The sequence below is a fragment of the Podarcis erhardii genome (genome assembly GCF_964252035.2).
Source record: "Podarcis erhardii genome assembly, chromosome: 12".
Classification (NCBI taxonomy): Eukaryota; Metazoa; Chordata; class Lepidosauria; order Squamata; family Lacertidae; genus Podarcis; species Podarcis erhardii.
In genome coordinates, this window is record NC_138513.1 from 4,072,163 (window position 1) to 4,278,206 (window position 206,044).

A 206,044-nucleotide genomic window follows, 5' to 3' on the forward strand; every position below is an offset into this window, starting at 1 on the left:
ATACTTTTTTTCCGTTTTTCCTGGAGTGGGGTTGGGAGTATGGGAGATAAGGATCCGACCTGCCAGCCTGATTCAGGTGAGGAATCCCCCCCAAGTGTCCCCCCCCAAGTCCTGTTTTTTTGTGGCAAGAGAACGGCGGCCATTTTGGTTGTTGTGACCTTCCACAATTTCTTGGCATGATTTTTTGAAATTTTGAAATACTTTATTGTACAACTTGTATACAGTGAGATTACACAAGCACCCGCCACTCAGCTCTCTTAGTCTTAATTCCCCTTGTTTACTGACGCACACCCACCAAACCCAAAGTCAGTTGCCCTGTTGTTATCTTTTCCTTCAGCAGCCTTACAGCCCACGGACAGAAGCTGTTCTTTACCCTGTTGGTGCGACTAATCCTGCTTCTATACCTTCTGCCCCAGGGCAGGAGATCAAGAAAGTGCCGGCCAGGGTGTGAATCATCCCTGAGAATTTTCCTCACTCTCCTGAGGCAACGTTCTTCCGCTATTTCATCCAGCGGATTCACGGGACAGCCCATAATATCTTGTGCTGTATTCACCACCCTCTGTAGGCACTTCCTATCAGTTGATGTCAAACCAGCGTCCCACACCGTGATGCAGTAGGAAAGGACACTTTCATTGTGGACCGGTAGAAGGAGATCATCAAATGTTGATTGCCATCGTTCTTCCGCAAAACTCCGAGGAGTCTCTGTTGGGCTTTCTTAACCACCTGGGTTGTATTGATTTTCCAAGTAAGGTCTTCACTGAGATAAACTCCTGGGAATTCAAAGGAAGAGACTCTCTCCACACAGCCCTCCCTGATGTACAGCGGGGCTGGTTCTCCCCTCTTCCTCCGAAAGTCCAACACCATCTCCTTTGTCTTGCTGATATTCAGGTGCAAGTTGTTCCCTAGGCACCATGTAGATATTTTTTGGACCTCCCCTCTATACGCTGACTCATCTCCACCTGTTAATTTCCCTCCCAAAGAGCACTTTTTTGGGGGGGGGGCTGAATCTTGCGTGGCTCCTCCAAACGTGTGTTTTTGGGCTCCAGGCCTGAAAAACCACTTTATGGCAGGGAAATGACAGAGCAAAATCATGCAATATCACCACAACCCAAATGGGCACCATACTCTTGCGATAAAAAATGATGGCACCCCAGATTTGGGCTTCTGAGTGTTGGAGGCTACATAAGAGGTGTACACTGGTATTAGTTTGCCTGTCTTCCCAAGTGATGTGTACAATTTTTCGGAGACACCGTTGATGGAATCTTTCAAGGAGCTGGAGGTGGTTTTATACTTCGTTGGACTGGTCATGTTGTTTGGATGCCTGATGATTGTCTTCCAAAGCAACTACTCTATTCCAAACTTAAAAATGGAAAGCGTAATGCTGGTGGTCAACAAAGGAGGTTTAAAGACTCTCTCAAGGCAAATCTTTAAAAATGTAGTATAAAGACCGACAACTGGGAAACACTGGCCTGCGAGCGCTCCAGTTGGAGAACAGCCTTTCCCAAAGGGGTCATGGGCTTTGAAGACACTCGAACTCAGGACGCAAGGGAGAAACGTGCTAAGAGGAAGGCATGTTGGGCAAATCCATACCGTGATCAACTCCTGCCTGGAAACCAATGTGGAAGGACGTGTGGATCCAGAATTGGCCTCCACAGTCACTCACTGTTAAAACCGTGTTTATGGAAGACAATCTTACTCAGCTACAAGGGATTGTCAAAGACGAAAGAATAAGAATAAGAGATGTATAAAATTTTGCTCAGAGTGGGGAAAGGGGATAGGACTTGCTTTTCTCTCTCTCTCTTTTAATACGAGAACCCCTGAAGGGGAACGTTTGAAGATTCAGGACAGAGAAAAAGAATAGCTTCTTCACAGGATACCAAGGAAACTGTGGAATTTGCAAGAGTTTGGGACGGCCACCAATTTGGACAGCACTGAAAGAGGATTAGACAAATTTCATGGAGGCTACAAAGGTATCAATGGCTGCTAGCCAAAATGGCCATAGGATACCTCTAGGATAAGAGGCAGATAATGAGAAACAGCCGCAGGGGAGAGTTAGATTGTCCATGTTCATTTTAAAATAACAGTGTGAATCCATTTTCTCTTTTCTCATTAAGCAGAAACGCTTATCTTGTGCATTATCCTTTGGGAGGTAGATTAAGGCTGTCTCGTTCCTTTGGAAAGTGAACTGCTAAATTGTTTCTCAGCTCTCCTGTTCCTTAATTTTATTGTTTCTTTTATTTTGAGGTTTCTTTTTTTTGTAGGAGGGGGGAATAGAAATGACAGGAGGCACTGTGATGACCATCAAATTCGATGGCTTCTCTCCTCTTTCCCCCTCAACCCCACAAATCCTAAAACCAAAATGTCTCAAATGGGCTGCGATTTGCCTGTGTGAAAAATTCTACAATTCGAACACAGAGACACCGAATGTACTTTTGCTCCTTATGGGAAATATTTTCATAAAAAAACATTTTGAAAGGAGGATTGGGCAAATTCTTTTTTTTTTTAAAAAAAAAACCGGAAATATATTTTCATTTGCATTTTTACCTATAGGGTGGATGCTCAGGTTGCGAATGTGATCTGTGCGGGAGGCACGTTCACAACTCGCAGAGTTCACAACCCACAGCGCCACTTTTGCGCATGCGCGGGTTGCAATTCGGCGGTTCTGCGCATGCGCGACTGCTGAAACCCGGAAGTAACCCATTCCAGTACTTCCGGGTTTTGGCGGGTCCGTAACCTGAAAAAACGCAGCCTGAAGCTTCTGTAACCCGAGGTATGAATGTAGTTCAAAAAGAACAAGTAAAGAATAAATAAAGACAAATGAAAACAAGACCACAATAAACCAAGGACACAACATAAAACACCTAAGGACTTCCCTTCCTCTCCTTCTCTTGTATCTTTTATTTTCCCTCTCTTTTGCATATTCTGTTACCAAGTTCTGCTCTTCTTACAAACTATCTCCTACTTCCCCATATACTGCTGAATTTATTCAAGTCCTGCTAATCTGTCCACTTGTTTATACTGATTTTTAAAATACCTGAAGGAGTGTATCCACCCCCATCGTTCAGCCCAGACACTGAGGTCCAGCGCCGAGGGCCTTCTGGCGGTTCCCTCACTGCGAGAAGCAAAGCTACAGGGAACCAGGCAGAGGGCCTTCTCGGTAGTGGCACCTGCTGTGTGGAATACCCTCCCATCAAATGTCAAGGCAATAAGCAACTATCTGACTTTTAGAAAACCTCTGAAGGCAGCCCTGTTTAGGGAAGTTTTGAATGTTTGATTATGTTTTTATATCTGTTGGGGGTCTTCTGCTGGTTCCCTCGCTGTTAGGAGTAAAGTTACAGGGAACCAGGCATAGGGCCTTCTCGGTAGTGGCACCTTCCCTTCAGATGTCAGGGAGATAAAGAACTATGCAACGTTTAGAAGACATCTGAAGGCAGCCCTGTATCGGGAAGTTTTTAATGTCTGGCATTTTATTATTTTGTTATATTTTGCTGGAAGTTGCCCAGAGCGGCTGGGGAAACCCAGCCAGGTAGGCGGGGTATAAACAATAAAATTATTATTATTGTTATTAGGCATCTGGTTGGCTCCTGTGAGAATAGGATGCTGGACTAGATGGACCATTGGCCTGATCCAGATGGCTCTTAGATGTTCTTGCACTTTGCCATTTATCTCTACTGCTTAAAGGTAAAGGTAGAGGGACCCCTGACCATTAGGTCCAGTCGTGACCGACTCTGGGGTTGCAGCGCTCATCTCGCTTTATTGGCTGAGGGAGCTTCCGGGTCATGTGGCCAGCAGGACTAAGCCGCTTCTGGCGAACCAGAGCAGCGCACGGAAACGCCGTTTACCTTCCCGCCCGAGCGGTACCTATTTATCTACTTGCACATTTGGTGTGCTTTCGAACTGCTAGGTTGGCAGGAGCAGGGACCGAGCAACGGGAGCTCACCCTGTCATGGGATTCGAACCTCTGACCTTCTGATCAGTAAGTCCTAGGCTCCGTGGTTTAACCCACAGCACCACCCACGTCCCTACTGCTTATGCACCTTCAATTTCTTCATGCAGAACACTCGCTTCTCTGCCTTCCCTCCATCTTCTTTTCTCTAGCTTTAGCCTGCACAGATCTCCCAAACTCTCTTCACAGTTCTTGGTCTCCAGAGATCCCTTTTGTCCTCTTAGCTGCCATCTACAGGACTTGCTCCAGTTTGCTAATTTTTCTAAAGATGCAGCCTGGCTCTCAAATGGCCTTTGTTTCCCAGCGGGTCCAAAGACTGCCCGTTTTTCCTCGGAGACCTGAACAGCAAAGATTGCAATATTTGCAGTGATGAGGTGCGGCAATCAGAGGGATTGTCTGATGAGAGGAAATTACCCAGCCGAGAGACAATACGAGAAAGTTGCATGGAACAAAGCCAAAGTTTGGGCGAAAAGATAGCTCTACTATTTCAAGGGAATCTTCCAGCATGAATACGGTCTCCACAAGTTCTCTGTTTATCATCTTTCCGATCAAACAATACGAGAAAGTTGCATTACAAAACCAGGAAATGCCAAAGGGAATACAGTTGAATAAAGGAGAATGGCAGGTAGTGGACTCTCTGTCATGGAATTTGTTATTTACTGAGTTGAATAGGATCCAAAATGCAGCAGTCTGATTGGTCCTAGAACAATACGATCCAGAATGCAGCAGTATGATTGGTCCACAGGAGCCACCCAATCCAGCTCCAGGTGGAAGTGAATCCGCAACCTGATTGGCCTACAGGAGATTCCAGGAATTAGCCAATCACATGGGGCCCATTGTGTAAATAATGTATATAAAGCAGACATTCTGGAGGAAATTCCATTCCTCCTCACCACTATGAGCTGAATAAAGAGCATGAAATCCACTCTCGACTCTGAGTATATTTCAGAATTCTACTCAATATTGCTCTAGAGCAGATTCCAAAGTATAGTTAGCAGAGTAAAAACTTAAACACGTTGCAGGATTCCTCCCAAAATAGACCAGAGGCAATTGTATTTCAGCAGAGTTTTACTGCTACTGAAGACAGATAAGCAGAATGGTCACAAATCCAATAAATTCAGGACTGGCGCTTTCAATAAGAAATCCAGTTGCAGGAGACTTAAACTTACAATAACTTATAATAAGTCTAAACCTTAACACTAAGCATACTATGTACAAAACACCACACCAGAAGGAAGATAGAAAGAGAAAGTGAAAACAAGGCTCCTTCTGGTCCTACTTTTGAAGTCAAACAATTAAACCCCTGTGTTGCAAACAATCATCAGTAATATCCAAGGCAACACGGTGACCAAGTACAACAACGCTGTATCAATATAAACTCTTTATATAATCTATACGGAACATTGAGCAATACTGTATGAGAAACCAAATAAACAGAAATCTTATAAATCTCTGAAAGTCACTAAATGTGCACTCTTGATAGATTCTCTTGAAAACATAGAACCAAATAAACATAAGTCTTATAAGTCTCTGAAAGTCTTTGTAGACTATCCAAGTCTCTGAAAGAAGCAATGGGTCAGATTATTATCTGGTGAAAACAAGCTGTAAAGCTTTGTTTTATGATGGCCAACACTGCCGAAGTGGTCCGCAAACGGACATAGTGAACAGTGATTCCAGATATACCCCCTGTTTCGTAGAATTCTTCTTCACCACAGCAGAAGGATAAAGAAATGTTTCATAAACCCATCTAAATGGTGAATGGATTATATGGTCCCTTCCGACTCTACCATTCTATGATTCTCTGCTTCTGCTCCAGGTCCTCCACAGGTTCCTTGGAAGGGAATAATAATAATAATAATAATAATAATAATAATAATAATAATAATAATAATTTATAACCCACCCATGTGGCTGGGTTTCCCCAGCCACTCTGGGCGGCTCCCAACAGAATATTAAGAAGACGATAAAACATCAAACATTAAAAACTTCGCTAAACAGGGTTGCCTTCAGATGTCTTCTAAAGTCAGGTAGTTGTTTATTTCCTTGACATCTGGTGGGAGGGAGCCACCACCGAGAGGGCCCTCTACCTGGTTCCCTGTAACTTCGCTTCCACAAGTGGTAACATGCATGAAATACAAATCTAGATGGATTGACATTAGCTTGGCTTTGACAGGTTCCCGGTGGGGGACATGGATTCTCCTCCAGGGGACTGAAGATCTCTTCTGACGCTGAAGCCGAAATCTCTCTAGGAGATTCACTCTTTGTCGCTTCCCGATCAAAAGTCCTGGCTATCGCCAACCTCAAGCTGGAAATCTCCAGGCCTCTCCTGCAATTGTGTAAAACCGATTGCGCTGCCTTTGACTGATGAAGATAATGGTTTGGCATTTTGCAAGCAGAAAGCCAGTTCCCCCTTCAAATGGCTTTCAAATGTCACCGTTTAGGAGAGCGACATTTCCCTGTACGAGTTTTACGCACCAGGAGAGACGCAAATTGCAGGCCGCTATTTCAGATTTGTTAAGGCTGCTTGGGGGTTTTAAGTTTAATCCCCCCCCCCAATTTACTCACAAAGTAGCTTTGCAATTCCTCCCTGTTTCCATGTTATTATGAAGAAGTGAGCAAGGTATTTGTTGTGCTTACAAGTATCACTCAAGTTCTGCTAATATGGTGTGATTGGTACAATATGATATTATATAATCCTTAAATATTCTCCATTCTCCAAATATTTTCTGGTTTTCTGGAACCAATTTGTTTATTACATTACAGAGGATTCTGACTAAACATACGAAAAAAGCTTTCTGACAGTATGAGCTGTTTGAAAGTGGAACAGTCTCCCTCGGAAGATGGTGGACTCTCCTTCCTCAGAGTTTTTTTAAAGCAGAGTTCAGATGGCCATGTGTCATGGATGCTTTCGCTGAGATTCCTGCACTGCTGTGGGTTGACTAGATGACCCTCGGGGTCCCTTCCAATTCTATGATTCTACAATTTCTGTTGTTTAGTCGTTTAGTCGTGTCCGACTCTTCGTGACCCCCTGGACCAGAGCACGCCAGGCACTCCTGTCTTCCACTGCCTCCCACAGTTTGGTCAAACTCATGTTCGTCGCTTCGAGAATACTGTCCCACCATCTCGTCCTCTGTCGTCCCCTTCTCCTTGTGCCCTCCATCTTTCCCAACATCAGGGTCTTTTCCAGGGAGTCTTCTCTTCTCATGAGGTGGCCAAACTATTGGAGCCTCAGCTTCAGGATCTGTCCTTCCAGTGAGCACTCAGGGCTGATTTCCTTCAGAATGGAGAGGTTTGCTCTTCTTGCAGTCTCCTCCAGCACCATAATTCAAAAACATCCATTCTTTGGCAATCAGCCTTCTTTATGGTCCAGCTCTCACTTCCATACATCACTTCTGGGAAAACCATAGCTTGAACTATACGGACCTGTGTCGGCAAGGTGATATCTCTGCTTTCTACAATTTATACACCGCCCTTTTCTCCAAGGAGCTCAAAGGGTTGCTCATGGTTCCCAAACTCCCTCTTTCATCTTCGCAACAACCTTGCGAGTTAGGTTAGGCTGAGAGACACTGACTGGCCTGGTTAGGGATTGTAGGACATGACCTGCCAAGGAAAACAAAGAACTTATTTATGTATGCTACAACAGCGGCAAGAGTCTTGATTGCACAAGGATGGAAGAATTAGGAAACCCCGACAAAAGAGCAGCGGCAAGAGAAATTGATGAACTATGCGGAACTGGCAAAATTCACATGCAAATTGCGAGACAAGGACAACTGTGACTTTAAAGAAGATTGGGAGCCTTTTACAAATCTAAAAAGACAACAAAATGAACTGGACTCCTTGGCAGGTTTTGAATAAGCATACACAAATTTATTTGGGAGGCGGGTGGCACGGTGGGTTAAACCACAGAGCCTAGGACTTGCCGATCAGAAGGTCGGTGGTTCGAATCCCCGCGACGGTGTGAACTCCCATTGCTCAGTCGCAGCTCCTGCCAACCTAGCAGTTCGAAAGCACGTCAAAGTAGATAATTAGGTACTGCTCTGGCGGGAAGGTAAACAGCATTTCTGTGTGCTGCTCTGGTTCACCAGAAGCAGCTTAGTCATGCTGGCTACATGACCCGGAAGCTGTACGCCGGCTCCCTCAGCCAATAAAGCGAGATGAGCGCCGCAACCCCAGAGTCGGCCACAACTGGACCTAATGGTCAGGGGTCCCTTTACCTTTACACAAATTTATTGAGGGTTAACATAGTAGATATATAATATAAGGATGTATACAATTTTACAATATCCAGAGGTTAACATAGGTTGAGAAATCAGAGAGAGGAGCTGAAGGAAGTCTTAGGGGGGAAGGAGGGAGGGTTTGTTGGGGAGGTGGGGGGAAATAATGAAGATGATGTTTTGATCATTTGTTATGTTGAAATTGTTAATATTTTTTTTTAAAAAATAATTAGAGAGACAGTGACTGGCCTAAAGCTGCCCGTTTAACTTCGGCAGGATTCGAACTCTAGCCTCCCAGCTCAGAGTCAGGCTCGGGAACTGAACACCTCTCATTTGTGCATGTGCATCTGCCCATCTCTTAATAAAGACTAAACAAGAGTCAAAACAGGACAAGAAGGCTTTTACCTGTTGCTCTGAAGAGCTCACACCTGTGTAACCAGCGCTGACACAGCTGGAATATCAGCGGGAGAAAATCACTTTGCGGAAATATGTTTACAAGAGGAAAACGGTGTTATCTGACTTTCTTTAGAAGGGGGAAAGAAAACTTTAATGTGCTTTTACACGGGCAGGCAGCTGTTGCTCACCTCTGAAATCATTTTTCCAGCCCATTTATTTCTCTCGCCTCTTCGCAAAGCCGTGACCGTGAGCTTCGGAGTCCAGCTACTGGCAGCTTTCATGGACTGCCTGCCAGCTATTGAGCTCTGTTATTGATTGCAATTAATACTCTTGTTCTCCTGCTTGATGGAGGTATATTTTTAAAAGGGGCTTTGCTTTTGTGTTGCTGGGAGGTTGTTTTGCAGACTTTTCCACACGGAAGCTTTTTATTTTTGCCCATATATAGGGAAAGGGTGTGCTTGCTCTGGTCTTAACAGAGCCTTTTGTGAGATGCCCCAGGAGTTCCTGTGCGAGAGTTTTCGTTAAAACATCCATTGTTTGGGGTTTTTGGGGGGCAGCTTGAGTCTGTCTATTCAGTTTGCCCGAGAAAGGGGGAGATTTGGGGCTGGTTCAAACACATTAGCTTATTACAGCAAACGTGTAAATCATAGAATCGCAGAATTGGAAGGGACCCTGAGGATCATCTAGTTCAGGGGTCAGCAAACTTTTTCAGCAGGGGGCTGGTCCACTGTCCCTCAGACCTTGTGGGGGGCCAGACCATATGATCCATGCAAGATGCACGTTCGCAACCCGCAGCATTCGCAACCTGCGTCTGCGCATCTGTTCACGCGCGGGATGTGATTCGGTGCTTCTACGCATGTGCAAAGCGCGATTTAGTGCTTCTGCGCATGTGCAACTGCCGAAACCTGGAAGTAACCCGTTCCAGTACTTCCAGGTTTTGGCAGTCCGCGACTCAAAAAAACGCAACCTGAAGTGGACGCAACATGTGGTATGACTGTATATAAAAACATAATAAAACATTTAATATTTATAAAAGCTTTCCTATACAGGATTGGCTTCAGATGGCTTCGGGTTGGATAACTCCATACTCTCCAACATTTCTCCAATGAAAGTAGGGACATCCTAAGAAAAGGGGGACATTCCGGGATCAAATCAGAAACCAGGATAGTTAAACAAGAGAAATATATTGTTTCCATTGTTTCCTTCTGCACTCAAAAAGGAGCAAAAGTAACTGAAAATTGAAACTAATTTTGTTGCTGGATCTGCGTTTAAAAGGATTGATACAAATAGAAATTGTTTCCTCTAGAGGGAGTCTTTGAAACTGTTACAGGAGTGGAGCTGGGGAATATCCCAGCTGCAGAGATAAAAGACCGTGAGAATCAGGGATTGACCTTGAACGGGTAAGAATGTCGACAGAAGAAGCCTTAGTGATTGCATTTTGTAAGATAAGTGCTTTATTGGATCAGCTTCATAAGAAGACGGATGTTATGATTATTAAAATTGATAATTTGGGACAAAAAGAGACTGACTTGGGACAAAAAATGAACATCTATACAGAAACTACTCAGGAATTGATTCAGGAATCTACTTTGACATGGCAAGTTGCTGAGAAGGCGAGGGAGAAAGTTGTTGTTGAACCTCAAGTAATATAAGTGGAGAGAGCCCCAGCCTTACAGAGGCAATTTGATGAATATAAGTTGTTGCCTTCTATGACTGAATTTAGAGAAAGTCAGATTTTGAGGATCGGAGCCTCGTTTGGACTGGAGAAGGAAAAATGGACAGATCCCCTTATACAGGGATGTTCCGGCTTTTGGGATTTGGATTTGGTTCAGGAGGAGATCGGAGTTGTGGGGGCCTCCAGCTTTGGAGGGATTTTGAAATACGTCCTGAAATATCTTTTGGACTTTAATTTTGACTACGGAGAATGGGCTGACCTGTCGAGAAGGAATAAAGACATTCATAGATTGGAGCTTCCCCGAGATCTACTCCTCAGTGCCAAAGGAAGGAAATTAAGAACAAGATCAGCAGAAGATAAAGTAAAGCGTATGTATAAATATGAAGAAGATCCGCAGAAGGGACATGGAAAAGAGTTAAGAGCCTTGGACAGAAGATCACCAGGTTGATGGACCATATGGAATTGATAGAAAGGACTGGCAGAATCCGAGACCAGAGAAAAGAGACGGTGGAAGAAGATTGGGAAAAAAAGCTTAAAAGTTATTTGCTGAAATAATTAATAACTTGAATACAAAAAGGGAGGTGTGAGGAGGTCGATGAAACAAGTAAATGAAAGACAAAGAAATGGAAAATTGGATGTGTTTTTAACTGTTTTTGCTTTTATTTTTGTTTTGGATGTATTGTTTTTTTGTATTGTAATGTATTGATTTGTTTTGTTTAATCTTTTTTCTTTTTTCTTCTTTCTGTAATCTTTAAACTTTCAATAAATATTATTTTTTTTTAAAAAAAATCAGAAACCAGGATGGCTTCTCTTAATCAGGGACGTCCCTGGAAAAGAAGGACACTTGGTGGGTCTGGAAATGATTGGTTTGCTTGGATTGGTGCACACAATCGAAAATACCCCCACCATAGCATACCCATTCCTCTGAAACAAACTAAATAAAATCCCCACAACACTAAACAGGTCCACACACTCCGTGCTTAAAGCATGGGAGGGGGAAAGTTGACATATGTTTTAATCTGTTGCTGGTTTTCACATTTGGATGTTTGAAACTGCTGTTTTCACCGATAATTTTACTGTTTCGTTCTCTCTGTAAACTGCTTTGAGGGCTGACGTCGTTTTTACAAGCGGTGTGCTGGGCCCAAGGGTAACCCGTGAAACGCGGTCCAGGACTGGTCCAGAATCCGAAGGTTCTGCTGGGAGTCAGTCCGACAGGGCCAAGGCAGGACACGAGGCAGGAAACCAGGCAAAGACAGGTACAGGATCTCAGGCAGGATCTAGCATACAGCAATGTTGCTCCCGAAACCTGGGGCAGGGTCCGACAGCCTTTCATCTCTGTCAGGTAGTGGCCAGTCCTGATCCCCCAGCGACTCACCTCCCTGTTTCGCCCGGAGGCAAGCACTTCTCCTGCGAGTACTCAGGTCTCTCCTTCTCTCAGACCTCAGTCTCTGCAGCTCGGGAGACGTCGGTGGGTTACTAGACCCAGAAGCCGCCTCAGCCTCCCCTGACCCAACCAGTAGTGGAGCAGCTGTAAGTGATGGCCCAGCTGAAGACAACTAGGTAATCCCCGCATCTGGAGCCAGGGCAGGCTCAGGCCCCTGACTCGGCCCAGCTGGGGCTTGTTGCAGGGGAACCTGTGCAGACTGGGACTCTTCAGGATCAGGCCCCAGACTTGGTTCAGGTGATGCCTGAGGCAAAGGATCCGGTGTGGACTGAGTCTCCTCTGGTTCCGAGTCCGAGCCCCAGTCCCAGATCATGACAAGCGGTGTGTAAAATCTGTGAAATAATAAAGGCGAACGAAACCTTGGAAAATATGAAGGAGTAAAGGATCCGAGTGGCTCAAGTCTCACAAAAGGGGACATGACTGCACACTGACGGCAAAGGAAGATCAAGATGTTCGGCACTGGCCAAAGGGTGGAGAGCGACATCGACAGGAGGCATGAACCCAGATTTGTATCAACAGACACTCCTCCTTGTCCCACAACTGCAATAAAACCCCTGTTCCAGTGGCTCTTGGAAGATGCTCCTTCCCCGCTGCTACCTTTTGCTAATTTCACGGAAATGTTTACTGGATATCCAAGGGTGAGAGACTATCAAGTGTTTGTAGGGATCAGTGCCAGGAATGTTGCTCGCTCGCTATACAAAGGCCCTGTTTGCCTCTCGCTGACTGGCCTACTTTCTGGCAGCAAACCACCATGCTTCCTGCTGGACCCGACTTTACCTTGGAACGCCTGGGAAGATAGGGGAACAGAATGCAGCCTCGCTGCCAAAACAACGCCGGACCCGCAGCTTCCAGGAGCCGCAGGCAAAGCCCAGGGGCAAAGCATCTGTGTAATTGTCCGCCGCGTTGGAAGAAGACGAAGCGAACTCTGTCCGTGTGGCGAAGCCCAACGCCCAAAGCCTCTGGCTGTGCTAAAAGAGCGATCGCTTGGTGCACGGAGTGCCAAGCGTACGTTAATACAAGGACTGCAAATATTACGGCCCGAAAACGTTACGTGGAGTGGGAACTGGGGCAACAGAGGGCCTTCTGGCGGTTCCCTCATTGTGAGAAGTGAGGTTACAGGGAACCAGACAGAGGGCTTTCTCGGTAGTGGCGCCCGCCCTGTGGAACGCCCTCCCTTCAGATGTGAAGGAAATAAGCCGCTATCCTATCTTTAAAAGACATCTGAAGGTAGCCCTGTTTAAGGAAGTTTTTAATATTTTAAGCTGTATTGTTTTTAACACTTGATTGGGAGCTGCCCAGAGTGGCTGGGGAAACTCAGCCAGATGGCCGGGGTATAAATAAATAAATAAATAAATAAATAAATAAATAAATAAATATTACGGGCATACCTCGGGTTGAATATTCTTCAGGTTGAGCACGTTCGAGTTGTGCTCTGCAGCAACCCGGAAGTAACAGAGCACGTTACTTCCGGGTTTCGCCGCTCACGCATGTGCAGACGCTCAAAATGATGTCACACGCATGAGCAGAAGTGGCAGAAAGCGATGCGCATGTGTGCAGAGGTGCCGTCGCTAGTTACGTTTGCTTCTGGATGTGAATGGGGCTCCTGAATGGATCCCATCCGCATCCCGAGGTACCACTGTACAGTGGTGCCTCGCAAGACGAAAATAATCCGTTCCGCGAGTCTCTTCGTCTAGCGGTTTTTTTGTTGTTGTGAAGCAACCCTATTAGCGGCTTATCGGATTAGCGCTATTAGCGGCTTAGCGGCTATTAGCTTAGCGGCTTAGCGGCTAAACAGCTTAGCGGCTAAGCGGCGCTTAGCGGCTTAGAAAAAGGGGGGGGAGCGAAAAAAGTTGCAAGACTCGCAAGACGTTTTCGTCTTGCGAAGCAAGCCCATAGGGAAATTTGTCTTGCGAAGCGCCTCAAAAAACAGAAAACCCTTTCGTCTAGCGGGTTTTTCGTCTTGCGAGGCATTCATCTTGCGGGGCCCCACTGTATTAATATTGCTGTGTTCGCTTCCCACTAGTCAATCTAGTTGCAGAGGAGATTGTGAAGTTAAAAGTGGAGGAGAACTTCATGCAGTCCATGTTTTTAAGCAAACTGACTGAATTCTTCTCTCTCTCTCTCTTTCTCTCTTTGGCGATCCCTCGTAACCGAGTAAGGTTGTCCTCCATAAACACAGTTTTAACAATGAGTCCGTAAGTGACTGTGGAGGCTAATTCTGGATCCACATGTACTTCCGCAATGGGGACATTGGTTTCCGGGCGGGAGTTGATTCAGGGTTTGCCAATCATGTCTTCCTCTTAGCACGTTTCTCCCGTGCGTCCTCAGTTTGAGCTGTGTGTTATGTACTGAAGTTCTCACCCTGGGCCAGCCGGGGGATACCATAGATAGTTTTCACTCAGGTCCACATATGCAAATAAGGGATTGAAAGTGACGTTCAGTTATTGGATAGTTACAGAAAATGGTTACTGTTGCGTTCTAGTGGAGCTCTATATAAGCAGGCTGGCTGAACCCTTCAGTTCAGTTCTGTTCTGGCCTGTGAATAAACAAGAGCTGTTTGAAGAATCGCTGTGTCGTCTGATATGTTCACCCACAACTTAACACTGTGGGCTCTCCTTTTTTTTTTAAGCAGAGGTTTGATGGCCATCTGTCATGGATGCTTTAGTTGAGTTAGAACTAGACGACGCCCGGGCCCCTTTCTAACTCTGATTAAATGATTCTCTCTCTTGTGTGTGTGTGTGTGTGTGCGCGCGCGCGCGCGTGTGTGTGTACACCTATTCTCATGAAAATCCACCAATAAAAGAATTTTAGTTCTTTAAGGGGGAAGGCGAGGAACAGAACAAGAGGCGGGAAAGTACGCAATGGCAAGATTGGAGTTGCCAGATCTGAAAATGAACATGCCCTTTCCCCAGCTGTCATGCCCGCTGCGACGAAAGTCCTTGGCAAGTGTGCAGTGCCCACGGGGAGCCAAGTGCTTTTGGCACCCATGCCCTTCCAACGTAATTTTCAGAGGAGCCAGTGGCAAGGGATGCCAACTTTTCCTCCTGTTGTTGGCAATTATGTCTGGTGGAGAAGGGGAAACAGCTGCAGCCCCTGCCAAGTGAAAATTAGGTTTAAAACAAGGATGGGGAAATCTTTTTGGCGCCAACCACCCCTGCTGGTCAACTTTGACAGGTAGGTAGGTTGGTGGGTGGGTGCAGTGGCGTAGCGTGGGTTGTCAGCACCCGGGGCAAGGCAAGTAATTTGCGCCCCCTAACCCTGGATTTGCGCCCCCTAACCCTATCCCTAACCCTAACCCCCAGATGTTGCGCCCGGTGCGGCTGGCCCCCCCTGCACCCCCCACGCTACGCCACTGGGTGGGTGGTGGGTGGGACAACTCACCAGTCAATCACTCGGTGCCATAATGATGTCACGTGACTTGCACCTTTCAAAGTTTTGCCTCTCCAGCCTCAGCGAGTGGGTGGTGAAATGGCAAATGCAATTCAGTATAAACAAGTGTAAAGTGTAAATCATGTTCAAAATATGTTAAACTGTATAACAAGTTAACGATATTACTGGAGTTATTCGAATGCCGCTACCAATTTTAGGTCAGTATTATTAATTTTCAAATATATTTTAAATATTTCCCATTTTGATATGAATGGTTAAATAAATTATGCGAATACTTGGAATTAGCAAAGTTGACGGATTTGATAAGACAAAAACCAAAAAATATAATCCAGAAACAATGGAAATGCTTAAATGAGTATTTATGTAGACGAGGATTAAATGTAAGGTATTGGTTGTGTTTAGAATAGATTTATGAGAGATTTAGAAAACTTATTGATTAGAATATTTGTGTGAGATTGTATGAGAAAAATATGGAATAACAGATACAATTTTGCTTAAAATGTTTATAGGAAGTGCAGTGTAAGCGATGGAAGTCAATCAATGAAATTTTATTATTGAGATATTTGAAGAATAAACTTGGGAGAAATTCCTCCAACTTTTCTTCCTCTCCTTTTCTCTTTATTTTCTTCTTCTTCTTTTTCCTTTTCTTCTTTTCTTCCTCTTTTGTTCCTTTTTTCATGTAAATGTGCTTATTTGAAATATGTATGTATGTATTTGCAATATTTTGCTTATATTTTGTAACAATTATGTTAAATAAACAATAAAAAGATATGAATGCACTGTGCAATTTCAAAGGACGGCAGAATCTAATTTCTGAAGCTGATTTCTTCTACATCCTTTTGTACCACTGAGCTGAAGAGCAGAAGCCTCCTTTTTGTGCTGTGTGAAAGCTCTGCTGAGATGTCCAGCAAGCTGTATCAAAGAGAAAAGGACACCCCCAAAAGAAATCTCCATCTTTCAAATCATCTCATGTGTGGACCGGCTCCTTTTCTTCCACACCCCAGTGGGACCAAATAAATTCTCAAGCGGATTTCGCAGTACAGTCCATGCCTCTCTGGGTCTAAATGTGTCTTCTCCTCCTGAGATCTCGTCTTCTGCCTCGGAGGCACCGAACTGGGCTGGGCTGCAAGAGAAGGCAACTTTGCTGGATCTTATAGGCAAGGCTGTAAAAGGCAGGTAGTGGCTGAAAACCCGAGATGAAAGAGAACACTTCTGGAAAGGCTATACGAATCAGCAAGGCACCAAAGAAAGCTGGATGCAAGGACCTGAAGGGCAAGGCAAAGCTTTCGAGTCCAGGATAAAAGCAGAAGTTCAGAAAGAACAGCATGGAGAAAGGGATTAATACGAATGTGAGAAAATAATAACACAAGAGTCCTGCTGGATGAAGCCAAGGCCCAGCTTCCTGTTCTCAGGTGACTTTGTCTGGAAACTTGAAAGCAGAGCAAGAGCACATCATTCTCTCAAGAACGGACACTCTGTCAGGGGATAAGGCTAGCAGAGGCTACTAACCATGATGGCTATGTGCTCTGTTCATGGTCAGAGGCAATGATGGCTCAGTGTACCTGAAGGAGAGCCTTCACCCCCATCGTTCTGCCCGGACACTGAGGTCCAGCTCCGAGGGCCTTCTGGCGGTTTCCTCCCTGCGAGAAGTGAGGTTACAGGGAACCAGGCAGAGGGAATTCTCGGTGGTGGCGCCCGCCCTGTGGAACGCCCTCCCATCAGATGTCAAGGAAATAAACAACTACCTGACTTTTAGGAGACATCTGAAGGCAGCTCTGTTTAGGAAGCTTTTAACGTTTGATGTTTTGTCGCTTTTTAATTTTTATTAATATTCTGTTGGGAGCCACCCAGAGTGGCTGGGGAAGCCCAGCCAGATGGGCAGGGTATAAATAATAAATTATTATCATTACAGTGGACGCTCAGGTTGCGAACGTGATCCGTGCGGGATGCATGTTCGCAACCTGCAGCGTTCGCAACCTGCATCTGTGCACACGCAGGTTGCGATTCGGTGCTTCTGCGCATACGTGACCACCAAAACCTGGAAGTAACCTGTTCTGGTATTTCCGGGTTTCGGCGGTCCGCAACCTTAGAAAACGCAATCTGAAGTGGCTATAACCCGACATATGACTGTATTATGAAGGAGAGTTCCTGCAAATTACTTTCTCTCTCTTTCTGAGAATCTATTCTATGGGCAACCAGCTCTGCACCAGGTAGCGCCTGAACTCAGGCCCAAAAATAATTTGCAGTTCCCCCTGGGACACCTATTGAATCGGAGGCCATTTCAGTCTCCAAGAAACAAACCCGCAGGGTGGAAAATGAGTGCTTTTCTGTTCTCCCCACCAAACAACTCTAAAGACTCCGGGCACAAAAATCTATGGATAGACCTATTTGCTTGTCAGGGAGCTTAGAAACAGCAGGTGTGTTTGTATGGGGTGTGCATCTCGCATGTCATCAATTTTGAGACCAATTGCCCACAAAGCTCTAGCGGAGGTTGACTGATTCTTTTATAACACACCTGGAAAGTAAAAGCTTGCAGGAAAATCGCTGCAGCTGTTGTTCTGAAATTTAGCAGGCTTCAGGAGGAGCAATCACGGCTGCCAATCATGTCCGATTCCCCCAGATTTGTTTAAAAGTATTTTCAATAGCCTTTAAAAAATAATAATTGACATTTAAAGGTGCCCTACATAAAGCTGTCAGAATCTGCCTGCAATTTGGGGGCTTAACCAACTCAGGAGAGACCCCCCAAGCTTACAAATTTCATCGACTTTTGTAGAAAGGAGAACCAGTCACAGACTTTTATATATATATTCTATGCAATAGTGGGGAACAGAGCCTTGTTTTTGTTGCAGGAATTTATGTATAGGGTGGTGGGGGGGGGTTGCCCCTCCAGCAGATATCATGCACATGCAGCCCACTACCAAAACCAGCACAATCACTTTTGTGACTTTTGTGATTTGTCTCCACAAAACACTTCATCGCAGTTTCTTCCTATCTATTCAAAGGGCCTTTGCTGCACGATACCAAATGTAAGAATTCACTTATAAATGTATCTGTGTACTGGTTCACTGGGAAAACTTCAGAAATTCATATAGACATGTGAGCTCAGCTACTCAGCAGCCCCTCTGCCTGAGTGATAATCCCTGGCATCCTGATACCTGAGTGCCAGACAGGTAGCCATTCCAGAAATAACAAGCCCAGATGAAGACAAAAGGGTGTGATTAACTTGGCTGGGAAACAGGGAAATGTAAATATCTCTTTTGTTACACTTGATGGGTGTTTGGTGGAGGGCAAGGAGAACCATGGGGCAGGGTCCAGGATGCTCAGATTACTTCCACCAGACCTCCCCTTTCATGATGTAACCGTGATGTACTTGGGGGGGGGGTGTAACATGGGGATTAGCAGCTAATAAAAGTTTGGGTTCTCTTTTGTTTGGGGCTTCCATCTTGTTTCACTTGGTGGCAGGTGGGAGTCCAGTCGCGACAGTCTTCAATAAAGACCAAGCCTACTGGCTGCTGTTTTGCTCTGGTATTCCTGGCTGGTGTCCTTGTTTTTTTGTCCAAGGGAGCCCTCAGATTTCTCCATTAACATTTTTAATGGAACTGATTTGGATCTGAGGCAATCGGAATCTCGTTTCTTGCACAACTTGAAGCCACTGGTTCGAGTCCTACCCTCCAGGGCTGAAGAAAACAAGCTTGTTCTATCATGGCTTCCAGAACCTTGACCACCTTGGTTGTCCTTCTCTGCACACGTTCCAGCTTGTCAACACCCTTTTAAAATTGTGTTGCCCAGAACTGGACACAGTATTCCGGGTGTGGTCTGACCAAGGCAGAATAGAGCCTCACTTGACTCAGCTGGTACATAGAAATAAAGTGGTTCCACCCCTAAATTGGGCTTGTTTTTTGTTTCTGGCAACCCCACACAGATTGTAGATTTATGACCTCCCTCTGGTATTGTTCTTAATCGCTCTGTTGAGCCGCATGTCTAGAGCGTGATACATTTCGCTGTGGCAATATGTGAGACGGGCTTCCTTCTCCATCAACTCTAATGCGAGTGGAAAGTCTTTTCTGAGTCACAAGGGCTCAGCGCCTCCTTTCCGTCGGCTGACTGCTGATGGGGGCCCAAGACTGAGGATTCCTATGCAGTGATGCCACAGAACCTCTCTGCCTCGGGGAGGAAGGCGTTGACATCTGGTTGGGCGAGATCCCATCGAGGAAGCAGAAAGAGAAGGGGAGAATGAGAGAGGAAAGATTGTTTTTAAAAATAAACTAGACCTTCCAATTTGTCTTGAGTTCTACTTTCACTATGTCCCAATGCAGGACCATCTTTTAAAAATTTATTATTATTATTATTATTAACATATAAAATACATACCGGTACATATACATTTACACAGTGCACATACATAAAACACTACCTTATTTTCATAACATAAAACATATCTACATTACTCTATATAATATCTACCTATACTGTACATATCAACATACAGTGGTACCTCGGGTTAAGTACTTAACTCGTTCTGGAGGTCCATACTTAACCTGAAACTGTTCTTAACCTGAAGCACCACTTTAGCTAATGGGGCCTCCTGCTGCTGCCATGCTGCCGGAGCACAATTTCTGTTCTCATCCTGGAGCAAAGTTCTTAACCTGAAGCACTATTTTTGGGTTAGTGGAGTCTGTAACCTGAAGCGTATGTAACCCGAGGTACCACTGTACCTACACACCTACCCCACATGGACACCCACCAAGTGACTTGACTTGCAGCCATTCTTCTTACGCTACTTTATTTTTCCAACCAGCTTAAACACATTTCATTATTTCTTTAATCTCTTCTTCTATCTTGACTTTACTCTCTTTTCACTCTAACCATTTTCTGGATTCACTAACTAAAAGCCTCAGTCCAGGGGAAATGATTCCCAACTAGTGTTAGGCATGACGCGGCAGCTAAAAAAGCCAGTGCAATTCTGGGCTGCATCAATAGGAGTATAGCATCTAGATCAAGGGAAGTAATAGTGCCACTGTATTCTGCTCTGGTCAGACCTCACCTGGAGTACTGTGTCCAGTTCTGGGCACCACAGTTCAAGAAGGACACTGACAAACTGGAACGGGTCCAGAGGAGGGCAACCAAAATGGTCAAAGGCCTGGAAACGATGCCTTATGAGGAACGGCTAAGGGAGCTGGGCATGTTTAGCCTGGAGAAGAGGAGGTTAAGGGGTGATATGATAGCCAAGTTCAAATATATAAAAGGATGTCACATAGAGGAGGGAGAAAGGTTGTTTTCTGCTGCTCCAGAGAAGCGGACACGGAGCAATGGCTCCAAACTACAAGAAAGAAGATTCCACCTAAACATTAGGAAGAACTTCCTGACAGTAAGAGCTGTTTGACAGTGGAATTTGCTGCCAAGGAGTGTGGTGGAGTCTCCTTCTTTGGAGGTCTTTAAGCAGAGGCTTGACAACCATATGTCAGGAGTGCTCTGATGATGTTTCCTGCTTGGCAGGGGGTTGGACTCCATGGCCCTTGTGGTCTCTTCCAGCTCTATGATTCTATGATTCTAAGAATGTGGCGCTGTCACCTTGAGGTGTGAATAACCATCCTAAAAATGGGAATTATGGTATTGTGAAGGGTGCAAGGAGTTCTAGCTCAGTGAGAGGTAAGCTACAGTTCCCAGGATTCATTGGGGAAAGCCAGGTGTTTCAACTGCATGATGTACAATACACAGCCTTTTTTCCTCTGCGGCGTGGGGATCTTGAGAAACCTTGTTTTCCCTTTAAATATTGCGCAATCTCCTTGCCATGTTTCCCCCTCTTAGTTCCCATCACGAGGCTCGTTTCAAACCACAACAATTTAATAACCGCCATTTAATGGGTGTCTCAATATCGATGTTTTCCCCCCAGCCACAAACGAAAACCACCCATGTCGATTTTAACTGCCTGACAAACTTCTTGTAAATCCCACCAAGAGCTGATCAGCAGAGCTCATATAAACATTGTTCTCTGTCGCAGGGGAGAATGGTGTTATTTCGTTTAGGGCTTTTGCTGAAAGGTAGAAAGCTTTCGCAATAGTGCTTGGCTGTCCTGAAAAGTGGGAGTCTGTGTTAGGGAGGTGTTATAAGAAAAATACTGCTCCCTTTCCCTTATGGGGTATGTAAGAGCCCTTACAGAGTCCTTAAGTGGGTTCTCTATCGGTAGAAGAAAATAACAGAAGCCAACCAGAGAATATTGAGAAGCAAAGCAGCTAGTAAGCCTGATCTTGTATTGATCTGTTGCAACAGGGTCCCCTGCTCACCCCACGCAAGGAGGGAGGAGAGGAACCCAGAAGACTGGTGTGCAAGCTCTTATATGCAAGCTCTTTGGAGGGCAACCAAAATGGTCAAAGGCCTGGAAACGATGCCTTATGAAGAACGGCTAAGGGAGCTGGGCATGTTTAGCCTGGAGAAGAGGAGGTTAAGGGGTGGTATGATAGCCATGTTCAAATATATAAAAGGATGTCACCTAGAGGAGGGAGAAAGGTTGTTTTCTGCTGCTCCGGAGAAGCGGACACGGAGCAATGGTTCCAAACTACAAGAAAGAAGATTCCACCTAAACATGAGGAAGAACTTCCTGACAGTAAGAGCTGTTCGACAGTGGAATTTGCTGCCAAGGAGTGTGGTGGAGTCTCCTTCTTTGGAGGTCTTTAAGCAGAGGCTTGACAACCATATGTCAGGAGTGCTCTGATGGTGTTTCCTGCTTGGCAGGGGGTTGGACTCGATGGCCCTTGTGGTCTCTTCCAACTCTAGGATTCTATGATTCTATGATTCTATTCTATATAAGGTAAAGGGACCCCTGACCATTAGGTCCAGTTGTGGCCGACTCTGGGGTTGCAGCGCTCATCTCGCTTTATTGGCCGAGGGAGCCGGCGTACAGCTTCTGGATCACGTGGCCAGCATGACTAAGACGTTTCTGGAGAACCAGAGCAGTGCATGGAAACGCCGTTTACCTTCCCGCCAGAGCGGTACCTATTTATCTACTTGCACTTTGACGTGCTTTCAAACTGCTAGGTTGGCAGGAGCAGGGACCGAGCAACGGGAGCTCACCCTGTCGCAGGGATTCGAACCGCCGACCTTCTGATTGGCAAGTCCTAGGCTCTGTGGTTTAACCCACAGCGTCACCCGTGTCCCTCTAAGCTCTTATATAAACATTTGAAAATTGCCTCCCTGGGAAGGGACTCCCTGGGAAAGACTTCTGGGAAAAGATTTATAGTGAATTGAAAAAAATGTTGAAATATACATTTATTAAGAAACCAGAGACCTTTCTTCTTGGAATAATAGGTTTGGAATTGCCCAAGAAAGATGTTGGATTGTTTTTGTATGCCACAACTGCATACAAAAGATGTACCAACAGTGGAGGAATGGCAGATGAAGATGATGGACTTTTGGGAGCTAGATAATTTAAATAGAAACACTTGCAAATACCAGATGGCTTAGGATTTAAATATGTGAAGTTATAGAATAATATATCTAAAGTTATAATGAAAAGAAAGAAAGATGTAAATTTTATGAGAAATTAGTTTTGGAAAACTGGTACAATGATATACATAGAAACTCAGCCAGGAGGATTCGAGGAAGTCACCTAATAATGTTAACAAAAGTGGATTTATTATAGTTAGGATTTATTGTTTGTTTGTTTGTTTTTTGATGTTTGTTACAAATTTGGAAAATCAATAAAAAAATTGGAAAAAAGAAAAGAAAAGGAAATTGCCTCCCCTGTAGCTCAAGACCACCCCCCAAAACACTGTACATACATCACTGAAGGGGCGGTCTACAGCAGAAAACCTGCCTGCCAGGATACCTGATAATGGTCACTGATTGCTTTTACCTGGGCATCCCAGCCATTCTTTTGTGATAGTAAATACTCGGTTCCTGAATCCAGGTCACAGGCTCACCCTATTCATACACAGATACACCCTTAAGACAGGATTTGTGAGCAAAGAGACAATGGGGGGGGGGGGCTTTCCCATTTCCTTCCTCCTTGCAGAGAAACATTTGAGGTCAATTTGGGAGAGTAAAAATGGTTTCAGGATTGCTCACCTGTACTATTTCAGACACATAGTTTATATACTTATGTATGTGCTTGCCTTGTAAATTTATGAACATATGATTTATATATAGGAGACCTTAGAATTCCTATAACAGAGGGAAAGGTGTTATGTACTGAAGTTCTCACCCTGGGCCAGCAGGGGGATACTGTAGATAGTTTTCACTCGGGTCCACACATGCAAATAAGGGATTGAAAGTGACGTTCAGTGATTGGATAGTTACAGAAAGTGCTTACTGTTGCGTTGTAGTGGGGCTCTATAAGCAGGCTGGCTGAACCCTTCAGTTCAGTTCTGTTCTGGCCTGTGAATAAACAAGAACTGTTTGAAGAATCGCTGTGTCGTCTGAAATGTTCACCCACAACTTAACAAAAGTATTTGCCAATTCGGAGTAAGGTCAGTGCTCACTGAAGATGCGACGCCCCTCGCTCTCCCTTGGCTTTGTGATGCTGTCATATATAGACAATTCTGATTGGCTGCACAGTGTCGCAATTAAATGCACATGGCCCTCAAAGACCGTTCCCAGGCTGGGGGGAAACCCCACAAAAGTATTAATCACATGGCGATAACACTGGCCTGCACCATCCTTCCTTTTTGCAGGCCCACTCATTCTGTTTCGGAAAGCCCAAACGCTGCCAAACAAACTAGAACCATAAATTCCTCTCCACTTTGGTGATGCCAAACCAGTTGGGTTTGATGGGCTAATAAACAGCAGCCTTGAAAGCCTTCATTACTGAACCCACCGGAGAGAAAAAGCTGATTAATTGTTTTCTCAGACACTCTAGACAGGCAGGGCTATTTGGCTTGGCAAAGCCACGTATAATTTTCAAGATTCTTCTCGGTGTCAAATATCTGGGATGTCTATGTTTATCTAATTTATCCGATAGAACAGGTTTTGTAGCGTTCGTGCCGAGTTTGGAATTAACATGCAGTCTTAGGGTGAGAAAGCGCGTTTTGTGCTATTTTAAGATGTCCTTTAAAAACTGATTAAAATATGAATGTTGACGCTTGGAAGTTTAACACTCGCATTCAGCAGGGAATATTTGATCAGGTTTTGGATCTGCTGGAAATATCAGTTTTGTCTTCATGGAAACGGGAGCCAAAATTGGGAAGGTCGCGCCTTTCTCTGTGCATACTTCAAATTGCCAGATATTTAAAAAACACAAAGTACGTGCATGGAAACTGTTATGTACTGAAGTTCTCACCCTGGGCCAGCAGGGGGATACTGTAGTTTTCCCTCAGGTCCACATATGCAAATAAGGGATTGAAAGTGATGTTCAGTGATTGGATAGTTACAGAAAGTTGTTACAGTTGCATTGTAGTGGAGCTCTATATAAGCAGGCTGGCTGAACCCTTCAGTTCAGTTCAGTTCTGGCCTGTGAATAAACAAGAGCTGTTTGAAGAATCGCTGTGTCGTCTGATATGTTCACCCACAACTGCACAGAAATTTCTTTCCAAACAAATGTGTTCCTCCGGAGCATACTGAGATTGTTTTTCCTGTCCTCCTAGTGGTGCAGTGACAAAACTGCTAGCACATTTGCAAAGCTAAGCAGGGGCTGGTATGGTTTTGATTTGGATGGGAGACTCTGTGCTGAGATTCCTGCATTGAAGGGCGTTAGACTAGATGACCCTCAGCTCCACAAGTGAACGGAATCTAAGAAGAGCTGTGGGGAGGCTGGATCTGGCCCATTTGAAATGCAATTTCCTATCCGTGAGACAGGGTCTGTTGTATCTTGCTTAAAAACAATAACAGTTTAGCACAGGGGTTAGCAAGGTTTTTCAGCAGGGGGCTGGTCCATTGTCCCTCAAACCTTGTGGGGGGCTGGACTATATTTTTTTTTTCGGGGGGGGGGGAATTAACGAATTCCTATGCCCCACAAAAGACGCGGGTGGCGCTGTGGATTAAACCACAGAGCCTAGGACTTGCCGATCAGAAGGTTGGCGGTTCGAATCCCCGCAACGGGGTGAGCTCCCGTTGCTCAGTCCCTGCTCCTGCCAACCTAGCAGTTCGGAAGCACGTCAAAGTACAAGTAGATAAATAGGTACCGCTCTGGCCGGAAGGTAAACGGCGTTTCCGTGCACTGCTCTGGTTCGCCAGAAGCGGCTTAGTCATGCTGGCCACATGACCCGGAAGCTGTACGCCGGCTCCCTCGGCCAATAAAGCGAGATGAGCCCCGCAACCTCAGAGTCGGTCACAACTGGACCTAATGGTCAGGGGTCCCTTCACCTTTACCTTTAGTGGTGCAGTGACAAAACTGCTAGCACATTTGCAAAGCTAAGCAGGTCTGATATGGTTTTGAGTTGGAGGGGAACCATGTGCTGAGATTCCTGCATTGAAGGGGTTAGACTAGATGACCCTCAGGACTTTTCTAGCTCCACAATTCTACGGAATCTAAGAAGAGCTGGATCTGACCCATTTGGAATGCAGTTTCCTATCCGTGAGACAGGGTCTGTTGTATCTTGCTTAAAAATAATAACAGTTTAGCACAGGGGGCATCAAGGGGCTGGTCCATTGTCCCTCAAACCTTGTGGGGGGCCGGACTATCTATCTATCTATCTATCTATCTATCTATCTATCTATCTATCTATCTATCTATCTATATCTACCTATCTATATTGGGGGGGGGATTAACGAATTCCTATGCTCCACAAATCACCCAGGGATGCATTTTAAATAAAAGCACACATTCTACTCATGTAAAAACATGCTGATTCCTGGACCATCCGCGGGCCAGATGTAGAAGGCGATTGGGCTAGATCCATCCCCTGGGCCTTAGTTTGCCTACCTGTGGTTTAGCATGTAAGTTTTCCCCATCTGCGTGGAATGTTGCATCACAGAAAGCAGTCCAATATGACATTTCCTGATTGCCCAGAGTGGACACACAGGGGAATGTTGCTCCAGACAGAGAGACAGGTAGATTTGTGACCCTGGGAGACCCCATAAAAGGGCCAGTCACACAGCCAACTTTCTCTTGACCCTCACTCTCGTCAACACTTTTTGCTCCTTATGTTCTTGATGGGCTCAGTCCCCATATGGGATGAACTCAAACTCTCTTCCGTAACTACAAGCTAAAAGCCTGCCATCAGGGAACCTACCGGGATTTGAATGTAAGTAAACTTCTTATCAAAAGGGATGCAGGTGGCACTGTGGGATAAACCACAGAGCCTAGGACTTGCCAATTAGAAGGTTGGTGGTTCGAATCCCCGCGACGGGGTGAGCTCCCGTTGCTCAGTCCCTGCTCCTGCCAACCTAGCAGTTCAAAAGCACGTCAAGTTCAAAAGCAAGTGCAAGTAGACAAATAGGTACCGCTGTGGCGGGAAGGTAAACGGCATTTAAGTGCGCTGCTCTGGTATCGCCAGAAGTGGCTTAGTCATGCTGGCCACATGACCCAGAAGCTGTACACCAGCTCCCTTGGCCAATAAAGCAAGATGAGCGTCGCAACCCCAGAGTCGGACACGACTGGACCTAATGGTCAGGTGTCCCTTTACCTTTACCTAAACTTCTTATCACTTTTAAGAGAAGACTGTTGTGTCTTTATTCTTTGTAAGAGGGAACAAAGGGGATTTACCAGGAACAAACCCAGTCTGGACAAGCCAGATTGGATTGCTTAAATACAGTGGTACCTTGGTTTACGAACTTTATCTGTTCCGGAAGTCCGTTCTTAAACCAAAGTGTTCTTAAACCAAGGCCTGCTTTCCCATAGCAGCGGGGGACTCAATTTACAAAATTTTAATCAATGAAATTTTATTATTGTTTTCATATTGAGATATCTGTAGAATAATCTTGGAAAACGTATTCCAACATTTCTTCTTTTATTCTCTATTTTTTCTTCTTTCTTCTTTTCTTCTCTTTTGTTCCTTTTTTCATATATATGTCCTTATTTGTTTTTTTTTAATGATATTTATTAAGTTTTACAGAAAATTAACAGTCCACAAAAAACACAGAAACAACAAACATCAAAAATACAGACAAAAACAAGGAATCATAAAGAGAGAAAAAAGAAACATAAAAAAGATTTAACATAGTAATAAAAAAAGTAAAAAAAAACTCTTTTTCATTTTAATAACCTTCAAAACCTTATTTTCCTTACTTCCTCCCGCCTTCCCTTCTTGTATTCCACTTTAATTTTTTTTCCAGCAAGCTCATTCATATTCGTTTTCATCCTTTATCCTTCCCTTTATACTCTTACTTATCTTAATCACTAGAACCCCTTCATTTCATTTACAATGCCCTTAGCATTCATAAATTTTACAATGTTTTTGTAGATAAGCTTTAAACTTCTTCCAATCTTCTTCTATATATACATACATATTTGAAATATGTATGTGTGTGTATATATATATATATATATATATATATATATATGTATGCATTTGTAACATTTTGCTTATATTTTGTAACAATTATGTTAAATAAACAATAAAATTATCCAATTTTTTTATTTTTACAAATGGAACATACTCAACAGGAAGCGAAACATGTTTTTATTCCAAGGCAAAGTTCACAAACCAAAACACCTACTTCCAGGTTTTCCAGTGTTCTTAATCCAAGTTGCTCATAAACTAAGCTGTTCTTAAACCAAGGTACCACTATAAAGAGATTCAAATGAATCTACCAACTAGCTGCCTGCAATATAAAGCGGAATGTACTCGGCTACCAGCTCACTAGTGTGGGGAAGGAAGGATAATATTTAATCAATATATCCTCTTGTTAATGGAGAAATCTGAGGGCTCCCTTGGACAAAAAAACAAGGACACCAGTCAGAGGCGGAGGGATGGCTCCAGAGGGATGCTGGAGAGGGTCCCAGTAGGGAGAGAGGCAGCCCATCTGCTGGGGAAGGAAATCAGCGTAGCACCAGTGGAGAAGGGGGGCAGAGGGGGGAATCGGCGATGGGGCTCCAGGACTCCTCGCCGGAGACCAGCGGGGAGAGCACGGGTCCTCCGCTGCAGACACCCTCCCTGCGCAGAAGACTTCCATGCAGGGAGAGTAGGAGGAGACTGGGCGTCAAAGAGCTTCTTTGCTGGAAGAAGTTCAAGAAACGCCCACTGATGGATTCTGCCAGCGACTGAGACAGCCACGGGTGAGTGGCTGTCCAGACAGAATAGGGTTCACCCAGGTAACTCAGCCAGGTGTGGCGACAACTTACGCACGAGCAACCCCTAGAACCATTACAGGAAGTTTTTAATGTTTGATGTTTTATTGTCTTCTTAATATTCTACGCACGAGCAACCCCCTAGAACCATTACACTGACCAAACTGTGGGATCCCGGCAGTGGAAGACAGGAGTGCCTGGCGTGCTCTGGTCCAGAGGGTCACGAAGAGTCGGACACGACTAAACGACTAAACAACAACAACAACAATACCCCTAGAACTACATCCCAACTACATCATTGACACATCACAAAAAGGAGGGATTGAGGGAGGAGTTGTGGAGGTAACCTGAGCACCTTGTGACCTGGCTGGTTCCTCCTTTCCCCATGAGTCATTTCCAAAGGGGAGTTGGCATTTTCCTGCCCCCAGAAGGAAGATCTGATCATTGTCCTTTGTTCCAGTCCATGCTGAATCCATTCCCATATGCAAGTCCTTTGTGATCTTGATAGTCTTCTGTCTAGGACCCTCAGGGTTGGCATAGCAACTGGGCAGGGCTCCTGTGTAAGTGCTGGTATGCTCAAGGGATTATGGCTGGCCTGTATCAAACCTCACCCATTTTGTAGTCCTTCCTTCATGGAGTAAAATAAAAGTAGAACGGTGCAGATCCGATGTATGGTTGATTTTCTATGAATTTATAAGAGAAGCGTAGCGTATGTTGTGTGTGAGTGTGAGTGTGTGTGAAGTTTGTACAAACTGAATGATGGGGGGTTTCCTGCGACACTCTCCTAGTATCCACAACATTCCCACAATCTGCAGCGGGTTTGACTAGATGATCCTTTGGATTCCTTCCCATTCTACAATTTTATGATTCTATGAAAGCCTCTTTATCTTTCCCAATGCATTCCAAAGCACTTAATTCTACTCATGTCCCACGAGACGTGCCTGCCGTCATTGACATACATCTCCCAACATTGCTTCAGTTTTAAACCATCAATATTTTTTTTTGTACAATACCATCTCCATATAATTTGAGGTTTTCTTTTCGTTTTGTTTAAAGCGCACACCCCTTAATAGCAATATTCAGAGAAATAAAGGAACCGACATTACGCAAATAATTGCCCGTGGTTTTCAGCTGCACCCATTTTGCAAATTGCTCTGCCTGTAATTTTCTGCAGAGGGCTCTTCATTTATCACTGTAAATGGAATTTAAAACCAATAGGCTTTTTGAAAAATCACATTATGAACAATTGGACTCAGATAAATTATATGCATTGATGCTCACTTTGGACACAGGGGGCTTTGTTCCAAGTGAGCTATTGACATATTCACCGCCTGCCCCCCCTGGAGGAACCCTTGCCAGGATCAGTACTGGCTTCTGCTATAGGAAGAAGATCTTCCCCATGGACCTTTTAATTAGGAGGAAGGTCTCGTTAAAACCTCCCCAAATACCTGCATTGATGCCTCTCGGGCCAGGCCGACCCAGCTCACAGTTAGGAGTCTGTCTCATTGTGGCTCCACCTCTGGTCCTTTCACTGAAGTTGTCAGCATGGAGAGCGTGGAACGCCTCTCAGAAAAGCTGGAGGTGAGCAGGAGACTTTTCCGTTGGCGATTGGGGAGCTGAACCAATGCCCCCAAGGAAGCTCTGTTTCAACGGGCCCAAGGAATCTTGGCAGGCAGAAGGGGGAAGTGCCGCTTGGACTACTGCAATGCGCTCTACATGGGGCTACCTTTGAAGGTGACCCGGAAACTGCAATTAATCCAGAATGCGGCAGCTAGACTGGTGACTAGGAGCGGCCATAGAGACCATATAACACTGGTCCTAAGAGATCTGCATTGGCTCCCAGTACGTTTCCGAGCACAATTCAAAGTGCGGCAGCTAGACTGGTGACTAGGAGCGGCCATAGAGACCATATAACACTGGTCCTAAGAGATCTGCATTGGCTCCCAGTACGTTTCCGAGCACAATTCAACGGCCTCGGTCCAGTATACCTGAAGGAGCGTCTCCACCCCCATCGTTCAGCCTGGACACTGAGGTCCAGCTCCGAGGGCCTTCTGGCGGTTTCCTCATTGTGAGAAGTGAGGTTACAGGGAACCAGGCAGAGGGCCTTCTCAGTAGTGGCACCCACCCTGTGGAACGCCCTCCCTTCAGATGTGAAGGAAATAAGCAGCTATCCTATTTTTAAAAGACATCTGAAGGCAGCCCTGTTTAGGGAAGTTTTTAATATTTAATGCTGTATTGTTTTTAACACTCGATTGGGAGCCACCCAGAGTGGCTGGGGCGGTGTATAAATAAATTATTATTATTATTATTATTATTATGGCCAACCAACCTCTCCTTGAAATCCTTCAAGGAAGGAGAGTCCATTGCTTCCCAAGGGAGTCCATTCCACTGTCGAACAACTCTTACTGCCAGAAAGTTCTTCCTGACGTTGAGCTGCAATCTCCTTTCTTGTAACCTGAAGCCTTGGGTTCGAGTCCTGCCCCTCCAGAACAGGAGAAAACAAGCTTGTTCCCTCTTCCACGTGACAGACCTTCAGATATTTGAAGCCGAGAGAGTGAACTGCTTCTCTCATCGTGTGGGGACCAATACTTTAGCATAGTGTTAGGAACAGCTCAGCAAGAAATCACACAGTGTTGGTGTAGTTTACTCGTTATTCAAGGAAACAAGGTCAACTCAGGAGGCCAGGTCTAGTGAATACAGCAACTTGTCCCTGTAGATCTTGCCCCTATGAGTCAGTTCTGAGGACTGAAGGTCTCTGCCTTCCCACTGTTCCCTCTGTCTCCTCCCTCTGCCTGGGTCCTTTCCAAGCAATCTGAGATCCTGATGCCTTCTCTGTCGCTGCTCCTCCCTCTTCATATCTCTTCTGGTTCTGAGAAACCAGAGAGGAGGGGAGCTGGTAGCAGAAGAAGAAGAAGAGAAGAGTTTGGATTTCATATCCCACATTATCACTACCCGAAGGAGTCTCAAAGCGGCTTTCCCTTTCTTCCCCACAACAAACACTCTGTGAGGTGAGTGGGGCTAAGAGACTTCAAAGAAGTGTGACTAGCCCAAGGTCACCCTGCAGGTGGAGGAGCGGGGAAGCGAACCCAGTTCACCAGATTACGAGTCCAACACTCTTAACCACTACACCACACTGGCTCTCAAGAGAAGAGAGGGAGGAGACACCAGACTTCTCCAGCAGCCTGCCTGATCTCTGCCTCTTGGCCTTTCTCCTCTCCTACTTCTGCTTCTGAACTTCTTTCTGCCACAGAATCTTCCTGCTCACTAAACCCTGTTACTGTACCTTTTCAGCTTCCAACACCTCCTCTTCCCAGTCTTCTCCCTCCGAACACTCACCATCATCTCACCACCATTCCCCAGGCTCTGAGCCTTCTTCCCTTGGTCTCTGATGTCTCCCACCACTCCTCTGCGTCCAGCCAGTCCACAACACTCAGTTTCTTCAACCAGTCATATTGGCGGGGGCTGATAGTTGTTGTAGAACAAAATAGCTAGGGATCTGTCAGGGATTCTTCAGCTGTGACTACTGGCATTGCGGGGGGTTGGTCTAGATGACCCTGGTGTCCCTTCTATCATTGTTTGATTCTGGAAGGACAGATCCTGAAGCTGAGACTCCAATACTTTGGTCACCTCATAATAATAATAATATAATAATAATAATAATAATTTATTATTTATACTCTGCCCATCTGGCTGGGCTTCTCCAGCCACTCTAGGTGGCTTCCAACAAAATATTAAAAAACAGTAATGCATCAAACATTAAAAGCTTCACTAAACAAGGCTGTCTTCAGATGTCTTCTAAAAGTCTGGTAGTTGTTCTTCTCTTTGACATCTGGTGGGAGGGCGTTCCACAGGGCAGGCGCCACCACCGAGAAGGCCCTCTGCCTGGTTCCCTGTAATTTGGCTTCTCACAGTGAGGGAACTGCCAGAAGGCCCTCAGCGCTGAACCTCAGTGTCTGGGTAGAACGATGGGGGTGGAGATGCTCCTTCAGATATACTGGACCGAGACCGTTTAGGACTTTAAAGGTCAGCACCAACACTTTGAATTGTGCTCAGATACATACCTCATGAGAAGAGAAGACTCCCTGGAAAAGACCCTGATGTTGGGAAAGATGGAGGGCACAAGGAGAAGGGGACGACAGAGGACGAGATGGTTGGACAGTGTTTCTGAAGCTACCAGCATGAGTTTGACCCAACTGCGGGAGGCAGTGGGAGACAGGAGTGCCTGGCGTGCTCTGGTCCAGGGCGTCACGAAGAGTCGGACACGACTAAACAACTAAACATCAAAAACAACAACAATTCAGTCTTGCAGATGCAAAGGCTAAGTGTGTGTTGTTTCTCTTTTAGAAGTAATCTTCTTGGTAGGAAATGTGACATACATTTTTGTAAAAATAATATCATTAAGTAATCAAGGGGCAAAGGAACAACAGACACTGACCTTTAGCCAAAGCTCCTGGGTACTCAGCCTCCTGAATTAGCCATCTCCTCCATTTCCTTCCAGTGGTTATATCTGATAAAGTGAGGGCAATGCCAGGCCTGCTGTCTGAAGCTATATTGATTTTATGCTTTCTGCTGGACGGTATTGACCCTCTTCCTTCTTTAAAAACAGGTGCATGATGATGGCACCAATTAGCTTCAGGAAGCGTGATCAAAGGAAACGAGAGTATTGTTTATATGGCTATGTTTCTGCAGAACTGGTTCCCAGGCAGGTGTCTTCACTTGTACTCTTTTTGGCTCCTGCTTCAAACATTTCTGTTTATACACATCTACCCAGGTATCTGCAAAGGACACAGGTGGCGCTGTGGGTTAAACCACAGAGCCTAGGACTTGCCGATCAGAAGGTCAGCGGTTCGAATCACCGCGACGGGGTGAGCTCCCGTTGCTCGGTCCCTGCTCCTGTCAACCCAGCAGTTTGGAAGCACGCCAAAGTGCAGGTAGATAAATAGGTACCGCTCCGGTGGGAAGGTAAATGTTGTTTCCGTGCGCTGCTCTGGTTTCGCCAGAAGCGGCTTAGTCATGCTGGCCACATGACCCAGAAGCTGTACGCGGGCTCCCTTGGCCAATAAAGCGAGATGAGCGCTGCAACCCCAGAGTCGGCCACGACTGGACCTAATGGTCAGGGGTCCCTTTACCTTTACCCAGCTATCTAAAATGGTGATGCCTGGTTTTACCCTTTTTTGAATGTTTTGATTGCTTTGACTAAAGATGTTATGGTTTTCTTTGTGGGATGTGACCCATGAGAGGCAGTCGAGTACAACATTCCTTGTTTTCCTAGAGTGGACATGCAAAAGAATGTTTGGTCCAGCTAGTCAAAACTTTCTGTTGCTCCTGGCTGGAGCATCCTTCCTATTGCATGTGATAGTAGGTGGGTGTGACCTTACCTGTCCAGGTAACAAAAGGACGAGTCACACAGCTTTTCTTTTTGACTTCCTTCTTCCTTTGACCAGCTTCTAGCTAGGACTGCTCTGCTAGCTCTCAGCTAGCAGAAGCACTGGGATTATTCCCCCATACGGGGTAGATCCACATGTACATATTTGTAACTAAGTCTGCCTTCAAGAATCGAACTGTGAACTGATGTGAGTAAACTTCTTTTATTGACTTTGATTAAGATTGTGGCGTCTTTATTCTTTTAAGAGGGATTCAAGGGAACTTACCAGGAACGTAGAATTCAGTCTGAGAAAGACTGAATTGTATAATAGTGAGAGGCTCACACGAGCCTGCAACCAGCTAGCTGCTGTGCATGTAAAAGGGGGAATGTAACTCTGCTAAGTAAAGGAACTTGCTAGCGCAAGTTAGGAAGGATATTAATAAACAATATATCCTCTCCTGTCACCCTGAACATTCCCACGTTCTTCATTTTGTGAACTGCTTTGAGGGTTGCTGTTATTGCTTTTCCAATCAAGAGGTGCCATATTTTTCTATCTATAAGACGCTCCCATGTATAAGACGACTCCTATTTTTTGAGCCCAAAATGAAGAAATAACTATTTTAAACATTTGGTGTGTAAGTCAACCCCCAATTTTAAACTTAGAAAATTGGGGGGGGGGCATAGTCTTATACACGGAAAAAGATGGTATATAAGTTTTATGGCATGACTTGTTGCAGCATGAAAGCTGCTAGCACATTTGCAGAGGTAAGCGCTGCTAACCTGACTTTTGGTGGCACCCATAACCTGAGGCCCAAGTCCCGGCGCCCCTGCTCTGAGCACAGGCGCAATATGCACACAAGAACCCTCCTCCTGTCAGCAATTGTGCTGCAGCATTCTGCATGATCTCGCCTTCCTTTCGCTGCCGTGCTCAGCACGCCCGTGTCCTGCCATTATTACATTTTGCTCCCTGCCGTGGGTGGTTCTCTCTCGGAAAGACCAGCCAATCATCGCTGTAAATAACTCAAGTATTAAGCAAACAGTGGGACTGCGGCAGAAACGAGCTTGCAGCAAGCTAGCCAGAGATCCATCATCTGTGGCAGGAACTCTGCTAGGGTCCAAAATGAAGCCTCAGGTTTGCTTGCGCTCTGACTTCCAGCAGCCACAGGGGTCAGGTTGTCCTTTACGTCCCACGCCATGCTCCAAAACACCCCCGTTTCTTGCTGGAGCAAACAGCAGGTTTCCCTTTGATCTTGGCGGGGGTTTGGATGAGGATCTGCATTTCAAAACTTGGCTTCCCCAGCCAAAGACATCTCTCTCTCTCTCTCTCTCTCTCTCTCTCTCTCTCTCTCTCTCTCTCTCGGACTCGGGGCCTCTATCATGCTTGGCTGCTTTGCGAAATTCATCAGGTCTGGGTCTCTCCCCCGCCCTCTCCCTCCCTCCTTCGCAAACATTGATTTTTCTCACATCCACACAAACATCAAACGCCTGGGGTGACATGACGGCAGCCACGAAAAGGAAACATCTGCAGTGTCTTCCTCTTCGCCCTGAATCGAGTATTTCTAAGCGTTGGCACGTCCAACGTGGCATGGCTCCCGCTGGCGCTTTGTCAGCGGTGATATATTCTCATTGCGTGGACAGGTGGAGACCCCCCAACCCCAGGCAACCCCCGAGTGGAATAATGACTCAAAGCAAAGTGCTATGGGATTGAAATTGGCCACAACTTTATTAGGTTTCAGGTGTATGTGCTCAGGCATTGAGTGTTTATCCTTCCCAGTCCCCAACTGGGGATATGGGAGAAATTGTTCGATAAGAGATTGAGTGGGGGGGGGGGAAGGAGGCTCGTTTAATTTCATTGTACACAGGTTGTACAATGACCATAAAGGTATTATTATTTTTAAGCTACAGGGAACCAGACAGAGGGCCTTCTCGGTAGTGACACCCACCCTGTGGAACGCCCTCCCATCAGATGTCAAGGAGATAAGTAACTATATAAGCTTTGGAAGACATCTAAAGGCAGCCCTGTATACAGAAGTTTTTAATGTTTTACTATGTTTTTATATATGTTGGAAGCTGACCAAAGTGGCTGGAGAAACCCAGTCAGGGTACAGATAATAAAATTGTTGTTGTTGTTATTGTTGTTATCTTCCATGTGAAGGTCCTTCGGATATTTGAAGATGGCTCTCATATCACCTCTCAGGCTTCTCTTCTACAGCTAAACGTATCCAAAACTCTCAACCATTCCTCTTATCATATCTAGAATCTCCTTCATTGGAAGTTTGTAAGCAGAGGTTAGATGGCCATCTGTTGCGATTCCCGCATTACACGGGGTTGGATTGGTGATCCTCGAGGTCCCTGCCAACTCTACAATTCCATGATTTTATGCTTCTGCTTCTTGGGAGAAAAGCAATGACAAACCTAGACAGCATCTTAAAAAGCAGAGACATCACCTTGCCAACAAAGGTCCGTATAGTTCAAGCTATGGTTTTCCCAGTAGGGATGTATGGAAGTGAGAGCTGGACCATAAAGACGGCTGATCGCAGAAGAATTGACGCTTTTGAATTATGTGCTGGAGGAGACTCTGGAGAGTCCCATGGACTGCAAGAAGATCAAACCTCTCAATTCTTGAGGAAATCAGCCCTGAGTGCTCACTGGAAGGACAGATCCTGAAGCTGAGACTCCAATACTTTGGCCACCTCATGAGAAGAGAAGACTCCCTGGAAAAGACCCTGATGTTGGGAAGATGGAGGGCACAAGGAGAAGGGGACGACAGAGGACGAGATGGTGGGACAGTGTTCTCGAAGCTACCAGCATGAGTTTGACCAAACTGCGGGAGGCAGTGCAAGGCAGGAGTGCCTGGTGCGCTCTGGTCCAGGGGGTCATGAAGAGGCGGACACGACTAAACGACTAAACAACAATAGCAACATTGCGTCTCATTCTTCTTGTCTCTAACTCCCTCACCTGTTCCTCTGAAGGCATGATCTTCTCTGCCTCAATGGAGATCTGTTCCATGCTCACATATATGAGCCCCGTGATGGGAGCCAGGACACCTACAGTTTTCAAGCAAGGGATGTTTCGTGGAGATGCCATGGATCGATCTTGGGAACTTCTGCATGCAAAACAGACGCTCTTTTTCCTGAGCTCCATCCCTTCCCCAAAGGATTGGTCAGGCTGGAGAAGACAGGAGAAACGCAGGGGGCAGAAGCTTCAGCGTAAACAAGCTCGACCTCTCCACCGCGTCCAGCTTGCGGACCATGGCATGGATCCTGTGAATCCAGGCCTCTGATCTTGATTTGATAATGCAAACCATGCAGCCAGCATTTTCCTAAAAGGGGGTGAATGGACATCGACGCCAACTTGGTCCTCCCATCAAAGAACCTCAGAGCACTCCATAAACACTGAGTTGTTTTCAGCAGTTTGGAAGGCATGCTGCTGAGATGGCAGAAGGTGCGGTGGGGGGGGGGGAGAGGAACCCAGAGATTATGACTGACAGAAAATGCGAGGAAAACAGGAACAGAGGTTTAAAGCCTTTGGTGGCCACCTGGAGCAGAGCAAATATTGTATAGCTGCCTGCAAACATCTTAAGGGCATCCTGTTATGATTCCAAAATTGGCTGGGAGAGAGTGTCACTGTCAGCTTGTTTACATGGTGATCCAGGGTTAATACTTTCTGAGTTTCCTTCAAGCCCTGGTTCAATGGCACTCAGGACCAGCAGCTGTGGGCCTTTGGGTCAAATCTGGTCCCTAAGTGGTACCATCTGGCTCCCGTCCTTTGTCAACCTCAGACTCTGGATATAGATTGCAGCATCTGTGGCAAGGGTGCTCAGTGGGTAACACCATGTAAGAACACAAGAAGATGAGAAGAGACCCCTGGATCAGGCCAATGGCCTCTCCAGTTCAGCATCCTCTTCTCACAGGCTGACCAGATGCCCATTGTGGGAAACCACAAAGCAAGATTCAAGCAGAAGAGCAATCACTCCTCCTGTGGTTTCTTTTCTTTTTCTTTTAATAAATTTTTATTAAGATTTTAAAGATTACAGAAAAAAAGAGAAAATAATAACAATCAAAGAAAAAAAGAAAAAACAATACATATATATGCAGGTTTTGGTGTCCTCGGGTGTCTTCCCGTGTAAAAGTTGGGGTGTCTAGGCGACGTTTCGACGAGGTCTCACTCGTCATCTTCAGGCTGGTGCTTTCGGCTTCTTGTTACTGGAACAGAGCAGGATCTCAGTGTTTGAGTTCCTATAAATACTGTAGAGGGGGTGTGGTGTATAGCCTCCAATGTTCTGGGCAGAGAGGAAGTTCCCAGGCTAGTGTGCCTTTTCTTCTTTTGTTCCTTAATTACTTGAGAGATATCTTGAGTGATTTCTTGAGTGATATCCTGAGTACCACTTAGGTGGGTCATTAGGTGACCCACGGGAAGACACCCGAGGACACCAAAACCTGCATTCCTGTACCCGTGAAAATCTACGAAAGCAAATACATATATATATATATATATACATATATATATATATAAATCTTCAAAAACCAGAAAACAGAACAAAAAAACAAAACAAAAAACAAAAAAAAACAAGTCAAACCTGTACATCAGTTACTTACATTCACTTATTTCCTTGACCTCCTCACGCCTTCCATTTTTGTATTCTAATTCAATTTGTTATTTCAGCAAATCCTTCCAACCTTGTTTTTATCTTAATAATTTGTCTTAATATACTATAATTTTACATTCTCTCTTTCACCAACTCATTTTAACTTAATCCTTTATGTCATTTCTACTAAAACCACATAATTTTCTTTTCCCAACATCTTTCTAACAATCCTTAATTTTGCAATATTTTTGAAGATAAACTTTGAATTTTTTCCAATCTTCTTCCACTGACTCTTCTCCTTGGTCCCAGATTCTGCCAATCATCTCAGCCAATTCCATGTACTCCATCACCTTCATCTGCCATTCTTCCCGGGTGGGTAGATCTTGTGTCTTCCAATACTTTGCGATGAGTATTCTTGCTGCTGTTGTGGCGTACATAAAAAGAGTTCTATCCTCCTTTCGCACCAATTGGCCGACCATGCCCAAGAGAAAGGCCTCTGGTTTCTTCTGGAAGGTATATTTAAATACCTTTTTCATTTCATTATTATTACTGAAACCCTCCTGTGGTTTCAGTAATAATAATCATAATAATTTATTTATATCCCGCCCATCTGGCTGGGTTTCCCCAGCCACTCTGAGCGGCCCCCAAAAGAATATTAAAAATAGAATCAAACATTAAAAACTTCCCTAAACAGGGCTGCCTTCAGATGTCTTCTAAAAGTCAGGTAGTTTTTTGTTTCCTTGACATCTGATGGGAGGGCATTCCACAGGGCCGGCACCACCACCGAGAAGGCCCTCTGTCGGGTTCCCTGTAACCTCACTTCTCGCAGGGAGGGAACTGCCAGAAGCTGGACCTCAGTGTCTGGGCTGAACAATGGGGGTGGAGATGCTCCCTCGGGTATACTGGGGTGAGGCTATTTCAGGCTTTAAAAGTCAACACCAGCACTTCGAATTGTGCTCGGAAATGTACTGGGAGCCAATGTAGGTCTTTCAGGACCTGTGTTATATGGTCTCGGCGGCCACTATTACTAACCATTGTAGTTAGTAGACATTGAAAGCCTTCTGCTCAATGAATAGGGCTTGCTGATCAGAAGGTCGGCAGTTCAAATCCCCATGACGGAGTGAGTTCCTGTTATTCAGTCCCAGCTCCTGCCAACGTAGCACTTCGAAACCACGTCAAAGTGCAAGTAGATAAATAGGTACCACTCTGGCAGGAAGGTAAACGGTGTTTCTGTGTGCTGCTCTGGTATCGCCAGAAGTGGCTTAGTCATGCTGGCCACATGACCTGGAAAAACTGTCTGCAGACAAACGCCGGCTCCTTTGGCCTGTAAAGCGAGATGAGCGCCGCAACCCCAGAGTTGTTCACGACTGGACTTAACTGTCAGGGGTCCTTTACATTTACCTTTTTATTTTAAAGTCCTCTAAGTTGGTGGCCATCACAGCCCCCATGGGAGTGAATTCCAAAATTTAATAATAATAATAATAATAATAATAATAATAATAATAATAATACTAATACTAATAATAATAATAATAATAATAATAATAATAATAATAATATATTTATACCCTGCCCATCTGGCTGGGTTTCCCTAGCCACTCTGGGCAGCTTCCAACAGAATATTAAAATACAATAATCTATTAAACATTAAAAGCTTCCCTAAACACGGCTGCCTTCAGATGTCTTCTAAAAGTCTGCTACATGAAGAAGGACTTTATTTTACCTGTCCGGTAGCTTCCAGCAACCTTCCCTGAGATGAACCAGTCCAGAGCCTGAGATCATCACCCAAGGCTCTTCTCTATGTGACACCACCAAGGAAGGTTTGCAGGGTGGCAACAAGATCAAGCCCTCTCTGTGTTGGCCCCCTTCCTCTTTATGGAATCCTCTCTCTTCTCCATGGAGGAAGTGAAGCTGCTTCTATTTCCTCTCTTCTCACTGCGTAATCCACCAGGACGGAACGGACATGTCTCAACTGCAATTGACAGGGTATACTGTAACTCCCTGGCTAATGTAAAGGAAGTCCAGACCGTTGTGCATTTTGCACTCAATAGCAATGTACCAGTGTTCTCTTTGCTGCCGCATAGAACAATGCATGAACAGACCTTTAGATTTAGTAAGTAAAAGTAAAGCTTTTAAACGTACCGTATTTTTCACCCCATAAGACGCACCAGACCATAAGACGCACCTGGTTTATGGAGGAGGAAAAAAAGAAAAAATATATTCTGAATCTCAGAAGTCAGAACAACAAGAGGGATCGCTGCACAGTGAAAGCAGAGATCCCTCTTGCTGTTCTGGCTTCTGGGATAGCTGCGCAGCCTGCATTCTCTCCACAAGACGCACACACATTTCCCCTTACTTTTTAGGAGGGAAAAAGTGTGTCTTATAGAGCGAAAAATACGGTGCTTAAGAATGTGTGGTCTGTTCATTGCAGAGACAGGGTAAAGACAGGGGGCAAGCGTTCTTTGTCAACCTGGGTAGCTCAGTGTGTTAGAGTGTGGTGTTCATAACACCAAGGTTGTAGGTTCGATCCCTGTATGTTCCTGCATTATATTCCTGCATTGCAGAGGGTTGGACTAGATGATCCTTCGGGTCCTTCCAATTCTATGATTATATAACAGGATATGCAAAGAGATTTAACAACCTGCATTCTACGCTATGCTGCTGGTTAATTCTGAAAGTGTTTTTAACTCTGCTGAGGGCTCTCTCCCACTGGAGACTGTGCAAAGCCTCATATTTTAAATCTAGGCACCCAGCTGATTCTTTCTGTTAGTTACTCACATGTGGGTCAGATCTATTCTCCACCTCCATATAGCTTTTGAGAGGAGCAAAACACCTGCTCAACAGCACTTGGAGAAACACAGAGTGAGCCTTATAACCTCTTGGATCTTTGCTCCAGTGTTTAAATGGCGAGGTGCGCTCTGGCAAAGGGTCCGCAGATTCTGAATCATTACATTGTCATGGAAACAGAAAACGGGGTGAGCGGGACGCTTTTAGTGAAATGTCATTCACAAATAAATAACAGCCTCCAGCAGTGAGGTTTCCTTTAAAAGGGTACCTGTTTCCTGTTGAAAGAATATGAAGTACTGTACTTACAGACAATTGTCGTGTCAAAACACTAAGCATTTTCCTCTGGGTATCTCAGTATGGGTGGAGTTGTCTGAACATCACACTAGAAAAAAATAAAATTAGTATTTATCCTCCTCCCGCTCGAGGACCCAGAGCCACTTAGAAGGAAACATATACAATGCAATGAAAGAAATAAAAGAGGGTTATTATCAAAAGTATAGTTTTTAAAATGAAAATGTTAAAAGCAAGAGCAGCATAATTGTTATGAGACTGTTCAAAGTAGAGTGGTTCTGACTTTCATCTGAAAGGAAGCAAAGAGGGGGTCACAGTGAATCTCCACGGGGACATCCTTCAACATCCAGATCCCCTGAGGATCCAAATTCTGTGCCACAAAAGTTCAGTTATTACTGTAGTTTATTGTGTTTTTATTTTGTTTTAATACGCTGCTCACCGCTTGGGGGACCTTTGGACCAAAAAGTGTTACAGCGTTATGAGTTTTTCTTGTGGCAGGGGCAGTTTCGATTGCAGGAGATTTGCCGCCAAACCTAACAATGCTAGTTAGTATATGAAGGGATTAAGGACCGCAAAGTCCTCCTTGTAGGCTCAGTGAGGTCACATCTCCTTTTCTTCTGAGAGGAATAATAGTATAATAGAATTGTGGAGCTGTGAGGGACGCCAAGGGCCATTCAGTTCAACTCCCTGCAATGCAGCAAGTAAAGCTTGTTTCCTGTTCATCTCTCTCTCTCTCTCTCTCTCTCTCTCTCTCTCTCTCCATGCAACAGAAGCACACATTCCTTAGCTCTCAACTTATCAGTCTGCTTTTGCTGTATTTCAACTAAGTATTTTACCTGCATCATCCATTTGCTGTTGCTTAATGGAAAATGCACGACTGCAACCTCAATTTAGTACGTAAATTGGTTTTTAAACTTACTACACAGTGTGGTCTGTTCCATGGCATGAGGGTCAAAGGGGGGTGGGGTGGTCCAATGCTTCATGCGGCTGAACAGAAAGAAGGTTTAATGTCAACAATGCAAATAAATGATAGCATAATATTAATACAGCTCTAATTGACAGGAGCTCGTCCTATACTCTGGTAGAGACATATGCCCGACTGGAATGTTCTCTCCCTCCTGGTCGATCGTTCGGGAGCTTCAAAAGCTTTCTTCGGCCTGAATATCACAGCGATGGATGCCAACAGACATTGGCACACTTAGGGATCCGCAGAGTCTTCACAGCTTGCATTGCAGACCTCAGCAACTCAGCATTTTGGCTAATCTACTGTATTTACATATAAACACACACGGACCACTGCAACATGGCTCCCTGCCTGGTTCCCTGTAACCTCACTTCTCACAGGGAGGGAACCGCCAGAAGACCCTCGGAGCTGGACCTCAGTGTCCGGGTAGAACGATGGGGGTGGAGACGCTCCTTCAGATATACTGGACCGAGGCCATTTAGAGCTTTAAAAGTCAGCACCAACCCTTTGAATTGTGCTCGGAAATGTACTGGGAGCCATTTTAGGTCTTTCAAGACCGGTGTTATATGGTCTCGGCGGCTGCTCCCAGTCACCAGTCTGGCTGCCACATTCTGGATTAATTAATTTGGACCCTTGGAAGGGAATGCCGCTCAGCGGAGGAAGAAGGCTCCCCACCCCCAGCCCACAAGATCAGCACACGTCAAGCCCCACCCATGAAATAATATATCATCATGATACTTCCTTCCCCGAGCTCCCATTTATCAAGAGGTTCATTCATCGTGTTCACATTCCTGAGGGTTCACAGAGCCCGCTAGTGTGCACCTTCTGCGCTTGCTCCGTAAGCGTCTTTCAAATGTTAAACCAATATTAGCCAAGTGATTGGCGTCTTCTCTTTCTCAACAGGCTTGGGGAGGTGAGGGCCTCCAGCCACAACCCCCTTATTAGCAGCTTGGCCAATGCCAACAAGAAACCCCCAAATATGAGCTCATGGGTAAACGCCGATTATTTTTTTAAAATGCAGGTTATTTGTGAGCCGTTTCCAAAATGGCAACCCCAGGCAATCTTAGGAGATGAGAAAGCTGGCAAGATCTAGCCTCCTACGGCATGGGTGAGGCCGCAAGATTCAGATCGCCTTGCCTCAAAGAGGATATTGCAGAGTTGGAAAAAGTTCAGAAAAGGGAATCCCAAACAATCAAGGGAATGGAGCAACTCCCCTTTGGGTAAAGTTTGCAGCATTCAGGGTTTTTTGGTAAGAGAAAATGCAAGTATTCTTGTAGACTTGTTTTATTTTTTGCTGGAAAACGCTTTGATATTTTTTAACGACACAGCCGTATACGCATATTTTTTTTAATAAATAAATATAGAATTGTAGAGTTGGAAGGCGTCCTCTAGTCCAGTCCGCTGCAATGCAAGAATTTCAACATGCAGTCTCCCATCCAATTTGAAACCATACCGGACTCTCCTTAGCCTTGCAAATGTCCCAGCAGTTTTATTGCTGCACCACCTGGTAAGTGAATGCTTGCTTTTCAGAGGGCTGGACTAGATTTCTCCTTGGGCCCCTTCCAACTCTACAGTTCTGTCATTCTGTAGGTATAGGATTGTAGCTTAAAGCGAGGTCTTTCCCAGGGCTGTCATAAGCATATGTGGCGCTGGGGTTCAAAGATCTGCCCAGTGCCCCTCTCCAAGTTGCCCACTCCCAGGCGCGCAGGAGGACGGAGCCGGCTGGCTGCCTCAACATCTCGCTGTCTAGGTTGCCCCCAAACTTGTGGCGCAGAACTGCCCACAGCAGAAGAACCCGCTGCGATGCTACAACCAATGGGCAGGCTGGCTCCCGGACTCAACTCTCAGGCCCTGGACTCTTGACCTGGTGCCCCTGAGAGCCCGGCGCCCAGGTGCCCTGCACCCCTAGCTCCTATGGGTAAGACGGCCCTGGTCTTTCCTTTTTTTTTTTTAAAAAAAATATTTTTTATTAGGAATTTCAACAGAACAATTTATCAAAAACACATCATCCTCACCCCCCCCCATTCTTTCCCTCCCCCTCCCCCCAAAAGAAAAACCCACCCAGACTTCCCTCAGCTCCTCTCTCTGGTTTTTCAGCACATGTTGTCCCCTGCTGTCAGGGAACTGACATCGGTGCGAGAGGTGGAGGCAAGGCTCCCGAGCGATGCAGGAGAGGGGACCAGCAGGGGGGAAGGAATTCAGCGCAACACCAGTAGAGAAGGGAGGGAGATGGAGGATTCGGAGAGGGGTCTCCAAGACTCTTCACCCGAGACTAGTGGAGAGAGCACGGGCACGCCTCTGCCCACTCCTTCCTTGCGCAGAAGAGTCCCGCGCAGGGAGAGTAGGCGGAGACTTGGCGTCAAACAACTTCTATGCTGGAAGAGGTTCAAGAAACGCCCACTGACGGATTCTGCAAGCGACTGAACGGCCACGGAGTGAGGGCTGTCAGCCGAGGCATGGTTAGCCAGGCAATCTAGCCGAAAGTAACGGCAACTTACGCACAAGTAACCCCTTATAACCATTACACCTGCATATTATAAAATTGCAAAGATCCTTCATTTATCTATCTATATATTACCAGTAAAAAGTAATGTATGTTTATTCAAAACCTGCCAAGGAGTCCAGTTCATTTTGTTGTTTCTTTAAGTATTTTGTAAAAGGTTCCCATTCTTCTTTAAAGTCACAGTTGTCCTTGTCGCGTAGTTTGTGTGTCAGTTCTGCCAATTCCACATAGTCCATCAGTTTCTCTTGACACAGTTCTTTGGTCGGGATTTCTTCATTCTTCCATCCTTGTGCTATTAAGTCTCTTGCCGCTGTTGTCGCGTACGTGAAGGTCTTTTCCTACAATCCCTAACAAGAATGCTTCAGGTTTTTTTTTACAAATGTTAATGGGAACATTTTCCTTCAACTCATTGTATATCATTTCCCAGAATTTTTAAATTTTACTGCAATCCCACCACATACAGTAAAAAGTCCCTTCTTTTTCCATCACATTTCCAACATATATTTGAACCGGTTTTATACATTCTTCCTATCTGAACTGGTGTTATATACCATCCATACATCATTTTCATGTAATTTTCTTTCAGCAAAGAGCAGTCTGTAAATTTTAAATGAGTTTTCCACAATCTTTCCCAATCTTCAAACATTATATTATGATCTACCATATTTTTCCCTCCATAAGACGCACTTTTTCCCTCCTAAAAAGTAAGGGGAGATGTGTGTGTGTGTGTATGTTATGGAGTGAATGCAGGGGGGAGGCAGGCAGGAAAAGCCCCCAAGAGCCGCACACAAGCTCTGCGCGGCTCTTGCGGGCTTTTCCCCAGGAGGGAGAAGGGACTGACGCGGCCAGTCAGTCCCTTCTCCCTCCTTGTAGAAAAGCCCGCAGGAGCTGCGCGCTCCTTAAAGGGTGTGCGGCTCCTGTGGGCTTTTGCGGGAGGTGGGGGGAATGGCCATAGCCGCGTGCAGCCTCTCCGACCGGAGAGGCTGCTTGCAGCTAAAGAGGAAGCCAAGACAGTGAGCGGGATCCCACTGGCTTTGCTCTATGGGGCTGGCGGGGGGGGGGGGAACCTGGGCTTCCCCCGGTGGCCCCAAGAAGCTCTGGGAGAACTGGACAGGCTTAATATTTTTTCCCTTGATTTCCCCCTCTAAAAACTAGGTGAGCCTTATGGTCAGGTGCGCCTTATGGAGCAAAAAATACGGTATGTCTTGTGCCCATATATCTTGGTCTTTCCTAACGCCACCAGAGGCAAAACAGGGAGCTCCGTTTTTCAGGAACAGGTGCAAAGGGAAGTCATTCTTGCCTTTGGCAAATAAGCATATGGGGACGCAGCTCAGTTTGTGAACATTGCTTAATGTGCGGCGAGATCATTGCTGACACGGCAAGGCGATTTGTGCCTGCAAAGGCTGCAACGTTTGACATATTGCAGCATTTGACATCCTGTGTCAACAGCCGTTCCGCATGCCGAGGGCATCTTCTGGGAACGCCACGCCACTGTCCTTGTGGGAACGCCACCGTGGAGGCGGTAAAAGGCTGAGCCCGAAGGTTAATGGCTCTTTGCTGCTCCAGGGAGCATGATGGGATGTGGGCAGCTTGCAGAATGGGGCTAGGGGTGGCTTTGCTCGGCTGGAAACGAGAGCTGCGCTGAGCAAAGTAACATGGGGGTGGTGAATCAAAAGCCCAGGTAATTGACTCGGAGTGGTGTGAGTGTGTTTGGCTTGGTCCCAAGAAACTAATAATGTGCCCAGGGCAGAGTTAAGCTGGATAATAATAATAATAATAATAATAATAATAATAATAATAATAATAATTTATTTATACCCCGCCCATCTGGCTGAGTTTCCCCAGCCACTCTGGGCGGCTCCCAATCAAGTATTAAAAACAATACAGCATTAAATGTTAAAAACTTCCCTAAACAGGGCTGCCTACAGATGTCTTTTAAAGATAGGACAGCTACTTATTTCCTTCACATCTGAAGGGAGGGTGTTCCTCAGGGTGGGTGCCACTACCGAGAAGGCCCTCTGTCTGGTTCCCTGTAACCTCACTTCTCGCAATGAGGAAACCGCCAGAAGGCCCTCGGAGCTGGACCTCAGTGTCCAGGCTGAAGGATGGGGGTGGAGACGCTCCTTCAGGTATACAGGACCGAGGCCATTTAGGGTTTTAAAGGTCAGCACCAACACTTTGAATTGTGCTCGGAAACGTACTAGGAGCCAATGCAGATCTCTCAGAACCGGTGTTATGTGGTCCCGGCGGCCACTCCCAGTCAACAGTCTAGCTGCCGCATTCTGGATTAATTGCAGTTTCCGGGTCACCTTCAAAGGTAGCCCCACGTAGAGCGCGTTGCAGTAGTCCAAGTGGGAGATAACTAGAACATGTACCACTCTGGTGAGACAGTCTGCAGGCAGGTAGGGTCTTAGCCTGTGTACCAAGTGGAGCTGATAAACAGCTGCCCTGGACACAGAATTAACCTGTGCCTCCATGGACAGCTGTGTGTCCAAAATGACTCCCAGGCTGCATACCTGGTCCTTCAGGGACACAGTTACCCCATTCAGGACCAGGGAATCCCCCACACCTGCCCGCCCCCTGTCCCTCAAGAACAGTACTTCTTCTTGTCAGGATTCAACCTCATTCTGTTAGCCCCCATCTCTGTTCGCTGAGAAAAGGAGAGTGGGTGAACTGGGGTGGAGCTGCCAAGTTTGGAAACCCAATGTTTGGAACAGGGGCGTAGGAATGGGGGGGCGATTTGCCCCAGGTTCCATCATGGAGGGGGATGACAAATTATCAAGGAACAATTACTGCCCTACTTTGTTGTTTAGTCACATTTCCTAACAAGAAGGTCACTTGTAAAAGAGAAACAACACACACTTAGCATTTGCATTTGCAAAACTGAATCGCTGTTGTTGTTGTTTAGTCGTGTCCAACTCTTCGTGACCCCATGGACCAGAGCACGCCAGGCACTTCTGTCTTCCACTGCCTCCCGCAGTTTGGTCAAACTCATGCTGGTAGCTTCGAGAACACTGTCCAACCATCTCGCCCTCTGTCGTCCCCTTCTCCTTGTGCCCTCCATCTTTCCCAACATCAGGGTCTTTTCCAGGGAGTCTTCTCTTCTCCTGAGCTGGCCAAAGTATTGGAGCCTCAGCTTCATGATCTGTCCTTCCAGTGAGCACTCAAGGCTAACTTCCTTAAGAATGGATAGGTTTGATTTTCTTGCAGTCCATGGGACTCTCAAGAGTCTCCTCCAGCACCAGAATTCAAAAGCATCCATTCTTCGGCCATCAGCCTTCTTTATGGTCCAGCTCTCACTTCCATACATCACTACTGGGAAAACCAGAGTTTTACCTTAGGCATACTAAAATATATAAGATTGAATCAGGTAAGTGCTGCAGGTACAAAGAGGTAGAGGGAATGTTCTTTCATATGTGGTGGACTTGTAAAAGGGTAAAAGAGTATTGGGGAATGATCCATAATGAGTTGAAAAAAATGTTTAAAAGTACTCCCCTCACAAAAAAACCAATGTGCTTTCTGTTGGGGATAATTCAGACTGAAATTCCCAGGTGTCAAAAAGGGTTATTTATGTATTCTACTACAGCGGCCCGTAAAGGGACGCGGGTGGCGCTGTGGGTTAAACCACAGAGCCTAGGATTTGCCGATCAGAACGTCGGCGGTTCGAATCCCCGCAACGGGGTGAGCTCCCGTTGCTCGGTCCCTGCTCCTGCCAACCTAGCAGTTCGAAAGCATGTCAAAGTGCAAGTAGATAAATAGGTATCGCTCTGGTGGGAAGGTGAACAGCGTTTCCGTGCGCTGCTCTGGTTCGCCACAAGCGGCTTAGTCATGCTGGCCACATGACCCGGAAGCTGTACGCTGGCTCCCTCGGCCAATAAAACGAGATGAGCACCGCAACCCCAGAGTCATCCGTGACTGGAGTTAATGGTCAGGGGTCCCTTTACCTTTATAACGGCCCGTATTTTGTTAACCCCAAAATGGAAAATGAGTGAGGTCCCAACCAAAGAAGAATGGCAACTTAAGTTGACAGAATATGCGCAGCTTGCAGACTTAACATATAGAATAAGAGAGCAAGAAGAACACACATTTAGATTGGGAAATGTTTATTGAATATATGGGGAATGATTGTATGCTGATGTGATGCTGACGGGCTGACGATGCTTCCCATCCCTGAAGTAAACAAAAAAGAAGTTAGTTTTGCCCTCCAAAAGTGGAGAATTCAGAAGTGGCAAACTGAAGGCTTTGTCAAACTCTTTCCCCTCACGAAATGCCCATGGAACTCAACTCGAGAGCTTCCACTCTCTTCCACGTAATCAGATTTCAACCCATCAGAAGTATGCAATTTGCAAATCAGGATAATGACACTTCACTTTTCGCCCAGGCTTAGCGCAAAGAAGATTTTGAAGTAGCTCCTGATGAAGACATTAAACAATGTTTGCATCGCTCAGACAATTAACCATGTTCATGCTTTTCAGCAAGGCCTTGAAAGTGCTAGTCTAAAGTGCGCAATTACATCAGGTCTCTTGTAGGGGTTGCCAGATAATCCAAGATAATTTGCATCTCATCAGGACTGCATTTAAGGAGAGCACTCGACACCCGCTTCCCCACATGCTCAGAGCAAGCAGTTACTTATTTATTATTATTCTTAGGCAAATACACATCAGGAGGAAATTAGGGGGAAAAAACCCTCCTCTGTGGAAAAATCCTGGCGTTGGAAAGTCGAATGGTCAAAACAGTTTTTCAAAGTAACACGTTCTATAAACTTCAGTTGTTTAAGCAGAATTTGATGGCATTGCAGAATTTGATAAGAATTGAATTGAAAATACTAACATTATGAGTGGGCTTTTGTGAGGTTGCACTTTTAAAAAGAAAAAGAAAACATTTTTACTTGTGGCCTTTTTGTAATTATTTTCAATGATGTGGCTAAAGACTAGTCATTTCCATCAGCCAACACAAAAAAATTGTCATGTGTTTGTAAGGTACTTTTGTCGATTGGAGTACAAGAATGAAAACATCAAATAAATTTGTGTTTTTTTTAAAAAAAGAAGCAGTTTTCAGCCGTTATCACAGGGTGGGTGATAATTTTCTTGCCCCTTGTCATTGAAAGCCTCTTTCTGAATGATCAACTTTCTTTTACCAACAAACACAGTGCTTTTTTTCCTGGGGGGACGCAGGGGTACTGTAATGCTTCTAGGGGCTGCTCGTGCGTAAACTGGTGCAACACCTGGCTGGGTTACCTGGGTGAACCCGTGGCTGTCCGGACAGCCACTCACCCGTGGCTGTCTCAATCGCTGGCAGAATCCGTCAGTGGGCGTTTCTTGAACTTCTTCCAGCAAAGAAGCTCTTTGACGCCTAGTCTCCTCCTACTCTCCCTGTGCGGAAGCCTTCTGCGCAAGGAAGGCGTGGGCAGCGGAGGACCCTTACTCTCCCCACTGGTCCCTGGCAAGGGGTCATGGGACCGCCTCGCCGATTCCCCCATCTGCCCCCCTTCTCCACTGGTGCTACGCTGATTCTCTTCCCCAGAAGATGGGCTGCCTCTCCCCATCCTGGGACGCTTTCTGGGACCCCTCTGGAGCCCGCTCTCTCCCTCCGGCCCTGATGGCAGTTCCCTGACACCCACCTCCTCCCCAGGACCCCCCCACCCCCGACATGATTTTCCGATACCACCTCCTCTCTTTCCTCAGCCGACGATGCGGGGAACCCCCTGAAGGAGCTGTCATCATCTCCTGAGGATTCAAAACCAGCCTCCCATCCGCTCGGATCTCTTCCCGCTGTTTGAACCTCCCAATCTGATTCCTCTCCCTCGGACACCTGCCCTCCCTCCTCTTCGGAGGCAGGAAAACCCACAAAGTCCCATTCGTCGTCTGTGGGTCCAAATTCTTCCTCCCAGAATCTAGCTAGTGGTTTTGGCTTATTTGGGAACAAACTGTGGAATTCTTCCACCATATACCCGTCACTGATTGATTCAGCAGGGACCCACGTGTTTTCCGCCCTAGGTTCTCCCTCCCAGGCTACCAAGTACTCTACCTGGCGACCTCGCCACCTTGAATCGAGTATTTCCGTGGCCTGGTTACAGTGTTCCCTCTCCTCTACCCGCGGGTGGGTGGTAAACCCTCCCTCCCGTCCCAGGAATTCCCGCCCCTCCCTGTAAGGTGAAAGTAGGGACCTATGGAACACCAGATGTATCTTCATGCTGTCAGGCAGCTTGAGTTTAAATGCCACTGGGTTTACCTGCTGTATTACCTCAAAAGGTCCCAGCTGCCTCGGCTGCAACTTCTTGCACCCTCCCTTTAGGATTAACCCTTGGGTTGACAACCACACCCGGTCTCCCACCCGTATGGCCTCCCCCTCCCGATGGTGCGTGTCCGCCTGCCTGTTGTAAACTTCCTTGGCCCGCTCCAAGTTCAACCTGAGTTGCTGGTGCAAGGCCTCCATTTCATCCACAAATTGCTCAGCCGCGGGTACACTCCATCCTTCCTCCCCCCTCCCCGGGAAGGCCCTGGGGTGACACCCGTAATTGGCCATGAAAGGGCTCATTCCTGTGGACATGTGTTCAGCATTATTGTACACAAATTCAGCCAAAGCTAATTTCTCTACCCAGTCGTTCTGTCTCTCGCTGACACAGCAGCGTAGGTATTGCAGGAGTATACCGTTCGCTCTTTCTGCTTGTCCGTTGGTCTCTGGGTGCCTCGCCATTGAGAAGCTCACCTCGACCTGTAGCAAGCTCATGAGCTTCCTCCAGAACCGGGAGGTAAATTGTTTCCCGCGATCCAAGATAAACCTCAAGGGAGCCCCATGTAGTCTAAAAATGTGATCCACAAACAGCCTGGCTGTCTCCTCTGCCGTTGCTGCATGTGAGCAAGCTACGAAATGGCACATTTTCGTCAGTAGATCGACTACTACCATGACTGCTGTCTTCCCCCTAGACTTGGGCAGATCTGTCATAAAATCAATGGACACCACCTCCCAGGGCTTTCCCGGTGTAGGTAGGGGTTCCAGTAACCCTGCGGGGGCTGCCCTTTCCCCCTTAGCCCTCTGGCATCGGTCACACCCTTGTACATATTCTCGTACTTCTTCCCTCACCTTTGGCCACCAGAACTGCCTGGTGACAAGTAGCATGGTCTTGTGCTGTCCAAAGTGCCCAGCTGTTGGGTTGTCGTGGAGTTGCCTAAGTACCTTCCCCCTCAAAGTCTCCCCTGGTACATACAGCGCCCCCTTATAGTACAGTAGCCCTTCCTTTTCCTCAAACCCTCCATTGTCTTCCTTTCCGTCCCTGAGTTCCCTGATCTTGGCCTGAGCAAACTCATCGTCTCTGGTGAGCTCTGCCAGTTCTCGTTTCCCAACCAACGTCCCCCCCCCACACCCACCGGTCCTCGGGAAACACGTGTCGGGTCTCTGGTGGTCCCTCTCCTTCCATGTACTCCGGTTTCCGGGAGAGAGCATCTGCTCTTACGTTTTCCTCTCCCAGCACGTATCGGATCTCGAAGAAAAACTTGGCGAACTCCTGGGACCATCTGATTTGTCTCTGGTTGAGCACTCACACGGTCCGCCAGTATTCCAAGTTCTTGTGGTCTGTTCGGACCTGGATTTTGTGCCGCGCCCCTATCAACAGATGTCTCCATTGCCGAAATGCCGCTTAGATCGCAAGCAATTCTCGGTCATACACCATGTAGTTTTGCTCCGACTTGCTCAGCTTCCTAGAGAAAAAGGCACACAGCCTTCAGTTCTGCTTGGCCCCAGGCTGCAAAAGTACCGCCCCAACCGCGCGGTCGGACGCGTCCGTCTCCAGTCTCATGGGCTTCTCCGGATCCACTGCTCTCCATATTGGAAGGGGGGGCGCATCACGTGATGTGTCACATGACTCATCCCACCCCCACAGCCATGATGTGGGTGGGTGAAATAAAAAAATTAAGGTCATATATATATATAAAATAAATGTTCATAACTGCATATATAAACCACATGTTTGAAACCCCACAGAAAAAGTCCTGAAACCATTTTGTCCCTTCCAAAATATTTCTCTGCAAGGTCGAAGGAAAATGGAAAAGCCTCCCCATTGTCTTTTCCTTCACAAATCCTGTCTTAAGGGTATGTCTGTGTATGAATAGGATGAGCCTGTGATCTGGCCCAGGAACGTTGGGAGTGGGAGTGGCCAGGCTTTCAGAAATGTGTATAAGTAGTTGCTTTGCCTCTGTTTCCCAGTTAATGTAGTTCAGTAAAAGTTCTTGCTGTTATCACTGTGTCTTGCCTACACTTCAATTAGTATACACAAATTAGTATACACAAATTAGTATACACAAATTCCCACTTGACCGCATCAATCGGTGGACGAGGCACTACTGCAGGTACCCCATAATACCTGTAATACCTGTAATTTGTAAGAATTTGATCTTTTAATAAAAATATTAATTTTATTATTTACACCCTGCCCATCTGGCTGGGTTTCCATAGCTGCCCTGGGCGGCTTCCAGCAATCAATCAAAATCAATCAATCAATCAATCAAGACCAGACAAGGCTTTCAGTTAAATATAAAAAGTGCGGCGGAAGCTAGACTTTGGAACTCCCTGCCTATTGATATCCGGCAGGCGCCCCTGTGTTGGGTGGATCTCTGCCTGCACATTGTTGTGAGAATGAGGCAAGCAAAGCATGAGGGGGTTTATTTGGGCAGAGTAGGAAATCAGAAAATGCTCTTGTTTTTACGTGCCCTGAGCTAATGATATCGAGATAAGCAGAGAAAGGACAGTAAGGCGGACGTATGTTTGTTGCAGGAGGGTTAGCAGGAAGGCAGCCTTTTGATGAGGAAATGGCTAATTCCAGAGGATGCGACTTAATCAGATTTGTCTGTGAAAGAAAGATGAGCGTGCAGTAATTGCCTTTGATCCGAAGGTTAATCCAATCAAAACCCAGTGGAGGGCAGTCTGGAACTGGCAGCCAGCTCCGAATAAGTCCCCCGTGCAGATCAAAAGCCTATTTTTGTTTACCTGATTGGTAAATAGAGTATTCCGCCAGCTCAGTTTCACTTACGGCAAAGGGCCGTGTTTGTGTCTGAGGAGGAATGAGGAAAATGACCCAAACTGGAAAATCTCGGCATCGTTTGCTCGGCTTCCTCTCCTAATGAGGAAAGATGGAGGGGTTCTGAGGCCCAGATGCCAGCTCCTTGATCTCTGCCCGGCTGAGTGAGAAAACACATGGTCTGGATGTATAAAGGAAGTTCTCCGAATCGGCTCTCACCATCCCTCATTCACAATGACATCTGGTAGCAGGGATGAGGATATGTCTGCTAGAGATTTGTCCCCAGCCAGAGCAGAGAAACCAACACAAGGTGGGACAGAGAACCATCCTCTAGGACAGCACAGGCACTACGACTGCTAAATTCACAATCTTATGGACCAGAAACTTGGTTTTGTAAAATGAAAGCTGAAAGTCGAAGGCTCCTGATACAACAACAACAACAACAACTTCTTCTTCTTATTTATACCCTGCCCATCTGGCTGGGCTTCCCCAGCCACTCTGGGCAGCTCCCAATAGAATATTATTATTATTATTATTATTATTATTATTATTATTATTAAAAGTGATAAAATACCAAACATTAAAAACTTCCCCATACAGGGCTGCCTTCAGATGTCTTCTGAAAGTCACATACAGTGGTACCTCGGGTTAAGAACTTCATTTGTTCTGGAGGTCCATTCTTAACCTGAAACTGTTCTTAACCTGAGGTACCACTTTAGCTAATGGGGCCTCCTGCTGCAGCCACTTGATGTCTTTTCTCATCCTGAGGTAAAGTTCTTAACCTGAGGTACTACTTCCTGGTTAGAGGAGTCTGTAACCTGAAGTGTCTGTAACCCGAGGTACCACTGTAGTTGTTTACTTCTTTGACATCTGATGGGAGGGCGTCCCACAGGGTGGGCGCCACCACCGAGAAGGCCCTCTGCCTAGTCCCCTGTAAACTCACTTCTCACAGGGAGGGAACCGCCAGAAGGCCCTTGGCGCTGGACCTCAATGTCAGGGCTGAATGATGGGGGTGGAGACGCTCCTTCAGGTCTACTGGGCCGAGGCCATTTAGGGCTTTCAAGGTCAGCACCAACATTGTGAATTGTGCTCGGAAATGTACTGGGAGCCAATGCAGATCTCTCAGAACCAGTGTTATGTGGTCCTGGCGGCCGCTCCCAGTCACCAGTCTAGCTGCCGCATTCTGGATTAGTTGTAGTTTCCGGATCACCTTCAAAGGTAGCCCTCCGTAGAGCGCACTGCAGTAGTCCAAGTGGGAGATAACCAGAGCATGCACCACTCTGGCGAGACAGTCCGCGGGCAGGTAGGGTCTCATCCTGCGTACCAGATGGAGCTGGTAGACAGCTGCCCTGGACACAGAATTGACCTGCGCCTCCATGGACAGCTGTGAGTCCAGAATGACTCTCAGGCTGCACACCTGGTCCTTCAGGGGCACAGTTGCCCCATTCAGGACCAGGGAGTCCACCACATCTGCCCACCTCCTGTCCCCCAAAAACAGTACTTCTGTCTTTAGGAACATTGGATGCTGCCTTCATAGAAAACAGAGTTGGGAGGGACCCAAGGGTTATCTAGTCCAACCCCTTGCAATGCAGGAATTCTGAGCTGAAGAATCCCTCCCATCCATCTCTGTCAAGAAGCCTTCAATGAAGGAGAGCCCAACACCTTCCATTGTTGTCCGTTCCTCCATGGAGCAGCTCTCACTGTCAGAAAGATATTCCTAGTGCTTCAGTCAGAATCTCCTTTCTAATCTTGAATCCACCGATTTGGGTCCTACTTTCTGGAGCAGCAGGAAACAAGCTTCCTCCATCTTCCACGTGAAAGCTCTTCAGATATTTGAAGGTGGCTCTCATATCACGTCTCAGTCTTCTCTTCCTCTAGCTAAACATCCCCAGTTCCTTCAACCTTTCCTTGTAAGGTTTGTTGTTGTTGCTGTTGTTGTTGTTGCTGTTGTTTAGTCATTATACTAACTTTAGAAGCCCAACCATTGTTGGTTTGTTTTAGTCATTTAGTCGTGTCTGACTTTTCGTGACCCCCTGGACCAGAGCACGCCAGGCACTCCTGTCTTCCACTGCCTCCTGCAGTTTGGTCAAACTCATGCTGGTAGCTTCAAGAACACCATCCAACCATCTCATCCTCTGTCGTCCCCTTCTCCTTGTGCCCTCCATCTTTCCCAGCATCAGGGTCTTTTCCAGGGACTCTTCTCTTCTCATGAGGTGGCCAAAGTATTGGAGCCTCAGCTTCAGGATCTGTCCTTCCAGTGAGCACTCAGGGCTGATTTCCTTCAGAATGGATAGGTTTGATTTTCTTTCAGTCCATGGGACTCTCAAGAGTCTCCTCCAGCGCCAGAATTCAAAAGCATCATTTCTTTGGTGATCAGCCTTCTTTATGGTCCAGCTCTCACTTCCATACATCACTACTGGGAAAACCATAGCTTGAACTATACGGACCTTTGTTGGCAAGGTGAGAACAGAAATTGTGCTCCGGTGTCCAGATCAAGGGAAGTCATAGTACCACTCTGTTCTGCCTTGGTCAAACCACACCTGGAATACTGTGTCCAGTTCTGGGTGCCACAATTTAAGAAGGATATTGACCAGCTAGAACGTGTGCAGAGGAGGGCAACCAAGATGGTCATGGGTCTGGAAACTAAGCCTTATGAGGAAAAGTTGAAGGAGCTGGGTATGCTTAGCCTGGAAAAGAGGAGTCTGAGAGGAAATATGATAGCCATCTTCAAATATCTTAAGGGCTTTCACATGGAAGATGGAACAAGCTTGTTTTCTCTTGCACCATTGGGTAGGACTTCTCTTCTCATGAGGTGGCCAAAGTATTAGAGCCCCAGCTTCAGGATCTGTCCTTCCAGTGAGCACTCAGGGCTGATTTCCTTCAGAATGGAGAGGTTGGATCTTCTTGCCGTCCATGGGACTCTGGGTTGCCATATATTGAAGAACAAAAAAAGAGGACAACCCAAGCCACTGTCAGTCTGAGCTGGGGGAAGAGGCATGCAGTCGTATAGGGCTGCTGCTGCACCTCTTTCCCCAGCTTGGGCTGGCAGTGGCCATAGCGTGCAGAGTAGCCCGAGCCCGAGCCGCCCGAGCCCCCAAAATCCCTCCAAATCCAGACATTTCCTTTAAAATGTAAAAATCCACCCAGATGGGCATGTTGCCCCCACAAAAGAGGACATGTCCTGGTTTTCCCGGACATATGGCAACCCTGAAGCCTGGTTGCCAGGCCATTTATCATCTTGCCCACCCTCCTCTGAGCATGTTCCAGCTTGTCAATATCCTTCTTAAAAGTGATGCCCAGAACTGAACACAGTACTCCAGGTGTGGTTTGACCATCCTTACACCTCTAGGCATAGGGGAAAATGCAGATCGATACATCCTTGCAACAGCAGTCAAAAAGTAAATAAGTTTTGAAGTCATGGCGTCGCATAATTTGCCTCCTTCTCCCATTGCCGCCTCAGGGCTGGATTCAACTACCTCATTTCGTGGGCAGAAGTCCATCCGCTACCTTGGCCAGGTAGATCAATGATCAGATTCACTCGATTCATCAAGGCCTAATATCGGCCTCCGCTCCATCTAACTTGCATTATGGTGCACAAACCATGATTGACGGCTTTCCAGGTGGTGCCACTTGCAGAATCAGAAATGAAAAGCATTTGAGCACAGAAGAACAATCAATCCCCTTTGTTTACTCAGCCAGGTTACTTAAAAGTGCATGCGAAAGAGAGAAGGGGGAACTCAGCTGCAATGCGCGAGCATGAAATTGCCCCGAAGCAGTGGATTTAACCAGGCTTGACAGCTCCATGTGTCTCTGGGCGCCCTGCTGAATGAAAACAGAGCTGGTCCTCTCCCTTTCCCCCTCCCCTTTGAAACTTGCAGTTATTTATAGAGGCCAAAGAAACCCCCGAGAATCCTAAGAGTAAATTGCAAAAGGAGATGCTTCAGGCAAGGAGGACTAATGAGGAAGATGAGGAAAGGTGTTGGCGTATCATGTTTCTGGCAGACAGGCCTGACCAAGTGCTGTGAAGTGTTTGCTGATGGATCCCCTCAAGGGAGTCTAAGGAAACTGGCTGTGTGGGAGCGATTAGCAACTGAGGGTCAAGTTGTAAAGTGGTCTTGGTACCGCAGACGAAGGTGATGGAATATATGGAACTGGCTGAGATGACTGGCAGAATCCGGGACCAAGGAGAAGAGTCGGTGGAAGAAGATTGGAAAAAATTTAAAGTATACCTTCAAAAATATTGTAAAATTAAGGATTGTTAGAAAGATGTTGGAAAAAGGAAATTATGTGGTTTTGGTAGAAATGATATAAAGGATTAAGTAAAAATGAATTAATGAAAGAGAGAACGTAAAATTACAGTATATGAAAACAAATTATTAAGATAAAAATAAGGTTGGAAGGATTTGCTGAAATAACAATTTGAACTAGAATACAAAAATGGGAGGTGTGAGGAGGTATAGGAAATAAGTAAAGGAAGAAAGCTATGTAAAGGTTTAATTTGCTCTTTTTCTTTTTAAATGATTGTATATTTTCTGTCATTTTTCTTTTTCTTTTTTCTTTTTGTAATTTTCAAAACTTTGAATAAATATTACTTAAAAAACAAAAAAAAAACCAAAAAAAACCACCAAAGTGGTCTTGGTACCAAAGGACAATTTCACCACCACCTGTCTCGATGAGAGTGCACCTTGGATATGACTGAAAACACTTGCCACTCCCTCTGTAGGTGGAAATCATATTCTAACAAATTGCTTCTCCCACAGAAAGCCCAGGTTGTAGGAAACAAGGTGCAGGGTTCAGCTGAGATAGATAATAATGAACGTTCAGATTTGGGTACCGTTTTCCAGTTGTGTTTCTCTACAATACATACAGTCGTAAGGATGTTGTCATGCAGTAGTTCACTTGGCCACAGACAGGTGGCGCTGTGAATTATAGAGTGAAGAGTTGCTGGGCTCTCCAGGAAAGGAGAGAATGAGGGGACTGGGAGACAGGGGTGCAGGCCCAGGCGATATGAGAGGAGGGAACTGGAGGATGTAAATTCGGGCTGGGGAGCAGGCAGATGCCACAGGTAAGTGGTCCATGCAAGATGTGGAGGTTTGGGTGAGGCCTGAGGGACCCGTGCCCAATGGGATAAGCTTCCAGGAAGATGTGTGATGGCCTGGGAATCAGATTCAGAGGCTGATCCTGAGGAATCCCAGCCTGCACAGGAGTCCCCGCCTCCAGGGCTGGCTGACCTGGGGCAGGGGCTTGAACCTGAAGGGTCCTCACCTGTGCCGGATCCTCAGGTGCAGGCATCAGCTGAGTCTGCTCTGGCTCCTGAGGTGATGGAGGACCCATTGCCTGCAGGTGCTCCTCTCCTAGCCCTGTCAGGGGAAGCTGAGGTTGCCTCTGGGTCCAGTAACCCTCCAGCCGCTCCTGAGCTGCAGAGGCTCAGGGCAGAGAGGAGGAGGGAACTAAGTTCCTGCAGGAGGAGTGCTCGCCTTCAGGCCAGGAGAGGTGGGTCACCTGTGGACTGGGGCCGCCCTATGCCTCAGAGGAGATAAAGGCCAGCCAGCCCCAGTCCCAGGTTGCGGGAGCAACATTGTTGGTATCCTGTTCCTGCTGGCACCCTGACCAGCTCTCCTGAGTTCCTGACCACGGCCGACTCCTTGCTTTGGACCTCGCTTCGCCCCTGTCGGACAGCCTCCTTACCCTCAACCTCGGACCGGACTTAGACCATGCTGCACAGTACCCCGCCCCACCCCCCAGGACCAGCACAAGATGTGAGCGTGGGCACAACTTCATTTGCAGCGGTGTTAAGTCCTGATTTTGTGGCATTCCAGGTGAGAAAAATGCCACCAATTTCTGATATTGTGACAGAGGAGGTGCAAAGATGTACGCAGCGACGGAGAACCTCTGAACGTCGAAAGCTGTGCAGATTACTTTGAGGGAAGCTTTCTGCCTGTGGGGCTGAGAAGATGGGCTGTCACTCGGCCCAGCAGAAGCAACTTAATTAGCTGGCGTGGGCTCAAGCGAGAGACTCTGGCTTCCTGGGTCTTCACCCCAGCAGGACTGCGGGACTCTCTGCTAGGAATTTGCACTATCTCAAGCAGGTGCGGGCGAGACTTTCTGTATGCTTGCAAGGAAAAGCCTGCCCCGCAGGAGAGAAGGCTTTAATGAGGCAGGCATTGAGATGGTACAAGTCAGATGTGCAAGGTGACATCTTTGCGCTCCACACATGTTTGCGATCTCTGGCATCGTGCAAGGCGAGAGATGTCTTCTTCATCCCCCACAGCCTCTGAAAAGTAACAGAACATGCTTGGCACCAGCAGTGAGCCGCCGAGCGCCAATTATATCAGCCTCTACAAGAAAAATCACAGCACCTACGCAGGGCTTTGAGGACAGGTGAGAGACCTGCAGCTGCTAACAGATCTCAGGAGTTCAGGGAGCAGCTTTGCCTTTCTGGGATGAGCCCGGCTAATTGTACAAAAGGACATATATAGATAGCTCCCAATGCTAGCCTTTAATAATAATAATAATAATAATAATAATAATAATAATAATAATAATTTTTTATTTATATCCCACACTCCCCAGCCAAAGCCAGGCTCAGAGCAGCTAACAGCAATAAAAGTAACACAGTTTACAATCAATTAATTAAAATGCATTCTAAAATCAATTCAGAATCAAATTAATGGCAACCATTGGGCTAGAGTTCTATGAGGATTATAGAAGGAGGGAGGAGGTCAGCTCTGTATTGCAGGCCCTGCAGAAAGATGTCAAGTCCCGTAGGGCCCTAGTTTCTTGTGACAGAGAGTTCCACCAGATCAGGGCCACGGCCGAAAAAGACCAAAAATGTTTTTGTTTGAAGACCATAAGGTCCTCCATGGGACATACCAGGAGAGGCGGTCCCGTAGGTATGAGAGTCCTAGGCCGTATAGGGCTTTAAAGGCTAGGACCCTGTAAGGAGCCTCACCGCAGCATTCTGTACCCACTGGAGTTTCTGGGTCAGTGTCAAGGGCAGCCCCACGTTGAGTGAGTTACAATAATCAAGTCTGGAGGTGACCGTCGCGTGGATCACAGTGGCTAGGTCAGGGCGAGAGAGGTAAGGAGCCAACTGCTTAGCTTGGCAGAGATGATGATGATGATGATGATGATGATGATGATTTATTCAACTTATACACTGCCCTATACCTAGAGGTTTCAGGGCAGTTCATAACAAGACCACAACATGTAAAATCAAACCCAAAGCAGTAACCCAATAACACCCCCCCCCAAATCAACATTCTAAAAGGGTGCTGGATGTCAATAAGATCAACCAAAGGCCTGGTTGAAAAGGAACATTTTTGCAAACTTCCCTGGGGAGAGCATTCCACAGATGGGGAGCCACTGCAGAGAAGGCCCCGTTCTCGTGTTGCCACCCTCCGAACCTCTCAAGGAGGCGGCACATGAAGGAGGGCCTCAGAAGATGATCTCAGCGTCCGTGTAAGTTCATATGGGGAAAGGCGATCCTTGAGGTATTGCGGTCCTCAGCCGTTTATAGGTCAAAACCAGCACTTGGAATTGGGCCTGGAAACTAATCGGTAGTTGAACCAGGATCGGTGCAATATGCTCAAACCGTCTTGCTCTAGTAAGCAACCTGGCCACTGGATTCTGCACCAGCTGAAGTTTCTGAGCTGTCTCCAGAGGCAGCCCTATGCATAACACATTGCAGTAATCTAACCTAGAGGTTACCAGAGTATGGACAACAGTAGTTAGGCTATTCCTGTCCAGATAGGGGCGTAGCTGGGTCACCAGCCGAAGTTGATGGAAGGCACTCTGGGCCAGAGATCACACTTTTACTCTTTCCCCCTTGAAAGATAAGAGCAGAAAGCACAAATCTATACATGTCATCCTGTACAGAGATAAGTCTCGTATAATTCAATGGGGCTTCCTCCAGCCTTGGATTAGCCTGGTCGCCTGGGGAGACCACAACCTGCATGCAGGCGAGCAAGTAGGCTGGAAAAATGGGGAGGAATTCCTGCTCCATCCCAGCTCTGCAACCCAGCATAGAAACAGACTGGGCTGCAAGGGGAGGCTTGCCCCCCCCCCCAAAAAAAACCCACAGCAGAAAATACGTGCTCTGCCAGTCCTCATCAGGCTAGTAAAAATATCTGCAGGCTCATAACTTGTGTATATTTATTTACAAGGCAGGCTTGCTTCCAAGTGAGCAGTTATGGGACTGCAGACTTTTACACAGTTGGATTGACAAGATACAGAGCAACGCCGACCTTCCAACCAGCTTGCTAGCATTAGTCTTTTTTTCGAGGCCGGCACTGCCGTTGGGAAAAAGGGATATTTGTCCAGGGTGAATCCCACCTGGAAGGGCACTATCCGTAGGTGTGACAGTGATTGACAGTCATCAGTAATCCTCCCAGTGATCTTCCCAGATCCTCCAGACTGACAGGGGCTCTCCAGGGTTTAAGATACGGGACTTTCTCAACCTTGCCTGTAGATGTCAGGGGTCCAATTGTGATTCTTCCGCATGCAGAGTATCTGCTACATCACAACGGTTAAGACTCATCTGGTCTTGTCACACAAACCACTGGCTCTCATCCACTGCTGGATCTTTCCCCTTGGATAGCTGGGAAATATACCTGCCAGATGTTGCAGATCCTAAATCAGTGGATTCCAGAGGGGGCAGGATTTTCGGGAGGGGCTCTAAGAAGCAAGGGGCTGGCAGGCGGTTCAGGAGGTTGCAGACTTGCCTTCTTGGAGGGTTTGAAGCAGAGGTTGGGTGGTCATTTGTACATTTCCGAGCACAATTCAAAGGGTTGGTGCTGACCTTTAAAGCCCTAAATGACCTCAAAGGTCCAGTAGACCTGAAGGAGCATCTCCACCCCCATTGTTCTGCCCGGGCACTGAGGTCCAGCTCCGAGGGCCTTTTGGCGGTTCCCTCCCTGCGAGAAGTGAAGTTACAGGGAACCAGGCAGAGGGCCTTCTCGGTGGTGGCCCCCGCCCTGTGGAACGCCCTCCCACCAGATGTCAAAGTGAAAAACAACTACCTGACATCTAGAAGACATCTGAAGGCAGCCCTGTTCAGTGAAGTTTTTAAGGTGTTACATTTTAATGTATTTTTAATCTTTGTTGGAAGCCGCCCAGAGTGGCTGGGGAAACTCAACCAGATGGGTGGGGTACAAATAATAAATTATTATTATTATTATTATTATTATTATTATTATTATTATTATTATTAATGCTTGAGTTGAGATTCCTGCATTCTATGATTCCGTCCGGCTTTGAAAAATTGGTGTCTCCAAATCACGCTCATCCATTCTGCTGAATTAATTAAACCAAATACCATAGTTTTGAATCAATGTGCAATGAATTGTGGTGGTCTTGAATTTTATTGTGTTAGAAATTTCCTTACGATACTATCATTTTTATTGTCATTGTCCCATACAGGACAACAGAATTGAAAAAGATCTACATCAGACATTCAACACCCAACAAGCCTGCTATCCCAGCTATCCCAACCTGGTTAGCCCCCTAAAAACTCTGATACCCCATTTTTAAATACAATATACTCCCACAGAGACTCCTTACACTGCATTTAAAACAAAAATCACATTTGGATAGAAACTGTTTCTCAGGCGGCTAGTCCTGGTCTATATAACCCTGGACCTTCTTCCAGAAGACAGAAGCTGAAAGAGATCATTTCCGGGGTGCGCACTATCCTGCGCTATCTCTGCCGCTTTCTTATGGCACCTGGAAGCATAGATTTGATCCAAGGTGGGAAGAGTGCACTCAACTATTCTCTCTGCAGTCTTTACAACCTTGGACAGCATTGTTTTTTCCCCAAACCACACACACAGACCATAAGTTAACACACTCTCAACTGTACAATGGTAAAATGCCATCAACAGGTCCTTTGCGATATTGTTTTTTCCGGAGGATTCTCAGAAAATATAACCTCTGCTGTGCTCTCTTCATCAGGTCTTTGCTGTTTTCTCCCCAGGTTAGGTCATCTCTCAACTCCATTCCCAGAAACCTTAGTGGGTTGTGCAAACCATGATTCTGAATAATGCTTTTTATAGGGGTGGGTGAGGGGCACTGGAGGGACGTAGATGGCGCTGTGGGTTAAACCACAGAGCCGAGGATTTGCCGATCAGAAGGTCAGTGGTTCAAATCCCCGCAACGGGGTGAGCTCCCGTTGTTCGGTCCCTGCTCCTGCCAACCCAGCAGTTCGAAAGCACGTCAAAGTGCAAGTAGATAAATAGGTACCGCTCCGGCGGGAAGGGAAACGGCATTTCCGTGCGCTGCTCTGGTTCGCCAGAAGTGGCTTAGTCATGCTGGCCACATAACCCGGAAGCTATACGCCAGCTCCCTCGGCCAATAAAGTGAGATGAGCGCCGCAACCCCAGAGTCGGTCACGACTGGACCTAATGGTCAGGGGTCCCTTTACCTTTAAGGGGCACTGGGGGCAAATTGATGGAACCAAGGGGGCATTGGCCCAACAGGTTTGGGGGACGCAGCTCTGGATGGAGAGAAGCTCTTGCATTTGACTGGAAGAAGGAGAACGTATTCCAACCCAGGATACAGATGGGTTGCATGCTGAGAAATCGCCTCTCCCCAGAACATGTTGCCTTCACAGGCCTGCTTCTATTTAAAATAAAAATAAAAACCCTGTGGTATCTGGCTGGCATCTTGCTGGCCACTGGCAGATGGCAGGCCATCTCTGGGTGAGCTGTGCCATGGGCACGATCCAAAATGGCAAGTCCTCTCTTCCCACAATAGATTTTGAGCCAACCTGTGGCCACAAGCACATAGGACCCCCTTTGCGCCAAGCCAGTTTTTGGTGGGCATGGCGAGGTGGGGGGGGGGGGGAGGCTGAGTTTATACTATGCCCCCCCCCACGGTTAAACAAACTCAGCTTGGTGACAGGGCCTGTTCCTTAAATGCTCCCTTTCTCCTCCATCTCCGTCATTTGGTCAAAGGTAACAGCTAAGGATACATTTGAGGCTTTGTGGAGGAAAGATGGATTCAGGTCATGCATCCTAAGTAGGAGGGGGAGGGTTGGGTAGATGAAGAGAATGCACAGATCCTTCTGCAGAGATCTTGACTCTGGAACAGTTTTACTGAAGCCACGAAAGAAAGGAAAAGCTCCAAGCATTCAAAACTGGTCTGCATTTGGCGTATTTGAACAGAATACAGTCCATGGAGGAGACTGTCAGAACTTTGGTCAATGGCTATCAATCTTAGTCTCCTCTCAGCCAGCCTACACATGCCTGCCTCCTTATTCTCAGCTTCCTCGTCCTTAAGACTGGTCCTGAAGGACCAGGTGTGCAGCCTGGGAGTCATTTTGGACTCACAGCTGTCCCTGGAGGCGCAGGTCAATTCTGTGTCCAGGGCAGCTGTTTACCAGCTCCATCTGGTACGTAGGCTGAGGCCCTATCTGCCCGCAGACTGTCTCGCCAGAGTGGTGCATGCTCTAGTTAACTCTTGCTTGGACTACTGCAATGTGCTCTACATGGGGCTACCTTTGAAGGTGACCTGTAAACTGCAATTAATCCAGAATGCAGCAGCTAGACTGGTGACTGGGAGCAGCCACCAAGACATAGGCGCCGACTCCATGGGGCCTGAGGGGGCCCGAGCCCCCTCAAAAATTCGTTTGGGGGGGCTCTGCCCCCCCAATAATTTAAGAAAATTATTAGTTATATTATGCTTTGTAAAATCACAAAATTATGTTGGTATTTTTTATTTTCCTTGTTTGACGATAGTTACCTTTTAAAATACATTCAGTAATGAGTTAAAACAAAGCCACTCCCGATCTAGAGAGGGGGTGGGGGTTGCGGGCTCTCGACCCATCAACAATCTCACGGGGCTGGCGTCAGCCCCGCGAGAAGCGGGGATTCCCCCTAGCTCATTAATATCCACCGCCCACGGCGGCAGCCAATCGGCTGCCGCAAAGGGCGGGCCCTCACAGGTTCACTTAAGGTCGGGGCAGCCCGGGGCTCGCCCCTTTCGTTCCCCCAGCAGCAGCGGTTTGGAGGTCTTGGCCCCCCCCCCAATATTTTTTATAAGTCGGTATGGGCCCCCGCCCCCCCAATATTTTTTATAAGTCGGCGCCCCTGCACCAAGACCACATAACACCGGTCTTGAAAGATCTGCATTGGCTCCCAGTACGTTTCCGAGCACAGTTCAAAGTGTTGGTGCTGACCTTTCAAGCCCTCAAGGGCCTCAGCCCAGTGGACCTGAAGGAGTGTCTCCACTCCCAGTTGCCCTTAATTTGATTTTGGATTTTAGAATATACAGTGGTACCTCGGGTTAAGTACTTAATTCGTTCCGGAGGTCCATTCTTAACCTGAAACTGTTCTTAACCTGAAGCACCACTTTAGCTAATGGGGCCTCCCGCTGCCGCCGTGCTGCCGGAGCACGATTTCTGTTCTCATCCTGAAGCAAAGTTCTTAACCCAAGGTACTATTTCTGGGTTAGCGGAGTCTATAACCTGAAGCATCTGTAACCTGAAGCGTATGTAACCCGAGGTGCCACTGTATTTCAATTAATTGATTGTGATTTTATGTAAACTGTGTTACTTTTATTGTTGTTAGCCACTCGGAGCCCGGCTTCAGCTGGGGAGGGCGGGATATAAATAAAATTTTATCACCATCATCATCATCTGTGGAGCTTCTTCGGAGTTGAACCATTCCCTCAGGTTTCGGGGGGGGGGGACTGCCATAGCTGTCAATGTTCCCTTTTTTGTGGGAAATTCCCTTATTCCAGTGCCGTTTCCCTCTGCTATCCCGGATTGTTAGCTATCCCTTAGACTGTCCGTGGGACAGCTGAGGCTGCTGATCCGTTATTTTCAAATCTGGGGATTGGGTTTCTCTGAAAACTCTTCTATACACCTGGAGTCTGTTTGGCAATGGAGGGATGCTGTATTCAGGCAGCCTCCTCTGTTCTTATGTTTTCAGAAACAGACCACGACTCAGCGCTTCTTGCAGAATGTGGCATCTGAAGAAACCCTGTGCAGATTCCAGTACTGCTGGAAACTCACCGAAAACCTCGCCCCGTACCCCCTCTCCTCCGTCAGCGCACATTCCCTCCCACCCGCATTTCAATCTCAAGTGACAGCGATTTCCCATTACGGAATCAACAGACCACACGCCAGAATCTTTCTCTCATTTATTTGCGGATGGATGTCTTTCGTTTGTAAACAATTCTTGTGCATTTTGCTCAATCATCTCCAGACACATGTTATTCATCGTAAATCATCTGTCGTGAAAAAAACAAACAAACATTGAAATCATTTTTCCTTTCCTTTTTTTGGGAGGACCGGGGTGGCGAAGAGAGGGCTGTGCGTTTGCAACGGGACGTGGGGTGGGAATAATTCCTTTATGTCGAGGGAGACTTTTGATTAAGTGCTGCTTGTTACCCGTCAACTTGTTCCTGTGACAAACATGGAAAACCTAGAAAGACGAAGACTCTCTCCCATCGAGGAAAATCTGAGCAAACGGTTCTCTGAACGTTAGAAGAGCAAAGGCAGATAAAATAAAGTCCTTCTTCACACAGTGCATGTGGAACTCCCTGCCACAAGAGACCAACCTAGAGAACTTTAAAAGAGGGTTACATAAATTCATGGAAGGGTAGTCAATGGCTACTAGCCAGGATAGCTATGTTCTGCTCCACAGTCGGAGACAGCAATGCATCTGAATACAGAGGGGAGAGTTGCTCATGAGTTCGAATCCTGCTTGCTGGTTTCACAAAAGAGGCATCTGGTTGGCCTCTGTGAAAACAGGATGCTGGACTAGATGGGGCATTGGCCTGATCCAGCACCCTCTTCTTCTGCTTTCTTTCACAAGTGTCCTGGACCCATCATTAATTTGGTGCTACTAGAACCACATTGGGAGAAAAGCAATGAGAAACCTAGACAGCATCTTAAAAAGTAGAGACATCACCTTGCCAACAAAGGTCCGTATAGTTCAAGCTATGGTTTTCCCAGTAGTGATGTATGGAAGTGAGAGCTGGACCATAAAGAAAGCTGATCTGCAGCTGGAGGAGACTCTTGAGAGTCCCATGGACTGCAAGAAGATCAAACCTATCCCTTCTGAAGGAAATCAGCCCTGAGTGCTCACTGGAAGGACAGATCCTGAAGCTGAGGCTTCAAGACTTTGGCCACCTCATGAGAAGAGAAGACTCCCTGGAAAAGACCCTGATGTTGGGAAAGATGGAGGGCGCAAGGAGAAGGGGACGACAGAGGACGAGATGGTGGGACAGTGTTCTTGAAGCTACCAGTATGAGTTTGACCAAACTGCGGGAGGAGTGGAAGACAGGAGTGCCTGGCGTGCTCTGGTCCAGGGGGTCACGAAGAGTTGGACATGACTAAACAACAACAACAATGCTTGGGCTTCTAAAGTTAGTATACTGAATTGAACAACAGGAACTGACTTTAGTGCAATGCCCCTTAATTTGATGCTAGCAATGGCTGTGCGGACAGTTGTTTCACTGTTGTTCGTCCCCTCCTCCTGAATTTTGAGAACTCCTGAGCTCTTCTTGAAAACCAAATTGTGTGTTACACCTCTGCCCTCCATGACTAGGCCTCAGTACGCTGCGTGAAGTCAAACACATTGCAAGCGCTTTCCCTGGGCCGGATCCTCCTTTCCAGCTTTTGTTTCTCATTATATAACTACTCCCCCCCCCCCGCTACTTTGCAATTACGTCCAACACTCTCTCCCTCATCGCTAGGGCTGGGTGGAATCTGTCCATTGTGGTTTCTCTGTTTCGTTTCTTCTGCAGACCTCAGCTCAGTTAATTGCCTTTCCACAGTTAATTGCACATTTGTTTTAAGAAGGAAAGTTCTCGCAAAAGCATTTCGGTGTCGGCTTCCCCTAACAGATTCAGGTTTTTGAAAGCAATTTCCCCTAACATCATGCTTTTCGGATGCCGTTTTTTCACTAAAACAGTCTTTTTCGAGCACACTCCCCCCAAATCATACACATTTGCTGTAGCGACGGTTGTAGAACTCGATTGCAAAATTCAGAGACGTGCAAATTTCAAAGGTCAGTTGCCTTGCGGTCTGCACCATCGTTTTAGGAGGAGAAGATAAGGTTGATTCTATTTCAAATGCATGTTGAATCGAGTTTGGACCTGATCTGAACTTGCCTTGTTGACATTAGAAACTTTGTAGGGAGATTGAGGAGCATCTTAAAAACTAAGTCTAATCCCAGCCTGGAAGCAGTAATCTTTCTGAATACCAGGTGCTGGAAACCACAGAAGGGGAAAGGGCTCTCGTGCTCAGATCTTGCTTTGGAGAACAGGATGGTAGACTAGGGTTGCCACTGGTCTGATCCATCAGAGCTTTTCTGATGTTCTTAAGCACATGGCAGAGGGTTTCCTACAACCAGGAGCAATGGAAAACCCACCCTGTGCTTGCATCTGCAGACATGAACACCGCCATTTTCCTGCAACCAGCAAAGCACACCTGGTATGCCAGTGGCCCCAATTCCAAGTCTCTCCAGCATTCTACATTTTGCCACAGGAATAAGTTGTGGGTACATCTCCATTTAACGGGGAAAACAACAAACCGAATAGCAATATTGGGGGACATCAGAGGTAGCACATGTTTGTGGTCGGGCTAGCATCTAAGCTACCCCTGCCACATGTTGAAACCAAAGACAGATGGAAAAGTCATAGAATTGCAGAGATGGACGGGACCCAGCTCCCACTGTCAGAATTCCTGACAGTTGACCATCAATGGAAGGCAAGCTTTAGGGCAGTGTTCCCCAACCTTGGGCCTCCAGCTGTTTTTGGACTACAATTCCCATCATCCTTGACCACTGGTCTTGCTAGCGAGGGATGATGGGAGTTGTAGTCCAAAAACAGCTGGAGGCCCAAGGTTGGGGAACACTGCTTTAGGGTGTCATTGAAAGCTTTCAGATGCCTTGCCCCCAGCTCCTATTGGAAAAAGGGGCTTCCTGGCAGGACTCTCAAGGAAAGAGATCTTCCATTTGGGTTGCTGTGGCCCTGCATTTTGTTGGAGAATGGCCAAGGACCCCCTGAACTGCTTTCAAGTGAGAGGGAAAGACAGAAGAAGACCCAGGTTTCAATGACATAGAATCCTACCCAACTCCATCACCAGCTGCTTTTGTATAAACTCACAGCTACTTAGAATCATAGGGACGTGGGTGGTGCTGTGGGTTAAAACACAGAGCCTAGGACTTGCCGATCAGAAGGTCGGCGGTTCGAATCCCTGCGATGGGGTGAGCTCCCGTCGCTCGGTCCCTGCTCCTGCCAACCTAGCAGTTCGAAAGCACATCAAAGTGCAAGTAGATAAATAGGTACCACTCCGGCAGGAAGGTAAATGGCATTTCCGTGCACTGCTCTGGTTCGCAGAAGCGGCTTAGTCATGCACTCCACATGACCCGGAAGCTGTACGTCGGCTCCCTCGGCCAATAAAGCGAGATGAGCGCCGCAACCCCAGAGTCGACCATGACTGGACCTAATGGTCAGGGGTCCGTTTACCTTTACCTTACTTAGAATCATAGACTTTAAAAGTTGGAAGAGTCATCTAGTCCAACCCCTCACAATGAAGGAATCACAGCTGAAGAATATCTGACAGGTGGCCACCGAACCTCTGCTTAAAAATTTCCCAGTGGACCTCCAGTTGCGTGTTGTGCTTTTGTGGAAGCGTGGTGTGTATGTGGATTTAATCACAGGACCGTGATACCACCTCTTGATTTCAGTTTCCTTTCCTTTCCTTAAAAAGAGAGGAAGCTTCTAGCCCTGAACGTCTGCGAATGCCCAGTCAAATCAGAGCAAAATCTCAGAAGCCAGATTAAAGAACGAATAAGCTTTCTAGTGATGTGTGTGGGCGGGGCTTCAGACCCATTTTAGCTCCTCCCCTTCCTCACGACTAGCCGTGCCACCATAAATTATGCAAAATAGGAAACGCAGGGAATAAATTATGCAAAATAAGCTCAACTGTGCAAATCTGGGTAACTGATACCGGTGGCAACATTCAGCCTCTTTGGGGGACAGGATCAATATATCTATATTTTAAAATTGCAGAATAGGCGCGTTGACCCTCTTGGGTCTTGTGGCTGAAAAGAGGAGAAATCAGATGATGGGAGGGAAAAAACCAAGGCACTTTTCAAACTCTCTTACAGATCCTGACATGGTTTTCTTTTACAACGGACATTTCCATCACTCCTTATTCCCCAAATCTGCTCTTGGGTTCATTAAGGTAAATTCACTTGAGGTGTGTAAGCCAGTTTTAAATGTCTTCTTAACTCTCTCCCACAATAACTAAGACTGTAGGCTCTTAGGTGCTGGAGAATTTGCTCCCATGGGGAGTGAAGGAAGAATAACAACGGAGCTCATTTTAATAGGGCCTTTTTTAAAGATATGGGATTTCCTAATTGTTTTATGCAAGATTATTTTGATTATTATTAAGCATGTTTGGAAATTTTTGGAAGTTATGCATCAGTCGCAGTTTAGCAAAGGGATCTTTTACTTCCGGAGTTTGGCTTGGTTGCAAAAGGAGAAGACAGAAGAGGCTGACTGTGGCCCACAGAGAATATCTGTGCTACATACTGAATCTGGTTTAGGATTTATTCCCTCTGACTAGGGAACTGTAGTTCACCCCAAATCGGGGCCATGATCCTAAGACGATGTCCCCATTGAAATCAGTGGGATTAACGCCTGCGTAAATGTGGCCGGGGTTGAGTTGCTCCCTAATCTCTGGAATTTGAAGATCTCGAGAAAAAATTCGCACAACCAGTTTTCAAGTGGTGGTTACCTGGGTGAGCCAGATCAGGTTGGAATTTTGCCAGTGGTCAAGGCCATAGACAAATTTCTGACCTGTGCCAGGATACTGGGGGCAAGGAAGCAGCTGCCACCATTCCCCTAAGTCCCCCAGGGTAGCCTGCTCAGGACCCCCTAAGATGGCCTACTGAACCCCCAGATATGGTAGAGATACGCTGTCCCATTGTTGGTGCTGTGTATGAGTTCACTGCCAGCCCTGCTGGATTCTACAAGTGGAATTGGAGGGCGCCATCTTGTCCCTGGTGCCATCTTGTCTTGGGCCAGCCCTGCTGTTGGACGACTGTGAACCACCATGTCCAAAAAGGTCTTGTGATTTGTCCCCATTAGGTGCTATGACAGCAGAGGTAGGATATTCAGCATGGCTTTTTGGGTAGGTGGAGGTGACCAGCAGCACCTCTGGCCAACCTGACTTTGGGTCCACCCCCCCTGCTTCGCACCATCACCTCTGCCCTTCCTATGACTTTTAGCCAACTTCCCTTCATCCTTGGAGAATATGGAACACCTGGGCCGTACAGATATTTGCTCCAGTAGCTCTTGAAAACGCAACGGTCCAAAATGCGGCTCCCACAATCTAGTACTGGGGTGAGCCTCCAGAACCTGTTGGACTACATCTCCCATCAGCCCCTGCATGGCCAGTGGTGTGTGCAGATGATGGGAATTGTAGTCTAGCAATATCCAGAAGGCATCCCTCTCATCCTGGATCTGCAAAATTGGCCAGTCGAGAAGCTTCTTCATAGGATAACTCAACCCCTCACTGCTATCAAACCCTCCTCACTTCCACCTGACCCCACTGTTTCTCAGGGTGCCTTTACAGTTCCGATTTAAATTGGTTATCAAGGACATTCCCTTTCCAGGGATCTTGGAAATTATCATTCTGGGGGAGGACAAGAATGAATGAGGTGCCCACCAGACTACCAGGATTCTTTTGTGCTGGGCGGGCGGCAACGAAATTGACAGACAAACTGACAAAAAAGCATATACAATTCGGCAGCACAGATTCCCCCCCTGCCACCCACAAAACAATGGATGAGATTGCCGTGAAAGCTGGGTAGCCAGCTCTCGGCTGCTTGCGTCCAATTGCACTGACTCCTTTCACTCAAATTTCAGCTCCGCTCAGACAAAGGACCCTCCACGACTCCCATTTGGCTGTTATTAAAGTGAATTACCGGGAGTAAAAACCCCACGTTGTTCAGATGAAAGGTTTCCTGCTTCCCGTAGGAACATGCAACCAGGTCTTTCGAAGACTGGACGTTAATCATAGGAGGAACAACTATTTAAAGCTCTTCCTGGAAGCAGACCCCAATTAGCGACAGCCAGAAATGAGGTTTCATTGGGCTGAACCCCTCTTGGGTGGATTGACCACATGACAAACCCTGTTTCTTTCTTTCCAATAAACATGGGAAACGGTCACATTCAGGAAGGCCCAGGAAGGCCTTGGGGCAAACTGGTACCATCACCGGACAATGACACTCTACCCTTCACTCTCTTGGCGCCAAAACGTGACGCACGACATCTTCTTCCGTTTCTATTTCAGTGGCAGATAAAGCTCAGAGTGCTGCCTTTGTAAACTCGGAGGATCTCCTTCATTTTAACCGGGAATGACGAGCTCTCCTGGGTCTGGAGAGCCCTTGCCTTCATGAGCACCGTGAGAAAGTGAGAGAGCAAGCCAGGGAACAAAAGTGTATGTGTGTTTGTGTGTGTGATCAGACCGCGGACCTGCATTTCCCCGCAGAACTCGATACCTCGTTCGAAAGAACCGGGGGGGGGGGAATGTCTGAAGAACCTCGGCATTCAGTGATTGGCCGGGGATTCCTATGAACACCCAGTGCTTCCTGGGTCACTTATCCTTTGGACGTTTGAACATTCCTCCCACCCACCCCTTTACATCACCGTCTCCTTTTCCTCTTCTACAAGGACCGTTGGCCGGTCTCCGTTGTAGAGTCCCGACCCATTGAGATACTCCTCGTCTTTGTTGTACTGTTCTGGTCCAGTGGAAGGCATAGAGTTCTCCGAGATGGAGCCATTTTTGACGTATCCCGGCAAGTTCCGGTGTCCGTTGAGGGCTCCTGGAAGGAGTTTCGAATTGAGCTGCAGGGCAATCCCGCCTCTCGCGGTGACGTTGGTCACGCTGGTGTGGGACACCATGGGCCCGTAGCTGTAGGTGGTGCTCCCGCTGCGAGCTTTCCTCTTAAAGTCAAGGGCTAACGTCCATCTGCTCCACGACTTCTTTATCTCTGCTTGAACCTGGCGAGGAGGAGAAAGAGAAGGTGCCTCGTTACTTAAAAATAAAAATTCAACACAAGGACACAGTAACAACAACAACAACAACAACAACATTTATACTCTGGCTGGGTTTATCCAGCCACTTCCCCCAGTTTTTAACACCAAACTTAAAAACTTCCCTAAACAGGAGTGCCTTCAGATATCTTCTAAAAGATAGCTGCTTATTTCCTTGACATCTGATAGGAGGGCGTTCCACAGGGCAGGTGAGACCACCAAGAAGGCCCTCTGCCTGGTTCCCTGTAAACTCACTTTTCACAGGGAGGGAACCACCAGAAGGCCCTCGGAGCTGGACCTCCGTGTCTGGGCTGGAGACACTCCTTCAGGTATACTGGGCCAAGGCTGTTTAGGGCTTGAAAGGTCAGAACCAACACTTTGAATTGTGCTCGGAAACGTACTGGAAGCCAATGTAGGTCTTTCAGGACTGGTGTTATATGGTCTCAGTGGCTGCTCCCAGTCACCAGTCTAGATGCCACATTCTGGATTAGTTGTAGTTTCCGGATCACCTTCAAAGGTAGCCCCACGTAGAGCACATTGCAGTAGTCCAAGCGGGAGATAACCAGAGCATGCACCACTCTGGCGAGACAGTCCGCGGGCAGGTAGGGACTCATCCTGCATACCAGATGGAGCTGGTAGACAGCTGCCCTGGACACAGAATTGACCTGCGCCTCCATGGACAGCTGTGAGTCCAGAATGACTGTGCACCTGCTCCTTCAGGGGCACAGTTACCCCATTCAGGACCAGGGACTATTCAGCACATGGACCAAGGCTATTTCACCAAGCAGACCATCACCATAGAATTGCAGAGCTGGAGGGGACCGTCATGATCATCTGGTCCACCCCTTGCCATGCAGAAATATGCAGCTGTCCCATACGGGGATCAAACCTGCAACCTTGGGGTTACCAAAGCCCCACTCTAACCAACTGAGCTATCCAGGCATCAGAGACAAGATGCTTGTGCAATAATGGTAAATGCAATTCTGCACAGATATGTTAAATGAACACATCATTTAGGAGAGCTATATTTCTTTCTTAGGTGCAGGTAAGGAATTGCAGATGACACAAACTTGATGGCAGAAAGTGAGGAGGAATTAAAGAACCTTTTAATGAGGGTGAAAGAAGAGAGCGCAAAATATGGTCTGAAGCTCAACATAAAAAAAACGAAGATCATGGCCACTGGGCCCATCACCTCCTGGCAAATAGAAGGGGAAGAAATGGAGGCAGTGAGAGATTTTACTTTCTTGGGCTCCATGATCACTGCAGATGGTGACAGCAACCACAAAATTAAAAGACACCTGCTTCTTGGGAGAAAAGCAATGACAAACCTAGACAGGTTTTAAAGCAGAGACACCTTAAAAAGCAGAGACACCACCTTGCCAACAAAGGTCCGTATAGTTAAAGCTTTGGTTTTCCCAGAAGTGATGTATGGAAGTGAGAGCTGGACCATCAAGAAGGCTGATTGCTGAAGAATGGATACTTTTGAATTCTGGTGCAGGTGGAGACTCTTGAGAGTCCCATGGGCTGCAAGAAGATCAAACCTATCCATTCTGAAGGAAATCAGCCCTGAGTGCTCACTGGAAGGACAGATCCTGAAGCTGAGGCTCCAGTACTTTGGCCACCTCATGAGAAGAGAAGACTCCCTGGAAAAGACCCTGATGTTGGGAAAGATGGAGGGCACAAGGAGAAGGGGACGACAGAGGACGAGATGGTGGGACAGTGTTCTCGAAGCTACTAACATAAGTTTGACCAAACTGTGGGAGGCAGTGGAAGACAGGAGTGCCTGGTGTGCTCTGGTCCATGGGGTCACGAAGAGTCAGACACGACTAAACGACTAAACAACAACAACAACAACAAGGAGTTGCACAGGTCACCGTTTTTATCTTGTGTTTAAAGTCCTGCAAAATAGTTCTGCTGGCTCTTCCTTTCATCCTGGCAATCTCGTGGGTTATCCTTTCAGCAGTGGCAAGATTGCTTAACTTCTTATACCACAACTCAACGAGACAGATTCTTAAAGGTTTGTCCCCCCCTCCCCATTTTTGCCTCCTGAGATCTACCTCTCTGAATATCAGGAGATAGTATTTTTAAAAAACAAATATTAGGGAGCATTTCAAACTTTCAACCCACTCAGCACTTCTCCCTGGAAGATTGGAGGAAAATGATCCACACCCACATTGTGCTCTGGAAGATGTAACTTAGGCTGTGAGAAACTTACCTCCCCGTTGCAAAAGCAATAGATAATGGCGACAAAAAACCCCTAGGAAAGAGGAGGAGAAAAACGACAAATTAATGTTGACTCAGGACATGGCTATTTCACCGAAGCACAGATATCCTCTGAGTTTGGAACTGAACCCCCATACCTGGAAAGAGTTGAAGAGCATTTCATAGTGCATTTGAATTTGCCAAATGATCCCTGACACTTCGGTGTATGGCATAGCCATAAAAACAATATAATGAACTCCGAAAAGAGGCATGAGGACCAGGGTAGATTTCAGTAGCTTCCTGCAGAAGAGAGCAGAGAGGAAAGGGAAAACGTTACGAGAAGCTGAATTCGTTTCCAAACCACGAACCATAATGAAATACCGACATCCAGGTGTGAGGAGAAAACAGCAAAGACCTGATGAAGAGAGCACAGCAGAGGTTATATTTTCTGAGAATCCTCCAGAAAAATAATCTCTCAAAGGACCTGTTGATGGCATTTTACCATTGTACTTTGGAGAGTGTGTTAACTTATGGTCTGTGTGTGTGGTTTGGGAGCTGCACGGTCAGGGAAAAAACAATGCTGTCCAGGGTTGTAAAGACTGCGGAGAGAGCACTCTTCCCACCTTGGATCAAATCTATGCTTCAGATGTCTTCTAAAAGTCAGATAGTTGTTCATTTCCTTGACATCTGACGGGAGGGCGTTCCACAGGGCGGGTGCCACCACCGAGAAGGCCCTCTGCCTGGTTACCTGTAACCTCACTTCTTGCAGGGAGGGATCTGCCAGAAGGCCCTTGGAGCTGAACCTCAGTGTCCCGGCAGAACGATGGGGGTGGAGACGCTCCTTCAGGTATCCTGGACCGAGGCCATTTAGGGCTTGAAAGGTCTGCACCAACACTTTGAATTGTGCTCAGAAATGGGAGCAAAGGTAGCAGAAAGCGCCTCAGAGCGTCTGAGCAGATGAGGACATCTGGTACCATTCAGGAGCAGTGCTCCCCGAAGGAACACTGACTGGAAATGATGCTGACAGAGGGAGGAGGGAGAGGGAGGGGCAGGAAATTATCTGCCAACGGTTGCCGCAGCATGGAGGCAGTTACGAAGGGGCACCGGCCACACAGAGGCCCAGCCTCTTCTGCAGCGAATAGCGGCAGCGGACGGGGCTGGAGGTTGAGGAAAACATCATTAAAAGCAAAACAAAACAGCAAAGAGCCTCCAAAACCATAATGAGTAACAAGCCTCAAATAGCGTGTAATAAATCAATAGGTAGATGATAGGCCTCGGTGAGGCTGGAAAACGAGGCTTGGCCGTTTTTTTAATTGCCAATGGCAGCTGGTGCAAACTCCCTCCTTCTGCTTTAAATTAAACATTTTCCTTCCAAGTTCTCAAGGTTCTCTCTTCCCTCCCCACCCTTCTTTTTCTTCTAAAAAAACTTGGCCAATCTGACGAATGTGGACCTCTAGCTTTGCCAGGATTACTCAGACGTAGCTGTGATCGGTTAAGGCTGAGCAGAGATCTGCTAGCAGGAGGACAGAGAGCTAGGAAGTTCATAGAATCGTAGAGTTGGAAGGGGCCGCCCAAGGCTCATCTAGTCTAACCCCTTGCCGTGCAGGAATCACAGCTGAAGAATCCCCAGCAGATGGCCAACCAACTGGTGTTGACAAACAGCCAGTGAAGTCCACCACCTTCCGAAGAAGAAGAAGAAGAAGAAGAAGAAGAGTTTGGATTTGATATCCCGCTTTATCACTACCCGAAGGAGTCTCAAAGTTCCCTTCCTCCCCCACAACAAACACTCTGTGAGGTGAGTGGGGCTGAGAGACTTCAGAGAAGTGTGACTGGCCCAAGGTCACCCAGCAGCTGCATGTGGAGGAGCGGGGAAGCGAATCTGGTTCCCCAGATTACGAGTCTACCACTCTTAACCACTACACCACACTGGCTTGCCGATCAGAAGGTCGGCGGTTCGAATCCCCACAATGGGGGGAGCTCTCGTTGTTTGGTCCCAGCTCCTGCCCACCTAGCAGTTCAAAAGCATGTCAAAGTGCAAGTAGATAAATAGGTACTGCTCTGGCTGGAAGGTAAATGGCATTTCTGTGCGCTGCTCTGGTTCGCCAGAAGTGGCTTAGTCATGCTGGCCACATGACCCAGAAGCTGTACGCCGGCTCCCTCTGCCTATAGAGCGAGATGAGCGCCGCAACCCCAGAGTCGGCCACAACTGGACCTAATGGTCAGGGCTCCCTTTACCTTTACCTTTTTAAGTTCCCCATCCTTGTCTTAATGGTTCCCAATATGGATAGGTTGTTGGTACGCTCCTTCTCCGAAACCTCCCTGCAGAGTAGGACAGCCCCAAGTACTTACCTGTACTGTTGCCTTGTGTCGCACCTCCCCGCATTTGTTTCTCGTAGTTTGGTTGCGAGGACTCTGAGAATTTTGATGAAAAGGATAAAATTTGCCTGGGGGAGAAAGAGAGACAAAGCGTTCTGAAAAGGGTGCTGTGGAGAGAGGCCTCTGGAAACCCCTCTCCAACTTCTACTACAAAAAGGGTCAGTTGATGTGGGAGAAATTCCCCGCGTGGGGGGGTTCAGGGAGGGTCACATCCATTCCCCAACTGGTCAGCCTTTATTCAGCAGTGCATCGCAGGAGAAGAGTCCAAAGAGTTTGCAAAAAAAGCTTTGCATCATTACACATTATTTATAAGAAAAAATAAGTCATCTTGGTTAGGCAAAGACAAGACAACCCGGATTATCGCCAGATTCTGCGCACAGATCTGTAGGCGCAGACCATCCCCCGATTCAATCTCGTTTGTTAAGAAAATTCCCAAATTTGGATCGACGGCGACTCTGATTCATTTCTCTAAGGTTGTCTATCTCAAAGTTTTTATGTGTTTATATGCCTATCGCACTTTTAAACTTAAAATCCATTGTGGTATATTGTTTCAAATGTTTGTTTTGCTATTGGGATTGTAGTTCCATTTGTGTTTCTCAAGCTGGTCTCAGACCATAATAAATTTCATGTTTCAAGTCATCTTGGCTGTTCCAGCCTCTGGGCCAACCAACATCTGCCATCCCATCATCCCATCTCTTCATCCAGCCAGAGTCCTTGAAATGTACCGTATTTTTTGCTCTATAGGATGCACCTTTTTCCCCTCCAAAAATTAAGGGGAAATGTGTGTGCATCTTATGGAGCGAATGCAGGCTCCTTGGCTTCAGCGATAGCAATGTGAAGCCTCTAAAGTGCAGAGGGAGCGCACCAACCCCTCTCGCTCTCCAGCCTTCAGGGATAGCCGCCTGAAGCCTTTGGAGTGCAGCGGTACCTCGCACTGTGCTCCGAAGGCTTCGGGTTCCTTTTGCTGAAGCCGGGAGAGCAAGACTCTCCTGGCTTCAGCAGAGAGGGAGAACTGCGCGGCGCCCCTTCAGCCAAGCGGGAGGAGAAATGGAAGGGGCTCCATTTCTCCTGCCGCTTCGCTGAAGGGGCGCTAAGCAGAGAGGGGGAGAATTTTTTCTCCCCTGTTCTCCCCCTCCTATAGTCTGGTGCGTCCTATAGAGGGAAAAATATGGTAACTTTACTCAGCCCATTTTCACTGAACCTGCCAGAACCCTCCTTGTACCTTATCTAGAGTCATTTCCCCCCCCCCCTTTAACAGCCAGCGTTAAGGTCTTCCTAAACTGGTCCTTGTCAGGCTGCACTTTGCACGTGTGACATGAGCCTCCCTGAGTTTTACAGAAATTCCACGTGTTCATCATACAACTTGAAAATCTGGGAGACTGGTTTGGAAAAGGTGGATAGCACAAGCTTTGTCTCCCTCTTTCATTATTCTAGAAATCAGGAAGCTGAATGCTGGTTGATTCGGGACAGATAAAGTCCTCCTTCACTCGGCGCATAGTTAAACTATGGAACTCATCTCCACAGGAAACTGTCACGGCCACCAACTTAGATGGAATAGAGAGCTATTGATGGTTACTAAGCCAGGATGACTATACCTCCACAGTTGGAAGCAGCAATGCCACTTCCGCCATTCGGAGGAGGTGGAGTTGCGGGCTTCACGGCCCCGCCTCCGCCCCTGGCCCCTGCGCGATTGGGGGGATTTCCAGCTGTGTCACCCCCTGACCAGCCAATCGGCTGGCTCTGGGGCCGTGGCCTGCCCTATTTAAGGCAGGACGTGACCGGGGATCTCCCTCTTTGCTGCCCGCCAGCTGTTCCTGCTTTCCCCACCCTTCTGCCCAATAAGGTTTTCGTTCCTTGACCTTGCAATGGACCTCGGTTGGTCGCCATTGAGGGGCTTGGTAGGAATTTTTTCCACTTGGCAAATTGGCACCAGCCACTTGGTTTTCACCTGCCTCGTAGCAAATCGTCACAACTTTCTGGGTATTGGCGGTTAGGCATTGGTATTGCTCTGTAGATGGAAAGAGGGGAGGTAGCGCCATCACCTGCCCCACATATTGAAGGATATTCCGTTAAAGCATTCTGGGGGGCGTGGCCTTGTCCGAAGCCTGGGGAGGTGAGGGCCTAAGGCACCCCCCCTATTGGTGACCCTGGGGGAGTTCCTAGTTGATGTGCATCAGCAGGACTCCCCCTGTTGTTGTTGTTTAGTCGTTTAGTCATGTCTGACTCTTCGTGACCCCATGGACCAGAGCACGCCAGGCACCCTTGTCCTCCACTGGCTCCCGCAGTTTGGTCAAACTTATGCTGGTAGCTTCGAGAACACTGTCCAACCACCTCGTCTTCTGTCATCCCCTTCTCCTCGTGCCCTCCATCGTTCCCAATATCAGGGTCTTTTCCAGTGAGTCTTCTCTTCTCATGAGGTGGCCAAAGTCTTGGAGCCTCAGCTTCAGGATCTGTCCTTCCAGTGAGCACTCAGGGCTGATTTCCTTCAGAATGGATAGGTTTGATCTTCTTGCAGTCCATGGGACTCTCAAGAGTCTCCTCCAGCACCATAATTCAAAAGCATCCATTCTTCAGCGATCAGCCTTCTTTATGGACCAGCTCTCGCTTCCATACATCACTACTGGGAAAACCAGAGCTTGAACTATACAGACCTTTGTTGGCAAGGTGATGTCTCTGCTTTTTAAGATGCTGTCTAGGTTTGTCATTGCTTTTCTCCAAAGAAGCTGGGGTCTTTTAACTCCCCCTACTGGTGGTTAACCCTTCCTGGACTTCAAGCAAATGGGCTGAAGTTGGATATGGTCGGTTAGGACCAATGCCTAAGTCAATACCTCTCATCGCCTGTAACCAACAAAGTTGTGGCCTTATTTAGCCCATTGACCTTAATAATTGTGTCATTATTTCCACTGGAAGGGGTTGGGAACTCGCCACGCAATGCTTCTTAATACTAGCTTCCAGAAACCACAGGAGAGGAGAGGGCTCTTCTGTTCGAATCCTGCTAGTGCGTTCCCCCAGGCACCTGGGGGTTGGCCACTGTGAGAACAGGGTGCTGGGCAAGACGGGCCGCTGGCCTGATCCTGCAGGCCTTTCTTATGTTCTGACTTTCTTCATCGGTCTGTTTCCTTGCTGGAAATCACTGGGCTGGATTTTCCTTGGCGCGAGGAGGTGCCAACAGCCCGGACCACACAAGGATGCTTCGAAATCCAGGCAGGGTGGAAGAGACGGGACGACAACAGAGGAATCTGGCAGGATTAGTGCGGTGAAGTGCCAGGGCCCACAAGCCTTTCCAATTTATGGTCCAATGAAGAGGAGACAATGATTTAGGCAATCGCAGCAGCCAGAATAATAGTGGCAAGAAATTGGAAGAATGAAATCTTACCAACAATTACAGAGTGGCAAACTCTCGTGATAGAATACCTGCAACTAGCAAAACTAACTGGAAAAATTAGAGGAGTGTCAAACCAGAAGATATATAGGAAATGGAAAATATTTAAGGAATACTTAAAAATGTATTGTACGAATAATAAGATACTTGCAGAAAGAGAGCGATACTGTTAACCAAGAATGAATATAAAATATATTAGTGGATCATATATACATGTATAAGACAGAATAATAGGATTCTGTGCAAAGAATAGAGATAATACAGGTAGTATAATGAGAACTATTGGAAGTTACATATTTTAATTTGTCATGTAAGTGTAATAGATTGTACTTTTTAATGTTTGCTCCTTTATCTTTTCTTAATTTATTGTTTCTATATAAATTTTCTGTTTTATATGTTATGTAACTCATGTATATTTGTCTATGTGAAAAATAATGAAGATTTTCTTTTAAAAAAAGAAAAGGAAAAAAAAGAAGAGAAGACAATGATTTAGATGGGATGAAGGGTTGATGTTCTTCAGAGAAAATCCCAGAGCAGTGGACCATTTTTGCAAATGTTCCTATTCAGTGTTTGAGCTGTGGTCCACCTAGTGTTTAGACTCTTTGGTAGCCTTGACTTAGGGCTGTTATAGGTCTAGAATTTCCCGGACTTATCTAGGATTCATCTGTCAGAAACAGCGTCCCGGCGGATTTTCAGAAAATCAGTAAAAATGTCTGGGAAAACCCATGCCAGAAGTATTGATTTTTTTGGCAAATTTCCTAAAAAAAAAAAAAAATAGCTCGAAAACATTTGGGGGGGAGATTTTGCAAACCTGCCGTGACCTCTCTTTCCTGTCAAGTTTTGTTTTGTTTCCTTTTGTTTTCGGGGTGCCCCGGGGTGGGGAAGGGAGGGGGAGAATTCTTTTGCAGTAGAGCAGAGAAAACCGCGGCTGAGGTTTGTCTGTGTCAAAGCCGAAAAGGCTTCCTTGGAGAGAGAGAAAGAAAGAAAGAAAGAAAGAAAGAAAGAAAGAAAGAAAGAAAGAAAGAAAGAAAGAAAGATCGAGATCGGCTGTTCTGCACTCGGAATACATTACAGAAATGAGTGCAAGATGTTTGGATTGCTGTTGGCGCAGACGTTCTTAGATGCACTTTTGCTATCGGGGCTTCTGTCCGATCTGGAGTGAGCGAGAGACAGACAGACAGACAGACAGAGAAGGCACACGAGAGGAGAGAGGGCTGGAGGTCATTGGAGAGGGGGGAATATTGCTCTGGTCCCAGGTGCAAAGCCTTTTGGCTAACAGGCAGCTGTGAATGGGAGGCATCTGCTGCTGACTGATGGTCCTTCTGAAAATAAAGCTTCTCTAGTCCATGGGTAAAGCAATGACAAACCTAGACAGCATCTTAAAAAGCAGAGATATCACCTTGCCAAAAAAGGTCCGTATAGTAAAAGCTATGGCTTTCCCAGTAGTAGTACTACTAGTAGTAGTAGTAGAAGAAGAAGAAGAAGAAGAAGAAGAAGAAGAAGAGTTTGGATTTGATATCCCGCTTTATTACTACCCGAAGGAGTCTCAAAGCGGCTAACATTCTCCTTTCCCTTCCTCCCCCACAACCAACACTCTGTGAGGTGAGTGGGGCTGAGAGACTTCAAAGAAGTGTGACTAGTCCTAGGTCACCCAGCAGCTGCATATGGAGGAGCAGGGAAGCGAACCCAGTTCACCAGGTTACAAGTTTACCACTCTTAACCACTACACCACACTGGCTCTAGTAGTGATGTATGGAAGTGGGAGCTGGTCCATAAAGAAGTCTGATCGCCGAAGAATTGATGCTTTTGAATTCTGGTGCTGGAGGAGACTCTTGAGAGTCCCATGGACTGCAAGAAGACCCAACCTCTCCATTCTGAAGGAAACCAGCCCTGAGTGCTTACTGGAAGGACAGATCCTGAAGCTGAGGCTCCAGTACTTTAGCCACCTCAAGAGAAGAGAAGACTCCCTGGAAAAGACCCTGATGTTGGGAAAGATGGAGGGCACAAGGAGAAGGGGATGACAGAGGACGAGATGGTTGGACAGTGTTCTCGAAGCTACCAACATGAGTTTGACCAAACTGCGGGAGGCAGTGGAAGACAGAAGTGCCTGACGTGCTCTGGTCCAGAGGGTCACAGAGAGTCCGACACGACTAAACGACTAAACAACAACAAAGTCCATGGGTAGGCAAACTAAGGCCTGGGGGCACGATCCGGCACAATTGCCTTCTAAATCTGACCTGCAGACGGTCCGGGAATCAGCGTGCTTTTACATGAGTAGAACGTGTCCTTTTATTTAAAATGCTTAAAATGGGTTATTTGTGGGGCATAGGAATTCGTTCATTTTTTCTTCTTCAAAATATAGTCCGGCCCCCCACAAGGTGTGAGGGACAGTGGACCCGCCCCCTGCTGAAAAAGTTTGCTGACCCCTGCTCTGGTCTAAGGTTACCAGACGTCCCCATTTCCCGGGGATAGTCCCCGGATTTACAAATCAGTCCCCTGACAAAACCCATCTATTTGATAGGAAGTTGAAAAGTGTCCTGGATTCATTGAAAAAAAATCCGGTAACTTTACTCTAGTCCTCATGGTCTAGAGCAGCCTTTCTCAACTTGTGGGTCCCCAGATGTTGTTGGACTACAACTCCCATCACCCCTAGCTGAGGGATGATGGGAGTTGTAGTCCAACAACATCTGGGGACCCACAGGTTGAGAACCGCTGGTCTAGAGTGATTTAAGAACAGAAGAAGAGTGTGCTGGGTCAGGCCGATGGCCCATCTAGTCCAGCATTCTCTTCACACAGTCACATGCCTATAGGAAACCCTGTGGGTCCAGTGACTGGTCTTTAGAAACATTTCCACCTTTGACTTTGGAAGCCGTTGATAGCTCTCTGCCCTCTGAACTTGTCCAATGCTCTTTTAAAGCCATTGAAGGTGTTGGTCACCACTTCCCCTTGTGGCAGAGAGTTCCACAGTTTAACTACCTGCTGTTTGAAGAAGTCTATTTCCCCCCTCTGTCCCAAATCTTCCAATGTTCAGCTTCGTAGGATGTTCAAATGTTCTAATGTTACGAGAGAAGGAGAAAAACTTCCCCTTTTTCCATGCTGTGCAAAATTGTATAAACTTCTATCATGTCGCCTCATACTTGCCTAATGTTATTACAGTGGTACCTCGGGTTGAGTACTTAATTCATTCTGGAGGTCTGTTCTTAACCTGAAACTGTTCTTAACCTGAAGCACCACTTTAGCTAATGGAGCCTCCTCCTGCTGCCGTGCCGCCGGAGCACGATTTCTGTTATTATCCTGAAGCAAAGTTCTTAACCCAAAGTACTATTTCTGGGTTAGCAGAGTCTGTAACCTGAAGCGTATGTAACCTGAAGCGTATGTAACCCGAGGTACCACTGTAATGCATAATGGTAATAATAATAATAATAATAATAATAATAATAATAATAATAGATTGAAAGCATAGTTCAGTGAAAGTGACTCTTAAAGAGGAAGATGGAATATTTGTCAAAGACAGTGGTATCTTGGTTCTCAAACGCCTTGGTACTCAAACGCCTTGGTTCCCAAACACCGAAAACCCCGAAGTAAGTGTTCCGGCTTTTGAACTTTTGTTGGAAGCCGAATATCCGATGCTGCTGTTGGCTATTGTTTTCAGGGTGCCTGAACCAATCAGAAGCTGTGCCTTGGTTTTTGAAACTTTCGTTTGACTTCCGGAACGGATTAAGTTTGGCGCTTTTGTAATCCGTTTTGCATTACCTTCTATGGGAAAGCGCGTCTTGGTTTTGGAACGCTTTGGTTTCGGAACGGACTTCCGGAACGGATTAAGTTTGAGAACCAAGGTACCACTGTACCTGGCTCAAAAGTGCATCATTTTAATAAGCAGAAACCATGGTGAACGCTTAGAAGAACATTGCAAACTCAATAACTAATGATATAATAATAAAGAAGAAGAAGAAGAATTTCACACTGTTCCTGGCTGCATCCTGCTCCCACCCTGTTTGCTCTTGAGCCCCCCCCCCGGACTAAGAGTCTCCCCTTCTCCTTCTCTCTCGACCCCAGTCTTCTCGACTTACCATGACAGCTATGAGGATAGGCACCTGAATAACCCATTTGAAGTAGCCAGCACTTAAATCCCAGCACCTGGGGAGGAAAGAGGGACGCCGTCAAGGCCAAAGTGAGAGTCAGGGCATTTTGGCCCCTGAGGCGAACCACAAAATGGTGCCCCCCACCCTCTGCCAGGGAAGAAGGAGTAAGTGAAGATTGACTTCAAGAACAAGAGAGGTATCAAAATCTACACTGAGTTCTGCTGCCCCATTGATTCTGCCGCCCGAGGCACTTGCCTCTTGGGTGAGCCGGCCCCAGGGCTGGATTTAGGTTTGATGAGGCCCTGAGCTACTGAAGGTAATGGGGCCCTATATATGTCCAGCTGCCCTTCATCAACAACACTGTTTTTGTGTTGAATATATGATTAAAAATACATTAAAATGCCACACATTAAAAGCTTCCCTAAACAGGGCTGCCTTTAGATGTCTTCTAAAAGTCTGGTGATTGTTGTTCTCTTTGACATCTGCTGGGAGGGTGTTCCACAGGGCGGGCGCCACCACCGAGAAGGCCCTCTGCCTGGTTCCCTGTAGCTTGGCTTCTCGCAGGGAGGGAACTGCCAGAAGGCCCTTGGCGCTGGACCTCAGTGTCCAGGCAGAAGAGCTGGGATAGAACCCCGGACTCTTTAAGAAAGGGAAAGAGTAGCTTATAGACTTACTCTGTGTCTGCAAACGTCGCCCTTAACGTCGCCCAGAATGTAACAAACACAACAGGGAGCCCTGGAAGAGAAAAGGAAAGGAGGCAGGTGAAAATGGGGAATTATAGTGTCACTTTGCAGGAACATAGGAAGCTGCCTTATATTGAGTCAGATCATAGGGTCCATCTAGTTCAGTAGTTTGACGTGTTTTCATTTTGTGTGGAACTAAACGGCTCAGGGTCACAATAGCAAAGGGATGGCCCCTCCCCGTATGAACCTACCTGGACCCTGAAACCCTCATCTGTGACCCTCCTTTGTGCGCCTCCTCCACGAGAGGCCCAGAGGGCGGCAACACGAGAACAGGGCCTTTTCTGTGGTGGCTCCCCATTGGGGGAATGCTCTTCCAAGGGAGGTTCGCCTGACGCCTTTGTTTCATATCTTCCGGTGCCAGGTGAAAACGTTCCTCCAGTGGTGTAGCATGGGTTGCAGGCACCCAGGCCAGGCAAACCACTGGTACCACTGGGAGCGACCCACCCTCAAAGCCAAAACTGAAGCACAAAACTGCATAGTCCTCCCTCATTGCCCTTGCTCTTCCTGTCCCTCTGCTGACATGACACCTCCCCCTTAGTTGTGTAAGCTCCTTGGGGCAGAGACCTGGAGGATTTCCGTTTGCTGCTGCTTACACAAATGTATTTTTACATTCTCCATTAAAATGTTAAAAGTTAAATAAACTGAAATATGCTCAGAGTCGCAAAGTGATTTCATGCTCTTTATTCAGCTCATAGTGGTGAGGAGGAATGAATGAATGTCCCCTCAAAGTATCTGCTTTATATACATTATTTACACAATGGGCTGCACACGATTGGCTAATTCCAGGATTCTACTGTACGCCAATCAGGTTGTGGATTCACTTCTATCTGGAGCATGATTGGGTGGTTCCTGCTAACCAATCATACTGCTGCATTGTTCTAGGACCAATCAGACTGCTGCATTCTGAATCCTATTGTTCTAGGACCAATCAGACTGCTGCCTTTTGGAGCCTATTGTTCTAGGACCAATCAGACTGCTGCAGTTTGGATCCTATTCAACTCAGTACATAACACCCCTCCCCTCTAAGTTCCAGTCCTGCCCGGAAGGTCGCATTCATAGTCCTCAAGGTACGCCGGTGGCCTACGTGTGCGTTGCGGCCTGGGGTGTTCCCTGGTCCGGGGTTCAGGTTCTGGCTCGTGTTCCAAGGATGGGGCTGTTTGGTCTGGCGCAACCGGCTCGCTCAGTCGTGGTTCTGGTTCCGGTGTCCTTTCGGCCTCGCGGGTCCTCTCTGTATTTACTGATTCTGCCTCTCCTGCTTGCCCCTGCTGCTCTATGGGCCTCACTGCCCCACTGTTCCCTTGGGACTCCTCTGACCTGTCCTCCTCCTCCTGGTTTTCTCCCGGGAATCGTCGCCGTATCTGGTCGCAGTGGCGGCGCCAGCATTGCCCCCCATCTGTTAGCACCTCGTACGACACAGGGCCCGTGACCCTGGTGACTGTGGCAGGTACCCATGCAGGGCCTGCCCCAAAATTCTTTGCGTACACTGGGTCCTGGGCCTCGAAGGTCCGGGGGTTCCTGCCTTCCCCCACCACTACCTCATCCTGAGCTCTATCGGGGTGAAGGCGGTCCAATCTGATTGCAAGGCGCCGACCCATTAGTAGTTCAGCGGGGCTCCGGCCAGTCGTTGAGCTGGGGGTGCTGTGCTGTGCTAGAAGGAATGTGGCAAGGCGGTACTCCCAATCCCCTTGCGTCATGCGGCGAAGGGTGTCCTTGGTGGTCCGCACCATGCGTTCTGCTTGGCCATTGGTGGCAGGGTGGAATGGCGCCGAACGGATGTGGCGGATGGCGTTCTGCACTGTGAAGGTTTGAAATTCTCCTGATGTAAATGCAGTCCCGTTGTCTGAGACGAGAGTGTCAGGGAGCCCGTGGGTTGCAAACAGCCTGCGTAGTACCCGGATGGCTGCGGACGTAGAAGTGGACGGTACCAGTGCGACTTCCAGCCATTTGGTGTAGGAGTCCACCACTATGAAGAATGTTTTCCCCTGAAAGGGGCCAGCGAAGTCCACATGCAGGCGTGACCATGGTGCTCGGGCGGACTCCCAGGACTGGACTGGGGCCCTTGGGGGATCTGGGTGGGATTCCTGGCAGGCCTGGCAGTGTTTGACCCAGGCCTCTATCTCTCCGTCGATCCCCGGCCACCACACATAACTCCTGGCAAGGGCCTTCATTCTTACTACCCCTGGGTGTGTCTCGTGTAGGGCTGTGAGGACCCTTTTGCGGAGGGGCTGGGGAACAACGACCCTGCTTCCCCATAACAGGCACCCCTTGTGGGCTGACAGTTCATGTTTGCGGGTTGTGTAGCCGGCGAATTCTGGCCCGGGGCTGCGGCTGGGCCATCCCCTCCACACCCAGTCCAGGACCCGGGAGATGACCCTATCTTTCTTGGAATGGTGTGCAACTTCTTGTGCCTGAATGGGGCGGTCAGGAAGCAGCTCCAGGCTCATAACCTCTTGTGCAGGTGCTGGGTCGGGGCCTGTTTCCGGTAGTGGTAGCCTGCTGAGGGCGTCTGCATGGCCCATCGCCTTTCCAGGGCGGTGCATCAGTGCATACTGGTAGCTGGCAAGGAAAATTGACCACCTGAGGACGCGAGGAGACAGCACTTGGGGGGTCTGCTTTTCGGGGGCAAACAAGCCAAGCAACGGCTTGTGGTCAGTCACCACGGTGAAGGGCCGCCCGTACAAGAAATCATGGAATTTTTTTACTCCCTTCACGATTGCCAGACCCTCCTTGTCGATTTGCGAGTAGTTCCGCTCGGTTTCGTTGAGTGTCTGGGAAAAGCATGCTACCGGTACCTCTCTTCCATCCGGGAGTTGGTGTCCCAGGACAGCGCCGATGCCATAGGGCGAGGCGTCGCATGCTAGCACCACCGGCAGCCTCTCGTCGAAGTGTGCCAAGACCGAGTTTGAGACAAGCAAGTCCTTGACTGCCTGGAATGCGGCCTCCTGGCGCTGGCCCCACACCCAAGGGGCCCGCTTGTCCAGGAGTCTGTGTAGGGGCTCCGCTACCGCCGCCTTGTGGGGAAGGAAGGAATGGTAAAAGTTCAATAATCCCAAGAAGGCCTGAAGTTCAGTCTTGTTCTTGGGCGCTGGGGCATCACAAATGGCCCGTACCTTGTCCCCAGTCGGGTGAACCCCTTCTGCATCCACCATAAATCCCAGAAAGTCCACTTGAGGCACTCCTAGTAGACATTTTTCCCGCTTCACCTTGAGACCCGCCATCTGGAAACGGTGCAGAACAGTGCGGAGGCGGTCCTCAAACTCCTCTGGTGTGGGCCCGGCAATCAACACATCATCAAAGAAGGGGGTGACACCAGGAATCCCTTTAAGGAGAGAGTCCATTAGATTCTGGAATATGCCTGGTGCCACGCTGACCCCGAATTGCAGCCGCTTTACCCTGAACGCTCCTCTGTGCGTCACAATCGTCTGTGCCTCTGCTGTGGCCTCATCTACTGGCAGCTGTTGATATGCTTGGGCCAAGTCCAGCTTGCCAAAAATTTTCGACCCAGCCAGGGTGGCAAGGACATGGCTGACCACTGGCACTGGGTATGCATGGGCCATGAGGGCCTTGTTTATGGTACATTTGTAGTCTGCGCAGATGCGGACCGAACCATTAGGCTTGACGGGTGTGACGATTGGGGTTTCCCAGGGGGCATTAGGCACCGGCTCCAGCACTCCTTGCTCCACGAGTCGGTCCAATTCCTCGTCTATACGGGGTTTCAGGGCGAATGGGACCCGGCGGGCCTTGAGCCTGACTGGTCGTACTGCGGGGTCAAGCTGTAGAGCAATGGGGGGGCCCGTATACTGTCCCAATTTCCCATCGAAAACCCCCGGAAACTCCTTGCATATGGCGTCCACGTCCACTTGTAAGCTCATGTGGTTCACCCCGGTGATGGCTAGTCCCAGTGGTCCAAACCATGCCAACCCCAGTAAGCTAATGTAGGGGCCCTTGACCACAAGCAAGTCCAGTTGCCGCGTCCGCCCTCGGTATTGCACCCTGAAGGTCCCCACCCCCATTGTGGGGACCTTACGTTTCTGGAAGTCCCGGAGGGTGAATGGGGCCGGCCTGAGTTTGGGACCCCCAGTAGGACACAGTTTCCTTAAGGTCCTTGCCGAGATTATGGATAGAGTTGAACCCGTGTCAAGCTCCATGCGGCATGGGGCCCCCTCTATCTGTACCTCTACATAAATTTTCTCTACGTTGGGGTGGGGCAACTGGTATACCTGGAAGTCTGTGAGCTCCGTCGAGTTGCCTTGGTGCGTTGGGCCCCGGGACCTGGGGCTCTTGGATTGGTCATCTGATGCCTGGCTTCGGGTGGGCCGAGCCCGACACACCCGGGCGATGTGTCCCAATTTTCTGCACTGCCTGCACTCTGCGTTGCGGAAACGGCAGGTCCTCCTCTCGTGACTTCCTCCACAGCTTGCGCAGTTCCCTCCTTCTCGTCAAGGCAGCTGTGGTATGTGGGCTGCTTGAGTGCGCTGCTGTACTCGGTGCACCTCCTCCCTGTCGGATCCCGAGTCGTTGGTGAGGTCTTCGTGGTGGACCCTCGGTTGGGACGGCTGGCTCAGCCGTGCCTCTTGCGTCGACCTCTCAGCAGCTTCCGTTGCCAGGGCCTCCTCCAGAGCGACCTGGAACGTTAGGTTCTTCTTAGCGTAGAGGCGTCGTTGCAGCTTCTCATCCTTCAGGCCACCGACGAGGCGGTCACGAAGCATGTTCTCCAGCTCTGAGAAGTTGCAGAACCGGGCAGCTTGGCGGAGAGAGGTCACAAACCCAGTTATGGTTTCCCCAGGGGCTTGCCGCTTTGCGTAGAAGGCATTTCGACGAGCCACCACTGAGGGCTGTGGCGAAAAGTGCCCCTTCAGCTGTTCCATTATTGTTTTGTATGGAACAGTAGCGACGTCTTCAGGCGCAAGGAGAGCCCGGGCGATTTCAAATGTCTCCTCTCCGCAGACGCTGAAGAATATTGCCCTCTTCTTGGCGTCTTCTTCATCGGTGACCCCTTTGGCTTCTAGGAGGAAGGTGAAACGGGAGGCGTACGCTTCCCAGTCTCCAGATGCTGGGTTGAATGGCGAGAAGCTGCTGTCAGTTGCCATTCTGAGTTCCTTGTGTCCCGGAGCTGAAGCCTGGATACACGGTGCGAGGCAGCGGTGCGGCAGGTGGCGGTGCTGCGGTGCTGTGTGTGGCAGTCAGCTCAGCGGGATCCCACCTTCGTCGCCAGTGAAATATGCTCAGAGTCGCAAAGTGATTTCATGCTCTTTATTCAGCTCATAGTGGTGAGGAGGAATGAATGAATGTCCCCTCAAAGTATCTGCTTTATATACATTATTTACACAATGGGCTGCACACGATTGGCTAATTCCAGGATTCTACTGTACGCCAATCAGGTTGTGGATTCACTTCTATCTGGAGCATGATTGGGTGGTTCCTGCTAACCAATCATACTGCTGCATTGTTCTAGGACCAATCAGACTGCTGCATTCTGAATCCTATTGTTCTAGGACCAATCAGACTGCTGCCTTTTGGAGCCTATTGTTCTAGGACCAATCAGACTGCTGCAGTTTGGATCCTATTCAACTCAGTACATAACATAAACCTTGTGGAGTGAGGAGTGTTAATGTACAGTGGTACCTCGGGTTAAGTACTTAATTCGTTCTAGAGGTCCGTTCTTAACCTGAAACTGTTCTTAACCTGAAATACCACTTTAGCTAATGGGGCCTCCTGCTGCCGCCACACGATTTCTGTTCTCATCCTGAAGCAAAGTTCTTAACCCAAGGTAATATTTCTGGGTTAGCGGAGTCTGTGACCTGAAGCGTATGTAACCTGAAGTGTATGTTACCTGAAGCGTATGTAACCTGAGGCATATGGAACCCGAGGTACCACTGTATATGGAAGTGTACATATGGTCAATTTGAATATGTTATTATTGATTATGTATACCCAATGTATCAGCTGCCTGGGGGGGTTCACTGCTGGGTTTTGGTTGTTGGTAAAAAATAAAGAAATAATAATAATAATAATAATAATAATAATAATAATAATAATAATAATAATAGAAGATCAGCCCCCCCATGCACTGCCCTTTCCTCAAAGCCTCAACAGGTGGCACCGCCGAAATTGACTTCTATAGCATCCACATTGCATGCGCTGTGCATCTCCAGTCTATAAACACAGTGTGTACAATGCAGGTCCTATAAGGTCAGGTCATCTCAGCTGAAGCTGGCCAGGGGGTTGCTGCTAGGCCCTGAGCTGCCTCTCCCCTCTCCATAACTGGAATGAACCATGGAAAGGGCCAAATGACCAGACTGGCGCACTCAGAGGGGCAGTGGCCTGAGGTTGCAAGGGTCAAAGAACCATGACTATTTCTGCAGGAGGGTCTCTGCCTCCAGCATCCTAGAGATGCCCAGTCAGAACGAAAAGGCCACTGAGAAGACACTTCCCCTCCCTTAAGAACCTAGGAAGTGCACACAGGATCAGGCCAATGGCCCATCTAGTCCAGCAAACTCTTCTTGCCATGGTCGACCAGATGCCTCTGGGAAACTAGGGAGGAGAACATGAGCTTGCGCTCTCCTTGTGTGGGTTCCAGCAACTGGTTTTCAGAAGCATTGATGCCTCCAACTGCATATGCCCACCAACATTTCTCCAATGGAAACGGGGACGTCCTATTCCATTCCCTCCAACATTTCTCCAATGGAAATGGGGAGATCCTATTCCATTCCCTCCAATATTTCTTCAACAGAAACAGGGACGTCCTATCCATGCCCTCTAATATTTCGCCAATGAAAACAGGGACGTCCTATCCATGCCCTCCAATATTTCCCCAATGAAAACAGGGACGTCCTAAGGAAAAGTGGGACATTCCACAATCAAATCAGAAAGCAGGACGGCTTTTGTAAATCCAGGACTCTCCCTGGAAAACAGGGACACCTGGAAGGTCTGCAACTGTGGAGGCAGACATGGTCATCCTGGCGGGCAGCCACTGACAGCCTTCTCCCCCACGAATTTGTCTAATCCTCTTTTAAGCCCTCTGAGTTGGCCGCCATCGCAGCCACGCACCCTCCTTGCACTTGATGAGCTTAGGCTATTATGAGAACCTTCCCTTCACTTCCCTGAAGGGCCACTCCATGGAAACAGAACGGCTCCAGCTGTTCTGTTCTGAACTGCGCACACTTCACCACCACATCCTGTTTTCAACAGCAGCTCCACCTCCTCTGAAAATTGCAGGTTGCCGTTCTTCCAGGCGTTGATGAACCCGAGGCAGCCCCTGCTTACTTCAAATAGACCTTGGGCCCCCCCTCTCTTGATGTGAGCGGAAGGAAGAGGGGAAAGGGAATGGGTGGGAGAAAGCAGAATGAGGGGCTCCCTCGGGACCCCACAATCCGGCTGAGGTGAGCCTGCCTTATGACGTTGACAAACCCAGGAGAACAAGCGTTTGTGGTTTCAAAATGGCAGCCTGGCTCTCTCCTCGACCTTGTCTTACGTTCTCTGGACAGATGCAGGCCCCGTTCTTAAATTTTGTACCTGCCCAATGCCCTGAGCTGAAGGACACAGCCCAGTTTAGCTTGCTTGGGACAAGAGACTGGTGTGTTCTTACTGGTTTTACTTTTTGCCACATGGGTTTATTTGAAAATATACAAGCGGAAAAGGAAAACATGCAGATGCAGCTTGCTTTTTTTGAAAGCTTCACCAGTTTTCCCCCAAAGCAAGCAACGTACCCTTGGAGACCCCATTCCCGTCTCGTTTACTGACTATATTCCAAACCCAAAATGTTGCTTTCTAGCTTCCGTCCAAGCAGATAGGTATGTCGTGGTAGCCACAAGACATCAAAAGTTATTGATGAAACATCTACCCATTGCTATCCCGTTTTAGCTATTATGACCAAACAAAGTTGCCCCTCCACACACAATTGTGTTTCCATTACGATATGTTCCTGAGGGTTTGTTGCCACTGTTGAAAAATGGCTTCCCTGTTGTTCAGCTCCACATCACCTCAGAAACTTATAGACATTCTGATTACATGGAGTGATCACCGTTACCGATAGGTGGACTCCCTTAGAGCAGCTTCTAATGCATTCAGAAACATATGTTGGGGTTGTAACCCATGTTAGCCCTACTCAGAGTAGATCCAATTTTATTTCATTCTCATAAAGGTCCTGGAAATGTGAGGGGGATCTGCAGCAAATCACAAATGCATAGTTGATCGATAGTCACAAACAGGGGACTCTATGTTGTCATATTTCCTAAACTTGTGTGGCAGGAAGGGGAAAAATAAAAACTGACTCTTCTTCTTTCTGTCACTACACACTTTGTCTCTTACCTGCAATGGAGCTCTCCTCCCAACAGAACACTCCATTTTGAACTGGACTATGAACTTTTCTAGCTTTTAAGAATTATTGCCTGCCTGATTTTCATCCCTGCAAAAGCCTGACAAGACTTTTAATGTGAGTTATCCCTTATACAGTGGTACCTCTGGATACATACACCTCTGGTTGCGTATCGTTTGGGTTACGCTTGTGGCGAGCCCAAAAGTATTCTTCCGGGTTTCGCCCCCACGCGCATGCACAGAAGAGCTCTACTGCACTGTGCACATGCGCAGAACAGGCACACCCGGTTGTGAATTCCTCGGGATCCAACCAGAGCTCCGGAATGGATCCCGTGCTCAACCGGACGTACCACTGTATTTTCTTGTTTACATAAAAGTCTGAGAGTGATTTCTTTGTTCAGAGGGAAACATAAAAAGGGAGAAAGCAACCCAAGTTTGCCTAGGGATCCTTGAATATCATAATTGTTCTGGAAGATTACGCAACCTCGTCCCAAACAGCTTCTAGAGAAAACCTGTGCACAGATGGTGCCTTTTCTCTGCTGAAATAGGTATCTGCATTCTCACATGAGTGAAAAGAGAAAGGATAATTACTAAACAAAATATCATCTCTTACTCATCCAAACTCAGGGCTCATCTGTCCTCTCCTAGGGAAAAGAACTACCAATTTCTTTTTCTCAAATCATTTCCCAACATTACTAAAAGTCCATTTTCTCATATCCACATCGCTACACAAACATGCCCCATCTATCTCCTCGACCAGGTAATCTCTCAAACCACCTGGGAAACTGTGAGCAGTTGAGTAAGGCCGATGGGAGGCAAAACTCACCCCAGCCAAATAACGTGAATCCCCAAAGGTACTTCTTCTCCGAGAAGAAGGCCATGAAGATGAGGCTGTGAAGGTAGAGCCCTTCCACCAGGATCCAGTAGTAGTTGGTGGCCAGGAAGTAAAGGAACAAGGTCACTGCTACCTTGCAACCCACCTGAGAGAGATCAGAGAAAGGAAAGGAGGAGGGAAAGGGGGTTAACACAGCAGAACACTTAGAACGGCCACAATCTTCTTGGCAAGACCCAACCTCACCGCCAACATTATATTAGGAGCTGGTCCAATTATGAGCATGAACTTGACATTTATAATATATCTGGACCAACCTGAAGAAGGCATATGAAACAAAGACCTTAAATAGACATCTCATTGCTGGCTGGAGTCCTTTGTGTACACAGTTCTTATCTACAAGATTTACTACAAGGTTGAACTCTCAATCTCGGTTATATTGAATAGCAAACTGCAAGACCGTGTACAGTGGTGCCTCGCAAGACGAAATTAATCTGTTCCGTGAGGCTCTTCGTATAGCGGTTTTTTCGTCTTGCGAAGCAAGCCCATTGACAGCTTAGCGGATTAGCGCTATTAGTGGTCTAGCGGCTTTTAGCGATCAGCTGAGAAGCGGCTTATCAGCGGATCAGCTGATAAGCGGCTTAGCGGCTTAGGAAAAGGGCGAAAAAAGCGAAAAAAAACCCGCGGGAACTCGCAAGATTTTTTCGTCTTGCGAAGCAAGCCCATAGAGAAATTCGTTTAGGGAAGCGCCTCCAAAACGGAAAACCCTTTCGTCTAGCGGGTTTTCCGTCTTGCGAGGCGTTCGTCTTGCGGGGCACCACTGTACATGTTTTTTCAAGTTCCTTGTGACTGTACGCCTATGCTTTGTGTCGATATTATTTTGAGTCATAATACAAATTGCCATGGGACACTCGGCGTGCATTATACTTTTATTCTATACAGAGTTGGGTTTCAGAAGACCTCACCACTGGCATCATCACCAAGACCATTGAGGAATCTGCTGTTCATCCCCACTAACCCCCCCCCCACCGCCCCCGCTAAGATAGGGTTACCAGACATGGAAACACTGTTTACCTTCCCGCCACAGTGATACTTATTTATCTACTTGCACCTTGACATGCTTTCGAACTGCTAGGTTGGCAGGAGCTGGGACCGAGCAACAGGAGCCCACTCCATCGTGGAGATTCGAACCGCCGACCTTCTGATCGGCAAGCCCAAGAGGCTCCGTGGTTTAGACCACCCTGACAAAGCACATAGCTAAACTACGTGCCTCTTATAGGAGGCACTGATGTTCACCAACTTGGATGGCTTCAAGAGAGACAAATTCATGAAAGAGAGGGCTATTGACGGCTACTAGCCACGATGGCTATGCTGTTGTCTGAAGGCAATTCTAAAAATAAAATAAAATTGTAGTATAAACAGTGACAACTGGGAAATACTGGCTTGTGAGTGCTCCAGTTGGAGAACAGCCTTTACCAAAGGTGTCATGGGCTTTGAAGACACTCGAACATCAAATTCATTGGACTGGTCATGTTGTGTGGCTGCCTGATGATTGTCTACCAAAGCAACAACTCTACTCCAAACTTAAAAATGGAAAGCGTAATGCTGGTGGTCAACAAAAGACTGTCTCAAAGCAAATCTTTTAAAAAATGTAGTATAAACACCAACAAAGCTGTCATGGGCTTTGGAGACACTCGAACTCAGGACGCAAGGGAGAAACGTGCTAAGAGGAAGGCACGCTTGGCAAATCCACACCGTGATCAACTCCAGCCCGGAAACCAATGTCCCCACTGTGGAAGGACGTGTGGGTCCAGAATTGGCCTCCACAGTCACTTATGGACTGATTGTTAAAACCGTGTTTATGGAAGGCAATCTTACTTGGCTACGAGGGATCGCCAAAGAAGAAGAAAGTGTTGTGTCCACAGTTGGAGAAAGCAAAGGCTCTGAAGACCAGCTGGCTTCCCAGAAGAGGCATGTGCGAACAGGCTGCTGGCCTAGACACTTTTGGCCTGTCCCAGCTGCACGGCTCTTCTTACGTCCACAGTCAAGGCCGACTGGAATTGTTGCAGTCGGTATGGGTTTCATTTTTAACATTGTCAATGATTTGAATGGAGATCCATATCAGTGGCATGTCTGATTGCAAAGACACTCGCCCCTTGGGGAGTGAACGAGCAGCAGTTAGATTTCATAACATGTCACCAGACATAGATCCTTGGATTAAATGAGTGAAGAATGAGGGAAGCAGAGAAAGGATTTTGGGGCTTGATTTAAGAGAGAGAGAGAGAGAGAGAGAGAGAGAGAGAGAGAGAGAGACTCTGTGTGTGTGTGTGTGTGTGTGTGTGTGTGTTCTGGAATGGGGAGTGGTGCCATCTAGTGGCTAAGGGATATTAACCATTGGGAATACAGGTGAAACTTGGAAAATTAGAACACTGTGGGAAAGTTCATTTATTTCAGTAATTCAGCACAGACTGTGGAAACTTCACACTGGACTTCAAGCAGCTGGCATTGCGTGCCTCCCAATTCTTCCTCCAAACTCTGGGTCCTTGGTTTCCAAATGAGATGCAAAAGCTGCTCTCATCAGAAAAGAGATTTGGGGAGCCATGTCATCAGCTGGTGTTGGTCCACTGTGCTTCATTAAGTCCAGGGTCAACGCAGCCGTCCACCAGGAGATTTTGGAGCACTTCATGCTTCCTTCCGCAGATGAGCTTTATGGGAATGCTGACTTCATTATCCAGCAGGACTTTGGCACCTGCCCACACTGCCAAAAGTACCGAAACCTGGTTCAGTGCCCATGGGATTACTGTGCTTGATTGGCCAGCAAACTCGCCTGACATGAACCCCATAGAGAATCTATGGGGCATTGCCAAGAGAAAGATGAGAGACATGAGACCGAGCAATGCAGAAGAGCTGAAGGCTGCTGTTGAAGCTTCCTGGTCTTCCATAACACCTCAGCAGTGCCACAGGCTGATAGCATCCATGCCACACCGCATTGAGGCAGCAATTGATGCAAAAGGGGCCCAAACCAAGCACTGAGTACATACGCATGCTTCTACTTCTCAGAGGTCCAATATTGCTCTATTTGCAATCCTTGTTTTGCTGATTTCATTTAATATTCTAATTTTCTGAGATTAGAATATTCTGAGGTTAATTTGGGGTTTTCATCAGCTGTACGCCATGATCATCACAATTATCACAAATAAAGGCTTGACATAACTCGCTTTGCACGTCATGAGTCTATCTCATATATTAGTTTCACCTTTTAAGTTGAATTACTGAAATAAATGAACTTTTCCATGATATTCTAATTTTCCGAGTTTCACCTGTATAAGCATGGAAGATTCCAGCATCCTGTTGTCACTGTGATCAACCAGATCCCTATGGGGGTAGCTTGAACTATATGGACCTTTGTTGGCAAGGTGATGTCTCTGCTTTTTAAAATGCTGTCTAGGTTTGTCATTGCTTTTCTCCCAAGAAGCAGGCGTCTTTGACAACAGGCATATGTTTTCTATTTGAATGTAAATGTTAATTATAAAATCAAGTAATAATAAAAAAGATGACAGGATTCTGGACTACGCAGGCCACTGGACTGATGCAACCGCCCCTTCTGATGCTCTTATGGTCATAATCATCATTTTTTTATTTGTATACCGTCTTTCTATCTTACAATACTCAAGGCGGTTTACAAGCTGAAGAAACAAAAAATGTACATCTCACAACAATCTAATGCAATACAAAAATGTGATAATAATACAAAACTTTAAAATAAGCAACCTACATAAAAAGTAACATTCAACCATTATTAGAGTAATAATAATAATAATAATAATAATAATAATAATAATAATAATTTTATTTATACCCAGCCCTCCCCAGCCAGAGCCGGGATCAGGGTGGCTAACACCAGTAAAATTACAGTAAAATTGTAATAGGGGAAAAAACAAACCCCAATTTAAAATACTGGTTAAAATGCAATTTAAAATTCAGCCTCATTTTAAAAGTAGCCCATAGATCAAGACCATAAGGGGAGGGAAACATAAGGGTCAGACTGAGTCCAAACCAAAGGCCAGGTGGAACAGCTCTGTCTTGCAGGCCCTGCGGAAAGATGTCAAGTCCCGCAGGGCCCTGGTCTCTTGTGACAGAGCGTTCCACCAAGTCGGGGCCAGTGCTGAAAAGGCCCTGGCCCTAGTTGAGACCAATCTAACCACCTTGAGACCTGGGACCTCCAAAATGTTGTCATTTGTGGACCTTAAGGTCCTCCGCGGGGCATACCAGGAGAGGCGGCCCTTTAGGTATGTGGGTCCTAGGCCGCATAAACTATAAAGTAATAATATCAACATATAAAAGTTAAACAGAAATCCACTCAACAGTTCCAATAAATAATTTCTAAACTATAATCAATAAAACAACGGCAAGCCACAATACATAAAATAATACAAATTGAGAAGCAGAGACTAGAGGGCGGAGCAAGGCAGGGGGGAGGAAGCCTTGCCTGACAAAGTCTCTCTCCTCTCCTCACAGTTCTTCCTCCAGGCACAGCTTCCTTATGAGGAGTCCCAGGGCCAGAGGGTGGGGCAAGGGAGGTGGATGGAGGCCTTGCCTGATGGAGTCTCTCCCCTTCTCTTCTGGGATTTTGTGATGCCCACCAGTTTTCTAACCCACCCCTGTTTTAACTGTCAAATCCAGTAGAGGTGTTGTATCGGGGGTTGCTGCTGCCCCGGGGCTCATACTCACCAACTGGGACTTGTCGGCTGGAGGTGCCTCCGTGATGGACTTGAAGTCCTCTTCCGAGATCCGCTCCATCTCCTCCAGCGCCGAGCCGGAGTACAGGACGGCGTCCTTCACGAAGATGCTGATGGCTCGCAGCATGTAGGAGACAAAGAGGTGCATGTGGATGTAATTCCTTGTGCAGTGCAAGCGCCTGGCGTGGGAAACAGAAGGCAGAAGAGGGATGAGTTGTGGGGAGATGGATCATCTCTTAGGTTAGCAACAATGTACAGAACTGCTACAAATATATGTTGGAAATGTAAAGAAAAGGAAGGCACTTTCTACCATATGTGGTGGAAGTGCAAGATAACAAAAGCATTCTAGGAAACGATATATAACGAGTTGGAAAAAATGTTTAAGGTAACTTTTGTGACAAAACCAGAAGCCTTTTTAATAGGAATTACAGGTGAAGAGATACCAAAACAGCAGAAAAGACTACTTATGTATGCGACGACAGCTGTGAGGATGCTTACATTAAAAACCTGACAGTACCAAATTATCGAAGGTTATTCACCAAAGCCAGACCAAACGTCTTTCCTTCCGCAGTGTTGGGTGGCAGGTTGAGAGGAGTTCCCTACCAGGACAGACTTTGCTCGTGTGCTCAAGACATCGATTCCATAAAACATATTTTGTTGCACTGTGCAAAATATGAGCAAGCCAGGGCTGAACTGATATTACCCTTGCTGGTACCTTTCCCGGGAAAATCAGAGGCTCACTATGTCAGGTTCCTATTGGAAGACCGGACAAATGCTAGAACATTAGCAGTGGCCAAGTTTTTATCGGTGGTTGCAAGAACCAATGATCCCTATATTCTGAACAAAATGCTTGTTTAACCTGGAGGTAGGCTGTATGAATTGTGTATTGCTTTGTAACGATTTGTTGGGTCTCTGGACCGTAATAAAGATTGTGGTTGTTGTTGTTGATATACAATTCCATTCACCATATAGATGGGTTGATGAAGCATTTTTGTGTCCTTCTGATGTGCTGAAGAAGAATTCTACGAAACAGTGGCTATATTCGGAATCACTGTTTATTACGTCAGTTTGCGGACCGCTTTGGCAGCATTGGACATCATAAAACAAAGCTTTACGGCTTGTTTTCATCAGAATCTGACCCACTGCTTCTTTCAGAGACTTGCATAGTCTACAAAGACTTCCAGAGGCTTATAAGACTTACTTTCAGAGATTTATGAGATTCTGTTTATTGGGTTTTTCATATTGTTCAACGTTCCGTATAGATTATATAAAGAGTTTATACTGATATTGCATTGCTGTACTTGGTCATCGTGTTGCCTTGGATATTACTGATAATTTTTTGCAACACAGGGGTTTAATTGTTTGGTTGCACACATTGCATTTGGCAGTGCAGACAAGAAGTTGCAGCTACTTACCTGAAGTATCCTAGGATAAGGACAGCGATGGTTAGGGACCCCAGAGAGATGGAATATCCGACAGTATAGATCAAATAAAGGCGATCAAAGACTTCCTGAAGCAAACACAAAGTAAGGGGAGAAAGAGAACGTTAAGGGAATTGCATTGAGAAACTGCCGTTAATTTTGTTTCTTTGTGAAGGAACACAGGGAACAGTTTTATACAGAGTCAGACCATTGGTGCAAGAAGATCAAACTGATCTATTCTGAAGGAAATCAGCCTTGAGTGCTCACTGGAAGGACAGATCCTGAAGCTGAGGCTCCAATCCTTTGGCCACCTCAGGAGAAGAGAAGACTCCCTGGAAAAGACCCTGATGTTGGGAAAGATGGAGGGCACAAGGAGAAGGGAACTACAGAGGACGAGATGGTTGGACAGTGTTCTCAAAGCTACCAGCATGAGTTTGACCAAACTGCGGGAGGCAGTGGAAGATAGGAGGGCTTGGCGTGCTCTGGTCCAGGGGGTCACAAAGAGTTGGACACGACTAAACGACTAAACAACAACAACAACAATCTGATCAAACAGGTTTTTAGAAAGAAGCAGACTGTTGGACACAAGAGACAAGGCCTATCCAGTGGTGGCCCCGTATCTCTGGAACACTCCTCCAAAGGAATTATGCAAGGTTCCACTTACACCACGGTTGAAACCAACATTGAAAACATGTTTCTTCCCACCAGCATTTTACTAAAAATGGGCTTTGACCTGCTGCCATTTTCGGTTTTGTAACTGGATTGCTTTACTTCCAACCTTTTTATTCTACTTTGCAGTTATTGTCTCCCTAAGCAGCTGAGATCAATTATGTGGAGAGAGAGAGAGAGATGTATTTAAAAGTGGGTTTCTATTGTTTTAATGCTGCTTGAAAAACTGCCTCCAGGCTGCTGAGTATTTTGCAGAAAGGGTTTCAAGGCTCTTTAGGCTGGCGCAATTAACGTGGATTAAAGCTGTCTGCCTCTCCAGCCCAGCGTACCCATTGGAAGAACAACAGTGGGCTTTTTGCGGTTAGGAATGTGACAGGGAAAGGCATTGAAAAATATGGGATGAATAAATGATGAACAGGGGGAAAGTGTAAACACCACGGAAGCCAATCGGGGAGAATGCAAGATGAATCCTCATTGTTGCACAACTTCTCTGCAAGCAAATCAGAGCAAATGCTCCATAAATATAATCTACACTCTGTTTATAAGCTTCAGGAAAAGACAGTGGTACCTTGGTTCTCAAACGCCTTGGTACTCCAACGCCTCAGTTTTCAAATGCCAAAAACCTGGAAGAAGCGTTTTGGTTTTCAAATGTTTTTCGGAAGCTGAACGTCTGATGTGGCTGTCGGCTAGTTTCTGGGGCGCCTTCACCAATCAGAAGCTGTCCCTTGGTTTTTGAAGATTTCAGAAGTCAAACAGACTTCCAGAACGGATTAAGTTTGGCGCTTTGTTTTTGCTATTCATTTTGCGTTTTTGTGGCTTTTTCGGTTAATTTGTTTTTGTGACTGTGTGGAACCCAGTTCAGTTCTTGATTGATTATGTGACTGCGGAAATGGATAAAAGCCCCCCATCCAAACAAGGACTATCATCAATGCAGGTAAGAAAAAAAGATTAATTTTAATTTTTATCATCTGCGGTCTTATTTATTTTATAGTACAGTGCAATGATTATTGCTTTCATTTTATGGATCAGTGGTCTCGTTATATAGCAAAATTCATGTTAAATTGCTGTTTTAGGGGTTGTTTTTAAAAGTCTGGAACGGATTAATCCGTTTCGCATTGCTTTCTATGGGAAAGCGCGCCTTGGTTTTGGAACGCTTTGGTTCCGGAACGGATTAAGTTTGAGAACCAAGGTACCACTGTAATGAAAGATGTATGCTCAATGAATAGATTGTCTGGAGACTAAAGTCAGCTTGGGCAGGCTTTGCCCTGAACCGTGTCATATAATAGGGACAGGGGTAGCCTGAGCATAGCAATCCATGCACTGATAGCCTCAAGGCTGGATTACTGCAATAAACTCTTTGTGGGGCTCAACATATTAATTTACAACTTAGGTCCAGGTTATATCAGGGTTCGCCTGAACCCTTCTATCCCAGCTTGATCACTGAGATTATCTGAAGGTGCATTGCTGGTCATTCCCTGAGTTGGCGAGGCTCGTTTGACAACAATGAGAAACCGAGCCTTTTGTGTCATCTGCCAAGTCCTGTGGAATTCTCTGCCACTAGAGATTCAGTGGGCCAGCTTTTCAAAAACGCCTGCCAAAAACTTTTCTTTTTCTGCCAGACCAATGTAGGCAGTTAAGGATACATCTTCCCACAATAGTTAAGCGAGATCTGGTTTTATTTATCATTTATATTATTATTATTATTAATTTGTTTTTTGTGTACCCCGCACATCTGACTGGCTGGCCCCAGCCACTCTGGGCGGCTTCCAACAGACTATACGAATTGATTTAGTTCATAAAGTCTACACTTGGTCATAAGAAAATAACTTTCAGAAAAGGATAGTTGTCATTAATTAAAAAAATTAGAAACAATATTTAATTGAAAATGTACTGTACGAACAATAAGATACTTGCAGAAATACTGATAACCAAGAATTATTCAAAATGTAATAGTGGATTATATATCTATATACAAAATAAAATAATATGAATCTGTGCATACAGATAACATAAGTAGTATAATGAGAATTATTGGAAGTTACATATTTTAATTTGTTATGTAAGTGTAATATATTGTTTTTGTTTATGTTTGTTTTTCTAACTTTTCTTACTTTATTGTTTTTATTCATTTGTATCGTCTTTTGTATTATATGTTATGTATATTTGTCTATGTGAAAATTAATAAAGGTTTTCTAAAATTAATTTTAAAAAATTAACATTTTGATAGACTGAAAACAGTTTTAAACTCTCGTCTCATTGCTTTTTCTGGTTTTTGTTGCATGCTTTTATGTTGGGGAATGCTTTGAGATTTTATGAACTGGGGGCCCGCATATATATTTTTTATTTCCCCCCATAAATGTTTTTTATTGTTTTTACATATTTATTCATAAAAATGTATATAAATGCCTTAAAGAAATGAGCAAACGATGGCACCCCTTTTTCCAATAGGACATTCAGAAAACCCGTGGCTCATCTTCAGCCTAGATCTTTCCACCCTTTGTGAGACCTTCTCCATAGCTGTCAACTTATAGATTTGAAAATAAGGGACCAGCAGCCTCGAAAATAAGGGATCAGCAGCCAAAATAAGGGATTTTCCAGGCACAGGTATGTTCAACTTCTGAGCCCCTCCGAGCCAAAGGCCGAAAACCCAGCCAGCAGCCAAACGAAGCCTCAAGCGGTGGTTCCCACAGCGCAGCAACCCAGCAAAGCAGATGCAGCAAGGAAAACCACCGTCACCTCTCCGCTGGGAAGCGCTGAGCAAAGGCGAGTCCCCAGGCAACGCGGCCAATTTGATCGGCACAAGGCATGCAAGCTCCACCCCCCAGTCGTTCTCAGACTCCTTATTGGGTGAGCAACGCAGCCAAGCAACACAGCTGGAGCCTCCCTTCTTCCTGGCCGGCAGAGGAGGGAGAGAGGGAGAGGAGCTGCTTCCTTTGAAACCCGGGAAATTTAAGGGACATCATCAATAAGGGACAGCAGCGGGACAGCGCTGGGATAAGGGACTTTCCAGCCAAATAAGGGACAGTTGACAGCTATGCCTTTTCCCTCTCCTCGGTGCAAAAAACCCTCATCCCTTTCCCCTTGCAAGTTTCAGTAAGGCAGGCGAAACCAGAGAGCTTTTGAAATGACATCTCTGGTTTTCGATCTGCCTTTGGAGAGAGCAGCTCCGGAATGCAAACCTCAGCCCTATTACATCAGAATCCCCAGGACCTGGGAATGTTTTCCCGGCCGTATTCACCGCTGGAAATGTGCGCTTGCCAAAAGTAATCTATTCAGAAGCTAAATAAACACGAGAGGCAATAGCCGTGGTTGAATTCAGCTGGTGGGCATGGACGCAGCGAAATGGTGCCTCCCCCCCCCATGCGCAGGGTTCCCACCGGGACGTCAGGTATCTCGGCTGCACCAGCCTGCTGCTCTCTGCTCCCTGAAAGGCCACATTCATGGACCACATATTTAAAGCTCTACGATGCAGCTTGAAAGAATCCTGGCTTGCCCCAAAGAATTCTGGGAGCTGTAGTTTGTGGAACTGGTCCCATCACCTCCTGGCAAATAGAAGGGGAAGAAATGGAGGCAGTGAGAGATTTTACTTTCTTGGGCTCCATGATCACTGCAGATGGTGACAGCAGCCATGAAAATTAAAAGACGCCTGCTTCTTGGGAGAAAAGCAATGACAAACCTAGACAGCATCTTAAAAAGCAGAGACATCATCTTGCCAACAAAGGTCCGTATAGTAAAAGCTATGGTTTTCCCAGTAGTGATGTATGGAAGTAAGAGCTGGACCATAAAGAAGGCTGATCGCCAAAGAATGGATGCTTTTGAATTATGGTGCTGGAGGAGACTCTTGAGAGTCCCATGGACTGCAAGAAGATCAAACCTCTCCATTCTGAAGGAAATCAGCCCTGAGTGCTCACTGGAAGGACAGATCCTGAAGCTGAGGCTCCAGTACTTTGGCCACCTCATGAGAAGAGAAGACTCCCTGGAAAAGACCCTGATGTTGGGAAAGAGGGAGGGCACAAGGAGAAGGGGACGACAGAGGACGAGATGGTTGGATAGTGTTCTCGAAGCTACAAACACGAGTTTGACCAAACTGCAGGAGGCAGTGGAAGACAGGAGTGCCTGGCGTGCTCTGGTCCAGGGGGTCATGAAGAGTCAGACACAACCAAACGACTAAACAACAACAATAAGCAATGCAGGCAACCCCGCCTGATGGAAATGTTTGTTTGTGGGGTTAATGAAACCAGCTCACCCTTTCCGTGGTGTTGATGGTGAGGAACTTGGCACACTCGCTGTAGTTGGCCCAAGTGCGGTTGTTGCTGGGCACCAGAGCCCAGCTCCCGTTCAAGTCACACCGTCGATAGGCATGGCCTAGCAAGGAAGAGAAGAAGCAAAAGTTCAGGCGAGGCGAGGCAGTAGTTCGGGATGGGCGAATCTCGATCTCCGTTTCTCCCCATTTCTCGGCTTTCCCATCTTTAGTTCTGTTCTCTGTTTGTGATTCTCCCCACCCTGCTCAGCATCTTAACAGCACAAATTTCTCTTATTCCACATATTTTTGCAGGCAGGTTTCTGCAAAAAGCCATTTCCCCTGAAAGTATTTCTGCACATTGTTTTTCGCTAATAAATGCATTTTTGGGCACAGATACCATATTTTTCGCTCCATAAGACGCACCTTTTCCCTCCTAAAAAGTAAGGGGAAATGTGTGTGCGTCTTATGGAGTGAATTCAGGCGGCGTGGCTAAGCCAGAAGCCAGAACAGCAAGAGGAATTGCTGCGCACGAGAAGCCTTCACCTCCCGCAAAAGCCCCCAAGGGCTCTTTAAAAGGAGCGCGGCTCTTGGGGGCTTTTCCCCGAGGAGGGAGAAGGACAAACCGTCAGTGACGGGCTGCCCTTCTCCCTCCTTGGGGAAAAGCCTGCAAGCGCCGCACACACGCTCCACGCGGCTTGTGAAAGGGAGCTCTGAGCAGAGCCTGGGATGTATACAGGCTCTGCTCAGTGCTGCCTTTAAAGAATATTTTTTTCCTTGCATTCCCCCCTCTAAAAACTAGGTGCGTCTTATGGTCAGGTGCGTCTTATGGGGCGAAAAATACGGTGCCTTTTTAGCACACCCTCCTCAGCATTTTAGCGCAACTTTCTCTTATTCCATATATTTTTGCAGGCAGGTTTCTGCAAAAAGCCGTTTCCCCTGAATGTTATTTTTCGCTAATAAATGCATTTTTGCGCACAGCTACATTTTTAGCATGCTTCGCTTGGCTGGAGAACAGCCCTGCAAATTGGGAGCACCGCAGACTGCCAAAAAGGGCTGGGCGTTAGGTTTCAGAAAGTGCAAGTTAGCTAGATTCCCCTTTGCAGGTGAACTGAACTGAGCTTTTGGGTTAATGCAGGCGTGAGGACAGGCCTGGACCTCTCTGGAAGATGTTACACCAGCATGGTGCAACTTACGCTTCATAGCAATGTTTGCCTACACTGGAGAGCAAAGATTGTGCCCTCTTTCCAACAGGAGTGCCAGCCCTTCGAGGTGTTCTAGGGTGAAGCTCAGGAGAAGAAACCCAGAGGCTTGCTGAGACCCAAAGTCCAGCCGTGCTACATACTCGCTGCCCGCCCTCCTTGCCGAAAGAGCTCAGCTGATCAAACTGGGCCAAACAATGACCTTACCTTCGTGGTTGAAGTCGTAGATGTAATCTGGGCAGGGCATGGCCACTGTCTTGCCCGGGGCACCTTCGGGCCAGCAGATGAGGTTGTCCCACTCGGGGACGCAGAAGCCATCTGGGAAAGCAAAGCAAAGAAATAATAATAATATATATATAATAATGATAATTTATTATTTATACCCCGCCCATCTAGCTGTGTTTCCCCAGCCACTCTTGGTGGCTTCCAACAAAACACTAAAATACAATTGTTATGTACTGAAGTTCTCACCCTGGGCCAGCAGGGGGATACTGTAGATAGTTTTCACTCAGGTCCACATATGCAAATAAGGGATTGAAAGTGACGTTCAGTGATTGGATAGTTACAGAAAATGGTTACTGTTGCATTCTAGTGGAGCTCTATATAAGCAGGCTGGCTGAACCCTTCAGTTCAGTTCTGTTCTGGCCTGTGAATAGACAAGAGCTGTTTGAAGAATCACTGTGTTGTCTGATATGTTCACCCACAACTTAGCAACAATAACCTATAAATCTATAGTTGAAGGGCTGAAATGGAAACAGAGTCACGAATCATCCGTGAAAAGCAGCCAAGCTTAGGAGGAGAAATTTCACAATTCTGGTGAAAGATGTAGGGACAGGATTCCCACCTGCACAAGGACTTTGGCCCGTACAATGGAGTTCTCTCCCTTTGTGTGCCCTCAAAAGTGTCTATGGGGGGGGGGTCCAATGAACCCCAGAACAGTGCATGGTGGGAGGAAAGAGAGAGGATTATTCCATCAGCCAAGTTGAAAAGCTTGTACTAGCAGAATTGCTACATTCTAGGCCAGGCATATGCAAACTCGGCCCTCCAAATCCCATCATCCCTGACCACTGATCCTGTTAGCTAGGGACGATGGGAGTTGTAGTCCCAAAACATCTGGAGGGCAGAGTTTGCCTGTGCCTGTTCTAGGCCCCTTTCCATTCAAAGGAGCTTCATTCAAAAGTGGCTCACAAACAAGAAGTGACAATAACAGAACATCGCTGGTACAACATACGCCATATAATAGAATTAGTAAATCACCTGTAAAACAGCTGCAATCTATAAAACATTATTCGCAAACCAACAAGTAAGAAACATTGCTGTTACAGAGATCCAGTGTGGTGTAGTGGTTAAGAGCGGTAGACTCGTAATCTGGTGAACCGGGTTCGCTTCCCCGCTCCTCCACATGCAGCTGCTGGGTGACCTTGGGCCAGTCACACTTCTCTGAAGTCTCTCAGCCCCACTCACCTCACAGAGTGTTTGTTGTGGGGGAGGAAGGGAAAGGAGATTGTGAGCCGCTTTGAGACTCCTTCGGGTAGTGATAAAGTGGGATATCAAATCCAAACTCTTCTTCATTAAGTCATATTATATGATGGAGGTGGTCGAAGGAGCAGAGGAACGAAAAGTTGCTGATCTCTCAACTTTGTCAGTGGAATGGCTTGGTTTGCATGTCAAGACCCCGCAAGCACCCCCTCGTTGAAGAATAAGAGACACAGGACACAAATATTAGGTTAATGTTACTGGGTGAATTTTGGCCACAACTTTATTGATTGCAGAATGTGAGCGGTATTGGCTTAGGCACTGAATGGACCCAAGTATATCTGACTCCTGCCCGTTGCGCAAGGAGTCTGGTAAGGGTAAACCACCAGAAGGGGGAGCCCTGTCGATGCAAAATAACTTGAGCTCCCCCAGGTGTTCCTGACGGGGTCGTGTCATGGCCCTAGCTCCGCCCCGGGATTCGGACAAGATCCAGGAGGCTGGAATGAAGTTATGGGAAGGTTCGTTGTGTTTTTAATTGTTTCTATTTTTCTGTTCTTCTGTTTTTCTATTTTTTTCTATTCTTTTCTTTCTTTATTTTGATGTGTTATTAAGTTTCTGTTTAACTTGGAATTATTTCTTTCTCTTTTTGTAACAATTGAAACTTTAATAAATATTATTTATTTTTTTTTAAAAAAAGATCCACACCCCCAGATTCCTTTAACGGAATACCCTTAAGCTTGGAGGGGCAGGTGATGGCCACACCTCCCTTCCCCCATCATAAGATCAACCAATGCCTAACCGCCAAACCTTACCAAGTTGTGACGATTGCTACGAGGTAGGCGAAAACCAAATGACCCATGGCTATTTCCCAAGTGGGAAGATTCCTACCAGGCCCCTCAACGGTGACCAACCAAGGTCCATAGCAAGGTCAAAGAACGAAAACCTGCAAATTAGGGAGGGAGGGAGGGAGATTGAAGACATGAACCAGGAGGAAGCCTTCTGGCTCGCGCTCGAATTTAAATGGTCCCGGCCACGCCCCCACCAGCCAGTGGATTGGCTGGCTGGTCACTGACGTGGCCGGGATCCCCTGGGCAATGCGGGACTTCGTCCCCCGTCCCTGGAGGAGAGTGGGTGGCCACAAGGTCCACCGCAACTCCTTCCCACAAGGAAGTGGAGCGGACTTCTTGGCAGATTGGTTGTGGGAGCCTGCATCTCATATTCCTTCCTATTATTGAGGGGAAGTGTGTGGAACAGGTTTCGGTGTTTCAGTTTCTGGGAATGGAAATGAGAGATGACCTAACCTGGGGAGAAAACAGCAAAGACCTGATGAAGAGAGGTTATATTTTCTGAGAATCCTCCGGAAAAACAAACTCTAAAAGGACCTGTTGATGGCATTTTACCATTGTACTGTTGAGTGTGTGTTAACTTATGGTCTGTGTGTGTGGTTTGGGAGCTGCACGGTCAGGGAAAAAAGAATGCTGTCTAGGGTTGTAAAGACTGTGGAGAGAATAATTGGGTGCACTCTTCCCACCTTGGATCAAATCTACGCTTCCAGGTGCCATAAGAAAGCAGCAGAGATAGCGCAGGATAGAGTGCACCCCAGAAATCATCTCTTTTAGCTTCTACCTTCTGGAAGAAGGTCCAGGGTTATAAAGACCAGGACTAGCCGCCTGAGAAACAGTTTATATCCAAATGCGATTTTGGTTTTAAGTGCAGTGTAAGGAGTCTCTGTGGGAGTATATTGTATTTAAAAATGGGGTATCAGAGTTTTTAGGGGGCTAACCAGGTTGGGATAGCTGGGATAGCAGGCTTGTTGTGTGTTGAATGTCTTATGTAGATCTTTTTCAATTCCGTTGTTCTGTACGGGACAATAACAATAAAGATTATCGTACCGTAAGGAAATTTCGAGAAACTGAGAGACAGTTTCTATCCAAATATGATTTTGGTTTTAAAAGCAGTGTAAAGCGTCTCTATGGGAGTAAGGTAAAGGTAAAGGGACCCCTGTCATTAGGCCGACTCTGGGGTTGCGGCACTCATCTCACTTTATTGGCCGAGGGAGCCAGCGTACAGCTTCCGGGTCGTGTGGCCAGCATGACTAGCCGCTTCTGGCGAACCAGAGCAGCGCACGGAAACACCATTTACCTTCCCGCCAGAGCGGTACCTATTTATCTACTTGCACTTGCAAATCCTAGGCCCTGTGGTTTAACCCACAGCGCCACCCGCGTCCCCTCTATGGGAGTAAATTGTATTTAAAAATGTGGTATCAGAGTTTTTAAGGGGTTAACCAGGTTGGGATAGCTGGGATAGCAGGCTTGTTGGGTTTTGAATGTTCTATGTAGATTTTTCAATTTCGTTGTTCTGTATGGGACAATGACAATAAAGATTATCGTATCGTATCGTATCGTATCGTATCGTATCGTATCGTATCGTATCGTATCGTATCGTATCGTATCGTATGTGTCAGGGCTGCCTCTAGGTCCCAGCTCACAGAGAACCAACGCCAGGCTGATATTATGTACAAAAGTCTTTATTGAAGTATAGTTTCCATTTTAAAGCCAGAGCGTGCAACCCTACGTCTAGACTCTAGATCGGCGAAGTCCTATCTGAATCACTTCCCCTTCCGCACCAGATTAAGATCCTAGCCCTGCTCCACCTTCTGCGCTGCTCTCTCCTCCTCTGGGTCCTCCTGCCCTCTGGGGCACTGCCCTTCCTGGACTCTTCCGACGCTGAGTCGCTTAGCTCCTCCCCTTGCCTCCGGCGTGCTTTAGGACCCGGCTCCCAATCCTCACTCTCTGCTGTCCCGCGCTCCTGTACATTTGAACTTGCTTCTCGCGCCAACCCAGTGACCTTTCTCCTAACCGTTACACTGCTTCTATCACTGCTTCCCTCTTCCGTGACACTGGCCAGATCTGACCTCCCCTCCGTTGTACGACTCTCCGAGGAAGGCGTGGTCAGCTCTGCCTCGTCTCCTCTCCCTGGTGGGGGAAGTACTGGTCCCGATGCCTGGGACTCTTCCCCCCCACTCTGCTCTGGTGGGGAAGCTGGTCCTGATCTCCAACTACTACTCTGGGAGTCCCTGCTCCCCCCTTGCTCCTGGGGCGTTCCCCTTGGGACCCCCCTACCCCTGGCCACTGGCGCTCCCTTCTGTGAATCTTCCGATTCGCTGGAGAGGCTTATGGAATCCCTCGGACCACTGTCTCCTCCTACACTGCCCTCTGATTCCTCGCCCTCGCTCTCCATCTCCCATCTCCCCTGTGCCTCTGCTCCTGAGCCCCTGACAGTATGGAACAGCCGCTGATCTTCTACATCAAAGTTGTCCATTTTTTCCGCCGTGAGATGTGTCAGCCTGGCTGCAGCTCACACATCTTGCTTAGAAGGTGAGTAGCTCCCTTGGTCTCCTCTCTGGATGTTACAGCAGCAGCACAAAATGGCCCTTCCATTCATCCTGTTATATCGTCCATTGCCAATGGGTGCACATGGACCTTCTCTGAACGACCAGAAAAGAGCGGCATGGAATCTCTCCCCTTCTTTGCCTCCCTAGAAACGCCATGGAGAGTTTGCCCAAATAGGAATCTTTAAATTCGCCTTGAAATTTCAGTCAAGGCAGCAGCAATTCAGGGCTTATCTTTGCCTCTGTGTTTTCCATGCACGGTCCGTGCGTTAAAGCTCCATGTCCAAGCAACCCCACTTTTGGGGGGCTCCAGAGCTTTCCCCATGAAAACCTGCTCTCTACTGCTGAAATGGAGCAAAAAGAAATCTGCAGAAAAGCCAGATGGCTGTTTGTTCTGTTTCAGCTTTAAAGAGCAGGTTTTCGCGGAGACCTGTGCCTGGAAAGAGTGTGACGAAAGGTCAGTGTTGATATTGGCAAAACCCATAGAGGTGCATGGAACACTTCCAGGAGGAACTGTTTTGCTCCTAGAGTAAGTGACCCTGGAGAAATTCCACAAACCCGATCAAATATCTTTGTGCACTTTGACATCCCTCTGATATTTCATCCATTTATGTACTTCTGAAGTCACCCTGAAATTCCACTCTCAGCCAAGCATGGCAGGAACATTTAGCGAGGAACAGGACCTACCCATCTGAAAAACAGACAGAGCCTCAGCCCCACATTCAGGTCTTTGTTTTACACGAGGGATTGGGGGGTATTTGGTTCCAGATCCGGTCTGCTCACGGGATGCCCTGTTCAAAGGAAACACGCTGCGTTTGGGCATGGTGGCAAGAGGCCTGTTTGGTTTCATTTCTCAGCTGTAACTCCCAGCTGCCTGGAAATGAGGCAGGAGAATTGCTCCGAGAGACCCTGATGGGAAGCAGAATCACTGCAAACAGCCTTGGGCAAACACCGAGGGACCGGTTCCTGCTACCCACAGGGTACAGCGGTCTTGGCAGCCTTTGCGCACTTTGAGATGCTCTAAGGGAAAGGGATGTTTGGATGAACGAGATTCCTGAGGCAAATGTTGCTGGTCCTTGCCACCGCGCTGAGGTGGGGTTTTCTTTCTCAGATGCTTGTTTCTCCCAAGTTGCTGATGAGGGCAAAACAAAACCATTTCTCCTATCATCCATGTCACCTCAAAGAGCATGCAAAAAGCACCCGTGTGGATCAGGCTAAAGCATGGGTAGGCAAACCAAGGCCTGGGGCCGGATCTGGCCCAATCACCTTCTAAATCTGGCCCGGGAATCAGCGTGTTTTTACATGAGTAGAATGTGAGCTTTTATTTAAAATGCACCTCTGGGTTATTTGTGGGGCCTGCCTAGTGTTTTTAGATGAGTAGAATGTGTGCTTTTATTTAAAATGCATCTCTGGGGTATTTGTGGGGCATAGGAATTCGTTCATTTCCCCCCCAAATATAGCCTGCCCCCCCACAAGGTCTGAGGGACAGTGGACCGCCCCCCTGCTGACAAAGTTTGCTGACCCCTGCCCTAAACGGCCTTGGTCCTGTATACCAGAAGAAGCATCTCCACCCCAATAGTTCATCCCGGACACTGAGGTCCAGCTCCAAGGGCCTTCTGGCAGGTCCCTCCCTGCGAGAAGTAAGGTTACAGGAACCAGGCAGAGGGCCTTCTTGGTGGTGGCACCCGCCCTGTGGAATGCCCTCCCATCAGATGTCAAAGAAATAAACAACTATATAACATTTAGAAGACATCTGAAGTCAGCCCTGTTTAGGGAAGCTTTTAATGACTGATGTTTTAATGTTTAAAGACAAAAGGAAGCAGATTATTATGGTCAATATTAGACCCGTGTCTACAAAGAAAAGTCAGCAAAGAAAATGGATTTGAAATTTGGTTAAAATATATTGTTCATTAGAGTATTTTTGAGGAATTTTTTTTATTTTTTTGCTACGGTCCCTTTTGTTAACACTGTTATTTCTTTTCTGTTCCTTTTTTTCTTTTTCTTTTTTCTTTGCTATATAATGTACGTCTGCGTGTTATGTCTGTTTGTCCGCACATTAAAAAAAATAAATAGAAAAGCAAACAAACAAAAAACAAAGGGACATTGTGAACAGGCAAAAGCACCCCAGGAAAATTATGAAGCACGGCAAGGAAAGGGGTGTAGCAAGAAAGGGTGTGTAAAAGGTAAAGGTAAAAAACCCCTGACAGTTAAGTCCAGTCACGGACGACTCTGGAGTTGCGGCACTCATCTCGCTTTACAGGCTGAGGGAGCCGACTTTTGTCTGCAGACAGTTTTTCTGGGTCATGTGGCCTGCATGATTAAGCCGCTTCTGGCGAAACCAGAGCAGCGCACGGAAATGCCATTTACCTTCCCGCTAGAGCGGTACCTATTTATCTACTTGCACTTTGACGTGCTTTCAAACTGCTAGGTTGGCAGGAGCAGGGACCGAGCAACGGGAGCTCACCCCGTCGTGGGGATTCGAACTGCCGACCTTCCGATCAGCAAGCCCAAGGCTCAGTGGTTTAGACCACAGCTTGGGGAGATTCTCAAGGGCCAGGTAAACAGGTTTGGAGGTCCACATTCTGACTCCAGCCTTGAGGTTCCCCATCCCTGAGAAAGACACTCTGATCCACCTTTCAGGGCTCTGATCATTTTTTAAAATCACTCTTAACATCTAAACTAGGCTTGATAATAAGTGGGATTCTCCTGGCTCAACTGCTTTGTGTTTCCTCTCTGCCCCAGGTTTGCATTTGCCACAAGCTCTGCCTCGATGCGAAAAGAGCACATTGAAACCATCTGCACAAATGCTCTGGCCGGGAAGCAAAAAAGCAAACAAGGTCCCGAGGTGTTTATCCAGGAGGGTGGAATAATAAATCATCCCTGGGTTTCTCTGGCACGGCGGACGAGGCAGCAGAGACCGCAAGCCGGGATACGCTGTGCCCTTGTGGTCAGCCCATTACGGGAAGGACAGCCCGTGGGTTGAAGAGAAAATGGGCAAAGCAGCCCAAATTATTTTGGCAGGGCGTGGGGAGGAGAAGATGAGCATGAATCGGGTCTGTGTCAAATGGCCACCAGGGTAAGGACCTGCTTAAAAAGCAGAGACATTACCTTGCCAACAAAGGTCCTTATAGTTAAAGCTGTGGTTTCCCCAGTAGTGATGTATGGAAGTGAGAGCTGGACCATAAAGAAGGCTGATTGCCAAAGAATGGATGCTTTTGAATTCTGGTGCTGGAGGAGACTCTTGAGAGTCCCATGGACTGCAAGAAGATCAAACCTCTCCATTCTGAAGGAAATCAGCCCTGAGTGCTCACTGGAAGGACAGATCCTGAAGCTGAGGCTCCAAGACTTTGGCCACCTCATGAGAAGAGAAGACTCCCTGGAAAAGACCCTGATGTTGGGAAAGATGGAGGGCACAAGGAGAAGGGGACGACAGAGGACGAGATGGTGGAACAGTGTTCTCGAAGCTACAAACATGAGTCTGACCAAACTGCGGGAGGCAGCAGAAGACAGGAGTGCCTGGCCTGCTCTGGTCCATGGGGTCACAAAGAGGCAGACACGACTAAACAACAACAACAAGGACCTGCTAGATTAAGCCAGCGACCCATCGAGTCCAGCGTGCTTGCTCTCACAGTGGAGAGCCAGATTCCCCCAAGGTTAACCTGCAAAGCAGGATCCAAACACAAGATCCCCAGTGTTCAGAAGCATTGCTTCCTCCAACCGTGGAGACAAGAGCAGAGTCGTGCTGGCAAGTAGCCATTGGTAGCTTTCACCTCCATGACCTCCAGATTGCAGCTATAACAAAGGCGGCATTTTTTAAATCTCTGCCAAGCTAAGCAGTTGGTTCCTTACCTCTCTCACCCTGATCTGGCCACTGTGATCCACACGACGGTCACCTTCAGACTTGATTATTGTAACTCGCTCTACGTGGGGCTGCCCTTGAAGCTGATCCACAAACTCCAGCGGGTGCAGAATGCCACAGTGAGACTCCTTACGGGGTCCTCGCTGCAAGATCACATTCACCCAGTGCTATACCAGCTGCACTGGCTCCCAATGGAGTACAGGATCAGGTTTAAGGTGCTGGTTTTGACCTTTAAAGCCCTATACGGCCCAGGACCTTCGTACCTACAGGACCGCCTCTCCTGGTATGTCCCATGGAGGACCTTACAGTCTTCAAATAAAAACATCCTGGAGGTCCCAGGCCACAGGGAGGTTAGGCTGGTCTCAACCAGAGCCAGGGCTTTTTCGGCCGTGGCCCCGATCTGGTGGAACGCTCTGTCCCAAGAGACTAGGGCCCAGCGGGACTTGACATCTTTCCGCAGGGCCTGCAAGACAGAGCTGTTCCACCAGGCCTTTGGCCTAGGCACAATCTGACCCCTTCCTTCGGCAATCCTCACAGAACTCTAGCCCAGTGGTTGCCATCAATTTGATTCTGAATTAATTTTAGCATGCTGTGTTACTTTTACTGTTGTTAGCCACTCTGAGCCTGGCTTCGGCTGGGGAGGGTGGGATATAAATAAAATATTATTATTATTATTATTTGCCCAATCTTGTTTTAAAGCTACTCAGGTTGATGCCCATTGCTGCCTCTCATGTGGCAGGGAGTTCCATAGTTTAACAAGCCCTGCTCTGAAGAGGTATGTTTTTAAATATGACCTTTTAAACCTCTCTTTTACTCTGATTGTAATTATGTTATATATATAATCAAGAACCTACACTTAGATATGCATATGCTTTATGCAACTTTCTGAATGTATCGTTGATTGTTTTGTACCTATTTTGAATATGTTCTGGCTAGTAAAGCTGGAATTCTAATTATGGGTTTGACAATTTTTATTCCAAAAGGAGCCAGCTTTTATGCACCCAATTGCTTCATGCTGTGAAATTTATATCTGCAATATACCGTATTTTTCGCTCCATAAGACGCACCTTTTTCCTCCTAAAAAGTAAGGGGAAATGTCTGTGCATCTTATGGAGTGAATGCGTGGTCCCTGGAGCCAAATTGCCAAGGGGAGAAAAGCAGGTCATTTTTTTTTTTAGAAAGAGGGAAGCGGGTGTTGAAACAAAGCCGCTGATCGGCAAGCAATCGGGAGGGAGATAAGGGACACTAGAGATAAAGGAGGCTGCCTGGGAGTGGAAGGTAAAGACAGCAAACTTGCAAGGAGAGGAGACAGGAAGACTAAAGCAATGAGGAGAGAAATTAGAAGAAAAGGAGGAGCAAAAAACTGCTCCAGCTAAGGAAAAGACACTAAGGCAAACAAGAGGGAAGGGGGGGTTGAAAGGAAACAGCTGATCGGCAAGCGATCGGGAGGGAGGTAAGGGAGGCTAGCGATAAAGGAGGCTGCCTGGGAGCGGGGAGGTAAAAGCCCATGGATCCTCAGGATTTTGAATTGGGTCACCCCCAAATTCACCATCAGATCACATAGCATGTCCATGGCTACAGCCTGCTCCAAAAAAATCACGCATCCACTGTTTCGTGGGGCCGCAATGGCACAAAAACGTGGTTACAAAGCATGGATCCACATGGATCCTCAGGATTTTTGCATTGGGCTACCCCAAACTCACCATCAGATCACATATCATGTCTGTGGCCACAGCATGAACCACAAAAATCATAAATCCACTGTTTCGTTCAGAATATTTCCCCCCTTGTTTTCCTCCTCTAAAAACTAGGTGCATCTTATTGTCAGGTGCATCTTATGGAGCGAAAAATACGGCAACCTTAAAACCACCTCACAATCCTTTCATTTTGAATCAGCGAATGGCAGGCAGGCAGCTGCAGAAACCCGGGAGGCAGAAAATAACTTTCGAGACTGTGAAATAATGTGTGCGCACACTCGGGGGCCCTGCAGACAATGAGCCTAAGTCCTTGAACATATTCCTATTTTCATCCGTCCGAGGTGATGCTTCGCCCAAGCAAATAAGAGATTTATTTATTTGGGGAAGGAGGTGGGATGGACAGGACGGACCCGAGCTAAGATGGAAACAGCCGAGCTGCACCCAGAATAGCCACGCTGCAAGCCTGGAAGTTTGCTGTTAATAACAGGCTTTTGTGAAACGTCTCCTTCTCTCTCTGCCTTTTCCGCAAAATGTCCCTTCTTCCTTTCCAAACCGTGGTCAACACACAGGCTCCTAATTCATAAAAAGCAACGGGAGAAGGGGGTTGGGTGGGGGCCTGGACGGTCCAGGGCTACTTATTTCTCTTCATCCCCTTCCAGGGCCACATTTTGGGGTGGGCACCTCATGCCCACCGCCGAGGTCGCGACGTCATGTTTACCTACGTCTTGAGAAACACACAGCGTTTGGGGGTTTCCTGTTCCTATGGGATGCCTTTCATCTGGGAGCTAAATTTAAAAAGTAAGCAAGCAAACCGCAGCCTTGTGGGGACAAATTTTTCTGCTCTGGTTTTTTTTTTTTTAAAAGGAAAAAACCACAAGTCTTTCTCGGGTTTTCCCTCCCTGGAAACCTGAGCCAAGTTCTGCATATGGGAAACGTATGGAGGGCTGGAAAATGAGTTGATACCGCAAAAGCTGGAGGCTCTGGGACATGGCGAGGTGTGGCCCTCCTCTCCTCTCTATGTGGCCCTTGGTGACAGTTCCTCCTTGGCCCCACCACGGGCCAAGCACCCCTCACTGCCCATTTTGCACCCTTCTTGAAGCCGGACAGTCATCTGCAAGGGTTTCTTTAGCTGAGATTCCCTTCCAACGCTACAATTCTATGATTCAATGAGCATTTCTGCCTTTCCTAGAGCTCCAGTTGTGCCTCTTCCTTGCCTGGACAGACGTCCATGTGAGAGTCGGTGCAATAATTTGCAGAGATGGAGCTTTTGTGGGAGAAGGAAGCAGGGGGCCAGCCTGCCTCCCCGAGTAAAAGGTAAAGGGACACCTGACCATTAGGTCCAGTCGTGGCCGACTCTGGGGTTGTAGCACTCATCTTGCTTTACTGGCCAAGGGAGCCAGCATACAGCTTCCGGGTCATGTGGCCAGTCTGACTAAGCCGCTTCTGGAGAACCAGAGCAGTGCACAGAAACACCATTTACCTTCCCGCCAGAGCGGTACCTATTTATCTACTTGCACTTTGAGGTGCTTTTGAACTGCTAGGTTGGCAAGAGCTGGGACTGAGCAACGGGCCCTCACCCCGTCTCAGGGAATCAAACCGCCGACCTTCTGTTCGGCAAGTCCTAGGCTCTGTGGTTTAACCCACAGCACCACCCGCGTCCCCCCTCCCTGAGAGTCTGCAGTAATTTGTGGTCTACAACCCAAAAAAGTAACGGAATGCGTTACTTCCGGGTTCCGCTGCTCGTGCATGCGCAGATGCTCAAAATGACGTCATGCGCATGCACGGAAGCAGCAAAACGTGACCCGCGCAAACGCGTGCTATGTTCGCTTCAGGATGCAAACGGGGCTCCGGAACGGATCCTGTTCGCATCCAGAGGTACCACTGTATTGGTTACAGGTGATAAGCGGTATTGGCTTAGGCATTGGTCCTAACCAACTATACAGTGGTACCTCAGGTTACATACGCCTCCGCTAACCCAGAAATAGTACCTCGGGTTAAGAACTTTGTTTCAGGATGAGAACAGAAATTGCGCGCCAGCGGTGCAGTGGCAGCAGGAGGTCCCATTAGCTAAAGTGGTGCCTCAGATTAAGAACAGTTTCAGGTTAAGAACGGAACTCCAGAACGAATTAACTACTTAACCCGAGGTACCACTGTATCCGACTTCAGCCCATCCGCTTGAAGACCGAGAAGGGTTAACCACCAGTAGGGGGAGTCCTGCTGATGCACATCAACTAGGAGCTCCCCCGGGGTCACCAATAGGGGGCGTGCCTTAGGCCCTCCCCTCCCCAGGCTTCAGTAAGGGCCACGCCCCCCCTGGAATCCTTCAATATGTGGGGCAGGTGATGGCGCTACCTCCCCTCTTCCATCTACAGAACCATACCAATGCCTAACCGCCAATACCAAGGAAGTTGTGACGATTTGCTACGAGGCAGGCGAAAACCAAGCGGCTGGTGCCAATTTGCCAAGTGGAAAAATTCCTACCAGGCCCCTCAACGGCGACCAACCAAGGTCCATAGCAAGGTCAAAGAACGAAAACCTTCTAGGGCGGGAAAAACAGGAACAGCTGGTGGGCGGCAAAGAGGGAGATCCCCAGTCACGTCCTGTCTTAAATAGGGCAGACCATGCCCCCAGAGCCAGCCAATTGGCTGGCCAGGGGGTGACACGGCCGGGAATCCCCCCAATCGCGTGGGGGCTCCAGCTGCCTCGCGTGTGGTGGGGCCGTGAAACCGCAACCCCACCTCCGCTGAAGGGCGAAAGTGGCTTAAACGAAAGGAAGAACTTTCTGGCAGTCAGAACTGTTCAGCAGCGGAACGGTTGTGGACTCTCCTTCCATGGAGATTTTTAAGCAGAAGGTTGGCTGTCCATCTTTTCATGGATGCTTTCGCTGAGATTCCTGCATGGCAAGGGGTTGGTCTAGATGGCCTTTGGGGTCCCTTCCAAGTCTACAATTCAGATTCTTGCACTTATTTTAAGTCCTCTCTTGCTCCTGAGTCACTCTTCCTTCCCCCTCGAGGAGGAGCCACGAGGATCGAGCCCCAAGAACGGCTCTCATTTCGCTAATTAAGTGCTTTCGTTCACGATTAAGACCTGGATAGAATTACGGAAAGGCCACCAAAGTTTTACGGGAGATCTGTGTTCCCCAGGAACATCACAAGCAGGGCGGGTGGAGTCAGTAAAATTTTACGAGCCCCCCGGTTGAAGCAGCTCCACAATGGAATCGATTCCATGTGGCTCCCCTCTTAAATGGGGTTTGGTTTCTGGGTCCTCCCCTCCTTCCGTATTATTAGGAGGAATAAGGTTTTCATTGGAGTAAATGTCGGAGGGTATGTGAGAATTTTAGGGCAAAAGTCAGAGGCGCATGAAATCCGGTGTGTGTGTGTGTTTTCAAACCCATGTATTACTCCAGGAGGTATGAATTAGGTCAGCCTGTTTGCGAAATGTGGACTGAGGAATATTCCTCCTCTCCGATAGTTCCATTCCTGGCTATTTGGGCTTCGTTCAAGAATGACAGAGACTGTTTTGCTTTCCTTCATGCTTTGAAGGTCAGAGGCGATCCGGACTCTAGCATCTGGAGATTGTACCCGCACCCCAAGAAAGAAGAAGAAGAAGAAGCAGAAGAGTTTGGATTTGATATCCCGCTTTATCACTACCCGAAGAAGTCTCAAAGTGGCTAACATTCTCCTTTCCCTTCCTCCCCACAACAAACACTCTGGGAGGTGAGTGGGGCTGAGAGACTTCAAAGAAGTATGACTGACCCAAAGTCACCCAGCAGCTGCATGTGGAGGAGCGGGGAATAGAACCCGGTTCACCAGATTACGAGTCTATTGCACTTAACCACTACACCACACTGGCTCTCGGTCCCAGCTCCTGCCAACCTAGCAGTTCAAAAGCACGTCAAAGTGCAAGTAGATAAATAGGTACCGCTCTGGCAGGAAGGTAAACGGCATTTCCGTGCACTGCTCTGGTTCTCCAGAAGCGTCACAACCCCAGAGTCGGCCATGACTGGACCTAATGGTCAGGGGTCCCTTTACCTTTACCTTTAAGAATGCTTTAACCTTGCCGCTCCTTTACGTCCCCATCTGTAAAAGTTATTTTGCAAGTGACTTCCACTGCAAACCATGGAGATATTTCCCTGTCTTCTGGGGATCATTCACGTCCTTTGCCAGACTGTTTATTTCCAAGCTGAGGCTTTGTCTAACTTACCGTATTTTTTTGCTCTATAAGACTCACTTTTTCCCTCCTAAAAAGTAAGGGGAAATGTGTGTGGGTCTTATGGAGTGAATGCAGGCTGCGCAGCTATCCCAGAAGCCAGAACAGCAAGAGGGATTGCTGCTTTCACTGTGCAGCGATCCCTCTTACTGTTCTGACTTCTGAGATTCAGAATTTTTTTTTTCTTGTTTTCCTTCTCCAAAAACTACAGTGGTGCCTCGCAAGACGAAATTAATTCGTTCCGCAAGTCTCTTCGTCTTGCGAGTTTTTCGTCTTGCGATGCACGGTTTTCCATAGGAATGCATTGAAAATCAATTAATGCGTTCCTATGGAAACCGCCTTCCCCCGACCTCTTCTGGCGGGCGGCATTTTAAAATCGCCCGGGACAGCGGAGGACTTCTCCGCTGTCCGGGCGATTTAAAAGCCCCTGGGAAGGCAAGCAGGGGGGACAAAGACTTTTGCCCCCCGCCTGCCTTCAGAAGAGGTCCAGGACAGGCTTCGCGGACCTCTCCGCAAGCAGCGGGAGCGCTCCTTGCGGAGAGTTGCCAGCGCGCCCAGGCTTCGCGGCCCCGCCGCCCGGCTTCGGGACATCGTTCCGATGCCAGGCGGCGCGGGGAGGCTTTCTTGCCCCGCCGCCCGGCATCGGGACGATGCCCCGAAGCCGGGCGGCGGGGGGAGGCGTTCCTGCCCCGCCGCCCGGCATCGGGACGATGCCCCGAGGCCGGGCGGCGGGGGGAGGCTTTCCCGCCCCGAAGCCGGGCGGCGGGGGGAGGCTTTCCCGCCCCGAAGCCGGGCGGCGGGGGGAGGCGTTCCCGCCCCACCGCTCGGCTTTGGGACATCGTTCCGATGCCGGGCGGCGGGGGGAGACTTTCCCGCCCCGCCGCCCGGCTTCGGGACATCGTTCCGATGCCGGGCGGCGGGGGGAGACTTTCCCGCCTCGCCGCCCGGCATCGGGGCATCGTTCCGATGCCAGACGGCGGGGGGAGACTTTCCCACCCCGCCGCTCGGCTTCGGGACATCGTTCCGATGCCGGGCAGCGGGGGGAGGTGTTCCCGCCTCGCCGCCCGGCATCAGGGCATCCTTCCGAAGCCCGGCGGCGGGAGGAGGTGTCCCCGCCCCGCCGCCAGGCTTCGGAGGAGGTCCGAGGACAGCGGGGAAGACGAGCTGCGCTTCCCCACTGTCCTGGAGATTTCCCTATGGGCTGTCGTCTTGCGAAGCAAGCCCATAGGGAAATTCGTCTTGCGAAGCGCCTCCAAAACGGAAAACCCTTTCGTCTAGCGGGTTTTCCGTCTTGCGAGGCGTTCGTCTTGCGGGGCACCACTGTAGATGCGTCTTCTGGTCTGGTGTGTCTTATAGAGCGAGAAATACGGTACATAAGATAGAACACTTTCTGGTTTGTGGGGAGACACTGATAAGCTGATCGTTTGTCCCTTTTTCTTTAGAAGGGTAAAATTTGGGACAGCGGCCGCCGTTCTGCTGGAATTATTTTGTCAGCTTTTGCTGCCGCCTATCGAATACGAGCTTATCTAGTCCTATTAACATCGCTAGGTTTTTAAAAGGCATTGGCTGGATTCTCTTTGTTGAATCTGTGAAATATACTCGGAATCGAGAGTGGATTTCATGCTCTTTATTCAGCTCATAGTGGTGAGGAGGAATGGAAGTTCCCCCAGAATGTCTGCTTTATATACATTACAGTGGTACCTCAGGTTACATACGCTTCAGGTTACAGACGCTTCAGGTTACAGACTCTGCTAACCCAGAAATAGTACCTCGGGTTAAGAACTTTGCTTCAGGATAAGAAAAGAAATTGTGCTCCGGCGGCACGGTGGCAGCAGGAGGCCCCATTAGCTAAAGTGGTGCTTCAGGTTAAGAATGGACCTCCGGAACGAATTAAGTACTTAACACGAGGTACCACTGTATTTATACGATGGGCCCCACATGATTGGCTAATTCCGGGATTCTCCTGTAGGCCAATCAGGTTGCGGATTCACTTCCACCTGGAGCTGGATTGGGTGGCTCTTGTGGACCAATCAGACTGCTGCATTCTGGACCCTATTGTTCTAGGACCAATCAGACTGCTGAATTCTGATTCCTATTGTTCTAGGGCCAATCAGACTGCTGCATTTTGGATCGTGTTCAACTCAGTACATAACACCCTGGCTGGGTTAAAAGTTATCAGAATGTAGTGTATGCAACAACAGCTGTGCAGATGCTAGGGTATTTGCCCAAAGATGGAAGGAGGATAAATTACCTACAAAAGAAGAATGGTTGATAAAGATGATGGACTACACCGAAATGGCGAAAATCAGACTGGGGAAATCAGAGATCAAGAGGACAATAAATGGGGAAATTTTATAAGTTACTTGAAAGAACACTCTAAACAATTAAAAACATAGGCAGGATTGTAAAAACAAACAAACTCTTGCAATGAAGCGAGAATTATGGTTACAACTGAGTTTTAAGAAAATTTGGAGAAGGGCCTTCTCGGTAGTGGCACCCGCCCTGTGGACACCCTCCCACCAGATGTCAAAGAGATAAACAACTACCAGACTTTTAGAATACATCTGAAGGCAGCCCTGTTTAGGGAAGCTTTTAATGTTTAATAGGTTATTGTATTTTAATATTCTGTTGGAAGCCACCCAGAGTGGCTGGGGAAACCCAGCCAGATGGGCGGGGTATGTGTGTATAAACAAACAAACAATAAAAAAATAATATGATACGATGCAGTTTGAAAAGAATATTTAGGGAAACCATGGAGGAGTGGAGGGAAGTCTTGGGATTCTGAGAATCCAATTTGTAAAATGATTATGATTTAAGTAGCTCAGTACTTATTCATTTGCAACATTTCTCTACTGCCTTTTCCTCTAAGGAGTTCAAGGTCCATGGTTCTCCTCTGAACATTTTATCAGGTTCATGGGGCCGGGTGGGGATTCGAACCCTAGTCTCCCAGGTCCTAGACAAACACTTTAACCATTACACCACCATTGGCTCTCAGGCAAGCAGGGAGACTGGTTTTCCACCAGTATCTAAAAGTGGAGGTGGTGGGGAGCTGGTTTCAGGAGGCAAAACCCATCTGGGTGGCCCTTTTCCCTCAAACCTCCTGGAGGGACCTGTTAGAATGATAGAATCATGGAATTGAAGGGGACCCCAAGAGTCATCTAGTTGAACCCCTTGCAATGGAGGAATCTCAGCTAAATCATCCAACATCTGCTTAAAAACCTCCAAGGAAGGAGAGTCGAGAACCTCCTCAGGGAGACCTTTCCCCTCTCAAACAAATCTCACTGTCAGAAAGCTTTTCCTCTTGGCTGAAAAGTCTTGCACAATTGCTTTTGCTACCCATTTCCAGAGCCACCTTGTCTGTGTTAATAAATCAGATTGCATCTTAAAGCGAAAAAAGGAAAAAACGGTCTATGGAACACTCCAAAGCCACTTCTGAACATTTTGGCCAAGTGTCTGTACATTCTCTTAATTATGTATGACTTCATCTCGCTCATTAAAACTAACAGGACACAGACCCCGGGCCTAAGCGGACCTGACAGCTCTTACAAGCTTGGGAGTGTGGTAGGAAAGAACATCTGATTTCTACACACACTCTCCCGCTCTCGCTTTGTTCAAAGCCCCTCTCCTAGCTTGTTTTTCCTTCCAGGCAATTTTCACCTTCATTGTGGCCTTTAAGTGGGAAATCCCTTCTCTCTCTCTCTCTCCTTCCTCCAATTCCTGTTCCAAGTGTGCAGCAAATTCATTGGAACCCTTTTACAAAATCAGATCTGTTGGGCAGCTCAGATCTTTATTATTATTATTATTATTATTATTATTATTATTATTATTATTATTATTAACGTTCTTATGTCACATATGTATACATTATCATATTACATTACAGGGCATATTATAATATAATTTCCAACATGTATTCAAAGTTTATATACCAAATTTATGTACCTAAAGAAAGAAAAAAGAAAAAAGAAAAAACAAAGACATAAAGCCATTTCAAAATAGTATTTGTACCAACACTACGGACTTCCTGTCAATCTCATTGTATATTCTTTTTTCTAAACAAATGAATGTACTCTTATTATAATATATTTCTTTACATTTTATCTAATACATTCCAATATCAATCGAATGCTAGCATAGGTAATGAACCTTTACTATATTTTTGAACGTATATCTTATATCTGTCCTATTTTTCCATAATTTTTTGTTTTGAACTGCCTCTCAGGCTATTTGTCAACTGCGCCAATTCAGCAAATTCTTGTCGTTTATTATGCCAGTCTGTTATTGTCAGGGCTTCTTCTTCCTTCCACCCCTTTGCCACCAAAGTCCGGGCTGCAGTCGTTGCATATAAAAATACTTCTCTAGAGAGTGGACAGCTCAGATCTAAGGTCCTTCAAGCAGATCTGGCAAGCTCTGCTGCTCTGAACGACAGAGCTGTCCAGAAACCAAGGTGTTCACATTTGTCCCCTCGTCTCCTTTGCCTCTGTCTCTCTGCTGATCTAAGATTCTTAACTCTCAGAGTCTGCTTCAGGGAAACAGAATTTAAAAATTCCTTCCAGTAGCACCTTAAAGGTAAAGGGATCCCTGACCGTTAGATCCAGTCATGGCCGACTCTGGGGTTGAGGCACTCATCTCACTTTATTGGCTGAGGGAGCCGGCGTACAGCTTCCGGGACATGTGGCCAGCATGACTAAGCTGCTTCTGGCGAACCAGAGCAGCGCAAGGAAGCACAGTTTACCTTCCCGCCGGAGTGGTACCTATTTATCTACTTGCACTTTGACGTGCTTTCGAACTGCTAGGTGGGCAGGAGCAGGGACCGAGCAACGGGAGCTCACCCTGTCGTGGGGATTCAAACCGCCGACCTTCTGATCGGCAAGCCCTAGGCTCAGTGGTTTAACCCACAGCGCCACCCGCGTCCCTTAGTAGCACCTTAGAGACCAGCTAAGTTTGTTATTGGTATGAGCTTTCGTGTGCAAGAAGTGTGCATGCACATAAAAGCTCATACCAATAGAGGGTGAAAGAGGAGAGCGCAAAATATGGTCTGAAGCTCAACATCAAAAAAACGAAGATCATGGCCACTGGGCCCATCACCTCCTGGCAAATAGAAGGGGAAGAAATGGAGGCAGTGAGAGATTTTACTTTCTTGGGCTCCATGATCACTGCAGGCGGTGACAGCAGCCACAAAATTAAAAGACGCCTGCTTCTTGGGAGAAAAGTGATGACAAACCTAGACAGCATCTTAAAAAGCAGAGACATCACCTTGCCAACAAAGGCCTGTATAGTGAAAGCTATGGTTTTCCCAGTACAGTGGTACCTCGGGTTAAGTACTTAATTAGTTCCGGAGGTCCGTTCTTAACCTGAAACTGTTCTTAACCTGAAGCACCACTTTAGCTAATGGGGCCTCCCGCTGCCGCCGCGCCGCTGGAGCATGATTTCTGTTCTCACCCTGAAGCAAAGTTCTTAACCCGAGGTTCTATTTCTGTTTTAGCGGAGTATGTAACCTGAGGTACCACTGTAGTGATGTATGGAAGTGAGAACTGGACTATAAAGAAGGCTGATCACCGAAAAATTGATGCTTTTGAATTATGGTGCTGGAGGAGACTCTTGAGAGTCCCATGGACTGCAAGAAGATCAAACCGATCCATTCTGAAGGAAATCAGCCCTGAGTGCTCACTGGAAGGACAGATCCTGAAGCTGAGGCTCCAAGACTTTGGCCACCTCATGAGAAGAGAAGACTCCCTGGAAAAGACCCTGATGTTGGGAAAGATGGAGGGCACAAGGAGAAGGGGACGACAGAGGACAAGATGGTTGGACAGTGTTCTCGAAGCTGCCAGCATGAGTTAGACCAAACTGCGGGAGGCAGTGGAAGACAGGAGTGTCTGGCGTGCTCTGGTCCAGGGGGTCACAAAGAGTTGGACATGACTAAATGACTAAACAACAACAACAAGGTGCTACTAGAAGGAATTTTTAAATTTTGTTTCAACTACGGCAGACCAACACGGCTACCTACCTGCTTCAGGGAAGACTCTTACTCTTAGGCTCATGGTTTCGAGTCCCCCATGTTGGGCAAAAAGATTTCTGCATTGCAGTGGGGTTAGACCAGAAGTCCTTTGTGGTCCCTTCCAGCAATATGATTCTGCAAATGTGGGTTTTAGAGCCCCCAAACGGGGGCACTGCTGTGTCTTACTGCAGGTCTACTCCGAGGTCAAAAGTACAGGAAAAAGCACCAGAGGTGGGAGGGAGTCTCAATGAGGTGCTAATTGGCTGATGTAATGAAGATCCACCAGGATGCGGTTAAAGTGGGTGGGATTCTGCCCATATGGAGCAGGAATCCTGAAATAAGCAGAAAAGGCTGTGCAGTGCGTTTTCAGGACACACACACACGAGAACTTTTGTTTTTGGAAAGGGATGTTTTCATAACCATGGGACCCAGCCTCGTCCCAGAGCGACTCACAGCTAGGACTGTAAAGGGAAAACTGCTTTCTGGGTGGCAAACAGGACTCTCCGTGGTTTCAATGAAGAACAGCTGCAGTATTGACAAGGGACTGAGAGTTTGTCACAAACACAGACACACGAGCACACACCCTTTGCAAACTGACACTCACTCACTCACTCTCTGTGTCGCTGGTTCCCTGCATCTGGCACCCATTAAACGAAACTCGAAATAGAAAATATATGTGCGAGACTGAACCAGCCCTGTGGTGGGAGTAGGTGCCTGGTAATGTTGACAGATGGGGCCAGACACACGCAATTTGGACCCCTAAATACATCAGATTGATGACTCTTGGGGAAGCGGGAAGCAGCATTGTTGCCAACTGACTGGCTGGGTCTGCTCTTGTGTCATTAACAGCATCTTCATCTGCAGTGACTGAGAGGTGGCATGGTTTAGTGGTTATGGCATTGGATTAGGGATCTGGATTCAAATCCCCACTTGGCTATACGAGGTGTGCTGGGTGACCTAGGGCCCTAGAGTCATCAATCTGATGTATTAAAAGGCAAAACGTTGGCAATCTGAACCACTCATGAATGATTATCTCTGTATAAAGGTAAAGGTAAAGGGGCCCCTGACCATTACGTCCAGTTGTGGCTTACTCTGGGGTTGCAGCGCTCATCTCGCTTTACTGGCCGAGGGAGCCGGCGTACAGCTTCCAGGTCATGTGGCCAGCATGACGAAGCCGCTTCTGGCGAACCAGAGCAGCGCACGGAAACGACGTTTACCTTCCCGCTGGAGCGGTACCTATATTTACTTGCACTTTGACATGCTTTCAAACTGCTAGGTTGGCAGGAGCAGGGACCGAGCAACGGGAGCTCACCCCGTCGCGGGGATTCGAACCGCCGACCTTCTGATCGGCAAGTCCTAGGCTCTGTGGTTTAACCCACAGCGCCACCCACGTCTGTGTATCTGCGTATAGCTGTGGACAATTCTGCCGGGATTGCTTGAGAGTGAGGTGCACTCAGGAGAGAGGGAAAAGACGGAGAGAAGAAATTGTGTACAGCTGTTGGCACCCATCTCTCTCGAAAGACATGGAGTGAGCCATTGGGGTGTGTGTGAAGTCAATCATCTGTGTTAACAGCACTAAACAGACTTCCCAGGGGTGCAAATATCTGGGCAGTATACTGTATTTTTTGCTGTATAAGACTCACTTTTTCCCTCCTAAAAAGTAAGGGGAAATGTGTGTGCATCTTATGGGGCAAATGCAGGCTGCGCAGCTATCCCAGGAGCCAGAACAGCAAGAGGGATTGCTGCTTTCACTGCACAGCGATCCCTCTTGCTGTTCCGGCTTCTGAGATTCAGAATGTTTTTTTTTCTTGTTTTCCTCCTCCAAAAACTAGGTGCGTCTTGTGGTCTGGTGCGTCTTAGAGAGCGAAAAATATGGTACATGCAGATCCTGGGCTGCCCAGATGACAAGACACTCCTCTCAATGCTCTCCAAGTCTTCCAGGTAGTGAGAAGAAACTCGGCCCCATCCATAGCTGAGCAAATATCGGGCACCCCCGAAGCAACCCAGTTCATTCCTATGGGGAAACTTACTGGCCAGTCCAGTCTGTGTGGGAAGGTTCAGGGAGGCAGGAGACGATATATTGTTTATTAAAATCCTTCCTAACCTGCACTAGTGAGATGCGGGTGGTTTTGTGGGTTAAACCACAGAGCCTAGGGCTTGCCAATCAGAAGGTCGGCGGTTCGAATCCCCGCGACAGGGTGAGCTCCCGTTGCTCGGTCTCTGCTCCTGCCAACCTAGCAATTCAAAAGCATGTCAGAGTGCAAGTAGATAAATAGGTACCACTCCAGCAGGAAGGTAAACGGCGTTTCCATGCGCTGCTCTGGTTCTCCAGAAGCGGCTTAGTCATGCTGGCCACATGACCTGGAAGCTGTACGCCGGCTCCCTTGGCCAGTAAAGCAAGATCAGCACCGCAACCCCAGAGTCATCCGCGACTGGATCAAATGGTCAGGGGTCCCTTTACCTTTACCTTTAACCTGCGCTAGCAAGTTCCTTTACTTAGCAGAGATTTACATTCCCATTTTAAGCATACAGCAGATGGCTGGTTGCAGGCTTGTTTAAACCTCTTGCTATTAGATTCCTGGTAAGACCCCTTATATCCCTCTTTAAAGAATAATCACACTACAATCTTGTGTAAAGTATATAAAATAAGTTTCCTCACATCAGTTCACAGTTGGATCCCTGAAGGCAGACTTAGTTGAAAAGTATATACATGTGGGTCTATCCCATATGGCAGGGGTCAGCAACCTTTTTCAGCAGGGGGCCGGTCCACTATCCCTCAGACCATGTGGGGGCCAGACTATATTTTGCAAAAAAATATGAACAAATTCCTATGCCCCACAAACAACCCAGAGATGCATGCTACATAAAAGGACACATTCTACTCATGTAAAAATACCAGGCAGGCCCCACAAATATCGCAGAGATGCATTTTAAATAAAAGGACTCATGTAAAAACACGCTGATTCCCGGACCATCCGCGGGCCGGATTTAGAGGGCAATTGGGCCGCATCCGGCCCCCGGGCCTTAGGTTGCCTACCCCTGCTAGGGATAGTCCCTTTGTCCTCTGTTGGCTGAAAGCTAAAAAGCTGCTGGTCCCACGACGGAGGAAGTCAAAGAGAGTCGAAAAGAAGGAAATGTGCTGCGTGCCTTGTCCCTTTTGTTACCTGGGCAGGTAAGGCCACACCCACCTATAGCTACATGCTAAAGGAAGGATGCTCCAGGCCAGGAGGAAACAGGAAGTTTTTGACTGGCTGGAACAAACATTCCCCTGCATGTCCACTCTAGGAAAACAAGGAATGTTGTACTTGACTGCTACTTATGTATCACATCCCACAGTCTGGAGGAGAGAGGCTCACTCACCTTGCAGTTTGGGTCCTTTGGCCTTTAGATGGCGCTCACACTTGGCTTTGGCTTTGAGCAGCAGGAAAATCTGCTCCTCCTTTGTCAGGACGTCGTCCACATCCTCCTGCAAGGAGGCAAGAGCAAAGCGAGGTCAATATCGCTGATGTGCCTATTGCTGCAAGCAACAGTGAGAGACAGCAGGGCACTAGGTGGAACTGGTGGAAATGACTGGCAGAATCCGAGACCAGGGAGAAGAGTCGGTGGAAGAAGATTGGAAAAAAATTAAAGATTATTTACAGAAATACTGTAAAATTAATGAATGTTAGAAAAATGTTGGAATGAGGTTATATGGCTTTAGCAGAAATGTTATAAGGAATTAAGTACAAATAGATTTTTAATGTATTAAAGGGGGAAAAATAAGGTTAGAATAAGTTAAGATAAATTACAGGACAGAAAACAGGGGAAGATGGAAAGGAATTGCTGAAACAGGTAATTGAAGTGGAATTCTTTCTTTTCTTTTATAGTCTTTAAACTGTTAATAAATATTATATTTTTTTAAAAAAGAGAGACAGCAGGGCACAAGAGACCCCCCCCATGCCCGCAATACTGTGTCCAGATCATTTAGGTTGGGGAAATGGCTACAAAACCCAGCAGAGAGGTGCAATTTTCAAAAGACCACTGTATTGCACAGGACTAAATGTGAGGTTCTGCACTTGGGCAGAGATAACCAAGAACAGGAATACAGGATGGAGGATACCTGGATTGGCAGAATGAATTGATTTTAGAATGCATTTCAGTTACTTGATTGTGATTTTATGTAAACTGTGTTACTTTTACTGTTGTTAGCTGCTCTGAGCCCGGCTTCGGCTGGCGAGGGCAGGATATAAATAAATTATTATTATTATTATTGAAATATACTCAGAGTCGCAAAGTGATTTCATGCTCTTTATTCAGCTCATAGTGGTGAGGAGGAATGAATGAAAGTCCCCTCAAAGTATCTGCTTTATATACATTATTTACACAAGGGGCTGCACATGATTGGCTAATTCTGGAATTCTACTGTGAGCCAATCAGGTTGTGGATTCACTTATATCTGGAGCATGATTGGGTGGTTCCTGCCAACCAATCATACTGCTGCATTGTTCTAGGACCAATCAGACTGCTGCATTCTGAATCCTATTGTTCTAGGACCAATCAGACTGCTGCAATTTGGATCCTATTGTTCTAGGACCAATCAGACTGCTGCAGTTTGGATCCTATTCAACTCAGTACATAACACCTATTATTATTATTATTATTATTATTATTATTATTATTATTATTATTATTATTATCCTGGAAAAGAGGAGGCTGAGAGGAGATGTAACTGCCTTCTAATATCTGAAGGGCTGTCACATCGAAGATGGAGCAAGCTTGCTTTCTCCTGGTCTGGAGGAGAGGACCCAAACCAATGGATTCAAATTCCAAGAAAGGAGATTCCGACTAAACCTCAGGAAGAACTTTCATTCAGCTGTGGAATGAACTCCCTCAGAAGCTGGTGGAGTCTCTTTCATTGAAGGGTTTTTTTTCAAGCTGAGGTTGGATGGCTTCTTTAGCTGTGATTAAACTGCCTGCTTCTTGGGAGAAAAGCAATGACATACCTAGACAGCATCTTAAAAAGCAGAGACATCACCTTGCCAACAAAGGTCCACATAGTTAAAGCTGTGGTTTTCCCAGTAGCGATGTATGGAAGTGAGAGCTGGACCATAAAGAAGGCTGATTGCCGAAGAATTGATGCTTTTGAATTATGGTGCTGGAGGAGACTCTTGAGAGTCCCATGGACTGCAAGAAGATCAAACCTCTCCATTCTGAAGGAAATCAGCCCTGAGTGCTCACTGGAAGGACAGATCCTGAAGCTGAGGCTCCAATACTCTGGCCACCTCATGAGAAGAGAAGACTCCCTGGAAAAGACCCTGATGTTGGGAAAGATGGGGGGCACAAGGAGAAGGGGACGACAGAGGACGAGATGGTGGGACAGTCTTCTCGAAGCTACCAGCATGAGTTTGACCAAACTGCGGGAGGCAGTGGAAGACAGGAGTGCCTGGCGTGCTCTGGTCCAGGGGGTCATGAAGAGTCGGACACGACTAAATGACTAAACAACAACACAATGCCATGTGGTCACTGGATAGCTCAGTTGGTTAGAGCATAGTGCTGATAAGGCCAAGGTTGCAGGTTCGATCCCTGTATGGGGCAGCTGCCTCTTCCTGCATGGCAGGGGGGTGGAACTAGATGTTCCTCAGGGTCCCTTCTAACTCTATGATTCTATACTATTGTTTGGGACAGAGTTCCTCTATGATATACTAATATCTATTTTCTATAATATATTCCTTTATAGGGATCATACCTACAAATCACAGGACAGTAGAACAATGGAACAACAAGCAAATGAGCAGAACAAAAGCTGCAGGTGTGACTGAATTTTAGACAGCGGTAGAATCACAAAGAATAGCGGCTCTGTGGAATTGCAAGTTAATTATACCCCCTTTGACATTTCAAAAAGGCCCTGCTCTTTTGGGTTGGTTCATATGCAGATAGATGCCAATGCAATTGATCTAATTAATCAGCTAAAGGGTAGGCGTGCAATCAACTCACAATTCCTGAATCAGACAACAACTTCTAATGGCCAATTATAAATAATGAGAACACAAAGGGGTCCCTGCTTCATTTCACACCTGGTCACTCGACACCCCAGGCTGATCTGCTGGCAGGGTGGCAGCGTGTGATGAAAAACGGCTGCGGAGGGAAAAGGAACAAGTTCCTTGTCTGGATGTGACTGGTGCAGAGACAAAATCAGGGGGTTGCTGTTTCGTGAAACCTTTGCCCCCCCACCAATCCCTCTGCCTCCATATTGGAGCTCTTTGTCAGTTTGTATTTCTTGGTGCAGAAAGTATTGATCTGATGGGTAGAGATCTTTCCTATTCTACTTAATTCAAGAGGGTTCTGGAAACCTCTCTGCATGAAAGAAGCAAGCAGGAGGTTCATGATGTTTGGGTTATTCCTTCGGAGAAGCTGAGTCCAGCTGCCTTAAGCTGGTTCTGTTATCTCTTTTGTCAAGGTCATGCTGACCATAATTATAAGGCCAGAAGGAGCCTTGTTTCCACTTTCTCATAGAATCATAGAATCATAGAGTTGGAAGAGACCACAAGGGCCATCGAGTCCAACCCCCTGCCAAGCAGGAAACACCATCAGAGCACTCCTGACATTTGGTTGTCAAGCCTCTGCTTAAAGACCTCCAAAGAAGGAGACTCCACCACACTCCTGGGCAGCAAATTCCACTGTCGAACAGCTCTTACTGTCAGGAAGTTCTTCCTAATGTTTAGGTGGAATCTTTTTTCTTGTAGTTTGGAACCATTGCTCCGTGTCCGCTTCTCTGGAGCAGCAGAAAACAACCTTTCTCCCTCCTCTATGTGACATCCTTTTATATATTTGAACATGGCTATCATATCACCCCTTCTATCTCTCTTCCTTCTGGTGTGGTGTTCTGCACATCGTATGCTTAGAGTTAAGGTTTTAGTCTTATTTTTTTAAAAAAAATAATATTTATTACTTTTAAACCTTACAAAAAAGAAGAAGAAAAAGAGAAGCAGCAAAAGAAAGAAAAAACAATACATTACAATATAGACAACGCAACATTAACACATTAGACTAAACAAAACAGAACAAAAACAATTTAAAAACATACATCATACCATTTCAATGCCTTATCCTTCATTCCCATGTTTCCTCGACCTCCTCTCACCTCCCTTTTTGTATTCCACTTCTATTAATTGTTTCAGCAATTCCTTTCCATTTTTCTCTATTTTCTGTCTTATAATTATCTTAACTTATTTTAACCTTATTTTCCATTAATACTATAATACTTATTTATGCTTAACTCCTTATAACATTTCTACTAAAGCCATATAATTTCATTCCAACATTTTTCTAACACTCATTAATTTTACAGTATTTCTATAAATAGACTTTAAACTTTTTCCAATCTTCTTCCACCGTCTCTTCTCCCTGGTCTCGGACTCTGCCAAGGTTTTAGTCTTATTATAAGTTGCGTGTCGAGGTCCCCGAGCAACCCCAATAAAACACCATTCACACAGAATTTTTGTTTAAGGTTTTTGGCATAATTTTGGCCACAGGTTTATTAAAATACAAAAATGTGAGTGGCTGCTTAGGCATTGGTTGCGACTATCTGACGCCGCATGGGGACAGACTGACATTGGCACACCCGCGAAAGTCAGAAAGGGAAAACATTTTGGGGAGAAAGATGGAGCTGGTACCATGACCTCACCTCTCCCCAAATGCTCCCAGGGGCTCTTGTGAGGCCCTAGCCCCTTGACAGGGGTTCGGACAAGAACATGGCGATCTCCTGGATTCTTTTAACAGCCAATCCATGCCCCTCCACCAACCAATTCATAAAACCAATGCCTAACCGCAATCTTACAAGTTGTGATGATTTGCTACGCAGTACGCGGGTGGCGCTGTGGGTTAAACCACAGAGCCTAGGGCTTGCCGATCAGAAGGTCGGCGGTTCGAATACCCGCAATGGGCTGAGCTCCCGTTGCTCGGTCCCAGCTCCTGCCAACCTAGCAGTTCAAAAGCACGTCAAAGTGCAAGTAGATAAATAGGTATCGCTCTGGCAGGAAGGTAAACGGCGTTTCCGTGCGCTGCTTTGGTTCGCCAGAAGCGGCTTAGTCATGCTGGCCACATGACCTGGAAGCTGTACGCCGGCTCCCTCGGCCAATAAAGCGAGATGAGCGTTAGTGATAAGGTTTTAGCCTTATTATAAGTTATTGGAAGTTTAAGTTAAGTCTGCTGGAACTGGATTTCTTATGGACAGCGCCAATTCTGAATGTACTGGATTTGTGACCATTATTCTCATCTGCCTTCAGTAGCAGTAAAGCTTTGCTGGATGAAATCTATTGCCTCCAGTCTGGTTTTTTTGGGAATCCTGCACCGTGTTTTTACTCTGCTAACTACATGTCGGAGTTCTGCTCTGGATCAATATTGAGTAGAATTTCAATGACAATTTTGGAGTGCATTGGAGGGTGGAGATGCATTTGGCTCCTTTAAATGAAGGAACATCAGACGCTTACTCATCCTACGAAGAGATCGTTCACAAATTTAACAACTCTGTATGCGGTTTACAAAATTCATTAATAATGTGTGACACTTGACACCTTCGAGTACATGAAATCTCAAATAATATATACCAGGCATGTCCAACTTCCAAGAGACTACTACTCCAACTATTAAAAAAACTGGCAGTGATATACCCATTGGATTGACCAGAGTTGTTGAGCATTTTTAGGGGAAACTTCATCAAAGTCGTTGAGCTCTTTTTTTGGGGGGGGGGGACAAGGTCCTGCGATCAACCAGGGACCCCCCACGATCGAACAGTAGATCGCAATTGACTGGTTGGACATCCCTGATATATATACAGTGGTGCCCCGCAAGACGAATGCCTCGCAAGACGCAAAACCCGCTAGACGAAAGGGTTTTCTGTTTTGGAGGCGCTTCGCAAAACAAATTTCCCTATGGGCTTGCTTCGCAAGACGAAATGTCTTGCGAGTTCCTGCAGGTTTTTTCCCTCCCCCCCCCCTTTTCCTAAGCCGCTAAGCCGCTTATCAGCTGATCCGCTAAAAGCTGCTAAACCGCTAATAGCGCTAATCCGCTAAGCTGTCAATGGGCTTGCTTCGCAAGACGAAAAAACCGCTATACGAAGAGCCTCACAGAACGGATTAATTTCGTCTTGCGAGGCACCACTGTAATAATATGTGACACTTTGACACCTTCGAGTACATGAAATCTCAAATAATATATACCAGGCATGTCCAACTTCCAAGAGACTACTACTCCAACTATTAAAAAAACTGGCAGTGATATACCCATTGGATTGACCAGAGTTGTTGAGCATTTTTAGGGGAAACTTCATCAAAGTCGTTGATCTCTTTTGGGGGGGGGGACAAGGTTCTGCGATCAACCAGGGACCCCCCACGATCGAACAGTAGATCGCGATTGACTGGTTTGACATCCCTGATATATATATAATGCCAAAACAATACAGTGGTACCTCAGGTTACATATGCTTCAGGTTACATAGGCTTCAGGTTACAGACTCCGCTAACCCAGAAATAGTGCTTCAGGTTAAGAACTTTGCTTCAGGATAAGAACAGAAATCGTGCTCCAGCGGCGCAGCAGCAGCGGGAGGCCCCATTAGCTAAAGTGGTGCTTCAGGTTAAGAACAGTTTCAGGTTAAGTACAAACCTCCAGTTCGAATTAAGTACTTAACCCGAGGTACCACTGTATTGACACGCGCAACTCAGCAACTCAAATGGTCCAAATATTCCTGAAATAAGTCCATGAGAACAACTCTCTGTGTGTATTCCCAATTCAACTCCAACGACGAGATACCCGGATTTGAAGCTCCACCCACTAGACTGCACTTCCTCCTGATTTCCTTTTTTTCCAGGAGAATGGGAAGTGGATCTAAGCACCCAGGCATGTGCCTGCTACACACGCTTTACGGATTAGGAAACACTTGTCATGTCTGCAGCCTTTAAAGGTGTTTGGGGCACCCTACTAAGCAATCGTCCCCCCTCTTTCAAGGCTGGCAGCGGGGGGAACCTTTTCATTGCCGTCCTGATAAATATAGCGCAAGACGACAGCTGACGACAGGCTCCCAAAGGAACATCTCTTCCCCGCTGCCTTGGAAATACCGGCGGGGTTAAAAATATTTTTTTTTCTCTCTGGGGGTGGGCATCTCCCTTGTAAATCGCTCTGTCTGCCACCAGGAATTCTACCTCCCAGATGTCCTTTTCCCTCCATCAACAACATCCCAGATAAATCCCCCAAACAAACAATGACACGCGGGCGATGTTGGAAGTTGCCGCCTCGACCAGTTCCCCTCGGTTCCAAAAAAGGAGATACTGCTCCTGGGGTATAAGGGCAGATCTACGCACAGGAGAAATCCCACTATAAATACGTCAGAAATTAGATTAGAACAACAACAACAAAATTCCTATGGAAAAAAGCGTATAAAAATTTCCTGCTCTCTGGCGCCATCTAGTGTTGCATGTTTATAGCCCCCAGAAAGAAAATTATAGCACATGTTTATCGTTGTTTCTTTACTAATGCAGCTAAACCCTAGGTTAGAAAGAGTGTTTATATTGTGATTTTATGTTGCGAACCACCCTGAGATTATAGAATTGTGGGGTTGGATGGAATCCTGAGGCTCATCTAGTCCAAACCCCTGAAATGCAAGAATATGCAGCAGTACCATACGGAAATCGAACCTGCAAGCTTGGTGTCATCAGCACCACTCTCAAAACAACTGAGCAATGAGTATAGGGTGGTATACAGATTTAATAAATAAATAAGTGAATAAATAAATAAATTTCTGCAAAAAAAAAAAAAAAAAAGTCCCGCAGTAATCACACACAGAAGATGCTGCCTTCTCTAGAGTCAAAGCACCAGTCTAGCTAGTTCAGTACAGTGGTACCTTGGTTCTCAAACTTAATCCATTCCGGAAGTCCGTTCCAAAACCAAAGCACTGCAAAACCAAGGCGCGCTTTCCCATAGAAAGAAATGCAAAATGGATTCACCCGTTCCAGACTTTTCAAAGCAACCCCTAAAACAGCAATTGAACATTATTTATGAGACCATTGATCCGTAAAATGAAAGCAATAAACAATGTACTGCAGTCACACAATCCATCCATGCATCAGTATCTGAACTGGGTTCCACACAGTCACAGAAACAAAAACGCAAAATAAGTAGCCAAAACTGACAGACCTCAGCATAACACTCAAATCGGAACACATTCGACTTCCAAAGAAGGTTCGCAAACTGGAACACTTACTTCCGGGTTTGCTGCATTCGGGTTCCAAGTTGTTCGAGTACCAAGGCGTTTGAGAACCAAGGTGTCACTGTATTGTCTATAAAGGTAAAGTTAAAGGGACCCCTCACCATTAGGTCCAGTCGTGGCCGACTCTGGGGTTGCGGCGCTCATCTCACTTTACTGGCCGAGGGAGCCGGCATACAGCTTCCAGGTCATGTGGCCAGCATGACTGAGCCGCTTCTGGAGAACCAGAGCAGCGCACGGAAACGCCATTTACCTTCCCGCCGGAGAGGTACCTATTTATCTACTTGCACTTTGACGTGCTTTCGAACTGCTAGGTTGGCAGGAGCAGGGACCGAGCAACGGGAGCTCACCCCATCGTGGGGATTCGAACTGCCGACCTTCTGATCGCCAACTCCAGGGCTCTGTGGTTTAACCCACAGCATACCCATGGGTCAATCTTGTCCCCCCAAGACTGTTTCCCCAAACCACACCCACCTGTCAATCAGCTGACAACTGCTGGGGGACGTCACCCAGCGGGCAAGATTCCATCCTGCGCCAGTTCCCCCACTGGGAACGAGTGTTTGTGCACGGTGTAGCTGGAGCAGCCGGGGTTGAACCCTGCTCATGCCCGTCATCAAGAGATGTGCAATTGTGAGACATCTTGATTGGCATTGTTGTAAACAAAAATTGCCCTTTTCCCTTATGGGGTATCCAAGAGCCCATATAGAGTCCTTACATAGGTTCCCTATTGTTAGGAGAAAATAACAGAGGCCAACCAGAGAATATTGAGAAGCAAAGCAACTAGTAAGCCTGATCTTTATTGATCTGTTGCAACAGGGTGCTCCCCTCACACGCAGGAAAGGAGGACCTAGAAAAATGGTGTGCAAGGCCTTATAAAGACTTTTGAAATTCCCATCCTGTAGATCAAGACCACCCCCAGAAACATCATACATACATCACAGAAGGGGAGTAACCTAAGACCACCCCTCAGATACATCACACCTACATCACAAAACAGAAATTTTAATATTGTTTTTCTCCTGTTTATCTCCTGTCTGGCAGGTTACTTGATTGGATTTCTTGGGTAGCCTGGCCAGTCTTTTGTAATGATAAATACTTAGTTCCTGGACCAGGTCACAGGCTCACACCTTATTCAAACACAGACATACCCTTAAGACAGGATTTGTGAACGAAAAGACAATGGGGAGGCTTTTCCACTTTGACCTTGCAGAGAAAACATTTGCTCAGTTTAGGAATCAAAATGGTTCCAGGTCGGTCTTCCTGTGCTGATCTATGTATGTGCTTGGTTGGTACGCTTATGAACATTATCATATATCTAAGACCTCAAAATTCCTATCACAGCATCTCGCCCCGTGGTCCGTAAGAACATAGGAGGCTGACTTAGACAGAATCAGACCGTGGGGTTATCTAGTTCAATATTGAACCAGGGCAGTTAAGCCTCTGGGTAACCTAAACCGCCATTGCTGGTGGTCTGGGTGCCGAAGCAAGTTCTGTCTGGGTGGGCAGTCTCTGCCCAAGCAACAAGTTGCTCAATCACGCTGAGGAGCCAAGCCTCGTAAGGCTGCCAGACGGAGTCCAGCGTTCCAGGTTTTAAAGAGTTCCAGAAGGCAGAGCCCATAAACAAAAGAGCAGGTGGAGACCGAGGGAAATAAACATATTTGATTACTCAACGCTGCCCATCTTTGCCCTTGCTGGCGAGTTCCACCCCCCCTCTCAAATTAGACATCGCTGCACGGAGACATCTGCCCCACCTGTCTTGGGTCTTCGTTTGCTGAGAAAGTAATTAACCGGGCAACCAGGCCATTGTTGACACAGTCTCACTAGTGGCCCTCGGCCCGAGGCCAGCGTTTCCACTGGGACCGTTTTTCTCCACGCTCCTTGCAATCAAGATCGCCCTAACGAGCAGAGCCAATCAAATTACTCTCAGGAATTTGGAGCCCTCGCTCCGTTTTGGGCTGCGTCCAAGCTTCAATCAGAGACATCCTTCTCAAGCGTCTGCAGAAACCGGGGCCCCACACACGTTATAGGATTCCCGATTCCTGAGCCCCAGAAGATGGGGCTGCCGGTTTACAGAATCGCAGAATAGTAGAGTTCTGTGGGACACCCAAGGGTTCTCTAGTCTAACCAGTTAAAAGGGACCAGATAATTTTGGAGAGCAGGGCCGGTTTCTAGCCCTTCGTTTCCAGAGGTTGCTGCTCAAGACACCAGCCGATGAAACACTGCAATTAAATAACTACAAGCAGCAACCACTTTTCGCGCAAAACGAAGTCTATACGAAGATGCTGCTGCAGTTCTGTATCTTTTCTCTTGTGCTCCATCTGCAGCTCTCAGTTCCATCAGGCAGGGCGGGAGGAAGTGGGGAGAAATAGTTCCCCCAAGTAAACCCACAGATCAGACCATCTATGCTAGTCTACCACTACAAATCTGTGGGAGAAGCACTTGCGGGCCTTCCCTTGTAGCCCTTGGAACACCTGCCCATGCCTTCGCCTCCTCCTCTTCCTCCTCTCTCTGAACTGCTTTCTCTGTGGTTGCCCTCGCTCTCCTCTCAAGGCTCCTCATCAATTCATAGACCATGCCAGGCTGCCCATCTCATTTGGGTCCTTTGGCGGCACAGCCACAGTATGGCCTAGTGGGAGCGGCGGTGATGGGCAGAAGCAGTGGCGTAGCGTGGGGGGTGCAGGGGGGGCCAGCCGCACCGGGGGCAACATTTGGGGGGTGCACGCTCGCACTCGCAGCTCTCTGCCCCTACCTGGCTCACTCTCTCTCTCTCACTGCAGTGCTGGCTGTGCGAATCCGATCCGAGCTGCCGGGTCGCCGCCCACTGTGGAGGGGGAGGGTGCCAGGCGTGCGTTGCGGTGCGGAGCGGAGAGAGAGCGAGGGAGGGACTATCTGGGGGAGGGGACAGTGCAGCAGCCGCCCAGCGCAGCGCTGAGCATGGGAGAGAACCACGCCCGACCAGCCCAGGCAGCAGCAAGAAGAAGATGGCAGCGGCGGCAGGTTAGGGGTTAGGGGCGCAAATTACTTGCCTTGCCCCGGATTAAGGGGCGCAAATTACTTGCCTTGCCCCAGGTTATGGGGCGCAAATTACTTGCCTTGCCCCGGGTTAGGGGGCGCAAATTACTTGCCTTGCCCCGGGTTAGGGAGTGCAAATTACTTGCCTTGCCCTGGGTGCTGACAACCCACGCTACGCCACTGGGCAGAGGGGAGGCCCCAGGTAGAGACGCCCAGTTCGGCGGCCGTGAGGAGGATGGTGGCGGAAGGGCCCGAGGCTCCCACCAGTCCTGGCGGGGAGGGGCTCCCAGGGGCCGAGACTGGTGAGAGGAGGCCGGAGGGGGGCGGGCCGGGCAGCCAAGCAACACAGTTGGAGCCTCCCTCCTCCCTGGCTGGCAGGGAGGGAGGGAGAGGAGCTGCTTCCTTTGAAACCCGGGAAATTTAAGGGACATCATCAATAAGGGACAGCAGCGGGACACGGCGCTGGGATAAGGGACTTTCCCGCCAAATAAGGGACGCTTGACAGCTATGGTTGCAGCTCAAATAACACGGCTGTAGAACAGCAGTGAAGATGAATTGAAAACAAGGAAGAATCTGGAATGTTCTGGTTTTTACGGGTTGGTCTTTGGGAGACCGGGTGATACCCAGCCTGAGCCGCACCTGCTGCTCCTGTTTAGGATCTTCAGTTCCGCAGGTGGGAGAAGCTACTGCTGCCTTTGGCTTGGCCTCTGCAGCCGGTTTTCGACTTGCACATTTCTGAACCCGGCGCTTCGCAGAAGCCAATGTTCTTGAGGTTTAGTCGCTCCAGCACGTAGCTTTCCGTCAAAATGACATTTCGAATGCTAAGAGGTTTTCTCTCTCCTCGGTGGTTTGCAACCCTCTCCTCTGTTCCTGCCAAGGCGCTTTTGCAAAAAAACAAAAAACAAAACCCAACCTCAAAAAAATTGATTCTCTGTTATTTAACTCGGGGAAATGGAGATTGAGACTGGGTTGAGGATTCTGAGAACGGGGCTTCTGTCCGGCGTCCGTGAAATCCGTTGCGCTGAAGTCCTCGTCTCCAGAAACCCCAAAACCCCTCAAGAAAAGACAACTTGGGATAATTATGATAATGGTTTTCAGTATTTCCATTTGGCTGGCTGATCTCCCGGCTGTAAAAAGTCAAGCTCCGGTCTCCGAGGAGAGCTCAGATTCGAGGTTGTTTACGGGACTAGTTTTCAGGAATAACGCGGCGCTGTTTGGGGCTTTGCGTCTCAGGACCCCTTCCTTTGGCAAAGCGTCAAGTATCGTAAAGAGCAAACACAGCCAGTTTCGCAACAGCTGAGAGCATCAGGATGAGCAGGGATTTGGCCGGAGAGAGGCTGTGAGATGGTTCGCAATTCGGAGAACTCCGTGGAACACTTGGAAATTGGACAGAGGGAAGTTTTCCCTCCCTCTCATGACGCTAAAACTCACGGGCAGTCCACAAAGCTGAAGGAAGAGCAAAATAAAGTCCTTGGTCCCTGGTCCTGAATGGGGTAACTGTGCCCCTGAAGGACCAGGTGCGCAGCCTGGGAGTCATTCTGGACTCACAGCTGTCCATGGAGGTGCAGGTCAATTCTGTGTCCAGGGCAGCTGTTTACCAGCTCCACCTGGTATGCAGGCTGAGACCCTCCCTGCCCGTAGACTGTCTCGCCAGAGTGGTGCATGCTCTGGTTATCTCTCACTTGGACTACTGCAATGCGCTCTACATGGGGCTACCTTTGAAGGTGACCCGGAAGCTTTGAAGGTGACCCGGAAGCTACAACTAATCCAGAATAAGGCAGCCAGACTGGTGACTGGGGGCGGCCGCCGAGACCATATAACACCGGTCTTGAAAGACCTACATTGGCTCCCAGTACGTTTCCGAGCACAATTCAAAGTGTTGGTGCTGACCTTTAAAGCCCTAAATGGTCTCAGTCCAGTAGACCTGAAGGAGCGTCTCAGTCCAGTAGACCTGAAGGAGCGTCTCCACCCCCATCGTTCTGCCCGGACGTGAGGTCCAGCGCCGAGGGCCTTCTGGTGGTTCCCTCATTGCGAGAAGCCAAGCTACAGGGAACCAGGCAGAGGGCCTTCTCGGTGGTGGCGCCTGCCCTGTGGAACGCCCTCCCATCAGATGTCAAAGCGATAAACGACTACCTGACATTCAGAAGACATCTTAAGGCAGTCCTGTTCAAGGAAGTTTTTAATGTGTGACATTTTAGTGTATTTTTGGTCTCTGTGGAAGCTGCCCAGATTATTATTATTATTATTACTTCTTCCTGCAGCGAAAGGTTAATCTATGGAACACCCTCCCACAAGAGACAGGGATGACCTCCAAATTGATGGCTTTAGAAGAGGATTAGATGAATTCACGGAGGGAGAGTAGACATGATGGCTGTTCTCTGCCTCCACAGTCATAGGCAGAGATCCTTCTGAATGCCAGTTTCTGGAAACCAAAGGAGCGGAGCGGGATCTCACGTTCGAATCCTGCTCATGGGTTTCCCACAGGCACTGTGAGAAAAGGATGCTGGGAACTTCCAACAAAAGAAGAATGGCGGACAAAATAATGGACTACGCAGAATTAGATAAAGTGACAGGAAGGATTCAAAACCTGCAGGACCAGAGATTTACAGAAGATGGGAGGAAATATACAAACTATTTGAAGAGCAACTGTAATCAGCAAATTACGCTAGCAGGACTACAAGAAGTTTCTCCAATATACGAAACATTGCAAAGTCGAGAAAGAAGAGAGATATTAGTTATGAAATTTAAATGTAATAGTGAATGTAAGGAATGTAAATTAAGTGAACAGATTGGAAAATTTTCAGACCTGTTTAATGTTTGATCGTGTTTTTAATATTCTGTTGGGAGCTGCCCAGAGTGGCTGGGGAAACCCAGCCATATGTAAAGGTAAAGGGACCCCTGACCATTAGGTCCAGTCGTGGCCGACTCTGGGGTTGTGACGCTCATCTCGCTTTATTGGCCGAGGGAGCCGACGTACAGCTTCCGGGTCATGTGGCCAGCATGACTAAGCCGCTTCTGCCGAACCAGAGCAGCGCACGGAAACGCCGTTTACCTTCCTGCCAGAGCGGTACCTATTTATCTACTTGCACTTTGACGTGAACTGCGAGGTTGACAGGAGCAGGGACCGAGCAACTGCAGCTCACCCTGTCGCGGGGATTCGAACCGCTGACCTTCTGATCAGCAAATCCTAGGCTCTGTGGTTTAACCCACAGTGCCACCTGTGTCCCTATGAGCAGGGTATAAATAAATAAATAAATATAAGAACAATAACAACAACAACAACAGCAGCAGCAACAACAATTACCTGGGACCTTCTGCATGCAAGACTGTTGCCCTGCCATTGAGCCACATCCATTCCACACTCCCCTCTTTGCATGCCAGCCCCTTCCCTGCCATCTCCAGTGGTTCCTGGGCTGGCACTTGTGCCAAGATACCTTCTTATTCCTGGCAGTCGGGTATGTCTGTGTGTGCAGCTACTGCTGCTTGCTTTGCTACTGCAGCCCCAGCCTGCTCCAGCTGGCTCACCGAGATTTATTTATTTTAAAACCTTTCCAGCCTTAACATTACAGGAAATCAGCTGCAAACCACTTTATTTTTTTTTAATGATGAAAATAATGTCTATTCTTGTTTGCCCCCGCTTCCTTCTTAAAAACAGCCAATCCGAAAAGCACGCAAATATAGATCGTTCCCGACAAAAACAAACGGTACGAGGATAAAAAGGGAAACATGCTACTGCTAAATGACTGGAAGGCAACGAATGTCACCTCTCAGTCTTCTCTTTAGGCTCAGGAGAAGATGGAGAGGTGATCTCCATCTCCCAATATCTGAAGGGCTGTCAGATGGAATTGATGCTTTTGAATTCTGGTGCTGGAGGAGACTCTTGAGAGTCCCATGGACTGCAAGAAGATCAAACCTCTCCATTCTTATGGAAATCAGCCCCGAGTGCTCACTGGAAGGACAGATCCTGAAGCCGAGGCTCCAATACTTTGGCCACCTCATGAGAAGAGAAGATTCCCTGGAAAAGACCCTGATGTTGGGAAAGATGGAGGGCACAAGGAGAAGGGGACGACAGAGGACGAGATGGTGGGACAATGTTCTCGAAGCTACCAGCATGAGTTTGACCAAACTGCGGGAGGCAGTGGAAGACAGGAGGGCCTGGCGTGCTCTAGTCCAGGGGGTCACAAAGAGTCAGACACGACTAAACAACTAAACAACAACAGATGGAGTAAACCTGTTTTCTGCTGCTCCGGAGGTTAGGACTCGAACCCATGGCTTCAAGTTACAAGAAAGGAGATTCCGACTCAACCTCAGGAAGAAATTTCTGGTGGTAAGAGATGTTCAGCAGTAGAACGGTCTCCCTCGGAAGATGGTGGACTCCAGAACATCAGAGTTTTCTAAAAAGAGGTTGGCTGGCCATCGCTCATGGATGCTTTAGCTGTGATTCCCTTCCAAGTTTACAATTCAATGGATGCCCACCCAAAGTTTAGTGCCACAATGGCGAAGATCAGCTCCGAAGACATAAAACAAAAGAACAGATATACCGTATTTTTCGCTCCATAAGATGCACCTGACCATAAGATGCACCTAGTTTTTAGAAGGGGAATGCAAGAAAAAAAATATTTTTAAAGGGAGCGCTGTATGCATCCCAAGCTCCGCTCAGCGCTCCCTTTTACAAGCTGCATGGAGCATGTGTACGGCGCTTGCAGGCTTTTCCCCAGGAGGGAGAAGGGCCCAATGCTCCACACGGCTTGTGAAAGGGAGTGCGGTTCCTGCGAGCTTTTCTATGAGGTGAGGGCGGAGCGTGTGTGCAGCTCTTGAGGGCTTTTCCTACCTGCCTCCCACCTGCATTCGCTCCATAAGACGCACACATATTTCCCCTTACTTTTTAGGAGGGAAAAAGTGCGTCTTATGGAGTGAAAAATACGGTAAGTGCTTGAACACAACAATCTATATCCAAATGAAGTCCTGATGCACAAACTAGGGTGATGGATGTGGTTTGAGGCCAATACCTTTGGACCCTGAGGCTCTAAATTTCCACATACAGTGGCACCCTGGTTCTCAAACTTGATCCGTTCCGGAAGCCTGTTCCAAAACCAAAGTGTTCCAAAACCAAGGCGCGCTTTTCCATAGAAAGTAATGCAAAACGGATTAATCCGTTCCAGACTTTTAAAAACAACCCTCAAAACAGCAATTTGACATGACTTTTAATATTTAATGAGACCATTGATCTATAAAATGAAAGCAATAAACAATGTACTGCAGTCACAGACACAATCAATCAATCAGTCAGTCAGTCAGTAGCTGAACTGGGTTTCACACAGTCACAAAAACAAAAAAGCCTCCAAAATGCAAAATAAATAGTGAAAACAGACAGACCTCAGCGTAACACTCAAAACGGAGCGCGTTCGGCTTCCGAAAAAAAGTTTGCAAACCAGAACACTTCCTTCCGGGTTTGCAGTGTTTGGGTCCCAAGTTGTTGGAGTACCAAGGCGTTTGAGAACCAAGGTACCACTGTACAACAGAAAAACTACTTGCTTAGCTGATGTGCCTGGATGGCGTGGTGAGCTCATCACTCATAAGGAAATGACTCTGCACAGATAATATTGAGTGGACCGGTATTAAAAATAGGCTTTGCCAGCCGGGCAGATTTTATTTTATGAGTTAAAGGATTTATAGCCTCCCTTTCGACAAATGCTTCAAGGTGGCCAGTGATAAATACTAAATAATTGCAGTGCTACCTGGACACACCTGAGATTGAACCAAAGAAACAGGTTTCCTGTTTGACCCAATGCCTGCTGGATAATCTAACTGAGGATGGACGGACCTGTCAATTTTGGTTTCTCTCAGCTTTTCATATTTTCGCTCCTCCATCCTACGCTCAGGTTGTAGACACAGTATGTGTAAATAAAAGCATATATCCTAAAAAGGTAAAAGGTAAAGGGCCCCTGGAGGGTTAAATCCTATCAAAGGCAACTATGGGGTTGCAGCGCTCATCTCGCTTTCAGGCCGAGGGAGCTGGCGTTTGTCCACAGACAGCTTTGCGGGTCATGTGGCCAGCATGACAAAACCACTTCTGGCACAATAGGTGACTGTGACGGAAACCAGAGCGCACAGAAACGCTGTTTACCTTCCCGCTGCAGTGGTACCTATTTATCTACTTGCACTGGTGTGCTTTTGAACTGCTAGGTTGGCAGGAGCTGGGATAGAGCAACAGGAGCTCACTTCATCGCAGGGATTCGAACAGCCGACCTTCTGATCAGCAAGCCCAAGAGGCTCAGTGGTTTAGACCACAGCACCACCCGCGTCCTAAAGATACCACAGTCTCTGCTGACCTTCATTCCAAGGAATCTGAAGCTGTGTAAGTGCCTGGGACCCTTGCAATGTCTTATCCCTGGAGTCTCTCACCCCTTGGAGATTGGGGTCCCATATTACGACCACTGCCTGGAACAGAATGACACGCGCTTTGTTTAACGACTCCCATTTCTGATTCTCGACTTCCTTCCAGCTAGTGACCAAAGCGCAGAATTCAAATAGAGGACTACGCATACACGACTTGGCAGCCACGGAGCGTGGATGTAATTTGGAACCCCCCCCCCCATCTACATCCTTTGGTCATCTTGTGAGGCTCAACACTTTAATGATAGCAACCTTGATTTTTATGGCGGCCTAATACCGTATATCAACGGCACATTAGCATTTACGGCCTCGATGCATCTGTAGCCTCTGCCCAATTTATCTCCGGACAGCCTGCGTTTCTGGGAATCGGAGGCGGCACTGTGACGGTATCGCTGCAAGAGAACTATGTGGAAAACCAAGAGTAGAATCCTAGAATCGTATTGCTGGAAGGGACCCCGAGAGTCAGTTAGTCCAAACCCCTGCAATGCAGGAAATAAAGGAATACTTCAACGCAGTATTATGGCCTTTTGTTGTAGCTTTCTATATGCTGGTTCTAAAACTGTAAAAGGGCTGTGTGTGTGTGTGTGTGTGTGAAGATCCACAAATGCTGGCCAAGATTAAAATCAAAGCACTGTGTCGATCCATTATTGCTACGGCAGAACCAGAGACACTGCCTCACGTCAGGTTTTCCCCCCTGCAGACCCAGAAAGCACCTTCTAAGAATATAATACGATGCGATAATTTTTATTGTCATTGTCCCATACAAAACAACGAAATTGAAAAAATCTACACCAGACATTCAAAAACCAACAAGCCTGCTATCCCAGCCTGGTTAGCCCCCTAAAAACTCTGATACCCCATAATTAAATACAATATACTCACATAAAGGCTACCTTACACTGCGTTTAAAACCAAAATTGCATTTGGATAGAAACTGTTTCTCAGGCGGCTTGTCCTGGTCTTTATAACCCTGGACCTTCTTCCAGAAGGCAGAAGCTGAAAGAAATCATTTCCGGGGTGCTCACTATCCTGCGCTATCTCTGCAGCTTTCTTATGGCACCTGGAAGCGTAGATTTGATCCAAGGTGGGAAGAGTGCACCCTATTATTCTCTCTGCAGTCTTTACAACCCTGGACAGCATTGTTTTTCCCCTGACCGTGCAGCTCCCAAACCACACACACCGACCATAAGTTAATACACAGTACAATGGTAAAATGCCATCAACAGGTCCTTTGAGAGATTGTTTTTCCGGAGGATTCTCAGAAAATATAACCTCTGCTGTGCTCTCTTCATCTTTGCTGTCTTTGCTGTTTTCTCCCCAGGTACAAGGAGAGTCCTGCTGGATCCGGCCAGTGGCCCATTCAGTCCGGCATCCTGTTCTCACAGTGGCCAGTCAGATGCCAGTGGGAAACCTGTAAGCAGGATAGAGCCCTCTTCTCTCCTGCAGCTTCCAGAAATTGGTACTCATGGCTAGTAGTCCTTGGTAGCCCTCTTCTCAGTGAAACCTTCTCTATAGAAAGGGATGCGGGTGGCGCTGTGGTCTAAACCACTGAGCCTCTTGGGCTTGCCAATCATGAGGTTGGCGGTTCGAATCCCCGCGACGGAACGAGCTCCCATTGCTCTGTCCCAGCTCCTGCCAACCCAGCAGTTCGAAAGCACACCAGCACAAGTAGATAAATAGGTACCACTGCAGCAGGAAGGAAAACAGTGTTTCTGTGCACTCTGCTTTCCGTCATGGTGTTCCGTTGCACCAGAAGTGGTTTAGTCACACTGGACACATGACCTGGAAATCTGTCTGTGGACAAATGCCGGCTCCCTTGGCCTGAAAGCGAGATGAGCACTGCAACCCCATAGTTGCCTTTGACTCGACTTAACTGTACAGGGGTCCTCTACCTTTACCTTTCTTCTCTATGAACACGGAGATCAAGAGCCCATCTCGTTCAGAATCCTATTCTCACAGGGAAATCAACAAATAGGACCTGAGACCCCTCTGTCATCCTTCGGCTTCCATCCATTCCATTCAGAAGCATTGCTGTGGAATTATCAGCCTTCACTCTGGGAACTGGTCCAGTCCTCTTCTATGGCCATCCAACATGGCGGCCATCACTGCCTCCTACGGAAGGGAGTGTGCTGGGCCCAGGGGTAACCCGAGTAACACGGTCCAGGTCCGGTCCTGAATCCGAAGGTTCTGCTAGGAGTCAGTCCGACAGGGCCAAGGCAGGACATGAGGCAGGAAACCAGGCAAGGTCAGGCACAAGGTCTCAGGCAGGATCTAGCATACAGCAGTGTTGCTCCTGTTGGGCGGGGTCTGACAGCCTTTTATCTTTGTTGGGGTAGCGGCTGGTCCTGATCCCCCGGCGACCCACCTCCCTGTTTCGCCCGAAGGTGAGCACTCCTCCTGTGAGTACTCAGGTCTCTCCTTCTCTCAGACCTCAATCTCAGGGAGACATCGGTGGGTTACTAGACCCAGGGGCCGCCTCAGCCTCCCCTGACCCAACCGGTAGTGGAGCAGCTGTAAGTGATGGCCTAGCTGAGGGCAACATGGTAATCCCCACATCTGGAGCCAGGGCAGGCTCAGGCCCTTGACTCGGCCCAGCTGGTGCTTGTTGCAGGGGAACCTGCGCAGACTGGGGCTCTTCAGAATCAGGCCCCAGACTAGGTTCAGAAGCCGCCTGAGGCAAAGGATCCGGTGTGGACTGAGACTTCTCTGGCTCCGAGTTCTAGCCAGAGTCCCAGGCCATCACAGGGAGTTCCATAGCTCAGAAATGCACTGCATGGAAAAAGATCCTTATTCCACAGCAGGGCAAAGGACCCCTCTCCCAGTTTGTGAAGCTCTGCTTGGGCGGCGAGAGCAGCCAATCTGGTTCTCCTGCAAATGTCGCTGGACTCAAACTCCCACCTGCACCAGCCAGCATGACCAATGGTCAGGGATGACTAGAGTGGCAGTCCAGGAACATATAGAAGGTGCCCCCAGTTACCCCCCTGATTAGAGAAGAGCCCCAGGATGCTGTCAGTATTCCTGACCCCCTGCAAGACCTGCTTCAACGTTTCCACGCGATGCTTCCATATTTATCCTCGCCGTGGGCCCTGGGCCCTCGCAAAGATCTCGCCTCCTCTTTTGTTCACTCCAAAGCCCCACCAAGCCACAAAAGGACATAAAAACAATCTGCTCCTCTCGTATCGCCGATGGCCAAGAGACTCCGGAGACAGGATTTAACGATCCTCATAAACCCGCCAAACATCTGTGTTAAGAAAGGGTAGGAGAAAGAAAGCACGCGACGATGGCCGGCGAGATTTTAAATATATATATATATACACACAGAGTTCTTCTCGGAACTCCAACGTCTCCCAGCTCCTCTTTGAGGCGGACGGAAGCTGCAGAACGAAGTAGTGGAGGGCTGTGCCAAAGCAAAGAGACAGAGATGGGCACACACCCTTTGGGAGAACGAATAGCGGCTCTCGTTGGGCGCTGCCTTTTGACAGCTTAACTAGCAAAGTCGCTACGACGCTCCAGCTGCTCTGAAGCAGTTATAACTGGCATAAGGTTGCCAGAACAGCCTGTGGGATTTGTCCAACGGCCCAGTATCCTGCTTTTACTATATATAAATATGGGACGCGGGTGGCGCTGTGGGTTAAACCACAGACCCTAGGGTTTGCCGATCAGAAGGTCGGCGGTTCGAATCCCCGCGACGGGGTGAGCTCCCGTTGCTCGGTCCCAGCTCCTGCCAACCTAGCAGTTCGAAAGCACATCAAAGTGCAAGTAGATAAATAGGTACTGCTCCAGCGGGAAGGTAAATGGCGTTTCCGTGTGCTGCTCCGGTTCGCCAGAAGCGACTTAGTCATGCTGGCCACATGACCCGGAAGCTGTACGCCGGCTCCCTTGGCCAATAAAGTGAGATGAGTGCCGCAACCCCAGAGTTGGCCACGATTGGACCTAATGGTCAGGGGTCATTTTACCTTTATACACACACACACACACACACACACACACACACACAATTTTTATTAATTTTTTTGTTTTGCAGTTTAAAATACTCATTTAAACATCCTTAAAATATCAACGACTTCCCTTCTTCTCTTTCCATGGTTCATTTTGCATATCATAAACCCCTGCATATTCTGCAGAAACTATACCATTCAGTATTCCATTATTACAACCACCACAGCTCATTTAAACTGCTGAATTTAATTTCATGCTGCCAGCATTTTCAGTTGTACACAATTCCCCCCTGCATATATTCAGTAAACATTGTCAAATCTTCTCTAAACATATGTTCTTCTTGTTCTCTTATTCCATATGTTAACTGGGCAAGCTGAACATAATCCGTTAGCTTAAGTTGCCATTCTTCTTTCGATGGGACCTCGCTCATGTTCAATTTGGGGCTAACAAAACACGGGCTGCAGTAGTGGCATACATAAACAACCTTTTTTGACACCTGGGAATTTCAGTCTGAATTATCCCCAACAAAAAGGACTCTGGCTTTTTTTGGGAAATTTCAAGGAGGCTACCGATGGCTGCTAGTCACAATGAAGCAAGCAAACAAACAAAACATGCAGGAAAAGGCTGGTGTGGAAATTCAGTTTACGTGAATAGTAGCGTATTCAGCATCAAATACCAATGAGGGGAAAAACAGGACATAGCAGCTAGCCTAAAGCACCCATTTCCAAATATACTCTTTATCAGTATATACAGTGGCACCTTGGTTCTCAAACGCCTTGGTGCTCAAACAACTTGGAACCCAAGCACTGCAAACCCGGAAGTAAGTGTTCCGGTTTGAGAACTTTTTTCGGAAACCAAACGTGCCCCATTTTGAGTGTTATGCTTCTGTTTTGAGTGTGACGCTGAGGTCTGTCTGTTTTTGCTATTTATTTTGCGTTTTTGTTGTTGCGGCTCTTTTTGTTTTGTTTTTGTGACGGTGTGGAACCCAGTTCAGCTCCTGATCAATTGATTGTGTGACTGCAGTACATTGTTTATTGCTTTCATTTTATGGACCCATGGTCTCATAAAATAGTAAAATTCATGTTAAATTGATGTTTTAGGATTTTTGTTTTTAAAAGTCTGGAACGGATTAATCCGTTTTGCATTACTTTCCATGGAAAAGCGTGCCTTGGTTATGGAACACTTTGGTTTTGGAACGCTTTGATTTTGGAACGGATTGTTTGGGGGCCTCTGAATCAATGAGCTATAGGAACACCTATACAGTGGTACCTCAGGTCAGAGAGGCTTCAGGTTACAGATGCTTCAGGTGACAGACTCCACTAACCCAGAAATAGTACCTCGGGTTAAGAACTTTGCTTCGGGATGAGAACAGAAATCGCTCAGCGGCATGGTGACAGCAGGAGGCCCCATTAGCTAAAGTGGTACCTCAGGTTAAGAACAGTTTCAGGTTAAGAACGACCTCTAGAACGAATTAAGTTCTTAACCTGAGGTACCACTGTAGTTAAACTAGGCCTGGATGAAGGAAACCCAGAAAAAAAGCAAACCGTGGGAATGTTTTAAGGAGGGCTCACATCCACTTATGCAAATAATGCGAGCATCTGGACCTCGTCAGCTTTAGACGACCCAGGTGTGATTGAATTTCACCCGGTGAACCTCTCCGAAAATGAGACGTCTCCTCGTCTGTCTTCGACCAGGCTCGCTGGTCTTTATGGACCAGTTTCCTCCAGGGAGAATTTGAAGAACCTCTTCTCGGCTCTCTAACTCCACCTTCGCATCCAAACATCTGGAGATGCTGTCCTCGAAGGCAGATTATTGTCCTGCTGTTGGCAAGGGGATGTAAACACCAGCGCCGTTCGGGAGAAAACAAACCCTGCTTTCGCAGTCCCCTGTCCTCCTTCTTCCCCAGAAATCTCCCCCGGCGCATTCCGAGAACCCGATCGGAAGATCGGGGAAAAGAGCAAGGATGAGGAAGTCATTTGATCGCTGGAAGGGAAGTTTGGGCAAATATTGCTCCCGAATGTTCCGTAGGGAGCGAAAGCGGAGTTGAAGGATGCAACGCTTAGGGGTTGGAAAGACGAGTCTAGGAAGTGTTAGTCAACAACAGGGAAGTCTGCCAGATCCCTCCAATGTCTCTGAAATCCATTTTGTTACTGAAGGTAACTGATGGGCATTCCTTGTAAGTGAATAAGGTAACAGCGAGGCTGTCAAGTTTGTGATGGATTCGCATGGCGAGCCTTTTAGAGACCGAGTACCCAAACTGCAAGGGACGCAGGTGGCACTGTGGGTTAAACCACAGAGCCTAGGATTTGCCGATCAGAAGGTCGGCGGTTCAAATCCCCGCGACGGGGTGAGCTCCCGTCAGTGGCGTAGCGTGGGGGGTGCCAGGGGTGCCGGCCGCACCGGGCGCAACATGGGCGGGGGGCGCACTCGCACTAGCAGCTCTCTGCCCCTACTAAAATCCACGGGTTAGGAAGCCCGCGCTCGCTCGGCTTGGCGAGGAGGTCTCGGAAGGGGGAGAGCGAAGCCTTTTGCCGCGGGCAAAAAAAGGAGAGGAAGCCGGGCAGGCGGGCGGGCTGGCCGGCTGGCTGGCGGGGGTCTGGCTGCGCCTGCTGCTGCCGTTGCTGCTGCTGCCGGGCTTTGACAGCTTGGCGAAGCAGAGGGAGAGGAGCTTTATGCGGCTCTCTCTCCACTGGCCGCCTGGGTAGTGAGCCGAGCCGAGCAGGGAGTCTGGCGAGGGGGCGGGAAGAGACTTTTCCCTTTTTTCCACCTCGCCTGGTCAAAAAGGAGAGCGGAGTCTCCTCAGGGCGCCCTCAGGCAGGGCAGGGCAAGGCAAGCAGAGCGAGGAGGAGAGAGAGGGGAAGGGGGGGGGGAAGCAGCCAGGAAACGCCGCGGTGTGGAGGGGGAATCAATTAAGGAGAGAAAGCGAAAAGCCTTGGAGAAAGGGAAAAAAGGAAAGAAAAGAGGCAGCTCCGGGAGAGCGCGGGGGAAAGAGAAGCCTCGCTGCTGCTGCTGCTTGGGAGAGTAAATTACTGTACTTGCCTTGCCCTGGGTTAGGGGGCGCAAATTACTTGCCTTGCCCCGGTTAGGGGGCGCAAATTACTTGCCTTGCCCCGGGTGCTGATAACCCACGCTACGCCGCTGGCTCCCGTTGCTCGGTCCCTGCTCCTGCCAACCTAGCAGTTTGAAAGCACGTCAAAGTGCAAGTAGATAAATAGGTACCGCTCCAGCAGGAAGGTAAACGGTGTTTCCGTGCGCTGCTCTGGTTCGCCAGAAGCGGCTTTGTCATGCTGGCCACATGACCCGGAAGCTGTACGCCGGCTCCCTTGGACAATAAATTGAGATGAGCACCACAACCCCAGAGTCGGCCACGACTGGACCTAATGGTCAGGAGTCCCTTTACCTTTTAAGTTAGCAAAGATGTATGAAACAAGCACAAATACCTGCTGGAAATGTAAAGAAACGTGCTAAGAGGAAGGCACACTTGGCAAATCCACACCGTGATCAACTCCTGCCCGGAAACCAATGTCCCAACTGTGGAAGGACGTGTGGATCCAGAATTGGCCTCCACAGTCACTTGTTAAAACCATGTTAAAACTCACTGTTAAAACCATGTTTCTGGAAGACAATCTTACTCGGCTACGAGGGATCGCCAAAGAAGAAGAAGAAGAAGAAGAAGAAGAAGAAGAAGAAGAAGGAGATAGCCTTGAAGAGTTACAAGCGCAAAGCTTGCCCGCTGACCCATTGGCATCCTTGCACGGTGTCAGGCCCGTTCCATTTTAGGGCTCGGGCCCCTCGGGAGCCAGAAATGGAGCCCTGAACTCTGCCTGAGCAGCTGTTAGATAACAATGGCTTTCGGTCATCGGCCAAAGCTGGAAGCGAACCAGAGACCTAGAGGTGAACATTCCCCGAGCGCTCCTGTCTGGCCCCCGTCTGTGCTAATCTCCTTTCCACCCTGCAGCCGATAAACAGCCGTGCACAGATACACGCCCCCCCCCCCCGGTAAATCGTCTGCAGCCAGCCGGTATTTCCTTTCTGGCATGTGAGACGGGGGTCACCTGCCTATTATAGCAACGGGGTCAGGGAACTGCGGTCGACAGAGCTGAGAAACCAGGGTGGATAAAAATCAATGATTTTTTAAAAAATAAAAGTAAACAAATTGCATCTTATTTAAATTGCATTTTTTTATTTAAATGGGTTTTTTTTAATTTAAATTGGATTTTTTATTTATTTAAATTGGATATTTTTTTAAATTTAAATTGGATTTTTAAAATAAAATGCTTTACCCACATTGGCAGGTAGCGGGATTCCATTACTGGGGAGCAGTGTGGATAAAAGACAATGGTTTTAAAAAAAAACAAATAAATTTAAAAATCATTTTTTTTTTATTTAAATTGGATTTTTTAAAATTTAAATCGGATTTTTAAAATAAAATGCTTTTGGGGGAAAAAAAATCTTTCTAAAGATAGTTTTCTATTTAAGTTACATTATAGTCCAAAGGCCATCAGGTAATAGGGATTTGTCTTAAGTTTTTCATGTGTGCTGAAACTCAGTCTAAGTTTTTTTTCTTCCCCAAAAAACGTTTAACCACATTAGTTAACAAACATGGATGCATATGCTATAATGTTGTTGTTTTAGTTAATTGTTTACATTGTTATTAAGTTACAGATAGGTAGCCGTGTTGGTCTGCCATAGTCAAAACAAAAAATTCCTTCCAGTAGCACCTTAAAGACCAACTAAGTCAGTTTGAAAGGTCATACCTAGAACTAACTTAGTTGGTCTTTAAGGTGCTACTGGAAGGAATTTATTGTTATTAAGGAAATGATTTTTTTCCTCCTTCCAATAAAGTACAACAAAAAAGTTGTCCAAATATAAAGAGTTAACATATTAAACCTCACAATAATTTCATAATTATCTGTCTATGTATTTCTAATAGTATAACCAAATCAGTAATTATTGATGTAACTGTAAAAACTACTCTGAAAATTTATTATTCCAAAAATGAAACCTTCATCTCGTTGTAAATATTAAAATTATACCAGTAAGGAATGCCTTTCTGTAGAAAACGACGATGACTTAAATCAAATCTTACGGACTAGTGATTTAAATCAAATCCACCCTGCGAGAAACACAAGGGCCTTTAGGAGTTTGCCCCCCAAACAAACGTCTCCCTTAGAAGACACCCAAATCACAACTGTTGCACCTTCTGACCTCTTCAATTCAGGTGGATGTTAGCCTAAGAGTCACTAGTCTGGCCTGGGGAGATAAAGGAGGTGTGGAAAGAAGGAAGCCGATTGCATTGAAAATCTGCCTGGGCTGCTCAGAGCAACAGCCAACCTGCATTTCTCATTCATTCAGATCAAGATAGGAAACTGAGCTGGCTCAAACAGCGACAAGAGAAATGCGTCCATATTGCTATTTCTCAGTTTCTCAGTTTTTTTTCTCAGGTAGGCAGGGAGTTTCAAATGGCAGAGGGTCTTCTCGGTGGTGGCACCCTCCCATCAGATGTCAAGGAAATAAACAACTCTGATTTTAGAAGACATCTGAAGGCAGCCCTGTTTAGGGAAGTTTTTACAGTTTGATGTTTTATTGCATTATTATTATTATTATTATTATTATTATTATTATTCTGCTGGGAGCTGCCTAGAGTGGCAGGGGAAACCCAGCCAGATGGGTGGGGTATTAATAATAATAATAACTGGAACTGTCATATGAAAATTGGCCTTTTAGTGTATGTTTCTCCAAACATAACATTTTATTTTGCAAGTAATTCCCCTCACTTTCTTTCTTTCTTACATATTTTTTTCCTCCTGTTTTCAGACTGCCCAACATCCAATTTCACATAATCCCAGGGGTGTTTCAAACCATGCACAAAATATAACCATTATTTTAAAAAACAAAACAGATGGATAAAAACAAGCAACACAGCAGCAACACAGGAACAATAAAAACAAAGGGTGATTAATAATTTATTCTGTTTGCATTATTTTTTGGGTACATTATTTTCACTAACGCAGGCACTTGGCATCTGTCTCCAAGCCCCACCCCTGGCCTTTAGCCATGACAGCAGAATAGAACTTCCATGGCAAGTGGCAGTCTACCTTCTGACTGCCAGCGCTGGAAACAAATAGGGGGAGGTTCTTGACTTCACCCCTTTCCCAAACGTATCTGGCTCTCAGAAAGAAGAGACCCCTGGTTTGATCCAGATAGGTTCTCGTTGCATTTTTGGGCTGGGTTTATTTATTTACTTAATGTTTTGCCCATAAAAAAATGGGTCTGGGGATATTCTTGGGACAGGAGAGAAGAGAAGATCGGCTATGAAAAACTCTGTGAAATTTATATCTCAATCTTCCCATAAATCCCATAAAGCCGCTCTGCTCTCCGAAACTTCTCGCTTGCAGTTTTTTGCAGGGTTTTTATTTTCCCTTGCAAAAAATCGCCACTGGGAACTCTCGAGGCAGTTATTAATGGAGGCATAAGAAACGCCGGCTGTCACCAACAATCCTAATGGATTTTCTCTCATCCATGAATAAATACCGCCATTCATTTGCTTCGACACAGCCTTCAGGAACGCCTGGGAAATTTAGCCAACGTAGTCGCCAGGTACCAGGGAGGAAGAGGATTCCAGAAGCAGGGAAATAAAAGATAACCAACCCTTGGTACCTCCAGGTAGGACCCGCAATGTCCTCTTCCTGAAAGCCTGGAGAGCTGCTGCCAGTCAGTGTAGACAGTGTTGAACTAGATCAGTGCTTCCCAATGTGGTATGCCAGGAGGCAGCGGCGGCGTTGAAGGTACCCAGGTCTATCTAGCTTTGGGAAGCTGGCATCCCAGGATGAAGTACATCAGTTTTGTTGAACTAATTAAGCTGAACGGTTTGGACTGGAATTTGAACAAATGCGCCATTACACTGGTACCTCAGGTTACATACGCTTCAGGTTACATACGCTTCAGGTCACAGACTCCGCTAACCCAGAAATAGTGCTTCAGGTCAAGAACTTTGCTTCAGGATGAGAACAGAAATTGCACGGCGGTGGCGCAGCGGCAGTGGGAGGCCCCATTAGCTAAAGTGGTGCTTCAGTTTAAGAACAGTTTCAGGTTAAGTACAGACCTCTGGAATGAATTAAGTACTTAACCCAAGGCACCCCTGTAATTGCTACTGTTTCGTAGCAATTAATCTTCCTTATGCAATGTGCAAACCGCTGTTCTGAACATTGGGACGCGGGTGGCGCTGTGGTCTAAACCACCGAGCCTCTTGGGCTTGCCGATCGGAAGGTTGGCAGTTCGAATACCCGTGACGGGGTGACCTCCCGTTGCTCGGTCCCTGCTCCTGCCAACCTAGCAGTTCGAAAGCAAGCAGTGCAAGTAGATAAATAGGTACCGCTGTGGCGGGAAGGTAAATGGCGTTTCTGTACACCCTGGTTTCCGTCACGATGTCCCGTTGTGCCAGAAGCGGTTTAGTCCTGCTGGCCACATGACCCGGAAAGCTGTCTGTGGACAAACGCCAACTCCCTCGGCCTGAAAGCGAGATGAGCACCAAAACCCCACAGTCACCTTTAACTGGACTTAACCATCCAGGGGTCCTTTACCTCTGTACTTTTTACCTTTATTCTGAATAATGTTTGTTTGTAGAGTAGGCTAAGGGGGCACAGGAGATGAGTTTATGGAACTGGGAGGGCGGTGAGCCCCAAAAGGAGGATCAAAGATCTGACTCTGGGGAATGGGGAATGGGGACATAGCTTTCATGAGGTCCTCAAAGGGGTCCATGACCCAAAAAGTTAAGAACCACTGATCCAAACATCTAAGGTGATTTCTGCCCTGTTGGGCAGGTAAAGGTAAAGGTAAAGGGACCCCTGACCATTAGGTCCAGTCATGGCTGATTCTGGGGTTGCGGCGTTCATCTCGCTTTACTGGTCGAGGGAGCCGGTGTACAGCTTATGAGTCATGTGGACAGCATGACTAAGCCGCTTCTGGCGAATCAGAGTAGCGCACGGAAACGCCATTTACCTTCCCGCTGGAGCGGTACCTATTTATCTACTTGCACTTTGATGTGCTTTCAAACTGCTAGGTTGGCAGGAGCTGGGACCGAGCAACGGGAGCTCACCCCGTCGCGGGGATTCGGACCGCCAACCTTCTGATCGGCAAGTCCTAGGCTCTGTGGTTTAACCCACAGCGCCACCCGCGTCCCTTGTTGGGCATGTAGCACATTATTACTGTATTATTATTATTATAATTATTAGATAGGAGACTGGTTCTTTTCAGTCTTCAGCTCTCTCTACATTAAAAAACAACAACTGCTTTGGATGTTGACAACAAGTGCTTATCTACACTTCCCTCTCCTCCAAGACTCTTAATCTCGGGGGTCACAGGTTCAAGCCCCACCATGGGCAAAAAGAGAGTCCTGCATTTTAGGGGGGTTGGACTAGATTACCCCTGTGGTCCCTTCTAATTCTATGATTCTCCATTCTTTCCAGACACGGACCATGATTTAAAGCTCCATGTCTAAGCAGATTATTTTGTTGTTGCTCCAGAGCTTTCCCTGTGAAAACCGGCTCTTTAAAGCCGAGTCTGAACAAATATCAATCTGCCGAAAATGTCAATCTGCAGAAAACAGATTGAGCTAACTGGAACACAGAGGAAAGCCTAGCAAACGGTCTCGTTCCAGATCAGAAACTTGCCCTTCTTAGCTCTTCATTGTCCTCTCTGACTGGCAGAAGCTCTTCCAGGGTCTCCAGGAATGTCCCCCCCCCCAAAGTGATAAGAAGTCATCTTTCAAACCTTTTCAAATGCTAAACACCATTGCATGTCAGCTATCAAATACTTTATGACACCAATTGCTCAATGTCCAACAATTCAATAAAGCTCATGACTGAAAGCACTTTCGCGAGCCAAGCAATCAAACGCTGTCAACAGTCACCGTGCTCCAGTTAATCAACTGTAATTGCATGCCGGATGAAGACATGAAATATTAAGGCAATTAGTGAATATTTGACAAGGACAGATAACAGAGAGGAACTTTTCTGGAAGCAACTGAGATTCGGCTCTAAACCCCACGGCGTTCCGCAACGGAGCCAAAATGGATCTCGCGGTTGTCATGTTCTGCTTCCTTCGGACTGCCAGGGAAAGCGCTGTCCCCGTTCCAGGAGGAATTAAGGGAGCAAACTGATAACGCAGCCACATCTGGCTTTGCTCAGCTTGGGCACGGCTCCCAGGGCATTGCAGCCTTCCTGGACCAAATGTTTTGGCATGGAGCTCCGCGTTTGCAAAACGTGGGATTTGTCTCTCTCTGCAAAAGCAGTTGTTCTGGATTAAGCTCGCAGCGCATCTCAGCGGCATGAGGCATGTCGGGAAGAACGCTGGCTGCACGCAGACATCGAACCTTCAACATGGGAACCTGGCTTCTGGTAAGTCAGACCACTGGTGCACATAGCACAATCTTTTCTATGTGGACTGCAGCAGCTATGTCCGGGAAATTGGCAGCCCTACTTTATGGTGGTGATGTTGTTGTTGTTAATATTAATATTATTTAAATATGCACAAATTCGTATGCAATTTGGCCTACTATATACATTGTTGCATTCATTCGGCCTTTGTTGGCATACAGTGGTACCTTGGTTCTCAAACATAATCCGTTCTGGAGGTCTGTTCCAAAACCAAAGCATTCCAAAACCAAGGCGCGCTTTCCCATGGGAAGTAATGCAAAATGGATTAATCCGTCCCAGACTTTTAAAAACAACCCCTAAAAGAGCAATTTGACATGAATTTTACTATCAAACAAGACCACTGATCCATAAAATGAAAGCAATAAACAACAATAAACAATGTACAGCCATACCTCTTGTTACGTTTGCTTCAGGTTATGCATTTTCAGGTTGTGTCCCAGGGCGACCCGGAAGTACTGGAAAGGGTTACTTCCGGGTTTTGCCGCTCGTGCCTGCACAGACATGGAAAATTATGTCATGCGCATGCGCAGAAGCGGCGAATCGCAACCAATGCACACTCAGATGCAGGTTGCATTCGTTTCATGTTGTGAACGGGGCTCCGGAATGGATCCCGTTCGCAACCAGAGGTACCATTCTACTGCAGTCACACAATCAATCCATCAGTAACTGAACTGGGTTCCACACAGTCACAAAAGCAAAAAAGAGCTGCAAAAACAAAAACGCAAAATAAATAGCAAAAACAGACAGACCTCAGCATAACACTCAAATCAGAAGCGTAACACTCAAATCAGAAGCATAACACTCAAAATGGAGCACATTCGGCTTCCGAAAAAGGTTCACAAACACTTACTTCCGGGTTTGCAGTGTTTGGGTTCCAAGTTGTTTGAGCACCAAGGAACCACTGTATTCAGAAACACAGAGTCTGTTTGCTATGGTCTCAGCCACACACCCTTCCGAGATTATGCAATTATTTTAGAATTACATGGCAATAATAATTTGGGGTGCATTGCAACCACCAGAGCAAATCTCCAAAGATCCACTTGTCTACCCCGGAGCAAACATCACTTAGGGCTTTTCATCTCTACTTGCAAACTCTTTTTATCCAAGAAGCTCAAGGCTGAATAAATGGCTTTCCCCACTCCTCAGCCAACCCCCACAACAACCCTGTGAGGTAGGGCTAGGCTCGGTGCGAGTCACTGGCCCCCGAGGTCTCAGCAACCATGTTTCGTGCCCGAGTGGGGATTCGAACGCCAGTCTCTCAGTTAGAATCATAGAATCATAGAATCATAGAGTTGGAAGAGACCACAAGGGCCATTGAGTCCAACCCCCTGCCAAGCAGGAAACACCATCAGAGCACTCCTGACATATGGTTGTCAAGCCTCTGCTTAAAGACCTCCAAAGAAGGAGACTCCACCACACTCCTTGGCAGCAAATTCCAATGTCAAACAGCTCTTCCTAATGTTTAAGTGGAATATTCTTTCTTGTAGTTTGGATCCATTGCTCCGTGTCCGCTTCTCTGGAGCAGCAGAAAACAACCTTTCTCCCTCCTCTATGTGACATCCTTTTATATATTTGAACATGGCTATCATATCACCCCTTAACCTTCTCTTCTCCAGGCTAAACATGCCCAGCTCCCTTAGCCGTTCCTCATAAGGCATCGTTTCCAGGCCGTTGACCATTTTGGTTGCCCTCCTCTGGACACGTTCCAGTTTGTCAGTGTCCTTCTTGAACTGTGGTGCCCAGAACTGGACACAGTACTCCAGGTGAGGTCTGACCAGAGCAGAATACAGTGGAACTATTACTTCCCTTGATCTAGATGCTATACTCCTATTGATGCAGTTCTAAGCCCAGCGTTCTAACCACTGCACCGCACTGCCTCCCTAGACCAGACAATGCCATTAATGGGGAGGGCCTGTGCTTCAGTGGCAGAAGATGAACCTTGCCTGCAAAAGGTTCCGAGTTCAAATCTCGCACCTGCAGGAAACATCCCTTGCCTGAAATCCTGGGGAGCTCGATGGACCAATGGTTTATGGGTGAAACGGCTTTCCATTTGGTTTAAATTCCAGAGAATTTGGATTTCCTTCTTTGATGAATAAAACGTACAGGAATGAAACGAGAGAACGATCAACGAGGGCAACGTGGGGCCAAGAAGACGGCGGTGGGGATGGGGGGCAGGTGGAGCGGAGTCTGTGGCCCGGCTTTCGCCCTGCGCTTTTCCCAAATTGGAAGCACATGGTTTCCTCTCTGCCTTTCCCCTTGTCCTGGTTTTACAGCGTCTTGCAATTAGCCACGCGGCCTCCTCCTCTCCCTGCCCTGACTCTCTCGGCCTAATTATAGAGGGAGCCGCAGATACGGAGCCGCAAACATTCTTCACGCTGCGATGAAGGAGAAGCGGCGGAGGGAAGAAGAATAATAATAATGTTAAAAAACGGGTAACTGCAGAGAAGGATCCCATTTCGCTCCCGAGCGCCCACCCTCCGCAAGCAACCTCGCCCTTCTCGGGTCACGATTTTGATGGAAGGATAATTAGAGGTCTGGGTCAGGCAGAGACATGAGCCGGGAAAACAGAAAACCTAGAGATCAATGTTGAGAGAGAGAGAACGAGAACAACATGAATGAGTTGGGCAGGGTGAGAATTACCAGGTCAGGAGGAATTCTGAGATTTTGGGATTCAAACTCAAGATCTAGGAGTGGTCCATGAAGATGTTATGGGACGGGCCCCAGTGATGTCACCAGGTGAGTCCTGGTGGTTTTTACACTACTCTCCAAAACTCAACCCTTGGTAATCTCGTCCAACCCTCTGCAAGGCAGAAATCTCAGCCACAGCATCCAAGACGGCATCCAACCGCATCCCTTATTAACCTTAAATAATTGTGTCATGTGTCTTTATTTCCACTGGGGGGAGGTTGGAACTCGCCATGCAAATAGGTACCGCTCCGACGGGAGGGCAAACGGCATTTCTGTGCATTGCTCTGGTTTTGCCGGAAGTGGCTTAGTCATGCTGGCCACATGACCTGGAAAAACTGCAGACAAACGCCGGCTCCCTCGGCCAGTAAAGCGAGATGAGCATCGCAACCCCAGAGTCGTTCACAACTGGACTTAACTGTCAGGGGGTCCTTTACCTTTTTAAGCAGAGATTGGCTGGCCATCTGTCATGAATGCTTGAGTTGAGATCCCTTCACTGTAGCGGGTTGGACTAGATGACCCTCAGGTCCCTTCCCAGTCTACAATTCTATGATTCTATGCCTGATGGGCTCCCAAACCCTAATCTGGAGTTCTCCATCCGCTCTGGAAGTGCTGTTGAGCTTCGGCTGAAGAGGTTCTGGATGACCTCCACATGCCAGTTTCGCTAGCCAGCTGGCCGCCGGCCGCAACTCGCTTTTATTTTGGAACCAGGTCTTCACGACGTCGCCACAGCATACCAAATTGCAACATTTTCTAAAGTATTTTGGGACTCCGGTGCCGGGTGATGTCACACGCAGATGTTTTGTGGTGCAGAGGAGATAAAAATAAAAACAAACAATGCCGAGCCCTCGGCGTTGCAGCGGAGAGTGCATACTTTGACGCTAACGTTTCGGAATCCCTCCGGGACGTGGCCTTTTGCCAAGCACACACAGACTCACACATGCCGGGTCCGGGCCCAGCGCTCAAATCCCCTCATTCTTCCCAGATGAGCCACGACTTCGACGAGCACAAAAGCTAATGCTTTTCATGTGTCCGACAACGGGAGTTGTGCCGTATTCCTGGTGGAAACACAGGCGCACTGATAAACACAAGACGTGAAGTGACTTCATCCTGGTTGTGCAAGAAAACAACGTCCAAGCCAAGGATCGAAGGCAGGATTAGCATGGTTCCCTGACCGCACCGCCAAAGTCCTGCGTCTTACTCACGGAAAGAGTAAAAAAAAGACGTTGCGTGAATTACATTTCTTGGATCTTTTCCCAATTTGGAGGGGCTGAAAAATGAAAGCTGGATGTTGGAAGATTCAGCAGACACATAAACGGAATTCCTTGTTTACAAAGCACCCTGTTAATCTGTGGAACTCATGGCCACAGGATACAGAGATGGCCACCAACTTGGATGAATTTTAAAAAGACAATTTCAGGGACAGAGGGCTATTGACAAAAGACAAATTTCGGGGAGGAGAGGGCGATTGATGGCTCTGCTCTGCCTCCACAGCTGGAAGCAGGAACCACAGGAGGGGAGGGGGAGAGTGTTCGAATCCTGCTTTTCCCATAATGGGCATCAGTGTGAAAACAGGATGCTAAACCAGAAGGGCCATTGGCCTGATCCTGAGCCGACGTTCTTAGGAAACGTTGCAAAGGGGGATGCCAAAACGCCTCTCGGATCCCGACCTGTCAATAACAACCCACTGGCCTGATCCAGCAGGCATTTCTTAGGAGTAAAAGCTGGTTTGGGGATTTTCAGCCTGCTGATCTGGCTGTCTCCTGGACAGGGAAAGGACAGATCAGTGGCAGAGTGTCTGATTGGGCAGGGAGAGTCTTCTTGCCTGAAACCCAGCCTCTGAAACCGGAGCTGAACCAGATGGTGCAATAGCCGAAAACCAGGGCTTTCCCACGGGAAGCGGGTGGCGCTGTGGGATAAACCACAGAGCCTTGGACTTGCCGATCAGAAGGTCGGTGGTTTGAATCCCCATGATGGGGTGAGCTCCCATTGCTCGGTCCCTGCTCCTGCCAACCTAGCAGTTTGAAAGCACACCAGCGCAAGTAGATAAATAGGTACCACTCCAGCAGGAAGGTAAACGGCGTTTCCATGCGCTGCTCTGGTTCGCCAGAAGCAGCTTCATCATGCTGGCCACATGACCCAGAAGCTGTACGCCGGCTCCCTCGGCCTATAGAGCGAGATGAGCACCGCAACCCCAGAGTCGGCCACGACTGGACCTAATGGTCAGGGGTCCCTTTACCTTTAGGGCTTTCCCACGCTTTGTGATCATTTCAGGCGACTCCCCTCCTGCCGTTTTGAGTAACCGGTATTAGAAGCGTCTCTGCCTTCAAGTACAGAGGCAGCGCTAGAAGACACCGATAAGCTTTCTGCTCTGTGAATTCGTCCAGTCTTCTTTTAGAACCATCAAGGCTGGTGGCAGGGAGTTCCGCAGTTTAACGGTGCACTTTGAGACAGAACAGCATGGCACGAAGGAATCAGTTTCTGGAGTTACATGACCGTTACACATCCATTGGGTACCTATGGCCTTCCTTTCAGAGCAAATGAAAACTATTTTGTCCTCCCTCTAATTTATTTACATGGCAAAATCCCAAGGTTGAACAAAGACACTTGACACCAGTATTTGGTTAATGGGCTAAAAAAAAAGGCCACAACTTTATGGGTTACAGAATGTGAGCGGTATTCAACCTGTGGGTCCCCAGATGTTGTTGGACTACAACTCCCATCATCCCTCAGCTCTGGCCTTGCTAGCTAGGGGTGATGGGAGTTGTAGTTCAACAACATCTGGGGACCCACAGGTTGAGAAAGGCTGCTTTAGGCATTGGACCTAACTGACTATAGTGGTTTTAAGTTTTTCATGTATGCTCAGTCTAAGGTTTTGTTTTTTTTAAAAAAAACAGTTTAACCATATCATTTAAGAAACATGATTACATATGCTATAATGTTATTGTTTTAGTTAAATAAATTGTTTAAATTGTCATGGATTCCTATCAGTACTCAGATATGGATATTGAAGATCCATTATTGGCTAAAGCTTATTTTCTTCCCGGTTGGGCTGGCACCTTTAACCTTATTAGATACCTACCAATCCAGATGGAAAGCTACACTGCTGGAAAAGCTTAAAGGCTTGGGGATCCCACAGCAGACTTTGATAGCGACAGGCTTCGAGAAAGCTAGGACTACAATCTGCCAGCGTATCCGGGACGTAGAATTACAATGCCACATGAGCAAAATGATCAAACATCCGGCAATAAGGGACTATGGAAGAGGTTTCTCTCCAGCTAACTATCTGTCAGGTCTTCAGGTACCCAAATACAGACGGTCTTTTACCCTCGCCAGATTTAACGTTCTTCCTTCTGCCTTACTTCAGGGCAGATTTGAGGGTAAACCTTACACAGTACGGGTCTGTCCTTGCGGTTCGTTGGAAGTTGAAACTGCCTCACACGTACTATTACGTTGTCGTCTTTACGAGGATATACGTTTGACTTTTATTACACCTGCTTTGCAAAAGTCCAGGAAAGATTCCGAATACCATAGTTTAAAACTACTGTTAAAGGACAAGAATCCCAAGACTACATTAAATGTAGCTAAATTCTGTGCGTCTGCAATCAATCGCAGGAAGAAGTGGTATCCCATAATGTTCAAACCCCTAAATGTTAATTACAGGGGGCACGCGAACAATTAATTTTAATTTTTGTATTTAGAGCCCTGTTATATTCATATTGTCCCTAGTATTTCTGATATTTTTTATGATCTGTGTTATTGTGTGTGTTGATGCTGGTCTGTGACCGTATTAATAAATTCAATTCAATTCAATTGTCATGGAGGAAATGATTATATTTCTCCTTCCAAAGTACAGCAGAAAATTTGCCAACTGTTTATATTTGGACAACTTTTAAACCTCACCATAATTTCACAATTATCTGTCAATGTATTTCTAATAGTATAAACAAATCAGTAATTTTTGAAATACCTGTAAAAACCACTCTGAAAATGTATCATTACAAAAATGAAAACCTTCATCTGGTTGTCGATATTAAGATGATACCAGCAAGGACGAGTCTTTCGGCAAGAAAGATGATTTAAATCAAGTCTGACTGGCTAGTGATTTAAATCAAGTCTTACAGACTAGTGATTTAAATCGTGATTTGATTTAAATCATATCCACCCTGCTGGGGAGGCCGCTTCTGTTGCTGTTTTCCCTGCCCTTTCCCATCACTCTCACACAACAAGGGGAGATTGTAGCAGGATATTCCTGGTTGCTAAGCAACCCTCATCGGCTACCCTAACCAGGAAGTGGTCCCTGATGCTCCCAGGTTATCCTATTAATGTATCAGACGTGCAAGGCGTCTGCATTCGCTGTCCTCCAGCTCCCAGTCCGAGAGCATTCCCCTCTTTTTGCGGCTGGGGCAAACGGCTCCAAAAATGGTGACAGGAGAGGCTGTTTGTTCTGGCAGGGGGACAGCCCAGGTTGTGGCTCGAACTTTCTATACGGGGTCAGGTTTCAGAGGTATGTGACTGGGGGATGTCCTGGCTCCCCGCCGCCTCTGCTCTTTCCAGGGAGTTTTTGAATGGAAGGAGAAATAAGGACGATGGAGCAAAAAGCTCTTGCGCACTCCTCCGACGGAAAGCAGGGGGTTTGTGTGTGAGCTCTGCGAGTGCGGCTTTCTCCCTACTGAAGTGCAGAGTGTTTGAGGACCGAGACATTCGCAGGGAAACCAAAATGCTTGTTTACAACGCTATTGTACTAGAAGAAGAAGAAGAAGAGTTTGGATTTGATATCCCGCCTTTCACTCCCTTTAAGGAGTCTCAAAGCGGCTAACATTCTCCTTTCCCTTCCTCCCCCACAACAAACACTCTGTGAGGTGAGTGGGGCTGAGAGACTTCAGAGAAGTGTGACTGGCCCAAGGTCACCCAGCAGCTGCATGTGGAGGAGCGGAGACGCGAACCCAGTTCCCCAGATTACAAGACTACCGCTATCAACCACTACACCACACTGGCTCTTACTGTGTGCTTGTGAAATGTGGACCACTTATAAACGCCATGTCCAACTCCTCGAAAGAGTCCATCAACGGTGTCTCCGAAAAATCTTACACATCACTTGGAAAGACAGGCGAACATAGCTATCAACTTTTCCCTTTTCTTGAGAGGAATCCTATTTGGAATAAGGGAATTTCCCTTAAAAAAAGGGAAATGTTGACAGCTATGCAGGCGAACTAATACCAGTGTACTGGTAGAAGCAAAGATCACCAGTGTTGAAGCAATGATTCTTCAACATCGACTTCGTTGGACTGGTCATGTTGTGCGGATGCCTGATGATCATCTTCCAAAGCAACTACTCTGTTCCGAACTTAAAAACGGAAAGTGTAATGCTGGTGGTCAAGACCTCAATAAAAGAGGTTCAAAGACTCTCTAGGCAAATCTTTAAAAATGTAGTATAAACACCGACAACTGGGAAACACTGGCCTGCGAGCGCTCCATTTGGAGAACAGCCTTTGCCAAAGGTGTCGTGGGCTTTGAAGACACTCGAACTCAGGACACAAGGGAGAAACGTGCTAAGAGGAAGGCACGCTTGGCAAATCCACACCATGATCAACTCCCGCCCGGAAACCAATGTCCCCACTGTGGAAGGATGTGTGGATCCAGAATTGGCCTCCACAGTCACTTACGGACTCACTGTTAAAACCGTGTTTATGGAAGACAATCTTTTTCAGCTACGAGGGATCACCAGAGAGATGAGGATGGAGGACTAGATGGGCCTCTGGCCTGATCCTGCTGGAGCCTTCATATGTTCCTAACCAGGCAAGGTGATAACCCAACATTCCTGCAGTGCTTACTTAATTCCTGAGTCCAGGTCACAGGCTCACTCTGTTCATACCCAAATGTGTCCTTAAGGCAGGATTTGTGAGCACAGAGACAATGGGTAGGCTTTTCCCATTTCCATCCAAACTGCAGAGGAATATTTGAGATCACTGAAAGAGTCAAAATGGCTTTAGGACTGTTTTCCTGTACTGTGATACCTCGGGTTACGAACTTAATTTGTTCCAGAGGTCCGTCCTTAACCTGAAGCTGTTTAGATAATGGGGCCTCCCACTGCCGCCATGCGATTTCTGTTCTCATCCTGAGGTAAAGTTCTTAACCCGAGGTACCATTTCTGGGTTAGCAGAGTCTGTAACCTGAAGTGTTTTATAACCCGAGGTACATCTGTACTGTTTTAGACATGTGGTTTATATATTTATGCATGTGTTTGCCTGGTACATTTATGAACATTTATTTTCTATCTTAGACCTTATCATTCTCATAACAGTGACATGCATAACTGCATCAGCTTCTACCACATGACATCTAATATGCCTTTTCCTCAAACTGAAAAGTCCCAAAGCTGCTCGACGGTTTTGGTGGCTCTTTTCTGAACCTTCTCCAACCACGCAGGGTCCTTCTCGGTATGCTACATTGGCAGATATTTTGCAAGGCAGGCAAGCGACAGAATCGGCACAAGGAGGAAAGCGGAGGCTCTCCCATCAGCCCACCTCCATCTTCTCCCACTAGCCCAGCAGCTGCCACCAAAAAGGACCCATCTCGCCTCTGTCCTCTGGAGCCGATGCGTAACCCCTTCCCCCGGCCCCCTGGAAACGGCGCCAAGCGGAACTTGAATCAGCAGTGCTGGGTTTTTATGACCCGCATGATATTTTACTCTGTTGGCATGCCCTGAAACCACAGGTATCTGACCCCAGTCTCGAGGCCCATAACTTTGATTAATGTCTTCATTCACGGGCCGTGCGTTCTGTAAACATGCACGTCGCAGCCAGAGGCCTTCGGGCGCAAGCATCTGATGTGGCAAATTCCCCGTGTTCCCCCGACTTTCTCCACGTTCTCCGCCCTGCCAGAGGTCCTCCGTTTTTAACACAGTCACCGCTGCCCCCCTTCTGCCCTCCGAAGCTGCGTCAAGGAGAAAGGTGGAGGGGGGGGGCTGGGGGTTGTAACGGCAGAGGGGGAGAAGGAGGAAGGTGGTGCGGTCTACTTTTGGGAGGGGGAAAGCTCCAAACTGGGGACAACAAGGGAACCAGTGTGCAAAGGGCGCATGAAACCTGCAGTGTAATTCAGAGGCTCGCGATGACGTCTCCACTCACAGCTCGTCAGCCACGTTGCCGATGCGTCTTAAGAGCAGGAAGCAGTGAGAGCATAGACATGTACATTAAGAATATAGGAAGAGCCTGCCTAGCGGAACCTATGGATTCTGGACCGGACCTGGACTGTGGTTCTTGGGTTATCCCTGGGCCCAGCACACCTTGGAGGTTTCTAAGCAGAGGTCGGCAAGCCATCTGCCATGAATGCTGTAACTGAGATTTCTGCATAGAAGGCGGGTTAGACTAGAGAACCCTTGGGTGTCCCACAGAACTCTACTATTCTGCGATTCTATAAACCGGCAGCCCCATCTTCTGGGGGCTCGGGAATCGGGAATCCTATAACGTGTGTGGGGCCCCGGTTTTTGCAGATGCTTGAGCCTGCCCTGGCTCCAGATGCGGGGATGACTTCGTTGCCTTCAGCTGGGCCATCACTTACAGCTGCTCCACTACCGGTTGGGTCAGGAGAGCTGGGCGGCCTCTGGGTCTAGTAACCCACCGACATCTCCTGAGCTGCAGAGACTAAAGTCTGAGAGAAGGAGAGACCTGAGTACTCGCAGGAGGAGTGCTCGCCTTAGGGCGAAACAGGGAGGTGAGTCGCCGGGGGATCAGGACTGGCCGTTACCCTGTCAGAGATAAAAGGCTGTCGGCCCCCAGCCCAGGTTGCGGGAGCAACATTGCTGTTTGCTAGAACCTGCCTGAGACCCTGTGCCTGACCTTGCCTGGCTTCTTGCATTGGGCCTGTCGGACAGACGCCTCGTGGAATCCCTGGATTTGGGACCGGACCTGGACCGCATTGCTCAGGTTAACCCCCGGGCCCAGCACACTCCCTAAAATATCACTGGTTTGCTCATTTCTATGTATAGGGTGGGATGGGATGTACAGTGGTGCCTCGCAAGACGAAATTAATCCGTTCCGTGAGGCTCTTCGTATAGCGGTTTTTTCGTCTTGCGAAGCAAGCCCATTGACAGCTTAGCGGATTAGCGCTATTAGCGGTTTAGCGGCTTTTAGCGGATCAGCTGATAAGCGGCTTAGGGCTTAGGAAAAGGGGGGGAAAAGGGAAAAAACCCCGCAGGAACTCGCAAGACATTTTCGTCTTGCGAAGCAAGCCCATAGGGAAATTCGTTTTGCGAAGCACCTCCAAAACGGAAAACCCTTTCGTCTAGCGGGTTTTCCGTCTTGCGAGGCGTTCGTCTTGCGGGGCACCACTGTATAGACCAATAGGCCTATCCAGTCCAGAATCCTGTCCTGACAGTGGCCGACCCGATGCCTGTGGGAAACCAGCAAGCATGAGAGCAACTCTCCCCTCCTGTGGCAGTGGGTTCCATAGTTTACCTCTGTCCTGCATGAAGGACTTACCATATTTCACCGTCTATAAGACACCCTCGTGTATAAGACACCCCCTATTTTTGGGGACTCTGATTTAAGAAAATGGGGGGGGGGAGAGATGGCCCAGACTTGTTGAGCTTTTGGGGAGGGTGGGGGCGCCTGACCAATCGCTGACAACAAATGCCGTTCGACTGCCCGCTTGCCAGAACACCACCCTATCAACAGCAGCCCTTGCCGCGTACATCTCCTGCTCATGGAAACAACCAATGGCCAGTCTACGCTCGGTGCTATCTGTGTATAAGACACTCCCAAATTTTGGACACTATTTTTTAGGAAAAATACCTAGTCTTATAGGGCACGCAGACGGTGCTGTGGGTTAAACCACAGAGCCTAGGACTTGCCAATCAGCAGGTCGGCAGTTCGAATCCCTGTGACAGGGTGAGCTCCCATTCCTCAGTCCTTGCTCCTGCCAACCTAGCAGTTCGAAAGCATGTCAAAGTGCAAGTAGATAAATAGGTACCACTCCAGCGGGAAGGTAAACAGTGTTTCCGTGCGCTGCTCTGGTTCGCCAGAAGCGGCTTAGTCATGCTGGCCACATGACCCGGAAGCTGTACGCCGGCTCCCTCGGCCAGTAAAGCGAGATGAGCACCGCAACCCCAGAGTTGTCCGCGGCTAGACCTAATGTTCAGGGGTCCCTTTACCTTTACCTAGTCTTATACACAGAAAAAATATGGTATCAAGGGCCGGCTTACCCATAGGCACCATGGGTGCAGGGCACCCGGGCACCAGGCTCTCAGGGACGCCAGGCTGAGAGTCTGGGGCCCAAGAGTTGAGTCCAGGAAAGTACCAGCCAATCAATCAAAGAGCTGCGGTGGGCTGTTCTGCCACAGGTTCAGGGGTGACTGGGCCAACGAGACACTGAGGCGGCCGGACGGCTCCACCCTCCTGCACGCCTGGGACTGGGCAACTGGGGCGGGTGGGCAGATCTTTGCACCCTGGTGCCGCTTTTGCTTAAGACAGCCCTGATGGTATCTGTCCTGAACCTTCCGGCATTCAGTTTTGTTGGGTAACATTGCTTGAGCCGATGGGAGATGAAATATGATTGTTGGTTATTCCAGGAACCCACCACAAAGAGACTCTGATGTTGGCACTACTCCTGGGTTGGTCAAAGCTCCTGGGAGCCTCTTCTCTTGGTCACTGACATGCTAAGCTCTGGAATATGAGTCACCATATCATGGACACATCCTTTTGGTGTCCTCCTTGGGTGGGCTGGACTCAAACCAACATACCCCGCGACCAGTTCTCCTCTTTCTCCCATGGAGCTAAGGAGGCCACAAGCATGCCATACATTCGAACCCAATGATACCACTTCAAATGGCTATGGTTTCCCCCAAAGGATTCTGGGAGCTGTTGTTAACCGTGCTGAGAGTTTTCAGGAGACACCTATTCCCCAACTCCTCGAAAGATTCCATCGACGGTGTCTCTGAAAATTTTTACACATCACTTGGGAAGACAGGTGAACTAATGTCAGTGTACTGGATGAAGCAAAGATCACCAGTGTTGAAGCAATGATTCTTCAACATCAACTTCGTTGGACTGGTCATGTTGTGTGGATGCCTGATGGTTGTCTTCCAAAGCAACAACTCTACTCCAAACTTAAAAATGGAAAGCGTAATGCTGGTGGTCAACAAAAGACTGTCTCAAAGCAAATCTTTAAAAAAATGTAGTATAAACACCAACAATTGGGAAACACTGGCCTGTGAGTGCTCCAGCTGGAGAACAGCCTTTTCCAAAGCTGTCATGGGCTTTGAAGACACTTGAACTCAGGATGCAAGGGAGAAACATGCTAAGAGGAAGGCACACATGGCAAATCCACACCGTGATCAACTCCCGCCCAGAAACCAATGTCTCCAGGACGTGTGGATCCAGAATTGGCCTCCACAGTCACTTACGGACTCACTGTTAAAACCGTGTTTATGGAAGACAATCTTTTTTGGCTACGAGGGATCGGCAGAGAGATGAGGATGGAGGACTAGATGGGTCTCTGGCCTGACCCTTCATATGTTGCTAACCAGGCAAGGTGACAACCCAACATTCCTGCATTGCAGGGGGTTGGACTGAATGACCTCTGGTGTCCCACCCAACTCTATGATTCCATGGCCGCACACTTCTGAAGAGCTCCCCCTGCTGGTTCAACCCTGCATAACTACCACCCAGGCCCCGCGACCAAAATATCCACAGAGTCAGAAACTAGATTCTCCGCGGATGTTCCTCGTTCGCTGGCTGGCAGGGAAACACACTTGGTCCCAAGGTCCTGGCCTGGTGCCACGAAAGTGATGTCAGTGTTGGTGAAAGATTTAAAAGCTGCGACCTCACAGGCTGATCTTGCTGGGAATGCGTGGAATAACGCTGCACATATTGTACGGAGCCAGCCTGAGAATTTGAGATAGGGAGGATGTCCCTATCATCAAAGCATTCAATATCGTGGCTCTGTTCTACAGTTGTACCTCGGGTTAAGTACTTAATTCGTTCCAGAGGTCCGTTCTTAACCTGAAACTGTTCTTAACCTGAAGCACCACTTTAGCCAATGGGGCCTCCTGCTGCCGCCACGCCGCCGGAGCCCAATTTCTGTTCTTATCCTGAAGCAAAGTTCTTAACCTGAAGCACTATTTCTGGGTTAGCGGAGTGTGTAACCTGAAGCATATGTAAGCTGAAGCGTATGTAACCCGAGGTACCACTGTATTACCTTCCTCACCATTGCTGTTCGCTTATCAGTCACCAGAGGGCAGGCTTTTCAACAGCTGCCCAAGGTAGAAGCTTTGCCCAAGGATGTCCCCATCCATGGTGGCAGCAATGCTTCTGAACCAGTGTTGGATTTGCGTATAAGCTAAACAAGCTATAGAATCATAGAATCATAGAATCATAGAGTTGGAAGAGACCACAAGGGCCATCGAGTCCAACCCCCTGCCAAGCAGGAAACACCATCAGAGCACTCCTGACATATGGTTGTCAAGCCTCTGCTTAAAGACCTCCAAAGAAGGAGACTCCACCGCACTCCTTGGCAGCAAATTCCACTGTCGAACAGCTCTTACTGTCAGGAAGTTCTTCCTAATGTTTAGGTGGAATCTTCTTTCTTGTAGTTTGGATCCATTGCTCCGTGTCCGCTTCTCTGGAGCAGCAGAAAACAACCTTTTTCCCTCCCCTATGTGACATCCTTTTATATATTTGAACATGGCTATCATATCACCCCTTAACCTCCTCTTCTGTAGCTTAGAGCTCCACTCTCTTGCCCCCCCAAAAAGAAATGGAGGACTGAGTTTGGGGGTGCCTGCTCAAAGCATTTAAAAAAATCAAGACTCCTTGCGCTCCACTCCCCGTTTCTCTCCCCCCGCTCCTGGGAGACCCTGCTCTCTGCTTGCCCCTCAGAGCTGGCGTGTTGTGTGGGGCTGAGCCTTGCCAGCCACAGCATCTGGTACGTAGGATGAGACCCTCCCTGCCCACAGACTGTCTCGCCAGAGCGGTGCATGCTCTGGTTATCTCCCACTTGGACTACTGCAGTGTGCTCTACGTGGGGCTACCTTTGAAGGTGACCCGGAAACCACAACTAATCCAGAATGCAGCAGCTAGACTGGTGACTGGGAGCGGCCGCCGAGACCACATAACACCGGTCCTGAAAGACCTGCATTGGCTCCCTGTACGTTTCCGAGCACAATTCAAAGTGCTTGTGTTGACCTTTAAAGCCCTAAACGGCCTCAGCCCATTATACCTGAAGGAGTGTCTCCACCCCCATCATTCTGCCCGGACACTGAGGTCCAGCTCCAAGGGCCTTCTGGCGGTTCCCTCCCTGCAAGAAGTGAGGTTACAGGGAACCAGGCAGAGAGCCTTCTCGGTGGTGGTGCCTGCCCTGTGGAACACCCTCCCATCAGATATCAAGCAAATAAACTATCTGACTTTTAGAAGACACCTGAAGGCAGCCCTGTTTGAAGAAGTTTTGAATGTTTAATGTATTGTTTTTTAATATTCTGTTGGGAGCTGCCCAGAGTGGCTGGGGAAACCCAGCCAGATGGGTGGGGTGTAAATAAATTATTATTATTATTATTATTATTATTATTATTATTATTATTATTTCTTCTCCCCAAGCTCATAGGCAGCAGCAATGGCAGGGGAAATAGAAGAAGAAGAAGAGTTTGGATTTGATATTCCGCTTTTTCACTACCCGAAGGAGTCTCAAAGCGGCTAACATTCTCCTTTCCCTTCCTCCCCCACAACAAACACTCTGTGAGGTGAGTGGGGCTGAGAGACTTCAAAGAAGTGTGACTAGCCCAGGGTCACCCAGCAGCTGCAGGTGGAGGAGCGGAGACGCGAACCCGGTTCACCAGATTACGAGTCCACCGCTCTTAACCACTACACCACACTGGCTTAACCACTACACCACTAGGGACATTCTGGGATCGAACCCAAGATGGCTTTGGTAATTCCAGGACTGTCCCTGGAAAATCGGGACACTTGGAGGGTATGCCACCTCAACACACACAAACGACCACCACCTTCCATCTCCTTCGCCGAAGAGCCTGCATTGAATTGACTCAAGCTTGGCCAGCCGCCAGAGAGAGGCAGGCTGTTTGGCACGGCTTGTGCTGAGTCGGGCCTCCTCAACGTCTTTTATCTCACAGGCCTTTGCAAGCTGCTGACTCAGCCCACAGGTGGATGAGGTCTCCGTGCCATCGCTGACCCCTTCGCCCTCCTTGAACCTCCGTCTTGGTTCCATGCAAAGATAAGACATCAGCGGACCCGGAGGCCAGCAGTCAAAGTTCTGGCGGGTTGGTTCCCAATCGATAGGAGAAACTGAGCGCCCTGCAAGAGGTGGGGAGGCAGGAAAGTCCCAGGGCAAACTCTTTAATTCCCTGAGCAGAGGAGTCTGGCAAAGACTTTTACCAGGGGGGTGACTAGCGGGTGAGTCTCTGAAATCTACTCGGAGTCGAGCGTGGATTTCATGCTCTTTATTCAGCTCAGAGGAGTGAGGAATGGAAGTTCCCCCGAAATGTCTGCTTTATATACATTAAGTACACGATGGGCCCCACGTGATTGGCTAATTCCGGGATTCTCCTGTAGGCCAATCAGGTTGCGGATTCACTTCCACCCGGAGTTGGATTGGGTGGCTCCTGCGGACCAATCAGACTGCTGCATTCTGGATCGTATTGTTCTAGGACCATTCAGACTGCTGAATTCTGAATCCTATTGTTCTAAGACCAATCAGACTGCTGCATTTTGGATCCTATTGTTCTAGGACCAATCCGACTGCTGCATTTTGGATCCTATTGTTCTAGGACCAATCAGACTGCTGCATTCTGAATCCTATTTTTCTAGGATCAATCAGACTGCTGCATTCTGAATCCTATTGTTCTATGACCAACCAGACTGCTGCATTCTGAATCATATTGTTTGAGGACCAATCAGACTGCTGCATTCTGGATCCTATTCAACTCAGTACATAACAGTCTCCAAATAGCAGTCTCCCATCATCCCATACCTTTGGCCATGCTGGCTGGGCACAATGGGAATTGTAGTTCAACAACACCCCCAGCCTGGCAGCAGCGGAACTTTGGAACTCCCTGCCACTTCATGCCAGGAAGGCGTCTCCACTGTATTCTTTTTGGAGCCTGCTGGAGGCGTTCTTCTTTTGATGAGCCTATTCGGACGTTTAGGAAGTTCATAGGGAGTTTTTGTATTAATAAAATAAGAATATATATGTACATACGTTTCCGAGCACAGTTCAAAGTGTTGGTGCTAACCTTTAAAGCCCTGAACGGCCTCGGTCCTGTATACCTGAAGGAGCGTCTCCACCCCCATCATTCTGCCCGGACCCTGAGGTCCAGCTCCGAGGGCCTTCTGGCGGTTCCCTCCCTGCGAGAAGTGAGGTTACAGGGAACCAGACAGAGGGCCTTCTCGGTGGTGGCACCCGCCCTGTGGAACGCCCTTCCACCAGATGTCAAAGAGAAAAATAACTACCTGACTTTTAGAAGACATCTGAAGGCAGCCCTGTTTAGGGAAGCTTTTCATGTTTGATGCATTAGAGTGGTACCTCGGGTTAAGTACTTAATTTGTTCCGGAGGTCCGTTCTTAACCTGAAACTGTTCTTAACCTGAAGCACCACTTTAGCTAATGGGGCCTTCTCCTGCTGCTGCGCCGCTGGAGCACGATTTCTGTTCTCATCCTGAAGCAAAGTTCTTAACCCGAGGTACAATTTCTGGGTTAGCGGAGTCTGTAACCTGAAGAGTATGTAACCTGAAACGTATGTAACCCGAGGTACCACTGTATTATATTTTAGTGTTTTGTTGGAAGCCGCCCAGAGTGGCTGGGGAAGCCCAGCCAGATGGGCTGGGTATAAATAATAAATTATTATATATTTTCCAGAATAAACGAACACAAAAATCTGCTTAGCTCTTAGGAGCGGGGTCAAGGACCCCCGGCCTAGCTGCCATATGTAGCCCTCCCAGGCTTTCAATCTGGCCCCTGGGACCCTCTACAGGCCACAATGCCCTCCCAGCCCAGCTGTGCCCTCTCTCTCTCCCTGTCTCTGGGCTGACATGCGTTCTCGAACTCTGGTCTGACTCAGCCGATGGATCTACGGAGAAATGTCTCGGCTTTCGCCACCCTCCTGGCTCATCCTGTGGTTTCTGCAGGGAGGCAAAAGTCCAGCGCCCCAGAGCAGAAAGCGATCTGAGGAATGGAAAGACAGAAGAGACGCAAACAGAGTTAATTGCGGCGAGCGGCGGAAGGCCGAGGCGAGCGAGAGGCAAGGAGCGATGACTGGAAATGAGGCAGAGAGCGAGCCGAAGAGTCATATGATGGGATAATTAAGGCTTATTCATGCGCTGTGTCGTGTGACACGCAACAGCGGCAGACTGGTTTGCAAGGGCAGTTCTGACATTTCCCTCTGCTCCTGAACGAAGCTCTTAAGGCCTGCAGCAGATCAGATCTAGCCTTGCGCTTGCATCCTGGAATAGTCAACATGGGGCGTTCAAGAGGTTGCAGGTGACGACTCATGTGGCAATTGGCCACGCTCCCTGGGAATGATGAGAGTTGGAGTCCATGAAGGTTGTCTGTTATGTATTTGCAGGGTATCCCAGTACAGTGGTACCTTGGTTCTCAAACTTATTCCCTTCCGGAAGCCCTTTCTGTTAAGCTGTGGGTGAACATAGCAGACGACACAGTGATTCTTCAAACAGCTGTTGCTTATTCACAGGCCAGGCCAGAACTGAACTGAAGGGTTCAGCCAGCCTGCTTATATAGAGCTCCACTACAACGCAACAGTAACAACTTTCTGTAACTATCCAATCACTGAACATCACTTTCAATCCCTTATTTGCATATGTGGACCTGAGTGAAAACTATCTACAGTATCGCCCCTGCTGGCCCAGAGTGAGAACTTCAGTACATAACACGGTCCAAAACCAAAGCTTTCCAAAACCAAGGCGTGCTTTCCCATAGAAAGTAATGCAAAACAGATTAATCTGTTCCAGGCTTTTAAAAACAACCCCTAAAACAGCAATTTAGCACGGATTTTACTCTCTAACGAGCCACTGGTTCATAAAATGAAAGCAATAAACAAGGTACTGCAGTCACACAATCCATCAGTCAATAGCTGAACTAGGTTCCACACAGTCACAAAAACAAATGAACTGAAAAAGCCTCAAAAACGCAAAAATAAATAGCAAAACCAAAAGCGCCAAATATCCTGGTACCTTGGTTCTCGAACTTAATCCGTTCCGGAAGTCCGTTTGACTTCTGAAATGTTCGAAAACCAAGGCACGGCTTCCGATTGGCGCAGGCGCCCCGGAACCAATAGCCGACAGCCGCATCAGACGTTCAGCTTCCGGAAAACGCTTGAAAACCGGAACACTTACTTCCGGGTTTTCGGTGTTTGGGAACCAAGGCGTTTGAGTACCAAGGTACCACTGTATATGGCTCACAAAGCCCAGGAGGCAATTGGGGCAGACCTTTCGGCCTCATAGGCAAGGGAGGAGGAACCCCTTAATATGCAGCATAGAATATTGAGAGACTGCGGAGGAAGCAAAATCAGCCACTAGCCATAGCAATAAAATAAATTTAAAAGGTACTGAAGATAGAGGCAAAGACATAAGTATAGAAAATACATTTGGGGGGTTTACATCAATACAAATAATAGATCTTATTCTAATTGCTAAAAACCTTGCAGTTTTAGCTGTCACCTGATCATCTTGATCTGCTGAAATAAAGGACATTGTAGGCAATGGTTGAGTGACCCGTCATGGGCAATAATAGAAGGGTAATAGCCTCGCTCCTCAAATCTTTATAAAAAATCCTCTCATGCACATTTCAAAGTAACAAAGGGTTTATTGTTTCCTGACACAAGAAAAGCTAAATGCTGCTATCTACTATCGACTTCAAGTCTCTGCAGTAAAGATACACAGCTACAGAAAAATCCACTATCTCCAGGCTAGCTGTGTAAAAACCCACAGTGTCTTCTCCTGACTCTCACCAGTTCAGAGTCAGACCCGGACACACAAACAGGACTTGCCCCAGGCCAGGGCACAGCAGACCAGGCACAACATCAAGGCACAGACGTAATGATAGCAAAATGCCCTAGGGACTATTACAGGTGTCTCCCCACTTATCTGCAAGGTGAGAGCTGAGTGCAGGGTGTAGACCAAAGGTGGACAAACTGCCCGAGAATGAACAGGATGTGTCCCCCACCAGAGGTACTAATAAAGGTAAAGGGACCCCCTAGGAAAATAGGATTTCAGAAAGAGAGGTCAAAATTAGAAACAGAACTGTTCGAACCCAATACTAAGAATTTGTCAAGAATGTATAATTTGCTGTTGAAATGGAATACACAGGATGAAACGGTGAAATCAGCTATGATTAAATGGGCACAAGACATCGGTCATGACATTATGTTTGCTGACTGGGAACAGTTATGGACCACCGGTGTTAAATTTACGGCATGTAATGCCTTAAAAGAAAACATAATGAAAATGATCTATAGCTGGTACATGACCCCAGTCAAGCTTGCAAAAATCTATCATTTGCCCAATAATAAATGTTGGAAATGTAATGAGACTGAAGGTACTTTTTACCACCTTTGGTGGACCTGCCCGAAGATTAAAGCTTTTTGGGAAATGATCTATAATGAAATTAAGAAAGTCCTTAAGTGGACCTTTCCTAAGAAACCTGAGGCTTTTCTCTTGGGCATGGTTGGCCAATTGGTGTCAAAGACGGACAGGACTTTTTTTATGTATGCTACCACAGCAGCAAGAATTCTTCTGGCAAAGTATTGGAAGATGCAAGAACTACCTACTCTGGAAGAATGGCAAACAAAGGTGACGGACTTTATGGGACTGGCTGAGATGACTGGCAGAATCCGCAACCAGGGGAAGGAGACAGTGGAAGAGGACTGGAAGAAATTTAAAATATATCTTAAAAACTGTTGTAAAATTGAGGAGTGTTAAGATGTCAAGGGGTAAGAAGCAGAGAATTACAGCTGTAATTAACAAATTAAAGAAAACTTAATGAAAGGGAATTATAGATAAATTGACTAAAGGGTTGCTAAAGAATCGTAAAACAAGGATGCAGTGATGGGGAGGTATGGGGAAGTCGAAGGAAAGAAGGTGCATGAAAATAAGATTATGAAGTTATACATGTTTAAATGTTTTGTATGTTTTTGTTTTGTGTTTCGCTTGTCTTTATTATGTGTTTGGAAAATGAATAAAAATTATTATATATAAATAAAAAAGGTAAAGGGACCCCTGACCATTAGGTCCAGTCGTGACTGACTCTGGGGTTGCGGCGCTCATCTCGCTTTCTTGGCTGAGGGAGCAAGCATACAGCTTCTGGGTCATGTGGCCAGCATGACTAAGCCTCTTTTGGCAAAACCAGAGCAGCGCACGGAAACGCTGTTTACCTTTCTGCTGGAGTGGTACCTATTTATCTACTTGCACTTTGACGTGATTTCGAACTGCTAGGTTGGCAGGAGCAGGGACCGAGCAACGGGAGCTCACCCCGTTGTGGGGATTCGAACCACCGACCTTCTGATCAGCAAGTCCTAACCCACAGCACCGCCTGCGTCCCACCAGAGGTACTACCCCTCCCCTAACACCCCATACATTATTTTTGTTGTTTAGTCATGTCCGACTCTTGGTGACCCCCTGGACCAGAGCACGCCAGGCACTCCTGTCTTCCACTGCCTCCCGCAGTTTGGTCAAACTCATGCTGGTAGCTTCGAGAACACTGTCTATACATTATGCCTAATTATACATTACAGAGACACCTATACATGGCACAGATACAATACACTAACAGAAGGGGATGGATTTATTTCCTTTATTGTGTAAGCCACCTGCAATCAGCACTGGTGACCTGAATTATTCACACCTCTGGTTAAATATTCAAAGCGGATTTTGAAAATGGGGCCTACGCACTGAGTGGGGTGTGTGTGAGACAATTGCTATTTTCCGAGATTATCTTCTCTTTCTCTCCCTGCCCCCGCCCGTGTTTAATATTCTCCCAGGATTTCAGATTCAATTTTTCTTACAGCAGGCTTGACAATGCACTGACTCTAATTCAATTACTAACAGCGCACCGGTAATCGTTTGGACTTCAGGCAGGTACTGATTCCTCCACGCATTTATTGCTTTCTGCCAGCCAGCTCTACATGTTTTTATTTATTTTATTAAATCTCCTTTTTGTCAGCTTTAAGCAACAATAGCCCACCAGAAGCCCCCCCCCCCCAAGCATTGGGGATTTAACAAACGAACAGAAAACCCTAAAGGGAGATACATTACAAAGAAAACATTAGGGAAAGTTTGCTACAGTATCTGCAAAGGCAAAAAACAACAACAATCAAACCAGCTGCAAGCTGCAAGCTCTTCATGGATTTTGTATTTGATAGAGTTGGAAGGGAACCCAAAGCTCATCTAGACCAACCCTGCAATGCATTCTCTGTATTTGAGAGTAGGGGATGGGCAGAAATCACACAGCTGTCGGTGTAAGTGCTCAGAAGGATCCAACAGGCTTCAAAACAAGTATTGCAAGTCCACAAAATAATAAAATGACACTATCCAGCAGTGTTTTTGAGTACAGTCGTACCTTGGAAGTCAAACGGAAGTCCATTCGGATTCCAAAACGTTTGGAAACCAAAGCGCAGCTTCTGATTGGCTGCAGGAAGCTCCTGCAGCCAATCGGAAGCCCCGTCAGACATTTGGCTTCCAAAAAGAGTTCGCAAACTGGAACAGTCCTTTTCACGTTTGTGGCGTACGGGAGCCAAAATGTCTGAGAACTCAGCTGTTTGAAAACCAAGGTACGACTGCACTGCTAATATACTCGTGACAACTGTTCACCTCCATAGCCTACAAGTGTTCTAAATGTGCAAGAAATCTCCGCTGAAAGAGAGAAGATTCACACCTCCCTCCTGCCGAATCTGCTGCAAACAATGTTGGACATTCATCTCTCAGGCATGCGTATCAAAAACATATCATAAGACAGTAGGAAACGTCTTGCTCGATCAGTTCATTCGGCTCCCAGCAGAAGCCAGCCAGATCTTTCTGGAAGAAAATTGAGCTGGGCGTGAAGCTGTGAGCTGTTTCACTCCCTCTCCAGCACCAGGCAATATTCTAGATAGAGTGGTACCTTGGTTCTCAAATGCCTTGGTACTCAAACAGCTTGGAACCCAAACACTGCAAACCTGGAAGTAAGTGTTCCGGTTTGCAAACTTTTTTCAGAAGCAGAATGTGCTCCGTTTTGAGTGTTACACTTCCGATTTGAGCGCCACACTTCCGTTTGACTGTAACGCTGAGGTCTGTCTGTTTTTGTTATTTCTTTAGCGTTTTTGCTTTTGCGGCTCTTTTTGTTTTGTTTTTGTGACAGTGTGGAACCCAGTTCAGCTACTGATGGATTGATTGATTGTGTGACTGCAGTACATTGTTTATTGCTTTCATTTTATGGATCCATGGTCTCGTTAGATAGTAAGATTCACGTTAAATTGCTGTTTTAGGGTTTTTGTTTTGCGACTGACGTGGATCCAATTGTGACCACGTGGAGATCCAAATTAGTCAGACTTTATTCAGTAATGCTTAACAGCACAGATGCAAAAGAGTCTGTAGGAATATTTCCATTAGCACACCCCTTATACAGTGGTACCTCGGGTTACAGACGCTTCAGGTTACAGATGCTTCAGGTTACAGACTCTGCTAACCCAGAAATAGTACCTCGGGTAAAGGACTTTGCTTCAGGATGAGAACAGAAATTACGTGGCGGCGGCAGCAGGAGGCCCCATTAGCTAAAGTGGTACCTCAGGTTAAGAACAGTTTCAGGTTAAGAATGGTCCTCCAGAACGAATTAAGTTCTTAACCCGAGGTACCACTGTATAAGAAATATATGTCATCTTAGCTGTTTATTCGCAGGCCAACCACCTTCTGCAACCCAGCACCTCACCATATCTCATCCAACAACAGTCCTTAAAAACATTTTGCTGATTTCCGGAATATTAGCCTTGTTTCGCCATCCTAGGCCGTTTTTTATATTAATTTTGCTGCAGAAAGGTGTGAGATTACGATATTGTATTTATTTGCATTACCTAGAGCCTGTTCTACCGATGGCGAAACAAGGCTAATATTCCGGAAATCCTTGTCTTAGACTCTGTGAAAGGATTCTGTGGAACTGTAACAACCTTTCATGTGGATTATTGGACTCTATGAACAGACAGGTGGAATAGACACTTATACACTTATGCATGGACCTTATGCATGAACTGACTAGAGAATGAATTGATCCACTGGGTCTTCTGCTTTTTTCGTTGAACTTTATGAGACATCCGCTGAAATCTACGATTTGATACAATGAATAGTATACCTTATTTATTCAAAAGTACAGCCGGTTACGTCTTGTGTGTTTATTGAGTATGTTTCATGTAACCATAGGTTTGTTGTTGTTGTTTTGTTCCGATTGTGGACTAGGAATGTGGTCACAACTGGAACCACGTCGGTCGCAAAACACACCTGGCAAATTTCTTACACTGTTCAATGCTAAAGCCTGGGTTTCCCAGGGGAAAGTCAGGGAGGGAAATGGAGGTGTGGAGACCCTACCTGCCCGCAGACTGTCTTGCCAGAGTGGTGCATGCTCTAGTTATCTCTCGCTTGGACTACTGCAATGCGCTCTACGTGGGGATACCTTTGAAGGTGACCCGGAAACTGCAATTAATCCAGAATGCGGAAGCTAGACTGGTGACTGGGAGTGGCCGCCGGGACCACGTAACACCGGTCCTGAGAGATCTGCATTGGTTCCCAGTATGTTTCTGAGCACAATTCAAAGTGTTGAATTGAAAGCCCTAAACGGCCTCGGTCCAGTATACCCGAAGGAGCATCTCCACCCCCATCGTCCAGCCCGGACACTGAGGTCCAGCGCCGAGGGCCTTCTGGCGGTTCCCTCATTGCGAGAAGTGAGGTTACAGGGAACCAGACAGAGGGCCTTCTCGGTAGTGGCGCCCGCCCTGTGGAACGCCCTCCCTTCAGATGTGAAGGACATAAGCAGCTATCTTCTTTTTAAAAGACATCTGAAGGCAGCCCTGTTTAGGGAAGTTTTTAATATTTAATGCTGTATTGTTTTTAACACTTGATTGGAAGCCACTCAGAGTGGCTGGGGAAACTCAGCCAGATGGGCGGGGTATAAATAATAAATTATTATTATTATTATTATTATTATTATTATTATTATTATTATTACCCCTAAAGAGAGGAGGAACCAGAAAAGAAGTCCTGTCCCAGATTGGTAGGTGTTGGTCAAGGGAGATGCAAATTAAGTCACCTTCCCTTCTTGCTATCTCACGGAAATGGTCTCAACCAGGCATAGGCAAACTCCAGCCCTCCAGATGTTTGGGACTACAATTCCCATCATCCCTGACCCCCGGTCCTGTTAGCTAGGGATGATGGGAATCGTAGTCCCAAACATCTGGAGGGCTGGAGTTTGCCTATGCCTGGACTCTCAATGGATTATTGAATGTGTGGGTCCCCACACCAAGGGGAGATGTTTAATTTAAGCTCGAGGCAAACTCAAGTTTCACAACGATCTTATTCAGGCACAGTTAAACCCATAATAACTTCAGCTATAATTAGAAAGCAGGATGGGAGTAAGAGAAGCAGCAACGAAGAATAATTGCATCAGCATGTAGATTAAAAGGGGATGCCAGCCAGTTTCCACGAGAGAGAAAGAGAGAGAGGGGGGGGGGGAATCCAGTGGAATTAATTCCAGGAAAATAAAGCGTAGCGCAAGCTGCCTTAAAGAAACACACACAGGCACACGTTTTTGGCACTGCAAACCTTCCTTCAAGGTAGGGGAAACTGGAGAAAATGTCAAGTATTCTTGATTGAAGGCAGTGCAGCTTGAGTGTTCATTTGGCATTCGGACTAATTAGCAAAATCAGCATTAGTATTATTTTTTGTAGGAAGGGGAGAAAGAGGTGCAACTGAATTCAAACTAGAAGGACATTCGGAAGAACTTTCTGACACTCAGAGCTGTTCGACAGCGGAACGTTCTCTCTCGGGATGTGGTAGACTCGCCTTCCATAGAGGTTCCAAAAACAGAGTTTGTATAGCTTGTATAGATTTACAGCAGTACCTCGGGTTACATGCGCTTCAGGTTACAGACTCCGCTAACCCAGAATAGTACCTCGGGTGAAGAAATTTGCTTCAGGATGAGAACAGAAATCGTGCAGCGGCGGCGGCAGCAGGAGGCCCCATTAGCTAAAGTGGTGCTTCAGGTTAAGAACAGTTTCAGGTTAAGAACGGACCTCTGGAATGAATTAAGTACTTAACCTGAGGTACCACTGTACGTCCCAGTGAACTGAAGAGGGCTTGTTTTCAAGGAAATCAGTACAAGGGTACAGACACTAACTAACTAACTAACTAACTAACTAACTAAATACTACACATTTGGGACGTTGATGCTGCATTGATGGCAGTGGCAGAGGGGCGGCCGCCGCCTTGACCTCAACTGCCACGTTTCCCCTTCCTCCAAGGCGTCAATCTCCTTTCTCCATGAGCTTGGGCAGCCCTTGAGTCGTTGGTTCTTCGGTGGTGGTGGTGAAGCGGTGGCAAGGCTCAGGCAGCGCAATGCTTCCCTTCCCATCAGAGTGGCCCCAATCCCATTCCTGCACCTGAGAGCCCCTGGGCCACCATCATATGGGGGCTTCAGAGCAGCTCCTGAAGCCAGCCAGAGCCAACCACTCCGGGCTGCTGAGACTGCCGCTGTTGCGTTTCCTGGGGACATTAGATGAAATCCGGGGACATTCCGGGGATGGAATTTGTCCGGGGACTTATTCGCAAATCCGGGGACTGTCCTCGGGAAACGGGGACATCTGGTAACCCTGTGCTAGACTAAGACTATAGTTCCCATCATTCCTGGCCATTGGCCATGCTGACTGGGGCTGAATGCAGACGGAGTCTAAAAATCACTGAAGGTGCTCTGTTTCCCAGTCCAAAGCCTCTGGCAGTGATTGGCTGAGCTACCCTGATGTCACAGAAGACAGAGGTTCCATTGGCTGAGCTGCTGAATTCTTGAACCTTTCCCTCTGAGTTGATCCCCATTCATTTGCCTATTATTATTATTATTATTATTATTATTATTATTATTATTATTGCTATTATTAGAGCATCTTCAGCCGAAAGACAGGCAGAACAAAACCAGGGCATCCTTCATAAAAAAAAATTGAAAAATATGGAAAACGTTATTTGCAATCTCGCATTTGGGGCAGAGATTAGTGCTGAAAAACTGATCGCGGCAACACTAGCAAAACCCCCAGCAGTCTCTGCATATGAAATCCAGGATGGTGTCAGTCAAAAACTGCATTTCCTTTTAGGTCTCTTCCCCACACCTACCCGCCAATAAACTATTTATATTAGGCAAAAAGAAGTGGAAAATATGACTTGATTTCTAAACAAACTAAACGCTCCTGCAGATGAGCTGTTTATTGAACGTTCTTCCTGATTTACTTGCAGAAGGCTTATGCAGAGGTTAGATTATTTCCTTTCTTCATTGAACATTCATTCTGATTTGTTTGCAGGAAGATTAAACAAGAGGCCTTCGCCCTGGTTTTCCTTGCACTGGGGTCATTCATCTTTCCGGCCATCATTTGTTCACCTCACACTTTTCAATATATTTTCCTTTAAAAAAATAATAATAAAATTTCCCATCGCTTTCTAAGCTGTAAAAAGTCCCCCTCCTCTTTTGAAGCTGATTTGTTGCACTAGCGGAACAGAGCACTTTCATTGTGCAAGCTTACAGCATCTTAAAAAGTAGGGACATCACCATGCTAACAAAGGTCCGTATAGTAAAAGCTATGGTTTTCCCAGTAGTGATGTATGGAAGTGAGAGCTGGACCATAAAGAAGGCTGATCGCCGAAGAATGGATTCTTTTGAATTATGGTGCTGGAGGAGACTCTGGAGAGTCCCATGGACGGCAAGAAGATCAAACCTCTCCATTCTGAAGGAAATCAGCCCTGAGTGCTCACTGGAAGGACAGATCGTGAAGCTGAGACTCCAATACTTTGGCCACCTCATGAGAAGAGAAGACTCCCTGGAAAAGACCCTGATGCTGGGAAAGATGGAGGGCACAAGGAGAAGGGGACGACAGAGGATGAGATGGTGGGACAGTGTTCTCGAAGCTACCAGCATGAGTTTGACCAAACTGCGGGAGGCAGTGGAAGACAGGAGTGCCTGGCGTGCTCTGGTCCAGGGGGTCACAAAGAGGCGGACATGGCTAAACAACTAAACAACAACAACAAATTTATGGCACTTGCTCGCATGCTGCTTGCAAAATAATGACAGTCTGGGCTTGGCATTCTGTTTTCAGTTTATATTATTTAAAGCGGGGGCAGTTTAAATAGTTCTGCAAGAAATATCTGGCTTGTGGGCTGCATCCTTTGAGGAGAATCGAGCCGAGATGCCAGTTTCAATGCATCTGATGTGCAGAGGACACAACAGTAGAGCTCTTGATTGCTTCCTATTTCACCAGCAGCCCAAGAGGACCAGCAGATCTGCATGGTTTGCAAGGCTGGGTTGTCCATAGTGAACACACAGGGATTCTGGATGGAAAATGAAGGCTGCAACTAGGGGTGGAGGGATAAATTCAATCCAGTTTTGATTTCAAGGTGAACCTCCCTGATCTGCACTTTCAAAACGCTACCTGAACCTTCCAATTTCTCACCTCCCCAAATTTTGCAATGCAGTTTTCCAGCCAATTAACATGTACAGAAATCTAAAGACTAGAGAGTTTTTAAAAGTCTGTAACGGATTAATCCATTTTGCATCACTTTCTATGGGAAAGCGCGACTTGGTTTTGGAACGGACTTCCAGAATGGATTATGTTTGAGAACCAAGATACCACTGTATGCCAACAAAGGCCGAATGAATGCAACAATGTATATAGTAGGCCAAATTGCATACGAATTTGTGCATATTTAAATAATATTAATATTAACAACAACATCACCACCATAAAGTAGGGCTGCCAATTTCCCGGACATAGCTGGAATACAGTGGTACCTCGCAAGACGAAATTAATTCATTCTGCGAGGTTTTTTTGTCTTGCAATTTTTTCGTCTTGCGAAGCACGGATTTTGGAAAAGCTTCAAAAATCACCAAAGTCTTCAAAAACCTCAAAAAAGGCTACTACACGTGTGCTATGAGTTGCTCCTCGAAGTCAAGTCGCAACTGCACCCCCTGAATACACGGTTTTAAGAAAAAGGAAACAAACTTGCAAGACAAAGGAAACAAACTTGCAAGACGTTTTCGTCTTGCGAAGCAAGCCCATAGGGAAATTCGTCTTGCGAAGCAACTCAAAAAACGAAAAACTCTTTCGTCTTGCGAATTTTTCGTCTTACGAGGCATTCATCTTGCGAGGTACCACTGTACTGCAGTCAGAAGCAGAGTCTGGGAAAATCTGGAATCTGACGCCGGAAGTGTAGCTCAACAACTTTGGGCAAAACTACTGTGGATTTTCACTTTTTGAAATATGGCAACCCTAACATAAACATAGAGGACACGGGTGGCGCTGTGGGTTAAACCACAGAGGCTAGGACTTGCCGATGAAAAGGTCGGCGGTTCAAATCCCCGCAACAGGGTGAGCTCCTGTCGCTTGGTCCCTGCTCCTGCCAACCTAGCAGTTCGAAACCATGTCAAAGTGCAAGTAGATAAATAGGTACCACCCTGGCGAGAAGGTAAACGGTGTTTCTGTGCACTGCTCTGGTTCGCCAGAAGCAGCTTAGTCATGCTGGCCACATGACCCAGAAAGCCTGTAAAGCGAGATGAGCGCCGCAACCCCAGAATCGGCCACAACTGGACCTAACGGTCAGGGGTCCCTTTACCTTTAACATAAACATGCGCTAAAATGCTAGGCCTTTATTTTTTGTGTTTTTTATATTTTGTCGGGAGCCACCCAGTCGAATGGGTTGCATAGTAATCATCACCATCATCACAAACTAATATGGAGTGCTGAACTCAAGAATGGAAAAATGATAATCAGAAAAACTGAAATCGATATTTTTGCACCTCCCGCGCTGTAACCCTGCCCCCCCTCTTGCTACATATTCTTAGCTGGGGGCAACACCCCTCAAAATTTAATTAGATGCTACTGCCTTCTGGCCATCCTCTTAGCTACAAAGTCTGAAAAAAATCTCAGAGCCTGCTTGCTAGAAACGCAGCCCCATTCATCTCATCGGGATCCCCTTCCGAGTCGACTGCCTTAGGATTGCATCGAAAGCTTCCCATCAATGCACGCGCTGGCAGCACCACCTCCGAGTTCTGTTTTATAAACCACTCTGGAAGTTTCCCCTCCCTGACATTGAGGAAAACAGGTGGAGAGTTTCCAGAGACAATGCTCGTAAAATATCACAGCCAGAGCAGAAAGCCTGGCTGGCAGAATGCCGCAGACAAACTACAGCCTCCGGTATTAGAACCATGAAGTGTGAGATGCTAGGATTGACTCTGTCTGCAGGCAGAGGTTGTTGCTGTTTAAGTGTTACATGCAGAAGATACCAGGTTGAATTCCTAGCATCTTCAGGTAGGGCTGGGAAAACCTCTTACCCTGAAAACCTGGCAAGCCTCTGCCAGTCAGTGCAGACACTATTGAGAGACTAACAGGGCAAATTCCTATGTTCATGTGACTTCTTCCTGGGAGATCACAGCTGACCAGCTTGATCCTATACAGTGGTAAAGGTAAAGGGACCCCTGACCATTAGGTCCAGTCGTGGCCGACTCTGGGGTTGCGGCGCTCATCTCGCTTTATTGGCCAAGGGAGCCGGCGTACAGCTTCCGGGTCATGTGGCCAGCAGGACTAAGCCGCTTCTGGTGAACCAGAGCAGCGCACAGAAACGCCATTTACCTTCCCGCTGCAGTGGTACCTATTTATCTACTTGCACTTTGATGTGCTTTCAAACTGCTAGGTTGGCAGGAGCAGGGACTGAGCAACGGGCGCTCACCCCGTCGCGGGGATTCGAACCGCCGACCTTCTGATCGGCAAGTCCTAGGCTCTGTGGTTTAACCCACAGCGCCACCCATGTCCCTATACAGTGGTACCTTGGGTTAATACCTTAATTCGTTCTGGAGGTCCGTTCTTAACCTGAAACTGTTCTTAACCTGAGGTACCACTTTAGCTAATGGGGCCTCCTGCTGCCGCTGCACGATTTCTGTTCTCATCCTGAAGCAAAGTTCTTAACCCGAGGTACTATTTCTGGGTTAGCGGAGTCTGTAACCTGAGGCGTCTGTAACCTGAAGCGTCTGTAACCCGAGGTACCACTGTATATATTTACTCAAACCTTGTGTTCAGCCCCCCCAAAATTGTGCATCCTGGGCTACGCCCCTCAATCTTCTTCTTCTTCTTTGGCAATCCCTCACAGCCGAGTAAGATTGTCTTCCATAAACACAGTTTTAACAGTGAGTCTGTAAGTGACTGTGGAGGCCAGTTCTGGATCCACACGTCCTTCCACAGTGGGGACATTGGTTTCTAGGCAGGAGTTGATCATGGTGTGGATTTGCCAAGCGTGCCTTCCTCTTAGCACGTTTCTCCTTTGCGTCCTGAGTTCAAGTGTCTTCAAAGCCCATGACACCTTCAGTAAAGGCTGTTCTCCAACTGGAGCGCTCGCAGGCCAGTGTTTCCCAGTTGTCAATGTTTATAAACACCGACAAGTGTTATAAACCCCTCCAATACTCTGCCCCTGGCCCAACTTGACTGGAATCTTTCTGCAGGTCCTTGAAAAATTAAAGAAGACCAACCCAGACCATTTCTAGGGTATTTGGGAGGAAAATAACCCCCCTTGTAATGACCGCCACTTTCCACAACAAAGGAACAGCAGTAAACCATAATTGAAACGCGCCAAGCATGCAGTTGTAGAATATAAAAAATGTGTGATTGTAAGTGTGGGAGGAGGAAAGCAATGCACGTAAATTCAATGGGGCAGCACAATGTCTCTTCACCACTACAATAGTTGAGTTCATAGATCATCACCCTTCTCTTGCTTTTGTAACCAGTTTCGCTGCAAACCAGGCTGCTCCTTGTGGCCCCAGAAAGTTTTAGGAATCCAAGGATTGTATCCCTGTCTCTCTAATCAATTGTGAAAGAACCCCTCTGGACTACATAGCACAACTGCCTGGAAAATACAGTGGTACCTCGGGTTACATACGCTTCAGGTTACACACGCTTCAGGTTACACACTCCGCTAACCCAGAAATAGTGCTTCAGGTTAAGAACAGAAATTGTGCACTGGCGGCAGCAGGAGGCCCCATTAGCTAAAGTGGTGCTTCAGGTTAAGAACAGTTTCAGGTTAAGTAGGGACCTCTGGAACGAATTAAGTACTTAACCCGAGGTACCACTGTAATAATAATCATGAGCCCGGCTGCTAGATCAAGCGAATGACCTATTAGGACTGGGTGTTATTTGGTTTTCAACGTTGTGATATACAGTGGTACCTCCGGTTACATATGCTTCAGGTTACAGACTCTGCTAACCCAGAAATAGTACCTTGGGTTAAGAACTTTGTTTCAGGATGAGAACAGAAATCGTGCTCCGGTGGCGCGGCAGCAGCAGGAGGCCCCATTAGCTAAAGTGGTGCTTCAGGTTAAGAACAGTTTCAGGTTAAGAACGGACCTCTGGAACGAATTAAGTACTTAACCCGAGGTACCACCGTATCACCAGCTAAACATCACAATATACCGATAAATCACAATGTCTGAAATAAGGATGGGGCTATGTAGAGACACTGGCTGGCCTCACCGTTCTCCCCACACTGATTTTTGCACAACACACACATGCACCATTTTTAAATATATATTGCCGGATCAAAAATGATGGAACGGGTATCACGATATGGACTTCAAACAGGTTTTGGATGACGTACGGATACATCGCCCTGTCCTACAGCCCCTCCAACCCGACATTTTGTCCCCAGTGGTCAGCTAGATGTCTAGATAAAGCCCACAAGCCGAACCTCAGCAGGACAGCAACTATCCCCACTTGTGAGCCCCAGAAACTGGTGTCCGCAGTGGGGAAGAACATAGGCACTCTGTCCTTCTTAAAGCCATCTCACCTTCCTACTAGGATTGGTAGGTAATGAAATAAATAAGAAAGACTGTAAACTTTTCCAATACGCAGTAACAGCAGCGAGAATACTTCTGGCCCAAAGATGGAAACAGGAAGAAATACCAACGGTGGAAGAATGGAGAATTAAATTGACTGAATATGCAGAATTCGATAAACTAACAGGGAAGATTCGATATCAGCGAGACCAAAAGTTCATCGAGGACTGGGGGAGATTTACAGATTATCTGAAAAGCATATGTGATGAACAGATAATGCTTGTTGGTTTTCAAGAGACTCTGTGAAAAACTAAGAAATATTGTAAAAAAGAGAATAAGAGGGGAGAAGTGATTCTTAAAGGCAGTACTAAGTTTAGAAATGCGTTAATAATATAAATTTAAATGAAAGATTGGCAGAGAAACTGAGGGAAGTCAAAAAAATAGATGAATGCGTGACAAAATGTGAATTGATTGTATAAAATTGTTTTTTAAAATGAATAAAAATATTATAAAAAAACAAATAAAGCCATCTCACTTGGTTTCCATAACTACTGTACATCTTGCTGTGGACGAATGTCATAATTCTATTCTCCAATGTGGCGGGAATGTGCTTCCTTTTGTCTGTCCAGAATCTCACAACCATCACAGCTTCGCTGGCTGCCTTCCTTCCCTGAGAGCTGGAGAAAAACTCCACTTTTCTCTGCATCGGGCAAAATTGTGTACAAACAGCTCTCATCCCCAGACACAGTTGCATACACTTCTATCATAACCGTCTCTTTTCTTTGCTGCAAAAGCCTTGAGTGTTTCAGCCGTTGCTCAGAGGGAGAAGATGCTTGTCCTTTTTCTGCACCTTTCCCATGTCTACAAGGGCGAAACGATTTTGTGTGCAACTTGTAGTTTCCTTGCTCTCTCTGTTTCCTGCGTTTTCTTCGCTCCCAGCCCTGTGCTCCTTCCTCTGTGGCTCACACCGCTCATCCCAAATTGGTCTCCCCTTTCTCTCCACAAACTGCTACCATTTCCCAAGCTTAGTTCCCACTGTTCCACAGGGAGTAGCCAAATCTTTCGCACATCTGCGCACCTCTCCAAACAGTAAGTATCGCAAGGTCCTATTCTGGCGAAAGGACACCGGCCTGAATTGAAAGGAATCATAGAATCATAGAATCATAGAGTTGGAAGAGACCACAAGGGCCATCGAGTCCAACCCCCTGCCAAGCAGGAAACATTTAAAATTAGTTTTAAAAGGATTCTAATATGAATCACACATGCTCTCAGGGATACTGTATATGCCTTGCATTCCTAGCCTCTAGATATGGAGAGTCCTGCAGGTTTTTTTTTTTGGGGGGGGGGGAGGATTAAATAAGATTTCCCTTCAAACAGCGAAGTATGCAGCAGGTTTCCCCCCCACACATTTACACAATTAAATATATATATTTATGGGTAATTAATCCAGATCTCCTTTCTGATGATGGCTGGATAAATTTTGATGGCACTCGGTGCAATTTTTTTATCATTCAAAACATCATACGCTCTTTTACATCTTCTGCACTAGTTTATAAGTCACACACCAGGAAGAATTTTGCTACGTTAACAACGCGGTCCTGTACATGCCTGCTTAAAAATAAACCCTGTTATGTACATTGAGACCTAGTCCCATGTTAAATGTGCATAGGACCTAGAAAGGTTTCTGACGAAAGAGGCTGGAGATTAAAGGTCCGCACCATCAATAGCGTGATGAGTTGGTGGGTGCTGGGCACCCTAAATTCCTGGGTCTAAAAGGTGTTAGAATTTTATTAAGCCTTCGGGTGTTAAAACTGTACTAATCTGTGTACTAGACACTTCTAAATCCTCTGGAATCAGCTTGTGTTTATAGCTAATTAAGCCAGTGTAAGGTGATAGCCTGTGGTAATGTGCCATTAGCACAACAGAGGATCAAAGGAATTATGGCAAATGAGCAGGACCAACAGCTTACAGTAGAGAGCATGAGAAGCATTGTCAGCTAGAAGCTTAGAGAGTTTAGGAGCGATGTAACACAGAGGTAAGCAACACGGGTGGTTAAACCACAGAGCCTAGGACTTGCTGATCAGAAGGTCAGCGGTTCGAATCCCCACGACGGGGTGAGCTCCTGTTGCTCAGTCCCTGCTCCTGCCAACCTAGCAGTTCAAAAGCATGTCAAAGTGCAAGTAGATAAATAGGTACTGCTCTGGCGGGAAGGTAAAAGGCGTTTCCGTGCACTGCTCTGGTTCAGCAGAAGCGGCTTAGTCATGCTGGCCAGCTCCCTGGGCCAGTAAAGCGAGATGAGCGCTGCAACCCCAGAGTCGGTCACAACTGGACCTAATGGTCAGGGGTCCCTTTACCTTTACTAACACAGAGGTAAAGTAGCAAGCTGCAGAAAAAATCAGAAAGCACAAGGGCTGGTGCTTGTCTGAATCCAGGGCTGTGTCTGTGGGAGACCCAAGACTCTCCTGTGCAGCCTTCCATCGTAGGCTCAGGGCGCACATGTGTGTAAATAAACCACGTATCAAAAAGACACCACAAACTCCACTCTGCCCCATTTCCAAAAGGAAACACAGGTCCTGAGTAAGTTCACCTGGAACTCCTGACATCCCAAACTGCTTGGAGATTGGAGCGGCAGGCAATAATATGTTCTAGCTGCATGTGTGAATGTATATATTAAGACACATGTTAGTCAAAGTCTGATATTTCGTGAATGCTGACAAAGGTTATCAGCACCTATGAAAAATGCATTTCCTATTCTTTGCAAAGAGGAGGGCATACTGTGAAGCGAGGATTTCAAACACCAGACAGATAAAGCCCCAGAGGCTATGCAATATCTTTTCTCAGAAAAAGGTGGGCACAGCTTTCTCTTGGGAAAGTTTCAGGTGAGAGGTAAGGCCATCATTTTTTTCAGAGAGCCGAAAGTGATTGTCTTTTTAAAATTATTATTCATTGGGTTTCTAGTTTGCTTCCTGGCCATTCACCCAAAGGTGCTTGCAAAACATCTCCTGCGATATAAAATAAGCCATCATTAAAACCAGCGATTTGCAGAGCATTTTCCTGCCGGTATAAAGGTTTTCTCAAAACAAAAGCCTTCTTCAAAATGGATTGTTTGGGGCTAACCTTCCGGAGCTGCCCAAATGTGTTAACTTTTGCTGGGCGAGGAAGTTCTGAATGTAGGGGTGCAACCAAGCATCATTGCCCCAGACTATATGCAGAGACATCATTGACCCAAACATACAGAGCTCCTGCTTCCCACAAATATAAACACATTTAATTTACCTGTAAATTCTGGAGCAAACTGGTATTTAAAATACAGTCCCCTACAATAACTGCCTGTCAGAGGTAACATCAGGATGAGCATGCTAAGACTATGGACAACAATTCTCCCTAAGATCTTCAAATATGCCCTTTATATATATATATAAAATCCCATTGCCTCTTTTCAGACACAGGTCTAGGATGTCCTGGTTAGGGAGACGAGATCGAATGAAGCAAACCCAGAAGCATTGATTTCTACCCCTGCAACCATACAGGTCAGAAGGATTCTGGAGCAGAACTTGAGTTTAACACTAGGGAGAAGATGCTTCTTTGCAAAACAGTACCCAGGTGTGTTTTTTCCCCTTTCCACCTTTAACAGTAGAGGGGTACATTGCATTAAGTATCTATACTTGATGAGTGGTAATGACATTTTCACTGCTTAGCAGGTTGATACCAGGGGATAACCTACTGGTGGCTTTGCGATACGGGCTAGATTCCTAACGTATGCTGTTAAGCACTTGGTGAATTTTTCAGCTGTAGCAGAATTCTTACAACCCTCCTGCTTCCTTCTCCAGCTTTCAGATCCAGTGCAGATGCGTGGCAGAAATCCCACCAACCTGGGAAGGCAGATGAGCAACATATTCACTGCCTGAGGTCTTTTTTGAAGAAGTGACACCACGGATTAAACCCGTTTGCAGAGTGTGTTCTCTACCGCTGAACTACGGCCTGTCTGCAACCCTTCAAGGTTGACTTGCTCTTGCAACCTGATCCTATTTAGCATGTTCCGTTGGATCCAGTGGGACTTATTTTCTGTACAATTCCTACCCTACACGTGGTTACTCAGGACTATGTCCTATGGTGTTCAGGGAGATTTACTCCCCAGGAAATGCCTTTCAGGCTGCAGGCTGAGTACCAGGTCTCTCCCATCTGCAAAACAAACCAGCCTTGCAGGGGGGTTGTGAAGACCGGCCATAATGTGCTTTTTAAAAAACGTAAAATTATTGAGAAGATCAAAACCCTTTGGCTGTCAGACACGGGAACAGCAAAATACACATTTAACACATATTCGCGATGGACTTTTGTTCTGGACAGCAAACAGACCCTTAAAGTCTTTCGAAATGTACCATGAATGGCAAGGCCAGGCAAATCCCGCAAGCATTTCTCCATCTTTCCCAAAGTTTAGTGAACTTTAAAGGGGCAGCTGGTGGTTCTCAGCAGAAGGCAAGGATGGAGCCCTGAAAGTCAAGTTTCTACCCCCAGATTCAGCTACCGCTACCATTGCAACTTTTAAAACTGAAAAGCGAAATAAGCCTCCTTTTCCATCTCTATGAAACTTGCTGCTGTCAATTGCTTCTAGGGTAGGAAACACGAAACATTTACAGCTGGTGTCTCCTGCCGGAAAAGCTTCAGCTATGCACAGACTTTCAAGTGACGCCGGACAGAAGGAAAGAGGTGCAAAAATGCAGGTATGAGGAACCAAAGGTGTCCTGTTTGATAGCAGCTTACTCACAAAAGTTGTTTTATTATTACTACTACTTTTTAAAGGGTGGTGCTGGGCATGTGTGTATGGAAGCTGTTTGGGAGGAAATAACGGTTCTGTTATTTCACAGTGGAAACCACCGACGCCAAGCAATTCAGACACGCTTGTAAATAGCAACCAACAAAAATATGCATTTAGCAGAGTTTGGGGTTTTTTTTCGTTGTTTAAAGGCAGCGCAAAGTTGTTGTTGTTTTTTACACAGCTCACGTCGTTAGTCAGAAAGGAAATTGCTCCTGTCGTTGGAAACAATTGCTCAAAAAGGGAGCCTGCCAAAAGAGGAAGAAAACATAGAAAGAAACCTTAAACCTGTGTGACTTACCAGCCCGAAGACGGAACTAAGCACCGTGCAGCATATGACCAGACCCAAGCTGTGATACATCAGATAGGATCCCATAGCCAAAGAGAGACACTTTGCAACATCCAAGAAGTCTCCAAAAGACTGGATTGTCCGGTAATCCTGTCGCCGTGTTCCTTGAGTTACAGGCAGACCCCAGTTTGTTGATGGGGGTTTCAGGGTTTAGGGGGAAAAGGTGGGGCGAGGTGGCAGAGTTAGCCCCAAAGGCAGGAGGCGAGGAAGAACAGCTCTTTGCCTCGCTTTCTCATGACTGAAGAGTTTCAAAGGGGTCGGAAGAGGCAAAGCGAGGAGCAGTGCATGGAACGGGGGCGCTGAGCGCCCCAAGAAGACACAGCCTCAGTCCCTGGTGGCAGGGCCTTCTGCCTGAACACATCTGTCCCCTGGCTGACAAATCACATCCATATGTCAAAACTGCTATTCCGTTTCCCTTTTCTTTTTTTTTCCTCTCAAGAGGCAGTGGGAAGTTCAAACCATTTCTTTGTCAAACACAAACACACTCTCTCAGAAGGGGCGGGGGGAAAGGGGTGGAGGGGAGGGGTTGGGGGAGTTGTAAAGTGGGGTGGGGGGGGAAGGAGGAGGGAAAGAGCTTGAAACCACTAGGTTTATTTTTAGCAGCAGTGATTTTGTCGAGCAGGTCTCTAAAGTCTGTTAAATAGGGGGGGGGGGATAATCTCTTCTGGAGTTTTTGCAGAAAACAAGCACAAAAAGTAAGCTCGGTTTCCGTAAGGGAGCCTGAAATCTTTTGCTTTTCCCGCTCCCAGTTCAGAATTACTTGCTGTTTCCAAAAGCAAACAAGCCCGGGTAGCTTTGTTGAGGAACAGCTCCGATGCGCCTCGCCTGGCTCCCGAGTCTCTTAATCATAAATACCTTCGTGCCTTCTCCTTCTCCATCTCCTCTCTTTACTTTGCAGAGCTTCCAAAATTAAAAAAAAAGGGGGTGAAACCCGCCGCCGATTGAATGAAGCGTGGAAACGTGGAGCAGGCTGAAGGGTTTCCTTTTAAAAGGCGCCTGGCGGTCTTGCAGCTTTTTCCCCTTTCCTTTTTCTGGCTGGGGGTGGGCAGCAGAAAAGAAGGGGGGCAGAAATCCCTCCAGACCTTCTCTCTGCCCCGCGATCCACAAACCTGCAAGAACTCCGAACCGGTTCCTCCGGCGTCGCTCAGCAGCGCAATCGGCGACGAGGGAAGAAGCGGAAAAAGGCTGTTAACGTGGAGAGAGAGATAGAAAAAGTGGTGGCTCTCGCGTTCCTGCTCGCTCCTCGCCTCGCCTCGCCTGCCGCTGCCGCTGGCTGCTGGATCGACTTGCAGCCTCCTTTTTCGAAATGAACACGCTGACAGTATGTTTACTTCCACATCCACAGAGAAGGGGAGGTGTGCATTTCTCTCCTTTTTTTTGCGGAAAGCCGAGAGCCCGTTTCCATTAGGCAGCGGCGGGCAAAAGCGCACGGCGTCCGCGCCAGCCAGGGCGCATCTTTGCCCAAGGAAAAGCTCCGGAGGTCGCGAGAAACTCTTCAGAGGCCGCCGTGCGCTCCTTGTTTTCCTGCGGAGAAAGATCCCAGGCATGCAATTCAAGCCTCTCTCTCTCTCTCTCTCTCTCTCTCTCTCTCTCTCTCTCCCCACGCCCCTTCTGCTCCCCTCTGTTGGAACTGACCAGCTTCGTCCGCTCCCTCGAGCAACAGCGCTTGTCAAATTCTATCCAGCGGGATGCGTAAAATCCGCCAGACCCAAATCGATTTCTCCAACGCAGGCCGAGGGGAGCCCCTGTGTTGGGGAGGGGAAGGGGCGGCAGGGGAGGGTCCCGATCCCGTGCAGGTTTACGCGGGAGTAAGCCCCGCGCTCATGTAAGCGTGCTTAGGGATTGCAGAGTCGTGCCAAGGAGTGCGTTACAGTCTTTTTCCGGCAGCCCAACATTACAAGAAAAATTGCTAATGTGGCTTCAGAAACTGAACCCGAGGGAAAGTTATTCTCCGCCGCGCACAGTGGATGGACTTTTTGCCGGACGCAGTGCGCTTAAAATGGCCCGAGGCTGTGCGCTTTCACTCGGGAGTAAGTCTCGCCGGATCCGACGGGGTTTACTACGAGGTAAGCGTGCACAGAGTGTGTGCAGTTGGACATCTGTATTCCTACCTATGCATGCTTACTCGGGACTGCATGGGGAGGGGGGCTTCCTCGCAAGTAATTGCATCAATGGAACCGGAGCGTTATAGCCCGGGTCTCATAGTGCGTTTACTCAGACGTAAGCACCACTAAATTCAGCAGGGGCTGGTTTCCAGCTTAACTGCAGTGCATACGAGCTGGCAACTTTAAGCGCGTCTACTCGGAAGGAAGCCCCGGCCGTTTGCAGCGGGACTTACTCCCAGAAAGTGAACGCATGGGATTTGGCAATGATGCGTTGAAAACTCTCCGTTATCTTTTTTTTCGGGGGAGGGGGGACTTAGCATTTTTGAGAATGGGCGAGACAGGATTGAGCACCACATGAGCTCTGCAAGAATCTCCAAGGCTGGTATCTTCCTCAGAGTAGACCCATTGACATCAACGGCCACGGCTCACTGAATAGGCCCCTTCATTTTCAATGGGTCTACTCTAGGTTGGTTTTTTTTTTTTTTAAGCAGAGTTGGACGCCACCCTAAGTCCATCTTGAGAAAGCAAAATTATTATTGAGAGTTTAAATAGCTCCAGATCGTCTTGAATGGGGCGCCTTCAGCAGACTTTATGAAAAGGGTCTCTCTCCAAGACTTCCTGTAAAAGAGGGAGAGAGGACGGCTGCGAACACAACCTCCTTCTCTGAGGCTCTCAAGGAAGAGATGTGTGTGCGCAACCAGGAGCCAGCTATAAAAGCCCCCAGCCGGTGGAGATGGCCCCCATTGGCGGCCTGCGCCCACCACGTGACCCGCAGGCAGGCAACCGCAAGGCTGGAATGGCCACACCCCTCACCCACCCCCTCCCCTCCTCCTCCTCCTCCTCCTCTTCCAGCGGTTGCTGCTGCTGGAAGTTTCAGCTTTTGCCCGTGGCTCCAGAATCTCAGCAAACTCAAATCCTTGGATTGGCGTGGGGAGAAATATATTGAATTCCTGCATTGCAGGCGGTTGGACTGGACCAGGGCCGGATTTACATATAAGCTAAACAAGGTACAGTGGTACCTTGGGTTACAGACGCTTCAGGTTACAGACTCCACTAACCCAGAAATAGTACCTGGGGTTAAGAACTTTGCTTCAGGATGAGAACAGAAATTGTGCTCTGGCGGCGCGGCAGCAGCGGGAGGCCCCATTAGCTAAAGTGGTGCTTCAGGTTGAGAACAGTTTCAGGTTAAGAATGGACCTCTGGAATGAATTAAGTACTTAAACCAAGGTACCACTGTATAACTTAGGGAGTGCCCCCCCCCCAAAATAAAGGAAAGCAACAACCTGGATGTACATTTCCAAAATATGAGATAAAAAATAAAACCTACATACAGTGGTACCTCTGGATATGAACGGGATCCATTCCGGAGCTCCGTTCGTATCTAGAAGCAAACGTAACTAGCAACGGCACGTCTGCGCGCGCACGCGTCACATTTCGCCGCTTCCGCGCATGCATGTGACGTCATTTTGACCATCTGCGCATGTGCAAGCGGTGAAACCCAGAAGTAACGCGCTCCGTTACTTCCGGGTTGCCGTGCAGTGCAACTCAAACGCGCTCAAGCCGAAGCGCATTCAACCTGAGGTATGACTGTATTTTGTTATGTGCAAATGGCTTTAGATACCCGTTAGGTCCATAAATTTCCACATAGCATATTCAACACAAAAAACAGTGACAATTTGTTGTTGACAAAGGACAGCTGGACATATAAAGGACCCCATTACCTTCAGTAGCTGAGGGCTTCATCAAACTTCCCCAACAATGCAATTCCACAATTGTTTCATTCCTATTGAAGTTTAATTGCTGTCTGGTGTTACTTGACCTCTTCTATGCTTTCAGCTTTTCGAACTCGTGAGTTGAGTCGGTGTAATATTTGTATCCCCCCTGCTTTTTCCGACAACAAATGGGGAGCTCGGAGCAGCTTTCGGTCATCGCCGTGGCATTAAAAAGAAGCAGCAGCAAATATTGCAATGCTATAATATGAAGCACGATAGCAGATAAAGCAAACAGCAGCAGCAAATTCATCAAAACAAGTGATGCGATGCCATAAAGTCATAGAAACTCAAAGTACTGCCAATAATTATTCCTTTTTTAAAAAATGTATTTTTATTAAGTTTTACAAAACAAGTTTAAATTCAAGCATATCATTCCCCTCCACATTTAGGATTCTCTGAATCCCTTGATCTTCCCCTGCCCTTCCATGGTTACCATCATTAATCGTTCTTTTCACCCACTTATATTCTCTGTTTTGTAAAAAATAGTAATCCATTTGTCCATAGTTTTTCGTGCATTACAAGCATTACTCAAATCCTGCCAAAGTTTTTAGTTGTTTACAGTGTTCTCTTAAATACATTGTGAATTTTGCCCATTCCTTCTTAAAATTCTTCTCTTCCTGGTTTCTGGTTTTCCCAGTCGGTTTCGCCATTTTGGCGTAATCTATCATCTTCATCATCCATTCCTCTCTGAAATTTTGTCTTCTTTCCATTTCTGGGCCAGTAGTGTCCTCGCTGCTGTTGTCACATACATGAAAAGTAGTTTCTGCTCCCTTGGAATCTCTGTAACCAAAAAGCCCCTGGTTTTTCCACAAATGTTATTTTAAACATTTTTTTTAACTCATTGTATATCATTTCCCAGAATGCTTTAGTTATCTTGCACGTCCGACACATATGGTAAAGGTAAAGGGACCCCTGACCATTAGGTCCAGTCATGACCGACTCTGGGGTTGCGGTGCTCATCTCGCTTTATTGGTCGAGGGACCTTCCAGGTCATGTGGCCAGCATGACTAAGCCACTTCTGGCGAACCAGAGCAGCGCACGGAAATGCCGTTTACCTTCCTACCAGAGCGGTACCTATTTATCTACTTGCACTTTGATGTGTTTTCGAACTACTAGGTTGGCAGGAGCAGGGAGCTCACCCCGTCACGAGGATTCGAACTGCCGACCTTCTGATCGGCAAGTCCTAGGCTCTGTGGTTTAACCCACAGCGCCACCCACGTCCCTTGACACATATGGTAGAAGCCAATAATTATTCCTATTCACATGGAATCTTGCTCCAGAACAAAATAAAAATGGATTAGAATGAGACTCCTAATCTCAGGGGGTTGGACTAGATGACCCTTGTCGAAATTTTATGATTCGGTTATTGTGTTTCAGCTCTGCAATGGCCGGAAGCTTGTACATGAATTATAGGCACACAGAACTCTACATTTAATAAACATCAGTGTGGGTGTGCAAGGTCATTGAGTTCGTAGCAGCTGGTGAGCTCAGACGTCTTGTTTTAATTTGTTCAAGCTGCCTTGTGGGAAGAAAGGCAGGGTATAAAATTAATAAATATAAAACAACCTGAGATTTGTCTGTGTTGCAAAACAGGGTGGGAATTTTGGGGGGCTGGATGGAAAC

At 47.2% G+C, this 206,044-nt stretch overlaps 1 protein-coding gene across 1 annotated transcript; it reads right to left on the minus strand.

Moving 5' to 3' along the window:
* Positions 1 to 71,337: 71,337 nt before the first annotated feature.
* On the minus strand, positions 71,338 to 202,290 carry PTH1R (parathyroid hormone 1 receptor). Its single transcript, XM_081834415.1, has 13 exons — positions 200,497 to 202,290; positions 131,988 to 132,093; positions 108,205 to 108,315; positions 106,802 to 106,920; positions 101,881 to 101,975; positions 100,458 to 100,644; positions 95,721 to 95,874; positions 86,510 to 86,570; positions 85,824 to 85,890; positions 78,345 to 78,439; positions 76,154 to 76,295; positions 76,009 to 76,050; positions 71,338 to 73,760 (listed from the first exon to the last, which is right to left on the minus strand). The coding sequence occupies exons 1-13, from the start codon at positions 200,569 to 200,571 to the stop codon at positions 73,398 to 73,400; spliced, it is 1,617 nt and encodes a 538-aa protein (XP_081690541.1). The 5' UTR covers positions 200,572 to 202,290; the 3' UTR covers positions 71,338 to 73,397.
* Positions 202,291 to 206,044: the final 3,754 nt, after the last annotated feature.

Coding starts and splice junctions, on each gene's coding strand:
- PTH1R (XM_081834415.1), bottom strand. CDS start 200,571: ATGGGATCCTATCTGATGTATCACAGCTTGGGTCTGGTCATATGCTGC. Junction 108,316..131,987: donor CAAAGGACCCAAACTGCAAG/GTGAGTGAGCCT, acceptor TTGCTTTCCCAG/ATGGCTTCTGCGTCCCCGAG. Junction 86,571..95,720: donor ATTCACGTTATTTGGCTGGG/GTGAGTTTTGCC, acceptor TTTCTCTTCCAG/GGCTCCCTGTTGTGTTTGTT.